Here is a 243,793-nt window from a genome sequence, read left to right as displayed (position 1 = left end):
GGCTTTTTTCTCCCCCTTTGTTGCAGTGACCTGGTATGATGTTCTCTGCCTTCTACAATGCAGTTTGGGAATAAATCCTTCATTCCCTTAGAGTCGCTTCTCTTCAGTATTGCTTAATAGAAAATATTCACATTGAAGAAACATTTATATCTTCTTTTAGTGTTACTTATTTTATGACTTTTTTAAATCTGAAACAAAGCAAAATAACTGTGATATACATGTATTTTTACATTTTAACATAAAATTTAGAAGGAAGCTAAAGAAAAAAAGTTCAGAGGTATCTAGATCTGTCCCTCAATTAGCATTTTTTTGTGTTGAATATGATAAATGCCTCAATACCCTTGACAGAAGTTCTAGACCTTTTTAAACATGGAATTCTAAATTTATATATTGTGTGTGTGTATATACACATATATGAATTTCACATCCTTTAAGTAGCAATTATGCCCTGTAGCCAGGCATTTGCTAGTAGTATTAACGACTGGTTGAGGTAAGGGGATTTCTCTTTTGTTTTCTTCCTTAATCAGTGACTGCCAACAGGTGCCAAACACATTCATTAGGGAATTACTTTAGAAAACAGGGAGAAATTAATATTCCCACAGAGCCTGACTGCCTTTAAAGCTGGTAATTGTAATTTTGAATAGCCTTACATCCCCAGTAACTACCTGCTCTCCCAGCCCTACCCGTTCTATTTTCCATCTCACTGTATAATCTCTTCCTCACCTCTTTCCTGGGCTTTCACCCTTGCTGCACTCCACCCCACCTTTCCCGAGGTGTCCACGTGGATAATCTCATTATAACTAAATACCCCCTGAAGAATTACAAGGGACAGCACCACGCTGGCACGAACTCTTCCCAGGGCCGCCCTTCCCCGGAGGCTCCCGTTCCCCGCACCGGCACCGAGCGGGGCCGCGGCGCTGCGGGAGCGGCCGCCAGGGGGCGCTGTCGGCCCTGCCAGGGGCTGTGAGGGGCAGGGCAGGAGCGGGACCGCCCCGGGCCGGCGGCCGGGAGCGGAGCGACCGCACAACCTGCTTCGCTTTTGGCTCGTTTTTAAAAAGCGGAGGAATCCCAACGTGAGTCTTCGACGTCTTTTGTGAGCGGTGTCTTACGGCTCGCATCCACTCTGCCGGCCCGCCGTCAGCAGCCTCAAGGTGCCCCTTACACCCGCAGCCCTCACGACCGGCGCTGGCAGCGCCCCCGTTCCTACCACGGTGCCTCCACTTGAAGGCTACGCGTACTGCAGGGTATTTAACCTAATCACCCCTTCCACCCGCTGTCTCTACCCTGGCACAGAGGCAGCCCAAACCTGCCCAAAACACGCGCGGGGAAGCATTCCAGCGGCCGCCCCGGCGCACGAACGCTCTTGACAGGCAGCACGGTCCTCCACAGGCCCTCTCCGTCAAGGTCGTGGCGGGGCGACCAGGTGTTACAAGTCCTCCTACAGCGCCCCGGTCGCCCCCCGCGCACCGCCCCGACCGCCCGTCCAGGCGTCCCGCGGGCACGCCCCTCCCCAGGGCCATTGGCTGCCGCTGCGCCGCCGGGGGGCGGCCGCGCCGCCGATTGGCCGAGCTCGCCGTCCGTCAACATAAGCCCGGCTCCTGTCACAACAGCGCGGGGCTGTGGCCGCACTTCCTGCGCGCTCCTCGCGTCCCCCGCCCCGCTCCTCTGGCTCCGCGGAGTCCCGTGCGGGCACCCTCCGCCCCGGGGACGGACATGGCTCCTCCGGGGAAAGCTGGCGCTGCCGCCGCCGTGCCGTGAGAGGAGCGCCGCGGGACGCCGTCCGTTCCTCCGTCCGTGCGACTCCCCCGCCCTCTCAGCTGCCCGGAGAAGTTGACACCGCTCGGCGGGGCGATGGCAGAGGCTGCTGGCGGCAGAGAGCAGCCGGCGGCGGGCCGTGCTCCTCCCGACGCCGCTTACCGTGCCGAAGAGGAACCCGAGCCGGCATCCCTGGACGCCGGGGGCAGGAGGCGGGAGCGCCGGAGCGGCGTTTCGGCCGTGGGTACCGCGGAGCGCTTCCCCGGCGGCAGCCTGGGGCCAGCGGCAGCGCCCGACCCCGACGCCTGCCTGCTGGAGGCGGCCAAGGCCACCCCGCGGAGGAGCAGCATCATCAAGGTAAGGGTGTGCCGCTCCCCCGGGAAGTTTGCGCGGGTCCCGCCGCCGGCTTACCCGGGCTGAAGCCGCCCTTCGGTGCATCCCTGCCCGTGGGAGGGGGCCGGGGTGGGCAGAGGGGTGGTGGGACCCCTCCAGGGACGGGCTGCCCGCACCCTCTGCGCAGGTGAAGCGGCCGCTCCGCCGCGCAGCGCCGCTGCCCTGCCTGCGGCGAGCAAGGACGGCGGGGCCGCGGCGCCGCCTCCCCGGAGCCCCCGGGGTAAGATGCGTGCCCGGGCGGAGCGGCTCTCCTCGGTCTGTGATGGGATTCTGCTCCCGCCGCCGCTGAGAGAGGTCGGGGTCCCACCCACGCTCGTGCGTGACCCATGGGGCTGCTTCCCGCCGAGTTGTAAAGTTTTTGCATAGCTCGTATCTGTTCTTATTTAATATTTATGAAGCACCTGGAAGGCAGAATGAATAGCTTCTACAGCGCTGGCTTTTTCAGCTCTTGAGCAGCAAAATATGCAGTGTCACAAATTAACAGAAGGTGTGTTTGGAGACGGGCTGTAGTACAGGTTGTTGCGGAGCAGCACCGGGTGTTAGCACCTTTAATGTGAAATTAACACGTCGGGCGTGACCTTAAAGCCTCTGCCTTTGTTATTGTCTGGGAAGGAAAATGGTTTTATGATTATGTTGATTTTGCTTTTTTTTTTTCGGTTTAATGTTTTTTAATAAACTCAATAGTTTTGAATTAAATGGCATCTCCTGGCAAGTATGTAGGCTTAATCGCCAGTTTCTGGGGAACCGATGAATGAAATCTCCTGGGGGAACTTAATTTAGCATATGGTCACACGTGATCCTCTTGTTAGTGATTTGCACTTGGAAGGCATCGGGAGAACAGTGGAAAAGAAGACTTCTCATCTGTAAATGTGTGAAAGCGCTGGGTAGAACTCTACCTTAATGCTGGAAGCTCAGGACCGCATACTTAGCTCTTGCAGCTCAATATGTCCATTCAACGGAAGAACAGATATGCGAAATACTTGCTTTTTGCATTTTAAAGCTATAAACGTTCAGAGGAGACCGGGGTGGTTAAATGCAAAAGAGCCTCGAGGGTCCTCTGCAAGTTTCACGTTGAAGTATTAACCCATTAAGTCCAGCAAAGCGTTAAGGGTGGTTTTAGTTTTGTAAAGACATCTACTATGTCTTTACATGGGAATGCTTCCAGTCTGAAGTTGCATAAATGTATAAATGCTTTGCTAAATCAGGACCAATGTTCTGTAACTGTATGGTGAGGAGATGATATTTTCTCTTAGAATTGTGTGAAGGTTTCAAAAATTGAAAATAGACGATCTTGGATTTCAGTTAAAAATGTATCATTATTTTTACGGATTAGACCAGTTCTGTGTGGTAGGTGTGTTTTAATGTCATAAACGGTGTATAATTGTTAATGACTGGGTAGCATATTCATTACTGGTTGGTAGATTGATATTGATAGTTTAGCACATCTGATAATGATCAGCACGTCAGCACATAGTGCTAACGATCACTCTTCTAACTGGAGGAAGTTCCTTGAGGCAATCTCAGGATGGTGTTTAGAAGGAGGAAGATTCCTGACAGAGGTAAGAAAGTATTAATGTTCTTATACAAGGAACTGGTAAGGCATCATCTTAAATACTGGCTAAACTCAGTGTCCTGTGTTTGGAGTGGTGCATTCAAACTGGAGCAGATGCACAGAAGGGTAGCTAGGATGGGCTGATAAGGTTTCTGGATTGAATACTGTATGAGGGGAAAAGTAGATTTCTTGGACAAAAGCAGAGGACTCTTATGTGTAGATCCAGTCTTGAACCTAGAAAGTTACTTTGGGCCCTGTAAGGGTTTGGAATGGTCTTTTGATAGGAGTGGAATGAAAAATACCAATGTTAATGTTAAATTTAAATGTTAAATAGATGGATTAAATTAGATAACATGGCTGTGTCTCATAGCAGGTGTCTGAACTTGAGAATTGACAGGCTGTGCATCTCTAAGGCACAGTGTTGGGACCCCACAGAGAGCATTGCATTTCTTTTCCCTCAAGGTTATCTCAGTGGTATATAAAAGTGTCTTGAATCACAGTTTTCCATTGGCATTATACAAGGAAATACCATTACCTTTGGGTAGAAATTAAATAATGTATTTGTCTACATTTTCAGGAATTTCTAATGTACTAGGACATATTCATCAGGTGTTAAATGCAAATTTTAGTTGGAATTAAGATAAAACCCTCCAACTTACATTTTTTTCTTTTTTCAGGACTTCAGCATGCAGGATTTCTGCACAACCATTATGTTTTACAGGGAAATGAATTTTCTAATGTTTTATTATATTTATTTTAATCTGAAATGTCCATATGTTCATATAAATCTGTAGTCAAAACGGTATTCCATTGCTTCCTCTAAGCTGATCTTATCTGCAGAAAAATGTGACTTAAGAAAGCAAAGGAAGTTGCACAGCAAGGACAAGCTCTTACTCTGCAGGAGTTGAACACTCTTGCTCTGTTTTCCCCTTTATCTCTCAACTATTTAAAGGTGTACTTTAAACATGAGCGGTCTTGCTCAATTAAGTGAAAAAGTTAAAATTCTATAAATTTAGGTGGTCAAAGTACACCTCTAACAGCATTTTTTTCCACAGCTGTCTTTTGGAACTCTGGAATTCTCAAGGTTAGCATCTGAGAGTTCAATTCCAGTGGAAGCCAGACTTGCTTACATTGGAGTGTTCTGCCACCCACAGTATAACTGTGAAGTACAAAGGCTGAACAGGGACTTGCTTTAAAAACCTTCCCTGCAGCAAAATCCACTTGGCATATATTGCAAGTAAAATATGAACCCCTCTCAATAATCTTCAGTGCGTTCATGTGCTCTATATTTGGCTTCAGAAACAAGAGAACTCATTTGTACAAAAAGAACAAAGTGTAGCCAGAAAATTGTTATTCCCATTTTGCTTTGCTGACATTCGCAGCTTTGTAGATTGAGGTACATGTAAAATAAGATTAATGAGAAATAGTTGTAGCTGTCCTTGTGCATTAGGTTGTTTCACTCATGTGCATTAGTTGGTTTTTTTTTAGGTTTTGTGTTTTGGTTTTGTGGTTATTTTTCTAATGCAAGGAAGAGGTAAGAGGTCTTACTACAGAACTGGAACGAGAAAGGGAGTTTGCCAGGAGGAACCTGAAATCAGCAGACAAGAATGCTTGGAGATAAAACTAGAGAAATGGCAAGATATCATAGAACTTGACCTGTTTTCTAGGAAGTCTAAAGATGGAGTATGTGTTGATTAAATGGTTTGCCAAGTGGTTGTTTTTTGTTGTTGTTGCTTGTGAATAATCCAGGCCCAGTTGTTTGCACATAGAATAATAATTGTGACCACTTTTAGGCCAGGAGAGCAGAAGACAGTGCTTGGAGAACTGGATTTCTGCTTTCTTTGCATTTAATGTTTTGCAAGCCTTCCTGTGTAGGGGGCTCTAAACAGAGTAAATGAATGTTGTTTTCCTTCTGGCATGTTCCTTCTGCCATTGCCATGTATGAGCACTTGAATAAATGAGTAGGAAGGCTGTGTAATTTGTTATGTAATGCTACTGAAACACTTTGTAGCTTTCTACCAAAATATTTCTCTGTCAGTCCTTATCAGGCATCTCTCTCTGCTTTGTTTGCATGCAAGACAAACTTTTGGGATCATGTGTTTGTTTTCTTCCTGGATCTTTGTTTTAAGATACTGTAGCAGATAACGCAGCAGACTGTGCCCATGAAATGAACTTGAAGTAGCAGCTGCAGGCTCTCTAACTCAGACTTTAACTTCAGTCACAGTGGAGCTGTGAGTCCTTTCACTGAAGTTCTTCCAAAGGCTATTTGCCTGCTTCATGTAGAGGTTTCTTTTCCTTTAAAAGCCCGTTGAGTTATCCTTGCTTATAATACCCTACTAGCCTAAGAACTGCAAGTTTCAGGGTTTTGCAATTTAATTAATCAGTGGAAGTGTATCAAGATAGCCAGCTGTCTTATTTCAAGACTCGTATTTATGCTTTTGACGTTCTCAGCTTTAAAAAAACCCCTCTGCAGTGAAGGCAGTGAGGCTTAGTTTCTTTCACTTTGTTCTGACGTGTGGTGACAGAATTCAAGTATTTTAAATACATGCCACGTCTGTCTATGCAACATAACTATTTAAGACTGTTTTCAGAAAACTGTAATGATTCTCCAGAAGCTTTTACATAGCTTTTTGTTGTGTAAGCTTGCATTTAGGCACTTGATGCTTAATAATCTTTAATTATGACTATCTAAGATTCATTAAAGCTGATAAACTACTTGATAGTCCAATGCTGATTTTATCATGAATGCATTCTTCTATGTATATGTACCAGAAGGAAAAAAGGAGAATATGTAAGTTGAGATTACATTAAATAATGTGCTAGAGCCTAAAAAGGCATTTAGAAGGGCAAGAATGACACGTCTAGCCATGCAAAGACTGCTACAAAATGGGAAATTCACCAGATAGATCTGGAAAAAGGTAACTGGTGGGTGATATTTTCATGTATGTAAATTCCCAAACATTGTGGGAAACAGGGAACTGATATTTGTTCTCTTTCACAGAATGTGGAGTCAGGGAAAAAGGCAGTGGTAGCTCTTTAGCAGCAGGTTGAAAATAAATGGCAATATTTCCTGATGCAGCATGTGAGTAAATCATGTACTTTACAGCCCCAGAAATCTGTGCAGTCAGACATGTAAATGGGTTTGAGCAGGTTTGAAATGACAAATTGATGAAGAGAGCTTTGCAATGCACCAAAAGCATGTGGCTTTGAAAGTTTCTAAACTACAAGTGCTTGAACTCTGGGAAGCCACAGCAAAGAATCCACCACTTTGTACTTCCTTGCTTCTTTTGTGTCTCCCCAGGCATGTACTCATCTTGGGATACCAGCCTAGGTTAAACTTTATCTAACCCAGTATCTGTTTCTTAAAAAAACTTAAATGAATTGTGAAAAGACCCAGGAAACTGGTTTCTATTACTGCTAGTATAAAATTAGAAATTTGTTAATTTAGTTATTTAGAATTAATGTTTGCCACCTTTACAGAAGAGAAGTGGTTTAAAGATATTTTTTGATTGCTGTGGCATAGCTGTTTATATTTTCTTAAGACTTCACCTCAATTTCATATGCCACTGTTTTTCCTTAAGCATCTATTCAGGACTATTTTGGACAGAATAAATGCTGGTTATAGACCTGCTTTTGTCAAATGAGTTATGGCCAGTAATTAGTATCAGTGAAGATGGGCAGTTTTTCTTTGAACTGTTGTGTTTATCACTAAGATATATTCTCATGGGGGGCAGTGGGCATTTCAGACTGGGGTTTAACTTCCATCTCTTTCCTCTTTGTTCTTAAAGCAACATCAGTAGATCCAGTATAGCTGTGGTTAAATTGGTAACACTGTAGTGAGAGAGACTGAGGTGTTGTGGAATTTTTTTGTGTCAAGCTATCAATAATAATTATCATGGCAATGAAAACCACTATATATAAAAGGATTCACGTGCAAGATTTGGGCATGTGGGTCTTGGGAAGCTGACCTAAAGGCTCATCTGGCTAAAAGTCTCCTCAAATTTAATGGGTGCCTTTACACTGACTTGTCTAAACTTTACTGCTTGAACAATTTTAAACAAACCCAAACAACCTACATCCAGGCCAAACTGCTTCCTTTGAAGTTTATAGCAAAAATGTCTGCTAACTGTGCTAGTAGTAGTCCATGTTTCTTGGTTTGGTTCCACTTGGCACATAATGTAACACGTGAGCAGTGATCTCAGGGAACATGTGGGTACAGATGGATAAAGCCTTGTGTTTGGGGTGTTTGTCCGTACCAGTTCATAGCAGTCAAGGTCATTTCAGTGTCTTGCACTGGAATTACTGAAAGGTGACCTTTCTGTAGGATAACAGCAAGTCCAGTGGTCTGCAAACACAAGTTCTGGCAGGTTTTTTCAGGAAGTTGTTTGATAGGTTTTCTAGGTAAGAGGTAGGAGCTGTTAAGGTTGGGAGTAAGAGATGAAGTTGGTGATACTTGTTGATTTGTTTTTAAATTATGTGCATAAAGACTTTTGTGCAGAAGTACACAAATGATTAAAAACATTATTTTGATGAAGTATTGGGGCTGGTGGACAGAGCAGTGGCAGAGGAGGAAAGCTTTCTATTGCTTTCCAAATATGTTAAGCAGCTGTTAATAAAATTAAGTTTTCATATCTGTGTGGAGATGCAAATCCTGTTTCTCATGCTAATATTTTATTCATTTTGTAGTTCCACTGAGATCATCGCCATCTGTAACAAAAATGTTTTGAGTTAATGGTATATTTTTTTTTTCTTTTCTTCCCTACAGTAGATGTGGAAATGCAGGCAGTTACTGTAGAACCAATAACACATCTGCTGTGGTGAACCATTTAGCTGGTCATTCTTGTAAACTTAATCAGCATATTTGATGGGTTGGTGTAATTTCTGGTAATGATGGGTGATTTTTCTAAGATATGACAAAGGATGAATAATATTAGTTTTAATAACACATGTATGCTAGTTTGTTGGTTTTTTTTTTTGCTAATGTGACTTGAAGGTTTTGACATGCATGACAATTCAAGAGCTACTCGGACTTGATTAAAAAAATAAGTGCCACAAATGGCTAAATGCCTTTACTAAATGCTAACATGTTCTGAAGACTCATAAAGATCTTTGTATAGGTTGGAAATGTATTTACAATCAAAGCCTTGTTCTTGAATATTTCTGTATCATAAATATTCTGGGGTTTGAAGCCTACTTATGTAGAATCCTGATGTCTGGAAGAGTCTTTTGTCCGAAGTTTTAAGTGATTATTAACCCCCTTCCTGAAATGTGTTCACATTGCTGAGACTATTGTAATATCTTCATTATGAATATCTTCAGTTGTGGTTCACTGTTTAGTGTGTATTTATTAAGTTGAAAGTCTCTGACCATTAAGACTTTGTACTGGAATCAAACTGAGGTAAAATATTCTTCCTCTTCCAGAGCCACTTACATCAATGAAATTAGCATTGGGATTATTCTTTGAGGCTGCATGCATCAGGTAATGTTATTGTGGGATGCCTAGTTAAAGGTGTATCTCAGTCTAAAAGCCAACTGGCACCCAAGTATTACTGTACTGAGGGCTTTTAAAAATATATATTCTAGCTGTAAATGTGTACTGTGAAGACTGGATTCCCCTGCTGGGTGGCCTGCTCAGGGGAGTACTGACACACCATGTTTTAGATAATCCCAGCTGAAACAGCTACAGAAAACATTCATTAGTCATATTGAGTTTTCTCCAGAAGCTCTCTCTCCTGCTAGATCCTGGTTATCCTTCAGGTTGACCTATGTTATGCTGCTTTGGTACTTCTTGAAGGGGTAAAAGGAGCATGTGTTTGCTGCCCAGTTCTTTGTTCAGAGATTTGTTCACAGTGGAAATATGTTTGAATGCTTCAGAGTTGTCATACCTTGATATGTGTGGGTGTAAGTGGCTGTAGAAGATGCAGAGTGGTCAGTAATTGGGACTCACATCATCATTGTTCAGTGGATGCTTGTTCTGGTAACTGGGATACAACTTCTGAATGGGCAGTAAGAATCTCTCTTGGAAATCTATTCAGTATGAAGCTGGCTGCTCAACTGCATACCTTTCAGAGTAAAGTGCAGTGCTCAGCATTTATTATTTTATGGACCCAAAGTCTGTTAAGCTAATGTTCAAGGATGATTCTCCCAGAGTCATTTGGACCTAATTAACTGTATTATGCTCTAGGTGGACACAGGATGTTTTTAATTCATTAGGTGGGTTAATAATGGATTGCTAATTTGTTTTGATTGTAGACTATGAAAAATTTTAATGCTATTTCACTCTTTCAGGTAGTTTGGAGGGTTAATACAACTAAAAAGGGAGTTCCTTAAGTAAAATGCAGGATGCACTTGTGGTGTGAGATGCCTGCTGCTCATGAAAATGTGTCAGTATCCATCTTGCTTTTGTGTATACTGGTGGGCTTTTTTCCATTTTGTGTTGATGCATCTTCTAGAGAGTGTGTCTGCTTAAAAACCAAACCAGAAGAACAAGCAGCCAGACAAAAACTTCTGCCAGGAGTATTGATGAAGAAGATGCCATGAATTTAAGAAATTCTGTGATATTGGGTCCTACTGCAGTCAATGCATTTTGAGGAGTAAGTGTGCATTGGAGACTGCCTGAGAATGACAGCTGCACCTTGCTTGCAAGTAAAAGGCAGGAAGTAAATAGCAATAAGAGGTAAAACTCCTTGATCAGGAATCAGATGCTAGTGCTTGAGTACACCAGAAAAGCCACAGGCCAGAGCAGGGTGAGAGCATGTCTAGAAACTCAAGTGAAATTCAGAAAATTGGATTATGTGTAATCAGAGTGCTGCTGAGAGCACGGCTGTCACGGGGAGCAGGCAAGGCTGAAATAAAACCAGGGAGCCTGGCTGGGAGGTTGGGCACTAGAGTGAGGAGTCAGCCAAGGGTGCACAAGCAGGACAAGGGTGAGGTGGAGGACTACAATTTGAGGAAGAATTTTCAGCACAGCCATGGGGATCACATTTGCAGATGCAGCTCTGAGCACTGCTGCTGGGAAAGTCACACAGGAAAATGACAGTTCGTTGCCTGAGCTGGGTTGCTCTGGATTTGTGGTCTTTTGGGCATGTACCGTGCTAGAGGTGTGTAGGTGTTTCAGGGGACTGGCTGCTGAATGGTGTCAGGTTTGAGGAACTGGAAAAGGGCACAAGGTGGCTGCCAGAAGCCAGAGGGTTTTTATGCCACAAACGTTTATGGCAGCTCTGGTTGAGAGAACAATGGGAGGATAATTGAGGGCTGCCTTGGTCCAGCTCTTGACCGCTTGGTGGTGAATATTCCTTGCATCTCTCTCTTCTTAAGTGAAGATTTCTGCCTGTTTGGGCATCACCTATTAAGCTTTCCATACCCCTGTAGCATTTAGGTGAGCTTACCATTGAATTTTAATGTCACTGTGATGTTTTAGTTTTATTTACATTGTTGGGATGATTTTTTGAGAAAATAGATGATCTTGGTGATTCTGTCAGTTTTAGCCTACTTGCATAGGAGAAGGAGAAGGATAATTTTTACTTAATGTTAATTTTTCTCTTAGGACACCAAATGCATTATGAGCAACACTTATCATAAATGTAGATGAGTTCTGGGTTCTTGCATTTAAGTTTTTTATAAGCTGTGGTTTTGCTTGGAAGACCCATGTGAATTTTTTTTGTTATTTTTATTCTTCTAATTTGATTTTATAACAGTTTCTATGAATATCTGATTAGAACTTGCATTTGCTCACCTAGAGGGACTGCTGAACTCTTGGAGCGAGAGCTATCCGGAGAAAGCACTGTGAATAGATTGCTGTAAGATCCTTCCTCTTTTTCTGAATGAGATTATGTAGGAGGTTATTGCATTAATGTAGCAAATGTGATAGTTTAATAAAAGTACTATGTTCTATTGGAGTATGACACACCTCCAGGCTACCTCATGTAAATACTGTCATAAAAAATTCTCTGAGCGCTGCTAAAAAATAGATGTTGGAATCCATGCAACATAAGAAGAAAGACTTTCTGCAAACATTTTGTGTTCAGTGGTAGATGGAGCCCTGTCCCCTAGGCTGCCTGGGAGCAGCACAGCCTTCATTGGGAATGGAGCCTTCATTTGCTGGAGCCAGCCTTGCTCTGTGGGTGACACCCAAGCACAGGAGTAAGGACAGGTTTGTCCTGGGACATCCATGGCTGTATCCTGAGGGAAAGCTTGTCTTCTCGTGTTGTGGAAAATCAGTTGTATTTGTGTATGAATTGGGAAATGCAAGTTATGGCATTCACGTAGCTTGTGAATTTCTTCCTCAGTGTTATGAGTCACAGTGGCAGTTGCTCCCTAAAGCAATGCAGATTTTCAGTATAAACATAGTTTCTGCAGTCTGAAATCAGTGGCAATTTTCCCATTGCCATTAACGGAGGAGGGATTGGATTGAACACAAATAGCCAATCACTAAACCCTGTTATTTTACCTCACAATTTTCTTTTTCAGACTCTGAAAATGTGGTTAATTATGTTATGCTGATTCTACTTTGAGCTAGGCAAGGTTTGTTTGGCAAAACTGCATGGCCTTAAATATCAGCGCTAATACTGCTGAAGAATGAATTTTGGGGGATTATTTCTAGATAAGTTGTTCTTATTAGAAGCACAAAAAAGACAAAGTTTTTATTAGAACTGATAAAAAAATAGATGACTTCACTCACAGCAAATACATTTGTTTGCTTGGCAGTGCTGCTGTGGCATCTGTGTGCTGGATGCAGGTTTATAATTCTGTTCATATTCAATACTTCTTTTGCTGCATCCTTATGGATGAAAGGGAGGTACTCTCATACATGGTAGTGAGGTACACTGCTTTGATGGACAGGGCTAGTGCTTAGAAGTGAGTGATTTCAATGGACTGATCCAAATCTCTGTTTGATCTTGAGATCAAATTGGAGCCTGTGGCCTTCAGAACAATCTCCTGGTACCTTTGGTTGCCAAAGATTCCCTGCAGCAGTACCTTCCAGCTTTGAAGACTTTTTTAAAAATTGTAACCATTATAACTACTTAAATTATTTTACATCCTCGTGCTGAGCATAGATTACATAGACCAGTCCAAGGGCTGTGGTATTTTCCTGCAGAAGAAGCTGGGCTGCAGCAGTAGATGGGGGAGGATAAGTAAATTGTTTGGCTTGGGAGAGTGAAATGTGAGTTAAGCATCGTGCTTTGCCTAGACTCAGCAGCTCTGCTGGGAGGGGCATGGGTGTGGGGAGCAGGTAAAGCTTAAGTGATAGGAAAAAAGGTTGATTTAATGAGATGAGGTTAACATCCTCATTTGCATTGACCAGCGAAAAGACTGTAACGATGTCCCCATGTGCTGTGAAATGCTGACATACAAGCACTTGTGATAAAATCTTGTGGCTTTGCCCAAAGAGCTCACCTTTCTGAGGGCTAATGGCCAGTATCATGTTTAGATGTGAGCTGGGGCTGGATGGATGATCCCATTTACCAAGAGGAGATGAGACTGAGAGGAACAGGGAGAGTATTAAAAGGGGGCAATGCAGAGCACAGAGCTGAGATGTTGGGAAGCTGCACCCTGTACCTGCTGGTGGCAGTGCCTGTGATGTCTGGGGAAGATAGCAGTTTTGTTCCTTTTGAAATTATCAAGACTTAAATCCTGATAAATAAAAACCCCTAGAGCTTATGAGTACACTCTTATCCTGTATTGCAGTACCTTGCCTTCCCAGTATGGAGGACCACACATTTTTCTTAGCTTACTTAAGAAAATTGGCATAAAGCTGGTGCCTGGCTTCCACACAGCCCTGCTCTGCAAAGAGGAAACTGTATCTCACTTTAGACCAGCTTTTAACTTCTCCAATGATACACAGCTCTCAGCTTGAATAAACAGCTAGCTATATCCTACTGCAAGTGCATTTGGCATAGTTTTTAGAAATTTGAGGATTTGAAAGGAACAGTGTGGGCACGGTGTTCTGTTCACCAGGAGAAGAAATATCAGCTTTCTAACCTAAGAAGGTTGCAGCATTTTCTCTCTGCTTTGAGCAGTTGTGAGGCAAAAGATAGGACCCTGCTGAAATCCACCATTGGTGGGGTATAATCTAGAACTTAATATTTCATTTGAAATACCATTTTGTTTATTTATTTATCTGTACACCTACTCAAGGATTGCAGAATGTCTCTAGCTTGTGTTGTGGCATATTGCAGCCAGGAGCACACATTGCACAGTTGTCCAAATACTACTCAAGGAAAACACTGAAGTGTTTGTGTCTGGATATGTGTATGCTCTAAAGAACATAGTTCCCACTTGCTCAGTTTATTATCTTCCCCTTCATCTATGCATATAAGCAGTGCATATGCTTTGCATGATAGTAGAAATTCACAGAATGTATCAAATTGACTTTTTATGCACAAAATTTTGCATTATTGCATAATTTTAGCAGTGGGAAATTATGGTGTTTTTTCCTTGCATGAATCCAAGAACTAAATGTGTTAGTTATTGGAAGATAGAGCTTCTTTTCAAAAGGAAGAAAAGGCCATTTAAATTCAGTATTGCAGCAGAAGTATATGAATAAGAAGGTCAAGTATGGTTTACACTGCTGAATAACTTGCGTATATTGGAAATACTTTTTTCTGTCTCCTGCTCTTTTTGCCATGCTGTAAATACAACTTGGAATGGTTTATTTGAAAGGCTTTTTAAAAAAAATTGTGTATGGACAAGTCTCCAATTTTGAACTGATGGTCATCAGGAGGTAGCTAAAACTAAAGCTGGTACTAGAGTGCCTATATAGTGATTTGCATTAGGTCTTAATTAAGACCTAATGCAAATGGGCCACGGGCCCATTTCTTGTAAGATGGAGATGAAAATAAGGATGAGAACAAGCAGAGAATGAAGAAGAACAAACATTGCATCCACAGACTGGTGTGTGTGTGCTGTAAAACTGGTGTGCTTACCTACAGCCTGTGCTGGTGTTTTCTGCAAAAAGCTGCTGTAGCAGGAAGAGAGGTGCAGACTGACTCGTGCTGCTGTGGCAGACTGAGATACAGAGCACTGTGACACTGCTCACAGGGGTCCCAGGATGAGGGAAGAGATGAGAATCTTGACTCCCTGTTTCAGAAGGCTTGATTTATTATTTTATTATATATATTATATTAAAACTATACTAAAAGAACAGAAGAAAGGATTTCATCAGAAGGCTGGCTAAGAATAGAAAAGGAATGAATAACAAAGGTTTGTCTGTGACTGAGACAGTCTGGACAGCTGGGCTGGGATTGGCCATTAATTAGAAACAACCAGGTGAGACCAATCACAGACCCACCTGGTGCATCCCACAGCAGCAGAGAATCATTGTTTGCAGTTTGTTCCTGAGGCCTCTCAGCTTCTCAGGAGGAAAAATCCTAAGGAAAGAATTTTTCATAAAACATGTCGGTGGCAGAGCACTCCTCTTGCCAGCAGAATTGCTTGAACAGAGGTGTTCCAGCCAGAGGTTCTGTGTGTTCTTCTGGCCTGCTACACCAAAGTAGGATTTGATTTGTATGGTTCTTAGGTAGAAAAGACTAATTGGGAGCCTTTGACAAAGAGCTTGGTATCCCAAGTGAGTGTTACCTTTGTGAGTGCTGGATAGTGGGAGTTAGAAATGAATTCCATCTTTCAGGGCAGGACCAGTGAATGCCCCCAGCAGAAAAATAGCAGTTACTTGCAGTTTGGGCAGGGGAAATTGTTCTTTGATCATCCTGGCTGTGTATGTAGAAGGTCAGCTATACAGTTGAATTAATAAAATAGTTTGTGTGCTGGTTTTTCTTTGTTGTTTGTGTTTGGTTTTGGGTTGGGTTTTTTGGGGCTGGTTGTCATGCCTGCCTGTATTTTAGTGGTGTTCAGAATGCATTTTCTCTTCATGAATTTTGTATGCTTCCAGTTCAGAAGCTAATATCTGAATCTGTGGGGAGCATTTGGGTATAACCTTGTATTGCCCCTTTGGGTTTATTATGCTCCAATAGAGGAACTAATGGATGAATGCAAATATGAAATAAAATTATATGAAAGAGTAATGTTGTAGAAAAGATGCAAACATGCAGCATTTTTGTATAACTCGATATCATCAGTTGCTTCTCAGGTGACTTGGCTACCCATTAATCTCTACACCAGATTTTGTTGAGGTAAAAAACTTGAAGATTTCCTCCCTTTTTCATGTTTTTGAAAATACAATGGGTTTTGTTTTCCATTTGGTTTGGTGGTTTTATTTTGTTTTCTTTTTTTAGTTTAACTTTTTTGTTTTTGCTGTTTTACCATTGCATGTATGATATGTGTTTTGGTTGCTGTATAAAAGATTTTACTACATTAGGAGGGTTTTTGGGATACCTGTCATGCTTGGATGAATGGGTTGTAGCAGTTCAATTGCACTTATAATTTTAAGGCCCTTTTAAAAAAGGCTGGAGAGGCTAACTTCAGGAGCATTCAAGACTCAAGACATCAGGGAGGTATTTAGCATCCTTCTGGAAAGACCTGAGATGGGTGGACACATAACAGCTGTTAAATGAGCTTCTAATGGTGTCAGATGAGCCACTAAGAAGCAGAGAATGCCAGGCTTCTCTCTTTTCTGTGATGATTTAGTGCTCAATAGCAGTAAAATAATCCAGGCAATGCATCAGGGAGAATTGCTGCTTTTCTCAAGTGCTTTTTTAACTTTCAAGATAAGCTTCATGGTGTTCCCAGTGATAATAATGATTAATGCTTCCTTTGCTGCTGACTGCTCTAGGGTTTGTTTCTTGGTAGTTTATATACTATACGAGAAGTTTAGCACCGTCTCTCCCAGCAGGTCACTTCCAGCCATGCCTAACTGCTTAATTAATTGAGTCATTACGATAATGGATTTGTAGTTGGTTTTACAAATCTGTCTGAGTGCCTTCTTCCCTGAGGACACCACTGTACCTTGTTCAGAGAGGTGGGAAAAACAAGAAGAAAAGTTTAACTGCCAAATAACTGCACATAGGAGCATTCAGAGACTTGGAAGAGAACAGCTCAGGAAGTAATTCCATGCTCCTGATCACTTCAAAGTATGTTCTGTGTTGTGAAATGGTTACTTCTAGGGGAAGGACTGTTTGGCCAAAAGAGAAAGCAGAGCTTTTAAAATGTTGGTGGAAGGACCTTTCCCATGTAATCCTCTATAAATAATCTGCTGGAGAAATTGTTGCTTGTATTAATTACTGTATGCATAGAGCCAAAACACAGGGATATTCAGGATGGTGTTGGAGTATCTATTACTGGCAAAATACAGGGAGATACAGGATAGTATGGAAGTACATATTCATACTTTTGTCATCTTATTGGAAAGGTTCTGTACCTTCTTAGGCTTTTCTCATGGGCAGCCCCTCACAGCACTGACTCCTTCACAGCCAACAACTCCAGCTCTCTTCACAGCACAACCAACAAACCCCCATTGCTCTCCTCAACCAGCTAACCCCACTCTTTTTGTAGCACTTTTCTTACTGGACACAGCTGTGGCCTGTTAAGGGCAGGCCTGTTCCTAATCTTTGGTGATTAGTACAGCTGCAACTCCTCAGGTGTGAGACTACCTTCTGCACTGTCTTTATTTTCTTACATTCTTTCCCTCCACACATACAGACAACAAAGGCTTCTGGTGGACCTACAAAATCCTTCCCTTGGACTGGGGCAGTGAAGGGGGGAAAATGTCTCATGAACCCAGTGAAATTTTTTCCACAACACTTTTCCTGTAATTTTTTTTCTATAAGCAAGAGTAGTTTATGTGTGAAAACTTCATCCTGGCTAGCCATAGTTTGTCCATCCTGTGAAGCCAGTGCCTGGTGTTGAAAGTCAGGAACACAGGAGCCTTGCATGTCTGAATGTGTCTGGCAGCTTGGGAAATAGGCTGGATGTGTAGAGCAGGGAGCAGTGCAGAATGCTTGCAGTGGAACCTAATGTGGTCTTGGGTGAGTATTTCTAGCCCTTGCCAGAGGCTGCTTGCCATTTTCAAATAGCTGCTTTACCTCATTTTATGGCCAAATACCTTTGCTCTTTCCTGTTTTTTTTTTCCCCAATCTTATCTTGCCACTTAAAAATAGAACATTTTATTTTACTGCAAAGCAAACAGTCATCAGTTAATGATGAAGATCATTAATTACATTGTCAGGTTAAAAAACTGTATTTCTGCTGTATTTTTTCCACATAATCATGGTATTTGCCCTGTATGTTGGATTTGAATGTATTCTGCTCCGAGATAATTTGCAATGTGATCACTGTTTTCCAAGTGTCTGGAAAAGCCACAGTGATGGCGCTCAACCTCTGAATATTTGCTCAGATTTTTTTTTTTTTTTTTGCCCCCACTCACTCTCCACCATAACCACATTACTCTCAACTCAAAATCTGCTCCTTGATCTTGGTCTTTGGCCTTGCCTATACTGGAAGACAATTTGACTAAAGATGTAAAAACTACACATAGAAGTCCAGATTATCAGAAAAAGAAAGATTAAGTTCACTGACACTGTGATTCCCTGCTAAGTGTGGGTTCAACTCTGAGACATGTTTTGACTTTTGATGCATTTATCTAGTCACTCTTTTATCTTTGCTGTCCCTGAGCAGATCACTGCTAAGTACTGACCCAGTTCTTTCAGTGTGTTTGGGGTTCTGCCCAAGATCACCTTGCAGCACCTTTCCAACAGTAGGGTTTGCCAAGACTTGCAGAAGTGTTGCACTATGGTGCCAGCACTGAACTACTAAGAATGACAGTGTGATATTGTCAGCAGACTTGTTGAATCTCAGTAAGGGCTTTTTTATCATGCTTTTAAAAACTTCGGCTGTATTTAACAAAAGTGAGACTCTTTGAGTGTCCCATGACTTCAGAATATGGAATAAGCTAGATAGTTTTTAAGCAAAAACTAACTTTGGATCATGTAGGAGTTACTGTGTTTGTCTTTTACCTCCACAGTAGTGTTGAAAGCTTTTTATTTGTTGCCATGATAACATAGTGGTGAGTCTTTAGTTCACGTGTTATAGTTTCAGAAATGAAAACCCCATCCTTCATGTGTGTGTTTAATGGTAAGAGAAGGAAGGGCAGATGCTCCCTAAGGACATTATGTAGCACTATAAAAGGTTGTTTGTTTTTTTAAATAAACTTCCCCAAAAGCAGTATGTCTACAATGCTGATTAAGAAGAGTATGCTGGAGAGACAAATGAGAAAGATCAGCAAAGAGATTATTTTACTGAATATGAGAGGAGTCTTTGTGATCATTCTGTAGAAGGATGAAACTTTTAAACTTTTAAATTAATTTATTTTCTTCTTCATTGGGCTTTGAGGATGTCAGGTACCTCTTTTGTGTTTGCTGTCAGTGGGGTTCAAGAGGACACAGTGTTTCTGGTGCTGGGTTGTTTGGCTGCAGCCCCACCCTGCACAGCTAGTCTCTCCCTGCTGGCCACAGCTGTACAGGTGGGGAAATCAGGGTTTCCTTTGGAAACACTTTCCTTCCTTTCCCCTTGCTGAAGTAGACCCCTTTGTCTCAAATATGACAAGTACTGCTTTGTGTGGCAGTTTGTTAGGTACTCTTCCTGCAGCGGTTGGCTTTAAATCTTAGTGGTTTTATGTCATGTTCTCTTTCTGCAAGTGGTTCTTCCTTTTTGCATGGAAGGGTGGAGGCTGTGTACGTTACTCTCCCAAGCTGATGATTCTTGGAGGCTGATCCTACTTAGTATTCAGCATTCACCTTTTGTTGGAATGTGTCCTGAAGCTATTTAGGCTTCATATTTTTCCAGACTGATGGAGTCTCTTTAGCCCCAGAATTTTTCTTTTCAGTGCAATAATGACACTCTCTTGCCTTCATTGTTCTCGATAATTTTTCTGAATTTTTCAATGCTCGAGGCAATTTCACCGTGGTATTTGATTGCTCTCTTGGAGTCTGTGTGTTTTCACTGGGTTGGATGCTTTCCCTTTGGACTTGCTCTCCCCTCCTGGAACTGCTTTGGTGGTGTGGTAATTCAGGCAGGTCATAAATAACCCTTGACAGAGGTGTTGCTATAAACTAAATTTCTTGGCTATTTGGGAACCCTTCAGTCAGAGAACAAATTTTTAATTGCTATTTCCTGAAATCAAGACCTCCTGCTGCCATGTAGGGAGTCAGAACTGTCTGATATTTCATTCTTTCCTGCTCTGCTCTGCAGAGTTGTCTCAAAGATAAATTCAGTTGTCTTCCTACATGGCCTTTGGAATTTGCCAGCACTGTTTAAACTCCATTATTTTGGAAAGAAGCCCCCAAATGTTGTTATGTTCTACTGGTCCTATAAATCATAAGTTTTTACTGTGAAGAAAAACACTACCTTGAAAATATTTTCAGAATGAAATTATCTATACTTCAGTGAATAAAGAAAATAACAGAAGGGTGCAAATAGTATTATGCTAATCAGTTTCATAGGAAACAATGGCAAGAGCTGCAGTGAGGGAACAGCATAATGAGTTACTTTAAGCATGTTTTCGAGGAGGGATTAAATAATCTCAACCTGCAGTTTTTAGGAGGGGAAATAAACTTTCCTAAGACATTTATTTTGGATACAAACTGAAAGGGATTTCAGAATGATCGCTTCTGTAGCCAAGCAAAACTAGAGGCTACTGTTACCATAAGTCAGCAGTTATTATTTTACTTAAAATCTGTGTAGTTCTGCTTTGTTTTTCAAATATATCTTGCTTGATAAGGTTACAACCATGTGAACTAAAATTTGCTGACTACGCAATATCTACTTCTGCTGCTTTTGCAAAATACTTTGACATATGTGTTACTATAGAAAAGGAGGATTGCTTTCTCAAAACATTTTAGACTTTCAAGTGGTGAAACCTTCTTCTCCCACAAGAGAGACCACCAGGAGAAATAGTCTTGGTGTTAGGCACCAAATAGTTGTTATTCTGGATACTGCACATTATATAATTGACATAAATATATATATATATCAGAATATATGGATTCTGAACTGGTAACCTGTTTATTCTTCAAAGATTCTTTTATTCATGAGAGGGTCTGCTCAACAGAAAAACCTTTATTTTAGTGGGCTGTCAAATCTAAATAAGATGTTATTGAAAAACCAGTTCATTAAAAGGTGTAATTGCAAAATTTATGAAAAGCACTAAGAAGAATCTGCATTACTGTAGCCAGGTCTAGAAGGTATAGTGTAGTGTGGGTATTAGTGACAATTGAAAATTCTGCAATTGAGTCTGGTTTAATTTCTTCCTGATGCTTGTTCTTCTGAATGTTTTTTTTTTGCATATAAAAGCTCTAATATTTTTTTCAAAGATGGAGAAATATGAGCTAAAACAACCCCCTCCAAGACTATTCTAGTAATGACACAAAACTAGTAAAAATATAAATAGAGTTCTCAGTTCTTTCTTCCTTTGAAGAAGCAAATGGTGGAGGTATGAGCTTTAGAGCATATAAAAAACCGTTTGAACTATTACTTTGATTTGACTGACAGAGGTGTAACTATGGTACTTCTCATGAAAATGTTTTCATAACTAACTTCCTATTACTAATTTTTGCCGCCAGAACGTTATTTAAGGCAATGAAATTCTCAGGTCCTATCTGCAATTTCTGCTAACCAACTGATTTTTTTTGTTTGTTTGTTTTTTTAAGAGGCTATTACAACTATTCAGGTAATCTATGGGATATATTTTCAGGAGGAACTGGTTTCTTGTTTCTAAATACCATACTTAGTTTGTATGAGGAAAAGGTCTGCAAGATGCATATTGCAAAATATTCTAAGCAGTATTTTCTTGCCAAGGTCCAGTTGCTAATGCTGTTTGTGACCATCCTTTTGAACTTGCTGCCAGGGAGGTGGAATTTGTAGCTTCTGGCAGAGTCCCTGCAGCTCCCTGTTTGGGTGTGGAGGCTGTCTAGGGAGCTCTGTTGGTGCTCTCCCTCCTGCAGTGGGATAGGCAGCCCTGCTCAGTCAGGGGGGATGTGCTGGGGAGTTCGGGGTATGTGAGGAGCAGCCTCAGGCTCTCACAGGTGGGGAATTGCAGTTGGAAGCAAAGAAGGCTGCAGAGGCTGTGCAGCTGAGGGGATATGGGACAAGGCATATAGAACATTATTTTGCCTCTAATTTTTAGAGGATGTTTGTTCAGAAATGTCATTTCTTATCTTTCTCCTGTTAATTTATTTTGCAGTGGTTTATAATGACCATCCCAGCTGCCTTGATTTTCTCCTCACTGGAGTTGCTATGTTTGGCCTTACCATGGAGTTCATGTACTGAAGTGTCCTTTTGCTCACTGTTCCTCCAGATGCTTTGTTTTATGATAGCTATTTTCTGATGATCCAAGCCTTGTAATAGTTGAATCTGTAAATATTTTTATTTCATCTTTGTTAAGCAACATTACTGCAGAGCATGTTATGACAGTCCTTCAGTTCCAAATAAAGGAAGCTAACATGCCTTCCTTTTTTTCCCTGGGAGCTACAAAATTTTGGATGTCAAATGTAGTTCCTACATTAAAGCAGCCTGGTAAACCAATGCACTAACATGACCATTAAATTAACAGAATGTGATGGTTTAGAGCAAGCATCCTCCCTTGGGTTAGTTTACTGGTAATTTTTTGTCGTTTAGAAACTATTGGGTCAAAATAGGTCTAGATGCAATTAATTTAGATGTAATATAGCTCTTACACAGTTAAGATTTGGGAAAGATGCCTTTTAGCTTATTATTTCTTATTGAGATATTTCAAAGAGCCAGTTAACTGAAAACATAAAGAAAATGTTTTATTTCTTGGATTATCTTTGTAATTATAAATGGAAACTGATTGCTTCCTTTTTTTTAGTTCTGTTTTTAGCGAGGTGGACAAGGCCAACTTTTCTTGTGCTGGGTGCGACCTTCCTCTAAATACTGTCTTGGTGATTATTCCAAGGCCTAGAAAGGTTTCAAAGCTGATGGGTGAATTATTACTTCCTCTTCCTGTCTTCATTTTTTCAATTTTGTTGTGAAAGTAGGAAATGGAGAACTGCAGGCTTGGTTGTAAATTAAATACTTGAGGCTTTTCATGGATTTTTTTTGTACTAATATGTTCTTATTTAGCAAAACCTTTGGTTTTGGCTGTTAACCCAAGGAAGATCCTTAAATGGTTAGTTAGGCCTTGTGGAAGTGTTTTTACAAAATGTTTATGTACGTTGATCAAGATGAATTAGAGATTATGTTTAAAGGATAAGTTTTCCTGGCATCTGTGAGAGAAGATAACTGCTGCTGTGCTGAAGCAACGTCAGGAAGCCTCGCTGCTGAAACTGCTGCATGTACTCATTGTGATATGCTCCTGATTGACTTTGGGTCTCCTCAGCAGCCTCTCAACAATGATAAAGCTGACAGCTTTACAAACGTGTGAAACAAAACACTCCAGGGTAGCAAAGGCCTCATTGCTTTGGCAGATGACTGTGGCACCTACTGTAGTAGCAGTGTCTACCCTTGGAAAGAAAACTAAGCTTGGGCTATTAAATTGTGTTGCTCTTACGTAAGTTTCTATAAAAGTAAATTTCAAAGATAAATTTGGACTCGACGAACCTTTTTGAGGCAAGAACTATGTTAGAAAAAGGTGTTTATACACTTCTCCTAAATGATACTGCTCTGCTGAAAAATTCAGGTTCAGAATTTGTCAACAGCTGTGCATCAGAGACAGGTGAAGAAGAAAACATGGTCACTGAGACAGAGATGTTAGTCTAAATGCTAAAGTAATGAAGAAGTATATTTATTCCTACCCCAGCAATTTGTGTGATGTAAACTGAAGTTCAGTATGTTCTGCTGCGGAGTGATGCAGTATGGACTAGAGTACTTGGAGAAATGAGAGGTTAATCTCTTGGATTATTCATTTTAATCATGGCAATGGACTTGTAAGGCACCACTTATGTATGCCTGGCTCTGTTCTTTGCCCTTTGCGTCAACCAGATGATCTCCCACTGAATTTGTGATGTAAATCACTACAAAAGTAGACTAAGCCAGATACTGCTTTTTTTAATCCACTGCACGCTTGTGGATGGGACTTCAGAGATAATAATGGAGGCATTTTTTAAAAAAAGACTGAGACAGGGCATTGAAACAATTTGCCCACATGCACACCAAATAGTCACCTCTAGGTTGCTTACATCTCAAGTGTCTTTGGGCAGTTTTACTGACAATTCTAATATTGGATTAGAAACACCTGGTAACCTGTGTCTCACAGGTTAATGTTAAAAGAAGAATCTTCTCAATGTCTTGGTCAATGGCTGAAGTAGATACATCTTTGCAGTCTTCACACTCAACATTTGAGTACAAATCTCATTCTTGAGTGCTGCATCTTCTGTTAATGTGTGCAAGAATCCTGGTTTGGATCTGTCATCTTACTGTTTCTAGAAGCAAGTAAAATCAGCTCTGATATTTGCCATGAGCAACAGCTAAATCTGTAGATTCAGAAAAATTTCTTTGTTGCTCAAACAGAGGGTGTTCCCTGTGATCTAAAGCCTTTGTATATACAGGCAAGGAGTAAAACTTTGTGTGCAGGAAGCTTCCTTTCAGAAGCAGGAAGAAAGCAGAGATGGAGTAAGGTTTTCTGTTTGTCCACACTGAGAATGATAAATTTATGAAACAAGCATAAACATTAGTGTTGCAATGCCAATGTGTTATTACAGTTTGACTTGATGGTCTTTTCCAACCTAAATGTTTCTGGTTCTTCTTAGACCTCTTTTTCTGACATTCATTTTCTGAGTTGGCAATTTTCTTGACTGGTGAAAAAAGTCATTGTGTGTGGACAAATATGTTCAGATAATACCATATAAAGTATAAAAATATACACATCTTCTCACCACTTTGTAATCTTAATCTTGAATTTATTTGCCCTTCTTTCCAAGAGCTAAAAAGTGAATTACATGCTCTAGTCCAAACTGATTTGATTGAGTTAAAACTGTCAGGATAAACCCCACAACACTATGTAAATTTAGCTTCACGTAGCTCATGCTCAGCAGTAAAGCTGTTCTTAAAGATGTGATGACTATTTGAGATGTGCAATAAGTCAGGAAAGGATGTGAGACTGATTTGCCTGACACATATTCATGTAAAACTCACTGTATATAGATTTAAAAACAAGCAGTTGCATTTGTTTATCCCTTTTCTGATATCAACACGAACGAGGGATTTAGCAGGAACTAGAAATATGAAATGTTGTGTGATCTAAAAGTGTCTTTGACATGATGTGGGTCAAGACTTTGCTTGCAACATGTCTGTTGTGAGCCCACATGCAGCAGATCATCTCTTTGTGACTCTTCACACATTTCAAGTCCAGTGCCTCGGTAGGAGACTGAGTGTGAAGAGCACAGACTGCATCAGCAAGGTCAGTAATTAGAGTTCACTGGCACTCTGGGTACACAGAGGGCACAAGGACCTTTGGCCCAGCTCCAGGGTGTACTTGGGCTTCTCACTCTTCTGCTGAACAGAAAGACAAGCAAAATATGTAGAGTTTCACTTGGGGTGAGACTTTTGTCCCCAAGGGGTGTGTGTCATCCTTAAACTTTTAATGAGGTTTTTTAACAGATAGCAGTAACTTTTTCTTTACAAATTAAAAAAAAAATTGAATGATTGTTTCTGTCTTAGCTGTTTCCCAGTGTCTAAATGGCCTTAAGTGTCACAGTGGTCTTAAGTGGCTTGGGAAGGAAATTTAGGGTTATGCAAAATTACTTTGGTCTTAAGAAAAAACCTTCTAAATTGGTTTCACTGTGTACTCTGGAGTCTGCAGACAACTGTTAAGCTCATAATTTAGTGTTGCATTTGAAAAATTCAGGGTCAGTTGTGGTAAAAGTTTGTGGCTCTGTGGGCAATAACTTGATTTTGTGAATAAGTGGTGTAGCTTATAGGAATAAGCAGCAAGGTAGAATTTGAATTATAGAAAATCTATTTGGGGACTGAACTATTTGACCTCTCCCCATACCAAGTGCTGTTATATGTCTTTGCCCAGTATTTATACAAACAGGATAAAAAGGGTGAAGTACTGCAAGAGGAGCAGTTCTGCAGCTCATAAGGAAATGGAGTGCTAGGCAGATGGCAATGTTTTCACAAAGCAGAATATTTTTCAGTCTCAAATCAGGGGGTTCATCACATACAGAAGTTGTACCCGGGTTTGTGTTTCAGCTGATCTTTCATCTGCAATTTTTGAGATCACTGCCTGGTATAGATGTGGAAACCTGAATGGGAAACCACCATAATGGATGCACTGCTAATAGGGATGTTGCAAATACTTGGAGAAAATAATTTTAATCAACATAAATTATTAAAGTATAATAGTGGGATAATTGTGAACTAGAATTTAGCAGCAGCTGTCAGCAAACAGGATTTGGAGATCCCTCTCCATTTGTGAGCATTGTTGATGTAAACTGATTCATAGGTAAGACTCATGGTGCTATCAGGGAAAGACCTCCTAAAAACTGCCACAGTTCTCAGCAAACTCAAGGTTTCACATATGTTGCACAACTGGGGAGGAATGCCCATAAAACTCTTGATTATGGAATACCCAGTTAATCCTAATAGTTCTGTTCCTCAGGCTGTTCTCCAGCCTTACCAGCAAAAAAGTGAATCAACCTTGTCTCTTGATAGGCAGGGAGGAAAACATCCTGTAAGTGAAAAAAACTGGCTTTTCTTTCTGTTACCCTCCAACTCCGTCTGTAGTGATCTGAAAGAAAAGTCAGTGAAGCAGAAGACTCCCCAAAGAGAGCTCTGTCTGCAGGTAAGAAAAATCCTGGACTTTGCTCATGCAGTTTTTGTCACCCCCTGTTGCTGGACTTTGCAGTTCAGGAGGGGATCCTGCAGCTCTCCTAATGCAATAGTGCATCTGCCCCAGTACATATTTGATCTAGAACTAGACCTGAAGGACTGGCCATGGTATTGATAATGAGTAACTTCCTCTGCTCCATGTACTTTTTCAAATACACCACTTCTGCAGCAGTATTTGGATAGGTACAGAGACTGTTTTTAACAATGTAAATACAAGGGGGTTAACAGTTTTTGCAATTATTGAAGCTTTAAGTCTGCAATCAATTATTTAATATTTATTTACCATTTTTATCGCATTTCCGAAGCAAAGTGACAATTAGATTTAGAGCTTGTACAGAATATCCCTCTCTATGGCAAGCTTGCAGAATTCCCCTTTCCCATTCAGCTAGAGTGAGTAATGGGTTTTGATGGTGTGCAGTGTATCATTAGGGATTCTCTCCCCCTTTACTATCTGTGTAGTGATGTGTTCTGAGCTTGGATTGGTGAGTTTTCCTACTTTTCATTAAATGTTGCTTTACTGCTAGTTACAATTCTAACTTATGAGAACCTGCTTTTTGTGCTGTCCCTCTGGTTCTGTCAGTACAGGTGCTGCACAGATTGTTCTCACTGCTCACTGTTCTCACTGCTCACTGCTGTATCCCAGTGTTAGGGAGCTGTGTCTTCATCTACCTCTGAGATGAAAGGAGTTCACTGGCTGCCTTGCCAGCCTGAGCCTCCTGAGCTTTGGTTGAAGCAAATGCCTGCCATACTGGATTTCTGCAGGGGCTCTGCTGCAGTGGGTGTGCTTCTGTTGCTGGAGGCAGATATTTATGGTGTGCAGATGTAGGACAGGACTGCAGCGGGCACCCTTGACTACAGTGCTGTGTGGTCTTGTGGAAGCCTGCTGAGGTGGGCATGAGGCTGGCAGGGGTGCAGGTTGGCAAACTCCTTTGCTGTGGTCGTTTGCTGGGGACTATTTGCCATGTGCTGCCCTCCTTTTTGCTTCTCTCTTGCTCACTTGGGTATGGATATTTTCTCACATTTGACCCCTTTCTCTCTGATTAAACTACTTGATTCATATTGCTGAAGTAGCCAGGAGTAGGGTGGGTGAGACTGCTATGGCAGGGAGCAGGGAGGAGTGGGCTTTTACCAATGCTGTCATTCCTCCTGGGGCTATGGCAGGGGATCTTTCATCTTCTTTGGGTTCTGCATGTTACAATGAAGCTGTCCTGAGAGTATCATTTTCATTAATTCTGTTGCATTTACAGGACAACCCAAAGGTTAAATAACTGGAGTGATGGAATGTGGTTATTCCAACATAGTGCTGTGCTTTAATGAGAAGTCAGAAGGATATTGCTATAATAGAAGCTGCAATTGTGATTAAGAGCCTGCAGAAGCTTCTTTAATTACACTGTCAGCAGTCTGCTGCTGTTGTTGGATGGTTGCTTGGTGCAGACTGCATAGTGAAGGAAAGATGGTAGGGGGTTGCTTCTCATTTATCTTTAGATCCATCCAACCAAAAAACCTCTTACCATTTTTTTAGGTCAGGAAGTAAATGTGACTGCAACAGATTCCATACAAAGGCCTTTTCTGTCATTATGGTTTTGTGCAATATTTCCTTTCACATGTGTATGTACAGACTGTTTCATTGAACAGCATGGTAAGCGTTTGGAAATCAAAATTTATAGTACAAATTAAATACATTTTGGGAAGCTGACACTTAAAATGGAAATAGTGGAGGAAAATGAACATATTGAACCACCCACTTGACTGCTTACTCATTCTGTTTCTTGACACACTCAGCTTCTGCTGGGTTTGCTACAGCACAAAGATGACAAGAGATGATTCTTCATTTCCTTGTCCCTTACATTGCTGTTCATGCTTGATCTGAATATTGTTATATGATCTTGATGTTCTTGGAAGGCTGCAGGGAGGAGCAGACATCAGATACGGACTCTGCTTTGTTTCCTGGTAGGTGTCAGCTGTGCAATGTAAGTAAGTAAGGAGTTCTTTAACTCTTTGGCTGTATGTGCAATAATTTTTTTTTTTAATAGAAACAGATTCCAGAAAACAAAGACCAATGTTCTAGGGCCTAATTCTTACAAGCTTTCTACAAGTGATTGCCACATCTCTGCCTTCTTGGGAAAACACAACTTTCAACAACAGCACTGTATGCTTTTCACTACATATGCTTTAAACTGCAAGTTGAGGTAAGCTCAAGTGGTACATGACTCCCCATCTAATAGTACATGACACACAAAAAGCTCTTTCAAATAGTCTTAGACTAAGGTCACAAAGTCAGATGTTCGAAGTGTAGGTGCTTGTGTGCAATGATGCCTTTGAAACTTTTTCCTGACCTTTCTCCAGATGTTGGCAAGGCAGCTTATTTTTCCTGGCTTTCCTGCTGAATTATTTTGGTATTTTAAATTTTTTTTTCTTTTTTTTTTTCTTTTTTCTCTAAAGGCAGGTAGCTGGTAGGGAAAATTTCAGCTCGGAGTGGAAAGCTGGCAAATGTAAAAGAAACTGAAAAAGGCAAGCTTTTGCTCATGAGCAAAATTATCATTATTATCATTAGATGGTTTCATTGGCTTGGCCTTCACCGTGAATGACTTCTAAACATACGGTTCAAAGAGAGCTAAAAATATTTTGTCAACACTATTTAGTCAGAGTTTACCTAACAGCAATCTAATTTGCTGAAAAAATCTTGAACACAATCACAAGTAAGTAAGCATCAGTTTTGCTTTTTCAATTTGCTCACAGCTTGTGTAGGTCACACTGATATCCTTGTATTCTCACTTTCACGAGTAATGGGTTTGCATGAGCATTATAAAGCTTTTATGGGGTGTAAGGAAAGTAAAATAAAAAGTGTGTACCCTCAAATGCAAATGTACCCCTTCCATCTTCTCTGCATTAGGAGAGTGTTTGTGGCTCCATTTGATCTTATTGTCTCTGAAAAATTGTGTTTTCTACTGAAGTTTTTGGGTGAGCTGGACTGTAATTTTGCTTACATGCCCACAAAGCTTTGCTATTTGGTTCCTATTCTCTAGGCAGCAAACTACAGACAAATCTCAGCTGTGAAAAATTCAAAGAAAACATTCTGCTGAGCTGCTAGTCATCTTGGTCTTCCAGCCCTTTTCTGGGAACCATGGCTCTGTCACCAAAGGACTGTGGTTTACTGGGTCAGAGGAATGCAGTCCCTCAAAGGTAGCATCGCTGGGCTGGTCTGTGCAGCTCTCATGCCAGGGTATTGGGAATCAGATGATGTGTAAGGCACAGCTCAGTTCTTTGCCTACAGCAGAGAATGTCATTCTGTAAGTACCCGTCTTCTCCTTAAGGGGAAACAGTAGAGCTGTTTCTTTTTAATTGCTTGTGAGAAGAAAAATGGCATGTACAATACCTTCTCATTACCCACTCAGCACACCCCAGGGGTAGTGTGTTTTCACAAGCATGTATTGTTTAGGTGAAATAGAGGTATTGTTCATCCTTACAGAATTTTTCATAGTCTGTAGCCAAGATAATTAACACAGAGATAGTACATCTTCTCAGTGCTAATGCCTTGTTACAAATATAGGCAATTGGATTCAGAAACGAGGGAGGATGCATTTACTTCTTCCCAAAGCCCTAATGGTTTGGTTAACCCCACACCCCCGACAGCTGGTCAATATTTCTTCACATAGATGTACTTAGTTTGTTGCACTTTTGTGAAACAACAGCCTCTTCTGGGTGCATTTGTCTCAGTATTTCAGGTGGCACCAAGAGAGGGTGTGCCCTTGAATTGAGCCCCTGATTGTTCCCTGTTACTGAGCTTGGGATCTTGCTGCAGAGAGGTTTGGTGGTGAGTGTGGCTGGGCTCTGTGGAGACCAGGGATATGAGGGTGCTGTGCTTCCTACTGAGTGTCCACCCTGAGGTCAGGTTAGAGCTAGTCCCTCCAAAGCCCTTGATGTGTGTATGTGAGGGGGAAACGGGAGAGGGGGCAGTGCAAGGCTGCAATGCCAGCTATTTTGTACTTTGAGTTGGGCCATGGTCTTTTGCTGATGGACAGACAGCTTGTGTTTGCATGTTGAAAGGGTTTTAAAGAGGGGCAGAACCAAGACAGAGTTGTATTGTGTATTACATATAGCAAAATCTTCAAATGGTGCTTGTGGTAGGGTTTTGATCATGTGTGCATGATTATTTGAGAGAGGCTGTTTTTATTTTTCAGCATAGATACTCTGTAACAATCCCTAGCATTAAAAAATTAAATCTTACTTTATGCTCACCATGAAAATCTGAGGCAATTTACACAGAATGCTGCTGGACGACCAATTTTTCAAACTGAGCTGTTTGAGGGCAATTTCTTCTTCAATTATGTTCAAGTTTTATGAAGTAAGCTAATTTATACAAAGTTTAAAGTGGTGTTAGTTAATAGATTTGCTTGCTCTCTTTGGGCTAATACAACTAATTAAACAGTTATTAAGCTGCCAACATAGAAAACAAAACTATCCTGGAGTGCAGTATTGAGGACATCTTGGACAAGCCATGGATATGAAGTTTAGGATACCTTGGGGACTTCAGTGCTTTACAGGGTGTGGCTGTTGCGGGTTAGAGGAAAGGAAGCAAAACAAGGAAAGCAAAAATACCAGTCAGTAGGGAAAGGATTATCAAATGCTCAACTTTCCTGGTCTGGGGTTTGATCCCTGGGTCCTGGACAGTCACCAAGGTCTGAATTTGAGCAAGTGGGTGCGCTGAACTTGATAGCAAGTGCCTACACATCAAAAGTGTGGTCTTGTTTACTTTCTCACTGCTGGGGCTCTGAGGAAATAGGTGCCACCTCCTCCTCTGCTGAGGTATAATAGGATTTTGCATGGTCAGTTGTGACAATATTGGGCTGTCTTGCTGAACGTGAGGCTGGGCAGCTGAGTACACCAAAATGTCCTGAGTCAGCACTCCAGCTGCTCATCTTGCTCCTGACCTGTGCCCTGCCAGGCAACTGGGAGCACTGAGAGCCTCCCTTTCTGCAGCCTGTAGCTCTGCCCGCCCCAGCAAGCCCTGGTGACAGAAAGAGGAGTAGGGTATCAGAGTGTTGTCATGGCTGAGTGTCTGTTCTCTCCTTGCTTTTTTCCTTATAGAAAGGAAAAACCAATTCCATTCTTCTGCTGCTTTTTCTTTTGACACCTATTGTAGTCCCACCTACACTACCCTGCTCTGTGTCTTTGGACTGTTTCTTGATAAGTGACTAGTTAACTGATGAGGAGATTCATCTAATGGCTGCAAAAATCTATTTTGTGATCTGTAAAGGGTAAAATTTCGATGTCAGGAAACTGTTAACTCCTGCAGGTACCTGGAGTCATTTTGCCAAGGAGAGCCAAGAGATGGATGGTGGAGTGAGCAAAACTATCCCAAAACTGTAATGAAGAGAACTCGATTTTGTTGTCTGTAAGGGGAGAAGATAGCTCACTGCTGTGGTGCAGATATGAGCTGATCTATTACATACATGTATTTGCTCTGTGATGCTTCATGATCACAATAGAATGAAAATAAAAGTTTATTGTAGTGGGTTAAGCAGTTATGTGAAATAAAGGCTCTTTTTCTGTAGAATTATTTGTATTGTACACATGGGCAAGTAAGCTATTCAGTCAAGTCCTTGCAAAGTATCCTTGATGGAAAAAAGCCTTTAAAAGACCTTTGAAATAATACTTTGATTATTCTTGGCCTGTTTTACATCTTTCTTATCCTTTAAAAATACTGGGATGGAAGCAAATTGGTATATAGCAATGTATTTTCAGGGGCTTCTTTCCTAATACTAGGCAAAAAACAAACAAAGAGGTGAGTCGTCTGAGTAATTCTCTTTGATTTTTGTGGGTTTTCTTGCAATCACTTTATCTCACTTGAAAATATTTTTTCTGCCCACAGACTGTGTGAAAAATACATATGCAGCAAAGGAAGTTGATGAATGCTCCTCACGGGAGTAGTTCTGGCTATGAATAAAGCATTATCAAATGTAGAATGTAAACAAACTGAAAATTTACTATTTCTACCTGCCTAATCGTGTTTGGATGGTAACATTGGAAGAAAACCCATATAATAGGCAGTGAGAGCTTTCCCCAGAGAGGCAGGAATTTAAAGCCAATACAGCATTGTCTCCTATCAGTGCTGAGCTAGCATCCTGTCTTACTCTTCCAGCCCCCACCTTAAGGTTGGTACGAGGCAGCATGGTCTGGGAGAATTTTCTCAGTAAGTGGGGCTGCTTTCCCCTCTGGACAGCAGAGCTCAACTCTTCCTGCCTGATGTAGCACTTTCTTTTGCATGACAAGAGTGTCCTCATGTCTCCATAAGGCTTTGGTTGTGGTTAGTAGGCTGGGCATAGACCAGGGATCCAGAGTGTTTAGGCAGACCCTTGGGAGTTTTCTTTCTTGTTTTTTCTCCTTTTGGTGGTTTCCTTTTTCAAGGTAGGAGGAGACAGTTATCCTGAAGAGAGGCAGAGATATTTGTTCCTTACAGCTGTGGGGAATTGTGGCCACCACAAGTGTGTGCAAATGTGTTCCTCTGCCCTCCCTGCTGGCTGTGCCAGTTTTGGGAGCTGGTGAGACCCTCCTGTCAGAGCAGAACACATGCTGTGTTCTGGTTTTTGGACCCTTCTTGGCTGTGGAGACTGTAGTATTAGTATTTTGTTTGTTTGTAGTCTGGCAGAAGGAGTTTGTATATCAAAGTATAGTGGCTTAGGACTGCCTCCAAAACCAAATGCAATAAGTATGCTAAATGTTTATTGTGGCTCTGCTCAGGCTAATCTGAGGTAAGACCATGTTTAAACCCAGCTGAAGATCATAGAAAGCATTTCCAGCTTTATGTTTGTTAAATCAGTTCTGTTCCTTTACAATTCTAGTGTTTTTTCCCCTTCCTTGAGGGTAGCAAATATAGTAGTCATTGACCAAATGACTGGTATTTGTGGATGTACTTTGTAGCCACCAAGACTTGGGAAGCTGAGGCTTAGGTAGAACAGAGATTCACCTTGGAGTGGATATTGTCTGTGTGGGCTGTTAGTGGAAGCACCACAGCATTTGCAGGTGCCAGAAGAAGACCCAGATCATACCTCTGGGGGGCCCACCGTGTGAACCTGTATGGTCATAGTCAACTTGATTACTAAAATAGCCCCTAAAGTAACCCTTAGGATCAAGTCTTACTTAAAGAAGCATCTTCTGTGGCTATCACATATTGATAGTCCTAAGGAAAAAAGCAATCTCTGGATACCTTATCAGCTGCTGTTTGTTTCTCCAATCTAATTTGAATCATGATGGACAAAATATGCTTTCTTGGGTTTTGTTTTGTACTTTTTTTTCTTTTTCTTTTCATCTTGAGTAAAGAAAGCAGCATTTGTAAACATGTTTTCTTTCTTATCTGTGGCTTTTAATGAAACAAATCACATGGTACTGTCACCTCTGCAGTCCCTGCAGCTCTCCATCCTGTGCATACAAAGGACAATATTCAAACCTGTACTGTGCTGTAAATTGCTGCAGAGGCAGTCAGCAGGCACTGACCCAGACGGTTCCTGGTGGTGAGGGAGATGAATGGAAAACTGAGAATCCTTTTGTGGTTGTGTTGTTTGCTTCTTGAAATTGGAGGGACTGTTTGAATACTGCATGCTTCCTGACTTCTACCTTCCCTCCCCTTCCCCCAGGATTTAAAATATTTAACTTGCTAAAAGACTTTGGTTTGAAATCCCATAAGTGGGAAAGCACTGATTGTTGGCAAGTTCAAGTGTAAAATTGGTTGTAAGTACTTGTGGGGGAACAGTGCAATGGAGCTGAACAGTACATTGAAAATGAGAGTACTCTAAATCAAAACACGTTTGTTAATTAATGTTCATTGCTGGTTTCTGAGAGCACAGCTAGTAAACACGTAATCCAAAGTCCATTTAAGTCAATCAGCAAAATCTTACTGGAATTAATTTGGGCTTGATTTCTTGATTAATTCCTTCTTCTAAGATACTTCACCTTAAATTTCTGTTAGTGTAGATCTCTTTTCTTTGGATCTTTCATTAATATGATTATATCATGGTTTTATATGACTGAGGTGAACCAGATAAATAGCTTAGCTATTAATTAACATGGAAATGTATAATTAAACAATTTTAATTCTCAGGAAAGAAACAGATAAACATGGATTCTTTTATTTGCCTTTATATGTATTTAAAATAACTGAAGCATTAAAAGAGAGGAATTAAAAGCATTATTTTGGGAAAGCCTAAAGTAAGTTAATATTACTGCTTAAGGCTTTCTTTTGCCTTGTCAGAATTGCTAGATGATGAGATTAATTTAATTTATTTTTTAATCTTAGTTTGACCCCTCTGTAGAGATGAGAGTTAATCCACTGAAAAATTGTTCTGTTCTGCATTGTGTGCTGTTAAATCTTGCAGAACGGGTTTGGTTGTTGATTATATTCCATCGTTCTTGTACTGGTCTGTAGGTCTGATTCTGTGCCCTGACATCAGACCAAATAGTATTGAGGCATTTTTCTTTTTACCCAAAGCTGTGCTGGTTCTGCTGTCTTACAACACTGGAAGTTTGTGCCAGAGCTGTTTCTGGCATCTTTCTTTCTAGCTCTCCACACGGTGCACTCTCTCTGGCTCTTCTCCCACTTGTTTTGGAAGAACATGCTGGATATTCCTCCCCTCACTATTTCCATGTAATTTTTATTTGCTTTGTGAGGGCCAGGGGAGGAGTGCTGTTCCTTCATCCAGCCTGTGAACACTCCCACTCCTTGGCCTCTAGGGTCCTCCTGGGCTGCTCTGTGTTTGGAGACAGCTGGGTTGTAGCTCCTGTTTCCTCAGCCTTGTGAGAGCTTGGACGTGGGACATTGTGCCATGTGGGGTGTTTTTCTTTAAAACTCACCTAAATAATTGAGCAGGGATGTGCTTTTCTTTATCTCTCATAAACAAACAGCTTTTCCTACACTGAAAGATCATCAGTGTGCTGGTGAAGTCAGAGACTATGGCAGATTATTGCCTGGGTGGTCATACCATGGTTTACCACAAGTATATGTTTTAATGCTCTCCTCTGTGGTTACAATGGCCACACAGAATGTTTTCTCTGAGACTCCTATTTAACCAGCACACAGGAATGGCTCTTTACCTAAGGATCATCTCTTATATGTTTTTGTCATTATTGTGTGTATACCCCAGGCTGTATTTCCTGTGTGCTGTTGAAGTGATGCTTTCAGCATAGGATTATTAACTAACTCATGAGCTGTCCCTTGGTTCTCATTAGTATAACAGCTTAGTGTTGCTCAGGCAATAATTACTTGTGCCTACAAACTGAGGGCATATCTTTAATTTTATAAGCATAGTAACTGAGACATGGAGAAAAGAGTGTTACTTGGAACCTGATTTAAAAGGCTTTTGTTTTGAAGAGTTCTTAGTATTATATATCCACAAGAATGGATCAAAGAGGGGATCAGCGTGTTTTTCTGACACATGGAAACAAGGAAGAAGAGCTGGGCTTTTTCTAATGTCCTTCTTGTAAATTGCAGATCTGTCCGATTTGAAATTCAGCTGGTGAAAGACAACACTTAATTTGCACAAGGTAGAGAGTGTTAAGTAACCTTAGGAGTAATCAGGCCCATCAACAATTAAGTCTCTGTTTTATCAGGAAGATGTCTGCTCTTTCCCTGCTGTTTGTGTGCTCTCAGCTAGTGATGCTCTGCCCGCTCACTTGTGGCAGTGGCAGATGGTTGCTACCTCCTCCATACCAGCTACAATCCTTGCAGCACTGAAGACTAACAGGTGGCATCAGGCTGCTGTCAGGCCCCTTCTCCTCCTCTGAATGTTGTTAGCTGGAGCTGCCAGAGCTTTTGGGATGCACCCAGCAAGGCTGCCTAACCCATGCTGTGGGAGTGGGTGCCCAGGGCAGCTCTTGGGCAGACTTGGGAGTCCCTGCATGTGATGCAGGATGGCACCATGGCTGGGTGTTCCTGGGAACTGTGTTGCAGGAGAAATCCATTTACCATCTTATTCCATAGGATCTGGTACTAACTTCTCAGTTCAGTCAACCAGTCAGCATTTTTGCATTTTTTTCCTGGGACCCAAAGTAAAATGCTAATAATTACATTTAGCTGTGGGCTTTCTCCTTATGAAGTTGTTTTGCTTTTTCTTTTAAAAGAGCCTAGGATCTCAGTGGAGGGTTGTGTCTCAGTCCAGCTTTGTGTCTGTGACAGTGTGAAAATGGATGTTTGCATATTGATAAAAGCAGTTAAATGAGGACCAATTAGATTTTATAGTTGTTTTAATGTTTTTCCTTTTTGATGCCAGAAGAATGTAAAGGACTTTAGTGTAAGGAGAGTGATGGCCAGAGTGATCTAGCTCATCTGATTGTGAATGCTTTCTGACTACAATATAATATGCTTCCAGTGCAGAAACATAAATCATAGTTCACAGTGAATCTTGTTGTGAAGGCTGGTGGAAATGGTGTGGCTGTATTAGCACGTGTCCTTTGGAGTAAATAGAGATGTGTATTGCAGTAATACAAAGAGTTTGGGGTTTTGGGGGGTTTTTGTATGTATGTGGTAATTTTTCATGTCGACTGGGCAGGTAAGGAAGACTGTTTACACAGCAAAAGAAATTAGGCAAATGTGTTTTATTTCCTCAGTTTCCTTGCATTATGTGCTTGAGTGTCAAGATTTCACAGCACCTGTGCCTGTGTAACAGTGGTGGATGTGTACTTAGCATATATTTATTCAGTACCAATTTTTGTAACTCACTGCCATTTATTCTTTCTATTCCTTTGTAAGCTGCTGGGTGCAGCATGGTGTAACTTCTCTTAGCAGGCAGGATTGAAACCCTTCTGAGTCAAACCACTCATTTGCATGAGCACATCTCCTCTTGCTGATCGCAAGACACATAAACACGGAACAAAATGAACCAAAACACATAAACAGACTCCTGCAGCTACTGATGTTAATAATAATTTACAACTGTTTTTATTCTAACTCCCCATTCCACCTGCCCAATCATCAGGGTCATGGTTCCTCATGGCCCCTGTTTAAGAAAGCACTTTAATATTAGCCTTAAGGATATTGTTATTCAAGACCAGCCTTTTAATATTTTCCTGTTGTTAAACCCTGTAAGAGCTGGATTTAATCCCTTGTTTAAATTTCAGCATGTCTTTTTCTACTCTGAATATGGATGCTTTTTAAATTGAAGCCTGATGGGTAACTGTGTGGGGAAGGAATACTTCTTTATGTAACAAAATATCAAATCAGGTCTAAAGAGGGAAAAAAAATAACCCTTACCAAGAAGACTGTTTTTCCCATTTCCCAGTTTTACTTTTTATTCCTTCTCATGTTGTTGGTAAGGATACCCAGAGGTCTCTGCAGTACAGGTGGTGGTTCCAGTGCTAAACAAGGCACACACAGATGAATGTGTGAGGTAATCTCTTCTGAAATGCTGTGGCCTGGGAAGGGCAGGGAGAGGCAGCAGGGCTGGCTGGCTGGGCACAGCAGGCAGCCAGACCCCAGGAGCTGCTGCCCTGTGCCTTCCATGCACCCAGCCAGTCCTTCCTTCCTTCTGTTAAGCCCCTCAGGACTGCTGTCCCTTCAGGGGGCACTGCTGTAGGCCAAAATGGCCTCATTTCCCACTCCCTTGACATCCACTCTGCCCTGTTGGTGTTCAAGTTATCAGGTGTTCTGACTTTTTTCCTGGTTTAGATCAAAACCCTCTGAATTAAGTGGAGACCCTTGATTTCCAGTGTGGCTTAGGCTGGATTTGTTTTTAAAAGATGCTCTACTCGTATATGGGATGTTCAGTTGTACCAACTGGTTCTTAAGTAACTGTGTGTGGCTTAGGTGGGTTAACTGTTGTCCTGTTGCTGGCTGTTCTGGTGTTGTTTTTGAAATAAAGATAGAAGTATTTGCAGTAACTTTTCTCTTCTGAAGTTGCTTTTTATGCAGTAGAGATGCCAACTGTTGTGGTTTTTTTTTTTTAATAAGAAATAATACACCTCAATTTTTTAGTATTTTGTGCACTCAATCAAGTGATCCAAAAAGCATGTAGCTGTGCCACTTATTACCCTCATTCATTGCTCTATTACCCTTGTTCATTGCTGTTAAGGTTTGTAGATGTTGTATGCAGGTAAGTGATTGCTGTGCAGTTAGATTTTGATTAATGTGCTTATCTGGTTGGAGTGATTTTGCTTCCTTGTTTTTGCACTGCTTCCCTTTTATTTTAGACTCAAATACCCAAATCACAAAAGATACACACTGTGGTGCAGAAGCCTGAAATTGCTGGGACTGCTGTGCCATGTCATGTTTTCAGTGTGGGAAAGCAGTGAGGATGGGCAGTGCGTGTTGCCCTGCTGCTGTCACGCACCCAGGCATGCTGTGTGGGCACAAGGAAACTGTCTTCACAAGTTCTAGAGCACACTTATGTTTAATTTTGATTTTTTTTTGTTGTTGTTGTGTTGCTGTTGTTTTTTTTTTTTCTCTGAAGAAGGGGCAAAGGAAAGGAAGGGGGTGAGAGGGTGTTGGAGAAGCAGGGGAATGGAGGCAAACTGACCAAGACTTTGTTTTGTTAATGTACCCAGAAAGTCGACTAGAGTGGCACACAGAACTTTTGGAGAACTTGGTCTCTCACTGTAGACATTTGTCTTCTGAAATATTGAGGTGCTCTGCTGGAAGGGAAAAACTACTCACCAAATGGAGTCAGTGGGGCAGAGGAGATTTGGAGAGAGTTCTGAGTACTAGGGTAAAAAGGCAAAATCCTGGATAATAGGTGCTGCTGTCCAAAAAAAGAAGAGACTGTACCTAGAAAGGGGTTTGCAGGAGGATACACAGCAAGAAAGAGTCTGGAGAGATGGAGCTAACAGGAGGAAGCTTCAGGTGTGAGTGCTCTTGGTGATTTGGAATATAGAGAAGGAAACAGTAAAGAATTAAGAAGCTTGATTCAAAAGTTTTTGCCTCATGTCCCTTTAAGTTATATAAGTCTTGCAAAATGGAAATCCAGAGAAAAATTGACTCATGAGGAAGAGCATGAATGAATGCACATCACATTCTCTAAACAATTTTCTCTTAGAGGGACAAATGCAGGTTGCATTTGGTTTATAATATTCAGAGAAGACAGCTGTCAGTGAAGACCTTCATAATGCCTCACTAGTGTAATAGGGGAAAATATGTGTTCATCATGTAGGGAATCAGTGCCTAATGATTAATAGCAACATCAGTGTGTGTATATATAAAAACTTCACTGCTGTATTAGAATTTACTGGCTGAGGAGGAAATTGGTTGCTTCCTGTTAAATATCAAGTTATTGCTACTTTAGTCAGAGTTGTATTTGTAAGTAGGCAGCACTGTTTACTTGTAAAATCAACATGGCTTTAATTTTGTGCAATGCATTTATGGCAGTTTCTCAAAGCTAGATAAATAGAGCTGAAAGAGATCCTGAACTTTTTGTATTGTCTCCTTCCATTATCTGTAAGTGAATTCAGTTAGTACTCATGTTTTTTTAGCCTTCTCATGGCTTGATGAAAATAAGCATGCAGAAAGTTCAGGAAGAGGGAAAACTGCTTTAAAGTCACATTCCCAAGTGTTTTGCTGATCTGTAGTGGAGAATGACAGACAAACACTGACCTGTGTTTTGTTGGCCCCTACAATAGCACATTAGTTTCTTTCATGTAACTTAAACTCTGGGTTTGCTGCTTTGTTATTTTATTTCAACGTGCAATGCAAAATGAATTAAACTGAACATGTTTTGAGCTGATAGTCTAAAGTTGTCATTTCAATAATCAAAATTAGGTTGCTCTCTAAGGGACCCTGAGTTTTTATTTAAATGAAATTACCTAAGCACCACAGCTCTCTGCAAGAGAAGGAAGTGCCATGATGAATACAATATGATGTTTGGATCTTTGTTAGCTTCTCAAAACACACTCTGATTGCCAAAGAAGTGTCTCCAGGCATGTCTGCCTGGTTTAGCTTGGAAGGACAGGATTTATATTACAGGCACTCTGGAAGCTAGACAGACCAATCACCTTTTTGTTGTTTAGGTTTAAGAGTTTGGGTGAGATTTAACCATCTAGGACTTGAGTGTTTCTAAGGTTTGAGACTGCAGAGGAAGCTGCTGTAGGTACAAATACCACTCTTGGTTGTGGTTACTTTCCTGAGCCGTGTGAGGCATCCTGGCACTCCTGGCATTGCTCCTGCTTGCTGGAAACTGCAAGTCCCATGGTAGCAGTGCTGGTGGAGGGGCACTGCTGACTTATTTTTCTCTTAATTTCTTAAATGTAGTTCTTGCATCTGGCGTGTTTCTTCCAGAACAGCTTCCCAGAGAAGGCTTTTAGGCTCAGTATGAGCTGGTGCATGGGAAACACAACACAGAGGCTTTGTCATGGGCTCTTCCAATAAGTTCAGGTGACCTTGGGTGAGTTATTTAATATCTTCATGCTTTCGTTTCCTCTCCTACTCTTTGCCCTTGTCTTTTGTTAGTTGGGATGGTATCATTTACTGAGCACAATGGAAAGCTTGTCTTAGATGGGTCCTCCAAGTATTATTGTAGTCCAGATGAAAAAGAGGGATTTTTTTTTTCCTCTCTAGTTGAAGAACTTTGACCATGAAAAGTGCTAACATTGTGTTTCTGCTGTTACTTTACTGCTGATAGTCTTTTTGTTCAGCTTTTCTCTTTATTTTGGATCAGAAAAACATGTACTTGATGCAAATTCTTGCTGTTTCCAGTTGTTGATCAAACTGGGAAGATGGAGGAAAAAATAAGTAATTCCAAGGTTATTTTTGCTGAAATAAAGGAAAATGGAATTTTTAATTTTGGGTCAAATGCAATGTTTTTGATGTGTCAAAACAATTGATTCTGATGTTGGTGAAGCTAACTGCCTTGACATTTTCAAAAGTGTGTTGGTTTCCCCTTGCAAAGGAAAGTGAAGTTCTCAAATCAGGGCCAGAAGTTACATTCTCCCTTTGTGCAAGCTTGAACTAAGTGCAGTCTGCAGGGTTTCCATTGCTTTGGAGGGGCTGTGCAGCCAATTCCCAGCACTCCATGGCACACCATGAGCAGCCACCATCCTCTAGCAGCTTCACAGTGGCAGTGGAAACTGGGATTTCCACAACTCCTCATGTAGGACAAGAGCAGTGCAAACAGGATCATGTGGATCCTCCACAGTGGGGAGGGACTGGGGTTGGAGGGTAACAGGGAACAGTGGTTTGCAAATCTAACACTGATTTGTTAGTGGGCAGGTGTTTATTACAAAAGCTTGAAAATTTAATGTTGTGGAAATAGTTAGAGTTTATTCTGGAACTGCTGGAATAAACTTTTAGGAGGTATTTTTTCTGGTGTACTGTTTTGCTAAATCTGAACTAAATAAGCCAAACATTTTCAAAACATTTTTCCTTTTGTTGTGGCCAGAATGTTTGGGAAAATTCACCATGTTATTTCAGTTTCTCTGAAGTACAGATTTTAACAAAGTGAGCTGTCTAAAACAGAAGCTGAAAAATATTAAGTCTGGTTCTCATTTTATAGAGAAATGCCAACTGTCTTTTCTACTGGCTGTGAATTTTATAAATTATTTCAGTGGTCACATGAATTAAAAAGAAGAATATCAGCATGAAACTTTGTGATAATGTAAAAAAAACCTTTTCATTTCCATTGCGTTTCCTTGTTTGTGGTACATGCAGCACCATAGTCATAGAACAGTAACAGCAGTGAACTGATTATCATTCACAAAGTAGCTGAGACTGAGGAGTTAGAAATATGGACTGGGAATGACATTTATAGCATTGGCTGTGAAATACTTATGGAAATCCATTTCTTCCATAAATATTAATTTGACATTGGTTTAGGATTTAATAAGTGGAATGACTCAAGATGATAAAGATGCTTTATTACATCTGGATAGCCTTAGGCAATATTTCTGTATGCCATTAAAAAAAAGGTATGAAACAGATATGAAAAGATTTTAAGTTATGGAAAGTAAAAGAGGGTAATTGGTATTTAGAGTATATAAAGTAGGGTCACATTTTTCTTTTAAATCTACATAAGTGGAGTCAAAGCCAATTCTGAATGACAAGGGAATACATCTTGATTTCTTTCCATATTTGTCACATAATTTCAAGGCACCTGTGCTATGAGTTTAAAAATGCCCATGTGCAAAGCACAGGCTTTGTTCCACTGTAGCTCAGGTAAAAATGCTTTAACTGAGGAACCTAAATAACTCAGAGGTGACCTTTTGCTTCAAGACCTGACTGCTTTAAAGGCAATTTAAAGAATCATAAAATCCTTTAGGTTGGAAAAGATCTTTAAGATCATTGAGTCCCACCATTAACCCAACACTGCCAAGTCCACCATTAAACCATGTCCCTGAGTGCCACATCTATGCATTTTAAGTACCTCCAGGAATGGCAGCTCCACCCCTTTCTTGGGTAGCCTGTTCCAGTGCTTGACAACCCTTCTGGTGAAGTCATGTTTCCTAATATCCAATCTAAAACTCTGACACAACTTGGCCTATCACTTGGTAGGTACTTAACAAGAAATGTTCTCTTCTCCTAAGTGGACCTGCAGATTTCCTGAAGTGGGTTTGTTGCAAAAGGAGCATTCCCAGAGAGAGGAATGCTTCCAAAACCAGTCTTCATTCTTCGTTTCCTCTTGTTGATTTTTATTGCCACATTATTGCATGGCATCCTCCAGGTCATAGGTTTGTTGTCATAGTGATGATATTCATCTTTGTAAAATAATAAAATTTAATTTTTTGACAGCAGGAAGAGAAAGTAGATCAAATTGTTGATAGGCAGTATCATAATCATTCTTCTTGGCAGGAAACTTGTACACATGATAAGTCTTCGAACAAAATCTAGACTTTTATCTTCTTAGGGAGATTTTAATTGCGTTTTTGGTAAAAAAAAAAAAAAGTTTAAGACTGTTTCAAGCTGTTGTTTACTATTCTATTCTACAGCCATGGGTACTTTTTTAAAAGGCACGTGGTACTACATGTCCTTTGAAAAGAAAAGAAGCAAAAAAAAAAAAAAAAACCACCCAAAAAACCAAAACCCCAAGCCAACCCAAACCCCTAAAAATATGAAGTTAAAACGTTCCTGCAGTGTTCCTTGGTAGCTATTTTGGTTTGACATTTTAACTACAGTCCAAAGGCCTCAACATCCCTTTAAACCTGGTATTTATATAAAGCAGAGAATTGTCTTCATTCTCAAGAGCTTGTAGTCCAAGAGAACAGACAGAGCAGATGTTTGAAGCAAGCGTGGGGACTTGGGTCACTTCAGCTGGACCTGCACACTCAGTGTGTGCCAGTACTGGCTTGTGCTATGACCCCTTACTAGTGCAGGGTGCAGTTGCTGCTGTTGCCATAGATAAACAGTTTGAACTCGTTTTCATATAAGGGTTTGTTTGTTCATTGTAAGGGCAGGCAAAGCTGGCTCCACCAGGACCTGAGTTTGTCAGAAAATTCACTGCTTATTGTGCTTTAGTTGTATAGATTTTATTTTTTATTTCTGGACGTCAGTCCCTGGGGTTCAATTTCTCCTTGCTGGGCCAAAGACATTTAAGAAAAGATTTTATTGCAAGTCCCAACTAAAATAGCTCAACCTTGTGAGAATGTGGAAGAGAGGTAACAGCTGCAAGATCGCTCCATGAGAAAGATCCTTCCAGCTATCCAAGGACAATTCTAGTATGATGGGAATGCCTGGAGGGTTATTCTACAAAGACTATTCTATTCTTTTTAGCTTGTAAATTTATAATCATTTTTGATGTCTGATATATTACAGTTGGGAAAACTTGATTTTCTTTAAAACCCTGGGGAAGGTTCCTCTAAAAAGGTAAGAAATGCAATGATAGGGACTTCACTGTGAAACTGCATTTAAAGGCAAACCATTTAAATACTATTGAAGGCAACTAATGAGCTAGTTCTGAACCTTCTCCTTATTTAGTTTACTTTGAAATAAAACTAATGTGACTACACAAACATCACCTTCCTGGGGAACATACCTTTGTTGCCAGTGAAGAGCAGTGGTCAGTTCCTCTGCTGAAGAGCCTGGGGCATGATGTGCTGACTACCTAGGTCATTGCAGTTCCAGGTGCTGTTGCCCCTTCACCCCTGAGGGTGGTATTTTTTGTGACCAGTGTGGGAGAAGGGCTTGGATGCTTTCCATTTTATTCTGAAATTTAATGATGTTTTCATTTAGGGGAGAAAAAAGTTTTAGAATTAGTTTAGTTGTGCTTTGAGGAAAAAAATGAGCCTGCTCCTCTCAGCTGTGAAATGTAGCTGGCTGGTCCCCTGTGCCTATCCTGGCAGTGAGAGTTAATGTTCTCTGAAAACACTAAGGAGCAAAAGTTACTGCAGGATCAGAAATCCCAGCAATGCCTACTTTGATCCTTGGCTGGTTGTTACAAAAACAGCTTTGTAGAAATGTGAGAAGGCTCTGCTCCAGCAAACCATTTGTTGCATTTCTTTATCATATGCTTTGAATGAATGCTGAACTTGATGTATTTTTGTTTAGCATGTTTTTTTCAGGTTTTGCTCCCCCTTCTACCTCCACTGAAATCTGGATGCAGATATATTTGAATGTAGCTGTTTAGATAACCTCTCTCAGAACACCATCTCAGCATGAAAATGGAAGCCAGGTAGAGGTAAATAGCCAAGTGTGACTTGGCTGTCAGTACAGTCAGAGCACAGAGGCTGGAGGAAAAAGAGAGGCTCTGGCATCACATACACCAATCCTTGTTTTGGTAAAGTAGGCAAATGGTATTTTAAATATAACTGAAGGTAGCTTTTACCTTCCCAGTTATACTGCTCTACTTTTCAGCCTGCAGATTTATTTAAAAGTATTTGTCAAGTGAAGTCTGAATATGAAATCTTCTTTTAAGGGCCTCCTTCAAGTGAATTGGCCAAGTATAATGTTCATACATGATGCTTTTAGTTTGTCCCCAGATAAAGTTTTTTTTTTTTTTTTTTTGTGTATGTGTGGTAGTCACATTCATATTTGGGTTTTTTGGTATCAATTTTATATTAATCTTTGTGGAAGCAAAGACTAGAATTAGAGTGGCAGAAAATCACTGTTAGTATTAATCATCTGGTTAATAGTTAAAACAGTGGGGAGAGCCAGTTGAAATAAACACTTGTTTTCCTTCAAATCATGGCAAGATAAAACTTTAAGCAGTATCCAGCCATGGAGAAGACTACAGTATTCAGCCCTTAAACAGTGATCAAGAAAAGGTTTTATTATTCCTCAGAATGATTTGCCATCTCATAGATTTTAAACTAGGTCTCTCATGTACAAGAGCCATCCAAAATTTGTCTGTACACTTGTGACTGCAGGGTTCAGTATCTTTTTTTCCCCCTTGCAAATGATCTCCTTCCAAATAAAACCTAATTAAGGTAATGCTGGGATACCAATCCAATGATGTCCTATGCCACTGCACTGCCAGTTTGACATGTAGTAATGAATTAATTAAATTTTATAGCCAATACAACATATACTGATTTCCATTCATGCATGCTTAATGCATGTGATGCTATGGGTATTAATGAGTTCATCTTATTGTATATCTTGTTGAAATCAGGCACACTAGGATTTACTGTGTTAGAGAACTGCTTTAAAAGTAAGACCCTAAAATAATTTTGTTAAATTATACTTGTATTTATGTTAAACTTAAAAAATGTGAAGTGCCAGATGGATAGGAAGTGTTCGTTCTTCATGTTCTGCTTTTTTAGAAAACAGGCAAGACAGACTAAAACATTCACTCAACTCTTAAAACCCAGTGAAACACCCCAAAATGAACAAAAACCCCAAAAAGTTTCTGGAGACTACTGCTGTTTGTGGGTGGACACCAGAGAATAGGAAAGCAGTTGGTAACACTCTAAGAAGACCCATATCTTTAAAATGTTAGCCTTATGTCTTGTGCTTTTTTTAAACCAGATCAGTGGAAAGAAGACGTGGCTTGAGCCATCCACACAGTTTACAGGCTTGGATGCTTTAGAATTGCATGCACCTATTAAAACAAGTGAGGATAAAGACAGCAGGGATTCACACAGATCAAGAGGCCTGTTAAGTCAAAAAGCTTTACGGTTTCTGTATTGTAGAGAAGAGAAATGGTAGTGTTGAGATAAAAGGAGTTTACATACTGCTGGTTTTGCAATGAAAGGTTTATTGACTTTTCACAGACATCAAATAAGTTTTCACTTGCTTTTTAATTTATTGCCATGCTGATGAGCTTCTGAAGGGGCCTCAGTTTCAGTGCAGAGCCCAGGCAAGCTGTCCAAGTGCTAGTCTCAGTCAGCAGCCCCCCACAGCCTGGCACAGAGCCTGATTATTCAAAGGACAGCAACGGGCCTGGGCCATCAGCATCCCTTGGATAAATCTGCTTTAGCAAAAAATCATATTTGGAAGGTATTGTTTCTGAGAATTCCTTTGCCCATTTGAAAGGAAGCAAGTGGAGGCAAAGGCAGTCAAGTCTACTTTCCAGGATGCCAGCCTTGCTTTTGCAGCTCCAGCTCTCTGGCCCCATGAGCTGCCTCTTCAGGAGAAGGATACATGCCCTGCTCATGCTGCCCCAGCACTGAAATACCACAAACCACATCTAGGAAGGGGCATTAGAACAGGAGTGTTGCAAGGAATCCTATTGCTGTGCTTTATCTGCCAACTTGTTGTGTGTGAGACTGACCTTGCTGGTTCTGGGGTAAGATAAAACTGAGACATTTCTCAGAAATGTGTGTGCACTCACTTGTGTATACAGAGACCTGCATCAAATGGTTTTTCCATGTTTGGTGATGGAGTTTTTGCCAGACCGTTTGGCACACATTTAATCAGGGATTAAAAGAGAAAGGAAATGTCCTTGTAAAAACTTCAGCAGCTAGGAAACACTTTGAAGTTCCTTTGCTGTTGCTTTATTCTTTGATCTTCAGATGTACCAGTCATTTATATTCCCATGTATGTGCTTATTAATTGCTTTTATATTTAATGTTTTAAGGGGGAGCACTGTTTTACCTTTTATCAGCAGTGAGGGTGCTGTGATCCCATCAGTTCACTCCAGAGCATTAGAACTTACTCAGGAAATATGATAGCAAGTTTTAGATTTTTTCTAGAGAATGAAAAGCTAGTTCCTACTAGCACTGTAGCTGTAGCCTGTAATAATGAATCCACAGCTTACATCCAGTTCCTTCTCCAAGGTTTTAACCTTGAGATGGTTCATTACAGTACCTCATTGTAAAGTATTACAGTTTGTATTTATTTTGTCAATGACGAGGACTTCCCCACAGCAAGAGAACTATGGAAATAACCAAATTTCTCATGTTTGGTTAAAAAGAAGTGGGGGAGGAAGATGTTACTAATGCCTTCTGCTACAGTGATGTGTTTCCTGGATCTGTCATACTTGCAGAGTGATTCTGAAATGTTTGCAATGTAAAAGGGTTTACACAGCTTAGCACAAAGGCCCAACTTTATCAGCAGTTGTAGGAACCAGAACAGAAGGGAAGGAAATGGAGGTGGAATCTGAACCAGTAAAATTTTGGCTTATTAAAAAAAAAGTGCTAATGTTTTTTGAGACTCCTTCCACTGTCACCAAGACTATCAGCTTAAAGAAATCCAAATACACAATGCCTTTCAGTCTGTTTGGAACAACTTCAGAGTGACTGTGGACTTGGACTAATAATTGCATCGTGATTTCACATAGTTCACAGTTTCAGTTTGAGGGCTAAAACCTTATTTTTCTAACTAAACCCTGAGATTATAGGAGTGGTAAGGCACTGAAACAAGTTGCCCAGAGAGGCTGTGGATGCCCCATCCCTGGAAGTTGTCAAGGCCAGGTTGGATGGGGCTTTAAGCAGCCTGGTCTAGTGGGAGGTGTCCTTGTCTGTGGCAGGGAGTTTGGGATTAGATAGTATTTAAGGTCTCTTTCAGACCAACTCTTCTGTGACTCTATGATTAATTTTTTTAAATCATGGCATCACTTAATGAGGTGTGCTTAGGTCTGGTCCTCCTACTCTGAATTTATAGTTCTTTGAGGTGACTTATTCCTATTTGGAATAAAAGGGCAATAGTTTAAGAATATTTCTGTCACATTTTTCACACAAGCAATGCAGTTCACTTTGTGGTGCTTGAAAGCCAATAAATAGCCCTGGCTTTTTGCAGCAGCAGCATGCAGCAGCTGGGGTGTTTGCTCTGAATTATAACACAGACTGTGGGGCTTGATAAGAAGACGCTGTGTGGGAGCAAGATAAAATTATATCCTTGGGATTATACTAAAAATACATGTGTGAAAAAGGTGTTTTCATGGCACAGTTTGATTTAACCTGTCCTTGAAGATACCACACCTCTTAGAGCCTGGTACTGTTTTATCTGGCTTCACAGATGACATATGGGGAAAATAAAGCACGATGATAATGGCCAGTGTCCTGTGTATCTGAAGCTTTGCAAGCAGCAATTGCACACTGTGTTTATAACCTCAGGCACTGCATGATTTTTGTATTTACCCCTGCTTGTCAGATCACAATTCCCACTGGGCCTAAGAGCTTGTTCTACCTCCTGTCTTAGGAGCAATAGAGGAAATGTCTGTTTTTTCAGAGCATGTTGTGGAGCATTGCTTCTATACCTGTGTTCAGTTAGCTCAAAAAAATAAAATGTTTGCATAATACTATGCAAGCAAATAGGCACAGGAACACTCCAAAATAAACACAGCTTTTGTTTTGCACTAAAAAGAAACAAGTAATTAGAATATTTGCTGCTTGGAGATTGATGGCTAAAAAGTAAGTGAAGTAAGAAAGTTTTGACTCCTCATCATAAATCAACATGTGTAAGTTGTTTACTCTTTTGTCATCACCATTATACTCAGAGTCCTGTGTATCTTAAGTCTTTCCTAGGGTCTTGGAGCATGTGTGAATTTTCTTACAAAGATTGAGCTGTCACCTAGGATCCATTTAGTCTGGGAGAAGGAGAAGAAAAGTGCACATCTCAGTCTGGCTTTACATCTGTGGAACATCTTGTATATCCACATTACATTGGGGTTTTTTGTTAAAAATGAATAGTCTCACTTTTTAGGGCAAGTACTACTCAAGTCAGCTCATAGAATCATAGACTATGCTGAATTGGAAGGGACCCATTCTTAAAGGATTTTCCAACAATCTTGTTGTATTCTTTCACGTTATTTCTTGTTTATCCTTTATGGAAGCTCTGTTTCTATTTAAATACTTCTGCTAATAGGAAAGAGTAGGATTTCCTGGTGTATCTGTTTTCTGGTTTGATTTTGAGTTACTGCCTTTCCTATTCATTCTCCTTCCTTCTCTGCCATAGCCATAGCCACAAAACAGTCAGTCTGCTATGAAACAAAAATTAAAGATTATAAAGATTAGAAGGCAATAATTATTCAAAGCCCTTCTATGAGAGCTGTAATAAAAATTGAAATCCTTTATGTAATGTGCTGTATCCACTGAAGCTATTCTTTTAAATAAGGAAACAGGCTTTTACTGTCAGCATTTGTTGTGCATGGTGAGATGCTGTGAATTTGGATGAGTCCAAAGGGGTCAGGTTTGTGATGCAGCCTCCCAGGGCTATAAAACTCATGAGAACTATACAGAACACGTTTCTAAATGTTGTTCTGGAGTGAGCTGAGCACGTATTCATTAGGTGGAGATGGATCAGGCCTTTCAAATTTCTCATTTCATCACTGAGCTATTTTATTTTGTCCTAAGGAGTGGTTTTCTTGCCTCCTGTGGGCAAGAAGTGCTAGAGCAGGGCCTGGTGGAAATCAGGAGTGAATTGCCTGAAATTGTGGTGGGGGAGCAAGCGCTTGTTGGGCTTAACTGTTTAAAAACACCATAAATGTATTTCAGGAGAGAAACAGTCAAACACTACTATTTAGGCTAAAGCAAGTCTTCTTGGCTTCACCACCTCCAAAGCAGCCTGGGCTGCAAGTTGTGTGATGGCAGTAGCCCTGTGGGACAAAAAGGGAACTGAGGGATTGGCAGAGATTGGAGCTGAGCAGGGCAAGGAGTTGGAGAGCAAAGACCTGATTTCAGCCTGGGTAGCATGTGGGCACAGATACCCAGTTCATGGACTTTTATGGGATTTGTTGAAAGGAAAGCAAGTTTTTTTGTTAGACTTACACTTCAGACTGCCACTAGAAAAAATGCAGGAGCCTAGTTGGTAAAAGAAGTTTGAAAACCATTATTATATGCAGTTGTTTCTCTGTCACCATCCAAAAATCATCCTTTTCTGCTTCCATGGGATGTTCCTCTCTGGGAGAGGAGTGGAGATGCCATTTCTGCTGCTCTCTCCTGCTTATCATCTGAATAAATCTCTTGTGAGGGTTGAGTGGGGCAAAGGCCAAGATGCAGTCAGGTTTTGTTCAAGGAATAAGTGATCAGTCTGACTCAGCATTTTTGTTTCTAATGATGTGCTTGTGTTCTCCATCCTCTTCAGGCCCCTGATTTGTGCTCTAAGCAATGTCATAGCTTGTATTTAACTTTATTTCTGTGCTATTTGATTTATCATTCAGGATGTTTTTGAAGACTTATGTCAAGTGTTAACTTGTTTCACAGGCTAAGAATGACTGGATTGTGGATGTGGTTGTGGCTGCTGGTACTGTCTTTGTTTCCCTGCAGGACAGGAGAGGTCATTCAAATGCTGCAGTAAATGTTGGAAAACCTGAAGATAGATTATGGATGGATTTCCCTCTCCCACATTCTGTGCCCTCTGAGATTCCAGTTTTTCTAGGAGTCGTAATTTTTTGCCAACTACTTTCAGAGCTCTCTTGATCCTCGTGAGACAGATTCTGGCACAGCTTGTCACACTGGAGGTAGTGCCTGGCTTCTTATGCTTGGCAAGTGGAAATTATCTAGTAGCTCTTAGCTGTGCAGTATTCCTGAAAAGCAGCTTGTTTGTCTGGAACCCTACTTCAAGTTTTTGAAAAACCCTCTTGTCATGCTGAATAATGTTATTGAAGCCCAAGGTGGGATTGAATTTTCTGTAGTGCCTTCTCTGCACTAGTACCAGAAGAGTTGAAGGCATTTATAGCTGACCGGTGGTTTGTCTTTTGATTTTTGGAGTACTTTTTTTCAGGGATAGGGTGGTGAGAAGGGGAACCTTTTTGGAGAAGGATCAAAATGAAAATTTTTGAGGTGGTTAGTTTGCAGTACAGCTTGTAACTTTTACTTTCTATGTGTTTTTCTGAACCTCCTTGTCATCTTGCCAGTTTGGATGCAGTCTTGATTTTGCAGTTTCAAAAACAGTGGAGTGTATTGTTATCCCATGCAGTGTTTACTTGGTTATAACAACAGTTTGTCTTTGATTCTACAACCCTCATTGTACCATGAAATGTAATAATGTCTGCAGAAGAATTAATCATGTGAAGGAGGAGGCAAAGCAGAAAACCATGGAGGATGCAATCGGCCAAATCAATTAATGGTGTGTTTTTTATTTGCTAGGTTTTTTTCTGTGTTTCCTCTTTCCTTTATTATTGTCTCCTTGTGGTTTGACAGAAGATGCTAGGATGGGAAGGATCCAGCTTTGACAGAGGTCTATCAGCCTCCTCTGCATTGTTTCAAGGCAGTTGTAAATGTAGTGTGGCCAGCACTTGTGGTATATTTTCTACAAACTGAGTACCACCCTCTTTGTTAATTTTAGTGCTTTTTGGAAGTTTGCCTCATTTCCTGGCACAGCTGCTTTAATTTCACAGGCTGTATTAAATCCCTTTTTTGTTTAAAGGTATCTTAAGGGGTTAAAATAGAAATGTATTCTAATTCTGTTCTGCATCTTCTGAATAATGCATCTGTGACACAGGTTTGTCCAGGTTTGCCTACAGAAGCACTCAAAAAGCCACATTTCTTCCTAAGGGCTGTTGCAGTCTAGTTCAAACACAGTATGGAGCAATTTGGCATTTCACTGAATTATATGCAATCATGTAGGCGAGGCTGGATCACTTGTGTGTATTTTCTGCAGCCCTCTGGATTTCTTCTGCTTAGAAAATCTGCCTCACTGTTCATTTGCAATTGTAAATAGCTCTATTGCAATAGCACCCAGAGGTGCTTCACTAGAGGAAACACAACTTATTAAAAGATGACCATAAATCAGTAGGTCTCCAGAGCAGACTTAGTGGTTTAGCTATATTCCAAGTGAAATTAAAATCACAGAATTGCCATTAAGTTTATTTAAAAAGTATATTGTGGAGATGAGAAGCAAAAAAAAAAACCAAAACCAAACAAACATAAAATGTAGCCAAGATATGAGAAACTGCTATTATTAAAATATAAATGTTTTACATCCTACATTGGGAAGTAATTTTTGGCAAAAATAGAAGTGCCAGAGGCTTCCACCAATACATTAGGGATTTCCCTAGCATTGATTTTTACAGGAAGATACCCAGCTACTGCAGTAAGGAAAAAGGGGGACAAGTAATGCAGGTTATATTGTATGACACACAGATTACTAATTATTTAGAGCATGCAGGAATGTGGTTGGGATTTCTGGCCATGCTGGAAGAAGTGAGGAGGAGTGATGGTGGCAGACACAAGGTTAGTGTTCAGGAAGAGATGCTGAACAAAGGCTGTGGAGATCTCTGTGCCTGTGCCTTTGCAGGGGGTAGATGTGGGCTCTCTCCTTAAAGGTATGAGTAACCATGGCTGTGCTGAGCAGCAGTGAATTCCAGACATGAAATCTTCCCTGGTGCTCACTTACACTGGCACGGTGACAGAGTGATGGGTGCTGCTGGTGTGGGCTGAGATTCTCAGCACTGGTAAATGAGGAAGTCTGGAAAAGCACAGAAAAATGACTGTGGGGGACTTGACAACTTCTGGGTAATGGTGTTGTGAAGAATTCATCTGCTGGCACTTGTGCAGAGCTCTCTGTAGTAATACAGGAGCCTGATGGTGAGAGTAGGTGAATCCCAGTTGTTGGAATGCTGTGTTCCTCAGTAAATCATACAGGTGTCATTAAGGAGGTGATACTATTGTACTGGACTTGTGCAAAAGTCAGTCAGTCTGGACTAGGGGTGACCTGCTAGAGGGGGTAACAAGAGAAATGTTTTGAGTGGAGAATGGCTGTCAGCCTTCAAATGTGATGCTTGGTCTGCATTGGAAGGAAACACAGACATCTGGAATGGGAGGGAGTTGTTGTGCACCTTGTCCAGGTCCTAGGTCTGTCTGAGGTTTCCACAAGGCAAGCATGGAGACCTGGCTTCCAGGCTGGTACACCAGAGACAAGACAACTTGCAGATCATAGCATATTGACAGGAATTGCAAGTGCATTTAAAGATGGGGAAAATAGTGAATTATGACAGCTTTAGACATGAGGAATGTGAATAAGAGACAATGAAATTCAGCCTTGTACATAATGAAGTGTATTGTGTGGTTCTCTATAGAAGAAAGCTGAAGCAGACATTTCAGTGGGGCAAGACATTTGACAAGCAACAGTGGTGAAGGAGACTTGGGTCCAAGTTAAATGAGAGCCTGCTTGTAACTTACAGACCTGGTTTATAAAGCTGTGGTATCTGCATTTAAAATGCTGTTTTACTTCTGTGCTTTTTCAGTGTCAGAATGACACAGATTAACAGGAAGGAGTTAAGATAAGAAAGCAATAAATAATTAAAATGTTGTAGGAGAGTCTGAAGAATGAAGCAAGTACAGATTAAGTTTGGCAAAGTGTAGACTGTGGAAAGCTATAAATCTACACCCATTTGAGTGTAATAGCAAGGAGGGGAGTGCAGCATTGCTGCTGGGTATGTGTGAGCACATTGTTCTGGCTGTTGGGTGTGATAGGGCTCTGCCTGCAGAAGTCAGGCTGCAGGAGCAGGATCTCCATGAAGCCAGAGTGCAAACAATCATGAAGGCAACAAACAAGATGCCAAACTCAAGGAATACCAGCTGCTAGAGACTGAAATTCTGCTGTTTAAAATGGTTTAGCTTTAGAATTAGGCTAGGAGGAGCGTGATAAAATACCAAATATAGAGAGGAATCTCATGGAGAAGATGAGGTTTAAAAACCCACCAAAAGCAGAAACTGGGAAATGCAGGAGATTAGACTTTAGCCATTATTTGTTTGCATGGAGCCATTAGCAGGTATGACTCATGGTATCATAGAAAATATTACTTGGTGTTGTTTTAATTTTTTAAAGTTTTGTCTTGTTTGTAGTTTTTTTGGTTTTTTTTAATTTCTTTTTGTTGTTTCTTTACCAGCTGGAAAATGGACAGGATTAGACTGGATGTACAGAGCTGCAATTTCATTACTGAACTGAGCTGTGCTCTCATAGATTGAATGGGCTTTTCCTTAGAAAAGTAATTAAGGAACGAAGCAGACTTGATAAAATAGCACAGTGATTTAAAGCTCTATTTTTTTAAAGTTTTATGTTGCAGTATATCTTGATTTAAGTTAGCAATGTAAGTAATCTTGATGTTAAAACTCCTTCTGCTGTGGAGATTGTGAGTCTTGAGGCAGTCCAAGAGGTTTTCTGTTTTGCATAGTTTGCCACTGGTAAGGTTTTGTTTCCTTACAAAACAAAGAAATTAAGAAACCCAACTCCAGAGCAAACAAGCTTTTCTGCTGGCTCCAAAGACTGTGTGCTGGCTGCACTGATGTTTATCTAGGATACAGCCGAGCTCCTGGTGCTGCACCTGGGGAGTCTGGTTGCAGGGCTCTGCTTGCACCCACCCAGTGGTCCCCTGACACTGCCTGTCTTTCATGGAGCTGGGTTACAGCCACATCATACATCCTTCCTCAAGGCACAGGGCTGGCAGAGCCCCTGACATTGTACCCACATGGCAAAGGCACCTGCAGCTTCAGGAGGAGAAGGAGGAAGCAAGATCTCCACGATCCTCAGATAACCCGTGGTTTACTGACTATCTGATGGTAGAGAAACTAAACCAGTGCAGTAATCCATGGTCTGGTAGTGCTGTACAGAGCTTGAGTAATGCTGCCTCACATGAACACTCCTGTGATCCCCATCCCTGCTCTGCTTCCTAGAAGAATATTTGAAGCTCTGAGAAGTCATCCCTTGCCTGCAGTCGAGGTCAAGACAATGAGCTGCTTGGTTGATTGAAAAAATCTTTTAGGACAGCTGGAGTGGAGCTGATGAAAGCAGAGCCTGAAGTGTTTTCCTACCAAAAGCAGTGACTCTTGGCTAAGCTACTCTACAAGATAAAATTGAATCAAAGCCATTCCATATTTGGAGCAAACTGTCTGTCTGCCACAGCTCCTGCACTGTTGTCATCTATAAAGAATAAAGGGAAATGGGAAAAAAGGCATTTTGGGAAAGCAGAGAGAAGCACTGTATGAATCTGAACACCCATACTGAGTATTCAGCTGCAGATTCTGTAAGCACTTGCTGTCAGATTTATGTAGAAATATTGTACTGAACATTTACCAATTCATCTAAATGGAATGCAATCAACCACTGCCTGGACTTCCCTGGATATTTGGCTGGGGGAAGAAGGGGACAGAGTTCTTGACTTTGATCAATCATCTGTTCCATTGCTGTGGTTGTGAAGGAGATGCTGGTTCTAGTCTGGTGGGAAGCCTCTACAAACTAGCTTGACCTCTGAAAATAAGTGTTAGGGTAACAGCAGTTTTGGGATATGGGGACAGTGCAAATGGGATCTTTAAAATTTATGGAGCCTCAAGACCCACCCTCTTTGAAAGGCTTCCCAGTGATTGTCATGACCTAAAATGCCCCTCCTCAGACTATAAAAGTGGGTCTGCCCTGAGAACTCTGCTTTGTTTTAAATGCCTTTAGGTACTGAGGACAGCTGACTGTGGTTTGGATCTGGAGGATGTTTGTGGGGAGCCACCTGTGAATATGTTCTGTGTCTCTGAGTATAGTGAGGGGAATGGCACGTTGAGGATATTGGGATGGAGCTGCTGTCAGTCTCATGTGTGTCCAGTCTACTTGTGGAAACACTGGCAAAATCTTAAGAAAATGGCATTTGCTGCCAGTATCTGATAATTCATAACAGAGTGAACACTTTGGAGTTAGGCTGGATTAGGTCCTTATAAAGAAACAGAGCTCTTAGATGTAGCATGATGTGGTAGATCCAATAGTCCATAAAGTCTGATGGGGTATAACCCATCCTGTATGCATAGAGGAGAACTCAGCTGGCCTTTTTTGCAAGTTGCTTGTTTTTCTGACCTTGAGATCTAACACCTTTTTGGTTTCTTTGTTTTGAAGTAACAGTTGGAGTCATGGTTATGTACACAGAGATTCAACAACTAGGAGCTTGCAGAACTGCATATCATTTATGCTGATAAAAGATGAATTATTAATGACTCAGGTTAAAGGAGTTTATATTGTAGTTACCATTGGTTTGGGTTGGGTTCACCCCTCTGCCATGCTTCTTTATTTTTAACACAAGTAACATATGTGTGCTATACAGGAGGTATGCCTGTTGTTTGTTTATCCATTTCCCTCACATTCCTCAAAAATGGAGCAGTTACATGACCTCAGGTTGTTGTTTCACCCTGAAAGACTCTGTTGATACTTCCAGTGTGTGTTGCTACTTGGCAATCTCGAACTTGTTTAGTGGGTGTAAAAAGTTCATAGTGATGAATGTGCCGAAAATAAGCTCAAGAACCTGAACATTTTTGTTTGCTGCAGCTTCCTGTGTTAGGGTCAGCTTTGCTCAGTTTGGTTTGGTGCATATTGCCAAGGGGAAATCTAGGGATGTTGGAGTGTGTGAGGTGTGTGTTTTGAGGGTTCTAGAAAGGATAGGTATTTCCAACAGATGTGTATATTTTAGAACACAAAAAAAAAATAGTGTGCTTTTCATTTAAATGCTTTGTTTAGTGGAACCAAAATAGAAAACTAAGATAATGTTGGCAGATACCAGAAGTAAACAGAATTGTATCACATCAAAATTATACCAAATCAGGATAGGCTGCTGAAACAAATATTTATAATGGAAAAACCCCAGACTTGTGCCTGTTGGAACAGACTGTGTTTGGGCCTTTTTTTTTGACTTGCAAGGTGATTGAAGGGAGGGAGGAAGAAATGGTTTATGTACTCCATTTCATGATTGCTTTTACTGTTTTTGGACAGCACAGGAAGGAAAACCTTCAAAGCAAAAGCTTAGGAATTTTGCCCAAAGCGAGTCCCATAAAAAATATTCCTATATAAAAAACAGTCTGTGCAGAGGCACAGGCATAGGTACTCATGCCTTGATCCAATAAACTAAGCATGTCCATATTTTAAATGTTGTTGTAGTGTGTGTTAAAATTATGCATATGCTGAGGGAATCTGCTGGACTGGGGATTGCTGCCAACACAGGAGATGTGAACACGGCCTCATGGAGTGTAGCCCACCCACCACTCTGCATCTGTCTAGGAGGAACCATGGGCCAAATGTTTGCATTTGAGGGTACAGACCTCCCAAAGGGCAAACAAGTTTGCCATGGCATTTGCAGGATCCAAGTACATTGCACTCTGTCAAGGCTTTCACTGTGGCTAAATGCCACTAAATGCTCTGGAGCTCTTGGAAGCAGCCAAGACAACTCCAACATTTGCTTAAGGATTAGCCACTCCCATCCTTCAGCTAAGGCCGTTAGCAATGAAAGTCACAGAAAATCTCTTGCTTGCAGGGGCAGATTAGAAAGGATAATTTATTAGCACTTTTTCTTTTAAAAAGGGAATTGGTTAGCTCACATTTTACATTTGAATAATTCAAACTATGCTTGTTGCTGAGATGTTTCTTGGGATGTAGGTTTGCTTTAGTCAATGGTATCAAGTCAGAGCTCAGTGGCCTGAAGGCATGAGCAGTTACCACATATATTTATTGTTTTGAAAATGCCAAGCAGAAATGATAGCTGTTTAACTTTGTGAGTGATTTTTTTCTTTTCCTCTTCCTGAAGCAATGAAATAGTTGTTGTAGGAACTTGCAGGGATACATATGATTTCCTGTGAGTCCCATTAGAAGAGAGAGGTTACTAGATATTTTTCTTTTATACAGGCAGGTTGTCTGTTATGATGGGAAGAACATTTTTGAATATAATAGTCATGGTGTTATTAGGCTACTGGTAAATGAATAATGATGCATTATTAAAAGAACCTCAAGTGTTTCTTTCTCGGTGCACATACAATTAGTTAATTGCGAGCCATTGCTTGAGTTACTTACTGCTGAAAATGTAATAAAGATGCTCATTAGCACTGATGAGCCTTTAAAGAGATTTGAGTGACTAAAATTATTGCCTCTGGGATGGTTTGCAGAGGTTCTCATCTTTGGTTGAGCCGTGAGAAAAAGCTGTGTAGGGGGTAGTAAAGCTGTTCCAAGCATTAGATTTTCAGTGTGGTCAAGTGGCTCCTTCCACAAGGTGAATATGAAATACAAAGTTATTATAGAAAAGGAGATGTGACTTCAGTCACATAAAGGATTGGTGCTAAATAAACAGTTACTATGGCTGAAAACTCAGCTGACAGGGAGTAGACTCAGCAAACTAGTGTCCCTTTTCATCCAAGGCATTGCTATGGGTAGATGTTAATTTGTTAATGCCATCATTAAAAAAAACTAACCCCTGCCGTGGAGAAACCCCATCTTTTTAAGAAGAGGCTTAGTTTTTTAGCCTGCTTGCAACTCCAAGCAAACTATGGCACAGTGATGGAGTAGCTGGTTCAGAGTGGAAGCAGGTGCAGCTGAACCCATTTGAGAGCTGCCGTGGTGTTGCTGAAGCTGTGCAGGGAGCTGCAGTGCTGCACTCCTGGAGCCCTGGGCCCTGACACTGCTGCTTGTCCTCCACATGCCCCCTGCTCCCTTAGTAGAGAAAATCCAGTTGGGCTGCTTTCAGCATAGGAGATGATGTGTTAACCAGTTTTTCCCCCACAAAATTAGATGAAAGAGAGTAATGCACAGCAATGAAACAATTTTTTCTTAACTGCACAGGTTTGAGAGAGAGTTTGACAGTTTCTATTGCAATTTACTGTGGCACATTTTCAAATGTTAGGGTATGCCAATAGAAAAAAAAATTAACAGATAGAAATAGAATTAATAGAAAAATAAACTCCCAGCTATGCATACCCGATTGTTAGGAAGTTTTTTTTTTTTTTACACATTTTCAGATTATTTAAAGCAGCTAAGCAACTCCATCCATGTAGTTACAGTTTTGAAGTTTATACATGTTCATAGATGGTGAATCCTGTATAGGGCTTAAATTACCAATGGGTTCAAGTCTTTCTGTGGCTCCCTAGAGCCCCTGGCATTGCCTTGTGGTGCCTGCAGAGGAGGTGCAGAGTGTTGAGTTGGGGGGAAGGAGGTGTCTCCTTTCTGCCAGGCAGAGTACCTGTGCACCAGAACCCACAGCACTCTGCTACCTTGGCCCAGAGATGGAGCTCTGATGGCTGGGCTGCCTTCCCTGGATTTGGAAGAGTTAGCAAGCTTTCCTCTCTCTAATGCCCCATTCTTTTTAGTGGGCCTCTGGGGGATGAGGAGTAAAAAGAACAACAAGATGTCATGAATGACTAAGAGACATGCTGTCGCTGCTGTTGCTTGCTGGATTTAAAAGCAAATTAATAAGTACAATAGCAAGGCTGATATGATCACCAAATGTTTTCTACCCAGTTTATCTGACAAATGCAGTTTGAAGTGTTTGTCTAGTTATTCTTTCTAAGCAATTCTTTATGGTGTACCACATAGTGCCATAATAAAGGCAAACTCACTCTTTGTTTCTGCTTTATTGAAGCTACCAGACTGTGAGAGCTTATCAAAGCTGTGGGTGCAGAGAAGTGTCTGCTGACTCCATTTAGATGAATCCTAGAATAGCAAGCTCTGAGGAGCAAGGCACCTGAGAAGTATTTTGGGGTCTTCTGCTTCCCTGATTTCTGCTTTACACCAGATTGTCTCTTTGCTTCCTTTTCTGACTGTTGCTTCCTCTTCCTTCATTGCAGCTGGCTGTGACTTTTGTGGGAGGCCCATCACAGAGAGCTGCATCCCATGATAAAGCAAACACAATCCCCTAGTTCAGAGTGGGGCCATGAACTTCACCATGTGGGCTGACTTGAGTCTCTCTTAGTTTGGGCATCCCCTGTAGATTTAGTCAGTGAGAGCCTCTGAACTGGCAGAGCACTGATTAATGCAACAGCGATGCCTGAAGTTCCTCTACCAGCACCAAACCATGGCTCTTGCTGACCTTCTCCAAGGATGTACAAGTAGTTGGCTGTTCCTGCTCAGGATCTTATTTTGCTCTCCTTTGAGTGTGGATTACATAAAACACAGGGAAAGATGCTTACCTGAGTAATGGTTTTCTGAACAGTGTTTGAATTGAAATACCCTGAAGGCAAAATGATAAAGTTTGAGGAAAAAAATCCAGGTCAGCATATGTGTGCTGAATGCATTGCTATAGCAGATTTGGCAGGGACTTGTATGGTGCACTAGACCCTGTAAGCACAGACTGTATGCATCCAGGGCTGTTTCTGTACTTAAAATGAGAAAAAAAAAAGAATACTGTTGTAGTGCATAAATAACTTCTGCATTTTCTCTTGGCTTTTCATATAGTTAGCCTTTTAAAAAAAATTTTTATTCATGATGATGGTATTTAAAGGTACATTTGAAACAGAGCTTAACTCTTAAATTTTTGGTACTTTGACCTTTTTGGTCTCTGCAAATACTTGTGGATTTTTTCTCTGTGCTCCCAATGATTCTGATTAATGCGTGAGGCTGCAATTCAATACTTACACAAGTGCTTGGCAGAGGAGAGCTTGGCTTAGAGGAAAAGTACAAATAGTAGCTCAATTTTATTTTTAGAGGCTTTCAGGATCATTTCTTCTTCAGGTCTCACATGTGTTAAGAATGAAATGCAGTCACTGAAAAAAGAACAATAGTTTCTTCTAGCTACAAAAATGAGGCATGGGTTTTGGTTGCTCTGCCTTTATCCCACAGATTTTACTTGTGGACTCTTATTTATCCACTTGATGTATGGTATTTAATTTCAGTGACATTGTTTAAAAATGTGAATTCTTGTTTGTGGCATATTTCATTCTGACAGGAGTTTAGAGAGACTCCTGTAGATATTGGTTAGAAAATATTGATATGTATAGGTGCACTAGCTTTTGTCAGCAGTTCTTTGCTCCACTGGGTGTTATGTACCGCCCTAATTGTTCCTTATAAAATTGCATGCTGGGCTGTGTGAGAAAGCACAGTGCATTTCTGGGGGCTGTTAGTTTGTGACTCTTCCCTCACAATAGGATTTTTCCTCATCTTCTTTTTGCCAGATTATGTCAGTCTGTTTTGAGAGGGCTGAACTGGGGATGAGAGGCTCTCCCCACCCATGTGGCTCTTTCTTTTCCCCTTACTTCCTATGAAGATTACCCTGTCCCCTCTGGAGCACTAACAGCTAATGACAAGCCCTAATGCTGACAGAAGCAATGTGATCTCCAGACTGCAGTGCCAGCTGCTTTGGAGTTGGGAAAAGATCCAAATGCTCAGAGCAGCCTGTTTTGCAAAAACAGCACTAGTATTGGATTGTTTTGGGGTCTGTGTGTGAGGGAAGCTCTACTGTGTTACTTGTTTAATTGTAGATGTCTAGAGTTATGAGGCAAAACATGTCCATTCCCATGTCTCATGTTTGCCAGCAGTTCTCTGAATGTGTCAGATAACTGCACTTCAATAAAATCAATTTTTTCTTTTTTCACTTTTTATTCTGAGCATTCAGAGTTTTCTATTCCCTAGCCCTTGAAGAGGTGATTCCACCTGGCATCCAGTGTCATGGAAGATGGGGGGGGAAGCAGATTCTCTGCTCAAGAAACAGCTTTTTTCAGTCATCATCATTTCCATGCTTATTTTTGTTTCCTCTGGAAACATTTGGCTTGCCAGAAGCCACTGACTGACCTGAGGCAAAAACATGCTGTGTTACCTTCTGTGAAAGACTACCTGTATTCAGGCATCTGGAAGATCTAGTTACATCTTTATTTCTAGAGGAAGAACTGCTCAGTAGCATTGTCAGGTGGCAAGGTGATGACAAATGATGCTTTCTTGCCTTGTGCTGACTCATGTCATGCATATCAATCACACCAGCAGTGAAGAGCCTGGAGAGGGACACTGTACATCATTGCTTTGTCTTGTGCATGGAACTGGATGCAAGTTCCCCTTTGGTTGTCCAAAAGGTTCTCTAAAAATAGGACCAAATGTGCCCTTTTTTAATTGGGTTGGGGGTGGGTAATGGAGTGGTGATGGGAGTAGCTGGGTAGCTCCATGTGTGTTAGATAACTGTGATATGGCTATTAGCGAAAAACAGATCACAGATATTCAAGTGGAGATTTCTGAATTCCAGGTGGATGTGATTTTAGTGTTTGTGTACCCCTGAAACTTTGCTCTGGCTGTTCTATTTTTCCAAGAGTTGACATGATTTTATAACTCACCTTAACTGCCAAGTGAAACAGTGGAGACTAACGAAATGATTGCATAATGCCATTGAGAATGTGCTGAAAAATACTCAGAAGACATGCCAAAAAATGAGCAGTCCATTGTGACTAACTCTTGGAGCCAAGAGCATTGGTTATTAAAAAAAAAAAATCAAAACAATAAAACAAAACAGAAACCAACTCCACAGAATTTTCCTTTGAATTATTAAAAAATAAACACAAAAGAATATGTAAACTAAACAAGTAAAAGATTTGGGGGGCTTTTGATAGCTGTACAATTTAGGCAACCTGCAGGAGTACAGAATAATTGGAAAAGTGATGATTGTTGCTCTGCTGAGAAGAGTATATACAACATTAAACTTAAATCTATTTAAAAGAAAACATGATTGCCATGGGATTGGTTTTGAGGTGGAGAACAGGTTGTGTCTAGCTCATATTCAACTAGCTGAACTGCAAACTTGATCAAGAGCTTCTGTTTGCTACCAGAACTTGCTTCTGTGGAGCTGAATTTAGGTTGTGTATGTCAGCATGTGTTTGGAAGGGCAGCCAGCAGCACTGAACGCTTCTGGAGTGAGTCAGAAGGGCAGAACCTGGAAGCACCCAGCTGGTGAAGAATTGGCTTTGCTCTGCCACTCACAGTGCTTTGGGAACAGGCAGAAGTACTGCCTCCAGCTTGCATTTGTCCAAGTGGGTTTTATCTTCTAGCAGAGCTGTGGGAAAGTTTAAAGGAGATTGCAAAGTGTTGAAATGGATCAGGAAAGGGCAGATTGTTGTTAACTGCTTCATCCACTCCATCCTGTAGAAGATGGGGACTAGCTGCTCTTGCAGCTTGTTAATTGCAGGTGACTTCTGGTTTTCTGCTTTGGAGGAACCAAGCTGCTGTCAGCTCTGCTGAGCCACGGAAAAGGAAAAAGAGGTTGCAGAGAGCAGGAGTGGGTCAGAGGCCAAAAAGTGGGAAAAGAGTTAAGTGTACAAAACCAAAAAAAAAAAAAAAAAAAAAAAGGAAAGAACCCACTAACTCCACTAACTTAAGCTGCTGTGCATGTGGCCGTTGCACGTGGCCGCACGCTTGCTTGGAGTGATGCTTGAGGTTAGGAGAGGCTTTTACAACAGCAGCTGAAAAGATTTTTTGGGGTTTGCCTCAGTAGTTGCACTTATTGCTCAGGGCAAAGGCGTATGTGTTTGGTTTGGTTCCTTCCTTTTAAAAGCTGTTCTTGCTCCCTTGTCAGTAAGCTTGCCTGACAAGTTAAACAGATAGTAGGTGGAATGAATTTACGGATGGTTTACTGAGCATCTAAAAAGAGTAACTAGTCATGAGATCATTAGTAATTATACTGGCTTTGCTGAAATAATTCCTTTCCAAGTAACTGCTACCAGCAGGCATAAATTGTTAGATGGAATCTTGTGATTCATGTAAGTGTGTAGTAGGAAAAGTTAATATTAAAAGTTCATATTCTAGGAAAAAGATGAGAACAGCTGTATTTATATGGAAGTTGCAACATTTCATGTGATCCCCTTCACTGTATAGTATAAGCCAAGAAATGTATTTTTCACACATTTTTAGAAGAAAATTACCCTCACAGATGCTGTACATTCGCTCAGAGAAAGCAACATGATTAATAGGGCTATGGGAGAGGATTGAGGAGATAGGGCATGTGATTCTTTTTACAGTAGTAATGTATTTTTTCATCCTGTTCTGGTATGATTAACCCAAAACAATACACTGACAAATGAAACATACAGCACAGCTAATGTTGGGATTTTAGTTGGAGTAAGGCTGTATAGCTCCGTTGGCTTTTACTGGGAAGATGCCAACTTTATGCACTGGAATATGTGTCAAAAAATTTCAGAAAAAAGTAGAGCTCCTTAAAGATGACTATTCTCTGCTAATTTTGGTCTTGAAAACTGCTACAAGATAGCCATGGAAAGCAGTCCAGCTATTTGTTGAAATATTCCAGCTACTAGTTCAAATAACTTTTGTTTGAAATTACATTACAGTTTACTTAAACTGATAAATGAGTCTTGGCAAGAGGAGGCCTTCAGGGCTGAGCTCAGACACATGCAAGTGGTTCTTGTTTTCAACAGAGCTGCAACGTTCAAGGAAAGAATGGACTGGTGCTTCCTGTGGTTAGCACAGGATTACTGACACTGAACAGTCTTTCTCCACCGTGTTAGTCAGGAAAAATAAAAATGTGACATAAGTATCATACTAACCTGATGCTCAGAATGAGACACAATTAATGCTAAAGTTGTCTATTTTGTGACATTAGTCCTTAGGAACTGTCCTTAGCAGTGTTCTTAATTTCTCTGTTGGCTTAGTGTCCTTTTTTATAAGAGCACTTTTAACTCTCTAAACAAGGCCACTTTTCCTTTAAATATGTGGAAAAAATAACACTCATTATCAACAGAAGGATTTATGTGCACAAAGAGAATAGAGTATGTAAAGTGTAAAAGTTGACATTTTGGTGTCTTAAAAAAAATAAAATCCCCAATGCAGTGGAACATAGTAAAAGTTATCATTGTCTCTAGATAGAGCTCCACTGTGAACTGATCTCAGAAAAACTCTGGGAAAAACTTGATCTGTTCCAGAAAAACCCCTTTTGCCAACAGTGTATGAGTCTGTTTTTAAAGGATGCTCCCTATTGGTAAGAAGGCTCTGGGCTATTTCACTGGTGACTCTACAGAAATTTAGGCTAGCTGTGCAAAAATACCTGCACAAAGCATTAGCTGCCACAGGAGCCAGCAGCAGCTCACAGTGTTGCCCTGCCTGGAGGCAGAGGGATGTGGTGGGGGAGGCAGGGCTGGGGTCATTGCTTCCTTCTGGAGGGTCTGGTGGAGATACCCCCCATCCTTCACCCTGCAGGCACCTTTTCTGGGTCCCCACTGGGGCTGAAGGGCAGTCCTGGAGTGGGGCATGGCCTGGCAATGGCTTAGCACAGGTAGCTTGGATGAGCTGGATTTGTAATAACCTGCATTTCCTCACTTCTTCACACACACCAAAGTCAGTTTTGTCCCTTAAATGCAGGAGCTTCAAAGCAGCTGTTAACAGCCCCTTGAATGATCTATAATCCAGTAATGCTAACAAACTAGGGAACACCTCCTTTCAGAAATCTGAAAAAAAAAATTGCCTTATGCAGCCAACTTACAAAAATAAGTATAAGCCACACTTAATATATACTCAGCCAGATGAGCTGTGTAAACCCACAGCCTTCTTTTCTGGGTGAAAAGAAGGAAGAGATGCCCCAAAAAGGAGGATCTTGGTGGAGGGGGCTGTGGGGTGTGGTGGAAATAAAATCAACAGGCCTCAAAGTCACACAATTATGTATAGCTGTGTAGCAAATGAGACAGTTTCTTGGCTCTGATCTAGGAAGGGAAGTCTGGAGAAGATCAAGGAGCAATAAACAACATCAGGTTATAAAGGACAAATTCTGCCAGGCAGATTTGATCAAAACTTTAGATCAAATTACACAAGTAAGTGATGAAGTGCTTGCTCTATCTAGGAAGGATGAAACTGCTTTGTAATGAAGGGATTAGTCTTGCAGAAGCTTCTTGCTCAGCTGTGGGATGAAGTGAGTGTTCCCACTCAAGGAAGGAGTGGAGAACAGCAGTATGCAGGGCTGGGAGGAGTATCCAGGGATCAGGTTTTGAGTAAGGGCTCAGCTGAGGAGAATGAAAGCAGATTTTTCACTGAGGCTGTCAGACTCAGATCTTCTTCCCATCCTGACTAGCTGGTGTTGTGTGCAGAGTCCTGACCCAGACTGGGGGTGATTTCATAAAATGGCATGTGCTGTTTAACACTGTTTCTCTATGAAGGCAGGAGTGAGCTGCAGAGGTGGTTGAACTCGACAGTGGAATTTATTTGCTCATGCTGCTTGGCAAGTCAGAGAAATAATGTAAATGAGAGAAAGTTTCTGGAAGCTTAAAAACATACTCAGGAAATAAAATGAGGTTTAAAGTGGAAAAATTCAGGTTGGCACGTTTTTGGGGAAATAATTAAAAGTGCAGATACTCTGTGAAAGAGGACCCTTAGAAAATAGTAGTGCTGGAAAGGACCTGGGGTTGATCATGGGAAGGGAGAGCAGCAGGAGCTTGGTGTGCAGCAGAAAAGACATTCCAGCATCTATCTCTGTTACATTGCCTACAGGACTCTTGGTGACCCGGCTGTGAGCCAGACATTTTTTCCAAAATTAGCCAGGAGGTATGATTTTAAAATAAGGATTTTGTACATTTCAAAGTGTTTTTTTAAGGGGTGAGCTGTTGGTAAAAAAATGTCACCTGGCTCTGTTGAAAACGCTTTTTTAAAAAAGAAAAGTTTTGTTTTCATTTTCTAAGTGATAGTGTCTAGGTTGCAGAATCAAAATGTCAGGAATGCTTATGTGATAAAACTAGGCTGACTCAGGCAACTGGAAATGTAATTGTCTTAAGGCAACTCTTCAGTAGTGCAGTTGGTACATGCCAGTCAAACTTTAGCATGTCAAGTAAGTAGATTTGAGGAGCTGTGTGGTTAAGGTCTTTGAAGTTCAGATGCTGATCCATTAGCAAACCAAGTATAGAACAATTTCTAGGTTTTATTTTGAAACTGGATCTTATTTCTTTTGGAGGGTTATATGGTTTACAGTGTTCAAATGTCTTAGGTGAGAAGGGTCTCAGCTAGGCTAAGAAGTAAATACTTGTGGTTTTGCACCCAAATTGCATACTATATGAATAGTGTGAAACAGGCATTAAAATAAAAGCATGAAGAAATTAAAAAAAAAATCAGAAGTTTCTGCTTGAAAGACATTTGTTACTTTAGAGCTGTAGCATTCTAATTAGTAGACCTGCCCTTCACAGAGAAGAATATATCCAAAGGGCATGGCTGCAATCCAGCTGTAATTGTGAGTTTCTTATATCCTGCAATCACAACAGTTGCCACTGGGAAACCATGAATTTATTCACTGCTCAGGGAAGACTCTTTTTGTGGACCCAGTCCTTTAACGAGCACCTCACTCTGTAAGTAAATTTACTACCTGGTGTTAAGCAACATGTATTTCTAAGGATCAGGTGCTCAGCAGCAGGAGGAAGAGGTGGTCCTGACCTCCCAGCATCTCTGTGCAGAAAACACTGTTCTGCCTCAGCAGTCTCCTGAAGTCTCATTCAGCTTCTGAAGTAGGTTGCGTCACTGCAGAATGGCTAATACCTGTATTTCATTCATAATTTTGGTTCTGTTTGGGGAGGCTTCCTTCTCAACATGCTGGTAAGATTGGTTCAAGTTTGAAGTTGTACTGATGAGGGCTTCTGTGCAGCAGCCTCAAGTCCAGTATTTGCACCAGTAGCTGCCTGGTGCTCTGCTGAGTGTGAGGTGGTCTTCCTCACAGAGGCAACTCTTCCTAAGCACCCTCATTTGGGATTAGAGAGAGATGGATAATCTTCCCCCCACACCGTTTTCTCACAGGAAAGATCTGTCTCCTCCCCATGATCTGTTTTTGGAAAAAGAATGGTTCAGCACAAGCAGGATAATATCTCTGTATTTTCTCGAATTGTCGCTTAGAACAGTTCCATCATGTTCTGACAGCTTTTAGGAGTGAGTACGTAGTCTGAGAGCATTTTTAAGGAAATGTTATGCAAACATTCGAGTCAGAGTATAAAACATCTTCCGGCTAGATTTTTAGACACAGCAATTAAAAAGAAAAGCCTTTTTTCTTTTTTTGGGGGGTAAAGCAGGCTTGAGAAAACAGAAAAGGAAAATCTGTTACCAGTATGAGCCGTCATCTAAGTTTGAAAAACCAAACTGGACTGCTCTGCAATACAGCAGGGTGGGGGGTGTTACATTCTGAGGCAGGCACTTTGACTCCTTTGACTCCTTTTGATTCCTTTGTACTTGTTGGTGCAAAGAAGGAAGGTGTCCTAAACTATTGATGAAGGACAGTTTTGCTAACCAGTGTGCTGATGCTGGAAATGCGTTGCAATTTTACTCATGGTAGTGAAGTCATGGACACTTGTAGCTGTGGAACTGGACCTACTCCTGGAAGTAGTACCTGAAGTGCAGCTGCTACTTCAGCATGTTACTCTCTTGGAGAAAAGGATTCATGAAAATCCAGCTATGGTGCATCCAGAGGTCTCCTTTAATACTTTGATGTTTGGCATGAGGAGGTGTTGTAGTGACACTTTTGTAGCTGGTAGAGGCCTCCCAGTCCCCCCAGTTTCATACCCCCAGAGTTTAGATTCCTTGTGTCTGCCAAGGGCTCTGCCTTGACATTGTTGGTGGACCCTTGTGCCCCTAAGTTATATGATTAGAAGGGGATAAATACAGGCAAAGCATTTCAGATTGGTGCTTGTGCTCAAGTTTTGCAAGGCTCTTGCACAAAGAAATCAACTATGAACTTAGTAAGTATGACATGGAAGCCATTTATTATATTGGAGGGAGACTGGCATTTCCCATAAGCATGGGAATAATCCTACCCAAGGGAACCGAATGACTCAAACTCCTGCCAAGGCAAGGCCTGTAGAAGCTTCTCAAAACGTAAGAGGAAATACCTCACATTATTACAGTGAAATAAAAGAGAAAATCTCCATACTTCTCTCCTACTCTACAATCTCAGTCTGTGTATGATCGGTAAGCATGTTTTAAAAGTGCTTCTTTTGAGACAAATGTTTTACATCTGTTGTCTGCGACTGATGGTCTAAGTGACGTGAAAGGGAGAAAGAGTAATTCCATCTATTGACTGTGCAGCATTTTATCAGACTTATTGGAACTAAATTCACCATCTGTGCCTTTCTGTCAGGGTCAGTAATAGCTTTTCCTAAGCATTTTTTTTGGAGAGGGCTTGGTTTTTCCAGCAGTGTAAGTAACCTGGTGCCAATGTACATTTTGAACAAAATCATGGGTAGTTACTACATTTTTAAAAAAGGCATGTTTGTAAGAAGTTAAATACCTGATTTTTTGAATGAGGAAATCTAACCATCTTTTCTTTGCTTCTGTGCTGAGATTATTCCCAGAGCACCTTGTGCATTGTGAGGCTTTCTAAAATAGACTTTGTTAAAGCTGGTAAACCAGAAATGTCACTTAAGAGTCATATTATGAGCTAGAGACACCTCTAATTGGAGCACCATGTCTCGTGTTTACGTTGGAATTAGGATACAGCTCTCTTGTGGAGTACTAGAAAGAACAATCTCATGGATTTCCCCAAGCTTGAATCTGTCAGCCTTAAAAAAAGGTGTCTATTGGTTTTGATCCATTCCAAAATATCTGCCTGTGGTTTGAGCAGTGGGGATTAGCAGTTAGCCCTGGGTGTACCTGTCAATGTTGCACTCACTGCCTGCTTCTAAAACTCTTCTTATTTTAGTGTCTTTGGTGCACTTTTTTCATGCTCCTTTTCCCAGGTTTGAGAAAGTTCTGGATCTCCTTGAGGAGCAGGTACTTCTGATGAACTTCAGGAACAAAGAATCTCTGCAGTCACAGTACTGCTCCCCAGCTCCAGCCAGATCTGGCTGCTGCTCATTAGAGCGAGGATGCAAACAGCAGCAGATGCCTGTTGGTGGTAATTAGATAGAAGTACTGCAAATGCTGCACTGAGAGGGGAGGTGCTTCCCAGGCAGGTTGGAGAGGGATCACTCCTATTTTGAAGGGCTGTTTTTAGACTTCCCATAGCCCAGCTTTTTTGATTGTTTTGCTGATTAAGCTAAGTGCACCTCCTTTCCTGTGTCCTAGTTTCTTTCTCTTTCAGATGTTTACAATTCCCTCATTCTCCTATTTTCATTGCATGTGACTCTGTTAGTTGTTAGTTGGTAGTGGTTAATCTGCACCCCTGTGTAGGGACAATCGTTTGGAAACTCTGGTGTCTTCCTGCTTTGCATTTTGCAGTGTGGCCCCAGCTGCCTGGGGACACAGAGCAGAAAGTGACCTTGATTGCAGCTTGGGCTCTGGTTGCTGTGTGTCAGGGCAGTTCAGTGCCAAGCTTGTGGGCTGGCTCCAGCTTTTGGAACAGGTCATCTTCTGGGCTAGCAAGAGGTGGAAGGCTGCTGCCCAGAGCAGAGTGGGGTACAGAGACAGGGAGGAAAATTCTTGGTTAAGAAGGATGAGCTGCCTTACGATAGCTGCTGTGTTGAGCTTGGTTCCTCTTTGCATCCTCAGCCACATAAGTCATTCCTGCATGCAGAGGGGACGTGGACCAATGAACCTGGGAAGAGGAAGGACATCTTGCCTTCTCAGGCCAGTGCTTTGACTGACCTGGTAGCCTTAAAATAGGTACTTAGACGTGGCAGGAAGACTGTTAGAGCAGGACTGCAGGAAAGGGATGCCCAGACACTGGGGAGTATCAAAAGCATCCGCTTGTGTTTTATCCAAATTGACACTTAACCTGTTGGCAGTTTTCAAGCCTGCTGCATTCCTGTCTCAGAATGAGATGTGAATGGTTTGCATTTAAAATGAGGTGGTTTTTTTTTTTTTAACATAAGTAACAAGTAAGTGCTGTATTGTGTATTAATATTCACAGCTCTTTGAAAACTGTGAATATGGTGCAAACTCCATTTAGTGGCAGTGTACAAAGTTCACTCCAACCTGCTGGCTTTTCTAGTGCCTTGGTGAGGTCCTTAGCTGTGAAGTGGACTTTATCAGCAGCTATGTGTGATTGCAGTGCTTCAATCCAGGTGTGGCAAGCTCTCCTGAAATCCATTTTTGTGTGGTGTTGAATTTATGCTTTACCTCTTGTGGTTTTGCTGTACAGATTGGCAATTCCTCATCGACACGACCAGTCCTCTGTTTGAGTTTGCCTGTTAAAGATGCCTTCTCAGGGTGCAGGCACTCCCCTTCCCTCTGTGCTGTATCAGGGTGTGCCCAGCCAATGCACACACCTGAGACCATACCAGTATAGGCCAGGAGCCAGGGTCACCCTGCTGGCAAGTGCAGCTTACTTGAGGGTGTGAGCTGCACTTGAGAGAAGAACCTGTGCACTCTGGGCACGTGAGAGGATACTTCAGCCCCAGTTTTACCTTTTACAAAGGCAGGGATAAACAGAAATGAGAGTCTGCACAAAGATCCTGTTACCTACTTTTCTGTCTGTTTGGGTTATCTTCATGGACTCCTCATCTCACAGCATGGGCAGGGCTTCCTGGAGGAGGCTTTTACGTTCTTTATTTTCATTTAGGTGTTGTGCTTGTAGGAGGTAATCTGTGGCTTCCCTCTAGGCTTCCAACCCAGCTGTGGGTCTTTCAGATCCAAAGCCTTCCCTTGGGAATTTCTTAATCCTTACTTTGATTGAGAAGATATTTTTGGTTAATTGGCAGGGTTTTTTGGCTTTGAAGAATTATGAAGTCCCTTGGATGTGGCTGTGTGAGATAAGACTCTTCCTAGGCCGTGGAGTCTGTTCAGATTTTAGCCAAGCAGAAGAGCCCTCCTTAGCAAATGCAGCAGAATGACAATAACTCTTTTCTTTCCAGGCTAAACTGTTGATGGTGATCTGCTGTCAGAGCATACAGTTTTTGTGTTATGAATCCTGTGGCCTCTATAAACACTGAAGTTCCTAGTATTTTAGGCAGTTGTGTAACTGAGCTGTATGAAGGCAGCTTGCTTTGGACTCTTATCCAAGGGAAAGAAGTACAAATCATTATGTTGTAAGCCAGAGCTCTCAGAAGATCAGTGGCATCTTCCAAGGAGACTAGTCTAGAAACACTGTTAGGTAATTGATTACTTTGATGTGTTTGATGTAAGGTAAGTAAATAAAAATGCTAAGTAGGATAGTGTATCATTTTACAGTGAAGGTAACAAACCAGTCCTGGGGATTTTTTCTGTGTGTAATGCTATACTTATTTTTCAATACCCTTACATTATATTCTTACTTTTCACAATAAGCTGTAAGTGCTAGTTTGGAGAGGAGAGTTAGATCTTCCCACAAATTGGCTGAAGGGAATGCTTTAATGCATCTGTGCCTGTATCCTTGACTGTCCCTCCTGATCCTGTAATTCAAAAGCAGATGTCAGCAGCAGATAAAACGTATGACATGGCTCATGATTGGCATAGGAATTGAAGAGGAACCTCTGAGAAATGTGCTCCCTTTGCAGGGAGAAACATCAGCATGTACACTTGAGTATGGCCTTATTAAGCTTCCTTAGTCTGCAGGTCAGACCTGACATTACCCAAAGTGACTTGGAATAATTTTGATCAGATGGCTTAAAAGGTCATACGTAAATTGAGTTTTGAGGTTGCAGATGACTTTCTAATGGATTACAAGCTTTTATCATGAAAGCATCAGGTACAATTGGTTTATACTTATGAGGGGCTCTGACTAAGACTGATGAGGTGAAATTAAAAAAAAAAAAAAAAGGAAAGCCAAGTTGAATTTCTCTTAGGGTTCACAGGGCTAAATTTCTTCTTAGACACTGAGATCCCTTCAGTTTGGGGATTATCTCCCAAGTAAAATAATGACATTCCTTTTAGGGGTATCTGAAATGAAACTGGATGAAGTATGGGAAAAACCCTGTCAAAAGCAATCCAGCACTAGTAGTAAAATGGACTGAATAACCTCAGACTGTTTGAAAAGGCCATGTTTACTGTGTCAGCAGAGAGCACACTGCAAAGTCTGGCATATTGTAATTACTTTGCTCCTAGTGTACAAAAATACTGCAGTGCCTCAGATATGCCCTGATGAAAGCTGCTAAGACTGTGCTGTATTTTGTCCCTTTTAGCTCATACTGAGATACAGGGAGACCATTTTTGCCCTGCATTTTTACTTTTTGGCTACCTCAGGACTGAGCTCTTCTATTCAGCTATACAGCTGATGAGGATGTGGGGGCTTTTCCTTGCCTCAGAGAGCAAGACTCCCTTTTGCATGTTTGATGCTCATATTATCAGGATATGCATGAACCTTTTTCTTTCTTGCCACTATTAAAATTAAGAAAATGAAGTGCTGAGGCAGATAAATGCAGTATGAATGTGATAAAGGACATGAAATAAATGCTGTGGAACGTCTGCAAAATCTGGTTAACCGTCATAAATATTTTACACAGTGTTAATCCCACAGATGCTGATGGCTGGTTAGCTGCCCACATCTTTGAAACTGGATGTTTGGAAGGACTTGCTGTGATGTGCTTGCAGGCAGTTGTTTTATGGAGGTTCGTTCATGGGAGTGTGGCTGCTCCTGAGGATCCAGTCAATATATTCTCACAGGCTAGGGAATGAAAGTAGCATCAACTGGGGTGAAGAACTGTGTTCTTGAAAGTCAAGTCAGGTTTCCTTTGAGGCTGATCTAAATTGGGTTTTTCAGATTCCAAGGTTGATGGTCCTTGTTTGGTAGCCTTATTGAGCCTGTTGGCCCTTCAGGGTTGGCAGGCTATATAAAACCACAGATATTCAATCAGTTTTTAGTCTGCAATTGCTGAAATAATTCTACAATCTGTGTACTTAATGTGGTTATTCAAGTAAGTTTTTTAAAATTTACTATTTACTGTTCTTGAACCCTTAAGATCTCAATTAAAATGGTTTTATAATTAGTTTGCACTGCTAGGTAATGATGACAAGTGGGGATAGCGATATTTCAATCTAGAGGATATTTGGGTAATGTTTGTTTAGGAGCAAACAATTTGTCATCTGTTACTTTTTGGAACAAAAGAGCTAATTCATGTTCAATTGACAGTAATTTTCATTTATAATGGCAGGTCATGCTGAAGAGTGTGTGGCAGTATGACTCAAGTTTTTAAAAATTTCATCCATATGGTTGGCTTGTTTTGAAAAGCAGTTTGAAAAATAATATAGGCCATAACATAAGTTTCTGCTGTTCCTTTTCCCATCTTATTATACAGAGGATAGCACTTGTTGTTGGAATGCCTTAAGTTAATTCTTGTTTGAAATCAAAAGTGCAAAAGGTGGCATGTTGTTTAGATGTTGTAGTTTTAGGGATTTTTTGTGTATTTCTTATGAGGGGTCTTGAGAAGAATGAAACAAACATAGAAAGCAAGCTGTTTCTGTAGAGGCTGAAAAAGGTTTCTGAGCCATTCAACTAGAGATTAATTATGGGGTAGTCAAGCAAATGTTCTAGGGAGAGCTGTCCCTGGGGAGTACTTGTAGGTTTGGCTGGTGAACACTTACTCAAAGACTTAAGTATAGTAAAACATAGTAAACGAGGTGATAAATTAGGCAGAGGATACAATGAAACTGTAAAATAAATTACAGTGAAAAAAGCAAACATCTTTCTAATAAGCTCTTCAAACTCAATGATACCTGTGTTTGACTCAGTAAATGATTGCTATCACTGAGCTGAAGATCTGCGAGGCTGTCTGGGGCAGCGGCTGAGAAAGATGGTTTGCAATCTTTGGGTGAATGTCTTCTAAAGACAAATAACCTTTTGTTCGAGTACATGTTCATGGGAGAAACTTTCCATCTGCCACGAAGTATGGGGAATGTTTGATGTTCCCCCTGCTTCCCTGTGGTTTATTTTAAAAAGATGAAATCTTGAACTGTTTGTATTTTTTTATATTTTCTGGAAGCCTCCCAGGCCTTGGGAGTGCCAGCAGAGTGAAGGTCCAGACCCTTGGCATGCTGATGATGTAAAGTATGGGTCTTATCAAACTAACTGCTTTGGGCTTTAATCTAGAGTTGAAATGTGGAACTGTCGAGCACGTTTCTGTTGCATGTAACTCTTAAAAGCAGGTTTTAAAATTTGTTTTCAATTTTCTGTTAAAAATAGAGGAGGTTGCAGCAGATAAAAAGAATACAGTGGTGCCAGATGCCAGAACCTTGCTATAGGCAAAAATGTTTGCTGCTCTGACCTTCGTGTGCAGAATTCATTTATCACATCAGTGGAAGGGCTGGAGTCAGGTCATCTTGTGGGATCCTTCAGAAGTTTATCTTTCTGCAGCATGTGCAAGTCATATCAAATGCTTCTGGGTTGCAGGACCTGTAGTAATTGGTTGTAACCTGCAAATGGCATGAACCTCCAGATGTCTTTTTGAGCTGACAAGCAGGGAGGGAAGAAACAGGGGAGGGTGGCAAAGGTTGAATAGAGCCAGCAAGCACAAGGTACAGGTCTGTGCAGGTGACTCCCCTGCTGGGCTCCGTGCCCCCTTGGTGTCTTTAGGGATGGATCACAACAGAGCATATGGAGATGTGGAAGCCCTTCTGAGGCTGCAGGGCTGCCCATCTCCTGCTGTAGGGGTGTCCTGTGGGAAAGAGACAACACAGAAACAGCAGTGCTCTTATGGAGTGGTCAGTCAGACTTGCAAACACCTTAGAATTGCCTCTCTTGCACACTTCTGTGTGTCCATCCATTGCCCTGTGTTAATCAGGCAAGATCCACGGTCTGTTAGACTGGACTCTGTGGAAATTGAAATCTGTTTATTACACAGAACAGCTGAAACAGACTGATAAGGTACAGGCTAGCTCCAATAAAGCCTGCAACTTATTTAATTGACGGTGAACAGTGAAAAAGAATTCATTTTAATTACAAACTGAAGAAACATATGTATTTCTGGTTTTTTAAATAATGTAAAACAGTTTCCAGATTTTCTGTGGCTTTAAATACTAAAATGAAGATGTGTTCAGTGGAAGTGTTCACAAATGTGACACAATGTGGAAACTTGGAATATTTTGTGGGCATAACAAGGCTGTTTTGTTTTATATGGAAAAAATACTCACTGCTTCTGCAGTGGCAGTTTATATTCCTGCAAGATTGCTGTGTAGATGAAGAGTCACAGTTCTGCTTGAAAGTGGAAACAGAGGCTTAAACAGCTGGACTATCTTATTTGTGTTACTCTTACATTTAATTTACTGGTAATACCACATGCAGTGATTTAGGCACAGTGTAGATCTGTCAGGCACTTAATTAAGAATATGGAGTCTTATCTGTTAAGAGTTCCAATAAGGCATCCTCGATTTTATGGTCTATCCACACGTAATGAGCAGAGAGGAATGAGGAAGTTCTTGTCACTTGGCAGTGCAGTTGTTTCCCCTCCTGCAGTGAGGCTCCACATCTTCAGGGTGTGTCTGTCCATCAAGCCTGGAGGTGTCAGGGAGAAGAATGGGCGTTGGTCTTTCTCCACCCCATTCCTCCCTGGAAAACAGGCAGGGCTCAGTCTCCTTTTGTGCCTCGGCCTCTCTGACAGCTGGGCTGGGGAGCTGAAGTGAATGGTTGCTGGAGGGCTGGCTGACTTTTGTACCTGGAAGGGTGGGAGTCACATCAGTGTCAGTGTCACTCCTTAAAAGGAGGGAGGTGCTTCTACTACCAAAGTCTGTCTTGTGCTGTCCTGGGGTAGTGCAAGCAGGCTGTCTCCTCTCGTGCGTTTTCAAAGGTTTTAAAGGCTGCTGTTTCTCTTTCAAAATACAATTATCCAAGAAAACTGATATGAGGAAGAGGGACCCAAACTGCCTTTGCAGAAATGACTCACTGACCCTTATAAGGCTTAATGTTCTGTGCTGTCTCTCAACAACTGGATTTAGTTTTAACTGAGAGACAAGAGGGTCTTCAATTTACTGTGTTTCACCAAAACTGAGGAGTAAAGTGGAGCTGATTTACAGGGGTGAGTTGTGCAGAGAAATCTTGTGCTCTGTATAAAATAATGCTCTGTGTGCAGTGAAGGTGCAAGGCCATGGTCTAACCCCTCTGAACAAAGCAGTGGTCTAAACATCTGTTAGTGTGGTTAAGAGCCACATGTGATGGAAACATTTTGGAGCTGGAAGTTGTGTGCTGGAGGTTTCTATCAGGATATGGATAACGACAAACCTCCCTTGAAATAAGCATTACTTTCTCCTTCAATTCCAAAGTGCTATCTGCTGAAGACACTGCCACCAGCAGAAATGCTCCTGTCTCAAATACCTGTTTCCCTTTAATGTTAGAGCATCTCCTTTCAGTCTGGTTTTTCTTCTTTTTCCCCCCTCTAGCTGTGCAATGGATTGCACAGATGGCCTAGCATAAGGAAGAAGGAAAATAAGGATGATGCTTTTTGATGGATTTATTTGTATACAAGTCCCAGTGGACCTAAGTATTAAATAGCTTCTGTTTTTTAAAGTTGGCATAAGTATACAGAAGACTGGGCACATGTCACTAAAGCTGGATTTTTATTTTTTCTTAAGTAGATAAAGTGGTGGATTTTAGTCTTAGAGTGGATTTTTAGTACAAGCTTGTAAATGACTAAGCTTGAGTTTCTGAAAAGCATAACACAGTGGGGGAGAAACACAAATGGTGATTGAAAGAAAATACTACTTTAGAAGAAACCTTGAAGCTATTGTTGGGATGAGCGGATACAAATTGCCTCTACCTATTAGTTTTTACATGCAGAAATGTTTAAACAGGTAATATAAAGTACAGTTGGGTATAAAACTTGCTTGTCTGTCTTGTGAGACAGGGATGAAAGTTGATGTGCCAGAACTCTGTTGGTCAGTGCCTGCTGAAAAGCTGTTTTCTACTAATCCTCCATTAAAAGCTTTGGCTGCCTGCTAAATGTCAGAAAGAAGAGACTGGTCAGAAAGAGGTTAAAGAGCTCACCTCTGTAATAACATATGTTAATGCACTTTGATTTTTCATTGCTTTTTTCTTTCCATTGGTGGCAACTGCTCAGTTACCTTGGGGAGAGAGGGAGGGAGGTATCTCCAGTTGCTTACAGCTCCTTTTAAAATGCAGTCACTGTTTATATGCATTGTAATGCAAAGGAGTCTTGATTGAAAACGCAGCTGAAAGCAGGATGCTTGCATGCAAAGCATTGAAGATCTGAACTTTTAAATGTAAAGGGCTAGTCAATATTTTTGGCACTGTTAGGGCTGATGAATAACCCCTGTTCATGAGTGGCAGTGAGGAGTTATAGCTCTAGGGAGAAATGGCATGTGTTAGCTGAGTCTGGACACCCTGGGATTGCACTTTAGGCATTTCAGCTTCCTCCTTCAGCTGCTGGAGAGGAGGAGGAAATGATCCTTCTTCTTTCCTCTGCTCTTACTCATTGATCTTGGAGTCTCCATCCATAGTTAGTTATTGTGTATTTGAGTTATTTCTGGCTCATTGTACAGTTACATAAATGCTTGTGCTAGAAGAGTGCAGGGGGTAGGAATATTCTGCTTGAGAGCTAGAGGCAAAGCACAGATACTTTGCTTCCTTCCCCTTCTGACAGCAGTGCTGGTTTCAGTTGGGAGTGGCTTTAGAATCCTGGGGTTTGCTAGAACATGCTACTCTTTCTGCTTGTCCTACTCTTTATTTTGCAGTGTTTCGTGTCTCTGCCCTCAGCTGCTGCTCTGTGTTCTCACAAGTTGATGTGGTTCTTGTTTATTTCTGTGTGTTTTGTCCCCCAGCTGAATCCTGCTGGATTGAATTGTAGACATTCCAGTTTTACTCTATTGACAAGGTGATAGCAGTGCTTGGAGGTACCAGAGATACCAGCAGTTTCTGGAAGAATCTCTGCATTTGATATCATTTGTAAACTGCCTGTCTTTTACCCACACAAGACTATTAACTCATGTCTTGCAGGCAGAAATTCTGCAGAAATAAAAAAAAAAACGTGGGCTTGCCGAAGGAAACTTCCCAGGCATAGGTAATTGAGAAAGTGGGTTTTGTTTGGTTGGGTTTTTTTCATGCCAAAGGAATGCTTCTGTTTAAGGGGAGCTTTCTTGAAGGCATGCCTTTCTTTGTCGTGCACTTGTGTGTTTTTCAGAATGAGATGTATTTGCAGTTTAACTGCAAACTGTTGCTTGGCAGTGAGAGTTACAGTAATTGAAATCAACCTGCCAATAACTATATTGATTGGCCTTGTCTTTCTGGGCATCTTCGTGAACTGAAGCATGAAAGCACGATCTAGTGGTGCCTAAAGATAGAAAATAATTTCTTTAGAACTGCTAATTTCTAATTTCTTTAGATACTGATAACCTCTAGAGATGTGCTTGGTTATTGTCCAGCTGTTCTATGCATGTATGAGCCTGTAGGCAGCCTGGTTTCTGTATAGTGGCTACAGTAGTATCTCATATTCTAGTTCAAGACAAGCATACTGAGGAAGCTGGAGACAGTGGTAGAGAGATGTTTTGCCTTACAGTTGCAGAAAAATGGTCTGGTTTGGAGCAGGGAGAGTGAAAAGGCATAATAAAAAATCAGTAGGTAGTACAGTATAGTATGTGTGGGAAATGAAGTTCTCTGAGCACAGAGGGGCAAGTTTTAAATGCCTGGTGACTCCCAGATGGAATGGAATTGATCCCACAGCTTTGCACATGGATCAGCATCTTTAAATATCAAGACAAAGAGTTTGGTCAGCCCTTTAAGACATGGGGAACAAGCAACCTGTTTGGGCGGGACTGAAGATGGAAGTGTGCAAGAGGCAAACAAAGAAGCCCGGTTCTGGAAAAGAACCGTGCAGGTTCCTTACCTTTGAGAATGGAGGTGGCTTTTGTTGTTGCCCTAATAATGAAGTGTTAAATAAACCTTGCAGGCCCGTAAAGGATGGAAATGGTTGTAAAGGATGTGCTAACTTTTACTTACAAGGTACATTCCCTTCAAGCTTTAAGAGATGTTAATAGAAGTGAATCATAAGTGGAAAATACATTTATTTGTAACTGAATCTTCTCTTTATGATATGTGTTTCCACATGTGTGCAACTCACATACTGATAAATGGAATCTGTTTGCACATATACATGCTGCTTTTCAAAATCACATCAACAAAAGATTTAAAAAACATAGTACTGAAGGTGTGATGTGCTTAGTATATCAACCTTTTTGTCCTGGTAACTACTTTTTCAAGTTTTAAAGGGTAGGGTTTTTTTTAATAGAACATCTCAAATCAGAATGATCATTTTGCACAGCTAAGATATAAATGTATGCTCAAACCTTGGCTAGTAATTAGCTCATTTTCAGATGGGTAACTTGCCTGAGGACCTAGGACACTAAGCTGCCATAATTGCCTTGTAATATGGAGATGGCTGTCTGTAACACAGACTTACTTTGTGTTGTTGAAAATAGATTATTGTTCCATTTCCAAAGAGAGAACAGTAGAAAGAGCAGAGAAATGAGGCTTTATGAACAGATAAAAAATTGCTCAGGTCAAAGAATTTGAGCTCTAAATACTGTTTCTTTTCATTCACTACTAGGGTCACCATGCAGGGTGGTGGCAGCAAAAGTGCAGAGTTGCAGGGGTATGTTTGCATTTCATGCAAGCAGTTGAAGTGAGCAGGGCTGCAAAGTTGCAGTCTGGGGCCGTTATGTTTTACTGAGAGATGCCAAGCAGAGCTCTTGTGGAGAAGACTGTGAAATGATTAAAATTCTCACATGGTGTTTAATATGCTTCTTATCAGTATCCTTATTTGAGATTCATGACTGTACATCACAGAAGGCTGTGTTGTGATTAAACCCACTGCACTGGTTTTCTCTTCTGCATCAAACAGGTGGAGACAAAAAGGCATGAAAGGATAGCTGGCTGGAAAACATAGCTGACAAAGGAATGAGATGACAGTTGAAGAGTCAAACTCTTGGTTCATCTAAGCAGGCACACAATTAGATTGTAGTTCTGGAAAAAGTCAAGTATATTGTTACCATGGATGAGTGCCAGACTTTCTTTTCTCCATGTTTCAAAAACCATGGTGAAGTTGGAAACATGAGTGAAATGTTAAGACCTGTTAATAAAATCTCATTCTGTCAGCCACTGTGTAGTTGGTACTTCCCTTCTGAACTCAGAATTAATGGGTGAATGGTTGTTAATATGTAAAGAGATTTTATGGGAACAATAGCATTGCAAGCAAAGGAAAAAGGATTTAGAGAAGGGAATCATTCATGTGAAGGTTAGGCTTGCTGTGCTGGCATGTTAGTGCTGGTAGGGCATGGTTCTGAAGGCTTGTGCCAGTGTTTTGAAAGCTAGAAACAGCAGGATGCTTGAGCCATGAAAGCAGGTGCTCTCCTTACACTATGCTGTATCAAGTCTCTTGCTCCACTTCCCTGCCTTTTACCACGTTTTCCTCTATCCACTGGAAACTGCTGGAGGCAGAGTCATGCCTTTTGTTTGGCTATAAGGTGCTACAACTTGTGAGGAACACATTTTATTGGTTGCTAGAGGAACAAGAGCATTGGTAACAGACCCTGGCACATAAAATTCTTTAAGTCTCTATAAAGATGCATTTTTCTCAGTCTGTGTGGCAGCGTGTAACTTCTGGATTTCTAAAAACTCAAAGTGTACACTAGAGAGAGGCTCTGTACTGAGACCAAGCTCTATGCTGCTGGCTATCCACTGTCTGGGCATTCAGTCTGACCCTTTCACTGCCCTGGTGCTGTGTCACATGGACAGAGCAACCCCAATAAGAGCTTGTGTTCCTGCTAGGCAGGGGAAATGCCAGAAAACCTCCTCCCTCCATGGGGTATTCCTCTTTCAGTGACTGCACAGTGTTGTTCAGTGCAAGCTTTATTATGCTGTACTTTTTATTAAACAGCTTTATGACTTGGGCTTGACCACCCAAGAATTTTGAGGTCATTTCTGATGGAGCTCACCCTTACTGTAGCAACATGCACCTTGCACTGCAGTGCACAAATAACCACATATTGTGGCTTTGTGTATTGCAAGATGGATATATATTTTTAATACAGTTTAACACAATGTTTTCCAAGCTTTTGTTACCCAAGGACTGTATTGTGATGGAACATAAAATGTTCCCAGACTTAAAATGATACTGTCTCTTATTAACTAGCTATTAGGCACAGGATATAAACCGTATTTTTATGGGATTATTATTATTATTTATTTGATTGGTCTTGCTCTGATGATTTTGCCATAAAGCTTTTCTGGCGCTGTTTCACCAGCAGCATCTGGGCTATTTGCAGGTTGTGTTAAATTTGTTTCCTAAACAACTTCTGTTGATCCATCATGGACACAAATAGACAGTTAATATGTACCTAGGAGGATATGCTCATGGTGTTCATAATTGCCTCTTGCAATACATTGCTGCAATATTTATGTCTAATTCTTCCAGGACCTTTGTGGGTGTGTGCCCCATTCCCAGTCTCTAAGGTGGCATTTTCCCTTGCATGGCTGAACCTCTCTCTCTGTGAAAGAAAGGGCACCAGAGGCTGAGCAGAGCTGCAGGTAGACAGGTGCTCTAAATCCATCCCCAAACAGAAAAGGTTTACAACAGGTGGAAATGCTCATTAAAAAGTTATTTATTTTGATGTAGCGCTCAGATTTCAACTTTCTGCCCTCCATCTTTTGATGAGTTCCTTTTCAAGTTTGTGTGAGCTTCCAGGGTAATTTCTACTTCTAAGATCAAAAGATTTTTCACAGTTGTACAGGTGAAACTACAGCGGATTTTAGGTACTTCAGAAAAGCTTTATGGAAAGGAATTTCAAGAGCTGGATCATAAATATACTTGAGCAAAACAAATACAAAGGTGGCAGGCTGGCACTTCAGTGCTGAAGTGTGTCTCACACCCAAACCAGCCAATGACCAGATTCAAGAATAAAAATGTACAATGTATACTCAGAAGCAGAGGAGATACAGATCCATAGCTGTGTCATGAGCACCGCTTCTTGTAAACAGAGCGGCGTGAGGGCATAGATGCTAATTAAGCATGCAAATTGAATTTGCAAGGATTTCTGAGCAAGGAAGACATCTAAAAGCAGGCCTGATTTTACTAGAGGATAACATGAATGATTTGCCTTTATTGTTTATCAGGATCCCTCTAGGAGCTTAGATTTAGTGGTGTTTAGAGAATGTTAGCATCAGGAAGGGAAGCGCCAGGGACCAAGTGACAGGCTCTTCATCCTTTCAGAAATGGCAGATCTGTCTGCCTGGCTCGTGAGTTTAAAAAGGAAAAACTGAGTCTTTAAAAAACAGTTTAAACTTTTTCAAATTTAAATGAAACATTTTTGACTTAGTTGGTGATTGACCTTTTAGCTCTCTCACCCTGCTCAGTGCTTTGCTAGACTGTTAAAGGATTTTTTCTTGGCTGAGAGTTACCTGCATGAAGCTGTAGTTGTGGGCTTTAACTAGAGCGAGGTTTGCTGACACACCTTTCCCCAGGGGTAAAGAAATCACAGCATTTTATAACTTTCCAGAGGAGGCCAGCAGCAGCTGGGAGTGCCTGAGCTACAGTGATCTGTCACTGTCGTTATCTTCCCATTCCCAGAGCTGTGAGAGAGGACTATTAATCATCCTGCCTAAGGCCTGGGAGCGTGTGGAAATGCACAGAGAATTGCCATAGCTTCTGAACAGTCAGCATGGCAGTATCCCTTAGTTGCTGCCTGCTTTAGGTCTGAAATACTGACAGATTCATCAGAGTCTCTGTAAGGACCCCTTTTTCCTTCTGGCCAGGTGTCAGAGCTGCCGCCTTATCTCCCCTGGAGAAAGCAATAATCAGTTTCTTACTGGATCCCCTCCAGGAGCAGTTAGTGTGGCATGAGAGTTGGTTTTGGCAGGAGGGACTAGAGGGTGTTTAGGTTTATTCTAGGTGTGGGCACTGAGGCAGTGGTGGTGAGGAAAGAGTGAGAAAAGAACAGAAACCTATTCTATATCTTGAAGGGACCACTGAGGCGGGATGAGATCTGTTGCTGGGGGCTGAATGTGCCAGTTTATCTTCAGCATAATTTCTGGTGAGTACTTGAAGGCTAGAGTTCAAGCTTGCTAAGGTCAAGTTTTGAAAACACACGAGTGAGATTTTGTGTTTCTTGCTAAATAAATAAATTTTGTGTTTCTTGCTAAATATTCTGGGGTTCTCAGCTTTAGGATGCAGGCTGAATTGATAAGAAGAGTTGTGCTAAACTTTGCTGTGAAGTCAGCCACAATTATTGGTTTGTGCACTTATTACACTGGTGTTCTTGTTAGGGTTTTGAAGAAGCCCTCTTATTTCAATTACATCTGCAGACTTTCTGCACAGACAAAAGGCAGATGTTACTATATTCCATACAGTACAACTTCTTGTTTGCAAGCACTGCTCCTTCCTTTCTTCTTCCTACATTCCCCTGTAGAGATTTCCAAGTAGTTCTCCAGTAGCCTCAGGGTGAAATCTTGCCTGCACCAGCACCAGTGGGGAATCTGCTGCTGATTCCAATGGGGTCATTATTTCATCCTGGGAGGAATCTTTGAGTGAATGCTGCAGGACTTGGTCCAGCAAGAGCTAGTGCTCTCTTGTCAGCAGCACAACCCCTCCCCTTACCTAATTTCCATAATAACTTGGAGACAGCAAGGCTTTTTTAGTGGTTTTTTTTTTCCCTTCCCTATTAAATCTAGCCATGATGGATGCCCAGTGGAAGCTGAACATTACTTCTGCAAAACAATCTCTGCAGTAACTGCAGAATTTAATGGCTTTACAGTCCCCAAACAGGCTGTGTGTACAACAGGCAGTGCTGTGAGCCCCAGGGTTGTTGGTATTCTGCTTTCTGTGGATATAAATTCCAGTTCTCTTCCCTCTTCCCAGTTAAAAGCTTCTCTTTGGATAAAGGAGCAGCTGATCAAAAAGGGCAGTTCTAGTCAACAGTCTTATTAATAATAACAACCCTAATATCACCATCACTTCCATATGGTTTCCACCTCAGTGACTTCACATACTTCCACTCAATAAACATTATTATACTTGGGTAGTCAGCAAAATATTGATTATCTCTTCTACTTCATGTTGTCGTTTATAATCTAGAAAATAATAGTGAAATGACGTGACTTGCCTGCACCAAAGCAGAATTCAGAACTTACATATTTTCACCTTCCATATTGTTCAGGCCTCTTCCAATCTCTAGTCACACACAGCTTTTTCCCTAATTTAAGCCATGTCTTGATGTATCTTTAAAAGATACAGTAATTTAGGTAAAGTATAATTCTGAAATACCTACAATAACTATTTCTGTCAGTGCTGACACCAGCTGAGGAAATTTGATAAAGCAGTCACAAGCCTAGTATTTGCAACATTATAAGGGAATTTCAGTTCTTCAGATGGTTCATGTGCTCACAGTTTGCCTGCTAAATTTATTAGGAAAATGTTAATCACTGTTGGTTGTCAAATTCAAACAGACAATTCAAGTGAGATCTTCTACACTAGCCCCAGAAGACTGCTCAAATTTATAATTTGTACAGCAGGCTGGAAATTTTAATTATTATGACAAAGACCATCCCAAGCTGAGCACGACCTGTCATTCCAATACCTCTGGCATTTTACAGTCATTCCCATTTTTAAACTATGTAATTCTCTTTCTATTGCCTCCAACACTCTTGTATTTCAGGAAGCCAGATGTGCCAGTGAGAGCTATATGCCAATAGCTCATCCTACCTCTGAGAAGCAGACATCACTCAGACACCATAAACTTCAAAATCCACAACCCTCTTAAAAAACAAACCCAAAACATACACACACTAGGAGAGCAGAGTATCTTCAGGAAGATACCATACTCCCCCCCTGCTTTACAAGAGAAACCTACAAATACAACAGCTGAGCCTCTCTGTGGAAGAGGACTCACAGTCAAAGAAAAGCTGAGAAAGAAGCATCCATTCACAGTGCACTGTGTTAATGTGATCCCCGAGTCCCAGACTGGTTTAATAGGAGAAGAAATGCCATTGCATACTTTATAGAACAAAAGGACCTTCCAAAGCTTCCTTTTTAAAAATTCTGAGTGCCAGTTACTGTTTTGGAGACTAATGATGAGCAAAAATGTATTAGTGCTTCTCTGGAATTAACAGGCAGGCGTTGCAGAAAGGCACTGGGTACAGTGTGCACAGGGATGAGTACCTAACACCTCCCACCACAGACAGCTGAAGCCTCTTTGGGAAAGCACCTACCCCTAGCTCTCTTCCCTCTGTTACTTCGTGCTGACCTTCAAGAGCTGCTGAATGAACAGCAGATGTTCATTTCTTGTCAGTGCCTCAGCAGTGGCAGAGGAGTATGAAGGGTCCTGCTGGAGTTCATGCTGCCCAGAAGACTCTCCAGCAGTGAAATCCAGCACCCTGTTACAAGAACGTTCTTCTGCCTTGGCTGTGACAAGAGGAGTCACTCCTTTGGCTCTTTCATCTCACCTAAGACAAAAATTGAAACATTTCAACCGAAAATCCTGTGAAAGAAGATTTGCAAGCAAGAGAATAGAATAGATTGCTTCATGGAAGATGCAAAGTAATCCAGTTTACCTCTCTGCAGTCACGATCCAATCTGCTGTACTAACACACGTACACACCCACCTTCCCTGCTCTGTTGTTGCTCCACAGACCAGCATGAAGATAACAAAGGAGCCCATATGCCTGAGCATAAACCTTTGGCATTATATTTGCACTCTGCATGAACACATGAACTTTCAGCTCTGCAGCTGGAATCAGCCAGAGAGTCTCAGGCTTCACACATTTTGTGAAGATAAATTGTGATATAATCTTTCTGCATTTTCAGCCAGCACTTGAATATCCCTTCACAATGAAGGTGCCAAAAGGCATGGCTCAGAGCCAGAGGAAAAACTGCCATCATTCTTAGCAGTTTTCAGATTCAGAGCATAGATTTTGTTACATTATAAAAAAGGTGCCAAAGGCTCTATAGAGACAAATTCCCCCTTATTCTGCACTGTGCTGTGTATCGTGCTTAAGACTGGAATGTTGAAAGGCCATTTCACATATTTACATTGTAAAGCAGACCAGGGTCTTGAATCTTACAAAACCACTTTGTGTGGGGGAAAGAAGGGAAAGAAAACTGTTGTTCTGGCAGCCTCAAGTGGGACAAATGTTGTCCTTCCCTGTAGGAAAATGGCATGAGAATGCATAGGCATGTGCACGGGCAGGTTTCACTACAGCTTAGCTCAAGTAGGGTTTCTCATCATCTGTGGGTTTCAGAACAACTTCCTGAGCACCCTGAGGAAGCGTGGGTGCTGCAGCTGAGTTAACCATAAAGCAGAGAATTCCCCAAATTGAGGGAAGAAGACTGGAACTCCCATCCCATCCGGTTGTTAAGATTTTTGAAACACTTGCCAAAACTATATGTTTCTAGTCTTTTGAGCTTAATTAATTTGTAGCCAATCAACATAAATTAAAAAAAAAAAAAGGAAAAGGAGACTAGTTGTCACTGAAGGAGAGTTTCTGAAGGACATAAATGGTGAGGATGGTCCAACTTTTCTGTTTCTGAAACCCTCCAACACGATGGATATTTAATACCTTAGAGATTAAAGAAAGGGCCTGCCTTCAAAGTAGACATTGGTCACGTGGTACCTGCTGGAAATAAGACACCATGTACACATAAATATCACATCTACATAAACAGAGCACAAGTCATTGTGCAATAATGCTAAAAAAATCTGCTCTGTTTAAAAACCCAGGATGAGTAATACATTTAATACTGGTGTAAAAGCAGTCCACAGTATTGCACTTAGAACGCATTCATTAAGGCTCCAAGGTGTTTTTCAAGCTTTCATAAAAGCAAAACTAATGGATGCTGCTAAAACAATAGTGTGATTTGATTTTTATAATAATAGCTAAAAAGCCTTGTAAAACACAAGACCAAGCAGCAATGAGGCTGGGAGCTGGAGAGCTCAGGCTTTCTTTTACACTCAATTAAATAGTTAATCACATCATGTGCTCACTTTTAAATCACTTTAAACCAGTACAGCAGTATGATAAGTAATAACTTTGTTTCTATGAGAAAGCATCTGTTGTATTCTTAGTTGTCAGGAATGAGAACTGTTTATGAAAAAGTAATTTATAGCAAAAGTTTATGTGAAATATGGAGCCTTATGCATATCAAGCTGTATGAACAACAATTCAGAACTGACAGAAACATCAATATGCTTAAGTTTAATATTAATTCCTCATAGTTTTGGGACCTTTAATCTACAGTTTGTAAAGTTTATACATTACATTTGCTACTCTTTCATAGAAGTTTGTATCTGTTCAGGTCATCTAAAACTGATGAAATCCCATTCATAATGTGCAATGAACAATGAGATTGGTATGGTTTAAACATTGGGACTTCGTTATGGGCTCTGTTGCTTCCCCATTAAATAGGTGAAAGAAAACCCAGAAGAAAATGCATCATAAAATTTACATTACTTTCATGCACTTGTCTCCTAATCCTAAACCTCACCCCAGCTCTATTCAATGCAGAGCTCAAGCTCAGCATAAGGTCTGTGCACAAGCAAATGCACCACTGCCAGCAGCACTCTCAAACATGGCCCTGCAATCCATAAAAGTTTCTCCAAAAATACAAACTTCACCTCACTCCATTTATGACATCTTTTCTCTTATTTGAATCTTTCCTTCTGTATAGGTTTCCCCAGCTTCAATTCACTCCAAATGTGCTTTGCTGTACTCCAGGGTTTATTTATGTTAATTGCACCACATTTATTGCCCTGCAAGAGCTCTTACAGAGCTACTGTTTTGTGCAGGCCAGCAGACTGGAATAACTTCCCAGTGCTCTTGCTTTTCCTTTGGTTTAGTTTATTTCAAGTGCAGCTTTTCTCTGGAAAATATCTCTGTCCAAGTGACATGGTAGCATTCCAGGGCTTTGTCCTTGCTGCCAGCTGGATTCAAATGCACTGTACAGACAGGTCACCTGCAACCTCTGCACAATTCTAAGTCAGGTCAGCCTCATGTAATTCATTTGTTGTAAGTCATTCTTTGCACAACTTTTCCTGTCATGTGGAGGGATAAAGAATTGTGTTCTGTGACTGTCCTTCCAGTAGCAGCAGGCTGTATTGCTGTGTCCTTTTTAGGTTTGGCAACACGGGGAGTTAATTTTCTGGAGATACTTGGCACCTTGCACTATTGGCTTCTTTGGCTCATGTTCTGTAACAGTCAGGATTTTTTTACCTCTTGCACAGGACAAACTGTATATTTTGGCTGTTTACCTTTAGGGATAGAGCTACCACTTCTGCAGATCCCTTTAGGTCATCTGGCAGCTTGTTTATACAGCTGGGACCACAAAGGGCAGTGGATTGCATTCAAAAGGATGGCAGAATGAAAACAGATACTCCCAAAAGCTGAAGTCTGTTTTTCTTTGCTGAAAGAAAGGGGCAGTTTTCTGTGTTTCATGACACCAGGTTATTCTTTGGAGTCATGTTCCTAATGCTTGTTCTCACTGCCCCACAGGGCTCAGCAGTGACCCCATGCATTTCATACAAGTTGATAAAGATCCAGATCAGTCCTTTTTTTTTCCATAGGTGTCATGCACATCACACAGTTCCTAGTAAAACTGACTAAACTCTTGATTTTCACGGGAATACGATCAGGCCCACATTGAAGTCCTCCTTTCAAAACTCATACACCAAAATTCTAAGTATTTGGGCCACTCCCATTATCCTGAATATGATATAGCCTTTCTTCTGAAATGAGGAAGGCTATTATCATGCACATATTTTTGTAAATTTGTATCTTATATATGTATGGGTGTTTTTTGGTGGTGGTGGTGTTTGTTTTTTTTTTTAATCTAGCAAAAACCAAACATCCCAGTAAATTCAATTGCATGGGAATTCGTGGGTGATGCTGAAGGAGGCTGGGACTCCCCCCTGAGGAGGGGATGGGGTGAAGGTGGTTGGCCCTGCAGCCTGTAACTGAGCTGTAAACAGAACACACTGCTTCTGTCAGGAGGAGTTTCAGTTTCAAGTGTAGTGAGAGGGTTTTGCTTATGGAAATGAAATAGTCTGCTTAAAAAACTATTTGATGGAGAGCCTTGCTGAATACTGTGATATGGAGCTCTCCCTGGTTGGCTTAGATTTTCTTTAAACTTTTTATTTAGATGAGTTATTGTGCACAGTTAAATTCTGCAGGATTTTCCCCTTATGGGAGGACTGCAGATTTTGACCCAGCCTTCATTAAAAGGAAGCATGTTAGTTCATGGCTTGGAACTACTTTTGAATTTTATAGAAATAAAAGGGCTAAACAGCATGCAACTGAAATTAAAAGCCATGGAAGGACAATTTCAATCAATGGATTTTCCTGAACATATTTGGAAAACAGTGAGACAGGATCTGTGTATTTATAAATATGAAGCAATAAAAAAGAACCTTGAACTTACAATGAAAGAGGCATGTAATTAAATTTCTCCCTGCTCCATAATTTTCTATTGTATCCTTGTTACCTTTTTTGTCATATCTATTTGCAGCTTCACAAATCCAAAATATCTTAATTTGAATAAAACAAAAGCCTATTCATGCTTGTATTATTCATGTGGTTTAATTGGTTTACAAAATACAAATGTTCTTTGAAAGAAACTGATTTGATTTCAAGAGGCTGGTAGCTGTCCATCATACGTGGTCCTTCTGCTCACAAAAGGCAAAGCAACAGACCTAGACATAAATGGGTTGTTACAGCTTGCTTTGTTTTTGATCCTGTTTGGGCTGAGCTCTCACTGTTGCTTGGTGAATTCAGTAGGAAAACATTAGGGTTGTAGCTTGTTGCACGAACAAAAATATTTTTCCACATGTGAAGTTTAAATGGAGAGCTGAAAATACTTTTCAAATGCTCCACTTTCCTGTTCTAGGTAATATCAGCAAATATCAGACTGAAAAATTCATTATTGCCCTTGGAACACCTAGGCAGGTGCTATTACATGCTAGAGGTAATAGTGGTGCATACCAGTATCAGTTGGGGTTAGAAAGAGACTCCAGATTAGTTTGATGTTCTTTCTCAGTCTCTGCTCCCAGATGAGCAGTTCCTTCTTGGGGGTACCCAGAAAAGGGAGGAAGGGGATGCAGCCTTGCAAACTTTTCCATCAACCTTCTTGCAGTAGCTGTGCAGGTGCAGTAAGGCACTGCAGCACAGGCTGAACACCTCAGCATGCAGGATGTCTGGTATAATTCAATACAAAAGAAGGAGTTAATGTAGGAAACTGTCAGTCAACTTTGGAGAATGATCCATTCTGCAGGAAGAACTGCATTTTATCATATGCCTCATTAGTAGTTTGTTTAATCTTTTTTAAGGGCTCCCCAATGCAACCATGCAGGGACCATCAACTGAAGAATATTCACATTGTTTTTGGGGTCCATCTGAGAGTGGGGGAGCATTTGCAGGGTATTTCAGGGAGGCTGCCTGCCACTGAGGCATCTTCAGTGATGTCAGCCCCTCACCTCTGTGCCCTCATGAGACCATTCCCAGCATGTATAGGCCAAGCTCTGAAAGAGGAACTCACAGAGCTGTCAGTCAAGTCTCTCTAGCTGTCAATACAGTTTATGTGTAAGCACAGACCAAAGGGCAAAAGAAGATGCATGACTGACAAAGTAAATCAAATCACGGTTGACAACAGGTTGCAGATGCAGGAGAGACCTGACAATGGATGGGCAATGGAATTATAAAGCACAGGGAAGTCTCTGAAGGATATGGAGATCATAAAAATGGAAAATACTGGTTACTGGCAGCAATAATCTAAACCCACAGTGTGTTACCTCAATGGGAAAGTATTTGCATGTTAAAAGAGAGATTTATGCACAGCTTAATCGGGTGGTAATAGGAAAAAAGAAAAATCTGTTTGTACTGTCATTTGTTGCTCTGCATCTCCCTGAGTTCTGAGGCTACTTTAAAGAAAATATTAACTCTACTGAACTGCAGATTAATTAGTCAAGCCTAATGAATAATTCAAATCTTCAATTTACCCAAAGCCTCTCCTTTCATTTCATCTGCTTTGCTAATAGGAAAAGAGAAGACCAGTGTGTTGTTGCTATTTTTTAAAAGCAAAATCCTCAGTTTATCCTTTGCTAAAATGAACTGCATCAGGAGTTCACAGTAACAGATTTAGCAACCTGCTGAACAGGCAACTGTTACCAGTGGAGTGCTTTTGTTGTATGAGAGATTCATTGGCTGAATGTTGTTTCAGATGTTTATCTCTTGACTTTTACAGATAAAAAAAGGTGTAGCAAGAGTTATTTTTTACTTTTATTTGCCATGTGAAACATCTTGCTTCACTTTTTCTGTACAAAGTAGAAATCAGCCTGGAATACATGATCAGTCTAGATTATAGAAGTACTTTACAGTGATGGCAGTAGAGTTGCTCACTTGATGTTTGCTGATGGTAGGAAGAGTTGATCACATCTGGTTGTTTGTACAAGTGTTATAAGTCCTGGGTTTGCCTGTGGGAAAACTGGAAGGGAGCAGGTCTGTGCCCAGCCCAGCATTGCTGAGAAGCCTCTGCATTATGCAGCTGCTGTCACCTTCTGGTGATCTCTGAGCCCCTTTGTGTCCCTTCTCCCTTCTCACACTGCCAACTCACACGAGTGGGAGCAGCAGGGCCCAGCACTTCTGCCCTTGACCTTGGGACAGGTGCCTCCTCTTGACACCAGCACACTGCAGTGCCTGCTGAAGAAAGGACTCTAGCAGAGTTGTTTTCTTGTGGTTGTGTGTGAGCTTCTGTGCCTTTTGGGGAGAAATGGGCCAACTTGGCAGGAAAAAGATCACATTCGGTTCAAATACTGTGGCTGCTGAAGAGGAACCATGTCTAGGACTTTGTTGAGCTTTGGTGACCAGAACCCGTGGTGGTACTTTGGGTAAAACTACTTTTGGAAAGAGATCATGGGTATAATTAGTGATTGATTCATTTTATCAAAAAGTGCTGTCCCTGGACTGCTTACATGCTATCTTGTCTGCCTAATGAGAAACCTCAGAGTGTGGCTGGAGCCAGCTGCTGCACAAGTTTGTGCTGCAAAGTCATAGAGCAATAGAGATGGCACACACTGGATGATTGGAGTTTTAAGTATTGATCTGGAAAGCTGAGTCCTGCTTCTGAAGAGCTGGTCACCAGCCTGAGTTCACTGGTAACTTGGTGAACACTTTCTGTGCAGGAGGAAGGGGATTATGGTGGTTGGAGTTGGCTGCTGAAAGCTGTGTCTTTCTGCCTCTTCTCTGAATGTGGCACGTACAGAGCAGTGCTCTGCAGAGAAGAGAGCAGTAGGCTTTTCCCTTTGACCACTGCCTGTGAAGAATGGATAATAATTGTTACAGTTACTGCTCACTCTTTTAAAATAAGACTATTCAGAGCCAGCTTTCAGACATCTTCTAAAAGCCCTTTTCTGTTGTAGGCAGATTTGCAGGGACATAATAGATTCTTGTTCCCTAAAGGTTTTCCTCCACCTGCTTAGGTATAGTCCTCTGATGTTATACAGTTGCTATGGAAATAAATGACATCACTGTCTGGGGAACATGGCTTCATATGAGAAATCAATAAAGTAGAGCAAATGAATTGTCAGGCAGCTATGTTGCCTCCCTGTCTTACTAATATGGAAAAAAAAGACATGGATGAGAAAGTGATACATAAGATTTTTTCCCCCAAGGAAGTATGTGTTTTCTGAGCCAAATGTCTAGTCAGTTCTTAGACTTCAGTAGAACTACTGGTAATCCCCTTAAAGATGTATAGAGAATTCCAGTCAGTGAGTTGGTAATTTCCCACTAGCAGCATCATATCTTGTATTCCAGATATTTCCATTTCATTTTCTGTTCTTGGTACCAGCTGGACAGTAGAATGCCATAAAAGGAGCTGGGAGAGAACTGGTTGCAGAGGTAATTGGAACTCCTGCAACTCCCCTGGTTAGGTGCCCGGGTTGCTGCCTCTGCCTTCAGGGCAGGGCGTGCAGGGAGGCCGCCTGCCTGTGGGAAGCTGCTCTGCTCCCCTTGGCCAGGGAATTCGGTACAGCGCTGCTGAGCCCGGCAGCTGCAGGTGTGTGACAGCCCCACTAGAGCCCAGCCCACTTCTCGGGGTGGTTTTTCTCCTAAGGTAGCCCTTCCTAGGAAAGGAAGGGTTTTCCCTGTTCCTTCAGGTGCATTGCTGGGGATGTGTGGGTGCAGGTAAAAGATGCTGCTGCTGCTGCTCTTGCAACATCTTTTATGTAGTGTCAGTGCAATAGTCCCCAGGAGGAACACAACCAAATTAAGGTCCTAATGTAAAGCATGTGTCCTAAAGAGCTCTTTCTGACCCAGTTCATCAGTTAAGGAAGTTAAATTGAAAATGCTTTAACTACCAGAAAAAAGGACTCTAGAGTAAGTGTTAACTTGTGTACTTAAAAGAAAACTCAAAATGGTTTAAAAACCTAGGTAAGGTTATACATGTTGTCATGTATGAAAACAGCTATAATTGTCAGAAAATAATGTTGCTTTAGTTGCTAAAGCAACGAATACTTTGCAGCTTACAACGTTTTTCATTGTAGTGACACTGGTCCTTACTAGTCAATGTGTGATGGACAGTCTTAAAAGGATTAGCCACAGATTCACTCCTTCACAGCAAGGCTGAGCACAAGACTGTGCCATTTAGTGGATTTGCTGTCACTTTGTGAGGAATTAGCCAGCTCTCTTCGTGACTGGAGCGCACTTGAATCCTGGGATAATTTCTGGATGAATCAGCTATGCAAGAAAAGCACTTTCAGAGGTAAAATATATGTGTTGTATGGACCCATCTAGGCAGTAGTGGGTTGTTTTGCAATAGTTTTTAAACCAGAAAGCAGGCTTGGACTTAAAATATGCATAGAAAGGAGTCCAGCTCTGACAGGATGTGTCATTACAGCTGAGAGTCAATGTAGAACTGCTGTGGTTAATGGCTGAGTGGAGGAGTTCAGCACTGCAAACTGTATGGTTAATCTCCTTGTGTCTAAGCATTATATTTATCACTTACCCACTGTACAAATGCAAAGGAAGCAGTAACAATGTCACCCAGGCATGCCCATTGCAGCAGCCTGAGCTGCCTGTAGAAGATGTTGTATATGTGTGGCTTTAAACCGAGATATTTGAAGAATTGCCTGCTGTTACTTCTATGTATGAAGTCATGTATCTGGGCAAGGCACAACGGCAGGAGGGTTTGGTGTAAAACCTGGTTTTTGTCACAGCCTTCAAGACACTGCAGATTTGCCAGCTGGTGTGATTGGGCTCACCTTAGTTTCCCTTTTGCAGTAACTTTCCACTCCATGTCCCAGCACAGCTCAATGATGACTAATTCACTAATCCCCAAACTGGTATCAGAAACCCCATAGAAGAAGACTGAGTTTGTAGCATTTTCCTATTTTAAGCACTGGGGAGAAAAACACTATTGAGAGAAATTTATCTATGCGAAACAGGCACTGAAATGTGATAGAAACATTTTGGTAAGAAAAAGATCTTGCACTTTTTTGTCTTCTCTCTTCTTTAGAGCTACATATGACAGCAAGAAATTGTTTTCTCTAGCATCTTTCTGTTTAAAGTAGTAGTAATTTAAAGACTTTGGGGTGTGAGATCACCAAAGTAGCAGGAGCAACCTTCAGGGGCGTGGCACATAGTTCTTGGCAGAGGTCAGTCCTGTCTGCTTTGCACACATAGTTCTATTGAAGTTGATAAAACTGTTTGTGTGGCCAAGGCAAGCAAGATTTGGCTCTCTTGGGAGATAGCTTTTAATAGAAGATGTTCACTAAGAAGCCCTGATCTCGTTGTCCAGAAATGTCCTTCATAATATAGAAGAAGAGAATAAAACCAGGGGAAAGGTCTCTAGGAGCAGAATAGCTCATAAAGTGTATGTTTTTCATGAAATATCAGTTTTTTGGGTTTTTTTTTATAACATCCAGCTGGTCAAAATGATGAGCACTCATGCAAATACAACCATGAGTTCACAGAAGCTGCCCAAAAAAATAAACCAGGCAGTTTTGCTTATTAAATGGTGACTGTTTTTCAGCTTTACTTTAGCACATCAGGGAGTTTCAGTGTGCCTCTCCAAGTCAGAGGAAGGAAAATAACAGAGATGTGGAAAAGTGAGAAGTAGTAGAAGGCACTGATCTAGCTAATGATAACAGTTGGGGCAGAGTGCTTGCCATCTTGGAAGTAACAGATACAAATAGCCTTAAGTTTGTGATGTAACTCTTCAAATTTATTGTAGACTCCTTGCTATTTTGGAGCATGGAAGAGGGACTGAAAGTTCTCTGGAGCCAGACAGGAGTCTTGATGTTTGCATAATGCAAAAGATGGGTCTGGAATATGATGCGTTATTTACTATTTATTCCCGTCCCTCTGTAGAACTAACAAATGTCTGTTGCCCCTTCTAGCTGCCTTTAAAAATTTTTTGGACCACAAATGACCATTAAAGGCATCAGGCAGCAACATTTGTGAGCACAGATTGCAGTAGCTGGTGCAGCAGTACCCATGGGGAGGAGGCATAATCAGCTCAAAACAGTTGACCAGACAGCTCCCACTTGGCAGGGCAAGGTCCCCTGTGCCACAGGGCAGATCAGTCCTCTGTCCCACAGGGCAGATCAGTCCCCTGCCCACGCTGGGTCAGCTCTGCTCCATGGGACCCTAGCCAAGCACCTGGCAAGCCAGCACAAAGAGACCTCAGCTATGGAGGAGATCATCAAAGTGCAGTGGCTCAGTGTCCTTTATCAAGCTCCTGGATAATGCATGCATATTCTGCAGGGTGTGTGTGCAAACAGCACACACTCCAAGGTTAAAGCTCTCTTATGCAGGGAGCAGCTTTCTGATGTGGTGGCAAGAGGAAGTGATGCGTGGAAGCTACGTTAATTAAATGTCACATTTAGATTGGGTGCCAGGTCAGTGGGTTAAAATATTGGTGCTGTGTAAAACAGAACACGAGTCTTGCAATAATTTCTAGAAACCTTATCTTTATAATTTGCTTACATTCTGGTTGTTGCTGGAAGCCCCAGTCAGCAAACTGCATTATGCTAAGTGTGTTCATGGAGTACTTCAAAGCAGTCCCTTCCTTAACGAGTGCTGGGTTTCTCTCTCTTCTTCCACATCCATATGTGAGAAGCCAAAATTGCCTGTTCATTTATGCACTGTGCCTACACAAGAAGATAATGTGCCAGTGCCCAAGTGGCTGTATGTCAAGGTAGTATTTATAAAAATTACGTATTGAAAACGATTTTGTCTGCTGTATATTTAGGTGAATACAAGATGGAGGTGGGAATTTGTTAGAAGCCATTCAGTCTCAGGAGAGAATGGGCTAAATGGCACTTTCCAGAGAGCTAACTAGTGGCTAAGGGGAGATGCTTGGTGTAGGCTGCAGCCAGGCTGAAGGGCAGGATGTCTCCTGTTGTGCTATGGGATGTATGGAAAGGGATTCTGTGTGGGAGCAGGGGCAGTGTCTGCTCAGGTGTTTTGAAATCTTTCAGCGCTGAGAAGTAATGCCCAGGAGAGTTTGGGAGGCTGCTTCCAGCAGTTTCTGAAACAATATTGGTTCTTAACAAATCTGTAAAAACTTGGAAGATTCCAAAGGCCTCTGGGACTCTTAGGCCCTTCTGGTGTTGAAAAAGGGCTGAAAAGCATAACCCTCAAGCCCAGGTTAGGTTGGCTTAATATTAGCTACAGGCATAAAAGGGGCCAGCTTGTTTGGGACTCTGTATTTAATTTAATAGTCCAAAGTATTAAAGGCTAAAAATATAATTCCTACTTACTATGGTTTAACCACTGGTAGATTTGTCAACTTTTTTTCTTTTGATAGGGTTATATGCTTTCATGATAAAAGAAAAGCCTTTCTATAATATGCTTGGGTTTCTCTAAATCATTGCAACTATTCGTATGTGTCTTTTTGGTTAAAAACTGAATCCAGAGACCTCACATCATATTGAATTAACCTGCTAAATGGATTTAAAACTTGAGATTTTTGAAATTAATTTAGCATGTATATACGAACAATGAGACCTGTTCATGTCTTCCCATGGCTATTGTTGACAGTGCAGGTTTTGTTGGTAGAATTTGCACATGGAAGTGCAAGTAGTGAGGACATCAGCTTGCAGAATGATGTAAATCTTGGTGGTGTTTAAAACTTTTGTTTTCATACAGCCAAAAGCAACATAAAAGAGCAAGGAGCTAAGAGCCCCACCTAACACAAATAAGGTAAGAAATTATGTATTTGTTAAATAGTAATATTAACCAGGCTGGTTTTAGCTATTTAACCAAGCCTAGCTTGAGCTATTATAAAAATTCTGCTGTAAGCAATCCAGCAACTGAAGAATGAAGTGCAACCTTAAATGCAGAGAGAAAGGTGCTGAGCTCAGAAAGGGGTCACATCTCTACCACAGAGAAATGAAATAGTGTAGAGAACCATGAAAGTAAATTCTAATGTGCAGATGGCTCCATCTGTACTCCCCTCTCAGAGCAGCCACTGAATTGCCAAGGCTGCAGCAGCACAGCAGCGGGGTCTCGCAGTGGGCAGAAGTTAATGGCTGGCAGTGCAGTGCAGTGGCTGATGAGGTCAGGATTGCTTCACAGCCCCACCACAGCTCCAAAGGCATGCTGACTAATATGAACATGTTTTGTGAATAAAATAGATATGTGGGAGTGCAGAATTGTTATTATACTGTTATTTAGCTCAACAGATTCAGTGCCCATGGGTTGAACGGCTTCTATTTGTGCACAGACTCTGGGGAAGGTGTTTAAAAAAAGAGTTTCTCTTTTAATGGCCATTTCTGAGGCCCTGATAGCTGTACTCAGCTTCTTGGAAGAGCAGCATCATTTTGTGCCAGCTTTAATTCAGTTTCCCCTCTTTTTCTCCCTCTCTTATGCAAGGGATTTTCAGCTTGCTGCCCTGGGACAAAATGGTCACAACTGTCTTGGATTTTTTTTTTTTTTTTTTTGTAAATCTGCTCTCCTCATTTTCTGTGGCCATTTGTGGGGGGGCTATGTTAGCATCTGCTCCAGACCAGCTCTGTGTGCCAGTCAGAGGGCAGTGGGGAGATGTTTGGCAGAGTCCTCCATCCCACCCGCCTGCCTTGACAGCTGGGTGCCACCAGCTACAGCAGTGGGGCTCTGTGGTGTTTAACACTGCAAAGCCCTGCATGCTGCTGGGCTGCCATGGATGCAGTTGCAGCTCAGTGGGTGCCTCAGTGGCAAATTAAATTTTCATTCCTGGACTCAGTAAAGACATAAAAATTGAAATTAAAAAAAAAAAAAAAGGAGAGCAAATTAAAAGAAGAATAATTTCACTCTCTTGTGACACCTGCATTGGGCATCGAAGTGCTGAGATGTGCAGATGCTCTGAGGGCACACTGCTTGCAGGAATGAAGCTTCAGTCAATACCCTTCTATGAAATCAGTAGAAAGAACAAGCCAGGCTGTCAGGGATGTGTCTTTATTAATTGAGCTGGAACTTCACATTAGTAGAGAATGTGGCCGGCAGGTGCTGGCTGATGCTGATTGCCTTCTGCTATTAGTAATAACCCCAAGGTATTTGCTAAACATTGCTTTGAGAGATGTAAAATGAGTTGTCAGCTCTCAGGTGCTTTAAAATCTACTGAAGCAGTGACTCAGTGAGCAGAGCTGCTCTTCTCAGCCAGGCTGGACCAGTCTAAGTGGTACTGAAAGGCACAGTGTGGGGTGACAGGAATGGTCCCAGCTTTGGGTTGTCTTTTAAATGACTACAGACTTTCAAGATGAAGGTTCTTCATCCCAGAAAAAGACTGCAGAAAGGAGATACAGACTCTACAAACTTGGAGGAGTATGAATAAAATAGATTGGAAACAAAAGCTTATTTTTGTTCATAATAAAGCAAAGATGCCACAAGTGAAACTGTCAGGTGGCACTTTCAGGCCCAAAGAGTATACTTCTTTTCATACAAGAAATATCTAAGCTTAACTACTCTGTCAGACATATTTTGGTGGGAATGTTAAAAGCAGAACTGGTTTCAAAAAAGCAAAATCATAATGATGAAAAAATTGTTTGGAAGTTATTAAAAATGTCACTGCTGGCCCAGAAAGTCTCTTAGTCATAGATATCTAAAATTCGTCCAGGGGACCTGTTCAAGAAAAGGGTCACTCACCTAATGCTCTCCTCGAAGTCTCCCATGTGCACAATTGTCAAAAAAAGCATAGCAGGTTCTTGATTCACCTCTTTCAGCCATTGTTTCTGTGATCATTCAGAGATTTCTGAGTGCTCAAGAGATTGGCCAGGACTTCTTTTTCTCTGGTATTGACTTTTCCCTCCTGGATATGCACTGTCATTAGAGAAGGACATTGCCTATTTGCTTGTGTAGGCCTATATGGATAGAAAAAATGAAATTTATCTTGAGCAAGTATCCTGCCCTCAGGAGAAAGCAAGCATTCTTCTCACTTGTGAGGCCTCCCATTGAATTTAGTGAGATGATCATCATGACTAATCACTTATAAGCAAACTAGTTAATGTACAGATACGGGAGGTTGAAGAGGATGTGTGTAAACAAAAGACATTTATGTTTTTGTCTTACTGGCTGGGCTAGTACACACGTTTTGGTCACTGCAGGTGGCCTGAGAAAAGACCCTCATCTAAGAGGTGAGCATTTCACCATTGAAGGAAGAAAACAGCGTGACACCAGAGAAAGCTTGTATGGTGGTTCTTTTTTTAATAATTTTTTTTTTTTCCTGTTCTGACTGCATACTCTGAGAGGAATATTTTCTCCCCTGTTGTGGAGCTGCATTAGTTTTTCAACAAAAGGCGCAAGGGGCCTGACAAGGCACAGATAAAATCATACTGAGCTGTGCTTCCTGGAATGTGGCACATCAAACAGGCCTTTGTTGGGTGCTTAAAGAGCCTGTTTCGTTTAGATGCTATTGAGACAGAACACATTGTTTTCACAGACCCTGGGAATTATGCCCATGAAATGTGTTCAGCAGTTACATTTATGAGGCTCAGTTCAGCACTGCTGCGGTGTTGTCTGGGGGCCTTTAAAGAGCAGACATGAAAGCAGAGCCGTAATGCTCACGTTGGATCTCCTCTCTTGTGCTGGGCTGTCTCTTGGTGCAGCACATCCAGCACTGCACAGGGGTGGGGAGTCCAAGGTCCTTTTCCTTTGCTGCCCAAGGGAGGCAGCTTGTGCTCAGTCTGGCAGCTTGGCTGAGTTCTGAGCCCGGTGGGCTGTGCTGGTCACCCAGGCAGGGGAGAGGCTGCTGTGCTGGAGAAGGGTTGAGGCTGTGGCTCCCTGAACAGGGCATGCTGATGTGCAAGGCACCAGCCAAGATTGCAGCCCCTTGTTTGGGCTGGTGCTTCAGGCACAGTGCCTGGGACGTTGGCTCAAGACAGCAGGTCCTTCCAAAAGCTGCCAGACTGGCAGGGCTCAGCACTGCAGCCTCCAAGGCTTCTCTTGAGCTGGCTGTGTGTCTTGTTGGGTGTGTGGTGGTTGACCTGACCAACAGGGACAGTTCTTGGGCAGGAGAGAGGAAGAAAGAAATCCATCTTTTCTATAATTCAGAGTAGACTTTTTCTCTGTGGAGGGTATTTTCCATATAATTTCTCACTGTCTTCCCCGCCTTCTTCCCTAGCCTGTGGTGGGGTGTGGTTGAGGGTATGTAATATTTCTATATAACATTTTGTAACAATGTCTAATATGCTATTATACAATAGTTGTGCAGTGTGACATAAGTATTGTATAGTGTTACACATTTTGTGTAATAGTGTAAGTCCTTCCCCCTGCACTTCTTCTACTGGCTCAGCTGAAATGAGGGCCACTGCTCAGAGTGCTATGCACAATTGCTTTTATATTCCTCTGTGCTAATTCCTAAAAAATGACAATAACAATATTTGGCAGTTTTAGGGAAGGGCTGTCTAATCTGTTGATAAATATTGACAAGGTATTTTGTGAGTATTAATATGTAGGAAGATTACTTAAATACAGATTAACAATTTCTGAAACTGCTAGAGAAATTCTGTGCTTTTTGAGGGGTGAAGTTTCCCATGATACTTCTTCAGGGATGTTGCTGACTCTTAGGTGCAGGTATGCAGCATCCATAATTTCATGTATTTTAGCACACACCTGGATCAGTTTCCTGCATTCTCTGTGATTTTAGGATTGCACTGCTGACACAGGAGAGTGAGTGTGTGGGAATGTTTGGTTTGGGGCTTAGAACACACTCTGCAGGAGTTTGGGTTTGGACACGTTTTAAGCCACACATGGAATTGCTACTTCTGCCTCTTCAGTGTGACCACTTCTGTCAGGCACCACCAGCTGTTCAGAGCCTGGAGAGAGCCTAGAGCAGCTTTGCAGTTGAGAGCACCACAGGCCTCTGAAATTAATTGCCTTGCTCCTAGGTTAGGAGTGAAATAGAAAACTGGAAGTATGTGCTGATGTATTTCTTACATGATTTTGACTTCATGAGTCTGGTTATATAAGATATAGATGTACAAACCCAGGCTGTGTTGATTTGCTGTACTGCAGCTGTTGGTGGCATGTGATTATTTTAGTTTTAGTTTGGATATTTTTAGCAAAATTGTCTGAAGAAAAAAAAAAAGTTTAGCTGGAATGGAGCTGCATTTTCCAAGAAAAAAAAGTTTTTTTGCTCCTGGCATAGCTTTCTCCATTACCTGAACTGGTGCAATCTACTCTACTTCTTTTGAGCTGTACACTGTATCTTTGGCCAGCACTGTTTATGGTGCCACTACCCAGACCTGCTTCCCTGCTGTAGATAAAATGTAGGTTTTCCTTATCTCTCTGTGTCTGTACAGTCTGCCCACATGATTTGACTAAAGCTCATGTCTTCCTGCTTACACTGTGTTTCTTTCTTGGGACTGTTTTTGGGGATTTTTTTTTCTTTGTGTGAGTTTATTGTTTCTTTATTTTTTGTTGTTTTGTTTGGGTTTTTATTTGGTTGTAGTTTTTTTTTTTTTTTTTTAGCCAGATTTAGCATAAAACCTTAGGATTCCAAATCTATGCAGCCAATTTCTCTGGAAGCATATACTCTTGGTAGGGTGAGTGCTCCTCGGGCTGGAGGTGTGACACCTGGAGATGTGCTATGTCAGGGCATGGTTTTTCCATAAAGTACTGGCTGTAAAAGGCTGCAGCCTGGAAAGGGAATGTCCTCTTGTGGACACTGAGGATTTAGTGTCAGTGCTCCAGCAAAAAGCAGAGACCACTCTGAATGCCACCCTATGGAGCACAAGATGTGTGTGTCATATGGTACAGAGATTCAGCCTCTGTGCTCTGGAACAGACACTTGGGAAGGAAATGAGTTGGCCAGGATTTGAAGATGAGCATTGGATCAATGTGGGGTTTGGCATAGTTCACTCTGAGCTCTCCAGCATGACCTGCAGTTCTGGCTGGCTCTTCTGATCCATGGCAGGAGATCTCCTGGTACTTCATGAAAATGAGCCCCCACCCCCCACCCTGGGTGTGGCAGGGAGGCTATCTTGAAATAAAAGGCCCAAACCTGCCCATCACTTTTGAAGTTAAGGAATTTAATCAGTTTATATTAATTTGAACCCACTTCTTAAAATGTTTAAACATGATCATAAATATATTGTTATGAGAAGCCTTAAAGCTAAAAGTAGGCATGGTGTTTGTAGTGCTAATTGGTGAATGATAGCCTGGGAGGGCTGTGCCTTGTCACCACGGCACATCTTAATTCTGGTTTTACAGCTGAGTCCCCTTCCTTTCCTGCTGGTCAACTTACTTTCTTCAGATAGTGAGAGAAAAATGCTTCCTTACCCCAAGAAATTCTGTAAAATGACCAGCTCCAAAATACTTTGGAATTTTGCAGTCTCTTCACTACCTGTGGCTACTGCCAGTGCTTTTGTCTGTCTGCTTGTTTTAAGCTGGGAAGTAAAAGGTTATATTAAGTAAGATGGTATCTTTTGATCTATAACAAATAACTATTAGGGAAGAGAAGTGATGAAGTCTATAAAATTCCTGGATGAAAACAGTGACAGAGTGTATCTTCCACCAAAGCTGTACTGGATGAAAGAGATTAAAAATCAGCTTAGTAACTAACTTGCTTTCCAGAGGATATTACTTGCACAGTTCTTGCTTGTTCATGATTTTTGTTTCAGTACTGTACTCAGATTTAGTGTTGTTTCATGCTAAGTGTGTAATTTTACATCTGCTCAGCTGTTTCTCGTGTCCTTTCAGTTAACAGAAACAAAATGAATAATTTTTATTTTAGCAATGCTTTTTGTATCTTAACTAATGAGATTTCCAGGTAGGTAATTCTTGGATTAGTTACCAGTGTTTGCAAACCCCAGACCTGGATTGGGCACTTGAGAAGGTGATGAGAGCAAAGTGGAAAAACAATGCACTAAAAGGTAGATTAAACAGCTCAATGTGTTTTGCAACACATGCATCAGATGGTCTGGAAAAATGTTGGAACTGCCCAGGAAAGCATCCTAGGGGTAAGGAAGGCCTGTGTAACTGGAACTCAGAACTTCTGCAGTTATGCAATATGGTACTTTTGTTTCTTACGTACTTTTACTCTTCCTTACAGAAGAAAACTCACTTTCTCAGTTTTTTAACCTTATATTTCATATTGGTTCCTGTTGCTTTAATGCTTTACAGTCTGCTGTGATACTAATGGTAGTACAAGCATTAATCTGGTGGCTTTGGATAAACAAATCCCTTTGTCTGTGGCTCAGTTGATTTATCTGTAGGAGAAGTTAATCATGTTTCTCAGTGATGAGATGTAGCTCACTTGAAAGAGCTCTCTTGGAGGGATGACCACAAGTTTACTGTCACCTGTGAGTGGAATGTGGACATTTGGAGCAGGATGAGACCCCAGCCAATGCAGAAAATCCCCCAGGTTGGCTGGGGGAAAGAGAGAGATGCACCACATCCTGATTTGTTTTGCTAGAGGATCTGGAATTGTCTGAGTAGACGATGACGCCTGGTGCCTGCATGCAAGAGGCTTTTTTAATTTAAAGAAGAATCTATTAGCATAGGGATGCCAGGAGAAAGCAAAGTTATTTTTAAAGCCTCCTTTCATACAGAAACTATTTTTGAAATGCTAATGGTGGTATGTTTGCCTTGTGCTGCTGTATCATAAGCAAGATTTGCAAATGTTTCAATGCTATCCTATTTTGACGCTTGGCAGCGTCTGCTCAAATTCTGCTGGCGTGTTTTTACAGCTTGTTACTACATGCAGTGAAGCTCCAGCCTGGAGAAATGCTTTGCCTCGTGAGTGCAGAGGCATTAGTGTGTGGAGTGCCTCTTCAGAGCCCAGCAGAAGGGCTCAGTGGTCACTGTTGGCACGAGTCTGTGGTCTGCAGCTGGAGTTTTAGCAGAGGACTGTTGGACTTTGTCCTGTGGCATTTGTTCAGAGAGCAATTAAAAGGCCTTAGGTTGTATTTTAGCATGGAAGAAGACTTTTATAAAGATATAAGGATTATTTTAAGAGGTTTTTGTGCTTTGCTGATTCTGGACAGACTACAGACACCACAGTGAACCCGAACCATATAAGTCCCTGGGGACTTACACATACCTTGCAGTGCTTTTTTCTGTACAGTGGTAACTTCTGCCCCAGGGCATAAGAAGTCCTCAAAAGGGATTTTTTCTTTTTGTTGCTAGTTCTAGTGTCTTTATTGGAGAGTCTTCTCCTGGTAAAACCAGGAAGTTTTTGGCCTCTGTGGAGCTGAGCAAACAGATTTTCTCTCCCTTTACTCTGTAAGTTAGAGGCTATTTCTGGGAAAGCACTAACTTTTAGGAGAGCAAGCAGCCCACTGAATCTCAAAATGCTGAGTGCACAAGTAGTTTATTGAGTTAGAATTTAAATAGCCCTGACTTGGAAACCAAGGTACATTTACTCTTATCTGTAGTTGCTGCAGTCTGCTGATTTTGAATTTGCACAGCTGAGCCAATTCTTGCCTTTTGAATGGCGAGAAAATTGTGACCTTTGAGCATCCTGAACACTGGGACAGGAATATGTCTTTTCTTTTGAACTGCCCCAGTAATTTTTTGACATTACAGCCAGCATTTAAGACTTTCTCACTGTGAAGATGTACAGACAGATGTGTCATAAGGTACTTCATGTTCTCACAGCCTTCCTCTGTACTAAGGAGATGAAGTTTTGGGAAGAGGATAAGGAGAAGTGTAGCTAAAAATAAAGATAATTGGATGATAACAGTAAGGCAGTCTCTAGTTCAGTCTCACTTTGCAGTTCAGAGTTACCCTAAGGCAACAGATTGCAACTGGCCTAATCTAATATCAATGGGAAGCTTTCCCTTGACGTCAGGGACCTTGGGGACCAATTTTGCCATGCATATCTATCATGAATGGTGCAGGTACCTCCAATGAACACAGATCTACCTGGGCTACAGTTCCACATTTACTGACAGCTCAGATACCTGCGATCTTTGGCTGTGCCAGTTAATTCAATAAAGCTCGTGGTGGAGCTGAGGAATGCCATGGTGGTGGGGAACCTGAGTGGCTTTTGAAGAACCCTTTTTGCATGGCTCAGCTGATTCAGCAGTGCTGTGGTTACAGGGACTTTCATTGTATGGACCACTTGGGTTGTCTTCATGCCCTTTAAGGAGTAGCTGGTGAATGCATCATGTATCTGCCCCAGGATCTGGGCTCCAAGGTGTTTGTATCCCATCCAGCTCCCCTTTCTCTGGTAGCAGGTAAAACTCTTACATGTTTTCCTGGGCAGTTCTTTTGGATATAAGCAATTGCTGAGCATTTTGCAGACATGAAAACTTCAAGGAGGTGAGGAGAATGGTCTGAGCATTGTCATTATTTGAGGTTGACAAGGACCCACAAGAGATTTTGTGTGTCAAGCTGTGGTCCCTTCTGTGAAATCCTGGGAGAGCCAGGCTGTGTAACTGCAGGCCAGTGGATGTGGGAAAGGCAGAGGAGTACTGAGAGGCATGGATAAAAGAGCAGAGGGAATTAAATGCTTGCTGGTGTGCATCTCCTAATGACCTAGTGTAAGATCTAAGGAAAAGGGTGGTACAAATCATGTGATGAGGAGGAAAGGAAGATTTAAAAAAAAAACCATTAAGCTTTTGTTTTAATGATAGTGCTCTGTGGAAAATGAAAATTTTCTTATCTTCGTACTTAGTTAAAATATATAATTGTTCAAAATTCACACCACCACTGGAAGGTGAGTCATAAGATAACTGCAGCTGATCCACAGGATAGCTCCCATTTTAATAGAAGCAGAGGTTCCTGACATCCTTTAAAAATGCTGCTTTCAAAATACTGAAATGTACAATGTGTACAGTCTGACTGGTTTTCCACATGTATTAAGGGATATGTACTTTTCATATAAACATGTGTGGACCATCAAAAAGCAGCTGTCCTTTGGCACTGCATCTCCCCATGAGGGCTCCCTGCTGTGAACAGGAGCAGTGCTGTTCTCCCAAAGAGCAAGGGGCAGGGAGCAGCAAAAAAAAAAGAACAACAATTTCACTTGTGTCTGCTTGTTCTGAGAAGCTTTTACTGCTCTCATGCTAAAATAAAAATAGCTTCCTCTTCTACTGAGCACAGTAGCATCTGCCTGCTGCAGGCAGGCAGTGCCAGCATCCAAATTATTGTGAACGCTCATTTGTTGGGCTGGAAGAATAACTAAAAATGTTCCTAATGTACATAATGTAAATATGGAGTAATGTTCATGGCAGATCAGGAGAGTGGCAGGACAGCTTGGGGTGACAGTTTGAAAAATGTGCCTTTGTGGGAGGGGCTACTGAGATTCTGGAGCCAAGCTCTGTTTGTAATAAACTGCAAAGTGAAAAGCTCGGGGAAAGATGGATGTGAAGAATTTAGCACCAGGACACTTTGTCAGTGATGAATGGAACTTGGCTACTTTTGCTGCTTGGCAGTTTTACCTCTGCACGGTGCCTGTTACCTTCTGGGCCGTCTGTGATCACACTGGCTGTGGCTGTCTGGACCCACAGCGCAAACCAGGACAGAGCAAACAGTTCTGGTGTCCTGCTGCTGGCTCATCTTTTTAATCAAGTACATTACATATCCACTGTGACCAAGAAGCAGACATTTTCAGTTTTTTTAAAATAACTTTTAAAGGGCTGGATTTGGAAGTACAACATCCTTCGGACTGTTATAAATTATCTTGGATGAAATGAATTTTGGAGTTCAACCTCATCACCCTGAAGGACGCCATTTATTTGTTGTTATCCTGAAGCTTGCTTCAATTTTAGCCTGGTGTCAGTCCTAATGTAAATAAGGGGAGCTGCAGTGCCTTCATTGCAGACGGGCAATCCTCCAGGCTGGGCTCTTGGGTGGGTGCAGGCTCACTGTGCCGAGGCCCAGCTTTCCTTGCTTCTGGGAGGAGAAGGGCAGCACTGGCTGTGAGCTGCCTGGGAGGCTTAGGGTGGAGCAGCAAGAAGCCTGACAGGAGCAACATCAGCAGGAGCCACGACAGCATTATCTGCCAGAATTTTATTTTCCTGAGGGATAGGGATTCCACAGTACTGATGACAGGGTAGTCCTGTGCTTCACGGCCCTGCTTGCTCCTGGGGGCTTTCCTGAGTTTCTTTATTCTCATTTAGGAGTTGGATTTCAATGATCCTCATGGATCCCTTCCAGCTCAGGACATCTTATGATTTAGTCTTTGCCAGTCATGACTCTTACAGACAGATGAAGCCTGATTTTGCCATCGCTTCTTGACAAGCCTTTCCAGGTTAAAAAAAAAGAATAATTATTTTCTCAAGATTTCTGGTCTTGGTTACCCACAGTGGCTGCATGTGCAAGACCAGTCAGATTTTGCACTCCTGCCTGGAATGAAGCAGTGGCTTTAAAGGCATGCATCTGTGGAAACAGCTGTATTTATGCTAGGAGAGAACACTTCCTCCTTGCCGGCTCCTCCCAGCACAGCTCTCTGCAGCCCTGCCAGCCTTTTGTGGAAGAGGAGTGGTGGCTGCCGGCAGGCTGCCAGGCAGACTCCCCATGCTGCTTCCAGAGGTGGTGTGGGGATGCTCCTGCTGGCCCTGGGGAGCAGGAGGGTGGCTGGGAACCAAACTGGTCGCTGATGATTGTTCCTGATATGTGCCAGAGTAAGTCTCGCTGAAAGTTTGGGGCTGCATGATTTCCATGGCTTTCAAAACTTAGCAGTTCCTCCAGACTACAGAAAATGTGCATGACAAGGAAAACCAGAGGAGAAACACTAACTGCCTGCTATGCTACCTTGCAAGCTGGTTCATCAGTCATGCCTCCTTTAAGAGAGCACCTGGAATTGGAGAGATCAGGCAGCCACATCTGCCAAAACACCTCACCCTCAGCTGGGAGACCAAAGCAATCAGGATTGCATGGTCCCTGCCATACACCTGAGCTCTGTCCAGATGGTGCCCACAGACAGCTGGTGTCTGGGCATTATAGTCCTTTAGGGGAAGTTTGTACTGCACACACATCCCATGTCTCTCCTACTTGCCTGGGAGCTATATTTTTGCATTCTCCTTGTTTGAGATGTATAATAACAGGCTTTAAACAGCACATCACATAATTAGCTCTGCATAATTTAATTCCACTGCCATGAGTATGGGAGAGTGCCTTGCCCTTGCTTAATGTAACAGGTGAAATACAATGTATTAAACTTAGCATGGTAAAATAGATATCTTTGTCTTAAAGCAGGTCCATATGCATGTTCTTCAGAGCTTGCTTTGCTGTCACTTGCCACTTTATACCATACTGGTTAGAATAGATTCTGCTAGAAAAGTTTCTGTACAAAAAGAATAGCAGATCCAAGTTGTGGTTAGGGCTCAGTGGTTCCATATTTGGTTCCATGCCTGTAGTGGTTTGTATGGCAGTAATGGCATTTGCAGGTGTTGAAGTTCATGTTCCATAATGACAAGGAAGTGCAGTGTTGACTGGTTTGTTCCAGAGTGGGTGCTGGCATCGTGTGAGTGTGTGCTGTGTGTCTGCCTGGGGCACTGGTGTGGCAGAGCCCAAATGTGATGCTACAGGCTCCACTGATAGAGTAAGAAGAGCTTGGCAATATTTTCTTTCCATCACCCTGGTGAATAGCTTCCTGTAGCATAATTTGTTTTGGGATGAAGGTGTTACTGTTCAGTGATACGAGACGTTAAGAAAACACTCCTGTGGTTTGTTTCTAAGCAGATTAAAAATGTGCAGGAGAGGATATTCCCTTCTGGGTTTGGCAGTTCCAGAAATAACCATGGTTGAAATCTGCATGACTTTCCTGTTGTCTCAGAGGTTTGGTTGGTTCAAGCAATTGAGAACAATAAAAATGATGCCAGGCTGTAAGTCTGTCTGAATTTGATAGCTGTACTTTCCAGCCACGGTGACACACATCTCCTTTCTGTGCTATTGCCCAATGTAGTGATTCACTCAAGCTTTTTTTTTTATTTATCTTTGCTCCTAAATCTCTGGACATGATAGATCCTCTTGACTGTTCTACCAGCTTAGTGGTGCCAGATTTTAATTTGCTCCCAGCTAAGCTAAAAGCTTTCCTCAGTGAGAGGAGGATCCTGTTCTGCACAGCTTTACACTTCAGTGGAATGAGTACATTGTTCAGGTCCTTGCAGACCATACAAATGCCATCACTTTTCTTTGGGAATAAACCATATGCAGGCTCTTTTATTCAGGGCCAGAGTAGCTGAAATAGCATTCACTGTATTTTCAAAGGAGCTCTACTGTCTATGCAGCAATAACAAGTTACCATTAACTGATTTAGGCAGCAATTTTTCTCATTAGGTGTTTTAATGAACACAGAAAGGTTTGAATTTCTTCTTATTTACACCTTTCTTGTGGTAAACACAGCTCCTAGATGTACAGGAACCATGGCTTCCAGAGCAGGTCTTGGTTCTGAATGTAGGCTGCATTAGTGAGTATAGGAATTATAATACCAAACTCATCAGTTCAACAAAAATACAATGTAGGTAAAGGTCTTTAAAGCTGGTTTTTTTTTTTTTTGGTTTTGTTTTTTCCAAAAAGAGAGCTTATGTAGCAAAGAGTTGCCATAGGGATTTTTGGTTAACAGAGTAATTACACTGTTAGAACAGACTGGGCAGCAGCATTGCTGCCATGCTGGAAAACATGCTGTTGCTTCACTGTGCTGATGGAAGAGGTCTTTTGGGGTTGGCTTTGGGTCATAGGAAAGATCCCTTTCCCTTCTCATAAGTGAACCTCCTTAGCTGTCTCTGATATTTTTTAAGTCTTCCTTCTTTTCCAAATTCAGTTTTTCCTCATCTTCCATATTAAAGGTGAAACCAAAGGAGAAATTTCTGTGGAACAAATTAATGTAATTAATAAATTACAATTTGACTATCAATTTTGGGCTTTTAAAAAAAATAAAAAACCCTGCTGGTGTCCAGCCTCTTGATGTCTTCCACATCTCTGATACTGACAGAGGTGTCAGGCTTCCCCAAGTGACAGCCTCAGATGGAGCTACAAGGGAACCTCCACAGCATTGTTCCTTCACCTGCAGTTTACTTTTTGGTAACCTGGAGATTCTTGGGTGTTTCAATTCAGTTAGTGGCTGGTTGTCCTTCCCCTTGCTCACTGTCCTTTTACTGCATCCCTTCAGTGGCTCTCTGCTGTCACTGTGGTTCTCCTTCCAGTTCTGCCTTCACTTCTCTCCCTGCTGCTCCTTCACCTCCCTTTCACCACTGGGCGTTGCTGGGGTGGACGTGGGGGAGTGGAGGTGCAGAGTTAGGTACCCTATGTGCTTATGTGCTATAGCAGGGAATGGAATATCATGAGCCACCAGAACCTGTTGAGACCCTATGTTTTTGACTTCATTCAATGTGTATGAAAAAATGCCCAAGAATGTGCCCTGAAGATTATTTTCTTCATCCTGTACACAATATTTGTTAATCTGTTTTCTCAGGTAAAACTTAAGCTATATTGTGTTGCCCAGAAAGTAACTTTGATATTCTGTGCTGGATGGTCCTACTGCAGTCTCCATTTGTGGCCTGATGTTCCAGCACTGCTCTCTGTGCTGCATCACACAATGGGATTAGTGATGTTTAATTATTTCAGTTCTCCCAACCGAAACACATGTACTCTTTCTTAATCTTTGTTTAAACACCTCAGTGCCTAATGCAACTCACTCTTAATCAGCCAGCTTCTTTCAGTTACCCTTAATCCAACTCAAGTGCTTTTGTACACTGCAATTTCACATAATTTCTGCAGGAGTTGAACAGTTTGCCCTTATTACTTGTCAGCTGGGTAAACTGAAAAGATAGATCACATCGACTCTCTGAGCTCCACTGAGGGCTTCTCTTGCCTTTGGTATAGCATCCAGCTTGTCGTGGTTTGGAGGCAAATGTGTGCCCTTTTTGATGCTGCTGCCTGTGAATATGAAGCACAGTAGCTATTCATTTTCAGAGGATTTCTAGGTTAGGTTCAATTTTCAGTCATGCTCTCCGTGTATCTGAACTAGCATATTTGTTGGCTGTTCTAAAAGTTTTGGTTTGGGTGTTTTTCAAGACACTCAGAATTCTTTGCAATATCTCTGGAGTTTTGCCCTATTTTAAGATGTCTCTGCTCTGCTTTTAACCTGACAGAAAACAATTTTCACAGCTTCAGCTACATAGCTGTCAGTTTTGGTATCAGAGAGACTTGGGGGTTGCTGTACTGTGAGGGATGACTCCCACTCTTTCAAAATGATGACAGGGAAAATTTAGGAATGCTGAAAGAAGCAAAGACATATTGGTAATCTTTCCTCTGGCAAAAATTAGAAACCAGTCCCCTGGCATTTCAGAAATGTCAGCTTCATGTTCCAACCAGAACAGTTTTTTTTCCCCCTTTTGCGTATGCTGAAAATCAGATATTTAACCTCAAATGAAATCTGGAGGAACTTCCTTACTCTAGCATCACTCACCATGTAATCTCAGATAAGGCTTATAAGTTAGAAGAAATGTTTTATCCAGGTTCATGGGTGGATTGGCCATGGGATGCACAAAGTTTGAATCCTTCTGTAGTCTTAGGTATGTGAGCAGATTCTGAAGTCAAATCTAATCTTGGCTGAAACAAGCAGTTTTGTAAAACAATTCTAAAGTGTTGTGTGAGTTTGGTAAATCACTTTAAAAGTGGTCTTAGAACATGAAAATTTGAATAAGTGACCTGATTTTTTTTTAAGGCTTCAAATGTTTGCAGCACCAGCTGTAATCTGTGGTTTTAATATGGGGATATAACATGGACTAAGATGTACAGCTTTGGCTTTCCAATGTGAAAAAGTCTATGTTAACTTTTCCCCTGAATTTCTGTAAAACCAAAGCAAAACTGAACTAATCCTGATATTTGTGTTGTTTGAGGTTTTTTTTTGACCTCCAAAGCTGTGTCTGTGTGATGAGCTACCAACTTACCTACATATAAATTCTGCAGAAGCAGAGTCAGGCAAGTCTTTGTGGTCAACACTGTGGCTTTTTTTTTTAACTGAAACATGGTGTTTGTTCCTTCCTATTTTTAACTGGATGGAGTTGAGAGTTTAATTTCCTGTCAGAAGGTCACATAAATGAGAATGGCAGAAAAAGTTTCTTCAAGTCATCTTCTTTTCTTGTGCCTGTGGGTTAATTTGTTTCAGAAGCAGCCCAATAACAGACTGTTTTCTCCTCATCTGCTGAAGATACAAGTTGTAGCTGTCCAGTGGGTCCCATCCATACTGGAGGGTGTGACTGGCAGGACATTGGTTGGTGTTCCTGAAGATACCTTTTGCTCAGAGCTGCACTTCCCTCGTGTTCATCCCATGTGCTGCCATGTCCATGTTTGCCTTCATCCATCCCTGGCAGCTGGTGCTTATGCCCATTTGTCTCTATTTCATAGCAAATGTGTGGCTCATTTTACACAAATCTTTCCCATCCATCCCTTAGCCTTCCAGGATGTTCCTAAGGATCCAAACTAGGGAAAAAAAGACTATGCAAAATGAGTGGCATTTGGCTAATGAACACCTCCATGCAAGATTTTACACCAAGCATATTTTCCTGAAAATAGTAAATTTGGCAAGTAGTGAAGTTCTTGGAAAGAAATACTAATGATGTACTGAGCTGGGGAAGGCTGCTTGTGATTTGGAAAAGTGAGAACAGTCTGTCTAAATCTTCATTTCCTGGGAAATTAAAAACGTTTTAATGCTTCACAACTTGAGCTCAGGCAGAATTTAAGTAGGGGAATGTGTCTCAGAGTCAGCAATGGTGAGAAGGAATAAGAGAGCAAGGGAACTGAATCTGTGAAGTTGTGAGCAAGTGGTGGCATGAAGAGTAGATGCCAACCCTGTTAGCACAAAAAAAAGCTTTTGTCTCTCACTTCTACAGACATGTCCTGGAAGGCACTTGCCATGAACAGAAAGAAGCTGCAGCATTAATAGCATGCAGAGAGACTGTTCTGACACAGAGAAAGCACTAGGTGGTTGTTGTTTGCTGTAAAAACTAAAAGAGAGGGAGAAGATGCCAGAGGAGTAGGGAGAACAAAGCCCAAACCAAGTTCAACTGAAGTGTTCTCCCACAGCAAAGAAGGAGGCTAGTGGGGCAATTTCACTTTAATTATTGAAAATTTGGAAAATGATCCTATGGATTGATAGCACTATTGTGACATCTTGCAGTGTAGATGTTGACAAGAATTAGGTAAAATAATTCTAATAGTTTACACTACCTGAATGGAGAAGATTCTGATTGATGTGGTGCCTCTGTCTGCCATATGAGAGTGGCAGGACATAACATGGTAGAAGATTCAGGTGCCTGGGTGACCTTTGCCTTCATCCTGCTGAGCCAGCATCAGGAGAGGAAGGGGAGCAGCAGCACCCTGCTGAGTGGAAGCCCCCAGGGTCAGGACATGGTGCTTCCCTGCTGAGGGAGTGGGAGAAGGGGTCACTTTCCATGCAGCTGGAGGAGCAATGAGAGCAAGCTGTGCTCTGGAGGGAACTGTGGTTTCTTCTCTTTCTGGGTCCTAGCGTTTCTTTGACCTGATGGCTGAAGATACACATAGGAGGGGAAAATGTGATCCTAAGCAGAAATCCCTTGAATCTTTATTTTCCATGAGATATTGAGGACGGGTCAGAGGTTCTGGGAAGAAACGTCCGGTATTTTGATCAGCGAATGAAATACAATTTATTTGTGGGCTTTTATTTCATTTCCTGTTTTTGAGATTACTAAGGGATTTGCAGTGAGGAGATGGATATTCCAGCTCAGTTTGTGACTTCAGACCTTTGGTGCTGGAGGTATACTCTGTTTACAGAGCTGCAGTTGACTGTCTTGAAATAAACTAAAAGCTCTGGAAATGTATTTCTGCCTTGCAGAGTTCAGGATGTCCCATCTAGAACATGCGTTCACGTGCATAGCCTAACAGTCACAGTAAGTGCAGTTGTTTTTCAGCTTTCAGTGGTAGACATGTGCTTTTTATAGAAGAGTTTTTGAGGCAAGCTGGACCTACAGAACCTGCTGTTGCAACAAAAAACCCAACCAAAAGAATCAGCAAACCAGCTGATACGTGCAGAGTTGATGCATTGCACCTGAACAGTGTTGAAGTGGTTGGAGGCAAGTGTTAGGTTTGCATCCACCTGTGCAGGTGTTCAGGACCTGCAGCTCTCAGCTATGGGCCAAGACCACCCTTCTACTCACAAGGCTGTGGTGGCCTTTTCCAGGGAAACACATTGGGCTGGACACAGTCCAGAGCATCTGCATGAGGAAGAAGCAGTTTATGGTCCTGCTAACCAAAGCAGACCCTTGGGCAGGGTGGGGAATGGCCTGTGGGAAGCTGTAGGATCACCGTGGGCTGCTGGTGGCTCCTCTCTGGCAGTGAATGCTGCCCTGGCTGTAGGAGGAATGCACTGGGCAGTGCTCCTGCCATGAGCCCTGGTTCACTGAGTGCCCTCAGGCCTTCCTTTCCCCAGTCCCAGGTGGAGCTTGAGGTAGCACGCTTGTGTTCGATGTCGGAGCCTTGGTTTTCTTTTCTCTTTCAGTGAAGTCCTACTAATGAAATTTGTCAGTGAAGTCTTCCCATGAGATTTGTCAGTGAAGTCTTCCTACTTCATACCCTTTTCTTCAACAGCCTGTGTCAGAAACTCGTCTGTGGTAAAGAAAACTTCCTGTTTTGCTTGATGATGTCTTGCTGATTCTCGTGTTCCCTCCACGATGGCAGAGGTGCATAAAGCTGTCCAAGGTGAAACGCGTTCAGAAAGTGAACTTCAGGTTTCTGTAACTGGGTGAAATGCTCTCTTTAGCAGATTACCAAGAAATGGAAGTTCATTGATATATCTGTTGAGTGCCCCATCCCTTAAATGTTTCTAGATGAAAAAATAAATTTGTACTGAGTTGTTGAAACATCAGTAAGTAGCCTGACCAGGATTATTTGTTAGAAGAATGAGTGATGGATTTTATTTTGAGAGAGGCAATATAGACAATTCTGATGAAATTTGACTGTCTTTGGCTTTCTGAAGCTGGTGTTGCCCTCATGCCTTGGTTTGGTTTTGATTTTTTTGTTGTTTGCTTGGGGTTTTTTTAGCAAAACTCCTGATAGGTGTGAGAAGATTAATTCTCCCTCAACTTTAAAATAAAGGACTTCAACAAATATTTTTAACTGATTTTTTTTTTCCACTTAAAAATATTTTTGTTGCACTTGGGTTTCTTGAAATCAGCAGAAATATGCAGATTTGCATCAGCTTGGAGACAAAACAATTTCTTGATGCATTTTTAATTCCAAACTCTTAAAAGTATATGTACTTTATTAATAGAAAGAAACTTTTCATTTCAAGGTATATGCAAAGACTTTTTCTGGACAGTTAAATGATCTAAAGTCACCTGGACTTTCTTTGCTTGTGACATTTTACTTAACTTTCCACATTTTGGAGAAATATGTGTTGCCTTCAGATGAACAATCTCTTTTTATTCCTATTAAATTCCATGTGGAGGTGTGAATATATATAATTAGAGACTTGGGGACAGGCTGTGAAATAGAAAATGAGAGAGCAAGACTTCTCCATTTCTGAGATCATCTCAGTGTCATCCACTAATTAAAGTGACCTTCTTGCCCAGGACATTGTGTGGCTGTGAGAGCACTGCAGTATCTCCAGGCAAGCATGGGACAGAGGGAGCTTAAGGCAAAGCCTTTGGCTCTTGCAGGAATGGAGTCCTGAAAGATGCACCATTTGGGAGGGGCTATGGCTGGTTTCAGTGAGTCTGAAGCATATAAAGTATATTAAAAATGCCATGGCCCTTTCCAGAAGGTGCAGCTGAATTAAGAGCATGCCAGAAAACCATGGTGTTAGGCAGAGCTTAGTGTAAAGCAGACCATTATTATTGTGGGGTGAGGCCAAATGTATTGGCACACCTGTGCAGCTCAGCAGGAGTTACTTTTTATAAAAGTATGTTTGTCTGCAAATTGTATTGATCTTAGTTTGAAAACAGCATCATTATGCTAAACAGACTAAGTAAAATGTGAATAGTCACATGACAGATGAGGAAGGCTCTTTTGTCTTTTGATTTGTTCACATAGGCTCCTGTTAAAAGCTGATGCTTTCTGTTATACACAATTTTGAAATAACTTTTAATAATCTGACCTTAAGCCTCAGATGTTTTCTTTAACTGTTCATTAATAGAAGCCTGAATCACATTGGGAGAGGAAAGTTCTTATACAGGGCTCAAAGTTCAGATTTCCTATCTGTAAAGAACTTAGAGTAAATGCAACCCCAGGTGTAAGGATGTGGAGGCACTGTGCTGGGTGTGGTAAGCAGCAGTTACAGTAGAGATACTGGAGATAGGAGAATGTAGGTTCTTTATCTTGGTCTGCTCTTGAGACTCTTGGTGCTGTAACAGAAACCTCAGCCTGTGATAATGGGAGCAGGGCTTCTTGGGGACTATGCAGCAGATATTTTAGGGGTATTAACCTGTCAGTCAGCTTGGAAGAACAAACTGAATGCTTTTGAAGAGAATTCTGTAACACTGTTTTTTGAGTATTACACTGCATTTTCTGAGAAATGTCAACTAACACCCACAAAACTTGGATTTATTGCACAGTTGATAAGCTGTGGTGTTGGTGTTTGTCCTGCTGTAATTAGTTACCTGGAATGAAGCACTACATAGGTCTTAGGCACATGGAAGTGAAAGTATGGGTATATATTCCTTTGTAGACCTTCATATTTTAAAAATGTTTCTGCAGGTCCATACCTGAGACTTGGCCAGTGAATTCCCTTCCACCAGATGGCCAAGTGCTTTTTGTTGGTATGGACTTCAGTTGGGTGGTGCTCTGCAGATTTTATGGAAAAGAATAGCTCATATAGATTTAATGTACATTCATTAATTGCTTTTTTCTCTTTTATCCCTTCTGATGGAGAGCTTTAAGGGATATTGAGCTTTGGGGAGCTAGATTTGCCCTTGTTGGGGAAGGCAGGGATGCTGACATGATAGATGACCATCCCCAGAGCTTGGAGGTAGGTCATGGCTGTCCTTGGAGGAAAGCAGTATTGCTCTGGCAGAATATTCATCTGTTGTGTTTTTCATACCTGTGCGTGCTGGTTTCCCTGTTGCATTATTGGTGGTGTTTAACAAGGCATGTCACTAATGCTTGTCTTGTGATCTCTCATCAGTTAAAGCCACATTTGCAAGGAGCAGAGAGTACATCCCAGTCTGATGGACCATCCCAGACCAGTCAGTCTGGACCGACTTTCTAAGTGCCATGAAAATAATAGTTTAGTTGTGTGACAACTAAATGCTTTAAAAATTATTTTTGTAATGGCTTACTTATATTTGCATTGCAGCTTATGGGTCTGTGTCAGTGCCACAGCAGGAAGCACACTCATCCCATAGGAGTGGTCCACTGCTGGGAGAGTCAGTGGAAAAGAAGAAGACAGGGCCTCCTTCCCAGCTGTGCAACTCTCTGTTCTGGTGTGCCTTTCTCCTGCCTCCCACCTGTGCACCCTGGTGCCTCCACTGTGTGGAGGAAGGCAGAATTTAATCTGTAGGGGAAGTTGTTCTGCCTGAGTGGGCAAGTAGAAGGAAACTGTCTCATTGACTGTGATGCTTTAATCTTTCTTTATGAGCTACCTGGAGCGCAGAGCCCTTTATTTGACCCACCATCAGAGCTGGCAGGGGCACAGCAGGATCTCTGCTAGTTTGAGCTGAAGGATTTAGTAGCTTTTGCCATCTGCCTTCCCCTTGGCAAATCTCCCTGTGAGCAGAACCAAGAGCAGGGTGTCTTGGTGTGTGCAGCTGGATGCAGCCCCCGGGAAGCCCAGCAGCAGCTGTTCCCCAGTGCTGCACTGTGGCAGGGCTGGGCTCCTGCTTCCCTTTCTGGTCTTGGAAGGGCCAGTGCATCCATGGCAGATGGGTGGGAGCAATGCCCGTGTGTCCCGAGGGCTGCCTTCCCCTCACTGCACACTGGCAGTGTGCCTGGTGAAACTGCTTTGCTTTGAATCTGTAAGGAATGAAATGGTGCATCCTTGTTTACCTTTCACCTTTCCATGGGATCCTGCAGTTGCTCCCCCATCCCTGCTGAACTGCAGCTCTAGGCAGGGACTGGGCAGGGGTGTTCCTTCTGCAGCATGATGAGCTAGCAAGGACCTTCCCTTCCTTAGCTTCACTGGGTCCCTAGGCTCCCTTCTCCTTCCCTTGTCCCCTTCAGGCAGGGGAAGAGGCTTCCATCTCCCTCCTTAAAATATTCACCTTGTTGACTGTGACCACTTACTTATAGTATGTGCCTAAGCTGTGCTGTTTGACCTCCCAGTGTGGCTGGGGGAAAACTTTCTGTCTTCTGGAGGGACTGACTGGGCACACTCAGCTCAGGAGATGGAGTTTTAGTCTGTAATGTAACAGATGAGTGAAAAGATTTAAATGGAAAATCAATGGCAGGCTAATGATCACAGCCAGATTAGTGGTTTTAAACCCCTGTTTTTCATATCTTGCAAATGAATATAAAAATTTGCAGTTTCAAAGGAGATCTTGAACAATGTGTTAAACTTAGCATGAACTGGGGGAGAATGGGGAGACTGCAGGACATGGTCACGTTAAACATAGGTGCCGTGAGTGAGACAGGCCATCGTGTTCCCACAGCCACAGCACTGAGAGTGGAGAGGGATTCATGGGAAAATGCACCCTTGAAATCCTGGTGGGTTTGTTACTCTTTCCACAAAAACCTTGAACTTTTTGTTTAAAGTGAGCTGCTTGCATCAGTGGGAAGCTTAACAGCACTTGAAACAGCTCCTCGCCCACTTTCCATTTTTGTTGAGGGTGAAAAATACTGATGAATGGAGCCTGATAAGGCCAGTTCATTTATGCAAGTCTTGAGTCTGTTTTGCCATTAAATATACTTTCATTTTTCACAAACTCTTTACCACTTCAATTTTAAAATTGCTCTTGTATAACATGGGAAATGTCTTAAACCACCGCCCATAGAACATATGTAGTAATGTAGAGAAGAAAATCACTGCCCTTACTAGGCTTTATCTAAAAATATATAATTTATTGTTACTGCTCTGCATAATTTCTCTTTATTGTTAACACAGTGTTTAATTATTATTAACACACTTTGTTTTAATAGCCTGACTGATGAGCCAGTGTATTCTCTGAGTGTCTTTTAAATTAAATTTACTTCTGAGATTTTTATTTTTTTTTTAGAAATTAGAATAATGCAAGCAATATTCAACCTTTTAGGCCAACTGTTGCCTCTTTTTTCACACACCCACCAGTGCTGTGCAGAACCCCGTTGCAACATCTGGTTGCTGCCATCACACAGCTGTTTACTAACCACTAATTATAGCACTCCACAATAGAAAAGAAAATGTTGAGCATACTGTGTTGGTATTTTTAAGGGTAGCTAGCTGGTTTTATTTCCTACTACTCTTGTAGTTGCATGTTAGCTAACTTGCACCCCAGTGTGTTCTGCTGAAGGTTGTTTATATCACCCATGCTGATGTCTTGTCAGGCTGTGGTTGTTGTTATTTTTCTGATGACTGGGCTATAAATTAATTTTGAATTGGATAACTCTGGGAGACAAAACTCCCACACGTAAGAAGTGCTACATAAAGAGATGAAAATTTATGTTTGAACACCAGCCATTGTTTGTGACTTTGTTTTTAATGCAATTATTTTTTAATTTATTAAGAAAAGACAGAATAGGATTGAGCTTCACACTGCACAAAGGGAGCCAAGTTTCACCGTAGGTGAATTACTTGGGGCACTGGAGGTTTGTGACCTGAGTAAGCAGAATCTCTCAGAAAGTCTAAAACCATCTGGGCTGGCAGTGCATAGCTGGAAGGGGTATTGCAGCCTTGGGATCTCAGGAGCACATCTGTGCTAACCAAGTCATTGGGTTTTGCTGTGTCTCTCTCTTTCATCTTTCTTAATATATTTATAGAAGAGAAGTTCTTCCAGACACATCTTCCTACAAAGAGGACTTGTGAGAAACATTATGTGCTTTCAAATAAGGAATAAAATGTACTCACTGATCAATTTTCTGTCCTCATTAAGTCTCTCAAAGGTGAGTTCAAGGGAAGAAAAAAATATGGGAAGAGTTTGGAAATGAAGTCTATTTACAATGAGAAGAGATAACTCAAGAGTACTGAAAAAAGGCTGAATCTCAGTGGTTGGAGAGATGGAGAACTGACTCAATTATCCTAATGTTGTGCAGCTGCACTACCACATGTATTGTTTTCACTTTACTATCAGATATTTAATGCACGTGGGTAGGCAATGTTCTCTTTTTGTTTGTTCTAAATATTTCCTATGTGTAATGCAGTAAAAGATGTTGTTCTCAGTTGTTAGAACAGAACAATTTGGTAGAGTAAAGAAACACTCATCAGTGTTTGCACACACTACATGTTTAATGACAGACTAATAATAGAAAATTTATTCCTGTAATAAAGGAAAGGTAAAAAAAAAAAAGGCAAGCAAACTCATATCATGAATCTGGAATTTCATTTTAAGGAAAAGAATCTTATCATAGTGTTCCCCTTCTGGTAATTAGTTGTGTGCACCCTTAGACCAAATTTGCATACAGTGTGCAAGGTGAATCATTCCCTCCTGTTCCTGGATGCACAAGTGAGATTATTTCTGTGTTGTGTTCCTGGAAATTCCAAAGGTGCACAAAAGAGCATCTTTTTAGTTTCTACCGAGCAGGAATGTGTCTGTAGCCAGCAAGGTCCCAGAGGTTCAGATCCAAAGCTCTGAAACTCAGTTTTTCACTATATAGGCTATTTCAGTTGGGGGGAAAAGGGACAAGATGAATTTTTTGGGTCTTGAAGGGAAGTTATACTAAATTGTTCCCTGTTTGAGGGGAGGCTCGTTTCTTGGATTTGAGCTCATGGTGAAACAGGCAGAAATAGTGCTAAGAGTGCTAACAGCTAGGTATTAGCAGTATTTTCCATTTATCTGACAGATGAAACAGTGCTGCTGTAGTTTAATGAACAAATGAAGTAATCATGCATTATCTTGTGATGTAATCCTTACAAGAAAAGGAAGTATATAAATCTAAAATCTGCATAAATGAGGGAAGATGAGGAAAACCAGATAATTCAGCTGGTTTTCCACAATGTTGAGTTGCTGTTTTATTCTTCTGATTTTATTTATTACTTTATTCTTCTGGTTAAATTTTGAGGTGCAAACTTCATTAAAACAATCCTTCTTCCATCACCAGTTTCTTATATTTGCTGGTGTTTCAGAAGACATGTGAGCTAACAATTGTTGAGTTTAGGGAAGACCAGTTTGCTTTCTCCCCATACATTATATTTTGACAGACATACCATGCATTCATTCCACTGTTTCCTCTTGCTTCCAATTTTCACAGAGTGAGAGAGAAACAGCTAAACATGTGAGGGGAAAAAAAGAAAATTGATAAACACCCTTTATAAAGTTTGCTGATGGGGAGGGTAAAAAGGAGGATTCAACAAGGCCTCAATTAGGCCCACATTAGTGAATGAGCAGTTAAGTTTTAGCTGGCTGTTTCCACCAGGAGGAAGTGCCTTCAGTGGGAAGAGACTTCTCAGGTTTTGCAGCAGCCCAAGAAGCAGGATGTGAGGACCATGTTTTGCTTTCCACCTGCTCTCCTAAGTGTGTGCAGGCATTTGGAGTTGAGTTAAGGTTTCACATGACCCTGAGATTGTCTCTATCACATAAGGGATGAGAACAAGTCCTGACAACCTCCAGGACCCAGGGGAAGATTTAAGAAAATGCACTGTCATATTTGGCTTTTTCCTCGGTCTTTATCAAGCTCAGGTCTCCCTAATCTTGGCAGTGGCACCTCGAAATACAGGTTACAAGTCAGGCCTGTTCAGTACAATACTTTTTACTTGTCAGTCAGCACCAGGAAGGTAAGGGGCAATTGGGTCAATCTTTAGTCTCTACATGCAGTGTAAGTCTACACCTTCCCTTTTCTTTCTCATCTCAGTAGATTGTGGAGGGAGATCAGTGTCAGCATCAAGGAGGAGGGGGACTTTCAGTACAAGAAGAGTGGGAAGGTGAATGCCATCCTGTGACTAGCTCCTTGCTGCCTGTCCTTCAGAATCAGCAGTTTGGTGCGTGGGATATTTGCATGCAGCTTACACTTTGGAATATGCATGTCAGAAGCCATTTGCATTGGGAAGACAATTATAGGTCAAGCACATTTCATATTTTCCCCTATGCTTCATTGTGAATATGTACAGAGTAACATTACCTTTATATAGGCTGCTCTTTGACTACAGTAAGTCTCTCAATGTTGGTTGGAGCTCAAGAATTAAATCGTTTTAAACAGGGTTTAAAATCTGAGAGAGCAGAAGCTATTTTTAACATGTAGGTTGGGATTTGGCTCTCCACAGTCTTTGTCTTCTCAGTTTCATCCATTGTAGCATGGCTGGTAAGAGCTGTTGTCATGTGCTGTGTGTTCTTTGTCTCGGCCATGAGGATGCTGACTTCCTCCCTTTTATTTCAGGAGGTCATTAGTGCTGATGAGATTAGAGGTTTATAACTTCAGGTCCAAGTCATTATTCCTAATTTAATCGATGCATTTGAAAATGTTTCCTCTAATAAAATTGTAATGACTTTACATGATTTGTCATGCTTATCAAAAACATGGTTTAAAAATTTTTCTATTTTGAGGCCCTGAGCTTCTGGAGAAGAGTAGACATTAGTACATCATTGCTGGGCCAATTTCCTGCCTCTCTGTCTGTCTGTGCTGTAAATCAGAATAACCTAGTCAGTGTAATCACAGTGATGTACAGCCAGCCTGGCACTGGAGTCAGGCCTTTGCAAACAGCATAAAACCCTGGGAGAGGTCCCTCGTGCGAGCGTGATTGCTTCTCTGCCGCCACCTTCATCATTCAGCGGGGTGCTCTGCCTCCCTGGGAAAGAGACTATCAGCAGGCTCGTGATAAAGGAAAAAATAACCATCTATAATGTAGAGGCTTCACTGGAGAAATGGCTTTTGTGTTGCAAGGGGAATGAGCTAAATAGCCTCCCACAGTTACCAAGGTAAGGGGAAAGCAGCAGTGTTACAGTAGAGCTGGGTGTTTGTTTAGAGGCTTTTGAAGAAAATCCATCCAAATGCTTGGTTTTCAGGAATGCTTCTGGAATGTGCTAGGGCTACTATTTAATTCAAATTACCTCTCTCTTAAACAGTGTACTGTATGCACTTGGGTTCAGGCAGGTGGGGAAGGAACAGGGGACATGAATTTACTGTATGCCAGGTGGATGAGTCCCCTGTTGGAGCACACAGCTCCTGCTGCCCCATGAGCTGGTCCCCCAGGTCAGCTTTTGTGGGTTGGAGCAGGAATGGAAATCACATGAGTGATTTTGATCTTGCAGGTGATGAACTGATGCAAGGGGGGAGGATTTGACTGCGTCTAAGGTCAAATGAGGTGTCTGTGGGAGGGATGACAATTTTATGAGCTCCTGGCATTGCTTAGTGTCCAAAAAGCAGGGCGGTGGAGTTCTTAGGGGTGGGTGCAGTTGTGATGGAGGGGCTGCTGGCAATGCACTGGCAGCAGAGGGGTGTCAGCTCTCTGGGGTTCCCTGCATGGACTTTGGGGCTGGCACTGCTCCTCAATGCTCCTGGAGAGGAAAAGCCTCCCTTTAGGGCAGTGCTTAGGGTACCAATGACCAAGTCCTTCTGCTCTCTGCCTCTAACCATAAGCCACTTGCTCCCTCTCAGTCTAAAAGCAGTGTGTGGGTAAGAACACCGAGAGAGGTTTTTGCCTGTGTGTTTTAGCAGCACGGTGCCTGCAGATACGGCAGCGTAACTGGCAAATCACAGTAGGCAGATGGCAGGTCTCACACTAGGAGAGGATGTGTAAACGACCAAAGATAGGTTTTAACAGCCTTTTTCAAAGCCAGAAGTTTGTCACTGTATAAGCTCTCAGTCTAAACATCCCTGTGAAATTTCAAGCCTCAAGTCTACTAGTAGTTTATTAAACAGTTTTGGCAACTGAGCAGGATGCTGTGAGTCACCACGTGCACGCATGAGTGGGGGGTGTCTTGCATGTCTCAGGCATTTGCTGCCTCTCTGCTGGCTGATGGGCTTACCCAGCTGGCCAACCTGCCTCAGGTCTGCAAAGGACAAGCAGAAGGAAACCTTTGCAAACAGTCATGCACAAAATGCTTTTGTTTGTTGACAAGTTAGGGCAGAGCCATTGCTGGTAAAGTGGTGACATTGGTGACAAACTGAGTGTCTCTGGCTACCCCGGTGCGTCTCTGCCTTTGGGCCTTCACTGGTGCCTCTGCTGCCACTGGAGGCTTGGTTCACTTTGACCTTTAGTCTTAAGGATAGGAGCTGCTGATTGCCTTCTGCATCCCCAGTCTTAGCTGTGCAGGGCTGCGTGGGGATGTGCTGGTGCTCTGCAGGCAGATGAGAAGATCAGGCTGGCTTTTCTCCCATTCTGACCTCTAGTTTTTTTTTTTTTTTTTCCCCTCAGACTGATCTGTTTTAACAGCAAGACTCAGTTAAGGAGAAGAGTATTTCCTGTACAAATTGCCCTGTGCAAATATGTAATGTAATTCAGCTCTGTGGAACTGCCATGTTTTCCTCAAACATCAGTGCTGGCCCTGCCCATTAGTAATACCCATTTTCTTTTTTCAGCTGTTTGAATACTGTAGAAAAATAATTTTCAGTTCCCAGGACCTGACAGGTAGAGTGATGTTAGATACCTCAGCAGCAAGGAAGCCAAGGATGAATACAGTCAGATTGCCACAAAATTAGGCTCGAACCATTAGCAGCTGGAACAGCAGATTACCATCAAATCAGCAGCCCAAAACTAGCTGTAGTGATTAAAGTACCCTCCTTTTATTGACGTCAATAGTGCAACTCTCAGTAACGTTTATTGAGAAGGAAATGTGCTCTCAGGAGAACCAAGGTTTTCTTTTTCAGATGCTTTTTTAATGAGGATGGGAAGCTGAACTGAGCGAGGTGTCAAAAGCTCTATCTTGTCCCCTTCTGAAGTGTGCTGCTGATGCCTGACAGCCACTTCTACATGGGCCCCTGTTTATTACTTCTGTCCTTTGTTTGTAATTTTTTGCCCTCTTTGTGTTGTGTATTGCTATTCTCACTGGCCTTTTTCCCTTTCTTTCTTTGACTTGAACTCTGAGACTCATGCCTTTATTTTTGTTTATGTTCCCACTCTCCTTAAGGGCTCCCCCCTCACTCTAAGAGTACATTGCAATATGCAACATTTCATTGTGTCTCTCATTTATTTCACAGCTAGAAAATGAAATTAAGTCATGAAAGGGCTTTATTTGTGGAATCATAGAAAGTGTTTCAGCAAATGACCAGCAGCATCAGTAGAGCCTGGTTGTGTATGGTGCTGGGCCCAAAACATGTGTGCACTTGGAAATTCAGGCTGAAGCTGGTGACTAGTTTGAGGAGGACAAAGTGTATTACTTTTACTTCTTTAAAGCAAACAGATGAACCTCTGGCGACATCAGAAAACATAGTTTTAGAGAGAATAGCTGCAGGTCTCACTTTGTGACAGAGATCCTGTGGGTCTGTAGATTGAACAGTCTGATTAAAATCATTGTGAGTTTGAAGTTAGGAGTAGTTCCAGAATGGGCCTTGGGGAGCACCCCTGGGAGCTGTAGGTGTCAAACCACGTTAGGTCACTTGAAGCAATCAGCAGTGGGAAGAAGTGGGGTTAGGCTTCTCTAGAGCACTGGCTCTGGAAAAATCAGTGTTGCACTGCATGGCTCCCCTGTTATCACTTCTCCCCTGGTAAATGTTTTTGGAGAGGTGGAAGGTGGTGTTCAGCCACTGCATTTGAGTCCAGATGCTGGGGGAAGCTGAGGCAGATGAGCACCCACTGTGTGTGTGTGTGTGTGTGGGTTGCTAGTGGAGTTCAAGGTTTCTGTTTTGCTAAGGGGCCATTTTTGGTGTGGTGAGTGAAAAAGCTGTTTGGAGTTTCCTGAGTTATGTATTATTACTGCTATACTGCATTTAGGAGCTATTTGCTTTTGTTTTCCTGCTATTTGACTAATAGAGTTCAGCTGGGCAGTCCTTGATCCTGCTGCCATGTTACTGGCAGTGAAAGGTGAGTTTAGAAAGAAAATAGACCCTGAAACTTAATTCTGTGGTGCCAGTCCCTGCTGCCAGCTGAGCAAACTAATGCTTCAAACTCTTGCTCTTAGGTGTTTCTTCTTATTTTTTGTTTTATTTGCCTTAGGGAGAAGATAAATCGGTTCAGCAGCATCTGTGCATCACCACCGACATTTTAATTTTCAGTTAAAAGATTTTAATTAAAATCCAACATAATTTGGTATGAAAAATGAGATTAAATTGGTATTATACATGCAGACTGAACTAATGTCAATTTATGTATCAGTTTCAGGAACAGCTCTGTCTGATTAATCCAGTCAGTAGCAATGTTTGCTGGAAGGGGCTCTAGTTGTTCTTTTTGTATAATTCTGCCATTATTCTACCAAGATAATTATAGAGAGAGAAGTTTTGTGCTGGTTTTCCCAGTTTCTCTCTGATATAGTTCTTTTCCTGTTCTGCCTCTCTGTCTCTGTCTGGATGCTGTGTAATCATCCCTGCAAGATGCTATTGCCCTCTAGGCTTCAAGGAGAGATTTGTGTGGAGCAAAAGTTTGCTCTTGCCATGTCTCAGAACGTACCAAGTTTTTTTTACTGTTATGCAGGTTGCATTTGGAGAGGTGTTGGTGGAATCCCTTCATGGCTCTGTCTTAGCTGTGTGTCAGTCTGTGATGTGTCCTTCCACAGCTTGGTGCTTGTGTGCCTGTGTGCTCATGCCCATGTATCCTGTCTCAAGCCACAGGACTTAGCACAGCTTTACTCTCAATTCCTTGTGTTAGTCACAAATGGAGTATAAACATGTCCAGGATGTGTATTTTAAATGCATCTATTTGCCAAACATTGTCTCTTTGCAAAGGCTTAAATAGAAAACACAAGATGATTTTCCAGGCCCTAAGTCCCATTTTTCCCAGTAGAATAAACATCTGCATCTGATCAACTTAAGAGACATTTTCTGTCTCTGAAAATTCTGATCAAGCTATGGGCAGCATGAAATTTTCGTGGTGAGGCTGTGCATATGGACTGTCTGGAACCTGGTTTTGGGTTTGTGCAGCAGCTCTGCACAAGGCCTGCTGAAACATTCCTTCATGTATCACTGTAGAAGTCTTTAAAAAGGAAATGGCAGAGGTAGTGAGGCACTTTTGTGTATGTTTTCTGGTATTATACAAGAAGGAGAAGCAATTACATTGAAACTTTTACAAAACCAGCATATGGTATTATCCAAACTGAGCCATTTATTATTCCTTAATTATTGGGGAACTCATGGTGAAAGGGGTGTGGTTTAGGTTAACAGGCTTCAAGTCCATGTCTCCTACCTGCTCTCAGATTATCTTTATGGTCAGAAATGTAAAGGGTTGTTTTTCAGGTATGTAGTCTTTTTTTCTGGAAGATATTCCAAGCAATCATATTGAAAAAACACTTGGGAATGATGTGTGGTGTCTTTTCTGCAAAGAAACCTTTTATTTTACCAAGATGACTGTTTGACTTATTTCTGCTGCATGCTGCTACCTTCCTGCCATGAAGATATGATTCACAAAACATGTAGGTTTGATACAGAGCTCGAGCAGTCTCTGAAAACAGAGGGGTGGTTTTGTGGCTCAGTATTACAACATGTCAGCAGCATTCACAGCATGTCTGCCTTCTGTTTCCTGCATGATTGTGGATGCCTCAGAGATCAGCAAAGCACTAAAATATCTCTTAAGTTTCACTGAACACAGTAGAGCTGTGTTTAAATGCTTCATTGACTCAGTAAGAGCTGGGGATGTATCATCAGATCTGTGCTTCATGCAAAACCAACTAATGGAACTTGTCATGTGGATGTCACTCTGGAGTCAGATCTGTAGCTTCAGTGGTTGTAAGTACCTCTGGCTCTGTGTACAATAAATGGGACATCTGTCCTTGAGTTTTTCAGAAGCAGGATGCAAGGAAAACCTGCTTCATAAGCCTGTTGGATTTCAGAATTCGATTTCAAGCCCTGTATTTTCAGGCAGCAGAGGAAGCTCCAAGCTTAACATAAAGGTATCCAGAACGAGTGTGTCACCAAAAGTAAACTCTAAACTGTGGGAGGTAACAGCCCAGCTCAGTTAATACTCTAAAAGTGTTCTGCCCTTCAGTTCTTCACAGGTTTAGTTACATCACTTCTCCCACTTCTCATAACCATGTTGACCCTGGAATCAAGGGATATATTCAGACCCCCTCAAAATTTGTCCTGTGTAATTTAGTATTTTGGGTGATTTCTGGATGGTGTAATTTTCCTGGTTTCATACACTTTCCCAGTGAAAGTGCACCTGAGTTTATTCTGGGGCACGTTCTTACTGATAGGAGAAAACAGGTTTCTGTGAGAGTTTAGGAATGAACCACAGATTGAGGTTGGGTTATGCCAACTTTACAACCAAAATCGCTCTCTTGGTGTGGAGGTGCACAGTGCAGTGCTTGTTGAATTACCACATTTCACTTGGAGCTCTGAAATCAGTGTTGGAGTTTTAAAATACCAGCAAATGGTTGCAGGGTGGAGCATTCCTTTTATATGAGGGCAGTAATGCTATTTCAGTTTGCTGAGCTGCTTTGATCAACAGAATAATTTAGCAATTACTGAGTATCTGATGTGCCTCAATTTACCTAGTAGCTGAGCAACTCAGTGGCAGGTCATGTGTCACTTTTAATTGTCTTTGCAAAATGAGTTGGAAATGTATTATTTCCCAGAGTACACAGTTAAAAAACGTGTTTGCCACTTTACTGCTTTACCAAGAGTTGATTATTTTTCTCTTAGTTACTAATGATCCCAGATGAAAACACCCTATGGGAAGGAAAAGAAATTGATTTGGCTTATGTATAGGCATAAGGAGGAAAATATTTTTAATAAGCTTCAATATGGATTCAAAGTGAGAAAACAGCAGCAACAAAACCCACTGAAATTAATAAGGTATGGAGTTTAGTGTCTATGGTAGTTCTAAAAATATTTAATTGTTGTTACTCTGTGTGTAAAATATCTGGTAGTGTTACAGTGTTTTTGTACTTTTCTCCTGACTCCAAAAATGCCTTAAAATAGTATATCCAGAAAATATGGTACAGTGAAGAATGGGACTTCCACAAATCTCATACATTGCTCCTGTGGGCTAGATTCTGCATTCATTAAATAGAGCTAAATAAACAGCAATTGCCTTGTGTGAGCTGTGGGGATTCAGTGGGATTGGGATCAATGGGGGCACTGGGGCATCCATATTTTACTGCAGCCTCTGCTGCTGAGCTGCAGGACAGAGCGTGTGCATGCCATTGACCACATCCAAGGACATTGTCTGGGCTGTTTTCCATCTTTTCTGTATTTTTGCTTTAGGAAACACCACGATAGGGTTAGAAACTGCACTGCAAACAATGCATGCTGTATGCAGCAAGTAGAGCTGTTCTGCAATTACATAAGGTAGTTCTGATGAAAGAGCCTCTGTGTTCTGTGTCTGAGAGAGGAGACTTAATTAAGACAGACAAATTCTCCTGGGTATAACAAAGCAATTCTCTGGTTACAGCCCTGATTAGACGGTAGTTCTTCTAAATGCATTACCAAAGTCTTCATTATTATAATTAAACAGATATAAAACATGTTGTCCCTTCATTGCATAAAGCTTTGCTTTAGGGTTAAGATGAGAAATGTCATCAAGAGCTTTGAAATGGAGAGCTGACAAGCAAAGCAGGTGATTTCTCTATTCTTCTACAATTTTTGTATTTTTGTCCTTTTTAGTATTCCATTTAAAGACAGACACTTAAAAAAAATCTTAAGCAGTCTATTTACAGCAATATTATTTTCCTGAGGCAACCAGCTAGGAAAAATGAGTGTCATCTGTAAAAATGGAGCTCAGACATTGGCCTCTCCCAGGTATGCTGGGTTTGGAGCAGTCCAGCCTGAGAATGGGTGTGCTCCCCTGTGTCCAGGGCACTCACTGATGCTGGTTTCCTCCAGGGTGCTTTCTTGCTTATCTCTGGCCTCTTCTTTGCAGGAGTTAGCAAGTCCTGCAGCTGGATAGAGGTGTTGCTCCAAGGTGAAAAAAGGGGAAAAGTGTATGTGTTTGGGAGCATTCATTGCTCATACATCCAACTAAAGGGACTGATGAAAAATAACAAGAAAGAAGGGGAGGAGTTGATACTTCAGGAAGAAACAGGCTTTTTCTCAACATTTGTTTTTTCACTGCTTATGTAAAAAACACCATTAAATTTAGAAGCTGTTTCTTTGGTGGGAGGGATTATCTTTAAAAGTCTCAAAAAGCTAGAGCTCTGGGGTTTAAAAAGGACTTGAGGAGCTGTTGGATGAACACATGCACAGTCACACCTATTTTAATCTAAATACAATATTAACAAATGAACAGTGTGACCATGGGGACTAAGTGTGTGTAAGTGTTTGTAAGATTAAAGCTTAAAATGAGCAACAGCTGAATCACACAGTTGTTGCAAATCATAATCTATTTTTAAAGGGCCCATTGAATGAACTGGGAGTTCTGAGCTGATTTTTGTCTATGCAGAAGTGGTTCCCTGTGCTCACTTATGTCACTCTTCTGCTACCACTTGTTCACCCTCATAAAACTAACCATGGCCAGTGTTTAACTCTCCTTGAGTGCCCTCTCAAATTGCTCTGGGCAGTGTTGGTGTTAGTGACAGCTGTGCAAGATAAGGGAAGCTTGTGGTTTAGCAGTGGGGCCTGGGGCTTTGTCCTCGAGAAGGCAAATACCAAACTTGGACCTCTTAAAACAAAAAGCTTCTCCAAACCCCAGCCCAACTGCTCCTGCCCCCACTGCTAGACACCCCTTTTTCTGCCATGAGGGGATGGATGAAGACCCTGGCACAAGCTGCCTTTTCTCCAAAGGTGCTGAGATTTGGGTGTCAGAAACATTTTTGAGTTTTGTGGAAACCATGAGACAAACCCAGAGCAGACAGTGTTTCCTCAGAGTCTTCCTGGGCTTCTGAGCTGATCTAGGAGCCAGGAGGTTCCTACTTTTCTGGCTGCAACATTTTTCTTCTTGTTCAACATTTTCTAAATGTTGTAAGTGTACAAAACTATTAGAGATTTGAGGTGGTACTTTGTCCACATGAGTGCTAAGTTATGTTGCAGCTGAAGTGTAGTTGTACAGTGGTTAGAGTTCTTTTTTTTTTCTAAAACTCCTATTACCACTAGTTCATAAAATTAAATATTAACTGGATGGAGGCAATTACACCAGGTTGGTGATATACCTGAACTGTAAAAATTCAGTATAAAAACCAAAGGATTGTAATGCTCAGGCATGCACATAGTTTAATTCTAAGACAAAAGATTTATGATTATTTAGCAAATATAAATATATGACCAGGATAAAACTACATTATAATTGCATTCCTTTGTATGTTAAGGAAACCAAAATCAAATGAGCGATTGGTTTTTTTTTTTTCTCACCACCATATGGGCTCTGGGAAATAGGAGAGTTTTGCCCTTGAAGGTGGATAATTTTGAAGGAATGCAATTAAAAATTGTAGCACATCTCCATAGCAAATCAGTTATTCTTAAATAAATTGAATGTTTATGATGCTGCAGTTTGCAGCTTATCAAGGTGCTTGTACCCTGCCTAATTTACTGCTTATTTTGATGAGGAATGAAAACATTCTGTGTCTGCATTGGTAAAAATTTGGAATATGCCTACTTATGAGAGTCACATAATAAGATTTAATGAGGCTACCACAGCTGTTTCTTGAATCCCTCTTTCCTTTCTATTAATGGAGAAATCTGTGTTTTGCTTGTAAGGGAGATGCTTAATTTGTCATACCGTTGCTAAGTGCACCACTGAAATAATTGTTTCACTTGTACTTTGTTTTCAGCCCTGCCAACTCCTTTAGCAGTGTAGGAGCACATTTCATGGCTTGAAACTGCTCTGATACCAGCAGGCATGATTGATGTGTAAACCTTGCTTTTCAGCCCAAGGGTGCTGAAGGGACGTGTCTGGCATGCACTGTGCCCATAGATGCAAAGCTAAAAAGCTGTAGATGGGAGTAAAATAAAAATAAAAGTAAAAAAAGACTTGTATGGGGCCGATCTGAATCGGCATAAATGTGATTAATGAAGAAATAATTAAGGTTGATTAAAAAGGGTTTGAAATAATGTGATTAGCCTATTGAGATTTGTGTGGCTTATTGGATTACACATTTTATTCCTGGAGGACTGCTGTAAGATTCAGAATGAAATTAAATTGGTCACCCTGTTTTGGGCCCCCAGTGCTTGGTAATCTCCAGTGCCATGATACCAGACCAGAAGGCACAGTCCCATTCGACCATTTTCTCTTGGAAAAACACAGGATTTAATTTTTGAGCTAATACCTAAATAATCAGGTCAAAAATAGCAGTGAAGTCTGGTCTGCTCTCCATTAAATAGGGCTTAAATGAAATTGTGTTTGATTGTGTGGGATGTCCTTTTGGAAGGAATCAGGTGCTGATGAAAAAGTGATGAAGACTCTCCAGCCATCCTTGGCAGATTGTGACCATTGTCAGTTTTGCTTTTCTTGTTTAGAGTCTTGGCTTGAGTTTGAATGTGTCAGCTTCCAGGATTTAAAAGAATGTATCACTCCATAGTACTGATCTTCACATAATCTTTATATAATCATCTTCATAATCAATGATCCTTGTGGATCCCTTCCAGCTCAGAATATTCTGTGTTCTAAAATCTGTGACAACATTGGTCCACATTTTTGAGTTTCTAGGAGATCCATAAAGAAATGTAATTTAAAGGACTTCTTAAAGTACATAGATTAAGGGTTTAATTAAACTACTCAATTGATAGCATTACATTCTGAATAAAAGTGCCCAGAAATCCCTTAATTAGGGCATGGGATGTCTGTTAAGTTTTTTCCTTATCTTCATGCACATTTTTATTAATACTAATATAATAATTATCAATACAGACAATATGTGTATTAGACTAAAAGAATCTGTAATCCTTACTTGAAAGTGTTTTCCAAAAACTTCCCGATTCTTGTGGCACTTGTGAACTTCCCAATTTTCAAGGTAGTTTCTAAACTGAGAGCATCACATGATGGACAAATACAACAATATTAGAACTTTTCTATCCTGAGTAGATACTACATTTATACAACCCAGTATACTGTTTTGTGTGTGATCTTTCTCTTATATTCTGTGCTGATCATCCATGATGACAAAGTTGACTATTTTTCCCCAAAATTATTCTCCTGTGTCAGAGTCATGTAAATAAGGACTGACCCTGTGTTTTCAGAATTATGACCTTGTATTTTGCTCCTTATTGGAAGATACCTATTTTTTTATGTATTGCCTGTCAAGCAATCTTTTGACTGCTGACTCACATTCTGTTATTCATCACTGTTGAAACTTGGCTTTCTATCATCTCCAGACTCCATGTGTATTGATTTTATGCTTTCTTCCAGGTCACTCTAAAAATGCTAAATAGCACTGGGATAAAGAATGGGTCCCTGCAGATCCCATTTGAAGCATTTCTTCATGATAAGTGTTTCACGTTTACTGTTGCATTTGAAAGTTATCATTTATCTTGTGTTTGATTAATTTAATGTCTTCTGAGTTTATTTTTATTGCTGTATCTCCTTAATCAAAATGTCATTCACTACCAAGTCAACTACATTGCAAAAACCATATTACATTAGAGTCTATTACAATGACTTCATGTGTATCAACCAAACTTTTAATATCATAAAAGCACAGATATCAGGTTAGTCTGACAAGTTCTGTTTTCCATAATGTTGGAAATAGGTAATGTTAATCATCTCTTTATTCTGAATCAAATCTTTTTGCAGCTTTTCCATTATTTTGACAGTATAAATTACCCACTCACAGATGCAGTGCCAATCAAGTATTTAGAGGTGTAATGAAGGGGAGTACCACTTGGGCATGTTTTTCCTTAGCCAGGTCTTTCTAAACTTATTTGGCTTTTCCTCCTGAGTTGCTACTGGCATTCTCTTATTCTCTTCATTTTTGTCTCAGATGCCTTCAAAGGAGGTTCTGTTACACAATGAGGAATTGTACAATGGAGTTCTCCTGGGAATGCTGCAGCTGAGATCCCCTTTTTCCAGACCTTGATGTTACTTCTGCATGAAGACAGAAAGTGTCTTTCTGTCTTTCTCAGCTTTAGATTCCCTGCAGGATGATGAGTCCAATCCATGTCCAAGGTGCACTTGCAGACTAAGAAGGATTAGAGCCTGTGGGCAACCCAAGCACTTGAAAATAGCAGAATATTTGGGAGTAGTAGTGGTTGGAGACATTACATCCAATGAGCTGAGTCAGTCCCTTACCAGCTATAATCCTCCTTCCAAAAGGAAGAAAATCTGGCACTGGGGGTGTCCATAGTGAAGGGGCTTTTTCTTCAGGGAGAATGGGCAGTAGCCATGAAAAATCTTCATCAGGTGGTGTCTTCTGTAGGCCTATATGGAGACATTGTGTGTATGTATTGGAGTGTCATGCAGGAATCTGTTCCTCTCTGAAAATGTTGTTTAATGCATAAAGGGAGAGCTGCTTGCATTCATGGAAACCAGTTGGATGAAACCTCAACAACAATGGCAGAAAGCTCTGGAAAGTGGTAGCCTCATTGTAGACTCTCATATTCTTTTGTGCTCTGGAAGTTTTCATCCTTGGCTTCATGGCCCTTCTTACAAAAAAGAAGGGAAAAGTAGTAACTTCAGCATGATATCATGCCAGAAAATAAACCCTTCTTGCATTGTGTGCTTTTCATTTCCAAGAAGCATTTCCAGATGGAGTCTTTATGTGCTGCTGGTTTATTATTTTGCTCTAATTTGTCATTTAAACAGCAAAAGTAAATCTTCTTCAAGGTAAAATTGAATAAATTTGGTAGTGTTAGTCATTTAAAAAAGAAAAGGAAAAAAGCAAGTACACAACAAAGCATTTCTTAAACAGTAAATCATTTTGGTTCAGGTGTTTTTCCTGAAGATCTGCTTCAGGCATTCTTTTGTATCTCCTTCCAGTCTTACTCAACAGTACTTGAAAGTGTTTTTTAGTAATGGAGCAAAAGAGGGAATCAGACAAGCCATTATAGTCTTATCTCCTCTTGATCTCCATGGGAACTATTGTCTCCACTCAGTTTTCCTGCCCTTGCAGTGTACCCATTTTGCAGGGTGACTTTTTTCACGAGAAGCTGACCATAGTTATTATTCTAGGTCTTGGTGAGAACTCAGTGCCCATACCCAGTGTCCTGGTAGTCCTGGAGAGCTGAGGAAAGCCTCCTGTAAATACCACTATTACTCACTGTTCCCCAGGACACTTTTCTTTCCTGTGTCTGAGCTCCCTTGCTCTCTCTGAGCTGTGATAGTGCTGTAATGGATAAAAAAGTTTAATTTCACAAACCTGGCCCCCATAGCTGCCCACACCATGGAAAGGTGGTTTGGCTATTCAGCCCATGTGCAAAGGTAGCTGCTTCCTGCCATGAGTTGTCAGCCTGGATGAATTTTGAGTAGGCAACCTTTTCTTTGTTGACATGTGAGTTGTCACTATCCTACAGGCCTTGCCAAGAAAGATTAGAGGGAGTTTAGCTCCTTAATTTGGTGTGATAGCAGGGGCTGTGAGAAGAGTTGATAAAATCTGCATAGAATGGGCAGTCCAAGGATACTTTCTGAGGATGGTCAGAACATGGCATTTAGATTTACAGAAGAAAGCTTTGTGTGCTAAGGATGAATACTGGCTTCCAGTGATCAGTGCTACGTGTTCTAATCATGTGCTGGGACTGTGGCTTCAAGCTTTGATCTACGTCTGATCAAATGGACAGAGCCTCACAGGTGTATGAGATCCAATTGCAGCCCTGGCCCAGGCTTTGACTTTGTGGTTTTTTGGATGGTTTATATAAATTTTCCCTGCTCTAGCTTACTTCGTTCTAGAAAAATTGTCATTTGTCACCTGCTACACAGTGCTTTGAGTGCCATTAGTGACTCTCTGACTTCTTTACTTTCTCTTTAAAGGTACTTTTTCCACCACAAGTAAAGTCACAAGTACAGTAAAGCCTTACGATTTTCAGGGACTGTCTTTGAATAACTGAAATATTTAAAAGTATCCTCCCCGAAGATTATCCTGTAGAGTTAGTTAGTTTCTCTTAGGAAACAGAAAATCAGGTAATCAGTTGGCCAGTTAACTGGATCATCTGGAGTTTCCAGAGCAGATAGCTTTTTGGACTGTTTATTACAGTCTATTTGTGAGGACAAACTCAGCTGTCTATTACTGATTTCTTAGTGCTAGGTTCAGGAGAAATGTCAAAGATTAGAATCAAACTGGTGAAAATGTGAATTGTTTTTTGGGGAAATAGCTCTTAATCACATTTGAAGAGTTTATCTCTCAGGGTTATTACTGAATTTCACATGCTTTCACAGGAGCCCTGCAGGTTTTTAAGGGTTTTTGGTGTCTGTGGGTAAGTGATGGTTTTTGCCTTTCTTACCTTCTTTAGCAGAAAACTGGAAGACTGTCAGTGCTTTAGAGAGCCTTCAGGTAACTTAATTTCAGACAAATAATAGTTCATGAGCTTGACCTTTCTGTGCAGGTTTGCTGTCTAGTTCTTATTATTGCCCTGGTTCCTAACTTTAGATGGGCAATTTATGTCCTACAGTTTTGACAAAGAGGGTGGGATGAGGTGGAGAGCATGTTTACTCATTTTTTTTTTAAATCCCACTTATTTATTTCTGTTAGCTCTTTGATTTAAACAGCAGAAGTTTGAGCAGTCAGAGGTCAGAGTGAATGGGGTGGAGTTTTCCCACAACTGCTGATGGCTTAGTGATCCTACTGTTTATGTATCCAGTCCCTCTGATGAGAATGATGTGTTCAACAGGAGAGCTTCTCCTATTTTGGGAGTGTGCTTAGAGTGGTGCTCTGAATCCTTCCTTTAGAAGCATCTAGAAAATGTTAGGATGCAGTCAGGCCAGCACACAGATACATCTCCTTAGTCCTTAATAATTTCAGAGCAGTGGTGCATACCCTGAAATCTAAGTGCATATTGATGTGGTCTTGTGTTTGAGGTCTTGAGGTATTTGATGTAATTGATACTATGCAGGCTCAGGAGGGGGATGGAGTTGTCCTGTTAAACCACCCTAATAGGGGATAACCAAAGAACTGAAGGAAACCCTAGTTTTGAGTCACTTTGAAAAGTGTCTTGCCTTGGAAACACAAGGTTTCCCATGTAAGCAGGGATTTCCTTTCCCTACTTGCACATTGCATGCAAACTGATTGTGTTTGTTTCCAGGAAGAGTGTTTTGTAAAGAGCTTGGTTGTCTCTGGTAGGAAAGATCTTAGAGTGGAAAATCTACGAGTTAGGACCTCATTTTCACATTGATGAAGATCTTTTTTAGCAAATATCATCCTTTCTTTTTCATCTTTCACTGCCACAGTAAATTCAGTTCCATCAGTACAAATGACTGAGGATAAAGGGCAGTCCTAGGCCAGTTACTGTCCTGTTACCTAGGCAAGATCAATTTTGATGACCTTGGCATCTTGGAGAAAGATAGACTTTCCAGTTCCAAGATTCAGGGCTGCATCTAATTGTGCTTTCTGATTGCTTTGGTTAATGAAGAGGAGCAAGTGCTCTTGCATGGGTGACCACCGAGGAGGGTTTTTTGATAACTTGCAGTGGGAGTGTTCTTGGCAGGTAGCACGAGAGAGCAGATTTCCTATCTATCCATGTGAGATGATGGCAGCTTTTAGTTTGCTGGGTGACTGTACTTGTTCCTGTTCTTAGTATCCAGTAAGATGGAGCAGCAGTTCAGCCACTGGAGACACTGCAGCCCAGTATTCTTAGCTGGATGTCTTGTTTTAGAAGATCAATCTGTTGAAATTGGATTAAGGTAGAGAAAGCAATAGCTACACTAAAATTAGAACACAAAGTCTGGAGTCTCAGTTGAACAAGCATAAGATCAGTGGGGAGGCACAGGGTATAGAAATAGTCCCCTCCAGGCATTGATGTGAGTGGGGCCCAGTGGTGGGAGGACACTTCCTGAAGAAAACACTCCTCTGCTCCCCAGAGTGGTCACTGGGGATCTGGAGGTGTGTGGCCTGGCTAAACCATGGTGTCAGGATCCAGAGTGCCTTGTTCAAGCTTTAGAAGTGTGGTAATGCAAAGGTGTGTGGGCAAAAGTGCAAAAGTGCCTGGGCTGTCAGCCTGAGAAAACAGCATTGGAACTTACAGAAACACCTTTTGACTTTTTGCAAGACTGGAATAATTAACTCAGTGATAATTATGAATGAAAACTTTCACATTATATCTAAAGTAACAGCTCTCACTGAAAGACTGAATCTGCTCCTAGTCTGGAGAGACCAAGAGGGGAATAGCTGATGCAGCAGTAAGCTCAGTTAGCAATTGCAGTTTTGTGGGGTTGGTGTGTATTATACGTTAGATGGAGGGCATTGTTAGTATCAGTTAAAATAATCCCATCAGTGTCAATAATAATTAAATATTGTTAATTGTAGGCAGTTTATCTGTGGGTTAGGCTTGAATTCTGTTCCATTGATTGAAAGATATGGAGAAGTCCTACTCTGACATGAAGTGCTGTTGTACAGTTCTGATGTTCCTTACATACCACTAAGTACAAAACCAGAAATATCCATAAAAATAAAAGCAGGTAAAGATGACACAGAGGATAATCTAATCCCCACCAAAATCCCTGAGGGGTTAAGACTGAGTGTTAAAAGGAAACTTCTGTTCTTTGTCCATGAGGTCAATTAGGGGTTTTTTTTCCCAGCTGAATACCTGAAAAATGGCTGATTAATTCCCTGACTTGCTTTGATCAAAAGACACAGGTATCTTGGAACTAAAAATAAATGTCTTTTATTTTTTGCAGAAAATAAAGTATTTACATTACATTGGTGCCTCCCTAGTTAAGACAAAATGTCAGACCTGTAGATAAATCAGATAGGCTGCTCTGATGAGATTTCCAGGTCTGGCCCTGAGGAACCTCTCTCAAGGAATGAATCACTGCAGATTCCAAGGCCATTAATACATCTAACTATATGAGGAAAATAATCCTAATTAATCATCAATCCTAAATCTAAATACTGCTCCTGTAAACATAAGGAAATAAAAAAGAAGAGGCTCTTCTAAAACCCATGGAGTAATCTGCTACATTCGTTTGTATTCATTAGCATCTACTGCCTGGAGGTGTTCATAACCAAAGCTGTGTATTAAGACACAGTATGTTAATGCAGGAACAGAATATTTTAGCATAAAACTGTAATTTAAAAAGTTGCTGACCTGAGGCACTTGCTTCATTGACTTTCTTCCTGTTTCTTTGAGACCCATTCTCATAAGTACTAAATAAATGGCAAGAGTAATTATTCTTGTCAGTAGAAGTCTCTGTACTGGTTTAATGAGAAATCTTTGTCATAAGAAGTTTAGAAGTCTTAATTTTGTTCCCAGCACATCCCATGCCTTTAAATTCAGTAGTTAGGGGCCTGGGGGGTTGGAAATATTTTTGGATGTTATTGAATGAAGTGAGTGAATGACAACAGCAATTTTGTAGAAACATTTGTACTGACTAATTTGCTGAAAGTGTCTATGCAGACATGCAAATGAAGAGTGGAGAGATCCTTGTGAGCACCAAAACTGATGTTCTGTGGCTTGGGGAGCTACACAAGGTCCTGCTCAGACAGGGCAGAGCATCAAAGGACAGAGATTGGTGGATGGAGGGCCCTGCCAGAGCTTATTCTTTGGATTTGCAGAGGAGTATTGCCTGAGCAGGTTGAATGACACAGCAGATAAACTGCAGCTGGGAGGAACCAGCTGCTGGGGTGGGGAAGGGAAACCAGGCTGCAGAGGATTTGGGAGTCAGGGTTTTTGGGCATCTCAGAGCTGATCCCCAGGGGCTGTTGGGAAGCTGGTGCCTGGTGCAGGTCTGATGTCTGGGCCTGAGGCACCAGGGTGGAGGGCTGAGTGCTTAGGCCCAGCATCCACAATTCCTTGCCTTGGGGCTCCTTTTCCATTCAAAATTCAGGCAGCTGAGGTCCCTTCAACAGCAGAAGGCAGAGAACTAAGGAAGTATTGCTAGTGGCTAGGGAAATAGGAGGGAAAGCAGTTTTAACAAGTCTTTCATAATTGATTGCAGTCTTAAGCGATGTTTTAAAAATATTTTTGGTAGCTGTTGGATAGTTTACATACTAATGGGGTAGATGGAAATCATGCAGAGAAAAGAATGACTTATACTTCATGATTATTGTGAGATGTTTTGAATTGATAATGTGCAGGGAAAGGTTCAAGTTTAGTTGCTGCACTAACGTTACAGACAGCTTTGTAGGCAGCTGGCTTTACAAGAAGTAGTTGATACTGAAAAGACAATCACATGTCTGGCTGAGTATTTTTTCAAGACGAGTTAGACTATATATCCTGAAGACAAAGGCTTTGGATTTCTTGTCTGGCTGTCCATTTCTCTGCAGTGCTTTGTAGTTGTTGTACACAGAAATGACCAGAATAACTACTTTTGAAAACAAGTGGGGAGACAAGAGAGAGTGATGTATCTGCTTTGAAGCTGGACATAATGTGTACAACCAAGTCGCTGAGATCTGGAAGACAGTTTAATAGCTGCAAATGTCATTCATGAAAACTTGCTATCTTTAAGGCCACAGTCAATCAAGTCTCTTTGTAGCTCAGTATATTTTATAAGTCAGTAGGGAACTGAATAGTGGGAAGGAATAAGATGTTGTGTTTTGAGGTTCAGAAGAACATTAATTATCTTTACATAAATGTACCTTTTCTGTTATTTATGCACTTGTGGGATGGCCAAAGAAAACCTGCTAATTTTTTTTAAAATGTAATTATTCCACAGGATCCTTCAAACCAAAAATGTGGAAGGAAGAAAACCGTGTCCTTCAGCAGCATGCCATCAGAGAAGAAAATAAGCAGTGCCAGTGACTGTATCAGCTTCATGCAGGCTGGGTGTGAATTGAAGAAAGTTCGTCCAAATTCCCGGATTTATAACCGTTTTTTTACTCTGGATCCTGACCTGCAGGCTCTTCGCTGGGAGCCTTCCAAGAAGGATCTGGACAAAGCCAAGCTTGATATTTCTGCTATAAAAGAAATCAGACTAGGGAAGAACACAGAGACATTCAGGAATAATGGACTAGCAGATCAGATTTCTGAGGACTGTGCACTGTCGGTAATTCATGGTGAGAACTATGAGTCCCTTGACTTGGTTGCCAATTCAGCTGATGTGGCCAATATTTGGGTCTCAGGATTAAGGTACTTAGTTTCTCGTAGCAAACAACCCCTGGACTTGATGGAGAACAGCCATAATACCCCACGGTTTGCCTGGTTAAAAGCTGTATTCGAAGCAGCAGATGTTGATGGCAATGGCATCATGTTAGAAGATACAGCTGTGGAACTAATAAAGAAGCTTAACCCCACCTTAAAGGAATCAAAGATTAGATTAAAATTTAAGGAAATTCAGAAGAGCAAAGAGAAACTGACAACACGAGTGACAAAAGAAGAGTTTTGTGAAGCGTTCAGTGAACTTTGCACGAGACCTGAGGTGTATTTCTTACTTGTGCAGATATCCAAAAACAAAGAGTACCTGGATGCCAATGACCTCATGCTGTTTTTAGAGGCTGAGCAAGGAGTGACCCACATAACAGAAGAAATGTGTCTAGATATTATACGCAGGTATGAGCTTTCTGAAGAAGGGCGGTTGAAAGGTTTTCTTGCCATTGATGGGTTTACTCAATACTTATTGTCCTCAGAATGTGATATTTTTGACCCAGAGCACAAAAAAATTGTCCAGGACATGACACAGCCTTTGTCACATTACTACATCAATGCATCCCACAATACATATCTAATAGAAGACCAGCTCAGAGGGCCAGCTGATATCAATGGTTATGTCAGAGCTTTAAAGATGAGCTGCCGGAGTATTGAACTGGACGTCTGTGATGGCCCAGATAATGAACCCGTTATTTGTAACCGCAACAACATGACATCGCCGCTTGCCTTTCGAAATGTCATCGAAGTAATAAACAAATTGGCCTTCTTTGCCTCAGAATACCCTCTTATTCTGTGCTTGGGGAACCACTGCTCTGTACAGCAGCAGAAGGTGGTGGTGCAACACATGAAAAGAATCTTTGGAAACAAACTGTACACAGAGGCACCTTTATCCTCAGAAGCCTACCTCCCATCACCTGAGAAACTGAAAATGAAGATCATTGTGAAGGGGAAGAAGCTGCCCTGCGGCCAGGATGCATCAGAAGGAGAGGTCACGGATGAAGATGAAGAGGCTGAAATATCCCGGAGACTGTCAGAGGACTTCTCGAGGGAACCAAAGCTGATCTGGCTCTGCAAGGAGTTGTCTGACTTGGTGTCCCTTTGCAAATCTATCCAGTACAAAGACTTTGAGACGTCCATGAAATCTCAAAATTATTGGGAAATGTGCTCCTTCAGTGAGGCAGAAGCCAGTCGGATTGCAAATGAATACCCCGAAGATTTTGTGAACTACAACAAAAAGTTTCTGTCCAGGGTATATCCGAGTGCTATGAGGATAGACTCCAGTAACTTAAATCCTCAAGATTTTTGGAACTGTGGTTGCCAGATAGTGGCAATGAACTATCAGACCCCAGGGCCCATGATGGACCTACACACTGGTTGGTTCCTACAGAACGGGGGATGCGGGTATGTTCTCAGGCCTTCAGTGATGCGTGACGAGGTGTCTTACTTCAGCGCAAATACCAAGGGTATTGTTCCTGGGGTCTCCCCGCAGGTCCTGCATGTCAAAATTATCAGTGGGCAGAATTTTCCAAAGCCCAAGGGTGCGTGTGCAAAAGGGGATGTCATAGACCCCTATGTCTGCATAGAAATACACGGGATTCCTGCAGACTGCACCGAACAAAGAACTAAAACTGTGCAGCAGAACAGCGACAACCCTATCTTTGATGAAAGCTTTGAGTTCCAGATCAATCTACCGGAGCTGGCCATGATCCGCTTTGTTGTTTTGGATGATGACTACATTGGGGATGAGTTCATAGGACAGTACACCATCCCACTGGAGTGCTTACAGCCCGGATACAGGCACATCCCACTGCGCTCTTTTGTGGGCGATATCATGGAGCACGTTACCCTCTTTGTTCACATTGCAATAACCAACCGAAGTGGAGGCGGCAAGGCGCAGAAGCGTAGCCTCTCAGTGAGGATAGGGAAGAAGGCCAGGGAGTACACCATGCTGAGGAACACTGGGCTCAAGATTATCGATGACATCTTTAAGCTGGCAGTGCACCCATTGCGAGAGGCTACTGACATGAGAGAAAATATGCAGGTATGAGATTGCCATTGTGTGTGTTGGTGTGTCCTGAATGTGGAAGTGAGAGTCCTGGGGTGCGCTGCTGCTAGGGCAGGCTCGCTGAAGCAGGTGGAAGCTGGTGAAACTTCAGACCCACAGCTCTTGTCAACCTTTAAATGGAGATTGGCAGGCTGATAATTACAGGTGCTAACTAACAAGCAAACGTAGGATTGGGCAGAAATGTTTTAAAAATCAGTATGCCCTCTCCAAACATGTTTTACTCGTTGGTTTTTTTTTTTTTTTATGAGAAAGCAGAATTGAGGGTACATTTGTGTCCCTTGCCTCTGATCCCAAATACTGTATTTCTTCGTTGGTTCTAAAAAACATCAACAAGCTTTTGTTTTGCTAATTGAGTGAGAGTTATGCTCTTAATTTTCTTTGGTGAAATATAAGGGGCAGTCAGTGAATGTGTCATTAAGATCTTGTGTACACCAAAGAAACCCACTGTGCAAAGAGCAGCATGTTTTCCTGAGTGTGTGTTGCCACTGTTTGCCCCAGGGCTGCAGATGTTCAACACAGGCAGTGAATGCCACTTGGATTGCAGTTTCCTCCCTGCTGAATAGCTGTTTGGTCTTGGCTGGTTGAGGGCTGGCACAGACACCAGCGCTGTGTCTTGGCTCAGAAGGTCCCCTGGCACTCTGTCCCTGCACCCTGTGTGCAGCAGAGCCTGCTGTGGCCAGCAGCATCAGGGCCCAGGTGCACAGCACTGTCACAAGTGCTTGGGTTGGACCTGGGTGCTGGGCAGGCTGTGAGGTGGCAGCAAAGCCAAACAAGAACATCCCCAGCGTTCTCTTCTGTGGTGGGAGTGACTGGGGGTTGATTAAAGGACAGCACAATTCTGAGCTTCAGGCACTGCCTAGAAACAAAACTGAGTTGCATTAAACAATGAGTTTTCCATAATAAATAGCTGGAATCAGCTGTAGCTATCTCCTTGGTAAAGATACAGAAACAGTTCATTTTTTTCTCTCGAAAACAGGAGAAAAACATGTAGCACTTTGTTGACCCCACTCTTCTGGATGGAGTCTAAAGCAAATGAAATGTTGACAGCTGGAAAAGTTTACAAAATGACATAAGCTTTAAATCACTCTCAAAGGAATTGTCTCAGCATATTTTTAAGAATGGGAAACTCTTCCCAGCCTTTCCTTTGCTTCAGGCCTTGAAAGTAACTAGTTTGAACTGCTGACTCCACCTTCTGTCTAGGTCAGGCACTAAATATGAACTATATAAATGAAAGTTCTCTGAATTTGACTCAGAAACAGCATTACTGTGCCTTCCAAGCAAAAGTTCAGTAAAAGATCATGTTATGGGGCATGCTGTGTAAAGACACATTTTTGGATTTAACTGCATGCTGTCATATTTAATTAATGAGAAGAACGTAGCCAGGCATTGTCTGATTATTGGGTTTTTTTCCAGCAAGTTGTGGGACCAACATTTGCAAGGTATGGGTTGTTATTATATCTTACTTGATTTTGTGCATCTTGGTCACTTCTTGTACAGCTCAAGAAGCTAAATGATGGGTACATGTCAGCTGTATGTCCTCTGACCTGATAAATAAATAAATCCTGGCGTGTCAGTTTCATTTGACCTGTATATCTGGTATTGATTTTCTTACATGTGACCTGTGGAGGGGAAAGAGTGTGTGTGTTTCTTTATGATGTGATAATGTAAGGCTGAAAACAAAGTGACTTTTCCCTGCTTGCTTTTCCCATGGGAAGTACAAGGTCTGTCAAACTTGTTCTTGTTGGAGGATGATTATGATGGGAGAACAAAATGATTACAGCATCAAAAGCGATTGGAGTTGGGAAGAGAAATAGCATTTTATGCTGATGATTTAATATGCTGGGGACCAGAACTTGTCCCTGTTAGGGCTGGATTTGCCATGCAAAGCAGCTGAAGAGCTGGCATTGGGATGCCTGAGCCTGGGATAAAGCTGGAGCTGGCGGCAGGCTTCAGGAAAGAGAATGGGGCCGGCAGGGAATTCCTGTGTGAGGTGGAATCCCGTGGTCCATGGAGGGCCTGGGGATGGTGAACAGCAGGGCAGCACTGCCTCCCATCAGAGGGGGGAAGAAGAAAGGACTGTCAAGGTGATGGCAGACAGGGGGGACTGAGCGGTGAGTGGGCACACGTGCTGAGGTGTTTGTGTCCCTTGCCCAGAACGCCATGGTGTCGGTGAAGGAGCTCTGTGGGCTGCCGCCCATCGCCAGCCTCAAGCAGTGCATCCTGACCCTGTCCTCGCGCCTCGTCGGCAGTGACAACGCGCCCTCGGTGGCCCTCTGCATGAAGGACACCTTTCCTTACCTGGAGCCTCTGGGGACCGTGCCCGACGTGCAGAAGAAGGTCCTGGCAGCGTATGAGCTGGTAAGCACTTCAGCACTGCTCCCTCTGCCCTTCCCCACTGTTGTGAATGAGGCTGTGCTCACTGGCTTTCACATGCCCAAATGTCCCATTCCAACAAACAAGGCTCCTCAAATGGCTCGGGCTCTGCAAGTTGGCCTTCAGTCACCACAACGCCACACTGGGCTTTTTGTTATTGTTTCCTTTTTTAAACACGGTTGTGGCTAGCTCAGGTTGGCATTTGAAGAGGACTTTGTTTACAAAACTAGTGGCAATTCAGCCTCTGCTGGCACTGGTTGTCCTTGTCCTTGGGAAGCAGCAAGATTTGTGCGCCGCCCTTCGCTGGCCTCCCCGCAGCAGAGCACAAGGCCACTAGATTGGGAGCTGCAGCGTGGGAGTTCCCAGGCAAAGCTGAGCCCTCCCTTTCCCCACGCTTGGCAGCAGCACTGTTAAGTGCTGCCCCTGTCCCTGTCAGATGAAGTCAGTGTTGCTCTTGGGGAGGGCATGGCAGCGTTGGAAGGGAAGGTTAAAATGCCCATTTTCTTGCACGGGGAAGGAGAGGTCAGTATGGTACAGGAATGCTTACACTAATGTAGAGACACGAGCTGGAATCATTCCAGATGAGTGCTGCTGCTCGTTGTATGACATATGTCACTGCTGTGGGTGACTGAGCAACAGCTGTGAGTGACTTCCAGGAGCAGAAGTGGCTGTCACACTGTGCCTCTTGGGCCGTGGGGGTGCCCTGCTGCTTCCCAGCCTTTCTGGCAGTCTGCAGCAGCCGACAGCAAGAGGCAGAGTTCTGCCAGGCCTGACTGCAATAGTGCACTGTGGCAGCCAGGCTGAACCATGTTCAGAGGACAGCAGTTTCTTCTGCAGCTTGTGTTCATAAGGAATAAAATGGTGAATAATGCTGGGAGTACTGAATTGCTTCCAGAGACCCTGATGTGTTGCAAAGAGTGGTCTCAGCTTTGACCAGCTATTCAATGTGCCAAATGCCCACCTCCTTCCCATCTCTTTTTTGCCTTTATAACACACTTTTCAAGGGAAAATCCGCTTGTGGGGTGGGAGAAGACACTGATGTTGATTAAAACAGAAATACTAAAAGTACTCCTAAATACCCTCTGGGTTCCTTCCAGAATAGTTTCTAGTACTTGGAAGTGATTAAGTTATGGTAATAAAATGCCAGCTGTAACAATACCAGAACAAGGATTTGCAAATCCAGCCTTATTTTAGATGGAATCTTTCTGGGGTAGATTTGCTACATGGTCTCATGTCTTTGTGACAGAGCAAATACCACATAAATAAGAGATTTTTCTGTCTTTGGAGGCCTGCTTAATGGAGCTTTAGCAAAATGAACGTGTCATCTCTTATCTTTGTAATTATATACTGAAGAGTACACATGGGACTTTTCAAGGCCTCCTGTCTCCTTTGGAAACAGTTTTTCAATTTAAATAGGTGAAAGGCCTCTTTTGGATGTAGACAGAAACACTTGTATAACTGTTTTAAATAATGGTTGTTCTCACATTTGTCTCCGATGGGGGAAAATGTAACTTGAATGTCAAGAGAGCATGCAAACAGTTCAAAACCAGAGAGGGAGGAAGGGAGTTATGCCTTGCCTATGCAAGGATTGATTTGAGATATAATTCTGTTAAGGAGAACATGATACTTTTTTTTTAACCCACTTTGGCTGTGACTGTCTCTTTTTTAAAACTATTCACTTCTGAAAAAGAAAGCTGGATTTAATAAGTGGTTTTGCTACATTTTGGATGTTTGCCTTTTGAGACAATGCCAGCAGCAGAATATTGCAATCTATTTAGCCTTTTCTGTGTTTGAATAAATGAACTGTCTCTATCAATCTTGATATTTGAAATCACAGTCTGGGAAGGGGTTTGCATTTTCAATGTTGAGAAGGGGCTTCTCCATGCTCTATAATGACTTCATATAATCCAGTGTGTATTTCTTTTTAATATTTTTTGTGCAAATGAGAACACAAGGAGATGTTGGTGGAAAGCAATATAAAATATTTTTGCTTATTTATTGATTTTAATTCAAGATATGCTACAGTTCAGCCTTTTATATTGTTGGTAAATGTGGCTTCAAGGAACTGGATCCACAAGTGCTTGCTGCATGTCTCTTTACTTCAAAGTGCTTTTTGAATGAAAAGGCCTAAGAGCATTTTTAAATGCATAAAATAAGATCTGTTTATATTGAACAGGCTATACTTCTTAATTCCTTTTACACTCAAATGGAAAAAAAGTTTGACCCTAAATCTCATAGTGTGACTGCAGGTCTGCCCCACTCGCTGGGCCCCACAGCCCAGGGAGCTTGAGTGCTGGGCAAATGCTTCCTCACCACCTCTGAAAACACTACATGTGCCACATTCTTTGAAAAGCCTGCTTTGAAAATAATTTCTGATAAAAACAGCCCTAATGTGTTATATTTTTTCGCCCTTACAGAAAATTGCCAACTGAATATATTTTTCTATTTTGCCACAGAAAGTATAGACTCTGCCTGTGTGCTTAATGGGGCATGAACAGGGCTGAGGGTCCAGGGAAATGGAGGTGCAAGTGCTCAGAAACCTGCCACAATCATCTGGAAAACAATTAACTGTCTGTTCCCTCCTGCTCAGCCTTTGTCAGCTGTGAGATAGACAAAGGCCCATTTGTGCAGTTTGTTTGTTTTTTCCTGGGCAATTAATTTTACCATTGTGCTCTGCATTAAATATTTCCTTTTGAGAGAGACCTTATTATAGAATACAATTTAATGTGCTTTGTTTAAGGAACCAGAACAGTTTTTCAGGACTGTGTTTCCCTCACTTTATGGAGGCATTGCAGTGCTTCTGTGGAGCTGTACTGTTGGCCATGTCTCATGTAGGAAGAGGCTTCATTGATAATACTGGGTTGTATAGGATTTTCTGCAGAGGAGAGGAGGGAACAGGATTTGCCAAAATTAAGAAAATAAGGTGGACTGTTGACATTACACAACCATTTTGAAAAATATGTCAGTGATCAGAAATACAGTGTAGAATGGCTAATTTCAATGTACAGCTTTATTTGGTTCCATACATCGAGCGTGCTGAATGGATTCTGGCCATGCTGTCATTGCTGCCCACACACACATCCTAGGAGAGTGTACTCTGCCACTTTTAGAGTTGTCCTTCCATGAGGAAGGGCTCTCACTCTGCCTCTCTACCAGTGTGCTCCCCCTTGGTGCTTGTTCAGGTGGGCAGCATGTGCAGTGTGCCTCACAACCTGTCAAATTAATGCTGGTGTTCTTTGATCACACCTAAAAAGGAGTTACTCCATGTGAAGAGAAGGGATGGGGCCCAGCTGGACCTGACAGATGGTTGAATTATTCATTGCAAACAGTTATCCTGTGAAGTTAGGATTTTTTTTTTGGTTGAGAATTGTTTGGAAACAGATTGTGGTTACTGTGTCTGCACGATATATTCATGTGCTGATGCAGGCATGCATGAACTCAGGGACACTTGTGCACTTTGCATTTCAGTAATTGGCTAAGCATTATTTTCCTCCAAGATCAAATGATTGAATAATTTGAAAATCAAAACAATAAACTAGTGTAGTTTAGTCCCCTGGGTCATGTGCCTATAGAAATTTTTCTAAGAAAAATGAGACGTCCAAGTTATCTTCATGTGTTTTCAACTTTTAAATAACAAGTGTAAAAAAGATTGAACAATGAAGCTCTTTGTTATCAATAAACTCACGTTGGCATTCATGTTTTTCTTTGTATTCAAGCCTGATCTTGCTGTGTTGAAGCAGACAGTTATGGAAGGCCAGGGTGGCTGCAGGTACTGCTAAGAGATGCAGGGTAGTTCAGAACATCTTGGCCAACATGGAGATGGATTGGGGATTTTTGAGAGGACAAGGAGTGTCTGTGATGCTGCTGGGAAATAAGAAGAGGTATTTTAATGGCAGTGGTTTTGTTGACATGGGTTTAGGTCCATGCATGCTAGCAGAGGTCTGCTGAAGTGTGTGTGAGGTGAACTGCTCTTTGTCTGCTGCTCTTTCATATTCAGTCTTTTTGGTTTTGCCTTGGTGCAGGCATGACTGCCTTCCCAAGAAGAAAGTCCTTTTTCCCAGTTATTATGTAAATGCAAAATGACTAAGTAGATTTTTGTGAGCTTTTTCACTGAAATTCATACCTCAGCTGGGATATAGTCATCCCCAGAGGAGCATTTTTCACAATTCTCTAAGCAGCTGAAGACAAGGGATATTGCAGAGCAGAGCATCCCCTGCCAAAGAAGTGTCATAATTCACTGACGTCAAACACAGCCCAGCACATGGACATTGTCTTGAATTTGTATTTGTTTTAAAGAATTTTCCATCCAAAATTGGACACAGATTGGGAAAGTTAGTTTCTTTTTTCACTTCTTATTAAGGAAAGTCCTGTTTCTTTCTGTGCTTCTTACAATTCTCTCACCCACTGCTCTCAAAGTTTCTTGCTCTGATTGCCCATGTCCATTAGTCCCTTCTAAAACAGAGCCAGAAAAGAGTCAAATCAGAACTTCCCTCAGAGAAGGAAGTTCCAGTTGGGTACTTCAGTTTTGCTGTTTTAGCATAGGCATATTGAAAACTGACCTCTCTCTTTTCCTCCACTGCTCCTGCTCTTCTGTAGAGGACTGGTCTTCATGCACAGATCTCAACCTGCAACAACGATTCCATGTTTTCCCAGAAATATTTCTAACTGAAAACTTGAAGTTGGAATTTAAGGTGAATTTTATGCAGTTTCTTCTCTAGTTTGTGTCAATAAGGCATTTCAGATGTTTCCAGCTCATGTAACCATCCTTGATAGCTGGTTCTCCTGCTGGGCTGTTGCAGGAAAAGACTCAGATACTGAAATCTGGCTCGAGCTATATTTGGACAGAGACAAGGTGAGGGACAGAATGGTGGCCAGCAGCATTCTTTCCACGTCCTGGCACTGCTTGCCCATCTTTCTTTTCTTGTAAAACTTGCTGACACAGTTGATGGCTTGGTTGTTTCTTGTCACAGACCTGTACAAGAAATACTCAATGCTAAAGGGAATTCTCTTCAAATTTTCATGAGCTCAGTTTCCTCTTCAGCTGTTTTTTGAATTGCTTGTGGTTTTGTAACCTCTTTTGGTTTTGATTGATGGTGGGTTTGGTTTGTTTTTGAGGGTTTTTTGTGTTTGTTTTTTTTTTTAACCAGGCAAAACTCTTCATTGTCAATGAAAGGCATAGAAAATTGGGACAATGGCCATGAGGAGACACCTAAGAGAAAGCTTCCTTTTAGTCTGATGTTCAGTCAATTTCTGTTTTAAATGTTGGAATATTTATGAGAGGTTTCCTTGAACTGTCCATTTTTTCTCATTTATCTTTCCAGCAGGAGCAGTACTTTAATTTGCCGCCAGGAGCTTTTCTTCTCTTTATTTTGTCTTCTTTTGGTGAGACTGCTGTGTTAATTTCCTCTCTCCTTTTCAATTTATAGAATAATTCACAATGAAAAGAAGAAATTGGTCTTTAACACAAGAGTTCATTAAAGTAAAAATAACATTCTTTTGTTCAGTTTGTGATCCTGTGATTAAACTGCCCTTAGGACAGGCAATAAATAACCCTTGTTATTTCATGTGAGTAATATGATGCCCTCAGTATTAAGATATTTTAAATTTCACTTAGAATTTATTTAGTTTAACAGAAGTGACAAAGTAAAGCATTGTTCTTTGTGTGATTTAAAATTTGATATTCCATGCTATTCTTAGACAGTGAAGTGAGACAGGTCAGTTATGTTTTCAACCCTTGGTCTGTTTCACTTCCTGGGTCTCATATATGGGATGAGAGAACTCCTGGGTTTGTGCCAGCTCCTGCTTCCTGTGTTTTTTTGAGAGTCCACCATGATTATTACAGAGAGCTTCAGGTGGATTGAGATGAATCAAGTTTATACTTCTTCTCTATACCAGAATCAGGTTTTGTGTGCTTTCATTCTTGTTTTTGTCCAATTTTCCCCTCAACCCTCCACTTATGTTAAACACATTGATCAGTAAAGTTTATCACTACCTTTCTGACATGGAAAATGCAAGTTATCCCAAGAAATCCTGCCAGCTTCAGCAGCTGATAAAAATTTCCTGCCTCCGAGTGGACCCAGATACCAACATCCATCCTCTAAAGGTTGCTTTCCATAATTGTCACTTGGATGGTAATCCCTTGAAGCTCAGCATTCAGGAGTTAACACACTCTGGTGGGACTCAGGAGTCCTGAGGGAGTGGGACATCTCTTGCTCTGTGAGAGTTGCTCCTGCCATTTGGGAGCTGACATTAAACAGCATCCTGATGGGCTCCAGCCAGATGGCTGGGACTGCACAGCTGCCTGGAGGGCTGCTCAGTGCAGATCTGAGCAGAGGAAAGATGCATGGGAATTCATGCTGCAAACATCAGAAAGCTCACTCTTCACTTTTGAGATAGGTTGGTGGGTTTCAATAAATTACTGGCAAAAGTGGGCTTGAAAAATCTCAGGCTATCCTGTGATTTATGGGGCTCCCTTCCCAGCAGAAAATCTCACAGCCTTCCATGTTATGTTTTTAGGGCTTCTGGTTCTTGCCACCTCTAGAAGAAGTAAGTGACATCCTTGAGCAGGGTTTCAGATGTGATGGCAGCTGAAAAAGCAGGGATTGATTCAAACTGGGAAATCATGGACTCATTTCAAAACTAGTGACGAAAAAGAAAAAGCCTATCTAGATGCCATGACCCTATGCTATAAATTTATTCTTGGGTAGCAGTTACTTGCCTGTTACATTCTTGACTGTTTGAATCAGTCTGTTCTTCCAAGTGACCACCCAAGTGTGTCCTTGCCCTGTCCTGTTGTTGCCATCTTTTACAGCAGCATTAGGAAGCAGGATCTCGTGCCCCCTGAAACTGCACGTGCAGCTCTTGTTGGTGGCAGTGTCTGGTCTGTCATGGAGGCATATAGGGTCCTGCACACTGTGTTATCAGAGGTGGTAAAGGTGCCATAGGCCAGCCAAAATCTTATTTCATAGCTGGCTTGGGTCCCATTATTTCTACCTAGTGCATTATTTCCTAAAGAATGTGTGAGGGAGGATGCCAGGTGATGAACTGAGGTTGCCCTTTAACCCTAGTTACTGGGCTGAGGAGCTCTGAAACCACTTCAGCATTTGTCACAGGACAAAACCTGCTTATTTTTGTCAAGATTACTGCAGATAGGAAGATGGGAACAGGTTAAATTCTGCTACATGATCTGTTTTTAATTGTTTGTTCTTGCTGAGCTGAAAGTAGTGAGGCTTTGATGTCAGCATCAAAGGAGTGGAGGATTGCTCTACCTACTCTGCAGTAAGGGAAAATTGACATCCTAGTGCTACTCTGCTCTTAAAAAATGACTAGAATACCTTCATGTCTGAGAATCCTTAAACAGGCATACCAGAAACTCCTGGGAGGAGGCCCAGTCGTGGCATGATTCTCGAGCCTGCTTTTTCTGTGCGTGGTGGGATGATTTTCTGTGGCTACATCTAGATCATCTCTATCTATATGTGTGTGTGTATGTGTATATATAAGAACCTCACAAGTCCCATTCTGCTTGAGGGATCTGAGCACAGGAGAGTCTGACACGTGGGATGTCCTGTCCCAGCTTGGCTGCAGCTGACCTCACGGGCAAACCTTGCTGTGGGGTGGGAGGTGCAGGCACAGACCCAGTGGGGACCCAAGCCCAGGGTGATGCTGCATGGGATGCAGGAGCCAGGGAGATGCTGGGATCTCCTGGCACTGCCTCACAGACCCCAGCTCTGTGTGAGCAAGAGGTGCATGTTTGGCCTCTGGCTGCCTCTCCAGTGACTTGCAGGATTTTTGGGACTCGTACTGTGTTCACTGCTCAGAACAGCCTTTGGGATTTGTAGTTGTCAGCTGAATGGCTCCTTCAGCGCAAAAGGATAATGTGCTGTGGTACAGAAAAGCCAGAGTGGGTAGAAATTGTCATTTCTTTCTAGATGACAAGGGAAAATATCAAAGAGTAAAAAAAATCAATGTGATGCATGAACAAGTAAGTAATAAGAATGAAAGGCAAAGGACACTATCAAAAGTAATTTAAATCTCAGGCATATCCACTGGGCATGTTCTGTTAAAAAACAATTTTGCACTCTCTAGGTATATCAGGCTTTTTTCACTCTGCCTGTGAAGCTGATAATGGATTTTGTTTTCCATGTGTTGTTTTTTATATCAAAGGCAAGGCATAGGTATTTTTGTTAAATGCAGCCTTAGTACCTTTAATTAGAAATAAAGATGAGATGTGAAGTGAAATTTGGATCTAAATTCCTGCAGAATTTAGAACTTTGAGTGTGACAAGTGGAAGTGTCTCTCGTTCCTTGTGTCTAATTAAAACAGTAAGATGTGCTAATTTGCAAGTGTTAATTTATTACTCTTATGCTGCCTTCCACTAAAACTATCAAAACCTACCACTTGGGCTTTCATATTTAGTGTATTTGAAAGCAGGGAGGCTTTTAGCAGTTGCAGCATTTTGGGAAAGCTTTCAGGTGGTGAGTTTTCTAATTTCAGGGTGTAACATTAGGCAGTCACTCTTGAGTTTGCTTCATTTCTAATTGGCACTGCTGTCGTGCTGTTAGGGTTTGGTTGAGGTTTGTGGTGGACATCCCAGGACAGTGAGGTTATTCTCAGGCACAGTTTGTTAAACAGCATGCTCTTGCCTTTCATAACAGATGCATGTACCACCTTTTGCAATTCCACAAAACAGAACAGTGGAACAATATTCTTGTTTGCCTGGGCTTCTGAGAGGTTTTGGAGGCTTGTTACCATCAAAGGAGAGTAGTATTGGCATGCAGGGAGGCTCAGGAAACTTGTCAGGTAATGGACTCTTCATTTGTTTGCTGTCAATGGGCTATTTTAGGAAGATGTCTAAGTAGGGAGGTGTCTTGAAACTTGTGAGTAAGCTTGTTGAAACTGCTGCTTTTGGTTTGTTTGGTTTTGGGTGGATTTTCTGTTTTGTTTTGTTTTTGTTTTGTTTTGTCTTTTTTGTTAAACTTCAACAGAAATATTGAGGATAGGATGGGATTTGGATCTCATTTTCTCAGAGGAGAAACTCAAGAACTACTCTAGGTGTCTGAGCTGTTGCATAGAATAAAACCCAGCACAGGCTTAAATAACCTCTGGAAATCAGCTGTATTCATGACTTGGTAGCATTTTTAATACCCACCTATGCTGAGGACTATACTTACTTCCCCTTTTAAGAAAATACCAGTTAGAAAGAGCTTAGTTGAACACAGAATGAAATTTGTCTGCTAAATCTGTTTTCTTCTGAAATCACTTGTGTTTCCTTCATATTGTTTGCAGTGGTGTCTCACGGATGTAAAACAGCTGTCCATTAACTTCTGGAGCAAAACATTTTCAGAGCAACTGATACTTAGCTTGATACAGATCTGGGAGGCCCCCATGGGAAGGCAGGATCCAATATTTATCATATTGCTCTCAGAGCAAACCTCCTCTCCAGTTTCAGCCTTGTACTTTCTGTGTGTTAGATGTTGCAGGAAACCCTGGTAATGCTGATTTTTCTCTTTTTTTTTGTTTTTATTTGACAGATGATTCAAGAGAGCAGGGTTCTTATTGAGTCGGCAGACACCACTCATGACAAGATTGTTCAGTGCCAGAAAGCAGGTAATCCATTCCTAGTGAGCAGTTCTGGGTGGAAGATGGGAAATAATGTGCCATAATTTACTGACAGTTTGTGACTAATAGAGCATTTTTCACCTGGCTGTAAGTGAGCATTTTGGTCTTTCTCTGGCATGCTCTACCCTCCTGAAGGCTCATCTTCCAGTAGCAGTGCAGGTGTTGGATCAGACAGAAATACTCAGCTTTCACCTTAGAAGCTATTTCTCCATCTGCTCCACAGCTCTGAACTGTCTGACAGCATTTAAATTAGTCAAATGAACCAAAAAGGCACTAAAAAGAGGGGGGTGAGAAGGCATGGTGCCTTTACTGAGTGCATTCTCTAGCTCAGTTTTCCCTTTGAACACAGAGCAGACAAGAGGTTTCTATACCCACAGGACCACAACAATTATAAATACTGTTGTTTCTGGTAGGCATTTTTGAATTTGGCAAGTGATGCAGGCCACAGCCATTTCCTTCTATTAAATGTAAATAATGAATGAAATCACTGTCTTGTAGTTAATACTTTATTTCTTATTTTAAATAAGTAGAAACTGGAAGCTGTTTCAACAGTAGCATTTCGCTGATTTCCTGTGGTGCAAGAGCAGGAGGGAGCCCAGTCTCTGCTCTTTAGCCATGCTGGCATTGTGGTAGCCAAGGGACAAGAGGCAAGTGGCTGTGTCTGGTCATGGGCCTCATCATGGTGACATGCCTTGGGTTCTCTGTACAGCATAAAATTCCTCTGCTCAAGCCTTCATTGTGTGCAGAGGGTTAAGGAAAGGGACAGTAACAAGGAAATGCAGCACCAGGAGCACGTCTAGAAGGTAAAATGTAAGAGCAATACTTAGCACTAAACTGTGCAGACTCTGGGCAACATCTTTGATGTGTGCAGAGAGAAGAACCCATGACATTTGCCTGGGCACTGGAGTCTTTATGAGCAGGAAATGTGTGTGGAAAATACCATGCAGTACCATGCCACCCCACTGATTTCCAGAGTTTCATGCAGTTCCCCTCTCCTCCCTTCCCCCTGGAAAAAAAAAATAAATTCAAGTGTGTTCAGTTTGCTGCTGCATCTTCTTGTATTTTCATTTTTGTTTGCTCTATTGGCCTTAAAATTTCTGATTGAGAAGGCAGCTGGTGAGATAAGAAGGGCTTCTCTGAAGCCATGGGATTTAGAGAGAGGAAAGGACTGAGAGAGAGATATCCCTCCCCGTGCTCATTTGCCAATTAGATTGTTGCAAATGTTACCCAGGCAAATTTTTATCTAACACTTTAAATATGGTGAGATGAAGCACTCAAAATTAAGAGGTGTCAGAGGTATAATTGCCTGTGACATTGTCCTTTGCCTCACCCCAGTGCTGCTTCCTTTGAACCTGTGTTCCACCAGACCTCTGCCTCATAGCCTGTTTTGGTGCAGGTTCTGTGTGCCTCAGGGTCCTGCTGGCTCTCCCAGACTGGTTCTGGTGTGACTGGTTTTTTATTGTTGTTCTTTTTAAATGTTCAGGCTCAGCCAATGCCCAGTGGCCAGCAGCAGCCTGGAGGACTGGCTCTGCTAAAGCTTCAGCTGCTGTTTCTACCTGCAGCCTAACAAATGTTTGTGGCTCCCTCTTTCTGGGGCAGTGCTGTACCCAAGTTGCAGATGGAGAAGTGAGCTCCAGAGGGAAGAATTGACTAAAAGGATGCTGCATGAAGGCAGGGCTGTCCCCGTGGAGCTAAGATCCATTAGCCTGCTTATGTTTTCCTAGGACAAAGCAAGTAATTTGAAGATTTTCTTGTATTAATTGAATGATTTGTAAGTCAGTTGGCATGAAGCACACCTGCAAGGAAGTCTTGCTTGGGGTGCAGTTATTTAGACAGTTTTCCAAAGGATGTACTGCAGGAACTCCATTGGCCTTGACATGCAAAGCCTGTGAGTGGGTGAAGTTTTGGAATATAAACAAGAGAGGAATCTTGCACAGTGTGAGGGTGAACAGCCTCGGTGTTATTGAGCTCCTGGAGTTGGAGCATAGGAAGGAAAACCAATGTTAGCCTTCCAGGAGTGCTTTGGGCAAGCTGTGCTGAGTGCAAGCCTGCCTTGGACTGTCCTTCAGCCACCTGCCAAGCTGCCTCTGCACTGTACAGATGTTCTCTCCACTGGCATTTCTTTGATGTCATTTCAACAAAGCTCAAATGCATGGGTGACATTTATCCTAAAGTGTTAAGGGAGGGAGAACTATGAAACAACAGGAGATGGAGCATGGTTTGTTCAGCCAGGATAACTTCAGATACTTTGGAGTTATTGAGGGCCAGTTTGGCCTTGTAAGGTACAAATTAAGGGAACATAAACAGCTCTTTTCCATTTTGTCTCTCAATCCATACCAGACTCAGAGAAATGGTTGCATACACTGCAGATCTTGTGAAATTGGTGGGCTAGTTGAATACCTTAAGATTTTTAATTTGCTCCCAGATTTCCTGAATTTTTCTATCCAGCAACAGATCTGCAGATGTTTGCCACAGAAACTAGCAATGAAATGCAACAAGGCTGTGGTTGAAGCCTCAGTTCTCCATGCTGCAGGAGTCACAATCTTGTGATTAATTTATCATTGTGGAGTACAAGGGCTTTTCTGTATCACTGATGAGATTAATGAGGAGATGTGCATTGGGGCCTGCATTTGCTGTGCTGAACAGGTATCTTCCACATGTGTCAGGCAGCCTTCCAAGGTGCAAAGTCATCCACTCAAGGAGAGTGACAAGCCACTGCCTTTTGTTGCAGTATTGGCAGCAGAGCATGCTGCAGGCAGAAGTGCTGGAGGGGTGTCTGTGCAGGGACCAGTGCCTGTGTGGAACCCCAGCACTGGCAAGGAGAGCCACAAACCAAGTGGAAGCCCAGCCCCAAAACTGTACATGGCACCTTTATTCAGGAAAATGTTCTCCCAGGATGGAGTAATAAAAAGAAAAGGGAGGGGGGAAAGCACAGAAGGAGGTTGTAGGATGTGCCAGCTGCAAGACTGAAAATGCTCACCCAACATTTTGATGGGAAATTCAATTGTGCATTGAGTGATGTGGCAATCTGTGTTTTTAGGAATGGAATTCCATGAAGAGCTTCATAATCTTGGGACAAAAGAAGGTTTAAAAGGAAGAAAATTAAGCAAAGCCATAGAGAGTTTTGCATGGAATATCACAGTGCTGAAGGTAAGCACAGAAAGTACCACCTCCTGTCTCATATTAACTTTATAAGTAAACCTTTGCTCTTTTAGCTTCTCTGTTTGTACATCTTACTAATTCTGAAGACACACACTGTTCTTTTTTAATGGGATGTATCAATTACCCCCACTTACTGATATTTATCAAATATATCAATTACACCTCTGATTTGGAAGCTGGGAAGGAAATTTATCTGAGCCTTGAACAGAAGAGGAAAGATGGCTTATGGTTTGTATGATCAGGGACATGGGTTTGGGTGTCTGTTCTGCCCCATGCACCCTGAAAGTGACCTGTTTGAGGTCACTGTGTGTCTAATAGTTCTTTTGTAAAATGAGAACTGGAGCATCTCTTTGGAAGGGACAGGGGGCAGGAGGGGCTGTCAAGAAAAAACACGAGGAACATTGGAGATCCTGCAGGATTATGTTTCCAAAGTGGAATGCTGTCCAAAGAGCCAAAAGGGGATTTTCACCCCTTCATGGTGGCTGTGCAGGGACATCCCATGGGGTGAAGTTGTTACTCACTGGGCTTTAGCCACTGGCTTAGCACCAGCCAGCCACAAATTGTCATGGTAGCTGTGTGGCTGAGCCAGAGTGAAAACAGCCAGGGATGGAAAGAGGAGAGGATTTGGTGGAGCCACAGCAGAAAACAAGGAGAGGGCCTGAGCCAAGCATTCAGGTTGTTAGCATTCAACTCACACCTTTCACAGCCTCATTTCCCACCTGGCTCTGCTAGATCATACTTCCCTTTGCTCTGTCCCAGCTGCTCCCTTCCTCCAGCTTCCAGGCTGCCCTGTCTGGCAGCATCTTCCTGTGACCTCCCAGTGCCTTCCCCTTTGCTGAAATCCCAGAGCAAGCCAGCTGATAAAAGGGATTTTTCACTAAATTCCTCATCAAATATACCCCTAAATGTAGCATGCAACAGCAGTAGGACAGGTATGCATCACCATGTGTGCTGGGAACACAGCATGACCATCACCACAGCTGGGAGCACATTAACATGCCTTGAGCAGGAGAAGGAAAAAGGAATTGAGAAGAGAGAGGCTGAAGGGCAGAAGTTTGTGGGAGAGGCCATTAGTGGTAAAGAAGGGTTAGAGAAGAATTGGAACACCTGTGGTTTCCTGCATACCTTGATTCACCATGAGAGAGTGGAAAAGTGGGGAATGGAGTCAGTGTCAGCTCAGTTAATGGGATCTCTCATGAAGAGAAAAGTCAACCAGTTCAAAGTTACAGACTTAAATAGATAACCTGTTCCACACAGAGCAATTGAGGTTAGTAGCTAGAGTCATCACCTGCTCCTGCCCCCAAAGCACACTAGGCAGGTCTGAACACTAATCTGAATACCTTTTGCTGTGTTGGGTAAAATAAATGTCTAATGATCAGAGTCACTCTAAATGTTTTGATTGTTTAAATGTTTGTCAAATATGAAGTTTGCACCTCTGAGGGTGACCTGTGATTAATGAATGTACAAGCAGGGTATCAAAGAAACAGTTTCCATGGAAAATAATTGCTGCCTAGCACATGTTGTCAACTTACTTAAAAGAGCTTTTAAAAAATCTAGTTAAGGTCAAGGAATAATTTACTTGTTTCATTTGTAAGCCACAACTTCTTTTCTACCTTTCTCACACAATAAAATATTAACAGAGTTTGTGACAACCATCCATGAAATGCACATGAAGCATCTTTTCATTCTGACTGAAGTCCAATTCAGGGAATGAAGTTGTGCCTCGGGTGTGTGATATGAAACCATCAGTAATTGTTCTGTCATCTTTTTTTCCTTTTTTCCCTTAAAAATGCTGTCTTTTGGTGACCCTGCCCATAACAAACCTGCAGCTCCTCTTCAGCACTGAGTCCTCTCAGTGCTGGTGAAAGCCACTCAGGAGGATTTGGTGGGAAGAGACTGACAGCCCTGCCCCACTCAAGCCATGGGTGTCCTCCCTGTGTCCCGTGGCAGGGTGGACATTACAAATACATTTCACCAGATGTTGCTATAGGATTGTAAGAAAAGGAAAAAAATACCCCATAACATCTCACAAATGCACCAGCTGCTTTAGGTGAGGTGAGTGAATGGCTGAGAGAAAAGCCTCTTTGAGAGAAAGAGGGAAAGCCTCTTTGTGGGCTCAGGGTTGTTGGAGGCAATTGCATCCCGTGGCAGGAGCCAGTTTGTGTGAGGTGCCAGGGAGCAATAGCAGGTACTATGTTGTTCTTGTGCTGTGAAATGATTAATAGTCTTTTCCTAGGCTAGTGAAGCCAAGGCATATTTAATTAATGTGTTTCTTTATAAAGACTCATTGCAGTAGGTAAGTTTTGAATAAAAGAGGAGATGTAATAAGAAATTGCTACTGGCAAAATCATTAAATAGCTACAGACTGCAAGATTAAAGTGTATTTTATAAAAATCCCAACTGTGGTCATTTGTCATGTTTAAAAATGCCCTGGGGTGCTTTTTAGAGGTGAATCAAAATAGTATGTAAATTTCTTCCTTAGTTTATATAAACTTAATTACATATTAGTAATACCCACTATAAGGACAAACTGTTTGCCAGAAGGTAAAAATGTTCCTAAAAGAATGGATGTTGTAACTTGCTGACAGTCTAACTAGTCAGCTTTGACATTATTATTTATAAAATGTCACATCTTCCTCTTTTGGTTCCGTGTTGTGTAGAGCACTGTCAGGTTCACAGTCAGTAACACTGAGAGGCATAACTTAAGTACCCTAGACAGAAGAATCATGCTGGGTGATGTCCTGCAGAGCCAGGTCAGGTCTGCTCCTGGCTCCAGCTGCCACCTCTCCTGGGGCTCTTCAGCCCACTCAGTCTGCCTCTCCCATGGGATCTTGTACCAAGCATTTTGCAGTAACTGAGGCACTCTTAGCATCTGTCACATGAGCAAACCACTGACTCAATGACTGCTATATGAGGTTTTGAGAATGTTTGAGGGGAAAAAAGTTGTAGCCTGCAAAACTACTCTCCTTGCTGAGGAAAAACTGTCTCAGACTGCCAGGAGGTGTTCACTCGAGCAAAGAAGTGGGGATCTGCCTGAGTCCCAAGAGCCTGGCAAGTAAGTCAAAGTTTGAGTATGTTGACTGTGATTCAGATTACCTGCTCTCATGTGGACATGCTTTGACAGCCTGCAGACAGATTTTTCTGGGCTCTTTGTGCTTTGGTGGGTCAGCACATACAAAGTCTAGAAACAATACCAAGAGGTACTTGTATGTTGATGGTAAATATCCAGATAGTTAATATGCCAACATGCCTGCTTATTTAAAGACAAAACATGGGAAAAAAGAAGATAAAAGTGGTGTTTACTGTTTTGGTCTTCTGCTGAAAGGCAAAAGACTCAAATGTTTGATTCTGGTCTGCTCTGAAATGCACATGTGTTTTTAAATCTTTTTTTGCTCCCCACGATAAGATTTCGCCCCTGCTGTCTTAAGTCCGTCTGTTCTGTCTGACCAGGACTCCAACCATTAGTGCATGACACAAGACATCAAGTGGTTACATTTTCAGGGCTTGTTTCAGCTCTCATCCATGAGGGTATCTGTTAATTATCCTGCATTTAAATGAATGCTGATTAGCTGTATCAAGAGAAGTCTGTCAAATGCAGAAGGCATACAATTATTAAAGTGCTAATGCAGCCCTGTCTTTGGGGGGAGGCCTCCACGATTTTATGATGTGGTTGTGATCAATGTCAACTCTAGTGTATGTGATTTTATGCAGCAGAACTGTGCAGAAATGGCACTTTTGCAGGATGATGCCCTTCAGTTGCTTGGGAGACCTGCAGCATCCCAGACCCCTCACTTGGGTGGCAGAGCCCCAAATGCACACTTTAGGGCTACTTGCAGAGATAAAAGTGAGATTTCTGACAGATGTACGTACAGACTGCCTGCCCTCACCTATACTGAGGTGAATTTATCATCACTAAAAGGTACCAGTTTTCTTTTTGAAGAAAAACTACTGGTCAGATAGTGATTGATATTCTAAAGCACCTTAAACACAGAGTTTCTGATGATCTTTGGAAGAACTAGGTCCATTCCCAGCCTTAATTTAAGGATTATTATAGTGCACTATGGAAGTGTTTTTGAATGGATACTTTATAGTATTATAAAATCTTGAGACATTTATATGGGTCTTTTCATATCAGTCCTTTTTCTTGCAGTTAGGCATGAACCATGGCTTTTTTTCCTTGGCATGCTGCAGAGTGGACAACAGAGCAGCACAGCAGAATCATAGGAACCTTAATGTAATTAAGCACAATGGTAACAATCTCTTCTGCCACATATTATTTAATTGTTGCTAAAGGATCTGCGTGACAATTTGTGCTATCTAGATCTCAAGTGAGAACATGATGGATTCATGAGTCCCCACAAAGCTGCTGTATTCTATGCACATATATTTTATTCACTCTAAGTATCAGGCTTTCCTCTCACACCAAAAACTCCTGATACCATATCTCTCTCTTTTTCCTGGCATATCTCTGGGGACATAAGTGCATTGGTGCTCAATTTGTGAAACGTCAAAAATCGATTAAATATAAGCCATAGTGTCTTAGCAACAAATTCTTGTTATTTGCTGTCATCTCCTGACAGTGATAGTCCAGCAGGAGCAGTAGGCAGGAGTGGTTTGTGTGGCTTGGAGTTTTCATGCCTGCCTTTAAATGCAGGGCTGACTGTGTTATTCCAGATCAACTCACCTCATGTCTACTCATACCCAGATAAATTCATTTTGAATGTGGTTATCCCAAAGGCTCCTTTTCCAGAGAGACTAAATAGCTTTCCTTCTTTCTAGTCCCCACATTGTTTGCATTTGCTTTGTTGATGCAGTTCAAACTTTTGAACTAAGAGCAGTGTTTCAAACTTTTAAACCTCTCCAGACTGTGTGCCCTGGCTACTTTTGAAGGATCTGCTGCCTTATGCCAAGGCGTTCTCAGTTGCAGTGGAGATTATCTGAGCCAGTCAGTCTGTGACTGAGTGGCAGATTTTACAAAAATGAGGAAATGCAGAGCTGTTCTAATGATTCACATAGTGACTAGATCATCTTGGTCTCTTACACATGAACTGAAGGACAAAAAGGAGAAAATTAATGAAAAACCAGCTGGCTTTCTGAGAGTGCTAGAAACCAGGTGAAGAAGGCATCAAGGTCAACATCCATTTAGTCCTGTAAATACCAACCTGCTTACTTGGAAGCAGTTAATTTAAAAGAAGAGGGAAAGATGAGGGAGGAGGTAGATTTAGGTTTTTGTTTATTGAATCTGAGAGTCTGGAGGAGCCACATGGGAGCACATCTTGTTCCCAGACCTTTGTGTACTCTGAATGCAGAGGTGAGTGCAGTGGAGTTTCCCAGTTCAGGGCTGGATCCAGGGCAAAGACTGTGCTCCTGGCTCTCAGGACAGGCTCCAGGGCTCTTCTGGAGGTGTTGCAATATTTTTCTTGGATAGGGGATTTAGAGTCCTTTGAATGATCTTGGGTTACAAGATAAGGAGGTAGGTGTTGTGCTTCACATGCCAAGCTGTTTTGATCAGTGTATTTTGCAAACCAAGAGAACCAAACCATGCAATTAGGATAGGCAGATCTTTCTGCACGCCTGAGAACAGCAGAGTGCTGTTCTCTACTGATTTGGTTGATAAAGACCTCCTCCATAAATGGTGAATGAACTGGTTTTTGTTTGTTTTGCCCAAGCCCAGAGGCAGGAAGCAGAGCTCTTCAACAGACAGCTCCGAGGATTTTGTCAGTCGTATCTGGTGATGGAAACTTCTCAAGTTGCTTCAGCACTGTGTATTAGGGTAAAAGGACTGTAATCCCAGTCCACCAGGAGTACTGGTTCATCAGCTGGAATATCCTGTTATTCTTGGCCCTCAGCCATGCTGCCAGAGCATTGCTCTGGGGATGATGTAGTGAGCGGTCCCAGCAAGTACAGCATGACCTCTCCAGGTACCTGGCTGTTCCCTGGGAGCTTTTGAAGCCCTAATGGTGTTTCTGACAAGGTCTCTGTTTTCTTGGCCAAGGAAAATTCCGAGACACGAGTTGGATTTAGAACAAGCTAAATATTTGTGTGCATTTAAAATACACTTGAAGGCCACCCAGACAATCTTAAATCTTCAAGTGCCAACTGCTGGCAATAGCAGGGATTAAGCAGAGAGCCAAGATTACCAGGGTTTACAGCTGTTGATGATCTCTTTCATGGTCCTGTGAGTTTCTGTAGGGCATGAAGTCCCAGGACAGCCTGACAAAGAGAAGAGACTTTGTCCCCTGTTATTCAGTTGTTGCTGGGGTTTTGTTGAATAATGTCACAGGAGGAGTGTTTCAGTGACTGGCAAGGAGTGATGGTCCAGACATTCAGATCAGGCAGAGTCTGTGTTTATCTGTCCAGGCACAGGGACCCACATGGGCCTGCACTCGCCTGCCTGCAGTGCTGGTGCTTGTGAAGAGCAGCACTCACTCCCCAGTGACACAGCCCCTGCAGAACCAAAGCCAATTAATGGTTTCTGTTCTTCCAGAGACACACAGTCTCTTTTCTGCAGCCTTTATCACCTATTTGGGTAAAAAACTAGGACTGTGAGAAGCTGTGTAGTTCCTCCTGCTGATGGATGTATGAGGTTGTACTGTTTTCCGTGGTGATACCCAATACCTGGCAGACCCAGGGAGCCATCTAGCTGTTGGGGAAAGAGCTGATGGCCAGAGTCATCTGAGCAGAAATGTTTCTGCCATTTTTCTCATTTTGCTCTTCTTCCTTCACTGCCAGGGCTCTGTTCCTACAGGGTTTAAGGACAAGACCTTTCTGCAGTCAGTGTGGACCCAAGTGTATGACAGACCAAAAATGGAGGGTCACTGAAGTTCATCCAGAAAACAAGTGCTGAGATGTGACTTCCTTTGATATAAACTTTTTTTTTTTTTTTTAACTATAATACAGAGTTCTGAAACTCGGGTCTAAATATTACTCCTTGAGTTCCATCGGGGTGGGTTTGTATGTGTGCAAACACACATGCATGTATGTGTACAGGAGCTGAGACAGGCCATCAAATATATGTGCAAAACAACAGTAACTTTGACACAAAAGGAAGAGGTTAGAAAAAATGAAAGGTGGTATGGAAAGCCCTGAGTGATCCCTTTCTGAGTTCTTGAATTTGACTAAAATAAGCCTGAGATGGATCTTGTGATACCTTTTATTTTGAGTGATGGGACAAATTGCCAAAAGCCATGGATCTGATGCCAAGCTGCTGGCTGTGCCTGCAGGAAGAGATGCATTGTGTTGTGGTGGGAGACAGAGCCAGGAGCATGTGGGGTCACTGCCTGGTACCCCTTGTGCCAGGGCCACCTCAGCAGCATGGGCTTTGAGCCCAGCCAAGGGTTGGCACACTGAGGTGCTGTGCACAGAAAACCACTTTTAGTGTCACTTTACAAATGCAGGCTTGTCAAGATATTTGAAAGGTAGAATAGATGCCCAGCTCTTTCTCTTGCATAAGCTGGCAGCTCAGCAAAGCCCTCTCCTTGGTTGTCTGTCCTAACTCCATTACCTCTCTGTGCCTCACTGTCATCTCAGTCTTTACTGTTTCTTCTCCTCAGCCTCAAATCCCATTCCCTCTGCATTGCCCCAGTTTAGATGATAATCTAAATCATGTCAATATGGGGGGAGAACCACCTGGGACCCCCACCCTTGATTTAGACTAAGCTTTGCATGGCTCTAATGCTGTCCCTCACCAAGATGCAGTTCCTGTGAGTTACTCCTCTGTGTTTTGTGCCAACTTTGTCCTGGGGTGGCTGTGTGGGACCTGGCAATTCTGTGCTTGTGTCTTTGGGGCAGACCCATCACAGCCTGAGTCCCATCTGTGCTGCTCACGTCACTGTTCTCTACCAGCCTGGCAGGGATTTTGTCACCTGGGTGTGAAGGCCAGCTTCTCCTGAGGGGGTGTGTCATTGGGTCCAAAGCCTCTGCAACTGGAAAAGTAATTAGTCATGTTCAGGAGGAATACAAAGAGAGTTTGTTCTCTGAAAGCTGTTTTGGGCAGCAACAAGATTATCACCTATGAAGAGGTTATTTGAAAAATCAGCAGGGAGGGTCACAAGTCTCTTGAAGATCTTCATCTTTTGAGGAGAAGTAGCTACTCCTGCTCGATATGTGCTTGGGCAGAGCTGCACAACTGTGCTGGAAAGTTGGGACTATTGAGGGGAGGCAGTGGGAATAGGAGGGCTGGCGTGCAGGGAAGATGAATGAATGTTGGTAATTCCTCACCAAAGGAGGATTGCTTGGGTGTAAAAACTGGGTCAGTTTTCACTGACCACTCTCAGGAAGAGACAGTGCAGGCAGAAACTGCAGGTGGCATAGGAACTCAGGCAACTTCTGCCACCCCCTCCCTCCCCTGTAACAGTGATGTTTTTATCTGAGGTATGGATATCAAACACTGCTCTACTTGCAGTGGAGTTAATTAACACAACCTGGAAGACATGGAAATTGGGAATCTAGTTGGTGCCAATCTGACAGTGTGGCCTTGTTCAGAGGAATTAAAAAGGCTGTAATGAAAGCACGAGTTTCTGCAGAAATTCACACATTTCTTGCTTCTATCTGTCAATGGCTGTTCTAACAAAGAACAAGAGACAAGGTGCCTCTGTCAGGTGTTCTGGATTGCAGAGTAACCCAAGCAAAGCTGCCAGCCCTGCCCACACAGCTCAGGCAGTGCTGCAGGGCTGGGAGCCTTTGCTCTGGGCCCTTGGGTGAGTGCCTGAGGCAGAACCACTGCCCCAGTGCCTGGCACTCACTGAGGGGCTTGGAGAGACCTTTTCCTTCCTGGCTTGGCAGCAGCCCACACTACTGTGCCTGGATGTTCATTCATGCCACTGAAAGCCTCAGGGAGTGGAGGGCTCTGCTTCTGAGGCATCCATGGTGGGTCTCCACGAGGGACCCTCCACCCACAGCTACTTTCTGAATTTGTTGAGTATCAGGGAGAGACCAGGGCACTGATTTTTACTGATTGTAAGAGAGAATTGCTTGTGCATTGTTTTTTTCCAGCATTTGCATGTTGTTAAATCTGTGCTGTGCCATTCCCTGGGAGCTGTGACTGGTACTCCCCTGAAATGGTTGTGTTTGAATGCTGTGTGATAAAAGGTTCAACATCTTCTAAAAATGACTCCTGTGGTATATTTAGAGCTCCTTGCAGCTCCTGTTAGCAGATCACATACAGTTTCCCAGAGCTTAGAAGTTATGACAAGATGACTGCCCCTTTAGTTGTGTGATTTACATGCCAGCATCTACAAAACCTGCTCCCTGGGGTGGAATGGGCATCTCATTTAAGCTAGTTCCTCAGGGCAGCTCAGGAGGTGATGGAAGCTGCTTGGTTGCTCCATTGGAACTTCCTCCTCTGCAGTTGCTAAGGTGGTGTTTGGGTTTTCCCTGGCACAGTCAGTGGCCTCAGTGAAATCCAGGTATATATTTTATAATGGAGCAGTACCTGGCCCTTGTGCTTGGTGGAAGGTGGGGGCTGGTATGTCTCTGTGTGAAAGCCCCAAGTCCTCACCTTCTCCCTCCTGAGCATTGATAGAAATCCTCTCTCCACATGTCAGACTGTGCACAATGTGGTTGTTAGCAGGGACCTCTGACTTCTTCTGTACTTGTGTGAGTGTATGAGTCAGGGGAGCCAAACTCTGAATCCAGCAGGGTGTGATTTGCTGGCACGACCTTCCCTGTTTTCATTGTGCCAGTCTAGATTGTCCTGACATTGAAAAGTGTTCATCCACACCACTGCATATTCTGAGGGGTGTGGTTAAAGTAAAATGCTCTTTAACTCAGTGGTGGTATTGATTCATTTTTGTTGTCTGGAGCCACTAGCAGGAGAAGGCTGTGGAGTAAAGACTTCTGTGTTTACATGTGTGATTATTGGAAATATGGGTCTGCAGGGATAGCTGTGAAAAGCCACAAAGTGCATAAAGTGAAAGTTGTGGGTGTTCAGTGAGACCAGGCATTTGCTCTGCACTTATTCTCCCCGAGATCATGGTAGACCCCATAAGCCCTAAATGCAGCAGGCATTTCAAAAACCTTGCACAGGAGCTAGGGAAATGAGAGGCCCAAGTACTTGTGGGTGGAAGTAAGTTTTTACTGTAGGAACAACAGATTGGGAAACTGCAGTCTTGTATTTTTGACAGCTGCAGTCTTCTTTTACATGGGTCAGGTGAATTCAAGTGTCAGGTGGTGAAACCCCCGGGAGATAAAGGACACTTTCTTATGGGTCATTTCCCCAGGTACAGGTGGGATCCATTTGAGGAGAAAAGTGGAGACAAAACCAGTGATTCATGTGCTGAGGCAGCTGCTATTTATTTTTAGATCGCAGAAAGAAAAAGATGGCATTTCTGATGTCAGAAAGACGATTCCATGAGAGCAGTCAGACTTACAGGAGTAAGTTAAAAATGCATATTTAGTAGCTCTTTTCTCCAGTACCCTCTGTGCTACAGATAAGACATAGGTCTGCTATTGGCAGGAAGAGCCTGACTGATAGGCTGTGATTGCTCTGAATAGTAATAATAGAGGTGATAATTGCAGCTAAGTTCTCACTCTGTTCCCTGCCTTCCCCCTCCATTGGGTAGTGACCTAGGGATGCTGGTGTATGTAGCAGTGAGGAGGAGCTGAGCCACATGAAGGCACAGAAAAGCAAAAAAGTGCTTTTTTTTAACCTTTTCAGACATTGGTAGTGGTGGTAATTGAATAACTCGACCAGCCTGATTTAGGAGTCTGGGATAAAAGGGCTGGTGCTGGAGGCTGCCAGAGCAGCAGGACAGTTTCCTTTGGAGGGTAGCTCAGTGGTCTGATGCTGGATAATCTCAGATTCTCCAACCCTCCCCAGTAACTGTGGAGCTACTATAACAGCCATCTGTAGTAATGGCTTAAAAACTGAGTTCAGCTTGGCTGAAAAGCCTTGTATTTTCTGTGGCATGGTATTGTAATGGATTGTAAATTATGCTCGTTCAGTTTCCCTCATTGACATATTGGGGCAATGAATTTGTAAATGAATACTACCCCTATCCTGCACCACTGATTTTTGTGCTTGGCTCACTCAGTTTGCTGTGTTCCAATTCCCATCCTTCTAAAAAACAGAAACAGATTTCTCACTTCCACCCAGGCCTGTTTTTGACCCCTGCTGATTTTCTCCTCCCCTCTCAGTTGCTTCCTTTCAGTAGCTCTCTGCCTGCTGGGTCAGTCAGTGTTCTGCTTACAAAAATAACCCTATCTGCTCCTGTTTGTACTTGATTTCACATCTGCACTGGGAAGGCAGGGCTGGGATTCTCCCAGGGGAAACAAGCCCTGTTAGCCTGTAAGGCCCACAGGAGCCTCTTTAACCACTGGCACAGCAGGAGCAGAGAGGGTGGCTCAGCTCTGCTTTTACTGAGCTCACTGTCCAGTCTCACCAGCAAACCTGCCTTTGACTGCAGGGCCCCAGAATGACAGGGCTGATCCCTGGACAGGGGTGAAGCAAGTCAGAGCATTTGCTCAGGGATCCTATAAAAACTTGCTTCCTCCTAGTACTTAGACAGCAGTTTGTGCTGTTTTTTTCTTTTTGCACTTAAACCTTCATGTGATTTGGAGGCTTTGGCCTCAGTTTGAAGCTTTCTGCATCAGCATAAAGTTGTTTGTGGCCTGTGCTGCTTGTGAACTGATTAGAAACTGGCTGCCCACAGCTCCTAGCAGGAAGGGAGGAGGGGGGTGCCTTGTCCCATCTGGGGGAATAGGAATAGGGAGCTTGGATGGCTTCTGCAGACTCCTGTGACCCAGTCAGCTGGTAGTGTTGGCCAGCAGCCACTGCACCAGCAGCATTTGCAAACCACATAGCTGCTGAGGCACTAGTGCTTGTGGCAGGCAGAAAGGAGCAGAGCCTTAGGAGCTGCATGGGGGAGCAGTGCTGAAGGTGCTCTGTCCACAAACAATCTGCTCTGACTGGCACAATTTGATTTCATCTTCATTAGATTATTTCAGTTAGCATTAAGCACAGCTGTAGGTATTTTTTTAGCTGGTATCTCCAGCAATTCAAAGGAGAGCAGTGACTGTTTGTGTGACATTGCTGCAACACTCCCTCCCTCCTAAAAATCCCAAACCAGCACAGGTGTGTGTTGTCTTCAGTCAAAACAGAATCAGCTCAGAGTTGGCTACTAAACCCTTTCCAGGCTCTGATGAACATAAGGGACATTTTGCTGGCTACCCTGGGATGAAGGACATGATTTTGATGTTAACTGTGTGCTTGCAGCCTGTGCATCTGAGAGTCAGCACAGAGGGCACCAGGGAGCAAGAGGTTGCAACCAAATGTTTTGTTTGAGGGCTGCCTTTCACAGGTCTTTCATTAGCTACAAAACATCTCTTTTCCTGCAGCTGGTCCTTTTACTCAGAAAAATCAAATGCAAAAAAAAAAACCAAAAAAAAAAAAAGGTGCACATTCTGCTTCATCTTTCTTCCCATTTTTTCTTTTTTTTGGGACTGTCTGGACCTTACAGGAGTTACCAGTTAGTGCTGGTACTGGTATCTGTGAGCAGTTGGGTTTTGTGATGAAAGGAGGACTGAAAAATTAGTGCCTGGACGTACAGCCTCAATTTTCATTTCATGGCTGTGTATCAAAAATAAACAGTGCCCAAATTTCTTCAGAGATGTGGGGTTTTCTTAGCATTAGTTGTGCTCTCCTGGGCTTCCAGCCAAGCCTGTGATTTTAAACTTATCACCAGGAAAAAAGGCAGGTTCCTAGCATGGAGGGGTTGACAGCAAGAGTCTGTGCATTTGTGGCTGTGCTTGCAAACTGTCTGCCTGACGTGCCTGAGAGACACACAGGCAGCTGAACTGCTCAGCACATGGCTAACATCAAATTAATGGCATTATTTCTGAAAGCAAATTCCTGCTGCAGCACAGTTACAGTCAGTGTTCACATTCATTGCTTTTGACAGCCTGATATAACATAATTTAATTTAAATGCCCACGTGAGACAGAAGCATAGGCATTTATTTAAAAAACAAAAATAAAAGCCCATTTTTTATATACATAAAATGTCTGCTCAAAGGAATAAATTAGCAGCCATACAGTGCAATTGATTTGCAAGAGCCCCTGGATTTCAGTGAAGAGCTCTTTTGAAAGATCAGTAGGGAAGACTGTAGCATGAGTGTTTTTGCCACTTAGGTGTTCAAACAAATGCTTGGTGTTAATTCCTTGTCAGGCTTTGATCAAGGGCTTGGTGGGGGCACTCAACTGACTTTGAGAGCAAGCTGGCCATGTATGTCCTTTGCCTTTGTCTTGTTAGGCAAATCCTGTAGGAGAATTTCAAATATAGGCCCTCTTTCCTAAGTTGCCATGGCTGCACAAAGCAGTGATATCCTTGTGCTGGCAAGGCCAGCAGCCAGAATCAGAAGGTTTTCTAAGTATTTGCTTCTTTGGTAGTTGCCTGACTGTTCTCATTGAGGTTCTCCTTGTTTGTTCAGCTCCACCTCCCAGGCTGCTCTTGGGGTTATGTTTGGCCATGTCACATAATTTAGGAACATACAGGTGCTGGACTGGCACTTCTGTAATAACTGGGGAGCCTCACCCAATGTGGGGGGGGAAGGGCTGTCTCTTGGTATCCAGCACAACCATTGAGATTTTAATTGCACCTTTCCAACAGCTGTAAAAGAAGGCAAGAAATTGTATGGGTGTTTTTCAAGGAGTGCCATACCAGCAGAGATAGATGGAGTTCCCTCTTCCCAACCATTTATGTCATGCCACGTGCTTTGGGCTGACTGCTTGGCTGTGCAATGAACTGTCACCAGCCTTCTAGAAAACTAACCAGGCTCATGCAGAACAGCTCTGTAAATCCTTTTAGGTCATCCTCCCCAATGCAGACCTTTGGGGTGAGATGCAACTGGCAAATTAAATCAGCATAAAAGTTTTGGGTTTTGCGTGGGATGGCCTAATACTGAGCAACTGTCAGATTGTTCAGGAGTTTAAATAAAAGTAATTAGTATCAGATGGAACTGGTTTTCAGGTAATGTGAATATTATTTTTAGCACACCACATTTACATGGTTAGCATCAGGCCCTATCCCTGGGTTAGACTGCCCAGCTGCAGTCACATACCCACTGGGTGTGTGCAGCCCATGGTGTGTAATGGCATCTGGGCCACACCTGAGGTGAACATTTGGTCTGTCTTGCAAGTTAGGGCCATTCTAATTTCTGCTTACTTTGCTCATTATTTATTTATTTATTCATTCTGTTTATTGTCATGGATTTATTAATTGTTATTAACTTCCTCTGTGTCCCTTTGCTATGGTATCTGAACACCTAGAGAGATCTGTGTCTCAAAGAGGACCAGGCTGATCCACTGGATCCTGCTGGGTGCTTAGGGCAAGCCATGGCTGAATGGTGCCATAACCCAAGATTCCTGCCTGCTTTCCCTTGAACTACTAAAAGACCTTTCTGCTTTTACATGGGACCAGATTGTTTTGGAGTTGACTTGTGAATATTCCCAGCCACCTGGAGTAATGCTGGTGTTGTCCTCTCTCCCTTACAACTGGCTGCACTGAAAAAGAGGCTGTGCTTTGTAAATGGTACTGGCAGAGATGGTTGCTCCTTAGCTCTTGTCCCAGCAGTTGTCCTTAGGTTAGGTGCTTGCTGGCAGGAGGCTGCTGGGATGTGTCACCTTAGGGCTGACTGTCTTGGTCAGGCAGTGAGTGTCCTCAAGGCCTTGAGTGCTTCTTGCAGGTGCTGTTTTATCTTTGAGACTCGTGCAAATATCAGGTGCAAACTGGATTTTTTTCCCCTGAGTAAGGAGTAAAACAATTGGGATATACAGAGCAGTCAGGGCTGGTTCTGTGCTTCCCGATGCTTTTCCTGGGAAAAGGAGCTTGGGTTTCTACCCACTCAGCTCCCTGTGCCATGACAGGCAGGAAAGCCTGGAGCCAGCATCCATATGGCTGATTCATGAAGTAAATGGAGAAAAGATGATATGAGGAATAATTTGGGTTAGATACAGAATTAGTAGGAGATTGTTCCTGTGAAGTATCCATCTCCTCCTCTGTGTCATCACCCTCAGCCTTGTTCTCCTAGGTGTCCCAGCTGCTCACTACAGTGCACTGAGGAGATCAGCCCTAGAGCTCTGACCTTGGTGCTTGGCACAACCTTAGATAATTTCATTTGGTTTTCATCCTGTAACCTTGTGTCCAAACTGCACACAATAATCTATTCCACAGCAGTTATGCTCTGCTGCTCTTGCTTACAGAGATTTAGCACTTTGTATGTAATGGGGACTGCCTTTCCCTAGGTGGATGTTTTCTTCTCTGTACATCTCTCATCTGTTCTCTGCGTGATATAATTGATTCCCAGTGTTTTCCTTGCAAATTTTTGCTGGACCCTACTTTGGGAAATGGGAGAGAAGGTCTCTGGCTGTCAGTGACATGCTGATATACCAAAATGAGATGCTCAGTTTGATGTCTGAAATCACCAGCACATCCTGTAAAATGTGATGACTCAGGCCCCAGCGAGCACTCGGTCTGATCACCTGATTTACTCAGTGTCAAAGTTGTTGCTGGTTAGAGCCAGGTAGAAACAAGCTCTTGCATTTGGTTTACAGTGGGTAAGTGAGAAGCTGTGTCCAAAACCCAGACCTTAAATGATACCCCAGGAGCACAAAGAATGCTGTTTAAGTGCCATCTTTTATATTTGTGGCCTTTTTATTTTCCCGTTAGGAAGTGAATTTCTGCTGTGCAAGGGTTTAAAGATAAATTGGCAAGTTACATTTGGACCCTGCTTTTTCCTGTGGTGTAACTCATTTTTGCAATCCTTTATTTTCAGTGTGTGAGAAGTGATTATAGCTTTGTGTCTAATCTTTGTGTACAGTAATTTTTCATGCCAACGTGTGCATTATGATCTCTGTCACAGACAATAAAGCAAAGCTGTTGACAAACTATCTGCAGCAATAATGAAAAGGGTGGGGTTTTACAGTCTGCATTGATTCAGCAACACTATGCTTTTGGAGTAGTCTGTTCTGAAATGTGAATGTATCATAATCAAATTCAAATCAATTGTTCCCACATTTAGCTTTGAAGGACGCATGGAAAAATATCTGCTTTTTGTAATAAGTTTAACATAACAGTCTGATCTCTTCATTAATGGTTTCCTACCCAAGATTACATTTTCAAAGCCATATGCAATCATTTAATTGTGTGCCTCCTTATTAATATTAAACACAATTAGTCCTACTATGAAAATGCACCCCTTGCAGTAAATGCTGCCTCCACACAGAGTATCCCAATGTGAGAGCAGCTCTCCAGCATTTGGAGTCCCTTGGCACAGATTGTCAGAGCTGTTACTGTGCCTGTGTTGCCTCTGAAATGTGGAGTGGCTGTTTCATTTGACTGTGTCTGGCTTTTTCAGCCACCCGCTGGCATCCGCTGGCATCCTCTGGAGATTTTACTTTGTGATTAAATAGTAATGAAAGAGCTTGACTCTTTGAGAATAAGTTAAAAAATAACAGTAATATCACGAGCATGATGTGGGCTGGGTGTTAAAAGCTCTGTTATTTGTTTGTATTTACTCAGCCCTTGAGGATTGGAGAGAAAAGCTCCCATAATGTGCTGTCAGAGAATGTGTCTGCTCAGGAGATAAGCTACTGTCTGCTTTAGCAAGCAGCAGATTAGAAAATGGCTTTCACAGCTACTGCTTCAGCCTCCCTGGAAGCAGAGCCAGGTTGGAAGGCCAGGAAAGCCCCATTGCTCAGTGTGGGATTTTCTGCTTCACCAGGAGCAGTGCAAGGTGCTGATGTGGGGCCCCTGTCAGTGCACTTCACTCCTGCATGGGCCACTCTTGGCCTTCAGGGTCCTCCTGCAGCCCTTGGTGCTGGTGTGGCAGTGCCAGCACAGAGTCCCTGGCTGGGGGTACCCACAGCCTGGCCTCTGTGATGCAGGGTGTTTCCTAGAAAGCACAGAAACAGTAATTATTAGTGTACATGCCCATATATTTATATTTTGGTAGAAATAAACATGCAATGTATCTATAAGAAATAATATTGTGAAGTTGAACACAAAGTGGTGCCACTGACCAACCTCAGCTTTCATTTCCCCAGCCCCAGAGTGAGTTGCTGTTGGATTTAGAGCTGTCGTCTTGACTCAAAAACCTTGGTATTTGATTTGGAAAAAAACAACTGAACCTACAGCTACATGGAATTTGCCCATCTGTAGCCATTGCCAGTGTCTGTCTAGAGCTACTTGTGCTTCCTAAAGCCTTTCATGGCTTGTCACAGGAGCTGAACAATATTTAAAGCCATGTTAGATTATGGGTTTTCTAAGCAATATTAACCTGTCAAGGTAAAGACTTGGAATCTTGCAGTTGCTTGACAAGCTGCATTATTTGTCCTGTAATGTTAATTTGTGCTGAGGCTCTGCAGTGAGGTGTACTTAGTGTAAGAAACCTGGCTTTTACCATCCCCTAAGGCTAAATGAAAATGGCCCCTTGATCAGTTTTTGTTAGAACTCTTGATTAGTCTCTTCTGGCTTAATTCACTGTCCTGCCAAACGCTGAATTTAAACTTTCTCATGAGTTTTTGTTTTCAGAAAGGCTGATAATACCAGTAGCAGAAGGGAGATAGATGGATAGATGCTGAGGTGGACTGTCATGGTCTCTCCTTGTCTGAAAGAGAGAGGCTTTGTTTGTAAGGGTGAGCAGGATGGTTTTGTGCACAGAGATGCTCACGGTGACTGGTCTGTGAAGGTTATTTCAATGCAATCATGCTTGTAAAGTTTACTCTAGCTTCTATCCAGTATTTAGTTTGTTAAGGTGTTGACACAATTTTGCTGACATTCTTCTTAAGTGGATTATGCTCACAGCCAGTTTTCAAAGCAAACAGATGGCTCTTCAAACGGAGCATTGCACACAGATTTTTTTTTTAAATGGTGTCTCTAGGATTGTGACAGCTCTGTCAGAGAGGGCTACTTTGTCGTTAATTTTCTCATGACAGATGATTCAAAATAATTTTTGCTTCTTCGTATAGCTCAAACGAACCAGCTGTTTAAAAACAAAAATCACAAGGAGACTTAGACATAAATCAGTTGGTCTGTACATGAATGGAATGGCACTATTTTGATAAGTCCACTTCTGTTTTTAGATCACTGTAAAATAAGAATGCCTTCAAAATATTGGAAGTGTGTTCAGGAGGCGTGTGTTTCTTCTTGGAAGCCTGAAGGCATGTTGTGCATTGCCTCAGACAAAATCTGTAATCTGAATTGCCTGTTTACTCAAATGTGAAATCAGAATATGTATAAGGAGAGAGGGTGGCTTGGCACTTTCACGTGGGGTGTGAAGTCCCTTGGCTTCTGCAGACTTCAGGTGAGAGTCTTGGCAGGGCAGACTCAGGCTGCTGTCCCCCAGGCAGTGCATCTAATCCCAAACAGCATCTGTCCATGTGTGTCTCAGTGCCTGGACAAACACAGTTTGTGGGACACCCTGAGAAACATTTCCAGGCTTTGACTTCGCCCTGAAAGGGGTTGCTTCTTACACTGAGGGGATTTTTCTGTTCTTGGACATGTACACACAGTGCCAGGTTTTGGCTTGGAGAAGTTAAGGCTGCAAAGCATGGTCACACTGATTTTTCCCTGTTTGATGGAGAAGTCTTTAGTGTCTTTGATCCTGTGTGCATAAGAAGTAGCAGCCAAGGGGTATTTCATCCTAAACCCAAACTATTCAAAACTTCATTTGTGCAGTTTGAAGAGATGGAAGGTGTATTGAGGAGATACATTGAGGACCCTTTCTGATAACGTTATCATGTTGCTAGTGATAGGTACTTTGTTTATGTGCCAGTGTTGTCTCTGTCACTGCACCCTGCCACTCTTCCTGTGCCATTTGCAGACAGGGAGGGGGACACCAAGGTGGGCCGGGTGCTCCAGGCAGCCCTGGGGCTCTTGAATTTCTGCCTACTGTCTTTAACCATAAGCAAAACCTCTGACATAAAAGTAAGTTCAGAGCAATGAAAAATATCTGCTGCATAATTTATTCTTGTTTTGTTTTTTCACATCATGCCTGCTGACTGGATCCCAAGCTCTTTGTCTGTGTATTCCCAGAACTGTCATGCTGCTGAGACACAAATCCCTTCAAAAGAGCTCCATAGCAAATAGCACAGAGCTGCTCACACAGTCCCAGTGCTTTTTGTTATTCTCACACTGAGTTGTATTCCCAGCATCTGGATGGTGATTTGCATCGTTCAGCAGGGACAAATTTGTGACACCAGGAGATGAGGCAATCGTGTTCTCAGGCACAGGCTGTCGTCCCTGGATGACGTGGTGTCCCACGGGGTGTTTACCAGTGCTGCAGCCTTGCAAGCCACCATTGTTTCTTGGTTGTGAACATTGTGTACAGGGCTTCAGACCCTGTGAGTCCAGTGCCAGGCACTGGCAAAAAGGGAACTGTGCTCATCACTGTAGGATAAATCCTCCCTCTTAGCTCTGGGGAAAGGGAGAGCAGAGATGCTCCTACTGCTGGAAGGTGTCACACTGTGACTCATCCAACACATCTGATTGATTGGTTTGGAGAACCCAAGGAGGGGCAGGTGATCAGACACTCCTCCAGTGAGCCCAAGGTCCTGCTGAAGTGTCTCTTGTGTCCTATGAGGCCATCAAAGTGATTTGCAGGTGATCAGGATGGGTGGCAGGGATCTGAGTGTGACATTTCAGTCAGGTATTCCTGACTGAAGGAGGTATTCCTTAGGAGTGTAACCAGCTGCAGCATGTGCTGTACTTCAAGCTGTACTTGGGGTGACATTAGGAGAAGAGGAGCTCAAGTTCTTACTGATGCTGAGTTTTAATAACCAGATGCATCTCCTGGCTTTTATTTATTTGTATCCTGTAGCTCCAGAATCTTGTCGCTTCACGGCACTTGAGATATCAATGTTGCATAAATATTCATTTTGCCATTTCTGAACCCCAACTCCTTAATACAAACTTCATGTAACACATTTTTCCTGATTGTTACAAATTGGATTGATATCCTGTGAGTCACTTCAGTTTACAGGCTCTGAGAAGATACAGAAGCAGTTTGTTCATGAAGTCTCATTCCCATTTGCCTTCTTGAAGGTCCCAAACAAAATGGTTCAGAAGGGTTCACTGGAGTGCTATGGGATGATGTGTTTCATACGGGCACAACTTGGCCTGCTCTGCTTAAGGAGGGCCCAAGGCTGGCTATCAAATCCAGGTGGAAGGAGGGGTGGGTTATCAGGGTTTCTCAGTCCTTTGCCATGGCAGATCTGATGCCAGGGAGCAGGGAGGGAACAGTGGCTTGGGGAGAGGGGTGCCATGTGCCATCACTGCCCTGGCCCTGGCAGGACCTTGCTGTTGACTGTGGAAGAGGAAATGCCTTCTTCTGCAGCCTCCTTCTTTTCAGGCTGAAATTACCTCCCAAGGCTGGTTACATGGAAGTGGGAGAGGTCTGGTGCCTGTCCCACCCTGTCCAGTGCTGGCTGCTGCCTTCCTCACTGTGCTGGCACCAAGCTGCAGGAGAAGCTTCAGTCCCATTTCCAGGGGGCAGAGATGATTTGAGATGGGACCTGGGACCTGTAGGGACACAGGAGCAGCATTGCTGCTTTTGCTCCTGAGCGATGTGTGCAATCCCTGACTCTCTCCTGCATGTCTGTGCATCCCCAGGGCCAAGGAGATCTCCTGAAGAACGCCAAGAACGAAGCCCTGGAGAACATGAAGCAGATCCAGCTGGCGTGCCTGTCGTGTGGACTGAGCAAAACTGGGAGCGGGCAGGCAGATGCCAAGGCAAAACGGTGCCTGGAGGCAATACAGGAGAAGGATACTGGAGATGAGAATGGGAGGCTGTGAGGAGAGGCAGAGCCGTCACATTTGTCACAGATTTCAATAAGTCTAAACTATTTTTTTAAAGCGTTAAAAAATCACACAGGAGTGCCCTCTACAGGGTGTGATAGTATTAAAATCCTCACAATGTCAGTATTTTAATGCAGGTAATTTATCCAAGCTAAGCTCTGGTGGTGAGATTTCTAATGAAGCCAAGCTGTCTGTATGCAAGTGCGTGTGTGTGCGCGCACATGCAAATCCTGTCGACACCCTTTCATGCATTGCATTAGCCATTTGCTAATTTATTCCTTTGTCATCTTTGAATAGGCTTGTTCATTCTGAAGATCAAAACAAATTGAGAGCACTTGTGTCAGTTTTGGGCTTTACTTTACTCTCCAGCTTTTTTCATTTTACTTCTAGGTTATATTACTGTTACGCTGTTTAAACAAACAGACAAACCACAACAAATTTCACTGACAGCTGTTTTTGTGAGGACAAAGCTGGTGGTTCGCTGCAGACCCTGAAGGTGATTTTTAGTGAACAATTACAGCCAAGTAAACAGGATATGAAATTATCAGAGTAGCTAAGTAGATTATCAGTAGATTTGAGGTGTATTTTTTGCTGAGTTTAGCTGAGGGTACACCCAGACAACACGTACTAATGTAAGAACTAGCTAATTTAGTTTATTCCAGCAAAACATTGCTACCTTGTAGATCTGCAAGACAGCTACAGTCTTTGCTGATAGGCATTAACTTGAGTAGTAATGACCATAGCTAGTCAGCCCTGTAATTATGGGGAGAGCTGTGAATACCTTTGGTGGCCATGAACGCTGAAGGTGACCTTCAGGCTGCTCTGAAACAGCCAGTGGTGCCAGTATTAAAAGGAAGGTTTTCAGATTTCACAAAATGTGAGCCTTAGTGCAAGATGTGTGAGAGGTCAGGCCTTGCTTGCCACCTTCTGCAGGGATGTTGGAGCCAGCTGGATGAAGCAAGCAGGCTCTGGCCTAATGTTTTTTGTGGTTAAAATCATGCTGTGCTAGAGATTTAAAAGCAGGGCTGAAGAACTGCTACAGGTATAGTGTAGAGAAATAGCCTGGGGAAAAACAGGGTGCCAGCATTTTTGTGCAGCAGCTACAAATATCCTAACACATGTCATGTGTTTGGGGAAGTTCTGAGAATTGGCTGCCTCTTTGTGCTGCTGTGGAAAGGAGACAGAGAATGTCCTGGAGCATCCTCAGCATCCTCGTCCCTCCCAATGTCCGGCCCACGTGTGCTCACAACATTCATTTCAATTGTTTAAGTACTGTGCTTGAGTGGAATATTTGTGTTATCTTTAACAGGACTAAGTGTTTTATGGTTATAAAAAGACTATATTTATTTAAAGCATTGCTTTTATTTTTAAAAGCTACTTTTTAAATTAATTTGATTAACAAATATGCTAATTTTCTGAACTTAACAAAAAGTAATTGCTGAAAGTTTGATCATCGGAAAATCTTATATAGCTATTGTGTTAAGTTATTTTTGACTTCTTAATAACACTATTATGTTCATGTTGCACATTACTGAGAGAGTAAAGCTATGAAACAACTTTGACCCATGAATTTGCAGTGATTTTACGTGATCCTGGATAAAGCTGGGTTAGAGTGGTAAGTTGCTTGAGAGAAGGTCCTGCTCTAACAGCAGCTGTGTTATTGCAAAGGTTATAACTCAGGTGCCTTAAATACCATTTCAGTAAAACTTGAAATGCTTGTTCAGATCCAGCCCTAAACGCTCTGCTTCATCTCTCCATTAGATTATGAGTGTGTGTTCAGACTTCACTGAGATATCTGGAGAAGTGTCTTTTGTGTTTCAGGCAAGGCATAAAGCCCACATCAGTGGTCTAAGTGTGCATTTTCATGTTTTCCCCTCTCGGGTTATGTTTGTATAAAAACAACACTTGGCCTTCACTACTCACAGTTAGGGATGATGGAAACTGTTACCCCAGCATCCTCAGCTGCAAAGGATCAGCCTTTCAAAAGCATCCCTCTCAGAAGGGAGAGGTTGCTCCAGGAAGGGTGAGTGCCTTGCTTCATTTAAATCTAGAAATATCTTGATTTTTTCAATCTAAAAGGATGTCCTAATGTCTGTACAGGAGCTGCTGGCAAAATACCTTCTCTGATGTTAGGAACAAATGAACATGAAATTGCAGGGAGAAGGGCTTCTTTCTGTGCTCACCTGTAGAGGGGGTACTGCATGGCTCTCCCTCTGGATGCATTAGGAGAACCCAGAGTGGCTGGATGGAAATTCCATAGCATGCACACACACCTTTCATACCATGCTTAGCATTCATGTCATGTCCTGTGCCAAGGCCACACATTCTGTGCCACGATACAGGAGCAGAGAACTTGGGGCACCCTGGATTGCCCCAGGCAGCTGGGACTATTTGTGGTGCTGGCACCCAGAACCCCACAGCTGGAGCAGCTCCACCCTTCCTCCTGCACCAAGAGAGAGGCTGGAAGCAAAAGCTCATCCCACCTTCTGAGCTCCTTTGAAATCACTGGGAATAGAAGTGAATGATCAAGTGCCAGTTGGTGTAATAAAAATTCAGCCTTGAAGGAGAACACATGGAAAAATCATATCCAGCATCAGCAGCAAACACACACAGGGGACTGAGTGCCTGGCCTTTTTGGGAAGTGTTTCATGGTGTGCCTGGCTTCTTGCAGTGGAACAGCAGCCTTCTCTGGGCCCTCTGCTGGTACGATTTGCCTGATGTCCCGCATGAATGGGTGGGTATTATCTGTATCACTTCTGTCAGGAAGGTGTTACAGGCATTTGCAGTTGCTTACAGTGTAGTTTAACAGCTAGAAATCAGAGAAGCTCTCAGGGACTGGTGTGGGGAGCTGTCTGTCAGAAGAGAGCACAGGAGTGAATCTACCCGAGTTCTCTCTGCCACTGAGTCCTCCATCTTTACAGTATTTGTTTTCTCTCGGTCATTCTCTCAACTGTAAGGTAAGACTGATGATGTTTTCCTTCCCAGGCAAAGATTAATTACACATTTATGGAAAACCTTTGAGTTTGTTCTTGCTCTCAGGAGGACAACCAGGCACTGTAACACCAGTGTGTGCCAAATCCTTCCACTGCTGGTGAGCACAGGTGAGGCAGCACAGGTGGGAAGGGCTGAGCCACCACACAATCACCACTCCCAGGGGCCTCAGTTCCTCCAGGGATCAGGGATGTCTTGTCCACATGCTTGTGTGTCTGACCCCTACCAAATTTCACCTTTGGTGGTGTGTGGCAGAAGGGCAGCCACCTCACAGGTGTTAATTTCCTGTTGTTTCCCAGGCAGGGATGGGGCAGGCAGCTCAGAGAGGCCCCAGCATGGGGCACAGGGCTGCAGTGTGACCTGTACATGTGAGGGGGACACTGGGGGCCGTGAGAAAAAGATGGATGCAGAGGTTTCACTTGGATTTGGCTGCTTATATACATGCATGAAGGAATCCAGCCATGAAGCATGGGAAGAAGCTGAATTAGTCCAGCTGTTCACAGACCTGATTAGTCTTAAATCAGCAGGAATAGCTTTTACCAAATTTCATGTGCTGACATGACCAGTAGGACTTGACCCCTTTCCCCTCCCTTTCCTGTATTCAGCATGACTTAAAGCACCAGGCTGTTCCGCTGCTTTCTGTATCATTTTTCATGTATTTAGTTCTCTGTTTTTAAAGGGATAATGCAGCTTCCCAGTGCAAAGAAGGTGAAAGTTTTGTTCCTCTTTCTGAGATTCATCTCCCAAAATAGATTATCAGATAATTGCATGCATAGAGAGCGCTTTCCTGTAGGATATGCCATCTCTCCCATCTCCCTGTTCAGTCTAAGACATTAGGTCATACCCTTCTTGGCATCAGTCCCACTCCTACCGGGTTAGACTGCAGCCTCAGGCAGAGGAATAACTCAGGAAGCTTCAGGAGAAAAGGTGAGGGGGTCACAGGAGCGGTGTCTTCAGGTCTCCACCCCTTGCTGTGGGGCTGAGCATGGTGGCCCTGGCTCATACACATTCAATAAAACCAGGATTTGGTTCTTTTTGGCCCCTCTCCCTGCCCTAGGTAGGCATGGAAATCCATCATTACCATAACATTGTGCCAGTGGAGCTGTCTCCAGATTGCCACACCAAGCAAAGGGCAGCTGGGGAGTGCTGCTGGGATGTGTTTCATGGGTCCAAAGCCTGAGTGCTCTTTGAGACTGTTCTGGCACAGTCCTGGCAGGTTGCCTTTGCACAGTCTCAGGCTGAGCAGTCTTGCATTTGCTTTCCAGGCCGAGTCCCTGAAAAAATGTTTCCTTTTGGAAGTGATGTTGAGGGTTTTTTGAGTTCAGTAACCAAGATGTGACCGACCCAGCCAGAAATGTGATGCAAGTTCTGTCTCACCAGCTGTTTCTCTGCAACAGAGAGTACTGTGTGAACATGGCCCTGATCAAGCAGGTCATGTTTTAAATGAGGATGTTACACTCTCCCTGATTATTTGAAACACTTTATGAATAAATTACTTTTGCAGAAAACACTCATGGAGTAATTCCAAAAAAACATGCAGACAACAAATTCTCAGCAGACAAATCTTGAGCAGGAGACAGTGTTGTGTTTGACAGCTGTTTGCTGTGCACAGTCCACACCACCCTCCTCTGGGAACTGGAAGAAAAATGAATGGTTCCAAAGGCAAGTTTGAGTTATTGGTGATGTTAGAAGTTTTTTCCCTGTTAAGTTTCACAGCAGAGACTCATTCATTTAGAAAGACATGAATATAGTAGAATTGGGAAGCAAATGTGATACTTGAGGGAAAAGTGTGCTTGGAGAGGAGGTGGCATGTTGAGTGTGGGGCTGTGCATGGGGGAGCATTTGTGTGGATTTGGGTGTGAAAATTAACTGAATAATATTAATTAATGATATGTATGGGAAAGAAGCTTAGGCCTGGTGAGGAATTTTTATGGCGTAGCTTTACACCATGGGACCTCTGGATCCCAGCTGTATAGCAAGGAAAATACAGCTCATGTGTCCCAAGTTCCTCATGGAGCAGATAGCTCTAAGCACTGCCTTTTTTTCTGATAGGTGAACAGACCACAGACAGTACTCTGAGCCATGTCCTGGAGAGGCTCAGCTGCATCCCTGTGTGGTACCCTCCAACCACTGAGAGCTCTTCAAGAGGGGGCCAAGGGCTCCTGCTCAGAGAAACTGCACAAACAGCAGCATCTCAGCATGACGGGGAGAGCAGGGGGGTTTAGGCTACCCTGTAGCTGGTGGGGATTCAGGTTACCCTGCAGACTTAGGGGCAGATGTTTTCATGTGGCTGCTGTTTGCAAAGAACAGTTTTGTCATAATGAATGATTGACTCATGAAATGAATTTGCACATCTGCAGAAGCAAAGGACAGGGGGAATGGGTGGCTTTCAGTCCCCCAGCCCTTGTGCTCACTGTCCCAGGCACTGGGGCCTGAGGTGGACTGTGGCTCTGCCATGGGGGGACCAGCTGAGAGAACCCCCTGTAGTAAGTGGCATATACTCCTGTCCCAAGCAGGAGTCACAGAGAAAGTCACAGGGAGGAAATGGAGACCTGTCAGGAAGCTAAAGTGCCACATCTTGTGTTGTGTGGTACTAACATTGCAGCCTGGCCTGATGGGAACATGATGATAATCTGCAAGGCACTGCAGTAGGCACAAGGACAGTTTCCAGAAATTTGAGAGGTCAGCACTGGGGATCATGTGGTGTCCCTGCTTTCCCACATAACATGTTTCAGCCCCCACAGTGAGACAAATTAACCTTTTCACTTGGACTGGCAATGCTTTTCTAGCATATCATGAATCCTCTATTTCCTACTTCACTGAAAACAGTTGCACCTTCTCCTGGGAAAGGGAAATTGATTGTAAGGAGTTCAAAGAACAAAAGCTGAGCAGGTGGCTTTCTAGATTATACCGTTTTCTTGGCAAGAGCTGCTTCTCTGAGCAATGTGCCTGCCTGCAAAAGAGAAACACCGAGAGCACTCTAATTCCCTGGGACAGGAGCAGCAGCAGCTGGAGAGTGAAGGCTCTGCAGAGTGAAGCTGAAAGGATGAATCTGTTTAACTGCACATCCCATTAAAACCGGCGGCTGGACAGAAAATTGCCTCTAACGACATCCAGAACGGCTGAGACGTCAGGCAGGGATTTAGGGCGGTTGCCTGTGTGATTATGTCTGCCAGAGAGACTCAGTGTGGAGCTCAGCCCTGCCAGGGCTCCTGCCAGGGTGCAGGGTCAGCCCTGGAGCACGGGCAGAGAAGGGCAGCGAGGCCTGGCACGAGCCCTGCTGAGCGCTGGGGGGGATGTACGGGCACGGGGGCGATGCCAGAGCGGGTGAGCAGCCTCTGAGCTCGCACTGTACTTTAGCAAGGGAATGTCTTCATCTTGGAAAAGGCACCTCAGTCCTGTGAGGTCCCTGCTGAATGCTTGGTTTGTGCCAGGTGGCAGTGGAATAGGCCATAAAAGCACCATTTCTGTAGTGCCCATTCAAGGAAGGGAGAGTTATGTCCTCTTTTCCTGGAAGAGCTCCTGTGGGACTCCTGGACTCCTGTGGCTGGGACTGTCATTATTTTACTGTTTATTATTTTAGCAGTATTGTACCCTGCCATGTTTCTGCTTCCTGAATCCATCAGGTGGGGCAGCTTGTGCTCCCTGGACACATGAGGAACATGGAGATTGTGCAGAGTTTGGCTGATGGGAACCAAACTTCTCCCCAGGAAGGAAGTGCAGCTTTTTGCCTTTCCCATGCAGCCCTGTCCTCTGTGAACTTCCAAGTCCAATATAAAGTTTTAACTGCAGGGTTAAGCTTTACTTTAAGACAGATGATGGAGAGATGGTGAGGGATAAAGGTAATTGATGACATCAGTCTGTCTTTCAAATACATGTTGTTTTGTGAGTGGTTGGACAGAAACTTCTGAAAGCAGAATTTAAACAGGCATAGGATTAGCCAAGGTTAGTAAGGATTTCTGCCTGGTAGCCTAAATCTAATGTCTTTCACTTAGTAATCCTTCTTTCAGGTCAATGAATCTTCTTTTAAGAAGGACAAAATATAAGAGAGTTCAAGACATTCACTTACCATGTGAAAGGGATTTAGAGCTGTCTCCAGCATCTAAGCTGTTTCCACCATTTAAGGGAATCTATGCTGTTTTCTCAGAGGAAGCCACAGAGACATCTCCTCTTGTGCTCCGCTGATGCACATACAGAGAGTTGCCCAAAAATGCTTCAGTTACAGAATTGTCCTGGTCCCTTCATATAGTGGTATCTGAGCTCATCCTTTGGGATGAAATCACATACTTTTTGTTCCTCAGAGATTGTTCTGTGTGGAAACCCCAGTCTGCATAGCCTGAGCACAGGCTGCAGGTCAGCAAACTCCCTGTGGACCAAGGACTGCCCTTTGCCTCAGTGGAACTGCCCATGTGTCACACTGATGGTGGGAGTTTTGTGCTGAAGGGGAGCGCAGAAGACCAAAGGTTTCCTGCAGCTGATGCACATTCCCATTGTGGGTAGGACATCCCTGCAAAGGGCTCTGCACTGGGTGTGCTGTGAGCTAGGTTACATGTGTGAGGTGCCTTGTGTGAGCCAATGGGAGAATGGCAAATGGCCTTCATGGTCGTGTTCCACTTTCCAGTGGAGGAGGTGAGCCAGAGGTGGGTGCCCTGTGTACCCTCACTTCATGGAAAAGAGGCTTCTTTAACTGTAGATGAACTGATGGTCTTCAGCTGACTTTGCTTGACTGGGACAAGTGTCCTTTCCCCAGAGCATACATGTCATTTCACCCCACAGGCATTTACTGGGGTCATTGCTCTATTCAGTCTACAGGCTTGATCACATTCTGTTTATTTCCAAGAGCTGAGCTAGTGCTGCCAGGTACTCCCACCCTGCAGCAGCTGTGAGGCAAGGCCTTCATTTAAACCTGGTGGAGAGATATTTGTGTTCATGTGTTGGAAATCACCTTTGTGAAGGGTTACAGTGTGAGCACGAGCAGTGACTGTGACTCAGCTGCTGTGCTGTAGCTTGGTTGCCTGTTTGTACACCAAGAAGAAACCTTAATTCCCTTTCCCAGTGGTTGAATGGTGTTCAACATACATGGACAACTAGAATAGCCTAGATCTGAAAGTTGATTAAGTTCAACATAATTAAGGTTGAAGTAATGATAAATATGAGTGTCTCCAGCAGCATTTGATACAGTTTAGCAAATTTGAGTTAATGGGGACTAAATTTCCTGTTTGACAAGTCCTGAGCTGGTGAACTGCCCATGGTTTCAGGGCAGCTCCCTTTGGTTTAATGCATGGCTACTGCTGAGCAATGGAAAACTGGTAGCAAGGTGAGAGAATAGGCCAGTTAACTGAAATAAAGAAATTCCAGTCCGAGAGGCTGTGTTTTGTCAGTATAGTCCCTCATGCTTTGGTTGAGCTGTATGGCAGTGAGCTTTCCCAGCTGACCCCCAAGGCACAGATGATGTCAGTCTCCCACTGGAAAGTCAGCTGGGGCACTGCTGAACTGGGTGGCTGTGTGAGCACAGCAAGGAATGGCACAGTCAGTCCCCAGCAGTAAGTGTGGCAATGTGCTTTCCTTACTCAAGTCTTGCCAAAAGGATAAGAGCACAGGCTGGTGGTCAGGGCTCTCTCATTCACCACCCACCATCCTCCCTTTTCCCAGCCTCTGGAGGAGCTGAGGATACCCTTCCAAGCCTGTTCATCATTGAAGGGCAGCATCTCTCCCTCCCAAAAAAGCAGCCACTGAGAAGGCTGCAGCAGCAAGAACACAGCTTGGGGACCTGAGCCAGCCCATTATCACGTGGAGGGGTGTGACTTCCTGAGTGCCTCCATCTCCTCTGGCACCACGGTGAGAGCAGTGTCTCCTATGCTTGTGTCAGGTGAACTTGGCTGCTTCCCATGGCCTCTGGAGAACAGCTTTCCTTGCCTTTGTCTCGGAGGGAGGTTGGGAATAGCATGGATGCACCTCAGCCTGGGAAGCCTTACTCTAGGTATTGTAGGGAAGCACATTTTTCAGCCTGGAGTTTCTGGGTTTTGTACATTATTCAGCCTGACCCACTGCTGAGTTGGCAGCCTGTCCTCTGTTTGCAAGAGCAGCTGGGAGATTTTCTGTGCTAACTGAATGCCCTCCCAGCTCTGAAGGGGCTGTTCATCTCTCTGCTTGCTAAGGCTTTTGCATTGTGGTTTTTTTCTGAAGCAGTTTGGTGGTACAAACCACTCTGTCACTGCTACTGAAATTGAGGCAAGCTGGAGAGCCCATACCACATACACAGGTAAGGTGGTAAAATGCCTAAGATCAACATAATTAAGGTTGAAGTAATTATGAATATGAGTGTCACAGCCCTTTCTGTGACCTATGTCAAGAGAAGTCACAGGAATCAGTTTCCACTCTCTCAATCATGAGGGTGTGTGAATGAATGCTGACTAACAGAAGGGGCAGGAGGCCTGGTGCAAACACAGCATGTTTCCATTCTGTGGGGAGTAACTTGTGCTATGACTGTGTGGGAAATAAGGAGTGAATTTCTCACCTTGACTTCCAGGCTGTACAGTTGAAGCTTTCCTGGATGGGGCAAAGCTGAACAAATGTGATTTCTGTGAACCCAACCTACCTTTTCATTGTACTCTGATGCAGACATGAAACAAGTTGCACACCACCGGCATGATCTTCAGCCTGCTAATTTTTTCAATATTTATTTTACATTGTTTCAGACGCATTTAAGGGAATATAATTTATTCACCACCCATCTGGTATCTTTATCTGAGTTTAATATTCATCTGCAGTTTGAATAAAATGAATATTTCACGCTTTAAATTATGCATGTACATTATGTATGATGCCAGCACTGCTGGCATCTCAAGCTCAAAGACCTGTGCAGTTACCTGAGTCTCACACATTTTTTGGTGTCTCCTATTAGAGGATGGGGAACTTTTGCTGGCCTGCCAGAAGCCATGCCTGGCTGCAGCAGACCGTGTCCTGTAGGATGCAGAGGGGGAGGCTGGCAGAGCTGACCTGTGCTAGGAACTTAAGAGCCTTCACCTTGAACAAAAACTATGAGCCCTTTGTTTTCCCTTGAGAACAGTGGGCTTTGCTGCTCTTCTTCCTCCTCCATTTTCTCCTGGTTAGCAATTCCCTGACTGTGCTTTCTGCGTTTTATTCTCCCCTCTCCCTTTCTTCCCTTCTCTCCCGGTGAGCACGGTGCTGCTCCCTGGCAGTTACCATAGAGATATCACCCTTATCTCTGCCTCTGCTTTTCTCTTCTGCCCCTCTGGCAGAGCCGCTTGCATCATCCCATCGTGCCAGCCTGCCCTGCTCCCTGCCACATGAGCAGGCTGTCCTGCAGAATGATGAGCTGAGTACCCCTGTCCCAGATGGATGCCTGGGCCACGAGATTGTACTTCAGGCTCCCAGGAAGTTGCACTGATCGGTGCAGTGTAGTGAAGGACACTGAATCCCCAAGTAGTACTATGGCAGACTGGGCCCAGAGTTCCTACTGGCTCTTGAAATCTTGTGTGACTGTCAGCCACATGCAGCTGTACACAAGCAGTGGCCATTTTCCATGGGGAGAAGCCCCAGTGTCTCAGGGTCAGCTCAGAGGTGGTGTGTGGGGCTCTAAGGGCAGCAGAGTCCCAGTTGTTTAGTCTGGGAGAAGTCCTGTGACATTCCTGATTTTGGGAGGCAGTGCTGCACTGTCAGCCATGTGTGGCTGATGGGAAAAAACCTCAATCCACCTTCTACCTTCACACACAGAGGCCCTGATCTCCTTGGGTGCAGTGGCCAGAGCAGAGTGCCAGTGTCTGTGAACAGTGGAGTGCCATAAAGCCCTGCTGGGTGGGGTATGCAGGAGAGCAGCAAAGAAGGAGCAAGGGACATCTCAGGGTCAGTCCTTTCATTTCCCTCCCTCAGTGGCCTGGTGTGAGTTCAGGTTGCTGCAATCTGTAGCTGACTCATAGCAGCACTGAGGGATTCAGTGCTGATGACTGGCTGAGAGATGAGAGGTAACTGGTTTTCCTCCCAATCTAATCTCACACCCCAGGGAGAAGAGATCATGTGGAAACAAAGCAAAGTGCTGAGAGTTAGTGTCCTCTGCTGACCTCATGAATATGATTATCTGAACGGATAACTTTTACTTGGCAGCTTTGTGCATGCTGTTCTGGATTCAAAATAATCAATATGCCTTCAAGAAGCTTATCCTAAATCCTTCTGACAAATTATTAATAGAAGTAATTTGAGCAGTCAAACCATACAGAAAACTTAGGCTTTTTCCTGTTCAAAACCTTGGCTGCTGGAAATGCAGTATGCAAGATATTAATTTTGCCTTACACTTCCCCAAAATGATCTTCTGACAGAAGAGAAGCTTTGTTCTTTTGAAGTGCAGTAGAAATAGCAACACAGCCACTCCAAACTGAGTCTAGATTTGATCAGGTGCAGATAGATAGGTGGAAGAGTCTCTATTTTCCTCCTGTGTTCACAGACGTTTACAGGAAACGTGTCTTTATATGGCAAAAATGAACAGAGCAGCAGAGAAGCTTGCACAGTTCAGAAAAGGGAGAGTATTTGAACAGTTTCTCAAGCACTGCAGGACAACACCTGTCCTGCTTCCACCTACATTGGAATAGAGGAGGATATTGTGAACTGAGTGATACTCCTAATGTGCAGTACCAGTTAATTGTTGGATGTTCCAGAAAATATTCTCTTTGTCACCTTCAGTAGGGCACGGGGGATTTGACTAGGGGTGGAATCACAGAGAGATGACTGTCTTCCCTGAAGAGACTCAGATGGAAGAAACACTTTGACAGGGTAAATTAGATGCAGGACAAAGACCTTCTGATCACAGCTGGTTTCAATGGGCTCATTTGAATGGGAAAGCTCTGAGCTGAGGGCAAACTTTGCTGATGACTCAGAGTTGTGTATAGCACTGAAGGAATTGTAGGGTTTTTATTTTCAGTACTTCTGAGATTTCCTGTTCCCTACTGACACTGCTACTAAAATGTTAAAATATCTGAAGGGATGGGAAACAGCCCACTTGTGATGTTTGCTTTCCTGCTGAGCAGCCACTAGTAGGGCAATTTTACCAATCAGTTAGAACCCTAAGAAAATTTTGCTGCAACTTTGTAAAATCTGACTCTGTCCTTCAAAAGAGGAAGCATAGCCTATAGAGAACACACTGACTTGGCCCTCTGAAGCCTAAAGCTGAGTTTGAGATATCTCCACTTGTTTTGGAAAAGTGCCGAGTCCTTGTCCACTCCTAAAAAATTAGACTTTTCTAGTGAGGCTGGTGTGTTCCTGTTGCAGATTCTTCCTGGCAGTAGCAGTACTGTATGTTTGAGGTCCTGCCACCACAGCATCTTGACATTGTCTGGAGAATTCTTGCTTTAACTGTAGGATACCTATACAAATTGAAATGTGGGATGTGGAAAGTAGAACACCAGTTCATATAAAAATGGCTTCTGTCATCAAGTTACTCTCCAGGACCTTGGATTGTGGGTCAAGGCTATTCAGCTGTTTGACAACTGTCACTGCCTCAGGATTTCAGGCTCTTAATGCTTTTAAAGATTGCTGCTTGTCCTGTGGCTGATGGATGAGTTTTTTGGGACTCAAACTGTCCCAGCAGCACTTCTGAGACAGAGGATTGTAACTATGAAATAGTAAAAAAAAAAAAAGTCACCACTTTCTCCCCCTGCTGACTAGAGAAAATAGATCCAACTGATAATAGCTTTGAGATGAGCCAGATGTGGATGTGTTTTCCCCAGAACCAGAGCCTCAAACCCTGTGTTTCTGGTCCCAGCAGCTGCACATGTGCACGTCCCCTCCGGGTGGCTGACCTGTTCTCCCATGGAAGCAGCCATTGACTCCAGAGCCTGCCTGGTTCCCTGGGTGGCAGCAGCAGCACCATGGTGGGAATGACAGTTTTAATGTCACAGCACTGCTGAACCATATTGCTGGAGCTGAAATAAAACCAAAGTGGCTGAAGCCAGTGGCTGTGCTGGCTGGGTGAAAGATGTTCCAGATGTCCTGATCACTGTGTAATTTCCAGAAATACATCTGCATTTCTTCTCCCACAGTATTCTGAAAAAAGCTGCAGGGCAGCAGCAAGAGACACAGGTGGCCAGCAGCTCCAGCACACCCCAGTCCTAATGGGAAATCTAGTCTAAGCACATAAAAGTCTGTCTATGTGCATCTGTGTCAGAAGCAGATGCTGAATTTTTCCCTTCTTTCTCGTGCCAGAGGGGCTCCTGCTCACCTGGCTCGCCATGAGCATTAGGAAGTCTCTGGGGCAGCCTGAGCACCAGCTTGTTGAGGGCTTGTTTTGGGAAACTCGTCATGACCTCACCTTTGTAGGGCATCGAGCCTGAGGTGCCACTGCTGTCACCCTGTGGTGCTTACAGCCCTGTGGCACTGTGGTTATCCTGGCTGGGTGAGCATGCACAGCACCTGCTTCTTCCAGGGACAGATCACAAAGCAAATGAGATGAACGTGTCCCATACTAACACATCATCAGTAACCAAACATACAAAGGAAGAAGGTGGTGACTTCAGTGGAAGTCATCTGAGTGAAGCCAAAGGTGCTTATAAATGTCCACTTCTTCTTGCCAAGATACTGTTTGAGGGAAAAAAAAAAAAAAAGTTGCATTTTGAGCATAAACTTGACCTTACTTTAGGGTTGGAGAATCCCAGAAGTTTTTGTTGTGTTTGTTTGATTGTTTGTTCCTTCTTGCACTGATTTCCTGGCTATTCCTGCTTGAAAGCTTTACTGGGCAATGACTGAATCCTTTTGGCTTGCCTGCCAGAAAGCAGATCATCACAAGAAAAATATTTCATGTGTCACATTTTGCAGACAAACCCAAAAAGAACTTGGATGCTTCCCTTCCCCTGAACTTGCACCCAGATCTCACAGACCATTTTATTTGAGCAATGTGGCAAAAGCCTGTATTGCAGTGACTTCAAAGGAGCCTCAATGAGCCTTCTTTATTAAAGGTTGGGCCATACTCCAAGGAGAAACCTGAGCTGTGCTGCCTTTGGGCACAAAAGTTATGATGCTTCTGTTTCATGTAAGGTCCCATTAAAACGTTTGTGTGACCAGGTGTGCAAGGCTCAGCACTGAAGTTAAATGGATCCTTTGTACACAATGTTTTATGCCCCAAAAGTCAGTGTATTCAAATGCTGATTGTAACAATAACCTGTCTCCTGCAACAAAAGTACTGAACAAGATGCTGATCAAAGTCATCTCTTGGGCCTGATTACTGTTTCCTTATTTTGAGACCACTGAGTCAGAAAGGAGCTCTTCCTGAGCAGCTGTGCCCTCAGCAGCTGGATGTCCACCACGAAAGTGAAGATTCTGTGCTGTTTCAGGAACTCTGCTCAGTGCTTGTTTCCCAGGAGAGGTTCAAGGCAAGGGGTTGATGACCTTGAGGTATGACCTAACCCCAAAACCAGAGATCTTTGGATTATCACTTTCTAATGGAATGTTGCAATGAGGTACCTGGCAGTGAACCTGTTTTAATTGCAGTGATCCATAAAACCTTGATGTCTGACACTAGGCTTTGTGATGCTGTTTGTTGGTCACCACAATGTCCAAGCCTGTTCTCTCAGGCAGACTTCCTCACTAGAGCAGGGAGAAGTCTTGTCCTGATGTCTGGACCTTTCTGGAGGCCTGAGAGTATTTGCCCTCAGCCAGGTGGGTAGCAGGGCAGAGGTGTGGCTTGTTCCAAAGGGCTTGTTGCCCCTGCCTCTCCACTCAGGGCTGGGAAGTCTCAGTTTTGAGGCTGCTGGGATTTGAGTATGAGGCTGATTCTTCAGAGGCAGCATCTGTTCTTAGCTCTGTCTCAAAGTTTTGTGTGAATTCTCTAGCAAAAGTAAAGTTTCATAAGCAAAGTTTAACCCCAAATCAGCAGAGGTGGTAAAAGGGAGTGGGTAGGAAAGAAGCCTGCTCACCTCCAGTCTATTTTAATTATATGTTGTGAAGTAAAAGGGTCCTAACTATGCCAGTCAAACATCCTCAGAAGAATAGAACTATCTGCATGTTTTATCTTCAATAACACTGGGTTTGTTTCATTTTCTATAGGGAATTAAGCTGCTCTTTCATGAGGTGGATCTGGGGCAGTATGTGCCTGTGTCCTAAATTCCTGATAAGGGGAGAGGAGTTATGTAACTGGCACGAGGAGATCAAAACTCCTGCTAGGCTGGGCTCACTCAATAAAAATGGTATCAGGGGAAAATACATGCCAAAGTAGGCTTAAATAAACAGCACAGAGGCAACAGACCTGAAAGACATATGGAAGGGTTACAGGGAAGACACAGTAATTTTAGCAGTGATTTAAGAGTTTAAAGGTGCAGTGGCAGATCAGGGGATACTCCAGTGTTCATCTGTATGTTGCAAACAGTTGATTATTTTAATAAGAAAGTTTTTGCTTTAATTTTGGGTTTTTTCCTATCCAGTCTTAGATGTCTGGTGTGAAATTTGGCAGTGTGTGTTGGATCAGAGCACGTTCCCACTGAAACCCAGTGTGAAGGCTTCCACAGGCTTGTCAGCTTTCCAGGATCTATCAAACTTCACAAATATTTATCAAGCAGATAAGCTTTCACAGCAACTCGTTCTAAACCATTGAAGTTATTTCTTGGAAAAGATAAAATTTGTTAAGAAAAGAAACCCTATTAACATTTCCTGAGAGATAGCACTCCAATGACAACTAGCCTTCTAAATGCCCAGCACAAAAAGGAAGAATAGCATGGCATTTGATTTCCTGAGTGCTAAGAAACAAGCTAAGAACAACAAATATTGTCCCTGTTTGGTTTGAAACAGAGCCATGCAGACACTGGCGCTCCTGTGCAGTCCTTGCAGTTCTGCAGTGTTTCCCCACCATGCCTGGAGCCTTCACACAGGCATTGTGTGTGTGTATGTGTGCCTCTGCAGATATTTGGAGCTACCCAAAGAGCTTACACTGCTCACCTTTCCCTCACTCCTGATGTAAATATAGATGGGCTGTAGCTCCCTTCTAAAACCTGCTTGGTTTCCCCAGGTTTTTAAAGAGTTATTCTGTTGTGTCTGAAAAGCAAGAGGAAGACTATAGCCTATCTTATATTATTCATGTGTATGCTACATTTTGACTTTCTCAGAATCTGGTGTAACAGAGGTACATTGCTCAGATCCCCCTCTCTTCCTCAAGCCTGATAAACCAGCTATAAATCAGCCATGTAGTGCTCTCACAGTGCTGGGGCACATACAAGAAGGGGGGCTGATGGGCAAATGCACTTGGTAAAGGGCCAGACTAATTAGAAGGAATTCCACGTTAAACAGAGACCCTTTAACAAATTTCCATTGGGCTCTGGTGAGGTTGCAGCAGGATGTGTAAAGGCAAAATAATCTCTCAGCACTCAACAGGAGCAGAAGGTCTGTAAACCCTGTAGGATCATTGGCATTTCTTGCTCTTTGCCTCCCATTTCTGGTCTCAAAACTGTCAAGGTCCCAGCCTCTTCAGAGCCTCATCACTGCAAAAAGGCACTCCTCCCTGGCAGTCTTAGCTGAACAGAAGGATCCACTGGAAATGCCCCTGCTGTCCCTCAGTGGTGATGTGCTATTATGCATTGATTGCAGAGTCTTAACGTTGCCTGTGAAGATGAGAATATGCCCACCTTTGTTAAATGTCAATGTTTTCAGAGATGTGGAAAGTGATACCAAAGGATGGGGGGAGATAGGAAAGATAATGTTGCTTGCTTTTCCCTTTAGGGTTGGGACAGCTGAGTTTCACAGAGGTGTTCTGAGTCCTACCACTGCTTGGAAATGAAAATCAAGGTGGGAAACAAAGGCTTAGCTGTAGCAACAGTGCAGCTGGGAATGCTCATTACAAACAGCATGTGTCATTATGGTGGTGTGGGAAAACTCATCAGTACCTCTACTACCTTTCAAGAACTCCTACCTTCCTTCCCTCCTCTTGGTACACTCTTGCAGTCTGCTGCTAGAAGGCCTTGTGCATGCTGCTTTGTGTTTGTTCTCCTACTCCTGGCCCTTGCTTCTTCCATCAGCTCCTTTCAAACAACCTTTTTTGCTAATATAATAAACACTAGACATCTAATTTTAGAGAGGAAATAGTCCCAGGTGTTTTTCTGACTTGCACTGTAATGCATTTCTCCTAAACAGCTTCTTGATTTTTAATCTTCCAAAGGGGATGTAGCACTTGGAAAAGCGACCTCATTTGGGCCTCGTTTACCTGCTGTTTTACATTTCTATGATGAGAATTATAAGTAAAATCACATTTCAAAGTCTTTAATCATGGTCTGAAGGTTAATACCAAGGGGTCACCCTCTTCATTTCCCTCACATCTTAGCAGGAATACTTGGTTCCTGTGCATGTCACAATTTCTGTGCCATACCAGCTATTGCCTGGTTGTTACAGAAATCCCAACAGAGAATCACTTGGTTGGAGGTAAAGCTGAGCTGTGATATGTGTTGTTTGATCTTATCAAACACAAGTGTGAGGCTAAGATCCAACAAGAATGATGATTTCATCCTTTAGATACCAAAGCTAAATATTCCAATTTTGTGAGGAGAAAAGACACTATTTTGTATCTGTGTGGGATGTTGTTGATACTTTTTCTGTCTCCTACCTGAACTCAGGCACCCAAGGATTACATTTTTCTTGTTGACTCCTTTTTCTCAGCTGAGTTTACAGCATCTATGCTGAGCTTTTATGCCTTGATGCAAACCTGCACAAAAGGATAAAATATTTTCAGAAAACTTCTTTTTAACTTTAATGCCTGTGGTGTCTTTTCACAAAGAATTTGCTGTGATTTAGCAGCATGACTACTGTATAAAATGCTATAACTAGCATGATCTACCTAACTTTGTAGAGAGATGTAATAAAAAGTAAAGACAAAATTTCATGGTCTTGGGAAAAAGAAAACAGAATACACATGAAGGTTGAGAAAACTTTCTTTCTTCTCCATAACAGTAGCTGGTTTAAGAAACATCATTTCTCTAAAACCTCAGCCTTGGATAGAATCCCTGCAACCTTATGGAAAAGACACACATTACAGAAGGATGTCTTGAAACACCATTTTCTTTGTTTATATGTAGTATCCCTGGGAAGAAAGAAACATGGCTTTCATTTACAAATGGATCATTGATTGTCAGAGTAACAGTTTAAAAAATAAATACTAGCAAAAGGAAAGAAAAAGGCACAGCAGATATTTTGATGACTAGTCAAACAGCAGAGAGCAGTGTCTCTTGCCAGGTGTGCATCATTCTACTGTCACTCTGTGGTCCCCCCAAAGGATCAGTGTGGTTTGTGGCTGTACACAAATACAGGGGAGTGGCAGACCTTTACAAATACAGCCCCTCTCACCTCTCTGTTCTTGGGCTGTGCCAGCCATGATCAGCAGAGAATAACGAGCCCTTTCAATACCTTCATTTTTCTCTTCCATTTTAGGGTCGTCTTTTTAAGCCTTCTTTTGGTTTTGCTGTAATGTGATGCTAATTCTATTATAAGTCAAAATGTTGACAGGCATATGCTTCCTCTGTAGGTTTGGAGCTTGTGGGTGAATAACATGTCTGTGTGCCACATTTAGCTTTGTGCTTTGCTGGAACAGGCTGTTCCAACACATCAGTTTTTTCTCCTAGGCCTCACCTTTCTGCCCATATGAAATGCAAGCTGTTTGCTATTTCATATCTTGCTCCTTTATAATGAGTTAATTATTTTCCTACATTGTCTTCCTACTGTCCCACCTTTTCTACATCTCTGTAGAATTCTTGAAGCATGAAATGGATCTCTTCAAGCCAAGTGCTGTGCTTGATTGCTGCTGTGTAATTAGGGTAACTGCAGTGCTCTAGTGGCCCAGAGTCCCTGTTGGAAGACCATGGAGACCAAGGAGATGGCCATGGTACCCAGGGAACTAAGAGACATTGAATTTGCATCCTATGTTTTGATGCCAAACTCTGGAAGGAGAGCCAGGCATTTCTTAATGTCTCTGTTTTCTTGCAAGCAAGAGCTGCAGTTGCCATGCAGCTCATGTTTTGAGGTCTTAAATGGAAGGGGAAGAGGTTGAGAAGGCACATGCCATGGTGCAGCCAGTGCACTTAGACCAGAGTCTCTTCAGGAGCTGCAGCCAAGTAGACCCAAACTCAGCAATGTGAAGTACAAACTCATCTAATGAATGGACAGAAGGAACCTGGACAAACAGCAAAGAAGAACTGGTTGAACGTGATTTGTGAATGCCAACCAGCAGTGAATGCTGCTCAAGAATCAGGGGTCAGTGGACCTGCTGCTCAGCAGCAACACACAAAGCTACTCCTGCATCAGTCCTGTGTTGGGAGCAAACCCCAGCCCTTGAACCACACCCACCATGGAGCAGAGCAGAGTCATGTAAAAAAACCCAGCCCATCTGAAGTTCCTCTGCCTATTTATAGTTCTGTTCAAGGGAACACAACATTTTCCTGGAAAGGAACCATCTTAAAACTATTTGTTGGTATAAGAAAAGTGCCTTTGCTGAAGATCACCTGGTGCCCCAACCCTGCCATCTCTCAGTGCCCCATGTGGCTGTGCAATGGTGACATCAGGGCTGGGTTCATCCACAGCTGTAACTGCAGCCATGGCAGGGGCAGCATCTCCAGCATCACTACCATATCCCAAAGGCAGGGATCCCAGCATCTGGGAAGGCTGAGGATCCTCACAGCTTGGGTACTGAGGAGCCACAGAGACTTCCAGCACCAAGTAATTTGGGGATGTTAAGGACCCACTACTTGGGGCACCCACCCCACCTCTGGGGACCCAGCATGTGTCTGCTTACAGACAAACAATATTGCAAAGAAAAAATCATCTTAGTAAATATTTATCTGAATGCCAAGTACAGCATATATTGAAATTGGCTGACTGTATTCAGTATCAGGGTTTGCCAGCAAATGGACAATCTTCTGTGTGAATTAGTTCAGTTCTAACAATTAAGGAGCTGTCAGATTTCCACCAGATGAGTAGTTATTCAATTAAGTGAGGATATATGTCCTGTACTATTTAATACATAATAAAATTAGTTTAATGAATATGTGAGCTAAGATTAAGGCTGCTAATTTGATCACTGACAGCAGAGTCTCTCAATGTGGAAAATAATGCTTTTGCATTGACACATTAATGGTTGGGTTTTTTCATGCAGTTATTTTACATGCAAAGATCCAAAAACCACCATTTTCCTGGAGGCAGGAATAAAACTGCAAAAGCTGTAGAGGAAGCTGGGCAGCGAGCTGTGGTTCTGACTTTCTGACAGAAAAAAAGTAATTTTGGATGGGAGCAGAGTCTGACTTTTTATTGGAAAAATCAGTCAGGTGGAAAAAACTTGATCAGTCATCCCAGTTGCCTCAACTGGTTCTGAACATCTTATTTCCCAATACCCAGTACCAGTTCCAGGTTTTTGGGGGGGAGCTGTGGCTTCTTGCTGGCCAGTCCTGCACTCCCAGCTCACTGATTTCTCCAAAACAGATTGTATGAGTGCTGCATCTGCTGCATGTTAAATTAATATTGTGTGTACTGGTGTCAGGAGACAGAAAGAATAATAGCCTCTAAGCAGAAAGAAGGCTATGTTTAGATCTAGGCTGAGTATGCCCTCTGCCTGCCAAATGCCAAAAATCCAAACCCTAATGCCTCTTCGTTTCCTGCTAGAGACTTACACACAGGTTTTTCCTCCCTGTGTTTTAAACCTTTCAAACGTGGTTACAGCCTTCTGTCAGGCAGCTGCTCAGTGACAGCTCGAGAGCACATGGTGTGACTTCCAGGCTGTCAGGGCCATGGAGCACTAACATGGGCTCTCCCTATCCCTGCCCAGCCTCCCCTGGGGCCTCTCCTCAGCCCAGCCATGGGCCAGAACCCCCCTTGAGTCCCTGCACCAGTGCTGCCATAGGAATCTGAGCTCAGCTCAGCACAGCCATGGCTCTGCCAAGCCCAGCTCCATCCCCAAGGCCCTGCCCAGCCATTCTGGGACTGTGGCTGATCCTGGTTTCCTGCACCAAGCCTGAACCTGACCCCCACCCCTGGGGGTACATCCTGGCCTGGCCTTCTCCTATGCCCATTCCCAGGAAGTTGCTGGAGCTGCTCCCAGGCTTCCCTGGTCCTTGGCTGGGGTCCCCCTGGGAACACCCACTGCCTCTGTCATTCACAGTGCCCTGACACATGTGGTGTCTAACTTCCAAACCCCACCATGGAAAGACCCCTTTGACCACTTAGCTAAGAAGGATTAATCCAGAAAGGACTTGGGTACACAAGTCCTAAAATGTACACAAAAGACTTCTATGGTTCCTGCTTTATGATTTTTCACCAGGAGCAGAGACTTCCCTTTAAAGAGGCAGTGTGTCTCTGGGAAGCCCCCTCTGTCGTGGTGGAATACAGAGGTTCCTGAGTTAGATTTAAATGAAAAGCAGTGGATATCACAGAGAATCCAGCTGTGAGACTCAGCACGGGCTAAATTTATCCTGTTCTCTGCACTCTGCTGTACTCTGCTTTAGAGGTTTGACAAATGGTCTACAGGTCTGAATATTTCAGAAAAAGCCTGGCATTGCTCCCAGGTTCAAATAGGAAGTAAAGACTGCCAAAAGACATTGGGAAAAGAAAAAGAGCTGCTTGTCACCAGCACTTAGGGGACTTTGGCCTTTCAAGAGGAGATTCTGAGCTCCTGATGAGAGCAGACTTTCATAAACTGCAATCTAGTTTTACAGTTGTATAGCCAGGCTGGATCTTTTGTTCCCAGAACTTCTGAAGTTGCTAAAAAATTAGTTATTGAACAGCTCTTTTTTCCTTCCCTTTTGCCAAGACTGAGTCCCTAATGCTGAGCCTGTGCATATTGCTCTATCTGCAAGTTACCATGAAATGGAGAATCAGAGCATACACCTTTGTGGGGAAGATAGCTGAAGAGATAGGAGACCAATTTCCCCTCCTAGATACTGCTTCCTTCCCTGTGCAGACTATGTGTAGATATGAGTGGAAAACCACCTAATCCTAAGCCAGACCTGTTTGGAAACACATTGCAGCATCAAAGTCAGGTTGCTCAGGTCCCTTTTCATGCCCAGCCCAAAGTAATGCTTTGTGACCTGCTGTTTCAGAAAAGAATTGTTTAAGTGCTGCAGTACATGACTATGCCTCACTGTTCCATCTGTGTTCTGAATGCAGCAGGTTCTGTTGTGTAGGTAGATACATATATGGTGTATATGTAAGTGAGAGAAGCTAAGGGTGACTGTCTACCTGCTCCCACTTCTCATTTCTGTGGACTAGACAGATATCTGCCTCATTGCTTTATCTCAAGCTAAGATTAGTGGCATTAGAAGCTTTCTATACAACTCACTGGAGAGGTAGCAAGGACTTTTCCCACAACCAATGGTTATTTCCAGTATCCAGCAGAATACAAGTCTCCTGGTTGGACTGCAAATTCAAAACTGACTATGAATGACCAAGGGAATGATACGATTTCTTTAGCCAGGTAAGACTTTGATCTTGGACTGTAGTAAAAAGCTGCTTTGATTTAATTATCACTTAAATGGCCATAAATCAGGAATGGCTCATGTAAATCTTACATCTGTACTTCACCTTCTGGTAAGTCTTATAGGTTCAATGGTGATGTGATCTAATTTAAAATGTCTTTGAGTATTTCTTCAGAACGAGTTTTACCAGAGTACTCTGGAGCACTTTTCTATTTGAAAGGAGAAAGTAGGTTAAAAAAAAAGCTACTTTACAAGGAAAAGTCAAGGCAAGAACACTCAGCATGAAGGTCTGGTTAGACACGTGGCAGTGTTTAATCCTTACTGTTTCTAATCCTTAAGGCTAGGCTTGCAACACTGGGAGATTTTCAGCCCTTGCTCCCAGACATACTGACTGCTAAGAGGACAGAGCAGTCCCAGTCTCCTCATTTTGTGTTGGCTTAATGGGAGCAGTGCAAAGGACAAGATGCAGCATATGTTCAAAGTATATTCCTGTGGGCTCCATATGTCATCCAGCTGCAAGGCTGCTGCCTTAGAGAAGTAATAATAATATGGGCCAGAAACAGCCATTCTATGGGCAGCCAAGTGAGCAATACTGCCAGGAGGAATGCCTACAGTACAGCAGTTGTGAAATACTGATTAAGAAGTCCTAAAGTGGCTGCTTTGCTCTGACAAGTCGTTCCTGCTGAAGCAGGCATGTTTCCAGGCTAATAGTTTCTAAGTGCACTTTCAGGCTTACACGTTTTGGATGTCTTTAGCTGAAGCTGGTTTGTTTTCCTGTCTGTATATGCAATGCCTCCTATCATAACCTATCATTTCAGCTTATCATCTCTCTCCTGGGAATCTTGAGTTCCTCAACAGAACTGACTGGAAACTCCCCTCCTGCATCATTCCCTGGACAATTCAGTCAAACCCTAATAAGATAAGCTTTCTTATGGTAAAGAGAACACTAGATGTATCAGCTGCTTTTCTTCTTGTTGAGTTTTTTTCTTCACCTCGTCCTTATTGTACGTGAAAGGTGAGGATGAAATCTGCCTCTGTCAGATACAGGCTGCTGTTAAAAATAGACATGTCTCAAGTAAGATGTCCTGGGGGATGAGGTATTGCTGGCAACCTGATCAAACCTATCACTTTGCAATTTGCAATTTTTGCTTTCCTACTTCCCCCCCCCCCCCCCCCCCTTAGATGAATACTTTGTTGCTCAGAGGTTTTGTTACTTATTTTAAATAAACTCTTCCTATAGCAGTACCAGCAACCTAGAAATGAAGGAAGCTGTTCTGCAAGGGTCAGCAATTAATATTATATATTCTATTTATGTTGGAGCTTTATCCCAGCATAGGAGATCAGAATGATCTCATTTGATCATTCTGAGAAAAGTCAAGTTAATAATATTTAAGATAAAACTGAAAACAGAACTTAATAACATTCCTGTTCTGCAAAGCCTTGTCTGCTTCAAAACAGCCTTGGGATCTTGACAGCACCTCATTCAGTACAGAGATACTCATAATATTGCTGTGGGCTCCTGAGAGTTACTCTGCTGCACTCATGGGTATTATTGGTGCTAGTTCTGCCTGTAGTCTGCTCAGCCTCTCGCTACCAAAAGTGTTTGTCAGACTTATTTTGTGATGTATGTGGCCTTTTGAGGTCTCCAGTTAAAAGAAGTGTTAAAGCTACGAGACATTCTTAGCTGTTGACAGCTAGAAGACATTTTCCTAATCAAAAGGAGCAAGTTCAGGGTATGGTTGTTATTGCTGCTCCTGTTCTTTTTTAAACTTCCTTATGGTAATTGTGCCAAATGTCACTTTTTGAAGAACACGAAGGAGCTGATCAAGTTAAATTCCAAGATTGCTTTGTCATCATGAAAGGGTAAGGAGTGACTGCAAATACTTTTTATGGAAAACAAATGGAGGGCCCAAGTTTCTTTCCTTGTTTTTTCTTGAGTGGAGTAAATCCCAGTTTGTGTTGGCAGGTGTGAGAGAAGGACAAGAATCCTAGTCCAGGGGAAAATGCATGCCAACACCTGAAAGTGAAATAAGTGAGAGTTGGTTCCTCCTTGCACACTCAAGGCTGGAAGTTAGTGACAGTTAGTGATAAAAGTCACTCTTTCCTCCAGCAGAACAATGTCCTGCTTTACTTTACTGGCAGTTTCCTATTGGTGTTTGTCAAGTGTCTCTTCTGAAGCATGAATGACCCTAGAGCAGAAAGCTGCTAGTGTCTTCTACTCTGTGCAGTGAAAGTGGTTTGGCTTCACTTTTGAGGCTTCAGAGCTTTATAAGTTTTAAAGAATTGTATATATGTTAGTGTGTATGTCATACACACACGTAGCTATTTATCTACAAATAAGGGCAAACTCATAGTTTATTCATGTTCTTGTGGCTGTAAATACTGATGATATAGGAAAATGCAACATGACCTTTTAAAAATAATGTGTTAACATGGTAAAGTACAGGCTCCCATTATAACTCAGTTGCTATTTGCTAATTAACAAAATTAACTTTCCCACACACAGATGGGAATTATTGAGGTCTAACTGTTATTTTGACTTTTGGTTGTTTAAAAATTTCCATGGCAAATCTCTTCTTTATAAGTATCAGATGTTCTTCAAGGTTGGCTTGTGTAATGCAGTGCTGAGAGCAAATGAATTTTTTCGCTGCTGCTGGTGACTCCAAATCTCCTGCACATCTGCAGTGTGCACCTCCTGCTCTGGAGCAGAGGTGCCTGCAATTGCCTGGCTTTCACTGACAGATATATTGGAAATCAGTTGTGGTATTTGATGTAAGGGGCTCAGTTTAATCTGGGGGGGAGGGGGTGGTTACAGTGGTGATCTGAGTTTAGGCAATGTGATCAAGCTGAAATGCAATATTGGACAGAAGTGACAAATATGCTTACTCAGAGATCCAGCTGTCAACTCTTCTAAAAACTTCACTGCTGGATGTGGATACCACTGTTGGAAACACAATAAAAAGAAAAGTTTGCTTTAGGAATTGTGCTGTCCTTACCCAACATCTTTTTGTAACTATCTCCTGAGCCTGAACTTGCCCTGCTGCTGTGTGAGCTCATGAGCAGATTGCAGGGTAGTAGAGAATCTTTTTTTTTGATGTCAAAACATTACAGTGCATTTAGAGCTGCCACTGGCTAATGCCATTTTAAGTGAGAGAGAGAGTTGCAATGAGATTTACAGTAAAGGCCCTTCATTTATAGGTCACTAAAGGATGGAAAGCCTCACCCTGCCTATTGATCAGTAGCAGGAGCTGGGGTTCCCTGCAAGGTGAGCAGTTGAATGCACACGGTGCCCATCACAAGGGGGTGATTGTTTGCCTGACAATGATCTCAAAGTACCAAGAGCTGTGATATGTGATGGAGATGAAAGATGGAGAGAGGGAAAATGGAGACAGAACCATAAGAGGGTGATGATGAAGTCTCTTTTGAGTAAAGATCTTGTGATGATATGAGGCTGCCAATGGGAATGTGCCACTTCCAGCATTACCTCTTCAGGAACAGATTTCCATTCCTATCCCAGCATTTGGCTCTGTTAATGGAACCCCTTTGTATGGAACAGCTTCTTCAGGAGGGCAGGATATGTCATGCCGGTGTCAGTCTTCATGCCAAGCTCAGGGCATGAAAAAAGGCAGTTTATGCTGGCACAGCAAAGAGTTAGGTTCTGCTACTGAAGAGAAGCACAAAAATGAGAAAACTCAAGTACATCTGGCACTTATCCCTTGGATTAGAGGATCTGAAGCATCTCTCAACTTCAGAAACCTCAAGAGACCAATTCAGAAATTCACCAAGATGGTATTTTTCAGTGGACCACCATTCAATTCTCACTGTTATTTGGGACAGAGGAATGGTGTCCTTTTTTTTGAGTACCAACCAAGCTTTAAAATCTCTTTCACTGAGAACAGTTAAAAAATAAGGGGCCCCTAAGGTAGAAATACAATTGGAAACTCTGTGGCCATTGGAGGACACATCTGTGTTCTGCACATTCTGCAAATAATGAAGCTGATAAGGAAGATGCAGCCAGCCCCATCTATCAGGCTGTTACGTTTCACATACAGGTGAAGACAGCACACTTTAGTATCTGGGATTTTTGGACAGACTTGTGTCCTAAAAAGCCATAAGACATCAGCTGCAGTTATCACTGGAATTCTTGCAGTTTGCACAGTTAAAGCCACAGGGTTTACGTTTATATTAAAATCATGCAAGTATTCAGCATTTCCTTCTCAAGGATAACACTCTTCCCTGTCTCATCATGAAAATCTCCTGTGCTTGATGGAAGCTGGAAGGCTAAATTGGTCACAGAGATCCATGTTTCTAACAGCTTTGCCTCCCTGTAAACCATGGGGCATGCCAGTATCACCTTAGAAACATAAAATATGAATCTGTGCTTGTAGATTTTATGCATTGCTCACACATCTTATGCTAGAACTAACATGCCTTAGTCAGCTATTTAATGTTGTGTGACCCTTTGCTCTTGCATTCCAATGTCACTAGTGTCACACTGTTAAACATTACTTGACAATTATTTTCAAAAGTACAACCTGACTTAATTAACCTTTTGTAAGGACACTTGATGTTAAAATATGACATTAGCTTGTTCTCAGCCTAACGTGGTGATGCACTTCATGCTTTATTGCTCTTAATGCTGTATTAGCAGATACAATTTATCCTTTCATAGAGATAATGAAATAATTATATATTTATTTGGCCTTTGGGTCTAAGGTGCAGGTATACTTTGATGTTTATTATACAAGCTAGCAAATATTTTGGTGGGGCATTAAATCCTTTGGTGCCTTAAGTTTTAGATTTAATATTTTCCAGATTAGTATACAACTCTGAACTTCATATAAAGTATGTATGAGCAAGTTCTCATCACAGTTTAGTCAGACAAAACAATCCTTTTCCAGCCTGAGAGCCAAGGACATCACTGCAGCTTCAGACCAAAAAAGTGTAAACAACAGCAAACTGAGGAGAGCAAACTGGGAGGATGGGATTTCATACCTGAAGCTGTAATTGGACAAATAACCCCAATATGGAAATGAAACAAAACTTAATAAATTATGAAAACTTGTGACCCGGTGTCCGTCTTGGGTCCATCTTGCATGAAGCCACAACTGGGCTCTTGTACTGCCCAAGGTGCATCCTTTGAAGGCCTTTTAATAAATTCCTACTTTATTCCTTTAACACTGCCTGGCCTCTGTTCCAGGTAGCCTCTTTAGGAACCACTTAATTGCTTTCTGTTAACAGATGTCCATTAGCCATTACTGCTGAAAATGCTGAAAATACCAAGAATGCTTCCATATCCCCAGTGAGACTGAAACTGGGCAGCTCCCCATGTTTCTTGCTAATATTCAGGAGAGGTTTCCTCTCCAAGAGTCCTATTTTCCATAATCATTGGTCTCAGCTGTGCAGTTTGGCCTCTTAATGATTTCAAATATTTTATGATTTAATAAGAGAAAATAATAAAATAAGCTTGATACTAATTTCAGCCTTGGGCTTTCTTTTCTCTCAATCTGCACCAGTAGTAAAGATGATTGCTTTTCTAGTAGTAATATTCTTCCTAGGTGTCTTTTCTAGGGACTGCTGTAGAGTTCACCACTGTGCTCCGAGTTCCTCTTATTTGTCTTATTTGTCTAGGGATTTTGGGTCTTGTGGGGTTTTCTTCTTTTTTCCTTATGATTCATGCAAGAACTGAGCTCTAGGCTAGAGATATTTAAACAAAACCAGAAATTATGGGGATCTTCTCTCTCAAAGAGAGATCTCTCTTATTATTCTTTTAATAATTTTTGGTGCTGAGGAAATCCCAAACAAACTCCTTATTTGGTCAGTTTAAGAGAAGGAAGAGGTCAAGAAGAGACACCAGCTGTCAGATGGAGAGCCTTTTCAAAATCCTTTAGACCAAACATTAAGGAACACCCAGTGTAGACAAGAACAATATTTCTGAGTAGATGTTCAGAAGCTCTTTGATCTTTCCTGGGATGTCCCCTGTGACAAGAGTTTGTGAGACACTACTCTGCTGTTAGGTGTCAAAACTGGATCTGAACAATGAAATGGAGAAGGAAAAGCTCTCATTATTTTCCTGCTCATCTACACCTCTTTCTTTTTCTTGTAATTGTGCTCTGGCTGAGCTGGGATCACCATTGAAACTTCTGTGCTTTGTCTGGAGGTGGGCAATGCATTGACTCTGAAAATAACATCAGGGACAATTATCCACACGGTGAACTCCCAGAGTAAAGCCCTGGATGACAAGATTAACTAAAAGGTCACACAGCTGGGTACAGACACCTGAGCTGGGTTTGGTTATGGTGCCAGAGCCATATGACTCTGCAACGCAGTGCACAGGTGTTTCCTCATTCTAGGTACATCAGAACTCCAAATCAGGTAGAAATTAGAGAGGCACACTCTCTCTGTTGAGTGCTGGTGAAACTGCTGCAGGAATTCTGTATCTGCTCCTGGTAGATTTCGTTTTAGCTTACAAGGAGTACAGACCTTGAAAAATATAAAATCTCTTTTGTGTCTCAGTCCTGGGCAATCAGCTGCCTCCTGATTTTTTATGTACAGGAGTCCCTTACCTCCTATCTTCTGACTGTGTCTAGAAGGATCAAGATCAAGAAAAATCTTGCTTTGAAAGCATTAGATAAATCAGATTCAAATCACACTGATAGCTCTGTAACAAACCTTTCTCTTCCCTTGGCCTCCTCAAAGAGAAATGCCCTGAATAAGAATCCACAGTGCTTTGCCTCATCTGTAAGAATAACATGCAGTCCTGTTTCTTTTCAGTGTAGTTGTAAGCCACATCTCAGGACTGGAATGCCAGTTTCATTGCCTGTACACACTAGGAGGTAAGCGACTGCAGGACTCAAACAACAGAATTTTTATGCATCTCATTCTGTGATTGTTGCTTTTACCTCCTAGTATTTAATGATGGGGAAGCTTTTTTTCTCTTATGCATATGCTATAATGCTTGCAGGTGACTCTTTTGTGAAACAGCATGAAACTTCCAGTGGAGTAGCACGTTTGTATGTGTTATGGATTCTGCTGGAAATAAGCACACACAGAAGACACCAGAATGTTATACCTGCTCTCTTTGTTCTCCATTTCCCAGCTGCATCCTGACACAGCAGTGGGCACAGACCTGGGCTGACCAGGAACGAGTTGCCAACCTCTGCTACAGGGTTGGCCCTTCAGGGGAGCTCAGGGGTGGCCAGTCACAGCAGGGCACTGTGGCAGAAGAGCTCACTGCCAGTTCTGAGGAGGTTGACATCTACCTTGGTGGCAAACCAAAACTCAGAGTGTCATTTCAGATACAAACCCTGCTTAGAAAACAGTTCTCAGCAAACTGAGCTCACAAAGCACTCAAGATTGAGAGAGTAGAAATAATTTCTCTGACTCTCATTGCCAAGGGGAATCAAGGCTTCTGGAGAACTCAGAATCGATCCAGATACAGAGCTGGAGAGGCAGAGAAGGTGAATGCTGCTGGAGCTGGGCAGGGAGCCAGTGTGCTATTCTCTTCCAGACTTTCATGGCTGCACAGAGCATGGCATCTCCCTCTACCATTTAGTAAATTTATGACATCACCAGCTGTTACCAGGGAAACACAGAAACTACAGATTTGGCTTTTGGCAGCTAGGTATAAAAAGAAAATATCTTGCTCTTTTGGGGGTCAAAAGGAAAGCTGAAACAAATTCCAGAACAACTTTGAATTGGAACAAAATTGAGGTAGATCAGTAATTCCAAACCAAATTATTTTCCCCCCTAAACTGACAGTGTGGTCCCTATTATGTTCCTCACAGAAAACAAATATAAGGGATCAAGTGCAGGACTTGTAACTTCATGCAACTTAAACACATCATTCAGACATCATTCAGACACTGCTGTTGACTTACAACTTCAGTTCTGATCAGTGGATTTAACAAGTTATTTTTAGGGATGTGATATCTTCTCACCAATGATTTTTCAGAAAGTGCTGATTGCTGCCTCTTGAGAAGGAGTTTGCTGGTGTTTCACATCAAAGAAAGTATGTAGTGTTGAGTTTTGATGAAATGGTGTGCAAATACCATTAGAGTTCTGACGAAGTATGTGCTTTTTAAAACTTTTATAAATGATGTTTTCAGACATGCATTTTATGACTTTTAGGTGCTTGAGATTTTTGAAGTTACAGAAATCACATTTTTGTCTTTTAGTAGCATTAGCTGACATTTTAGTTATGTTGCATGTTAAAATGAAAACCCTGCTTTTTATATGGATTATTGTTTGAGTATTGAGTAGTTGAGACCCAGCCAATATGAGCTCCTGTGCAGGTCTGTTTGATTTCATTCACATTGCACAAGATGTACAGGTGTGTACCTGAGCTACCCAGAGACAAATGCATCTTTGCCGCGGATGAAACAAGCTCAAGTGGACTCCAGCTGAACTCAAGTCTGGAATTGTAACAGCTGCTTTGCCTCTATTGATGCTTGCAAAGCTGTGGATTGTATGACTGGAGATCCCAGGTCAGAAAGGTAGAGGTGCTCACCAGAAGGGCAGGAAGACGTGAGACAATCTGTATGGAGTGCTAAAGACCAGTGGACTCACCGTATCTGGCTGCATCTCCACTAAGAAGCAAAGTTATGTAGGGAAAAATGCCTTTAATGCTAATCTGGTGTTAAATATATCCATGATGAAGGTTCTTATGTGTTCTTATGTGGACACTGAGCACATTTCTAGCACTGTTCCACAACTCTGGTCTTAAACAGCACAGGAGCAGGTTTGATCTGATTTGTGTCCTCCATGTCAAAACCCAGGTGAGATCTGGTTGCCAAACAAGGAGTCTCTTTCCCGTGTTGTTGGTGGACTTGGGTCCTAGAATTTCTATGTCACAAGAGCAGTTTGCACACAGTCTGGAGCTTGTTATCTGCAATATGGTTCAATGTTCCCTGTTGTGCCTTGTTTCAGTGGGATAATGACCAAGGAAACTGCTGAGACATGGATGGATTGCCAGGGATATGTCATGAGAAAGCTGTCCAGAGTCCTCTGCCCACATGCTGTGATGCTGGCTCACATTCCAAAGCAGGGATGCACACAGAGGAGATCATTCGTGCTCTGAAGAACTTAGCTATCTATGCGAGTTCCTTTTTTATCCTTTATAGTGAGTCACTTGGAAAGGCTCCTTTTTTGGTCCTCTTTAGTTCTACTGCTGGTTCCTTTTGCTTGTATGCCCAGTCACAGCCCTGAGACTTGTGACTGAGCCTGCAATAGCCCGTGACTAGGGCTGCTGTCATGGTTTGTCTCTCTCTGGAGTGGCGGGAATATTCTTCTCTGTTTCTTAAGGACATCGAAGATATTAATGGACAACCAGGATGGAGTTCCACCTGCAGACGTTCTGGTTGCAGATTTGAACTGAAATTCTCATGAGAAGAACATTTTGTGTGGTCATTTCATGGTGTTTGCAGCCACTGTCATGGTCACAGAACTCAGTGCACTCCTGTGGCCTGCACATACATCTCCAGTTCCACTTTCCAAATGCTGTGTCCTCTGGAGCTACTCTTGAGTACCCACAAGGGATCACTAGGAAGTACCTTGGCCCTGTGCACACCCCACACAGGCATTTAGGAAAACAAATCCATATGACAAGACTGCATTAATCAGACCATATTGTTTTATATACACTGGCTCTTAGGCTTGTAAATTGCTACAGGGCACCTTCCCCTCCCTATATGTGGTGCAGTGGAACAGGAGGGGCAGTTTGATAGGACATACAGGGACAGAAAGACAAGGAGCTTCAACTGGATGGGAGCCCTGTCCTCTGAAGAAGTTACTTGTGAAGATCCAGGAAGTAAATAATTAAATCTGGTAACTGCATTGATGTGAGTTTGTAACACAAATGGATGCAGCACAATTCTCTCCATTCCTTTGTGATGGCACTGTGTTGGGAAAGGTGATAAAGAAAATTTCTGCTGGGCTGGTTCTGTTTCTGATAGATGAAAGCCCCTCTAAAGATGACACCCTCTTGTTCTCTTTCGTGACCTTCTGATGTATCTTAAGTCTTGGTTGCTGACTAAGGTAGCAGCAGAGATAATCAAGCTTTTAAAGGCCCTATTTCATAAATCTAATAGCAACATTAAGAGAAGCTGAGGTGGATTATTCTTTTATAGTATATCATTAAAAGAACTGGTATCATATTTTCCCTGTAAAATAGCTCCCAAAAAGTATCTGGGCTGACTTTCAGGCACCAGTAGGATGACCATTAGGAAGCAAACATTCCTGCTTCCTTCTTTAGAAAGAAAAGGACACTGTATGAGAGACACTTTTCAAAGCATGCCTTGCCATCATCCCTGTGCTGAGGGATTGGTTGCCCTGCAGCTAGGAATACTTAAAAGTGTCATGCAGAAAAGGGACTCAAGCCAGTCCTGAGTTGCTAAGTCCCTCTAAAGGGATTTTTCCAAAAAAGGAGAGGAATTTATCACCTATTAGAACATAGTTTGGCTGTACTATGCAAGTAATTTAATAAAGTCTTTCTGTATGAGTAGTAGAAGTTTTTGAAATGAAAGAAGTAGGGCTGCTTCGTGTGCACTGAAAAATTTTTGCTTTTGACTCCACTGGAGCCATGGCTCTTTACCAGATCCTTATCCTAAAGGGCTAAAGTGCCCTGAAAAGAGTGACTGCAGATTTATAAATCAGAATTGGAGTCCTCAGCTGACATGACAACCAGCACCACTCCTGCTTAGGATCTCGCCCTGCAAACCTGTAACCCCCTGACTATAGTACTCACTCAGGAGACTGCTTTGTCCCCAGTTATTTTTACTGGAATTTTTGTTGCTAATAAAGAGCATCTCATTTCAAAGAAGTGTTTAAATTCAAATTATACTCCTGAGTACATAGTGTTTCAGTGCTTGGGCTTCAAACACTCTGGAACAGGCTGATTTGTTTAATAGCTGCAGTCCTGACTGGAACGTTTTTAAATTGTGTAAACATTCCTACTAGTTTTATGGGTTGCTAAACTTTTTTCTTTTATTTTCCTTTATTTTTTTTTTTTTTAATGTTGGTACAAATTTAACTTGACAGTGTACTTTCCAAGCCTCAATTAAATAGGGCCAACTTGCTGTTGATAGAGGAATATCTCTGGAATAGCGTTATGATGCCTTGCAATGGAAGACTTTTCATTAACTCTGACTAGAAAAAGAAACCCAAATAACATTTATTTGAGAGTTTTGACTCTGTCTTAATGTCCGTGAGACCCCTGCTGGTGGAAAGGGGAAGAGATGGGAACGAAAACCCAAAGATCATTTAATGGAGAAAGGAATTTATTTTCAGAGTATGCTGTGTTTGCCAGTCACTGTTACCATGCAGCCACCAAAGACCTGAGTGCTTCGAAACTTCTCACTTACAGGTTACAGTTTGTTGGTGCTTTCCTCACATAATTGTGCTTTACCTCTCTTCAAGTGTGTCAGTGCTGCTTTAAAAGACCAGCATAGAAATCTTTGGCTGCAGCATCTGGTTTCAGTTTTCCTTAATTTGGTGTCAGCCAAGATCAAGCTCATACAGACCAGATGATTAAAAGGGACAGAGTTAAACCTGCTGCATTTTAGGGATTTAAAGCCTTCCTTTTCCTCCTGTAAATTTTGACCTTTTCAAAATGAGCTTCTCCCTCCCCCCCAAGGAAGTGGAACATAAAATAAATGTTTGCTACTTTTCCAGAGGAGCCAAATTCCAGGCATTCTGGCTGCTTTTCACTGACATAAAAATTATTCCAAAATAATTTGTCATTATTTACAAAATGACACTGTATGTTTTTGTAACAATAACAGCTAACTTGGGCCCTTGAAAGTTACATACTTTCTCAAGAAATTTCAGTCTAATAGGCAAAACACTGATCATGATGACTTTGGGAAAATACAACCTCAAGAAAGCAGTGGATGTTTGTGATTATTTTGAAATCTCCTGGTTGGAACAGTTTCCCATTGAGGATATTTGTACTTGTGCCACACCCCATGGAGGGGTTCTCTTGCTTGCCCTGTCTGCAGCCTGGGTCCTGAAGAGGTGAAGAAGGAGCAGGGGCAGCTTTAGTCCCCTCTGCTGGGAGTTCCCTGGGGAAGGGAAATGTGCTGTGCATAAAAAAATCTGTGTAACTGTTGTCTGATTGTCTGCCTGGTGATGGGACTAAGCAGAGTTGGGGTGGGTACCAATCCATGCCATGTAGACTTGTTTCCTCTTTCGTGGCAGTGTGACTGAGCCTTGGGAACAGTTACTTAGTGGAATCATTGAAAAGGCTTGAGGAGATGCTGAACTCTCCTTGTCTAGGTTACCTCAAATTATCACTGAACTTTATTATTTTTATACACACACAACTTTTAAATCCACACAGATGACACTTTTTGTGCTGAAAATGCATTACACACTTCTCAGACCTTGCAGCTGGTTGAGCACCAATGAAGGAAATGAATTTGGTAACTGAGCTGGGAAAGAAAGGTGCTTGGAGATGCAGTTTCTAGTGCTTTCTTGTAGATATTCCCATCAGACCATACAAAGAACTCTTCCCATGTATATTAAGAAAGAAACAGGAGAATATAAAAATTTTAAAAAGTCTTTTAAAATTAAAACCTTTGGGAGTTCAATTAAATGTACTGTGAGAAAAATGTGCAGTTCACTTACAGCTATTGACTTGAGGTTTATACAGTCTTGCCAAGTCCTGGAATGAATATAGCTTTAATGTTGGAGCATTTGTTCGGTGCATTTTTTTAGGCTGAAGCAATGAGAAAATACATACCTAGATTCCACATATATACTAAAAAGGAAGAGTTTGGATTGCAAGTAATGAATATGACTTATTTAAAACTTGCAGTTCTCTTAAGAGAAAATTTTCAATTAGTCCCTTGAAAATTCAGGAATTTTCAAGGATTGTGTGGGATGAAGATGAAGAACAGCATCTTGTCCACATTTTGATTGACATCCCGTAACATGTAGGTGATATGTGGGTCACTTGGGCCTCACTCATGCTGGATACTCTGTTTCGCAGACTCACATGCCTCATTCTGCTAAAGACACACCAGGAAAGCCTCAGCAGAGCTTTGATTCCTCATCACATACGTCCTTCCTCTTACTTGAAAGTGCAGCGCGCACCCTCTTGCCCGCTCCTTTTCACCCGTTCGTGTGTTTTGCTGCGTGTTCCAAAGTGCTCATCTGCCAAGGAAGCCTCCCTGCTCCAGAACATCCCCCCTGCGGGATGTTCCGATCCCGGGATGCTCCGATCCCGGGATGTTCCGATCCCGGGATGCCCCGATCCCGAGATGTTCCGATCCCGGGATGTTCCGATCCCGGGATGCCCCGATCCCGGGATGTTCCGATCCCGGGATGCCCCGATCCCGGGATGTTCCGATCCCGGGAGCGCCGGGCGGCGGCGGGCGCCCTCTGGCGGCGGCGCAGCGGCAGCGCCCCGCGGGGATCTTGGTGCGACCGCTCGCGTTCCGGGCTGGAACAGGGTCGGGAAGTCTCACAGCTCGTTTCTTAAGGCAAGGAATGTTTGTTGTCCTTTCGTGATCGGCGCAGGTGCTTTTAAGGTTTGGGAGAAATAAGATCATACAAAGAGGGGCAGCACTCAGAATTCAGGTAGTGCTGCTTTTGTGTAGAGAGAGAAGACATGAAATAGACGGAAATCAGAATAATTTCAAGAAATACCAGAGCTGTTGGTGAACATGACTGCAACTGCAGACAGAGGGAGATATTCCCGAAGCGAGGCAGAAAACAAATCAATAAAAAGGCATAAGAAGAAAGCTGAGCACTCTAGGTCCGAGATATGATTTGTGGAATATTGCACAATAGCCTCAAATTGAAACAGAGGATGTATTATCACATGTAATGAGAGGGGCTGGGAAGGAAAGCTATGCAAAGACAGAAAAACATGTCTAGAGTGCTAGGGCTGGAAAAATTCTCCAGAGAGAACATAACAAAACTGACCTTATGATGGCCTTTAGTAGAATTCAGAGTTGTAAAGATCTGGCAATTTTTTTTTTTTGTTGCTATCTCTGAGGCTCTGTTTCTCTAACAGAAATGTCACTGTTTTAAAGCAAAATTAGTTTAAAATATTCCTTAGATGAACATTTAAAATTATTGTTCCTGTGTTTCAGTCTTTTACTTAATTTTGTCTTTATTTGAGGACACACAATTTTCATGTAGATTCTAGGTAGTTCTGCATGTTTTGGGCACGGCCTTAACTCTGTCCTGTGTTCACTTCACACCATAAAGAGGGACACGACACTGATGACCTAAGCTTGTTCTTTAGGAATGACTTTTTGCTCCTAATAAAACACAATGTCTTCTTTTAACTGAGTTCCATGAATACATCTCCTATTTAGATGCCTTGTATTTCCAATGTGATTTTTCCTACTTCAGAGCTATACCACCAACAGGAGAAAATATGCATCAGTGCTCATCACCTCTAGTGCTAATTGTATTTGCCATTATTTGAGAGTAAAAAACATGTAGGTGTGTAGTTCTGATATATCCCAGCAGCACTTTCTGTGAGTAATCAAACTGGAAGCAATGCATTCCCCTTTTCAAAGAAAATTCTTTTTTTTTTTTTTTTGTCAGCAAGTATGACAGTAGTTTATCCATCCTAGTTCCTTTTTCTGGGATTGTTTGTCTTGGATGTCTTAAAAAATTCCAGTGATTTTAATCTGCTTTAAATGATCCTCCCTAGTTTCAAAGCCATATGGTGGAAATACATATACTTTTCCATGAAGTGGGTTTGGTCACCATGAACAGGAGGAGGATCAGGTAACTGAACTGGGTACAAAACTGGAGCAAAGAGAAAAGGTAACTGTAGAGACAGGGATTTCCCCTGGTAAAGAGGAAAAAAATTACCACCACGACTCAATAAATCTGGGCACAGGTTCTGCTTTAGGATCGATTTCTAAGATCCCTGTCTATAAGACTTTCAATTGACAGGCTGGTGGTTTTCAGCATGAGTTCACTTCCAAAAGCAAGAGAAATAGCAGTAACAGGGGTGGTATAAAATACAGATTGATTCATCCAAGTGAGCTAACTGGACTTAGAAAAAGACTTAATTTCTCTAGGAAAAGCTGTCTCCTGTAGAGTAGCTCCATCAGATGTAGGAACTCTGGCAAGGAGGAGTTTGATCATCCATTTCTGTAATTGTGGTGACAAACTACTCTTGCCTCAGGGATCCAACCTACTTCACTCGTGTCTTCTGAACATTGCAGGAGAAATGCTTGGCTCTCATGGGTTCCACAAAAGCCCTGAACACAGCTTCTGACCCTTGTGGAAAGTCCCTGCTTGCAGGCACAGAAGGAATTACAGCTGGTAGGAGCATTGGCTGCTATGGAAAGTGTGAGAAGGTGTCCTGAGAGCTCACAACAGGGCCACAAACCTGAGCAGAGGCTCTGATAGGAATGGCAGCTTGAGCAAAGTGAGAGGATTGCCAGGTGAAAGGAGGACATGAAGCAGCCTTCTTTTTGCCAACCTGGAGGTGAGGCCTAAGGAAAGACCCAGTGGGGTTGCTAAGGCAGGCTAAACAAAAGTGGTGAGAAGTTTTGGCATGCTTGTGGATATTCCACTTTCTCCCTTAGAGCATTTGGAAAGAGGAGGTTTGTTGGATGGCTTTCAGCCTGTTGGATCCATTGGAGAACACTTCTGCCAGGAAATCCAGATGAGTAATGGCACAAGTTGCACCCAATGCTAGACCCTTCTGTTGGGTCAAGAGACCAGATGTGTCTGGCATGGCTGGGAGGGGGGGATGGAAGGAAGGGTTTGTGTCCAGACTGGCCAGTGTTGGGACCCTCCTGCCAGCCTGCAGTAAGCTCACATTTGTACAACTGTCTGTAACACCAAACACTTGCTGGATGGGCTTTGCTGGGTACCCAGGGTTGCAGAAGCAGTGCAGATCAGTGGATACTCAGAAATACCATCAGGACCCTCCATCACAGCAGTTTCTGGTGACAGAGAACAAGAGGAAAACTGTGCACATTTGTGCATGCCATGCTCAAGTGAGCTGCTGCTGCTGCTGCTGTGGAGAGGCTGTGTGTGCCTAGGTGGAGCCCCAGACCATCATAACTACCTCACTCAATACCTGGGCTGTGCTGGTACACTGAAGAGTGCTGAAATGAATCCATCAGGATGCAGAGATAATCAAGCATTACAAAAACTAATTGTTACAAAATCACACAAATTCTTACCATGCAATTTTTCTTCTTCTTTTTTTTTTTTTTTTGGGTAGAACTGGCTCAGTGGCACATCTCTTGAACTGTGAAGAGGTGGGTGAGATTTAGACGATCAGATAAAAGGTATCCTTCTCAGCCTTCAAAGCAATAAAGTCACACAGCTGAGCTTTGTCACTTGGAAATGAATGCTGGCAGGAACCAGACAGGAGCAGTAGGTTTTACCACACTCAGAAAACTAAACCAAAACTCAAACAAATCGAGAAGCCAGAAATACTTGGTGTTGCCAGTGTTAGGCTGCAGCTGGAGTCATAGGAAGCAGTGCCACAGCTGTTTGACACACATTTTGACAAGTTCACTTCTACTGCTGTGCCCTTGATGTGCCCTTTTGGGAGAGCTGCAGTAGAGGGGTGGTGCTGTGTCATTTACTTCTGGGGTGCTTGTGCAAGGAAGGGATGGGCACTGTGCAGTCAGTGACAAACAGACTCGGATGTTGACTTTTAAAAACAAGGATTTTCTGGCTTTTTTACCAGTTTGGGTGAAAATGCTCAAAAATTGACTCCTTAAAAAAAAAAAAAAAATTAGGTTACTGGCCATTGTACAGGAGTACTTGATGTAGAGGGTGCAGCATTTGTAACTGCTGCAGTTCACAGAAGGGGTCGGGCTGGAAGGGATCACAAAGAGTCATCTGGCCCCAGCTCCCTGCTCCAGCACAGGACTGCACTACCAGGCGTTCCGTAATGTCCTTCACCACTTTGAGGAGTAATAGCTGAATTGTCAGTGTCAGCTGCGATGGCAAGGGTCCGGTGCTGTGGTGCAGAACCATTTTTGCTGAAGCTCGCACTCCAGCGCAGACAGCGCAGCCCCGAACCCCTCACTGACAGTCCTCACGTTCCTTGTCCAAACGGGGGTGAGTCTGGTGAGAAGGGGCAGCTTGGCCATGAGGGCCGCTCTCCGGAGCGTCTCTGCGCGGCCCGGGGAGTGCCGGCGGCCCGGCAGAGGGCTGCATGCCCCGGGCTCGCTCCCGTTTTCCCGTTTTCCCGAGGGAATCCCGGGTTCCCCCCGGGCGGGCCGGGCCGCGCGCTCCGCCCCCTCAGGGCGCGGGGCCGGCGGCGCGCGCGGGGGCCGGCAGGGGGCAGCAGAGCGCCGCGGGAGGCGCGCGGGGCCCTCCGGGCCGGCGGGGCCCTCACGGCCGCGGCACCCGCGGGGCTCGGCCTGCGCTGCGCCCGGCGCTGCCGGCCCTGCCCGGCACCGGGAGCCGCTGCGGGCAGGAAGGGTCCAGCGGCCGCGGCTCCCCTGTGCGGGACCGGCCATCCCCTCCCCGCAGCGAGCCCATCGCCGCCGCGCTCCTCCCGGCGTGTGGCAGCGCCGTGAGGGGCCGGCCGGCGGCCAAAGGCGTCGCTTTGCCGTTGTAAACACTTGAGGGCACCCCGCTGGAGATGCCCTCCCCGCCGCTGCCCCGGCGTCGTTCGGCGAACAACCGTCGGCTTGGTGCCGTGCCCCGCAATTTGACGTTTTTGTTTCTTGACAACTTTATACATCTTTTTAGTAGGTTTTGTTTTGGACGGAGGTTTTCTGCCTATTTACTGTGTCTTCTAAACCAAGCGCAATGCGTACTATTCAGGCCCGTTGCGAATAAGCAGAATTTGTTAGCTTGTTAAAATTGATTCCTAGTAAGCACAGGGTATAATCCTATACTTAGACTTCTGACTCTCATTTATTTCGCAGCACAACTTTTTGTCTTGGACACACACTTGAGCGCTACAAATTAATCTTTGAGGTGAGACCCCGCGTTGCCGTTGGCAAGGAAAGCTTGCTTTTGTAGTAGTAGTGACTAATTTACACTGCTGCCCCCGCTCTCTTTCTAGCCTTCTATTCATAAGCAATATATCGAGGGTGGACCAATGCCAGCAGAACAGTCTGTCTTCAGGAAAGATACTAGCTTTTTTTTCACCCTTGCTTGACTCTCTACTTGTGCTGGCACAGAAAGTCTGTCAGTACAACCTCCATCGTTACCTTATTTTTCCTTGTTTCCTTTCCTCCTACTCCAGTTCCCTCCAACCCTTCAACTTCTTCCTGATAAATATCTTGATGCTGAGGAAGGCGCTAACAGGAGTTTGTGAGTGTTTTAATTTAGAAGTCATTCTTTCTGAGATTGATTTCGAGGAAGCAAAAGTCCCTTTGTAACTGTCACTTGAATATTTCACGTCTGATACAAACGCCTTGTCTGCTCTGCTCAGGTTTATTACGAGCTGCTCTGTAGCCATAGAAGTCCTCAGGCTTCTTGCTGAAATTGCACCCAGCCATCCCTTTCTGCAAGGCGAGGGAGAAAGGAGGTCCACAGGAGTTCATGTTAACAATGACTCTAAATGCCCGTTTCCCACACATCTTTGCTAGCACAAACAGCAAAAATAGTCCACTTGCACAGAATCTGATTCAGCTTTCTTGCATTCCGCAATAACAGATGGATTGCTAGACTGTTTACTGTTGCTTCCCACAAACTTCCTGTTAGTAAACTCCTGTATTATTTATGAAACAAAAAAATTACAAAGAAGTATCTTAGTTGATTACTGCCTGCTGGTGAACCACTGCCAGAGAAACTTTTTATACAAATACATTTATGGGAGCAAGGATCCCTTCTGATGCAGTTGTTGGGGCATTATTATTATTTTTGCAATTGTTTGTTTCACGATTTCCAGTGACCCTATTGTCCTGTGCTCCTGAGCAGGTATTTCCTGCACTCAATTTGCAGTTGAGTTGAGGTATCTGTGAATGTGCAAAGGAGTGAGGGAGGAAAAAGAAAGCAATACACATACACGTTAAAGAGATCAGCTAGGAATAAGAAATATTTAGAGCCTTGTTGCTTTGCAATGACAATGACGAATGAGATTTTACTGATGTGGTATTAATCTCTGCTGACCTAGCTTAGGAAGCCGAGTGTCTCAGAGCTTTTTGACAGAAAACAGGGAATAGTGCTGTATCGACCACCTTCATGCTACTTCTGACATAAGTAGACAGTAAATGTGATGAAACTTTATTTCCCTCTCAGACTGGCTGTTAAACTCCACAAAACAGAGGAGCTGAGAGGAGCACTCTGTTTGCACTGCATACCGTAGATTAGACTGATTTCTGACTCTCAGTGTTGTGAGAGAGGAGGCCAGCCTGAAATCTGTTTGTACAATTTTATCAGCTGAGCTAGTGAATTTTAAAAATCGTCTGTAATAAAAAAGAGCAGAATGTAATGCAAAAATATGAAATTTGTATATTAACAAAAGTACTTTTAGTGTTTTTAGAAATAACACTTGACCTAAAGTCATTCTGTTTTTAAAATGTTGCTATTATATTTCATTGAGATTCTGTTCTATTTATGTGTTCTGTATGAATGAATTGGCTGCTCCACCTGATATTTATGATTGTAGTCATGCATTATATATACACACAGAAACAGAATGAAATTTTTCCTGATCTGAGACACAGATAATTTTTCCTCAAGATTTTTTATTTGATTCCCAAAACCAAAACTCAAACCAGCACTGTAGAGTGAGCATTTCCTAACGTCAGCCCTGCTGCGTGGATCATTCATTGCATGAGGTTTAACAAAAAAAAGCTGTGTGTGTTATAGGCAACGGCAGGATGCTGATTAAATCACTGCATACCTTTATAAGATTTGTACTTGCAAAAAAACCTGCTATCAGATGGAACAGGGCATTTACTGATCCTGGGGCAGAGCTCATTGCCGGGTGTTAGTGTGAGTCGGCGTCACGTAACCGATCACTCATTTCAAGTCACAGTAAGAATATGTCTGCTCTGAGCAAACTCTCTCTTCTCTGCCTCCTCAAACACCCTCGCTCAGAGCTCCTGCTGCCAGAAACAGAATTCAATAGTATTAAGGCAGATGATCAGTGGCACTATCTCCTGATGCTTCAATCCACCAGCAAGAATCTTGTGACAGATGTTTCTGCACTTTATGCAAATAGGAACTTCATGGATCAGTTTTCTTTTCCTCCACGGAATATATGCAGCTGGAAAATAGAAATCCAGCTCCGCAGCACAAAGTGGAAAAAAAAAAAAAAAAAAAACTCATCATGCCGCTGACCAAACAGGCAGCCGGGAGAAAGCGATCTGTAGCTGTGAATCAAACAATTAAACTGCTGGATCATTCTCAGGACCATTTCTGGGCTTAATCAAGTCCAGTGTATGTGACAGTCCAGGTTTTGTGGGCTCTTTCTGCAACAGCGCTGTGGCTCACAAGTCATTTCTGAAGCGGGAAAAAGAGATCTCTCCTGTGCTGTGTATAATGCTTCCTCATAAATATTTTTTCTTTCTTTTACCCTTTCTGATATGCTGTTTTCATTCTCACAGTGGTTGTGGATAGCTGTATTAGATGTGATATGTAAGTGTATTAAAATAGTGGAGTTTGCAGATGAAAAAAGGGTTTCAGCCTATTATATGTAATAAATAGGGTATAGACATTTATATAAACTGAATGGGTTTAGGTATGTTCTTTATAATAGCACGGAAAGCTGGACATGTAAGAATGTCTGATGAAAAAAAGAAGAATACTTTCCTTCCTGTTGGTTGAAAGGAAAAAAATAACCCTTAAACTTAGTGAATTAGAGGAGGTTTTAAGGAAACGTAGTTTTATAAATTATTGTGTAATATATAAAATCATGCAGGAAGAGCTGAAGAATGTCACCTATTGTAACCCTAGAAAATCATGAAAGTTGATAATCCTAAATGCAATTATTTAGAAAAAGCTATTTTTATTACTATTGATAAATAAAATCAATACCATTATTTTAAACTGATATGTTCTTCTTCTGATTTTATGTATTTCTTTGAAGATTTCTGTGGAAGTATTTTTTATCATCAGACATCAGAATAAGTCTCATGAGTTGTTAGACAACATCTGTATCTTATTTTCTCGGTGAGGCTTTTGTAAATTTTGTATATTTTAGGTGTTTTAAAATCTCTTGTGGGTCACAAAATTTTTTTTCAATATTTTCACTTAATACTTAATTCAAAGCCTGTATCTGGTACCGTGTGAGCATTGAGTCAGGATCTATGATAAGTTTTATTTCTAAAAACACAAAGCTTGGTTTTGTGTCATGGTATTGTCTAGAACCTTGTCTTCATTTCATGACTAGTCAAATTCTGGGAAAAGATCTTTATTCAATTCAGATGTACAACATTATTTTTTTCAAAAGCCCCCTTCTGTCCTTCTTCTAGTTAAATTTACAACAAACATGAGCGATTTTACCTGAATTTATTTTAATTGAGTTTCTTAAAAAAAAACAAGCACAAAACCAACACCCAAAGATGTAGTGCCATTTCTCGGAAAAGAGGAAAGAAATGTTCTGCGTGTGAAAATGACAATCACGCTACACTGACTCTAATTCAGATACCAGCAATTACGTCTGGATGTACCATATCATGTCTGCTTTTGCAAGTGGCTGTGCAGCTACTGAAGTTCTGCAGTTAAGGTACAGTTTGAGCTGACCTGTGTCTGAAAGGTCAAATACAATTCTAGACTCAAGTATTAATAGAATAAACTTAATTTTATTTTTTTTTATAGGTGCAGCTGCATTTTCAATTTAATTATAGGCTCCCACAGTAGTAATTTTTCCGTGACCTACTCAATCTCAAAAGTCAGAAAATTGCTTCTTTTTTAAAGCTGACAATAGCACGGTATGTTTCCAAAGGAAAAAGACAAATTACAGCAAATCATTACTTTAAGCATATTTAAATAGCCAGGAAGAAATCCTAATTGAAAAGTTTGCTAAAATGTGAAAAGTTAGTGGTGCTTTTTTTTGCTTTTTAGAAAAAGATTATTCTCATGTTTGTAGCATTGCAGGCTGCTTATGATATGATGCCTTTCCTTTCTCTGCTCACCCTCTACTTCTCCTTCTTTTCTTTCTTATGAAGTTAGACAACGTTTTTAGGAAGCAAAAATTTTAACTGGAGAGAAATAAATCTGTAGATGTGGTTAATAATGTAATTTGGCTATTCCTCGTGAAGCTGAGACAAAGATAATGGGAATCTTTGTATTTCTTAGCATGAGCTCCAGACCAGTCTGTGAGGCTTTGTTATCCAGTAATAACATTACTGCCAATAATGGTATTCTAACCACAATTGTTCAGAAAGGAAAAAAAAAGGTATCATGAAATAGACTTGACAGTCATGAAATGCACCCCAGTCTGTCCAGAAATCTCCCCCCAATAAACCTGTGCTCTTCCCCCATTATCTCCAATTCTTCTCATGTTGTTTCCCGCTTCTGAACTTTCCCCCAGCAGGGCCCTTTCCCTGACAGCCCTCTAGGACTGTGGCAGGAGTTTTGGCAGCTCATCCCCAGGATATCTGCAGCAGGCCAGTGCCCGGAGAGCAGAGGCAGGACAGCCCCAGGCCCACAGGAGATTTTGAAGGGGTTGGTGAATGCAGCCACCGTGGGAGGAGGTGGGCTGGCCTGCAGGAACCACTGTTGGCATTCTCTCATGGAAGAAAGGAGAAAAAGAAAGCTGGCACTGGGGTCCCTTCTTCTGCCATGAAATAGCTGGAAAAAAAAGAGTGGTGTGTTAAGGTAGGTAGCCATGGTAATGTGCCTTCAGCAGTTTCCCCAGGGGAGCTCACTGAAGAAGGTGTTGCTCTCCTGTGTCTGCTGAAGTGCTTGAGCTCTTCCCCATCCGTTTTCTGCCTTTCCTATATATAAATGACTGAAGCTGTTAAAATTAGGCCCAGACCATGGTCCCGTGACAAAAAGCAGTGGTTAGCATGATTCTTATTACAAAAAACCCCAACCATTAGAGGGGAAATTTGCTGTATTTTTCACTTATTTTCCAGCAGGTCAGGTTTACCCCCGTGCCTCTTCCCATAAGACACACAAAATGATCTAGCCCTTAGACCCAGAGCAGTGCAAAAGGACAGTGAAAGAGCTGGTTCCTGTGTGAGGGGCAGCTTGATTGAGTGCAGGAGCAGCATTGCAGCCTCCATCTGCAGCCATGCTGGGCTGGTTGTCCCGCAGCTGTTCGGAGCTGGGATCCGTCGGTCGCTCTGTTCTCTATCCTGGTGCTCCTGCTCTTCTGGCTTGTACGTCAGAGGAGCTGTGTGCAAAACCAATCGGCATCCCAGGATTGTTCTGGCAGGCAGTGTTTTTCATTTAAAGCCAAAATGAAAAATGAGGTAAAGTTTGTCATACTTGCCTGATTCTTTTTCTTTCTGTTACTTCTGTTTTCTTCACTCGTGTGAAAAAAGGGGAGTTTAAGTATGAGGGAGGCGGATTTTTCTTGCTTTTTTTTTTTTTTTTTGGTCTAATTTTTCAGTCATTTATGAGACTATGTTGTTGTGTTTTCTGACCCACCTGATCCCAGACCAGGCTGATCTACAGTCTTATTTTTATAACAGATGGCTGATCACCAGCACAGCTGAGTTAGGGGCCTCAATGAAAGGACCTTGACCCTCCAACCAGCATCTCTTGAGGAATTCTCTTTGTTGGATGCTTTCAGCTGAGGCCTTCCCCAAAGTCGAAGGTGATTTCTATTTGCCAAAGTGGGAAGACAACGGGAGGCAGAATAAAGATGAAAATCCAAGCAGTCAGTTGAACTTGTTCAGACTGATACCAGCCCAAGGTATTCAGGCAGCAGCTAACCCAAGGTTTCCCTAACCTTGGCAGAAGTGCAGGAAATAGTTGCAGGAGGATGAAGTGTTCTTGAACTGTTTCTCCAATGTATCAAGTACAAGCAGGCTATTCTTCAATATTAAGCATGTGCTTCTCTTTTCTTTCCCTTTAAAGAAACTTTTTATTGTAGACTATAAAGGGGTGGGGGGGGGAATCAACCAATCTCTGTTTGTGGACCCCTGTTCTGCATCTATGCTATCCAAGGACAAAGATGCAGATCAGGACCTCCCCAGCATAATAGCGTTTAGAAGGCAAATTTCTTGCTGAAGTCTTATAGCAAAAGAAATAGCTGTGCTCAAGTGTTATTTTAAACAAAAAGAAAAAAGATTAATTAACCACATTCTTTAAAACATCAGCTTCCCTGAATACATCAGAAACAGCATTCCAGATAAAAGCAGCATGATGTGAAAAGACCTGATCAGCAACATATTGGTGTCTGGGCTTGGGGACTAATGTAAGAACTTAAAGACTTGGCTAGAGAATATATCCTGAGAAGCATAAACATATAAGAGGATGCCAAACCATGAAAGGCTTCCTTTGCACTGAGAATTCAGAAGTCGGCGTGTTGACAAGCAGAGAAGCCAATGCTGCTAGCAAAGCACATAGGGTGATGAATAAACGCAGATTTTGGGAGCCTAGGAGGAGATCTAGAAAGGGGCCAACTGATTTAGCCATGTTTTTAAGTCTCTACACCCAGCATTTAGGTGCTGTCAAGCCTCAGGCCTGCCCCCCCAGCTGCCAGTGATGACGTTTCACGGACTGGGGCAGCCGGCTTTGATTCAGAATGTGTGTTAGTGCTCACTTCTCAGAGGGGATGGAGAGACTACTGAGAGACTGGCTGCAGCATGCTGGCTGAGCCATTTGTTGAGGCTATGGGAGAGTCAGGTTTAATTTCCTGCTCAAATGCGCTGCATTTTCTGGCTGTTGGCTCAGCAGTAGGCTCCTGGAGTGCCTCCCTGGAGGCCAGATACACCTCCTCCTGTGCACCAGGGGAGAGCCTGGAGGCTGTGTGGGATCTGAGCTGTTCTCTGGCTGGCACAGCACGTTCAAGGCAGATGTATGCCTCTGTAACTGAGATATCCCACTAGCATCTCTGGAGCTACTGCAGCAGGAATGCTGGCTTGAAACACTTGAGCCATGAGCAAAGTAAGTGGCTCGTGCAGTTCTTAAACGTGAGACCTGGCCACACATTATTAATTGGGGGAGTCTCTTTGGGATGCCAGAGGAGAAGCAGTATTCTTCTCTTGTGAGGAAAAAATGCAGTTTTCCTCCAGCTGCACTTAAAAATTGGATAGTTCAGTAATTAGCTGAGAAATAACAGATTTACATATGAAGGAATATAGCAAAGGAAGGGTAGTTTTTAGGAACTAGTTAATGTGCAGTCTGATTTTGGATGGATAAGCTAAGTTTAAAAGCTATATTCTAAGGAAAATGGGCATATCTGCAAAAATATGGGATGTACATACGATGAGGAAAAAAAAACCTCTTTACCTAGAAGAGAAACCTGAGAGGGCAGTCCATGGGAAAAAACACCGATAGCTTTCTCTTTTGCATTTAGCATAAGCCTACCATGCAACCGCCCAAGAAAAACACTGTCTTTTTCTGGTTTGGAAAACATCTTGAATGTCCTTTAAACTTGTTGACTTGTTCCACTTTTGTTAGGCCTTCTTGCATAAGCACATTGCTCCCAGCACAATCATCCTTTGAGACGTACTCATGTTATTATCAGGTACCTCCTGGGGGCTGAGCACCTACCCTGGGAGGATGCTGGTAAGTACTTGCAGGCACCTCTTCTTCAGCAAAGAGATCAACGTCTGTGCAGCTGATGGCTCTCATTCTTGTTTGGTTGGCAGGGATGGTGTCACTAAACTTGAGCTCACTTGTCACAATGGAATTTAATTATCTGCTGGAGAGAAGCCCTGACAGCTGTGGCGTAGGTTTTTCAATGTGATGTTGCCTGGATCGCAAGAAAAATATCAAGGGCTGGTGAGAACAGCCATGTTCTAAAAGCATCTCCGCCTGGGTTAGACCACTGCCTACCAAAGAGGTACGTGTGATTATATTGAAGTTATTTATTGACTGTCATGTCAGATCGTGGTTAAAGTTTATCTTTACTGCAAGTTGTCCTCAGGAGTTCTTTTAGTTCATCAAAAGTAACTTTTCTTTTCCAGGGTGTAAGTTGGAAGCACAGTGTTTGTTTACCACGTTGCCCCTGGGTTTGCCTCTGGCTTGTGCATCCTGGGGGAGAGGCAGTGGGTCTGCTGCTGGTTCCTCAGACATTGACATCTGTGATGGCCTTCTGCAGTGAAACCATTTTCCTAGCAGCAGCATTAGGTAAGATCTCATCATTTTCTTATGGTAATGGTTAACACTGATAAACTAAGGAAATGTGAGCTGAAAAAAAAGCAAGTGGTTTGTGTGTGTGTGTGTGTGTGTGTGTTTGTTTTGTGGTTTGTTTTTTTAATGGATCATTGCCTTAGCTCGTATTCCGTAGTATTGGGATTTTTTAATTTTTACCTTTTTTCTTGTTGGCAAACAAGTACTCATACCAGTGGCTCTCTAAAGTCACTGACATGCTCTGAGATGCTGAAGGCACTTTTATAATAAATTCTGTTATACTCCTACACAAGTAAGGGACCCATACTATGAATAGGAAGGTGGCCCATCTGGCATTTGGTTGCCCTACTGCCAACCTTAGAGAAACACCCAGCCACTCAGATGCACACACACCTCTGGGAGCCCTAAAGGTAGACCAGGATTTACCCCCTGACTTACGTCTCTGAATCCACCTATCCCCCAGGATCCAGGAAATTTTCCCATAACCACTGAAAAAGGAGCCTCTTTTCTGTGGGGAGTCTGTGAGAGCCAAGCTACACCACACCAGAAGCTACCATGCCTGTCTTTTGGGAAGTCCTGGCTTCAGGCAAGCTCTCCCTAAATCCCAGAATGTTCTGAGTTGGAAGAGACACACAAGGATTGTCAAGGCCATCTCTTAGGTGAAAAGGTCCTATGGGATCAAACCCACAACCTTGGCATTATTAGCTCCATGTCCTGACCAGTGGAGCTGATGTTCTGGGGACTGTGGCTCCAGTCCCTTCCTTCCCCTTCCTGGGCTGAAGCTGAAAGCACATTTTCAGTGGTGGAGGGGAAGCACTCCATCACCTTCATTAAAAAAGTGAATCCTTCTTGGATTGGGATGTTTTTCTGTCTGGAGACTTTCTGTGTATTAAGGAACAGATGCTTGTGCACTTTTTAGGCCACTGTCAGATTAAACCAAGCATGGTGCAAGCTGGTGCTTCTTGTGCCCGTCATCAGGGAGCTTCCTGGGCTAAGTCTGGAAATTAGACCACACAGCTGTGGTCTAATGAGGGGAAAGGCACCTTGTAAGGCCCTGTACTCCTGCCTCAAGCTGAAAGGGGTGACCTGTTTGGTGAGAGCTTTGGAAAGGAGTTTCTTCTACAAAAAGTGAGTGTGTTGTAATATGTTTGCATTATTCACTGTCAGCTCTTGATGACTGCCATTAGGATTAGAAACAATTTGGAAATTCTGGAGTTAAAAGTATGGAAGTTGCATGAAGATAATACTTAATAAACACAAATACATGGTAGGGAGGTTTTATTTCCATCCTTTTAATATGACTTTTAGACTTACAAGCTTTTATCTTATTTTATGAGGCCATGTGAAATAAATTAAATGTAACACAAGATGCCGTTAAAAAAGATTTTATGACATTGAGAACTGGTTCTATATTAGGACCAGATCCTACAAAGGCTTATTGATGTGAGCAGTTTTGCTCCCATAGATAAGCTGTGGAGTCAGCTATGGCTAATCATTTAAATGCTCAGAATCAGGCCCTCATTTTGGATGCACTTCTCATTGTTAAATCAATGTGAAAGTGAAATCTGTCTCCTCTCAAAAGGAAATTGCCAAGACTTTCTACGCTAAGATTTGGGATCTGTAGAAAATGAAGCCTTTTTATTTTTTCTTCCCTCCAATAATCTGTTCAGTGAACAAGCTGTGAAAAATAGTTCTATATTTTTTCCATGTGATGCAGCAGACGGTAAATTTCCATTTAAAAGAATGATCAGAGTAGCTGCTGGCACTGAACTCTGTTGTCTTAGTCAAATCTACTTACAAAGAGTTTACAACAATACAATAGCTTATTATTTCACTCAACCAGAAATCAGATGAAAAAGGCAAAGGGGAAGCCTGAAGTAGGTTCATGGTCAGAATTCTTTTCTTCCTTAACATCTTGGGGTGTTTTTAATGCAGGAGTTGAGATCAGTATTTTTATGTATAAGGAGGAGACTACTTCTTTTCACCTCTACTTTTATATGCTGTGAAATAATCAGACTATACACTTCTATAGTGCCTTTCTTCTGCAGATCTGAAAGCACTTTACAAACATTAATTAAAGTCTCACAACACCCATGTGGAGGTAAAGGAGCATTGTTTGTGTATCTAATGCAAAGGCTTAACCTGAATCTTTAAGTACTCTACCAGGAAAATAATGGAATAGTCAAAGCAAATTAATCTAACTGAATTGCTGGGAGCATTTATATGTGTGTGTGCATGTGTACATGTGCATATGTGTGTGTGTGTCTGTGTGCATGTGTGCCTGCATCTCTGTGCTGCTGGAAGCCTCAGACTGCACCTCCTCTGCCCTGCACACCCTGCCTGTTGTTGTCTCAGGGGATTTGATGTGTGCTGCTGCTTCTCTCTGTATGATGCCTCGGGTCCATCAACAATGTGTATTTTCTGGGAAACCTGGGGAAAGCTCGCATTGCCATTGATTATGCTAAGATTAGTTTTAAAAATTTAAAAGGCAGAAAATGTCTTTTTCTTGATCACCAAATTTGTGAATGAAAATAATAGCTGGGCAGTGAGGACCCAGAAGGGGTTTTTGCCGCCTTAGCTGGACCCCTGTGGTGGAGGCTCCAGCACCTCTCCTCTTTGACTGCCCCTTGTTCTCAAGCCTTGTCCTTGCTGCTGTTACTTCCAAAGTCTCCCATCCCAGGGAGTTTTGGGGTGCAGCACTGCAGAGAGAGAGCTGTGGGGTAGGCTTGGCTCCTGCTGGGGCTGCCAAGTCCCCTCCATGTCTGGAGACAAGAGAGGGACATCGTCCTACTGCAGCTTAATGTTGGGCTTGGCTATGCACAGTGCAATGCCTGCGTTAAAATATGTGAAATTATTTTATGGACTTTATAGAAAGGGTGTTGCCCTCCTTGAGAGGGGCTTTTAGCATCATTCCTGCAGAGGTGTATTCCCTGTACTTTGCCAGGTAGGTGCCCACCCCGTGCCCTGGGCAGGTAGAGTTGTGCTGAGTATCTCCACCTGTCCACCTTTGCTGCTTTGATTTCCTGCTACTGTCTCTTCAGCCCCAGTGAAAGGCTAGAGCAGCCTCAGCCCAGAGTATCTGAGAGGGAAGGCTGATTCATCATGGCTCTCTGATTACACTGGCAGAAATGAAAATGAACTGAGGGAATTAATCAAAATGGAGGAAACTCAAGCGAAGGACCAAGCAACTCCTCTATTTTCAGCTCAGTGCTGCAGTACACAGGCCTTTCTCCCACTTGTGCAGCTCAGAACTGCTGAACTCTGGCAGCCTGACTTCTCTTTTCCTAAGACAAATCAGATGAAAAAGGTACTTTTCTAGTGGTTACAGGATGGCATTATTTTCTTTCTCTGGGTCAAAGCTGTAAGGAAATAGGTCCACAAGAGTTTGAAATGTGGTTGGATGGCTGCTAAAAGCAAAAAGGGCCCCAGAGCCATGAGCTTTTGTCAGCCCTAGTCCCACACGTTGTTACAATTTAAAAATGCTTTTGGGTCACCAGCATTAGATCCTTTTCTTAATCTTCATCATGTCTTCTTCCTGCTAATTTTACTTTCACTGTCTGACGTAGGCTCTAAGATCTTCAGTGCAGAGAGAGCATCTTTTATCTCTGTAAAGTGTCATGCAAACTTAGGGTGGTATGTAAATATTTAATAATAATATTAGTGATGAAGAGTAGAGTCCTGGAGGAACATGTCTCCTTTCTTGCAGATGCAGAGGATATTGGGGTAATTTGGATACTGTTTCATTTCCCTGGGGAGAATCTCTGTGCTCACTCACTCTCCAGTTGCCTCTGTCTTCTTCTTGGGTAAGGCTATTGGGGCACACTACTCTTGACTGGGAACAACTTAATTAAAATTTGGCAAATAACGGCTTTTCACCTGAGACTTTGAAGGAAATTCCTCTAAAGTACAAGTTCTTTTATTTTCATATTAGAAAAATGAAAACCTGAGGGGGAAAATTGTGCAGAGATGCCCAAAAAGGAGACATGTGATGCTCTTGTGATGTTGGAGGGGGCTGATCTGTGCTCCCTGACAGCAGTGGAGGGGCTTCAAGGTGCTCGAGCTGGGGCAGCATCAGAGGAAACAAGCTGCAGGGAGCTCCAAACTGTCCCCAGCACTCTGCTCATCAGCCTTTCTCACTTCTTTTCAGTAGCCAAAATAATTTTTTAGATAGTTTGGCTATATAACTAGATTTACTTTATAGGAGGGTTTATACAGTACCTTACTTAAATCTTAAATTTTCTAATGATTGTAGCCAATAGCAATTAATTTAAAATAATTAAGACAAATATACACATTAAATTGCCAAGCACTACATTTTTCTCATTCATTTATGACTTAATAGACTGCAGTGTATATGTTCAGCCTTTAGTAATTGCACAGTTGACAATTCTTTACGACTTCGAGGAGTTCAACATTTTCTGTCTTTACTGGCTACATTCTCTTAGCATAATCGTAGTCTTAATTTTGTTTAACTTATGCTAAAGGAAAATATGAATCTAAACCACAGGAGGCAAATAAAACACGTCGTTGTACAGTTCACTACATTTTATAAAACCATTTTACAACATGAACCATCCATCCATTCTGTTCAATGGAGTAAATGGGATCTAACCATGCTTTAAGGATTGCACTCATCTTTAAACTGATTAGTTTCTCTCCTTATTACAAAACACAGGCATCTATACCAGGTCTAATGTCCAATTTTATATACAATCAAATGGGCAAGCCCTGTTGCCTCCAGCATAATCATTTAATCATTGCTATTTACCTTGAGACTTTTTGGGTAGGATCAGAGACTCATTTCTCCTGTTGCCGTGCGGTGTGGGGCAAGCCTCAGCAGGGATGAGGCCTTTCTGGTCCTGGTTGCCCATGTGAAGTGGGATGGAGATGTACAGAAGGGCCAAGCTCATGGCCTGCAGCCGGCGGGAGATCAGGGAAGCCAGAGCCTCGTGCCTGGTGCTGGTTGGGCAGCAGGGATGGGGTGGGAAGGTGGAGACAGGGACTGGTGTCACTGGGGTCGCTGGAGGGGCAGGGGCAGAGTGGTGCTGAATGCTGTGCCTGCTTCCCTCTGTGCCAGATTTGGGGTGCATGTCCTCAAGACGGGATCCAGTCAAAGGCTGTGTGGGTGGCACAGCAAAGCAGGGTTGGGGTGCTCATGGGGCAGCTCGAGATGGGTGTGGTGGGGATGAGCGCTCCAGGGAGGGCTGTGAGGATCAGCACTACAGTCACAGGCACCAGCATTCTCCTGCCCAGGGCACCTACATGGCGATGCATCTTCCCTGCTCCGCACCAGGAGCAGGGAAAGGAAACGGTGCCTCGACCAAAGGTTAATGCTTAAAAAAACCCCCCGGGGCAGGGAGGAGGCAGCCGGGGCTGGCAGCAGCTCAGCGGCCGGGGCTGAACGTCGGCCGGGAGCCCATTTGCTCATAGCAGCGCCTGGTTAAAGCCGCAGCCCGCACATGGCTTTAACCAAGCGCGGTGCAGCGACGCGAGCGAGGGGCTGCCTTTGGCATTAGGGCTCTGCTCGGCTCCGCGATTAGGGGAGGAAGGCTTTCTCTGGCAAACAGGTTTCCTTCTCTATTGCTTACTCTTTCTTTTTTCCCCTCTTCTTTTTTTCTTTTTTAAAATCGTGTTTAACACTTGTACAATTTGGTGAAATTACAAGCCCGCGAGGACAGAGGGAGAAGCCAGTCTGTTTAAAAAATAAAAAGAGGACATGATTACTTTGCTGAAGCTGTACTTTCTATTTTCTCTTCCAAAAGAGACAAAGGGAATAAATACTTAAAACCCAGTGGTGACGACAGTGAAGCAATCATGCAGTCGCTGGATACCTTTGTCTCAGGGGGGCATGTAGTAATTTTTACATGTCTGCCACTGGGTGTCAAACCTTTCTTTTCTTCCCCTTTCCATTTTGGATGGCCAAACTGATTATCTAAAATAGAAAATTAGCACACAATGGCTTTACTCTGTGATACCCCTTATGCAACTAATGGGCAAAGCTTGTTAATTGGTTGTAAATGCCAGCAGGTTGCCAAGATAATACTTCAGAAATAAGCGGGTATTCTGATAATTACAGCAATCTTCATCTATAAAAGCTTAAGTAGATGAAGTACTGGCTGGCTTAAAACCAAGATTTATCCCGCTGCACTCACATTAAAAGAAAAAATAAGATGAAAACAATAATGTAGCAAAACAATTATATAGCAGGAAGCGTTGTAGGTTTTAGAGATTGTGAAAACTCAGAAAGTAAAACAGTGCTGTAATAACCAGTTATGGAAAAATAGGCCATTTACATTTGTGTATAATTAAATAGTAGGCTATGCAATTTCACTTTTTAAAGTAAACTGCCTTTTCCTTTTTTTATAGGGCAACGTAGCCATAATTGCTGCATTAAAGCTTTAATGAAAGAAAAAAGCAGCAGATCAAGATGACATGTAACATCCACATTTGTACTGTGGTGTTCTGCTTGTTTAGTAATGGGAAGCTACTGAGGAGATTAAAATTGCAGAATTCTTCTTCGTTTTTTCCCCTGAAAATTGCTATAGGAAGATCATTCAAAGTCTAAAATACATACAATTTATTTTTCTACCTTCAATCCACAAGGACTTAATGGTTTTCCGAAATCTCAGAGTGTCTGAAGAAATACTTTCTTGCAAAAAGGGAGATATTATTTCAGCTCATCAAAATTATCAAAAGTAAGAAGCTCAAACTTGAAGCGTAGAGGTCTCACCTCATGTTTTAGACTATTACTTCAAATGCTGAACACTATTTTTTAACTCAGGGCTGCTTTACAGCCTTCCTATCAGAATGATCAACAGGTTGATATATAATCATGTTATTTGTCATTCTGAATTTTTTTTTTTTAACGTGTTACAAACAAATTGCAAAGTGCAGTAAAGCCAGGCTTAGCTATGTTAAAGCTCTGGACTATGGGTATGAGTTTTCAATCCAAAGTTTTGCCAATGATAATGTAAAAACAACAGTTCATATTGGGGCAGGAGAAAGCCTTTTTTTTTTTTTTTTCCTCCCTAATGACCTTGGGTGCATCTCATAGATTGCTTTTAATCATTGATGCCTCCTACAACTGAGGGCACACATTTTGTCAGGAGCGCCTCAGAGACAGAGGTGTGCAGGGCAGTCCTGGGGGTCTGCTTTTCTTGGGCTTTGGGGAAAAGGCAATGCCAGACTGGAATGCCCTTCCTGCTGCGTGTCCAGGGGTCTGTGTTGTTGGCTTGCAGGTAACAGGGTTCTGCCCCTGGGTAGTGCTGCTCTGCTGGAGCATTGGCCCTTCCCCTCCATGCAGAAGCACAGGGGCTGCAGAGAGCCCTTTCCTGGTGGCTGAATGCATGTGCCTGGCATGGTTCTGGGTGTAGGGCACTGGCACAAGAGCAGACCACACTAGATTTTTTCAGACATAGAAAACAGGATGTGACATGCCCTCTGGTGGGGTCAGCCTGGTGGGACACTGGTGGAAGTGCTGGAAATAAGGGACACCGTGGCGTGGAAAGTTAGATTTGCATGTGTTCACTTTCTCATGGTAGTCAGCTTATCAAATATTTGATGGAGATGTCTTTCCTGTGTGTGGTCATGCAACATCAACTTGAAATTTTTCTCACACATAATCCATAAAAAAAAGAGCCCACTGCACCACCAGGGATAACTTGCTATGCTGACAAACCCCTTAAATTTTGGCAAATAAAGAGGTACACCTTGTCACCTAAACTCTCTGGGAAAACAAGGTCTGAGAACACAGGGGCTGCCAGCAGAGCAGGGTGTGAGGCCAGTCCCTGCACACATAATGGACTTTCCTAGTTAGTACATAATATATGGCACTTGTCCGAAGTGTGGCTGCAGGAACCAGCAGAGGAAAAAATAACTTGATGAGATCCTTTAATGGATCTCTCTCCCTTGTCTTCTAGGAACAAAATAAATAGGAGACTTTTTCAACCGGCGTATATATCCATTTATGCTTTAAAAATTCATGAGCTTAGGTTTCATATGATAGTGTAGTTACTATGGTAATTGTTTATTAATCTGGAGGAGCTTGGTAATTACCACAGTACAGTTTATATAACTCAAACTCAGAGTTAAAGTGTGGTTATGATGTCTTTACACATTCATCTTTTAGACACTTTTTTCAACTTTTTTTTTTTAATTTTTATTTAACAGAATATGCATTTTCCCCTCTCAGTTCTACTTTTATCCAAGTGCATTTCTGGAAGTGTAGAGAGAGTGCAAAAATGACAGAGAAAAGCTTGCTCGGAGTTGGCAGGCCAGGACAGTCAGGAAAAAATGTGCAGAGTTAAGTTGCAGGTGGATTTTTTTAAATTAAAAAAAATGTCTTTCTCTTTTTCCTGGAAGATGGCTCATTTGTGGGAGGGCAGCAAGGGGCAGAGGAAATAAGGTGGCAAAGTGGGGATGATGCAGGAGCCCATATGTCAAGCCTGGGACCATCCCCCCAGCTGAGCATGAGGCTGAGGGATGTGGGACTGTGTGAGGATGTGTGTGCATTGTTCTGCAGAGGCACACAAAAAGAAAATCACATGTACTGGACTAAGGATGAATGGCTGGCTTTGGCATTTGGGAGATTTTTTTGGAGTTGTCTGTGGTTTTGCTAATGGAGAATGCAGGAGTGGTGAGGTACCTGCCAGGTATACCATGGCCCTTCAGAACCCCTTGCTGCCAGCTCTCTTCAGCCCCGACAGTCTCACAGGGATGTGTACTTGCCTTTCCTGGAGAAATTTCATGTAAAAATCAAGTTTATTCATTAAAAAAAAATTTTTTTTAGAGAAGCACCACTAATCCTATCACTGTAGTGATGCTCTCCAGAAACCCAAGAAATAGAAAACCATGTGAGTGTTTTTCAGTAAATTTTTTCCTTTTATCTAAAAGCTCCTTTCTCCCAGAGAGTGAAAAGTTGTGCCCACTGTGATTTTTTTTTTCCTGTGGTGATTCTAGTTGTGAGACAATTGATGGCCACCAGTTCATTCTGCCATGAGCCCTAAGCCAGGAGCAGCCCTGACCCCTCCTGGCCTGTCCCCACTCTCTCCCGCCGGCTTGCGCGGCTGGCGGGCTGGAGAAACTCCCTGGTCGGCCTGGCTTCATTGCCAAGAGATTCACATTATTTATATGGAAAAAGTGCAGGATGCCATCTCCTCGCTCGCTCTGCCTGCATAAATTGCGCGTGTTTATTATTCATCGTAACACAGCACATTCTCTGTTTCTGTGTCACTTGTCACTAATCACTTATGCATCTGATGTGCGGATCCAGAGCAGGTTCTTAAGCATTCTTGGCTTCAAAACATAAGATATGCATGGGTAAGAGTTTATCCCACCCCCAAAATAACAACTTTGATACATTTTCAAAAGGGAAAGTGCATATGTTACAGTACTCAGGAGCAGCAATAACCAAACTAGCTGAGAAGTGACATGGACTTGGGTTATTTTCTTGTTGCTTTCTTTTTTTTTTTTCTTTTTTGTTTTTTTTTTTTTTTTTGGTTTCTCTTTAGTATTTCATGAAAGTGTGTAAAAATCTTAACATTTGAATGCCACACGCTTCGTTCTGTCTGCGAGATAAAGGACATTTCTCTAAAAGAAACATACGCTCCTTGTTCCTTGTTTTGATTCCCCGTACAGCTTGTCACAATGCATTTACATTTTGCCCATACATTTGGATTTGCAACCCGAGCTGTGCTTTTGAGGAAGGGATGCAAACTCTTTTCTTTGACTTTTGGGTGTCAGTTGGGCCCTGACTGGAGTGGGGCAGGCACGGAGGGCACAGGCTGCACGCACCCCTTGCAGCTTCCACTGCCACCCACAGCCCCAGGCCACAGTGGCTCCTTTGTGGGGGGCTGCTGCCTGTGTTGGCCACCAGCTGGGGAAGGGCTCTTTCCTGGAGCTTTTCTCTCTCCCCTGTTGCACCTCACTCCCTTCCCAGCCTGCCTCCCAACCCACAGAAGCCAACTGCCAAACCTCAGTGGACGGCAGCACTGTGTCTACCCCACCTTTTCCCTGCATATTTTTTCCTCCTCTTGTATACTCTGGGAAATGCCAGAAATTTCCCTTTCCTTGTTGGATCTGCTCTAGGGAGCGCTGTAGAAATGCTGGCAACCCAGAGAACCCTGTGTTTAGGACAATGGCATGTTTTTCCCCTTCTGGTGGTGCTGGATGAGGGGCACTAAGGGTGTGAGGCTGGGGATGGAGAGCGACCTCAAACAGCCTCAGGAGGGATAATGTTGGTCCAGAGTCTTCTGGAGTTTGGGTACCACTGTGAATAATGATTGTTCAGCTGGGCAAATACCATCTCTCAGGTTGAGAATATGGAAAACGTTCTTGCATTTTCTGGTACTTGACCTGACTGCTCTGTAACTCTGCAAACCAGGTGAGCACAGCCAGTGCAGGGTCCACCCACAGGTCTCACGAGCTCCTGCATCAGACCCCTGAGAGAGATGATGGCTAAGCTGTATCTCCACTGCTCTGTGGCTCACCTGCACCACGCCTGGCCTCATGGGAGGGCAATGTGCAGAGCAGCTGCCAGAACAGTAGCCTGGGATGACCTATATTTAATTTAATTTCCTGGAATCATAGAATGGTTTTGGTTGGAAGGGACCTTAAAGATCATCTAGTTCCAACCTGCCTTTCTTTTTTTTTTTTTTTTTTTTTGCACCAAGCATTTGCAGAGCAAAAAGCACGTACTGCAGAAATACTGAAAAAGTCACAAATCTGGTCAAATTGTCTGATGTGAATGTTTCCTCCTTCAAGGCTGCTGAAATGAAGCCTGCTTACTGACCTCTGCAGCTGGAAGCACAGGGGTTTCATCCAAGGAGACAGAGAATTTGAGTTGTTCCTTGTTAGCTGATATCTGATGGGAGCAACCTTACTAACGGCTTCCAATTGCAAGTCCTTCTTGACTGTGCAGTGAAGTCAGCCCTATGATAACACCAGAGAGGCAGCTTGAAATTAGGATACAGAAAACTGATGCCAAAAATATGTCAGCTTGGAAGGTCATTAAGAATTATCCATTTGTGCATGTTCACATGCCAGCAGTACCTTAAGTGATTACCTTAGAGGAATGGATTTGTCTAATGAACATAGGAATTAACAATATAAAGTTATGATTGATAAATCAAATAAGAATTTACAATTTGCCAATGAATCTAACTGGAATGGAGTTTCACTGGATGTGAATGTGAGAGGAGCTGTTGGTGTTCTTTGCTAAAAATTACTCTCAGTGGTATTTTTCCACTTTATGACACCACAGTTGTAGGTGACTGATCTAAAAACCAGCCTGCCTATACCTCAGGCAGGGACACGTTGTTCCAAAGATCTTGGCTCATCATTTCCAGTAGTTATTTTTTAAACCTCTCCACCTACACCTTTATTGATCTTTTGGGAGTTTTTTACGCTCAGCTAAGAAATTAACCTAGACTGGTATTGGCAGACAAATGATGGGGGTTTAACATAATAGTTGGTAGAATCCTGGTTAAGTATTTTTACATTTAGGCACTCAGATAAAAGCAGCTGATATTTAACTCTGCTTTTCTCTGCATGGACATAGCTCAGGTGGGACTTTTGATTTTTGTTTCTGAAAGATAGATTACACTAATATTTTCCTGAGTTGTGAATTATACTCCTTCACAAAGGCTTTTTAAAGTCTAGAAGAGCAAGATATTTCAGTTTAAAAACTATCTGGTACAGCTGGGCATTTTTTTCTTTTCCTTCTAAAGCTCTACCCTTGCACTGGTTAAGATCAGTGCAATCCACACATTGTTTTCCAAAATAAACCCTTATTTGCAGTTACATTTCATTTGACATTTACAATAAACTTTTCATGATTCCTTACTGCATCTTCACCTTTTTGGCTTATGTCTTTTTGGGTTTGGAGCATTCCTAGTGAGCACCAGCTACAAAATGCTGTTAAAACTTCTGCTACTCTAGCTCTTGTCAAACTGCATGTGAAAGACCCAGATAATAAGAAAGTACTAAAGGACTTGTTATATTACATTACTCTGTGTCATTAATGTCTTCTTATGGGCTAATGAACCAAAGTTAGGTCATAAATATCTTTGAAATGTAAGATTATTGAGGGTATTTTTGACTTGATATAGAGGGGTAACTTCAGTCTTTTGGGTTTGTAATGCCCTGAGTACCACTTATTTTGCAAACAAAAATTGTCATAGTAAAATCTACTGTTTAGTTGAGGTGGAATTTTCAAAGAATGCCTAATTTCAATTTTGTTACTAAAATGCTTTGGGTAATCACGAAATGGGTAACATCAGTTACCAAAACCCTGCACATCATTTGACATTTCATTTGGCAGAAATGCTGTTGATTTGGGGCTCTCCAGTGCATTCCTGGCTGTGGAGAGCTCTATGAGGGCATCCAAGCACACACACACGATGAGCCTTGTGTGTTACCTTGTTGGTAACATTACAGGATGCCCCAGGAGGCTCCAGAGTCATGGGCCTCCCTTCTGTTTTCTTTTTTCCTATACCTAGCAGCTGTTGATTCAAATTTTTTGGACCTTTTTTTCTTTTTTTTTTTTTTTTTTTTGTACTAGACCTGTGGCACTTTCTGTGTAATTTATGGCATGTAAATCTTTGTGAGAAAATGCCCTAAATGTAAAAATCGTAGTAAGAACATGAAGGTAAAAACATTTTCTTGCTGCTGTAACTGGAAAACAGTGCACTAAGAATCAGTGTATACTTAAATGATGTCTTTGTGCCTCTGGACATTGTGGGAAACACAGCAGCCAAGCTGCATTGTACAGCAGTCGTCCCAACGTGTAGGACTCCCGAGGGGAGGGAAGGGGAGGGGGAGTCCGTCAGAACTGCCCCATCACAGGCAGTGCCCTCTCCCTGAAAAGGGCAAGGTTTGGAGAGCACTGTGTGAGCTCGGGGAGCCAGGAGCGTCCTTGTGCCTCGCTGTGCGCTGGAGTGGCGCGGCTCCCTCGCCCGGGAAGGGAGCGGGAGGCGGCTGCAGGGGCTGGCTGCAGCCCTGCACTGCACAACGTCCCGGGAAGCTGCGCAGAGAAGCATGACACAAGCCTTGAAACATTTAGGGAGGGGGCATGTTATTTTAATATCCTTTTTTGTGCTTAATAGAAAAGGGGTTTGTGGTTAATTCTTTATTATCTCCGACAGCAGTTCTCGCTTCGGCTCCTCTTTCTTTAACTGCCAAGCTAGCATTTTCCTTTTTTATTGCTCCTTTCTTCGAGGTTTGCTTTGGAATAGTGCCAGTTATCATTTCCCATTAGGGCAAATATTGCATCAAACTCATGATTAGGGATTTGAGGGCTTGGGAATATCATTCTCTAACATTTGTCTTTCATTTTCAAAGTCTTTTTCTCTCTCTTTGTACACACACATATGCGCACATGCCTGCATATCTGTGGATATGCATATGTGTATTATACATTTATAGAGAGGAAGAAAGTGAGCTGCATGTGCCTGATTTCACGGGTAGGTTTACATATGTGCATGTGTCTGTTTGCATGTAAAGTTTAAACCTCGTCTCTTAGACAAAGGAAAAGGGAAGAGCTTTCTCCTCATGTGTGTGATTTCAGAGGACTCAGAAGGTTAATAAAGGAGAAGAATAACAGATTTGTTTGTATGTTTTGGGTTAAATACTTCAGTTTTGCAGAGAAGGAAGGTGTTAAGAACACACACTGTGAGCGTGGAGATGAAGCCACTGCTAGGGAGCTGCTATCAGTTTTACCGACCCTACAAAACTGAGGAACAACACTGCCTAATTTTTCAGTGTGCCTTTTATGGTACCTTTCCCATTACCTTTACCTGTACATATATAGCCACTTCATGTCTAGCACATCCCTTGAATAAAGTGGCAAAAAATATTACATTTCTAGAAATGAACTATTCTGTAGTATGAACATATGCTGCACCGCCAATATTGAAGAATGATACAGATACTTAGGCTCTGATTTGGACATCCTGAATAGTGCCTGAATCACTAAAGGTGCCCATTTCTTTTGGTTAAATGTGGCCTAAATGTCCCGAAGAGATAAGAGACTGCTGGTCATGAGCACTGATTTAGGCTTCAAGGCGTCTGGGTTCTGGCATAATCTACCTCTTCCCTTGCTTACCTCCCAACACTTAGGCACTTCTAAAAAGTTCCAAAATCTTTCCAGCTGCCACCTATTTCTGATGCTGGCTCACAAAACCCAACACCCGCTTCCAGTACCTAATTTTAGGAGGATTTTTGCAGAATATATTTTTTTTCCTGGTAAAACTTCACTTACGCCTGGCCTGGGGGAAGGCATGTTACAGGTGGTTCTCCCCACCAGGTGTTTCTTGTGGGAATGGGGATTGTGGTGACGCCTGGGGTCTGTGCTCCCCTCCTCCACCACCCTCCTGACCCCCCTCCCAAAAAAGG

At 42.4% G+C, this 243,793-nt stretch overlaps 1 protein-coding gene across 1 annotated transcript; it reads left to right on the top strand.

Moving 5' to 3' along the window:
- Positions 1-1,603: 1,603 nt before the first annotated feature.
- On the top strand, positions 1,604-182,380 carry PLCL1 (phospholipase C like 1 (inactive)). Its single transcript, XM_059853356.1, has 6 exons — positions 1,604-2,112; positions 142,379-144,850; positions 147,029-147,232; positions 156,778-156,853; positions 159,906-160,015; positions 180,633-182,380. The coding sequence occupies exons 1-6, from the start codon at positions 1,852-1,854 to the stop codon at positions 180,813-180,815; spliced, it is 3,306 nt and encodes a 1,101-aa protein (XP_059709339.1). The 5' UTR covers positions 1,604-1,851; the 3' UTR covers positions 180,816-182,380.
- Positions 182,381-243,793: the final 61,413 nt, after the last annotated feature.

This window comes from Haemorhous mexicanus, chromosome 8 (genome assembly GCF_027477595.1).
Source record: "Haemorhous mexicanus isolate bHaeMex1 chromosome 8, bHaeMex1.pri, whole genome shotgun sequence".
Lineage (NCBI taxonomy): Eukaryota > Metazoa > Chordata > Aves > Passeriformes > Fringillidae > Haemorhous > Haemorhous mexicanus.
This window is presented reverse-complemented; position numbering and strand designations above follow the sequence as displayed.

Bases quoted from the DNA above. Each gene is read 5' to 3' on its own strand.
- PLCL1 (XM_059853356.1), top strand. From the start codon at position 1,852: ATGGCAGAGGCTGCTGGCGGCAGAGAGCAGCCGGCGGCGGGCCGTGCT. The intron at 2,113-142,378 runs GTAAGGGTGTGC...ATTATTCCACAG, and splicing joins GGAGGAGCAGCATCATCAAG to GATCCTTCAAACCAAAAATG. The intron at 144,851-147,028 runs GTATGAGATTGC...TCCCTTGCCCAG, and splicing joins ACATGAGAGAAAATATGCAG to AACGCCATGGTGTCGGTGAA.